The sequence below is a fragment of the Choloepus didactylus genome, chromosome 12 (genome assembly GCF_015220235.1).
Source record: "Choloepus didactylus isolate mChoDid1 chromosome 12, mChoDid1.pri, whole genome shotgun sequence".
Taxonomy (NCBI): Eukaryota; Metazoa; Chordata; class Mammalia; order Pilosa; family Megalonychidae; genus Choloepus; species Choloepus didactylus.
In genome coordinates, this window is record NC_051318.1 from 87,234,757 (window position 1) to 87,523,114 (window position 288,358).

At 36.8% G+C, this 288,358-nt stretch overlaps 6 protein-coding genes and 1 non-coding gene across 25 annotated transcripts in view; 3 read left to right on the top strand and 4 right to left on the bottom strand.

The window, feature by feature from the left end:
• Window positions 1-5,359: 5,359 nt before the first annotated feature.
• Window positions 5,360-128,363, bottom strand: ELF1 (E74 like ETS transcription factor 1). 9 transcript variants are annotated; one of them, XM_037800150.1, is made up of 10 exons: window positions 127,821-128,363; window positions 115,369-115,442; window positions 75,046-75,335; window positions 53,105-53,285; window positions 26,099-26,206; window positions 24,453-24,620; window positions 16,163-16,246; window positions 15,251-15,443; window positions 13,533-13,982; window positions 5,360-7,320 (listed from the first exon to the last, which is right to left on the bottom strand). In XM_037800150.1, exons 3-10 carry the CDS (start codon window positions 75,115-75,117, stop codon window positions 6,717-6,719), a joined length of 1,860 nt encoding a protein of 619 aa, XP_037656078.1. In that variant the 5' UTR covers window positions 75,118-75,335; window positions 115,369-115,442; window positions 127,821-128,363; the 3' UTR covers window positions 5,360-6,716. The 9 variants fall into 9 exon arrangements, with proteins under 9 accessions (XP_037656078.1, XP_037656075.1, XP_037656073.1 ...); XM_037800147.1 differs by lacking the exon at window positions 115,369-115,442; XM_037800145.1 differs by lacking the exons at window positions 115,369-115,442; window positions 127,821-128,363 and adding an exon at window positions 99,549-99,781.
• LOC119507077 (heterogeneous nuclear ribonucleoprotein D-like) lies at window positions 119,443-120,631 on the top strand. Its single transcript, XM_037800159.1, has one exon. The coding sequence runs from the start codon at window positions 119,549-119,551 to the stop codon at window positions 120,452-120,454; it is 906 nt and encodes a 301-aa protein (XP_037656087.1). The 5' UTR covers window positions 119,443-119,548; the 3' UTR covers window positions 120,455-120,631.
• On the bottom strand, window positions 127,719-127,790 carry TRNAE-UUC. The gene has a single exon. It is a non-coding gene; the product is annotated as a tRNA-Glu (tRNA).
• Window positions 128,364-128,439: 76 nt separating the features above from the next.
• On the top strand, window positions 128,440-160,403 carry WBP4 (WW domain binding protein 4). 4 transcript variants are annotated; one of them, XM_037800155.1, is made up of 10 exons: window positions 128,440-128,629; window positions 129,588-129,660; window positions 132,093-132,155; window positions 132,243-132,366; window positions 135,006-135,173; window positions 145,763-145,809; window positions 146,268-146,343; window positions 149,925-150,115; window positions 154,097-154,251; window positions 160,042-160,403. In XM_037800155.1, coding segments are annotated over exons 1-10 (1,110 nt in total). In that variant the 5' UTR covers window positions 128,440-128,627; the 3' UTR covers window positions 160,253-160,403. The 4 variants fall into 4 exon arrangements, with proteins under 4 accessions (XP_037656083.1, XP_037656085.1, XP_037656086.1 ...); XM_037800157.1 differs by having other exon boundaries at window positions 128,442-128,629; window positions 129,588-129,676; XM_037800156.1 differs by lacking the exon at window positions 128,440-128,629 and adding an exon at window positions 128,648-129,307 and having other exon boundaries at window positions 129,588-129,676.
• A 36,604-nt stretch (window positions 160,404-197,007) lies between these two features.
• On the bottom strand, window positions 197,008-253,699 carry MTRF1 (mitochondrial translation release factor 1). 8 transcript variants are annotated; one of them, XM_037800138.1, is made up of 10 exons: window positions 253,248-253,699; window positions 251,245-251,670; window positions 244,878-244,969; window positions 243,105-243,186; window positions 242,802-242,909; window positions 230,326-230,498; window positions 226,851-226,968; window positions 216,588-216,724; window positions 213,399-213,497; window positions 197,008-198,767 (listed from the first exon to the last, which is right to left on the bottom strand). In XM_037800138.1, exons 2-10 carry the CDS (start codon window positions 251,660-251,662, stop codon window positions 198,738-198,740), a joined length of 1,257 nt encoding a protein of 418 aa, XP_037656066.1. In that variant the 5' UTR covers window positions 251,663-251,670; window positions 253,248-253,699; the 3' UTR covers window positions 197,008-198,737. The 8 variants fall into 8 exon arrangements, with proteins under 8 accessions (XP_037656066.1, XP_037656069.1, XP_037656065.1 ...); XM_037800141.1 differs by lacking the exon at window positions 197,008-198,767 and adding an exon at window positions 203,997-204,157; XM_037800137.1 differs by lacking the exon at window positions 197,008-198,767 and adding an exon at window positions 208,106-209,216.
• KBTBD7 (kelch repeat and BTB domain containing 7) lies at window positions 198,286-200,576 on the bottom strand. The gene is given in 8 exon segments (XM_037800133.1): window positions 198,286-198,365; window positions 198,368-198,382; window positions 198,385-198,880; window positions 198,882-198,938; window positions 198,940-199,562; window positions 199,565-199,650; window positions 199,652-200,092; window positions 200,094-200,576. Coding segments are annotated over 8 exon segments (1,920 nt in total). The 5' UTR covers window positions 200,216-200,576.
• Window positions 253,700-267,379: 13,680 nt separating the features above from the next.
• Window positions 267,380-288,358, top strand: part of NAA16 (N-alpha-acetyltransferase 16, NatA auxiliary subunit) — an 81,252-nt gene continuing 60,273 nt past the window's right edge. The window contains 6 exon segments of the mRNA XM_037800050.1: window positions 267,380-267,680; window positions 274,976-275,060; window positions 276,456-276,560; window positions 277,976-278,133; window positions 281,890-282,024; window positions 287,128-287,281. Coding sequence (XP_037655978.1) covers window positions 267,627-267,680; window positions 274,976-275,060; window positions 276,456-276,560; window positions 277,976-278,133; window positions 281,890-282,024; window positions 287,128-287,281 — 691 coding nt within the window. The 5' untranslated portion in view covers window positions 267,380-267,626.

Here is a 288,358-nt window from a genome sequence, read left to right on the forward strand (position 1 = left end):
TTATAGGCAGGGGGCAACTGCTGGCATGTTGAAAATGTTATAATCTTGATCTAGGTGGTAATTATACCAATGAGCTCAGGTGTGAAAATTTATTGAGCTATACACTTAGGATTTATATACTTTATGAAAGCTATACTTAAATAAAATTTTTAAGAAGTTAAAATCAGCTACAAATAATCAATTTGGGGAAAAAAAACATGCCGTCTACAATAGCATCAAAAATATTAAATACTTAACTGAAAAAAAACACCAGCTCTGTACATGGAAAATGGTATAACATTTCTGGGTAAATTATAGACTTAAATAAATGAAGACATACAAAATATCCATAGGTTAGAAGACTCAATGTTAAGATGTCAGTTCTTCCTATGGAGCTATGGATTCAACATAATCCAATCAAAACCCACAGGCTTTTTGTTTTTACTAGTTGACAGACTGATTCTGAAATTCAAATGGAAATGCAAAGGACTTAGGATGTCAAAGCCACTTTGAAAAATAACAGAGAACTAACACTACCTGATTTTAAGAAAAAGGATAAATTGAAGTATAATCACAATATGGAATATTACACAGCAATGAATAAGAATGAATGATGTTACACACAAAATATGGTTGAATCTACCAACCTTATGGTATTAGCACAGAGATGTCAAATAGATCAATGGAACAGAAGAGTGTCCAGAAATAGACCAGTACAGATCTAGACAACTGATTTTGACAAAGGTGAAAAAGCAGTTTAGTGGAAAAAGGATAGTCTTTTCAACCAATGGTGTTCCAATAATTGGATATTCATATACCAAAAAAAGTGAACTTCAACACAATACTATGCCAGTTTGGATATATTATGTCCCCCCAAAAGCTATATTGTTTAATGCAATCTTGGAGCAGATGTATTAGTGTTGATTAGGTTGGAATCTTTTGACTGAGTGTTAACATGGAGATGTGACACAATCAAATGTGGGCAAAACATTTGATTAAATTATTTCCATGGATATATGACCCCACCCACTCGGGGGAGTCTTGATTTAATTACTGGAGTCCTATAAAAGAGCTCACAAACAGAAGGGGCTCAAAGCAGCGGAGAGAAACATTTTGAAGACAGCCATTGAAAGCAGACTTTTGCTGATACTTTGGAGATACTATCCCAGAGTTTGCTCTGGAGAAGCTAAGAGAGGACAAAAAACACCCCAAGAGCAACACTCTAAAGAATGCACAGGAGCTGAGAGAGGAGCTGGAACACAACCTGGGATCAGCAGATGCCAGCCACATGCCTTCCCAGCTAACAGAGGTTTTCTGGATGCTATTGGCCTTCCTTTGATGAAGGTATACTCATGTAGATGCCTTAATTTGGACATTTTCAAGGCCTTTAGACTGTAAATTTGTAACCAAATAAGCCCCCTTAATAAAAGCCAATCCATTTCTGGTATTTTGTGTAATGGCAGCTTTAGCAAACCAGAACAAATACCTTGCAGCATCTACAAAAATTAACTCAAAATGGATCATAGATCCAAACGTAAAATTTATAACATTTTCTCGAAGAAAATTTTCATGACCCTGGATTAGGTAGAATTTCTTAAGATATGACACCAAAAGTATGATCCATAAAAGAAGAAACTGATAAATTGAACATCAACAAAATTAAAGTTTCTGCACTTCAAAAATATTTGCAAATCATGTATCTGACAAAGGGCTTGTACCCTGAATATATAAATTGCCCTCAAATCTTGATAAGAAAACACAATTTTTAAATAGGCAACTTAAGGTGGTTACATAGGTGGATATCCTTTTTCTTAAGAAATGTACATGGCAGTATTAAGTGTTCAGCATTCAAATGTTCAGAAAATGGATAGAATGATATGGCAAATGTGGAAATGTGAGAATTGGTGGATCTGGGTATTTGGGGGTAGTGGAGGATAGGAGTATGTGGGAGTTCTTTGTATGGAATTTGTTGTTATTTCATCAAAGAAGATATATGGATGTTAAATAAGCACATGTAAAGATGCTCAAAATCAAATCATTAGGGAAATGTAAATTAAAGCCATGAGATGCCACTAAATATCCATTGGCTATCATCAAAAAAGACTGACTATACCAAGTGTGGATAAGGGTGCAGAGAAACTAGAAGTCTGATACATGCTGGGGGAATGTAAAATGGTACAACTGCTTTGGAAACATTTGACAGTTTCTTAGAAAGTTAAACATATACTCATATGACCCAGCCAGACCACTCCTAGGTATTTACTGCAGAGATATGAAAATATATGTCCAAAGATTTGTGCATGATGTTCACAATGGCTTTATTGATAATAGCTGAAAACTGGGAACAACCCAAATGTCCATCCACAGATAAATGGATAAACAAACTTTGGTGTTATCCAAAGCAATACTATTCAGCAATAAAAAGGAATGAATTAATGATTCATGCCACAACCTGGATGAATCTCAAAATAATTATGTTGAGTGAAAAAAGCCAGACCACACACACACACACACACACACAAAAAAAAACAAAAAACAAAAAAAACTATGTACTTTATGACTCCATTTATTTAATATCCTAGGAAATATAGACTAGCCTGATCTATAGAGACAGAAACCATCAGTGATTGCCTAGGGTGGGGAACAGGAAGTAAAGAGGAACAGCAAGAAGGGAGTGATTACAAAGGGTCACAAGGAAACTTTTGGGGTGATGGATATGTTCACCATCGATTATAGTGATAGTTTCCCGAGTATATACATCCATAAAACATCAAACTGTACACTTCAAATATGTGCAGTTTATTGAATGTCTATTATAGCTCAACTAAGCTATTTTTGAAAAAATGTTCAGAGGTCTACAAAACAATTGGTATTCATCTGCAAACAGATGGTGGTTATTAACATGAGAATATCAGCATGAAGACGGACAAGGAGATTTCATATATTTAATGAATATCAGAATAAGTACCGTGCATAGATATTACACTAGGGGCTGGGAATACAAAAATGATTATGATCATGGCACTTCATAATCTAGTATTGGAATCACAAATATCAACAATTATTATGGTGTCAAATTATTAAGTGCTAAATGGGAGAAATTAAGTGGTTCAATAGAGCTGCTGGAAGGTTTTAAGAGCCCAGAGGAAGCTCTCTGAAGAAGAAATGTCTAAGCTGAGGCTGGAAAAAGAGTAGGAGTTATCTGGGTAGAATGAAATAAACAGTGTGCCAAGCCAAGTGGCAGCAAAGATCTAGAAGTAACAGCAAGCACCAGGATCTGAGAAGTACAGCTTCAGGGATGTTCATTTTCATAGGTCCCTTTGAAGCCCGCTAAATTTAGTATCCTAATTCTCCTAAATAAGTCCCACCACCACCACCAAAGTGTGTATGTTTGGACCCCACAAAAGTTAGATTTGCCTCTAGAGAGGACATTGGTCATTATTTTGGGGTGCTCAGAATCTAAGTCCCCTTCATATGTTAGGGGAATTCTTTTAAGTCTCAGGTCACACTGAGCCAGCCTCCCTCGAGAGAAGCTAAAACTGCCAAACCAGTTGAGAAGCTCATCTCAAACAAACTTTCTCAATTTCCCTTGGAGTTAAAGGCATGGTCAGTTGACCTAGCTCTGCCAATCACATACATTTAAATTGATACCTAGTAACCCAAAGAATCAGGAAGGGCCTTGATGAAGTCTCTCTAAATGCATTAACACAGCTAAATCAAATTCTGAAGCCGTAGAAACAGTGGCATAAGTACAGTGTTTAGTGCTTGGCTACTTGAACAGATGTATAGTTTTGGGAATCAGTCTTAGCTGTGTGGCTCAGACTGACCCTGATTCTCTAGACATTTTTGTCACTCTGTGAGCTTCCCAACATTCTTTAAATAAAATTTCTTTTACGCTGAAAACCAGTCCATTTCTGCTGCTTACGACAGAGTCCAAATTGATAGGCAATTTGGCATTTGGAAGTGGAATGCTACAAAACAGACCCTAATATCTGTAACTGGCCAGGTGGAGGAGGCCAGATAGAAGCACTGAGGGCACAATTATTCCACGCTTGGAAAATGGTAAACCGGAGACAGGGCATAAAGAAATGAATTCTAAAGCTGGGCAGCCTTGGAAACAGTATTCTTCCCAGTGCTCACACCAGACATGTCTCTGGAGGTCAAGAGAGCAGGCAGCCACAACTGATCTGAAAGAGAGGACTGCAGATCATCCCAGTGATCCTAGACATGGAGTTGGATAGAGTAACTGGAGGAGACTCTGGCTGAGTTCTCTTTGGAAAAGAAATACATGTTTCACATAGACATGAGTATTTTTGAGAGAGTTCACAAGCAGAAAGTCACTTAGGGGATTTCTGTATATTATAAAATATTACAAAATATATTACAAAATGGGTTATGGCAAAGAATAGTCCCATATATTGGTTGAATCAATTGTGACAAGAAATAGCATAATATGAACTAAAATTAGGATGGCGGTGATAGATATAAAAAGGAATATATAGATAAATGAGACATTTTCATGAAGAAAATTTATCAGGCCCCTTAGTAGCAGATACTTAGTTTACATTTAATTGTATTGAACATCTGAAATGTTAAGGTTCTTACTACGACTTGACTTTTGGGGCATCATCTTTGCAATGTTAGTATTCATGGTAATTGTATACAATTCCAATAACCATCAATGAAAGCATCTCTAAAAATTCTTATGCTTAGAGAGTGTATCTTTTCAAGGAAAAAAAAAAGGAAACCTAAATTGTACTACTCATTATAAACAAAAACAATCTACCTGGTATACCCTATAATAAGGATAATTGATAGTCACAAAACATTGAAAGATCCTAAATTTAAGAAAATACTGCATACAGTATATTCATTATTATTTAGGTAGTGAAAACCTACAAAACTAACTTATCCAATCAAAAGGATGTTGGTTAACTGGACTATGGTGTACTAATATAATAATATGCAACCTTTAAATATTTTGGAAAACTATTAATAGACATGGAAAAATGAATAAGTTAAACTTACTGATGCAAATGAGATAGATTATGGTGGTTTTTATTTTCTTATATTTTCTTGTTTCTATGTTTTCCAAGTTTAACAATGAATTGATCCAGTTTCTCATTAGAAAACTTGTTTTAAAAAGTGTGATTAATACTGTTGCTGAGAACATTTTATTTCTAATTTTTGAAGCTTGGTAATAATCTATTGTGTAGAGATGCCTGGGAACTGTTGTTTGACAGGTAGAAAGGAAAAGTAAAAGGAAAACATTCTGCAACTCTAAAATGGGGTTTGTTATAAAAATATTTAGTAGCAGTGTAAATATAGGCAACATTCTCTGCACAGTTAAGAAACATCTGCCTAAAAACAAAAGCGTTGAGAATTTTTACATGATTTATTTAATAAACCAATTAAAGATACAAAAAGGTTTAGAGGATTCCAAAATTTAAAATTTTGTTTAAATACAAATTCACTTTATAGTATGAAAACATATAACATTAGACCTCTAAACATGATTTTTTCATCTACAAAAATTTCCCTTTACTATACCAGAAAATATGCAGATAATAATTTTTCTTGTGAAATTAAATGTACATTATTTACAGTTGGAAAATAATCTAAAAACTTTCATTTCAGAAACATGAATATATATGTATATATCTTTGTATGTAATTTTCCCCCTTCCAGCCCATTAAAAAAAAAATGATCCAAAACATACAGCAATTATGCTTTTATAGCAAATGACAACTCAGCCAGATTAGACCAAGGCTTAAGTTGCTTTCTGGGCCCTTAAGAAAGATACTTGACTCTTTCACAATAGAAGTGAATCAGTTAGCATTCAGCAACGTAAGTTTACTAGTGGCCTAAGAGCTAATGAACAAAGGATTTAGGAAGAAATTTAGGCTCATGGCAGATCATACTGATAATGGAACAATCAATTTTGTGGCCATATTTTTAAAAATCAGTATTTTAGCTATATTTACATTAGGAAATAACCTGATGTGTTAATTAATATAAATTTAAAATATAGGCGCTAGAATCATAAATTTTAGAACTAGAGAGGAATTTGGAAATCATCTAATCCAAGGCATCCTTTCCTTTTATGAGCAGAACTAAAACCCAGAAAGTGACTTTCCCAAGGTTACACAGCTAATCAGTGGGAAAGCCCTTAAGCTGATAATTTTTATACTAACCTGCTTCTGGAGATAATTTCCAACCAGTCCAGGTTTTGATTTTTAATATTATATTTTACAAACCCATAGTTCATTATACAGTGCAGCCAACTAAAGTCAATCTAAGTGAAATCATAATTTTAACAAAGCAAAAATAGGTTTCTTTCCTTTCAAAGAGTCAAGACTTATACATGAAGTTATGGAATGAAAACAGTTCCTATATAAACTTCCTGTTGCCTTATATTTACAAAAGCATCAGAAGAGCTAGTAAAATGTAAAATTAGAAAATAAACTTTAAAAATGCTTACGATGGTAGCAACTGAAAAAAAAAATCTCAAAAGAATGTCTTCATAGTATAAAATGCCTGTTCCTTCACAATTAAATTCTGAAACATGGAGAACAAAGAGAAACATTTGGGTTTTTCTCCTCACCTAAGTTAAAACTAAAGTATTACTTTTAACCATTGACTACAAAATTAGAAACCTCTATCAAATGTCTTAGAATTGATAAGTTTGCATACAAGTGAAAATGTTCAATTAAAAAATCCATAATTCCTTTGGTGTATTAAAAAGAGTTGGGTTCCAACAGTTCATTTTGTTTCACTGCTACCTGAGAGGCAAAGCCGTTGGAACTGGACACCACCATCACATAAGGCTGTGGCTGTTGCTCAGTTTTTTCAGTGTCTTCATTGAAATTATCTTCGATCTCCTTTTCTTCTACTTCCTGCTTAACAGTTTTTGGTTCTTGAGCTTTGATAACTGAAGTGATTACAGTGCCAGGTGGGTGAGCAACCAATTGTGAACTGCGAGGAGAAAAGGTGACCACAGGCGTAGAAGCATTGAAGGATGGAGATGAAGCCATACTGACTGTTCCATTGCAAACTGACTGAACATTGCTAGTAAGAACCTGCTGCACATGGGCAGGGCTAAAAACAATAGAAGGAGGAGAGCCGGGCTTCTGTGACTGCAGCATGACATTTTCTTTCAGTACTGTCATGGGCTGTGATGATGGAATGGCTTGTAAAATAAATTTCTGAGCTCCAGCACCTGATGATGGGTCTGTGCTGGCTATAACTGTTGTAAGTGGCACGGTCTGGAGTGTTACTGTATGCAACTGCTGATTCCCAGGAGAAACCACCACTGGAACTTGGGCTGGAGCCTGTATAGTCCTATAAAGATCATGAAATAAAAGTGAAAAATTAGCATATGCCACATCATTTAAAACTTTAAAACTTGGTAAGTCATTCTGACAAAATCTGAGTTGTACATTTCAAATGCTACTTTCCATATATCAACACAGCATAAACATTTTGCCAAACCCTGTAGTTAGAGAAATATCCAACACAAAACTCTCAGTCCATTAACTATGATACCATCTGTTGAACGCTATGAAAAAAATCAACTGTACAAAGTGCCACATTAACACAAACAGGGAAGCAATTTTGTTGGGATAGGAAGAATACTATCAAAATGCATGGCAACAGATTACAAGGGGTGACAGTGTGATTGTGAAAACCTTGTGGATCACACTCCCTTTATCTAGTGTATGGATGGATAAGTAGAAAAATGGGGACAAAAACTAAATGAAAAATAGGGTGGGATGGGAGGATGATTTGGGTGTTCTTTTTTACTTTTTTTTCTTATTCTGATTCTTTGTGATGTAAGGAAAATGTTCAAAAATAGATTGGGGTGATGAATGCATAACTATATGATGGTACTGTGAACAGTTGATTGTACACCATGGATGACTGTATGGTATGTGAATATATTTCAGTAAAACTGAATTTAACTTTAAAAAAATCAAAAAATGCATGGCAAGGAAATTATATGTGAGCTGCTTAAAAGAAAATAAGTAAATGTGTTTAACTCATTTTATTATTTGAGGGATAACATCAATACACCATGGTTATTCACAACAATTAGCAAACTTCATGTGATTATAATTGTTTTCAACCTGTTTTTCTATAAAGAGGAAAAAATGCTCATTTAAAAAAAATAAAACCTTAGTCTTAAATGTACAATCTGAAAGAATTGTCAGAAGAATTTTAATAGCCGACAGTTCATATATTTATATAAAACAAGCCAGGTCTATAATTAACTCACAAGGGTTCTTGGTTTGGCAGACAGAGCATAAAAATAAAGACAAACTTTAGCAAAAATAAACAGAAGCAAGTTTTGACAATTTTCTAGACTCAAATAATTTTCATGGATTTTAGTCATAACGTTACAACTTAATATAAAATCCTTTGGCACTTTTAATCTAGCACTGTCAGTTTACGTAATGCTGTTAATCTTATTTACTAAAGAAGTACATAAATGATATTACAAGTCCATCTAACTTTGAAAGTTGACAGCTGTGACCATTGTTATGTAAAACAAGTGCAGTTGAAAACATTCCGCACTGGGATCTCAACTGTATTTCCTCTGAATTCTGGAAAACTATTCTACAAAAGAAAATGACTGCAACTTCAAATAACTAAGAGCTAGATTAATCCCTATAAACATAATGTTTTAGCCAATAAATTACTAAAGTTAAACTGAAGTTTTTTGTGGCCTGTTACATATGAGGGACATCAAATTCTAGAGGGCTAAAATGGGTTAGGTGAAAAGAAGGAAAATAGTTCAACTCAGAAGTTCAAAAAAGGGGGAAGATGGGATGACTAGAGCCCACCCACTCACCTAAGAAACCAATTCCCATGTTCATATCGCCACCCAAGTCACCAAACTTGAGGATCAGTCCACAGCAGGGAATTAATAACTCTGCTGAAGGACAGAACTAGAACAAAATGTGAGTTGGGTAATGAAGATTTAATTGGTAGATAGGGTATGGCTAGGAATAAAAGCCATATGCACAAATATGATTGGGCAGGCAGGGGTGAGTGGGAAAGAAATAGACACCTTGACAACTAGGTAACTTTTCCAATATATAATCCACCCACCCAGCCAAATCACTGTATCTCAGGTAAAATCTGAACCTGGGTATGGTACTTGACCATACAACCAGATTCCCTTTTTTTTTTTTTTTCTTAAATAAAAACCCCCAAAGGCTTCTCATGCCAAGAGTACATATGCATGTACACATAAATAGAACAATGCTTGGCATAGCATAAGCACATAGATCCTATCTCTAAAAACACACAGCCCTGCCAATGTAGACATTTGTATTCATATTACGTAACGAGGACCTAGTGTGTGCAGGCTGTTCCAAATACTTACATGTCATCCTCATAACCACCTTGTAAGTACTATTAACCCCATTTTACATGAGAAAATTGATCAATTAGATAAAAAGCCGTCTGACTGCTGAGCCTATGTGCTTAACTACTACAACATACTGCTTGCTACCTGTTAAGTCCTGAATAACTCCAGCTAAAGATGAGTATTTACTACTACATCCTTTAAACTGCAGCCAGTTACAACACAACTCTTTAACACACACCTCTCCCCTTCCTTTTACCTCTCTCAGGTGTGGCACAAGCAATAATGTATTTGGGAATTTTCCATATTGCTTATCAGGGCTACTATTAGCCTTTCAATGTGTTCAGATTAGAAAAAGGTTTCCCCTTCTTAAGATACCTGACTGCCATCTGCCAGAATATATATATATAGATCTACAATGTTTACAATGTAATATATTGGCTTATTTGAACAAATCCTAATACAATTAATTTTCACTAATAATAAAAAATTCAGAGATTAAAGGATACGATATTGTGCAGCCTCTTCTCCAACCATAGTAATTTTTAGTTATTCTTCTAATGATTAAACTGCCATTTCTGTTTGATCACATGGGTTATAATATTTAACTGCTATTAAAAAGACTCCTAAGCGTCATATAGCCAACTGATGATATGTGTGATAATGTAAAATTCATCAAACTTTCTGAGGCTAAGAAAGATAAAAAACATAAATTTGGTTACTGTTGAATGTCAGAACTGTCATTTAATCATCACAACTACCTGGATGATTTAGTTTTGGAAACAGACTAAGAATAAGTCATCTAACTAGATGTCGTATCTAATAATTGTTTGGAAGACTGGAGAGTTACACCTCCATTCTTCCAACTTCACCACAACGCTTTTCAGGTAACTTACTATGCGTTTCTTAGGGACGAATTCATTTAAAAGACTCTTAGCATATGCTATAAGTGCTTGAATAAATATTAAAGAGAAAAAAGCTATGGCAGATATACAGACTTCCAAGTTTTTAAATGTACAATTTCAGGAAAATCATTTACCAGAGATTTTTTTATGTTATTTAAAATAACATGAAGCCAGAGTCTAATTAAAATTTATAAAAACTGAGTACACATACCATAAGTCATTAAATATTTTAATTAACTTAAACATACATGGATGCAATTATGTGACATAAAGAAAAGTAAGCAAAGGGAAAAAGTTGAGATGTTGCTGCCTCATTTTAAATAACTGTTAATTCATGTGCCTCATGTAAATCAATAGATGGTATGGCAAGTCATCAAGTTCATTGCTTTGGACTAAACTGCTTATCTTATAATACTACCTGCACAATTTAATAGATGTGACCAAGATCCTTAGCCACTCCCTAACTCAGTTTCCGCATCTGTAAAATGGGGGATTCTACACACCAATATATAAAGAATGTGTATGGCATATAGAAAAGTACTCACGAAGTGTCAGCTCTCGTTATGTTAATTTGATAATTTTTCTAATATTTAGGTAATATGTATTCAATGTTTTCTTGACCACAGAAAAACCTTAAAGACCCTTTTTGTTATTCAGTCATAAAATCCAGAAAGATAAAATCAAACTACTGTTAATTTTTTTTAAGAGTGATAATATTGTTATGCAAGATATCATCTCTATTCTTGGGAGTTGTAAGTTGAAGTATTTAGGGGTGAAATGTCATAATGTCAACTTACTTGATAAAAAGTCAAATAGAAAAAATAACACAAATAGAAAACAAGGCAAAATGACAACAATTTGTGAATTTAGGACAGTAAATAAATTTTCATTGAACTGTTTCAACTTTCCCATATTTTGTAATTTTCATAATAATAAGTTGGCGTAATTATAAAAATGCAAATTCAAAACAATAAATCACTAAGCAAGGGACTCTATACAAGTTCTAGAAATTCATTCTTCTAATGAAAAACTAGTCTAATACGCTAAAGTTTCTCAGAGTGTTAGGTACAATTCGCTTGAAATTAACATTTTTCTTTCTTTCTATACAATGTAGAGAACAAGATAGCAAAATACAAATATTCGGTAGCTGATAAGTACACAAAGACTCAGCCATGCGTGAGCTTCTGCCTTTCCACATAATTTCAGGGCAGAAAATGTAATTTATTAAAAGTTTAACTGCTTGAAAATAAACTGGATTTGGAGGTGGAAAATAAAAGATATAACCAAACAAGAAAATGATTTTTTAAAAAGACAAATAATTAAGAATGTGTGTCTAGATACATTCATACAAATACAGGAATGACTTACAGTAAGTATAGATGTTTTAAAGTTTGAAGAGGTTAAATTTTGTATTTCTTCATGATATAAGTAGTTCACTTAGAGAATTTATAGCACTAACAAGTGCTGGCTCCTATAGATTTAAATGTGGAAGGGGAGACAAGCATTAAAATGAACTGAAACACCAGGTGAATGTATGCACCAGATTGAGGTTTAGCTGGAGAGCAAGAAAGACGTTATGAGAAGAGTGAGAGCTGACAGGCAGGGCCACAGAAAACAGACGGTACTCTGCCTGCAGCATAGCTTTAACAAAAGCTGCAAGAAAGCAACATAAACGTACTTTAGAAAATTGACTTGTAGTAATAATATCTAGGTTAGACTGAAGAGAGAAAATATTAGAGGCTGGAAGAAGATTGAGAGTTCCTGGAACTCTCAGGGAGCCCAGGAATGAAGATTCTGAAATGTAAACTGAGGATAGTTTGAAAATCACTGGAATGGAGTGTAGTTCTGCCCTTGCCTGTCAAGTCTTAATTCAGAAATTGACTTCAGAGTAATACACTATCCAATATAATACCCATAATTTAATGTCTTTCAAAGCTAGGGTTTTTGTGTGTTTTTTGCTTTGTTTTTTATCCTGAAGGTCTTAAAAAGGAAATTTTGAATATAGATGCTAAAAAATGCCACTGCATCTCTCTAAGAGGGTCCCAGTGACTACTGGCCAATGTGTATCTTTTATCAACACAAATATACACAATGATAAAATAACAAAGACCCTAGAAACCAGTGGGAGGAGCCACATACTCTGAAATAGATCCTCAGTTATAGGACTTGGAAGAAAATAATACAGTAAAAGGAAAATAGAGTGAGAGATAAATAAGTATTCCTTTCCTTTAATAAGAATTGAAGATGTCATCATTCCTATGTAATTACAATGGGAAAAAAATTTATCTTCATACTTTTCTTCTTGCATGTCAACTGAATTAGATTTTCACAATGTCAAAGGCTTAAGTTACTGAAACAAGGAAGACTGAATCATGCAGGTCTGTCTGGATTCTAGGTAACTGTGACTTAGTTCATGAACAGCTGAACAAACCGTAAGACAAATGTAGTACTGAAGTCTGATAATGAAAATAATCAAAGAATCATTGTATTGGCTTTGAAAGGGCTCCTATATTTTATTATAATACATGTTCTGGCAATCCATGACAGTAGAAATAGAAAAATAGAGTAACACTGCAAAAGCCCATCTAGATTTTCTGCTCAAACCCAACCCCCAATTCTAAATCAGCTGAGACTGGTCCCAAATTTCTGCAAAAGACCAGTCTAGAGCAGACAGGGTTTTCTTGGTCTATTGCTTGTTTCACATCTTTCCTGGGACTATGAGGCAGAACTTGATTTGACTGAACCAGAAATCTATTCTTCTAACTTCTCCTCTAAAAGTCTGAAAAAGAAGAAATTTCAATCTTAGACTCTTGTTCTTACAACCTGTTTGAACTTTTCATACATGATAAGGTAAACCAAGGAATGATGTTTATTTCGTGGAACTAAGTCCATTCTGAGAGGTCATGATATGTCAATTTATGTTGACTTTTTACGGTTTCTGACCTGGCTTGAAAAAAATCTGAAACATTCTCTGGATTTTCTTATATATGGATCACTCCTTTATGGATCAGTCCAATTGTATAAAGGCTTACTGGATTAGACTTAAATTGACAAAATACTGTCAAAAAATGTCAAAGTTTAAAAATAAGGAATCATTGATAGAATCAGAGGATTGATGTAATACACATTGCTGCTGAAACAATCTGTTGTCTAAGAGTTCTAGGTTAAAATCTACATAATCTGTATTTTCTGAATCTTGACTCACTTAACCAAATGGAATGGCTCTGATCAGTAACATCACATGGTGATATCATGCACTGGTAACTGGGTTTTCTCACCTAATACTCTGAATGGAAGAATTTAATGTTTCATCATGCATGCTATTCATTACAGTTGCTTCTCCTTCTGGGACAGCTTGTACTGGCTGCACTACATGGACAGTCCGGAAGAGCTGGGTAGGATATGGAACCTGCATAGGCTGCACTGTCCTCAAAACTTCTGATGGCTGTGGAACTTCCACGTGATCTTTGGGTTTTGGAGCTTTACAATTCCCTGGTTTTAGAACTGTAGTGGCGCCTCCTTTTATCCCTGTACTTGAAGATATCCTGGATCGGCTCACTTGGTTCCGACTTGAAGTGGTTGTTGAAGACACTGATGGATCTGAAGACTCTATGCTGGAGCTTGCATCTTCATCATCAATATAAATAAGATCTTTTGGCATTTCCTTAAACTGATACACCAAGCGCTGACCTTCCACTTTTGCCAGAATACCCCTTTGGTAATAGTACCTATTGAAAGCAGACAACATCAATATAGTAATCAAATGTAAGTTAAAATAATATTCAACAAAATCAAATTCCTAATTATAAATAAAAACTCAAAGTTGGAATCAAACGAGAAAAGAATTTCTAAATGAAAGACATTTTATGTTAGAAATTAGAAAATATAATTAAAAACATTATTTTTCTAAATATATGTAAAACATACATATTTACTCACAGATAGAGAAAAGTCTTTATTACCAACTAACTCTAAAAGCAGTTCCAACTAGGGGAATATTGATAAAGCATGTAAAGTAAGTGAAGAACTCTGATTCTTCACTTACTTACTTAATCTACCTGTCTGCTATTTGCCTTTTCAGAGATGATCAAATCTACTACAAATCCCAAGAAATTGTTTTCCCCTCCACAGCTTCCTATATATGCCTCTAAAGTTTAAATTTGATGCAAAGATTTGACAATATTGTGCATAAAATTTAATGATGTACAAAAGAGAAGTGATTCTAATTTTGTCATTGATTTTAATTAAATCAAGAACCTAAAATATAAGGGAAAAATACTCTAAAACTTATTTAGATTATTGCTAATTCTAATAAATTTTTCCCAAATACATGTATATCTTGAATAATAAATGACATGACAGAAAAACAGGCTAAAAGTGAACATAAGGATAAAATGGTACACTAGTACACAATTATTACAATGTCTAGTATTTCTCAGGAAGCATTAATTTATTTCACAATAATATATAACATATCACACTTGAGGTTTATATTTTAAAATGCACACTGACAATCTCTTGGTAATAATCTGCATTACCACTATTTGTACTTTGTGAATTTAAGATTAATGGTTCAAAACATATGAGTCTGGTAGCTGCTTTACAATTCCTTATAACAGCTTAATTATTTTCTGTTCCCTTTATAAAAAAAGATATTTTATTTGCATGAAGATTTCCTAGAAGGAAAACATTTTCCAAGATTGGAATAAGATTTCAACTTAAATGCACAGACGAGTAAAATAAATAAAATCCAACAGATAAAGTTCACTGTATCTTTACTCCCTTAATTTTTTAGAAGTTGCCTATTTTTTTTTCTTTAGTATTTGGAAATTATATATATCTATATGTATATTTACTTTTGTACTGTGAAATATAACATATACACAGAAAAGTGGTAACTTTCAAAGTACAATTCAACAAGTAGTTAGCAAATTTCAAAGAATGTTAAGGGTTACAGTTCCACAATTATGATACGAATTACATAAACTTCACACACCTGAGAGCTCTTCCCATGGTCTCATAATTCATATCAGGCTTGTTTTTGTGCTTCCCCCACAACCTGGACACTGCTTTAGAATCCACCAATTTAAAAATGCCTTTTTCTCGCTGGGTCCATTTGATGTATTTAGGACAGGTAGCTTTGTCTTGCAGCAGTGCTAGTAGAAATTCCCAAAGGTATATTGTGTTTCCTGAAACAAGAGCAATTTCTTTTCATCTGACCAAAATTTACTTTGAAAGAACACAATAAAACACAACTAAAAATCTTATAAACGTTCCATCTATAATTATACAAAAATATTACATGATTCAGTTAGTATTTATGATACAATGGTCAAAAATTTGAGTCTACTATAAATCTTTTTATTAGTCCCTTAAAAAATATCAGAACTCAATCTTGTCAATTAGATTTGTTATGCCTTAGGTAGAAAGCACTTTGAGATTCACTTTTTTTCCCACCTCTTTAAGAAATGTTTCATAGAAGAAACAGTGAAAAACAGTTGTACAAAATCTTTCAATAGTTGTCTTCTATTGAGAGGTAGTAGATAAGCCGTAACAATTTTCTTCAAATTTGGTAGCAGTTATGAAAATATTGGAACTCCAAGAAAATTTAATAAAATGTCTACGAAATGAACCTAGCTGGACTCCCCCAAGAGCCTGATTATTGAGCAAAAGAATAGATCATGTAGACCTGTAAGTGAAAATCTCTCAAGGGATACCTGGGACTACATTGTCACTCATCTCTTTATAGAAAGTAGTAACCGCATCTTCTAAGCATGTGGCAGCAATAAGATTCATTCTAGCATGTCAAGAAAGTTGGTGGTTTCTACTTACAATATATGGATGCTATAATGAAATCTGAATGCTATTTGACCTGTATATATTAACTGTAAATTACAGAAGAACTTACCCTTCCCATCTTTGTTTTTCTTCTTCACAGATATGTTTGGTGTGGTGGCTGGAGAATCTGGTCGTGATGGTTTAGTTTTTCTCCCTAAAATCAGAACAGCTTGGCATATAAATGTTTGCTTTCAAAAGTGAGAGAGAATAGACAATTTAGCTGTTTATAAATGCAATTTTGGCATTTTTTCTGAATTTCAAGTGCCAAATGCTTTATAGGTAGGTCACATAATTTGCCTCTTAAAATCATTATCAAAAGGAAAATAACTTGAGTAAAAATTGAACATTAATATAGGTTATAGTACAAACAAATTTATGTTAAGAAATGATACTTGGCTTATCTGTAAATCTGAGGCTAAGTTTAAAATACTCCATCTTGTCTTCCAGGTGACAATACTACAAGGCTTCCTTAAAATTTTTGAAAATGGTAACATTAATAAAACTTGGGCTCAAAAAATAAGACAAATAGCTTTGTCTGCCTTTGGTTATATAGGCTTTTTAAGGTAAGAGAAAAAGATTTTTTAGCTCTTCTGTCTTTTAAATAAATCTCTGCACAATTAGTTCTCACTTATTGGACATGTCCCAGAACTCTAAGGATATGGAAAATATTTGAGGCTAACTTTTGGGGGACCACAAAGTTAATTTTTATTTTCCTGTATGTTTCCAAACACTTCATTTTTCTGTATTTATTCTGATTCACAGCAAATAAACTTTATGGTTATCCATCATCCAGTCTCTAAACATGTCCATCCAGGCAGCATTAAACTGTATTTGCACAGTCTTAGTTTGAGTAGGCCAACTATTCTAAAGTCTTGTTTGTGACCTTTTGCCGCTTATCTAAAATCACAGCTTGATGGCAATGCTGCCTGCAATTTAAGTTGATATGGTCAAGCTATATGAAAAGACTATCTTTCTGTAGGTGAGAAATAATGACGATTAAACATAAACCAATAGTTTAGTTAGTACTTCCTAACCCAGCATTCCTGAAGCTGACTCTCTCTGATCTAGATCACAAGAGTGAATTCTGAAAAACAGAATTCTAGAACAAGACTCACATGATTAGTAACAAGCCACTATTGAAGGTGGCAATGCACACAGCTTCATATTAATTGTAGCTTAGGTGGATACAGAATTTTTGGTTGGCAGTTATTTCTTCTCAGTACTTTGAAGACATCCAACTCTTCCAAGTTTTTGTGGGGAACTTCTATGCTCTCAAGCTAAGCGTCAATTCCTCTTAAGTAATGTTTCTTCCTGGTTTGTTTGTTAGGGGGCAGGGGTGTGTCTTCGGTGGTATTTTTACTATGTGTATTTAGGCATGGATTTATTTTAACTAACCTACTCAGGATTCACTATGCTGAGGGTTAACGTCATTCTGAAAAGTCTCAGTCATTATCTCCTTGAATATTGCCTCCTCCTCAATCTCAATATTCTCTCTTCTCAGACCAATGAAAATGCATGTAGACCTTTTCATTCAATCCTTGATGTCTCCATCTGTTTCGTATTTTATTCCCATCAGATCTATATTACAACTCACTAATTTTCTCATAAACATTGATCAATCTGCTGTTAAACCCATATATTATGTTTTCAATTACATTTCTTCATTTCTACACATTATATTTGGTTTCTTTTTATCATATCACCAGGTCTTTTATTTTTATTGAGGTATAACTGACATACAATAAATTGCCTATGTTTAAAGTTTACAATTTGATATATTTTGACATGTATACGCCTGTAAAACCATCACAATCAAAATAATGGACATATTCATCACTTCCAAAAGTTTCTCTGTGCCTTTATAATCCACACATCTTGCCCCTCTTCAACCCAACCAATCTACAGGTATCCACTAATCTGCTATCTGTCTATAAGATTAGTTTACATTTTCTAGAATGCTATATAAATGGAACCATATTCATTTTTAGTCAGGCTTCATTCACCCAGCATAATTATTCTGAGAGTCATCCATTTTTGCTGTTGTGTATGAATCCCATTTTATTCCTGATTAGTATTCCATTCTATTGATACCACAAATTTGTTTGTCAAATCAGCAGTTGACAGATATTTGGGTTTTTCAACTTTGGGGCAACTGCAAATAATGCTGCTAAGAACACTTATACTCAAATATTTGTATAAACATATGATTTCACTTCTTTTGTGCAAATACTTGGGAGTAGGGAATGACTGGGTCTTGTGTTAAATATATGTTAAACTTTTAAAGAAAGTACCAAACTGTTTTCTAATTTCTGTTGGGTGGGGGGGCCAGGGGGACATATGGATATCCATACCAATTGTTCTAGTACCAATTATTAAAAACACTATGTTTTCTCCACTGAACTGCCTTATCATCTCTGTTGGGGGAAAAAAAAAGGACTCAACTGACCATATGTATATAGGCTATTTCTCTATCCCATTCCATTGATCCATTCATTTTTCTTGATGCCAAGACCATTCTGTCTTGATTAATGCAGATTTTTAATAATAAGTCTCAAGGTCAGGAAATGTAAGTTCATCAACTTTGTTCCTTTTATCAATTGTTTTGGTTCAATCTCATTAATTTTAGCATCTATGTTCATAAAGGATATTGGTCTTCAGGTTTCTTGTCTCATAATGTCTCAGTCTGGTTTCACACCCAAGTAATGGTAGCCTCGTGGAATGAGGAGGGAAATAGTTCCTCCTGTGATGGTTAGTTTACATGCCAGGTGATGCTGTCCAGGTGTCTAACCATTACTGCAAGGACATTTATGGCTGGTTAATAAACCAGAAGGCTGGTTTATTAACTCATCAGTCAATTGACTGCACCTGTGACTGATTACATTAACAAAGGGCATGTCTTCCACAATGAGAGAATTCAATCAGCTGAATTTAACCCAATCAGTTGAAGACTTTTAAGGAAGAGAGAGAAGGACCTTCATTTCTTCTTTGGCTAGCCAGCAAAGCGTTTCCTGAACACTGTCATGGGAGTTGCCAGTTCACTGCCTGAGGAGTTCATCAAACATCTTCATCAGAGTTGCCAGTTTGCTGCCTGCCCTACGGAATTTGGACTCATGCATCCCCACAGTTGCACGACACACTTTTATAAAATCTTCTATTTACAGATATCTCTTGTTGATTCTGTTTCCTAGAGAACCCTAACTAATACACCTCCCTTTCAATTTTCTGGAAGACCTTTCATAGAACTGATATTATATCTTCCTTCAATATCTCATGGAATTTCACCAGTGAAGTCTCACAGCCTGATGTTTTCTTTGTGGGAAAGTTTTAAGCATCATATTCAATGCAACATTTGGATTAACTGATTTTGTCTACTTCTTCTTTCTTTGATGTCTATTTCATTGATTTTTACTCTGATATTTATTAGTTCCTTTATTCTGCTTTCTTTGGGTTTTATTTCCTTTTCTTCTAGTTTCTTAAGGTGGAAGATGAAGCCACTGATTTGAGATTGTTCCTCTTTTCTAATACAAGCATTAAGTACTATAAATTTCACAGTAAATTCTCCTTAAACTGCATCCCACAAATTTTGATGTCCTCACTTTCATCCAATTCAAAATACTTTATAATTTATTTACCTTTTTACTTCTTCTCTGATCAATGGGCTATTTAGAAGTATGTGTTTTAGTTTTCAAATATTTATGAGGTGGTGGTTTCCAGATATCTTCAAATCGATTTCTAATTTAGTTCCACTGTGATCAGAGAAAATACTTTGCATGACTTAAATCCTTGTAATTGTATTGAGACTTGTTTTATGACCCAGAAAATTATTTATCTTGGTAAATGTTCTTTGTGCACTTGCAAAGAATATATATTCTGCTTTGGTTGGGAAGTCAAGTTAGTTGACAGTGTTATTAAAGTCTTCTATATACTACATGATTTTCTAGACATTCTATTAATTAGTAAGAGAGGGGTATTAAAAATCTCAGACCAATAATGTAGGCTTGTCTTTTTCTCCTTGCAGGAATTTTGCTTCATGTATTCTGAAGTTGTTATTAAATGCATAAATGTTCAGTATTGTTATGTCCTCTTAATTATGTTACATCTTTATCATTATGAAATGGCATTAATTAGCCCTGGTTAAAAAATTTGCTGTTTATCTTTTTTCCATCTCTTTCCTTTTAACCATTTTGTGTCTATATTTAAAACTGATTTCTTATAGGTAGCAGACAGTTGGCTTTTGCTTTTTTACTCAATCTGACAATCTCTAACTTTTAATTGGTTATTTAGACCATGTGTATTTAATATGATTATTGATATGAATGGGTTTAAATCTACCAACTTGCTATTTGTTTTCTCTTTGCCCCGTCCCCTTTTTTTTTTCTTTTTTGGACTGAATATTTTTAATTATTTCATTTTATATCCTTTATTGGCATATTAGCTGAAACTCTCTATTGTATTATATTAGTATTCACTTTAGGGTTTTAGCACACATATTTAACTGAATCAGTCTAAAATCACTGGAAAGTGATACTAATTCATACCACATAAGATCTTTATGAACACGCACGTTGATTTCTCCCCTCATGGCCTATGGACTATTTTCATATATTTTACTTCTGTTTATGTGATATACCCCAAAATACACTACTGCTTTTATTTAAACAGTTGATCATCTTTTAAAGAGATCTAATTAATTAAATGTTTTTATATTTATTCATGTAGTTACCATTTCCAGTGCTCTTAATTACTTTGTATAAATCCAGGTTTCCATTTAGGATCATTTTCCTTCTGCCTGAAAACTTCCTTTAACATTTCTTGTACTGTGGGTATGTTGGTGAACTCTTTTAGTTTTCACATATCTGTAAAACACCTTTTTTCCACCCACCTTTTTTTCTGAAAGATAATTTCACTGGGTAAAGTATTCTAGATCAACAGCTTTTTTTCTCTCAGTACCCGAAAGAGGTTGCTGCACTTCCTCCATTGTTTCCAACAAGAAATAGACTGACATCTTTATCTTGCTTTTTCCCTCCTCTGGCAGCTTATAAGATTTCCCCTTTATCACTGATTTTGGGAAATTTCCGTATGATTAACCTTGGATTTGTTTTTCTTCGTGTTTCTTGTGCTTGAGGTTCATGTTTCTTGGATCTGTAGGTTTAAAGTGTTCCTCAAATTTGAACAATTTTTTGGTGTAATTTCTTCAATTTTTTTCAGTTCCTCCTCCCTCCTCTTCTTTAGGGATCCCAATTACATGGACATTTGACCACTAAAGTTGTCCAACACTTCCCTAATGCTCTGTTCATTTTGGGGGGCTTCTTTTTCTCTCAATTTCATTTTGGAACGTTTCTATTGCTTTGTGCTACTTAATCTTTTCTTCTGCAATGTCTACTGCTATTAATCCCTCTCAGTGAGCTTTTCATCTTCAACACTGTAGAACTTTGGTTTGAATCTTTTTTTGTACATTCCACGTTAGTACTTAACATGTTCAATTTTTCTTCTACCTTCCTGAACATATGGAATGCAGTCTTATCTATTCCAAGGATTCTTGCCTACAAATTTTATCATCTTTGTCATTTCTGGGTCATTTTGTTTGTTTCCCTCTTTATGGATTGAATTTTCTTGCTTCTCTGCATGCCTGTTAATTTTTGATTGGATGACAGATGTTGCAAATTTTATATTGGTGGGTGCTGGGTATTTTTTTATTCCTATAAATATTTGTAAGCTTTGTTCTGGGATGCAGGTAAATTCCTTTGTTCGATGGAATCAAAACTGCATTTAGCCGATTAATCTTTTCCCCAATACTGAAACAAAATCCTTTTAAGTACTCCATCCAAAGTCTCCTGAATTACGAGTTTTCCATTCAGGCTACTGGGAAAAGGCACCATTCCCTGCACTGCGTAAACTCCGGGAATGTTTCCCATAATCCCTTTACCATGTATTCTTTTACAAATTTTTTAAAATTTTGCTTTAATAACTGTAATAATAACTTAAAAGTTTCTGTTTGATACTTTTATTATCTGAAATTCTTAACTAACCTTGGGGTAATCCTTTTGGGTGTTTTTTTCTATTTGGGTAGTTTCCTCTCACAGATGCGCCAGTCAATCCTCAAATAAATATTCAAGGGGAACTCTTCAGATACCTGTAATTCTCTCCTCTCCTATACCTTGCCCTGAAGATTCCAGTTGCTTCTAGGATTCCCAGCCCAGTCTCCTCAACTCTGTCTCCCTAAGCTGCAGCCTGGAAGTTTTCCCAGGCAGTAAGGGGGGGCCAATCACAGTGCTCACCTCATTTGTTCCTGTCTCTCAGGGATCACTATCTTTCACTGACTACTGCCCAATGTCTTCAGTACTGCCATATCATATATTTAGTATGTTCTTTTAGTTTTTTCAGGCAGATGTTAAATAAATTCAGTCTGTTATTCTTTTTATTAAAAAAAAAAAAACCTTTTTATTTTGAAATACTTGCAAATTTATAAGACAGCTACAAAAATACAAACCCATACAGATAACTTCAACATACTCCTACCTACCCCCAGAGACCCAGATCCACCAATGTTAATATTTTGTCACATGTGCTATAACATTCTATCAATCCCTTTTCTGAATACTTGAGTGTAGGTTTTATATCTCATGCACCTTGAATACAATGTTGCCATGCATGTCTCCTAAGGACAAGGATATTCCCTAATGTAAACACCTTAAGTGCAGTTATCAACTTCAAGAAATTTAACATTGATATAAAGCTTACAGTCTGTATTCCGATTTTTTCATATACCCCAGTAACATCCCTTTGACCTTTTTCACCTCCCTTGCTAGATTCCATCCAGGACCATGTAACACATTTAACTATCACTATCTCTTTAGTTGCTTTTTTTTTTTTTTTTAAACCGTGTGAACATACAGGTAATGTATAAAACTTTCCCATCTTAACCACTCCCAAACATACCCATTCCAGTTTCTGTTATCCTATTTGCCTAAAAAGGAGTTATACCTGATCTTTTTTAATAGTCTTATTCTTTTACCATGTCTTTTATTCTTTTCCTTTAATAATTGTAATCATATTCACTTAAATTTTTTATTTCCTAATTCTATTATTGGATATTCTGGGGTTTTCTAAGGCTGATGCTTCTCATGCAAGCAGTGTCTTTCTCATGTGTTTTGTGATACTGAAACATGAATTCACTTTCAACCAGGCTTTATATGTGCAAATTCTGTGCATCCTTGTTGAGGGTAAGTTCTTTCAGATCAATTTTATAAGAACTTCTGCCAGGTGTTCTGAAGTCCTCAGTCAAAAGTTTGGGCACTTTCAGGTTAATTACTTGGCTGGGAATTCCTATAATCAGTGATAGTTTAAAATCTAAAATAAATCTAGATTAGGGCAGTCCTCAGATTATGAACTCCTGAGGGAGGAATTTCTCCATTCAGTACCCAGAACAAGAAATACAAGTTCCTTGAGATCTCTCTGTTCCGGTGTGAGTGGATCTTTTTTCCCTAAGTCCTGAAGGTACAGTCCTCCAGGGGTCCCAGTTATATACTGAGGTTTCTGTCTAACACCCCCATCTTGCATGGGCCCATGACCTAAACTTCTGCTCCTAATTGGCCAATAAATCTAAGCTCCTGGTACACTAAGACTGACATGTCCTCTTCAGCCCTTTAGAACTGCCATAGTGTCAGCTCAAGCTTACTGTTTTTAGTTTCTGCTTCATTTTTGGCTTTTGGAATTTCCCTTACTTCCACATGAACTTAGGTTGCCAGGTAGCTGGACATGCCATTTCCAAGATAATAAACTGAAAATACTAAGCTAGAGTAGTATCAGAAGGCAATAAACAGAAAGTGTGTCAGACTTCAGAATGCAAGCATGGTCTTAATTTGTGAAAAGTTAAAAATTCCCATTTTATATAAACTAACTTTTTCTTCTTCAATTACTCACCTGCTGATTTCCAACTCACTGTATTTTTCCAACTGGAATCTTATACTGGAATCTATACTGGTAAATTTCAAACAATGCCTCGAGAAGAAGCTGACTGCCCTCAACACCCAACCTCTTTCTGAGCTTGAATAAATGGGTGTAGATAAATGCTTGATGCCCTGAAAAATTAGGAAATCTCTAGTCTGTGAGACAGACCAAATATTTTAAATTCATAAAATCATCTAATTAACAAAAATAAAATATCATATGAAGAAATACTTCTCAATTTATGTCTTCTGTCCTCAATTTTTTTTACTAAATAGGCATTAAAAATGCTTTAATTTTTTCTTACAATAGTTTTAAATGCCTCCTCATGTAAAAATATCCTTGAATAAAAATTGTATTTAGATTCCTCCCACATCCAGACTTGACTGTTTACCCTATGATTAATCACCCACCTTTCTTTCTCTTGGGTTGTTCTGGTGATGAGGTTCCTGGTGAGTCTGCATATGTCTCTTGAACCTGCTGAGTTTCCATCACTTCAGGAATCCCATCTAATGTGACGGATACATGGGTGATTGGGGCAACAACAATATCATCTTCAGATGAACTAAATATATTATTATCTAATGGAAATAAAATCAACTAATTATAATTAACTGCATTATACATCAAAATAAGTTTATGAAATAATTGCCTGTTGCTAAAAAGATAAAACTAGAAATAAAATCTTGAAATCTATTCCCTGCTCTACATTTCCTCTGCCCTAAATCAAGTACCAACTGCTTGGGTGGACTATTTCAAAGTCTTCCTTCCTAGACTTATCACCAGTCCCTCTTATCTCACCTCTCCATTCTTGACTACTGCTAGAGCTATCTTTTGAAACCCAAGTCTGATCTGACCATAATTTTTCTCTGAACAAAAATTTTACACTCTAAAAATAAGAAGGAAAAATAAAATTGACAGATCTTCTCACACTTTATAGAGGAAAAAGAGAAAAAGTAACCCCAAATTTCTGCAGTCTAGACCAAACTCACGTTCCCAATTTCATCTCCCACCCCCCATGAAGCTTATACTCTGGCTATACCAGAAATATTCACATCTTAAAAATTCATTCTTTCTCACAGGTATGTGTCTTTGGCTCTAACTGTTCCCTCTACCGTCCCATTCCCAACTCCTCTACCTATTAAAAGCTTATTTGGCTTATAAGCCAGGTCAAAATACTCCCTCCATAAAGCCTGTCTCCAATGTTCTCAGCGAGAATAATCTCTGCTTCCAGAACTCTTTCCTATCACTCTCATCGCCTTTATGCTTTGGCTTTAGGAGTTATGTATATAAACATCTGTCTTCAAAATTAAACTGTAAGGATGAAGAGAGAACTGTATCTGTTCATTTACATTTTACTTCTTTGCCTAATATCCTTCTGTACATATAGTAAAAAGTCACTAAATGTGTTAAACTGAATAAGTAATAATTAATTTTATGTTTGACTGCATTCATGTCAGAAAAGCCCAAAAGAGAACATGGGCATAAAAACACAACAATAATATGGCAGTAAATTTTATGCTGTAAGTGTTGAAAAAATCTTCAATTTATTTTTAACTATTCATTAATATTTATATACATCACCAAATTTTAATAGTTTGGGCCCTAAATAACCAAATACTTTACTAATCAGGTTAAAAGAAGAAACTGTACCTAATATGCTGTTTGGCAACTAACTTATAAATTACTTTTTTGTTCCTAAAGGCTTCGTTCCCAAATTAAACAAATTTTTAAAAAGTCTTGTTTGAATGAACTACTTTAGAAAAGGTGCCTAACAAGTACTATACCTTAAAATATCTCAAAGACAACACTATTTGGGGAGAAAGATGATGGGAAATACTTTTTCTAAGACAGTGAGCATTTTTCTGCTTTTAAAAATTATTAACATACATTTCATGTGTACTTAATACATTCTAAATATTGTATATGGTGCTTGGGGTACCAAAAATATAAAACACTATCTCTAATCTGTTGATATTTACCATCTAATAGACAGAAACAGCAAGAATAACTTTACAAAGTATAAAAACATGAACAATTGTAACAGATAACCACTCACTTATTCGTTTTTCATCCAGCATGGGGCCAGGAGAATCCATATTGAGAAGTGCCTCAGCAGCCTCGATAGTTTCAATAGTTTCATCCCCATTATGACAGGAAGCTTCAACTACAATACATTTAAAGGAAAAAGAGAATTAGCTGCAACACATCTGTTGCTCTGAAACTCAGACTGATCTCTTGAATTAGCATATATCACTCAATACTTGGGTTTACATACACATGTTAAATCAACGTATCCAATGCCTAGTTTTTATTAAAAAAGAAAAAAACCCTAGTAAGTTGCTGCGGGGCAAAAGGGTAGCAAAATAGGGCTCATAGTCTGAAGGGAAACCATTAGTAACTTCTCTGATGATTCTTATATTTTTAAGAATAAGATGGACATTGGACTTGAGTGGAAAAGGCCCTAGAATGACAGAAATCCCAGATGCCCAACTAGGCAAGTCATTATCTCTGCAGACCTCAATCTGTAACAAAACTGGGTTGATATTCCAGGGGTCCTTTCAGCTCTAAAACTGACTCCAAAACTCTTAGTTCCCTAATAGAAGTGAATATGGGTGTCTCTTCATCTCTGAATCTTCCTTTTTTCTCTAAAGAGTGAATTACCACCATCTCCAAGAAGGTTTAATTTCAGTCACAATTATCAGAATCTGAATACAAACTGATCATTATAGTATTCTGGTACCATTCTTCTCAAGGGTAAACGATGGAACATTACCCTCAGCTGTGGTCAGTCCAAGTTTGTTTGTTTATTTTCCTTGAAAAAAAATAATATATATAAATGCAAAATAATCTAAGGATATCCTGAATATTCCTGACATTTCTCTGCTTCTAAGACAGATATCCAAAATAGTGGCAGATTGAACTGATTGGTGGCTTTTAGCCCCTTAGAGCACAGGTGATCACTAAGAAGGTAAATAAAGAGCTACAAATATCCTCCTTTTGATAAATTTGATCCCTAAGACAAGGGTTGGACACATGACTATTTAACTAAGAAAAGCCTTGGGTTTTGTATTTCAATTACCTAAATACGATGTTCATCATCCATAATACCTTAAACTTACTTGCTGTATTTCTCCCTACTTCTGATAAAAATTGCATAAGCTCTTTTTTAAAGTTTGGATATAAACATTAAGTCATGACTTTCAGATTCATGGCTGGACCAACAGTACATAATTGAATATAAACCTTTAATTTTATACAAGTTTAAAAAGTAAATATAAACACAGCACTTGCCATAAAACTTTTTTTCTCAATCAATATACTGAAAGTGATGATTCCTACATTATCTTTTCCCTAAACAAGGAAAACAGTCTACATTATTATAAAACAAAATGTACAACTGCTTAAGATATCATAATAATGGCAGATTAGTTCATTTGCTTTGGAAACTGATTAATGTGGCTGACTGCCTTCCTCAAGGGAAGAATCCCGAGACCAGAACAGGGAATGGAAGGATGGACTGCTGAAGGGGCAGAGATTCTGGACCATGCCTGAAGGTTGCATACCAAAGAGCTTAGCATCTGCTGCCATATAAACTAATCTCACCAACTCAGCCTCTCTCCATCAAGAAACACCTAACAAAGAATATTTCTCCCATAAAATAATGGCTAGCACTGAGAGTCCCACAACCTGCCAAGCTAGAAAAAGAAAAGCCCCTCTTCCCAGATAGCAAAGATATAGTTTCAGAATTCCAAACCTCCAGCCTTGATTTCCTCTGCAAATACAGGCCAAGGAACAGGAAGACAGCAACAATAAAAAGAGGACAGGATTGTTAGTCTAGCATGGAGTTTTGATCCCTTCCCGGACTCTTCTTTCAAAGTCCTTAAATTTTCCTATAAGGCAAGAGATCACATTTCTGAATTACTACAAAAAATACCCTAGAGAAATTGAATAGATTTTGACCAGTTTTCTATATCTAAAAGTGTGTGCCTTTTTTAAAATTTTCACTCTTAAGATGCAAACCACTGAACAGACTACTTTAGAAGACTATCACTCTCAATGGTAATTAAAAAAAAATCAATTTTTAAATTATATATTCTACAAAAACAAATGCTGAAAGTCCAAATCCTTCACACTAGTTAAAGCCAAGAAAGATAAACACTTCAAAACTTCTAGTAAAATGACCAAAGCAGGAATGGAAATTTACTCCAACATAAACCTCCTAGTAAAGCTTTTGCAGATTTAAGCCATAGTAAAAAGGAGATTACTCTTTTGTCAGCACTTTGAAATTCTAGGAATTGAGGAAATATCCTACTAAGATTAAATTAAAAAAAAAAAAATTAAATTTTAAAAAAATCAAATATAGCACAGATTTCTCAACAATTAATTCCCATCTTAATTAATTAATTACAACGTACAACATACAATTCTGGATATTCATTTACATGAATTATATAACATTTGAATATCTACTGGATAGACTAAAATAATATTAATATGTATAACAATTTAGTTACCTATAAACTAAAAAACTGAATTTCAAACCACTTCTTTGCTGAACTTTTTATAATAGAAAATTTCAAACATATACAAAACTACAGAATCATATAATGAACCCATGTATCTAATGCTCAGTTTATTAATAATGAGGATTCCAAGTATGTTCACTCATTTTGTAGGCTGGATTCTTCCTTTCATGATAAACAGCTTTGATGCATAAAAGTTTAAATTTTCATAAACTCTCATTTAGTTTCTGTTCCACTGCTCAGGCCTTTGTATAAGAAACCACTGTCAATAACAACGTACTGAAAATGATTCCCTATGTTTTCTTCTGGGAGTTTCATAGTTTTGGTTCTTAAATCTAGGTCTTTGATCCACTTTGAGAAAATTTTTGATGTGGTGTAACAGTCTGCCCTCACTCCTTTGCATATGGGATATCCAATTCCCAGAGAAATTTGTTGAAAAGACTAATCTTCCCCACTGAGTGGCCATGGCACCCTTGTCAAAAATCAACTGGCCACAGATATATGGGATTTTTTCTGAACTCTCAATTCAATTCCATTTGTCTACATGCCTGTCCCCATGACAGGACCTTGCAGTTTTTATACATAGCTTTATAAACAGCTTTAAAACAAAAAAGCATGAGTCGTCGAAGTTTGTTCTTCTTTTTCACAATGGCTTTGGCTATTTGGGGCCCTTTTGCTTTCAATATAAATTTGATGATTGGCTTCTCCATTTAGGCAAAAAAGACTGTTGGAATTCTGATCGGGATTCCATTGAATCTATAAATTGCTTTGAACAAATTAGCATCTTAAGAATATTTAGTCTTCCCATCCATGAACATGGATTGTCCTTCTATTTATTTAAATCTTCTGTAATTAGTTACTTTGTATTTTATATTTTTCTATGTACAAAGGCTTTATGTGCTTGGTTAAGTTTATTTCTAGATATTTGATTCTTGTAGTTCCTATTTTAAGTGGAATTCTAGTCTGGATTTTCTCTTCAGATTGTTCATTACTAGTGTATAAAAACACTACTGATTTTTGCATGTTGATTTTGTACCTCACGACTTTGCTAAATTCATTTATAAGCTCTAATAGCTCTATTGTGGATTTTTCAAGTTAACTATATGTAGGATCATGTCATCCGAAAACAGGGAAAACTCTGCCACCTGTCATTTCCTTTTCTTGCCTCATTGCTCCTGCTAGAACATCCAGTATGATGTTGAACAACAGTGGTGACACTGGGCATCCTTTCTTGTTCCTGACCTTAGAGGGAGAGGTTTCAGTATTTCACCATTGAGTATGACATTAGCATGATGTTTTCATATGGGCCTTTTATCAAGTTGAGAAAATTTCCTTCTATTCCAAATTTTCTGTGTGTGTGTGTGCACGTGTGTGTTTTCACTAGAAATGTTATGGGTTCACAAAACAATCATTCATAAAATAAGGATTCCCATATACCACACCAACCTCAACACCTTCCACTGGTGTGGATCACTTTTACAACTGATGACAGTTTATTTTATAATTGTCTTTTTTTCCCACAGTAGTTATCTTTTTTACAACTGACGAAAGTTTATTAAAATCATACTATTATCTAACATCCAGAATTTACAATAGGTGTTATTTTTCCCCATATACTACCCCATTATTAACCCCTTACATCAGTATCATACATTTGCTATGATTTATGAAAAACCAGTCTACAATCCAGTTTGCTATGTTGTAAATCCTATGTTTTATCTTTTATTTTTTATTATGGTAATACATACATCCTAAGGTTACCCTTTAAACTACACTCACATCTATATTTCAGTGCTGTATTGATTATACTCACAATAACGTGTTACCATCACAACCATCCATTTCCATACCTTTACCATCAACCTAAATAGAAATTCTGTACAAGTTAAGCATCAACGCCCCATTCTATAATCCAATTCTATCTCCTGGTAACCTATATTCTAGATTCTAACTCTTTTGAGTTTATGGATAATAATTAGTTCCTAACAGTGAGATCATACAATACTTGTCCTTTTCTGTCTGGCTTATTTTCCCTCAGCATAATGTCCTCAAGGTTCATCCGAGTTGTCACATGCATCAGGATTGCATTCCTTTTTACAGCTGAATAATAATTATTCCAGTCTATGTATATATCACATTTTGCTTATCCATTCATCAGCTGATGCACACTGGGTTTCTTAGATCTTCTGGCAATTGTAAAAAATGCCACTATGAAAATTGATGAACAAATATCTGTTTGATTCCCTGCTTCCAATCTTCTGGACAGATACGTGGATTGCTGGATCATATGGAAATTCTATACTTAGCTTTCTGAGAACTGCCTAACTATCTTCCACAGTGATTGCACTATTTTAAATTTCCCACCAGCATTGAATGAATGTTCCTATTTCTCCACATCCTTTCTAACACTTGTACTTTCCTGATTTTTTAACAGTAGCCATTCTAGTGAGTGTGCAATGATATCTTGTGGTTTTGATTTGCATTTCCCTAATTTCTAGTGACACTGAGCATCTTTTCATGTGCTTTTTTAGCCATTTATATTTCTTCTTTAAGGAAATGTTTATTCAAGTATTTTGCCCATTTTTTTTCTTTATTAGAGAAGTTGTGAGTTTACAGAATAATCATGCATAAAATATAGGATTTACATACAACACTCCACCAACTATAACTTGCACTGGTGTGGAACATCTGTCACAATTGATGACAGAATATTTACTTTTCTTTTTTTAAATAGCAATGCTCCAAATTACTCCATTAACACAAAATAATAAATACAGTAACAACATATCCACAGTAGTCAGCAGTTACAATACCCCCTTATTTTTGCTCATTTCTCAATCTTGAAGGATCTGGGACAATGATCACTCTGGCTGCTTCAAGCTGAGGAGGGATGTATAAATTGTGGGGCAGAGGAATGGAATTCTTTGCTGGCCATTGAAGATACTCCTTGCTTTCAGGATGGGGCTGATCCATCCTCATCATTTTGTTAGTTGTTCAGGGCAGGCTAGAAGAACTGGAGAATAATCCTCTCTATTGTTCTTTTATTCTCAACTTCACTTATTTCTGCTCTAGTCTTTGTTATTTCTTTCCTTCTATTTGCTTTGGGATTAGTTTGCTGTTCTATTTCCTCCAGGTGCGCAGTCAGGTCTTTGACTTTATCTCTTTATTTTTCACTGTAAACATTTAGGGCTATGAATTTCCCTCTTAGCACTACCTTCACTGTATCCCAGAACTTTTGGTATGTTGTGTTCTTGTTTTCATTCATCTCGAGATATTTACTGACTTCTCTTGAAATTTCTTCTTTCACCCACTGATATTTTAAGTGTGTGTTGTTTAACATCCAGTTCTCCACCTGTTGATTTCCAGCTTGATTCCAATATAGTCAGAGAAAGTGCTTTGTTTAATTTCAAACTTTTAAAATTCATTGAGACTTGTTTTCTAACTCAACAAGTAGTCTATCCTGGAGAACAATTCGTGCACACTTGAGAAAAATGTATATCCTGCTGTTTTGGAATGTGGTGATCTGTACATGTCTGTTAGGTCTAGTTCATTTATCATATTATTCAAGATCTCTGTTTCATTGTTGATCCTCTGTCTAGATGTTCTATCTATTGATGAGTGGTGTATTGAAGTCTCTGACTATTATTATAGAGACATCCATTTTTTTCCTTCAGTTTTGCCAGTGTTTGCCTTATGTATTTTGGGGTACCATGATTAGGTGCATTAATATTTATGATTGTTATTGTTTTGGTGGATTTCCCCTTTATCAACATATAGTGTCCTTCTTTGTCTGTTATAAAAGCCTTTCACTTAAAGTCTATTTTATCCAACAGTATAGCAACCCAGTTCTTTTTTAGTTACAGTTTGCATGGAATATCTTTTTCCAACTTTTCACTTTCAACCTATTTGTGTCTTTGAGTCTAAGGTGAATCTACTGCAAAGATACACAGTTGGATCATGCTCTTCTTATCCATTCTGCCAATCTGCCTCTTTCTGATTGGGGAATTTAATCCATTCACTTTCAATGTTATTACTGTAAAGGCAGAACTTACTTCAACCATTTTATACTTTTATTTATTTATTTATTTATTTATTTATTTGGTCCCTCTTTCTACCCTCACTGATAATCTTCATTTCTTCACACTACTCCAAGCCACCCTTCTCCTATCTTTTCCTAATCAGCCTGCAGGACTCTCTTTGGTATTTCTTGTAGAGCAAGTCACTGGTTGACCAACTCTCTCAGTTTCTGTTTATCTGTGACTATTTTTAAACTCTCCCTCATTTTTGAAGGGCAGTTTTGCCAGATAAAGAATTTTAGCTGGCAGTTTTTCTCTTTCAGAACCCTAAATATATAATACCACTGCCTTCTCACCACTATGGTTTCTGATGCAAAAATCAACCCTTGGTCTTACTGAAGAAGCCCTGCATGTGACGAATCACTTTTCTCTTGCTGCTTTCAGAATTCTCTCTTTATCTTTCATATTTGACATTTTGATTAGTAGGTGTCCTAGAGAAGGTCTATTAGGATTTATTCTCTTCTGAGTACAGTCCACTTCTTGGATGTATATTTATGTATTTCATAAGAAGTGGGAAGATTTCAGCCATTATTTCCTCAAATATTCTTTCTGCTCCTTTTCCCTTCTCTTTCTGGGACACCCACAATGCATACGTTTGTGCTCTTTGTTCTATCACTCAAATCCCTGAGAAACTACTCAATTTTTTCCATTCATTTCTCTATTTGTTATCCTATCTGTAAAGATTTCAATTGTCCAGTCCTCCAGTTCGCTGATTCTTTCTTCTGCCTGCTCAAATCTCCTGCTGTATGCCTGCAGCATATTTTTTTAATCTCTTCTATTGTGGCTTTCATCTCCTTAAATTATGTTTCTTTTTATACTTTCAAATTTTTCTTTATGCTCACATATTGTCTTCTTATTACCATTTATCTCTTTATGTATATTTTTCTTTATCTCCTTGAATTGATTACGATTAATGTGAACAACTTAGTTATTCCAAGTTCTGCATCTTCTCTGAGTTTTAATATGTTCCCTTGACTGGGTTGTATCTTCCCATTTCTTAATATGGCTTATAATTTTTTCACTGATGTCTAGGCAGCTGATTATCTTAGAGAGTTTACTCTGAAGGTTAGTTCTTCGCTCTTATCTAGGGTTTTAATGTTCACTGACTTTGCGGAAAGGCTCTTCTTTCACTCTTCGTCTGCCTTATTCTATACCTCTGGAATAGCCCATATCTAATCAGATCTTTTCAGCACTTCAACTGATTCTTGCCATGGATATGTGGTGTAAGTTTTAAGATTGCACTTTTTATGCAATTGTTTCATCCCAGGAGAAAGCTTCCTTTCCTCTGTTCTTTCTCCAAGACACTTGACCTCCAAGACACATTCTAGCTCTTTTTGTTTGGCCTCTATGGTTTTTTACTCTTTTCGTTGTCTCTAGCTGCTTTTGCCTGAAGGGCAAATACCCAGAAGAGGGTCACCAAGGAGAGGACTTTCCCAAGTCAGGATTTCCCAGCTAAAACAGGGTCATGACCCCACAAAAGGGGTGCAGACCAGCTCCAAAGCATCCAGAGGAGGATATCAGGAAGGGCGCCAGAAGCTTCTTTGACAGCTCCCCAAATCGGTGCTTTCCTGGTTGCCCAGTAAATGCACCCCTTCAGCTAACTGACCCCAGAGCCCTGAAAAGTGCTACGTTTTTAAATCTCCATCGGTTCTGCCCCTATCAAGGGCAAGTTGAAACACTAGGTCAGAGGTGGGATCCACAGATCTGAGTTTGCTTATCAAAAGCCATGATCACTGATCCACCATGCCCACCCTTGTTCTTGGGGAAGAGGATTTTTATGTCCTTTTTTGTCTCCACGGAGCTAGCAAGGAATTGGACTCCAAGGTGGGCCTCCATGGGAGGGAGAATGGGCACCAACAGCCACCATGTGGAGAAAGCAACTCACAGTTCCTTAACATAGTTTATCAGCCTCTTTCTCTGGCTCTTCTCTGAATACTACACAATGTTATTCTGCCCTCTAGAGCCCCAGAACAGTCGTTTCAGACAGTCCCTGCCTGTTTTAATAGCTGTTTTGGTAGAAGGGCTGTGTCCTGGAGCTCCCTACTCTGCCTTCTTCCCTAGAAGTCCTTTCTGAGTGTTTATATCATGAATGGATACTGCATATTGTCAAATGACTTTTCTGTGTCAATTCAAATGATCATGTGTTTTTTTTTATTCATTCTATAAATGTAGCGTATTATATTAGATTTTCCTATTTTAAACCACCCTTGCGTTACCAGGGATAAATCCCACTTACAGTGTATAATTCTTTTAACGTGTTTGTTGGAGAAGTTCTCAAAGCAGCAAGGGAGAAGTGATTCATCACAAAGGAGGGAAACAACATAAGACTAAGTACTGACTATTCAGCGGGCACCACAGCAGTGAGAAGGCAGTGGTATGACATATTTAAAATTTTGAAAGAGAAAAACTGCCAGCCAGGAATTATTTATCCAGCAAAGCTCTCAACGAAAATTGAGGGAGAGTTTAAAATTTTCACAGACAAACAAACACTGAGAGAATTTGTTAACAAGAGACCTGCCCTAAAGAAATACTAAAGGGAGCTCTACTGGCTGAGAAAAAAAGACAGGAGAGAGAGGCCTGGAAAAGGGCACAGAACTGAAGACTATTAGTAAGGGTAACTTAAAGGAAATTAAGAGAGACAGGTTAAAAATAGATCTGACAAAAAAATAAAAAATAAAAAAGGCTAAGATGGGTGAATCAAGAACTCTTCACAATTGATTGTATACTTTGTATGACTGTATGGTATGTGAATATATCTCAATAAAATTGAATTATTAAAAAAAACTCTTCACAGTAATAACACTGAATGTGAATGGATTAAACTTCCCAATTAAAATATATAGATTGGCAGAATGGATTAAAAAATACAAACCATCAATATGCTGTTTACAAGAGACTCATCTTAGACCTAGCGACACAAAGAAACTGAAAGTGAAACGATGGAAAAAAATATTCCATGAAAGCTACAGCCAAAAGAAAGTAGGGGTAGCAATACTAATTCCAGATAAAATAAGACTTTCAATCCAAGTATGTCAAAAGAGACGAAGAAGGACACTATATACTAATAAACAGGACAATTCATCAAGAAGAAATAACAATCAGAAATGTGTACCTAATCAAGGTACTTCAAAATAAATGAGAAAAACATTGGCAAAACTGAAGGAAGCAACATATGTTGCCACAATAATCAAGGGAGACTTCAAAACACCAGTCTCTTCTATAGATACATCAACCAGACTGAGGGCCGATAAGGAAACTGAGAACAATGCGATAAACGAGTCAGACTCAACAGACATATACATCCCATATATAACAGACGTTACATCCCAAATTACCAAGATATACATTCTTCCCTACTGCTCATGGAACTTTCTCCAGGATATATCACATGCGGGGGCATAAAGCCAGCCTCAACAAATTTAAAAAAGACTGAAATTATTCAAGGAACATTCTCTGACCACAATGGAATGCAACTAGTAGTCAATAACCATCAAAGATCTAGAACATTCACAAGCATCTGGAGGTTAAACAACACATTCCTAAACAATCAGTGGGTCAAAGAAGAAATTGCAATAGAAACTGCTAAATATCTAATGACGAAAGAAAACAAGAACACAACATATCAGAACTTATGGGATGCAGCGAAGGCGGTATTGAGGGGGAAAAATTATAGCCCTAAATGCATACATTAAAAAGAAAGAAAGAGCTAAAATCAAAGAACTAATGGAACAACTGAAGAAGCTAGAAAACGATGAGCAAACTATTCCTAAAGCAAGTAAAAGAACAGAAATAACAAGGATTAAAGGAAAAATAAACGATATGAAGAACAAAAAAACAATAGAGAGAATAAATAAAACCAAAGTAGTTTCTTTGAGAAGATCAACCAAACTGAACAAACCCTTAGCTAGACTGACAAAGTCAAACAGAGAAGACCCAAATGAAATAACAAATGAGGGGGGACGCATTACTGCAGACGCCAAAGAAATTTAAAAAATCATAAGAGGATACTATAAACAACTGTACACCAACAAACAACAATTTAGTGGAAATGGATAATTTCCTGGGAATACATGAACAACTTAGACTGACTGGAGGAGAAACAGACGACCTCAACAAACCAACCACAAGCAAAGAGATCCAATCAGTAATCAAAAAGCTTCCAACAAATAAAATTCCAGCGAATGCTAAACTTTCCAAAAAGAACTGACACCATTCCTACTTAAACTCTTTCAAAAAACTAAAGAAAATGGAACACTACCTAACTCATTTTATGAAGCCAACATCACTCTAATACCAAAACCAGGTAAAGATGTTACAAGAAAGGAAAACTACAGGCCAATCTCCCTAATGAATATAGATGCAAAAATTCTCAACAAAATACTTGCAAATCAAATCCAAAGACACATTAAAAAAATCATACACCATGACCAAGTGGGGTTCATCCCAGGCATGCAAGGGTGGTTCAACACAAGAAAGTCAATCAATGTAATAGAACACATTAACAAAACGAAAGGGAAAAATCAAATGATCATCTCCATAGATGCTGAAAAGCATTTGACAAAATTCAGCATCCTTTTTCAACAAAAACACTTCAAAATGTAGGAATTGAAGGAAATTTCCTCAATATGATAAAGGACATATACGAAAAATCCACAGCCAGCACAGTACTCAATGGTGAGAGGTTGGAAGCTTCCCTCTAAGATCAGGAACAAGACAAGGATGCCCACCGTCACCACTATTATTCAACGTGCTAGAATTTCTAGCCAGAGCAATCCGGCAAGGCAAAGAAATAAAAGGCATCCAAACTGGAAAGGAAGAAGTAAAACTGTCATTATTTGCAGATGATATGATCTTATATTTGGAAAACCCTGAGAAATCAACAACACAGCTAATTGTGACAATAAACAAATCCAGCAAAATGGCAGGATACAAAATTAATGCACATAAATCAGTAATGTTCCATACACTAGAAATGACCTAACGGAAGAGAAACTCAAAAAAAAGATTCCATTCTTAATAGCAACTAAAAGAATCAAGTACCTAGGAATAAACTTAACAAAGGATGTAAAAGACCTCTAAACAGAAAATTATATAACTTTACTAAAAGAAATAAAAGGGGACCTAAAGAGATGGAAAGATATTTCGTGTTCATGGGTAGGAAGGCTAAATGTTAAGATGTCAATCCTACTTAAACTGATCTACAGATTCAATGCAGTTCCACTCAAAATTCCAACAATCCACTTTGCACACTTGGAAAAGCTAGTTATCAAATTTATTTGGAAGGTAAAGGGGCCTCAAAAAACATTCTAAAAAAGAAACACAAAGTGGGAGGACTCACACTTCCTGACTTTGAAGCCTACTATAAAGCCACAGTAGTCAAAACAGCATGGTATTGGCCCAAAGACAGACATATTGATCAATGGAATTGAATTGAGAATTTGGAAACAGACCACCAGATCTAGGGTGAACTGATTTTTTGATAAGGCCCCCAAATCCACTGAACGGGGACACAACAGCCTTTTGAACAAATGGGGCTGGGAGAATTGGATATCCATATCCAAAAGAATTAAAAATGACCCCTAATTCACTCCCTATACAAAAATTAACTCAAAGTGGATCAAAGACCTCAGTATAAGAGACAATATCATAAAACTCCTAGAAGATAATGTAGGTAAACATCTTCAAGACTTAGTGTTAGGAGGTCACTTCTTAGACCTTACACTCAAAGCACAAGCAAAGAAAGAAAAAATAAAGGAGAACTCCTCAAAATTAAAAGTCTCTGTACCTCAAAGGAATGTCAAAAAAGGAAAGAGGCAGTCAATTCAATGGTCTCCCAAGTATCTGCTAAGAGACTGATATCTTGCATGTATAAAGAAATCCTACAACTCAACAATAGTACAAACAGCCAAATTATAAAATGGGCAAAAGATATGAAAAGAAATTTCTCCGAAGAGAAAACACGAATGGCTAAAAAACACACGAAAAAATGTTCATCTTCACTAGCTATTAGGGAGATGCAAATCAAGACCACAATGAGATATCATTTCACACCAATAAGAATGGCTGCCATTAAACAAACAGGAAGCTGCAAATGCTGGAGAGTATGTGGAGAAATTAAAACTCATTCATTGCTGGTGAGACTGTAAATGGTACAGCCACTCTGGAAGACAGTTTGGCAGTTCCTCAGAAAACTACATATCGAGTTACCCTACAATCCAGCAGTTACATTTCTTGGTATATACCCAGAAGATCTGAAAACACTGACATGAACAGATATTTGCACACCGATGTCCACAGTAGCATTGTTCACAATTGCCAAGAGATGGAAACAATCTGAAAGATCTTCAACAGATGAGTGGATAAAAAAATGTGGTATATACACATGATGGAATACTACACAGCAGTAAGAAGAAATGAGGCCGTGAAACATATGACAACATGAATGAATCTTGAAAATATAATGCTGAGTGAAATAAGCCAGACACAAAAGGAGAAATATTGTATGTAGTTACCACTGTGAACTCTGTGAAAAATGTAAAATAAATATCATACAATATAAAATAGAGGGGACCTAGAGACAGACAGAAGCTTGTGAAGGGGGAACGATAATCTAATATGCACAGATATGATAATGAGGGTGATCTTAATGGTATGAGAATGGCCAGGTATGACTATGGTTTGTTAATGGGATTATAACTATCAGTGATGCATTAAAGGCAAACATGTTTGTAACTGTTGTTTAAAGGCATGTAATCCACAGAGTAGCACCACAAACCTAAATAAGTGTTAGCATGATATAAGGTTTGACAGTGGTGCAGAAGGTTAACAACAGAGTGGCATTGAAAAACTACCCGTTACGTTTTAAGTGAGAGGAAGGGGTAGCAACAAACAAGATATGATTTTAAAAAGGTCTATAAATACTGAAACTTCATATAAATATACATATATTTTTGGATGCTGAAGTGTTGGATTGGCTGGAAGGAGGTAAATGGCATGGTGGCACTGTAGCCTATAGCTTCCTTTGGGATTTGCTCTATAGCTGCTCAATGAATTGTGCCTTGAGGGTCTTCACCTTTCTGTATATACTATCTATTGTATACTAGGGGTGGGACAGAGACTGTGGAACTGTAACCCGTAACAATTTTTCAAATTACCTAAATAACTGCATGTTGAGCTGTACATTGAGAGTTGACATCTTGCTGTATGTATATTTTACAATAACAGAAATTCCTTAAGTTCTGGAGCTGTGACTCATGACATTCTTTGAAATTTGCTAACAACTTGTGAAATTGTACTTTGAAAGTTATCACTGTTACATATATATGTTAAAGTTCACAATAAAAAATAAATAAATAAATAAATTGGGGGCTCCTGCATGAAATAGGATAGAAAAGAGAGAGAGAGAGAGAGAGAGAGAGAAAGGATATCCACATTTTAAAAATAAAGAAGAAAATATTGGCCCTTCATTTAATGAGTGACAAAAATTTCTTACACATAACAATAAAGTCTACAAACTTTTCTAACAGTTTTTAAACTTCTTCAATTCAGATTACTTGTGATCTGGCAAGTAGTTAAAATCTAGTAATACCAAAGACAGAAAACATTGACATGATATTGATGTAGAACCTCAAAGGCTGGAAATAGGAGAATACTATGTATCTAGATGACAGCTCCTGGTCAAACAATTTTTTCAAAAAAATTTAACAGCCCAACACTTTTTCCCAGTGAAAACTTAGAATTCCAATATATGGTGGAACTCCAACATATAAATGAATAGAAGTGGTATTATCAATATACATTTATTTTTCAATTTCAAATTTACACCAAACTTGATAAGAGGTAAACCAATGAAAATTTGAAATTAGGTACTGTAGATGACAGCTGCTATCAAATATAAGACTCAAATCCATAAAATCCTTCAATCTATTAATGAAAAATTTAAACAAAATAAAAATTATGGAGCACTTTGTAATGAATCTCCATGTACCCATTCCAGCTCCAACAATTATCAACACATGGCTAATTTTATTTCCTCCATACCCCACTCGCTGCCCCCAAAACCTCTACCTTCCAAACAGGACTATTTTCAAGCAGTTGAACACATATGATTTTATTTCCAAATATTTTATCATGTGCATCTAAAAGATAAGGATTCCAGTCGCCCCCATTCAAGATGGCAGAACAAGACACTTTAAGGGCTCCATCTCCCCACAAAAACTTAAACAACTAGTAAAAACTGGCAGAAACATATTTCTCAAAGCTCTAGAAAACAGCTAAAGAAATGCAGTAGCAGCAAGGGCAGAATCAAAAGAAAGTCTACCTAAAAGTGTTAGGATGTCCCAGCACCGTGGCCGGTACCTGCTCCTCCCCTCACTGGCTGGACATGAAGCTGGCCCCAATCCCAATGTGGAGCCCTGGTTCCAGTTCCGGAGAAGCAGAGTCACCCTTGTGCACATACTGGGAGCATATATGTCTGGCCCACCTGGTAGTGGCCTGAGATTCGCCATCCCAAACTTGCTCTGCGTGTAGAGGGTAGCTCATGGAACTCTTCTTCAGAAAGTACTGTGGGCGAGTATTCAAAGCCTGCTGTCTAGGGCAAAGCACTGCTAGCTGTGGGACATACACTGCAGCACCCAAAACTGTGAGGAAACTATTTCCTAGGGAAATGGGGACATTTGAAACTTATCAATGGGGGAAATCCTAGGGCCACATGTGCATGTCTAAAACAAAATGTATAAGCAGAAAGGATCAGCAAGACCCCTAAGCTTTGGCCTAGATATTTTCTCTAAACAGACTGTATGGTGTGGTGGTTTGAACCTTTACATACCCCAGAAAAACATGTTCTTAAATCTAATCCATTCCCATGGGTGTGAACCCATTATAAGTAGGATCTCCGATGAGGTCACTTCAGTTAAGGTGTGGCCCAGCCCAATCAGAATGGGTCTTACTCCTACTACTGGAATCCTTAACAAGCAGATAGACGGAAGGAAAGCCAAGGAAGCAAGAAATTCGATGGAACCCAGACAAGAATGGAGAGGCCAGGAGAGGTCGCCATGTGAGCTGCCATATGACAGCGGAGCCAAGGACCAAGGATCACAGCAGCAAACTCCAGAATGCCAGTCTTTTGGAAGAAAGCATCATCTTGATGACATCTTGATTTGAACTTTCTTTCAGCCTCAAAGCTGTGACTGAATAAATTCTCATTGTTTCACCTGACCCAATTAATGGTATTTGCATTAGCAGCCCAGTAGACTAAAAATATGGATACACACTGAAGGAGAACACTCACACAGCTCAATCTGCAAAGCCTGGGCAAGAGGCTTTCTTTTTTACTTTTCTTCTTTTTTTTTGGTTAGATGTTGACAATTAAGGAAACCTCTGTCATACTACTAGCTGGATACAATCTTAAGTAACAAAGGCCTCAGAGTCTAAACACCAGCAATAACACATTACAATATCAAAATGTCCCAGTGTCAACAAAAGGTCACAAAATACACAAAGAAATAAGAAGCAATGGTTCAGGCAAACGAGAAGATTAAAGAATTAGAAACCATCAATAAAGAGTGGCAAACCTAGGACATACTTGAGAATTATTTTTTTTAAATGGTCCTAAACATGCTCAGAAAGCTATATGACAACATGGACAAAGAACTAAAGGAAATCAGGGAAACAACAGAAGAACACTATGACAATCAATAAAGAGATGGAAATTATGAGAAGGACCAAAACACAACTGAAGACCACATTAATGGAAATTAAAATTCCCTAAAGGGGTTCAACAGAAGATTGGAGCTGGCAGAAGAAAGAAGCAGAGAACTTGAGAATAAGACAACTGAAATCATTCAGTCTGAGGAGCAGAAAGAAGAAATGATGAAGAAAAGTGAACAGAGGTTGGGGAAACTTAGGACACCATCAAGTGTATTAACGTACACATTGTGGGAGTCCCAACAGGAGAAGAGAGAGACAAATGGGAAGAGAGAATATTCAAAGAAATAAAAGCCAAAACTTCTCAAGTGTAATGAAAGACATGAATATACACATCCAAGACGCACAACAAATTCCAAACAGACCCACACTGTGGCATATTATAATCAAACTGTTGAATGCCAAGGATAGAGTGAATTCTGAAAGCTGCAAGAGAGAAGCAATGTGTCATGAACAAGGGAACCTCAATAAGATCAAGTCCTGATTTCTCACTGTTCACAGCGCAAGAAGGAAAGTGAGATAACATACTTAAAGTGTGAAAGAAAAAAACTGTCAACCAAGAGCTCTATACCCAGGCAAAACAGTCTTTCAAAAATGAGTTAGACTTCCGTTGTGATAGATACGTTCTGTGCATCCCTCTCGTTCCTGTTTTAAATGGCACACTTCCTCACTGCTATTTTCTCTAATAGGGGTTTGTCTGGTACAGTGCAGAGATGCAGACACTACATGACGACCCCCAGCCGTTTCCACTTACTCCCCAAGTGGTCAGTTTTTAAATACCCTTTGCCCCTTCTATTTCTAAAAACCTAGAGACTACTCGGCAAAGTGGTTTCAACTCTGCAAGAGGCCAGTTCAAGCGGCCACAGAGGACCCCAAAATCAGGTGTGGGGATTCCTGGGGGTCCAGGAGTTCACGAACCTGAGATTGACCGTGGAAAAGGGCGGACACGTGTGGATGTGTGCGGACGCCTGTTCCCACCTGTTCTTGGGAGAAATTCTCAACTTCCAGCAGATTCTGAAAGTGGTCTGGACTCGAGAATGCTGGGAACCACCAGGCTGTGGTGATAACATCGTTGTGTGTGTGTGTGTGTGTGTGTGTGTGTGTGTTGAGCCGAAGTTCACCAATTCGAGAATGCCAGTGTGGACGATGCTCGCTGTGTTGAGCCAAAGTTCACCAATTCGAGAATGCCAGTGTGGACAATGCTCGCTGTGTAAACCAGACGGGTCTGCAGCCTTTAGAAGAAAGTGATGAATCAATGTGCTTCCTGGAAGAGGGGCAGTATGGGGGGCAGGGGGCCGCAGGGCACCCACCCTGGACACCGCTGTGCTGAGGACGTGGGGACAACGGGAGTGGCGAGAGGTGTGCACCCCATTGCTCGCGGGGAGCGGCAAGTGGAAGGTGGCTCTTCCTTCCCGTATTTAGGAATCCGGAGAGCCTGGGCACGGGTCACCCTGATGCTTGCCTATGCTTTTGATGGACGCCTCGGCGATAATTAATCCCCAGGCCGCCAAGCCCAAGGATTTGAGGAAACAGAAGAGAGAAACATCTGTTGGAAGAGAATAAAACGGCTAAGGTAGAGCAGCAGTTTTCCTAGCGTCCACCCGAATCAAAGCTAGGAAGGAGTCCAGCTTCGGAGGCCAACGTCGATCGGCCCCAAGGAAAGGAGACAAGGCAAGTGGCCACGGGTTTTCTGACCCCAGATCAGCCCAGAACCAGCTCTATTTCCTCTCTGGGTTCCAGCAGCAATTCCGAGCAGTGTCTTAGCTCTAGAATATTCAGCCTTAACCAACAATTCAGAAATCATGGAGAATTCATTTTAGAGGGAGTTTGGCTCTGTGTGAAAGGGCTGGAGTGATGGAACAGTTTGCTTTTCTGTTATCTAAACACTATTTAGCAGTTATACCCTTTTTATTTCTTATGTGTTACTGCTGCGGCGCGTTCCGAGATGAGAAAATTGGTTGTAGGAGTCCGTCTACCCCAGTGGGAACATCTCCCCCAGGAGCCTATCTCCCGGCACCGTCATCCATAGTGGTGATGAAGTTCAGAAACCACTTCCGGGTGTCCTGACCTGTACCCCAAGTACCAGAGCTGGGCTGGCCGGCCAAGAGGGAGTGGCACTGCTCAAGGGGCAGCCACCCAGAGCCTCGAGTCGGGAGCTGGAGACTGGAATGAAGAGACGCTGACTTTCCCCAACTACTGGGCACCTCCCCACCCCAGAAGGTGGGTCTGAACCTAACACAGGCTGTCTGGGCACCTCAAAGACAAAGAGGAAAGACGAAGAGAGAAAGGCCAGGGCTCCACGGGGCACAAGGACGTGGCATGGTCCCCTAGGGATAAAAGAGCAAAGGAAATCCAGGATGCAAGATGGATGTGGCTGATGAAGGCCCTTCTTCAACTACAACAGAAGAAGGTAGTAAGTATTATTCCTTTCTTCCCCTGAAAGAAGCAAGGGATGATGTTACATTAAAAGCACTGAAGATTCTAAGGGGTTTTAGAAACCTCGAAATCAGCTTTATACTCATATACACATGAGGTTATACAGCATGCTAATCAAATATAACCAAGACTGTGAGTTAGATCAGGGGTCGGCCTGACGGTAAATATTTTTGGCTCTGCAGAGCAGATGGCGTCTGTCGAGTTGGGTGGATTCTGACCTTGGAGTGCAAAATTAGCCGTAGACAACATTGGCTGTGTGCCAATAAAACTTCATTTATGGATGCTGAGATGTTGATTGCATATAATTTCATGTTTCATGAAATGTTAGTCTTCTTTTGATTTTTTTCAGCCATTAAAAAATGTGAAAAATCATTCTTGGCTCATGGGCTGTACAAAACGAGGTGCAGGAGGATGCAGCCCCCGGGAAAAAAAAAAAAAAAAAAAAAAAATGAGTTAGAGACCAAGACATTCCCAGAGAAACAAAAGCCGAGGGAGCTCATCAACGCTAGAACGGCACTACAAGGTATTCTAAAGGGAGTTCTATGGATTGAAAGGAAAGGACAACAGACAATTGCGTGAAGCTGCAAAAAGAAATAAAGATCTCCAGGGAAAATAATGACATGGGTAAATATAAATGGCAATACTATTATATTTTTGGCTGGTAACACCACTTTTTACTTCCTACAGGATATAAAAGGCAAATGCATAAAATGTAATGATAAATCAGTGGATTGGGACTCATAACATATCAGCATGCCATATGTGACAAGAACAATAAAAAGGTAGAAAGGTAGAGAGACAGAGGAGTACAGGAACATTGAACAGTATGCTTGGGAGTGGCTGAGATGGGAAAGTATATGTTCCCACCATTTAAAAAAGAAAGAAAGAAAGAAAGAGCAACTAAGAGACAATGACAATTAAATGCAAAATACAATCTTGGATGGGATCTAAAAAGTGAGGAAAAGGGGCTCAAAAGGCCATTATAGCAGAGGGCAGGGCAAGATGGTGACATGGTGTGGAAATTTGTTACTCCTCAAGGGCAGTGGGTAAATAGCTGGAACTGTCTGGAGCAACTGCTTGAGAGGGAGGGGACTTCTGTGAGTGGACACTCATCATACATCAGTCTGGAATGGGTGGCACAGCTGAGATCTCAGCAAAGAGCTGTAAGTCTCCCAGCCAGGCATGGCAGACTCTCTTGGAGCTCCCAAGGGAAAAAGAAACAGTCTCTGCTGGGAGCAAGGAGAGGGGCTTAACCAGGCCTCAAATGAAGAATTAATTAAAAATTTGGACTGCTGAATAAAAGCTCCAAGGAGAGATAAATCAAGAACAAGCATGAAAGGAACCAGGAGGTTTCGGCATGGCAGAGAGGAGTAAGGGCTAAAAACAACAACAAAAAAAAACAGAGACTTTTGGAGTTGGGGTGCTTGGAGTGCTGGGAAAGGGCTGGGCCCTGGGAGAGGGGGTCACATAGAAATGGGTACCAACGACAGCTCATTTGCAAACCTAGGGAGTTGGGGTCTGGTTCTAAAAAGGGGTTTTTCTTCTCCTTTTTTCTTTTCTTTCTCTTTGACTCTATTTTCTTAAAAAACTTCAATAGCACATTAAAGCTACTTGAACTCTCAGGCTTCAGCACTGTCCTGGGCAAGAGTGGAAGTAATGTTGTTTGAGAGTAGCTAGGCAGGTGAAGCAGGTAATTCCCTAAAGGGTATATCTTTAAATAGGCTATACTGGGAACAAGGAAAACTACCTAGGCAAAGCTAAAACTGTGGCTTTAATCTCTGCAGAGAGGAGGACGGGCTGACAGGAAAAAATAAAATGGAATAAAATAAAAAAGAATAAAAACAGGCTTTTGGAGTCAGTTGAACTCGGAGTGCTGGAGAGGGGCTGTCTCCCAAGAACGGGGATGCATGGAGCCAGGAACCAGCTCTGAAAAGGGATTTTTTTTCCTTTTTTCCTTTTTTCCTTTTTTTTTTTTTTCTTTTTCTCAAAACTACTCTGACTCAATAGAGAAATCCTCAGACATTTTCAGTTGGCAGCTGGACCCAGTTAAGGGCAGAGCTAAGATAGGTCTGAGAGACAAAGCAATGAGTCTAGTGGGGGAGATAATTCTAAAGGGCATATCGGCCCCAAGAAAAGGGGGATCAGGGCCCAGCTCAATTGGCAGGCCTTCTTCAGAGAACTCAGATCCCAGGGGCTGGATAACAGAAACAACTTCCATCAGCCACACCCACGGCAGACACAGGGTCTGCTGAGAATTAGAGGCCCCGCATCCCTTTGTATCAGTGGACAGCTGTGGACTGACAAGCACCACCTGCTGGACAGGACAGGAAAAGCACAGAGTCTAGAGGCATCCCTAGATGTCAGGAGTGTCTGACAACTTGTGGGGTCTCATTTTTCTCAGGGAAACTTGATACCAATTACACCTTCCTCCTGAGACCTGGGCCTGTCTGGACCGGGTAAATCTGGGGTCAATCATAGCTGGGGAGACCCCTCCTCCCCACAAAAAGATTACATAGAGGCAGAGCAAGGACCAGAAAAACAAAAGCTGAAAAATTCTGATCAGCTAAAAAGAAGCTATGTTAGAGGTCTAGAATAAGTTGAACAGAACGCCAAAGAACAGATAGAGAACAAAGCCAACCAACAAGAACATCCTAGGTAAAAGAGTGAAAACAAGCTCCAGAAACAAGCTCATCAAGAAAATCAGATGCCTAGACAGCTAAAAATAACAAGCCATATTAGGAAACACGAAAATATGGTGGTCCGGTTTGCTAATGCTGCTGTTATGCAAAATACCAGAAATGGATTGGCTTTTATAAAGGGGATTTATTAAGTTACAAATTTACAGTTCTCAGTCCATAAAAGTGTCCAAACTATGGCATAACAAGATGATACCTTCACTGAAGAATGGTCCAGAACACATCTTTGAGGTCGGAAGGCACATGGCTGGCATCTGCTGTTCCTTTGCTCCCAGGTTGTGTTTCAAATGGCTTTCTCAAAAATGTCTCTGGGTCTCTCTTAGCTTGCTCAGCTCCTGTGCATCTAAGTGTTAGGGTCCTCTCTTAGCTTCTCCAGAGCAAACTCTGGGCTTGCATCTCCAAACATCTCCAAGCATCTCCAAATGTCAGCATCAGTGTCAGCTTTTAGTTCTCTCCAAAATGTCCCTCTCAGCTCCTGTGAACTCCTTCAGTTTGTGAGCTCTTTTATAGGACTCCGGTGATTAAATTAAGGCCCACCCTGAATGGGCAGGGTCCATATCTCCATGGAAATAATTTAATCAAATGTTTCGCCCACGGCTGACTGAGTCACATCTCCATGGAAACAATCAAAAGATTCCAGCCTAATCAATACTAGTATGCCTGCCTGCACAAGATTGCATTAAAGAATATAGCTTTCGGGGGGACACAATATATCCAAACTGGCATATGTGGACCAGCCAAAGGAACAAACTAACACTTCAAGTGAGTTACAGGAGTTGAAACAACAAATTAAAGATGTTCAAACAAATCTTCTAAATCAAGTCAACAAGCTAAAGGAAAATGTGGCAAAAGAGATGAAGGATACAAAGAAGACACTGGATGACCATAAAGAAGAATTCATAAGCTTTAAAAAACAAATGGCAGAACTTATGGGAATGAAAGGCCCAACAGAAGAAACGAAATACACAATGGAGACATACAGCAGTAGATTTGTAGAGGCAGAAGAAAGGATCAGTGAACTCAAAAGACAGGACATCTGAAATCACATACACAACAGATAGGGAAAAGAATTGAAAAATACATGCAGGGTCTTAGGGAACTGAATGACAACACGAAGCACAGGAATATATGTTATGGGTGTCCCAGAAGAGAGGGGAAAGGGGGCAGAAAAAATAATAGAGGAAATAATCACTGAAGATTTCCCAACTCTTATGAAAGACATAAAATTACAGATTTAAGAAGCGCAGCATACCCCAAACACAATAGATCCACCTGGGGAGTTACTGATATTCTCATAAGCATTGGGAACTACCAATTTAGAAGGCCGAGCCCTTGATATAGGGGCTTACCCTTATAAAGCTTGTTACTGCAAAGGAAAGGCTAAGCCTACTTATAATTTGTGCCTAAGGGTCACACCCCCTCCCCCAAGAGAACCTCTTTTGTTGCTCAGATGTGGCCTCTCTCTCTCTAAGCCCACTTGGCAGGTAAACATACTGTCCTCCCCACTAAGTGGAGCATGGAGTTGAGAGGTTATTCTGGAGGTTATTCTTATGTGTTATATAGATATCCCTTTTTAGTTTTTAGTGTACTGGAATAGCTAAAAGGAAATACCTGAAACTGTGGAAATGCAACCCAGTAGCCTTGATTCTTGAAGACAATTGTATAAATATGTAACTTACACGGTATGACTGTGTGATTATGAAAATCTTGAGGCTCTTACTCTCTTTATCCAGTGTATGGACAGATGAGTAGAAAAATGGGAACAAAAATCAAATGAATAATAGGGGGAATGGGGAGGATGGGATGTTTTACAGGTTCTTCTTTACTTGTATCTTTATTCTTATTTTTATTTTTTTGGAGTAATGAAAATGTTCAAAAATTGACAGTGGTAATGAATGCACAAGTATATGGTGGTACTATGAACAACTGATTGTACACTGTGGATGACTGTAGGGTATGTGAATATATCTCAATAAAACTGAATTGGAAAATAAAATATAATACATATTAACACTGTAAAAAAAGGCCATTATTGGAACGTATGGAAAAATTACCATATAGACTATAAGCTTTATATCAATGTTAAATTCTTAAACTAGATAACTCACTTGGTTACATAAGTGAATATCCCTGTTCTTGGGAAATGTACAAAGCAATATTAAGTGCTCGAGGAGAATGATGTATACAATCTACATTCAAGTGTTCAGAAAATGGACTGATTAAAATAGACGGATGTGTAGATGGACAAACTGTAGGAAGGAAGGAAGAAAGGAAAGGGAAAGGGAGGGAGGGAGGAAAAAAGAAAGGAAGAAAGAAGGAAGGAAGGAAAGAAAGAGCAAATATGGCAAAATGTTAAAATTATTAGATGTGGGTATGTGGTGGGGTGTGGGGTAGGGGTACATGGAGTTCTCTGTAGGGAATTTGTATTGTTTTTGTTAACTATCCCGTAAGTTCAAAAGTATTTCAAAATAAAAGTTAAAAAGGAAAAAAAAAGTCTTTAAAAAACATAAATAGAATGTCATACGTAAAACCAATAACAGTAATTCCTTAGTATCATCTGGACCTCCTGCCAAGACTCATAAAAACTGTTTATAAACCCATCTCTTTCATCCCCTGGAGTTTCTCAACTAGCAGTTGACAATACCGTTCCTCCTCAAAGGCAGAGTACATTCCCTCCCCCCTCTGGATTAAGATGGGCTAGAAGGTTCCTTCCTTTTTCATGGCATTGCTCAGAGAAGAATGGTGGATTTAAACTAAGGCTTGGGTTGGGTGATAAAAAAGTGAGGGTGGGAGAAACATGAGAACAGAAAATCTGGTTTTCAAGATATGACTTGTTTTCGGACCCATTCCACACGAGTCATGTTTTCTAGGAAGAAGCCTGTCTGTACCTCATCATCTGCTGTCTTCAAGTCTAAACCCAAGAGAGTGAAGCAATTTCTTCTCCTAAAGACATAAAATCTGCTTTCCTAGCCTTCATTTCCTCTCTGAGGACCAGTGTCTTCCCTGGTGACTAACACCAGGAATGAACACCCCTTCAGGAGATACTATGGTTTCCAACTTAAAGGGAGTGTAGCTTTACTCAAGGACATCAGGAAGTTACATCAGAATATTCTGCAAAACACCCATCAGCTACACAACATACACGTGCATAGTGGTGGTCATTCTACACAAAACATAGAAGATCAGAATCAGCAAAGAAGAGAAATTTCTAATCAGATTAATCCAATTCCCTTATTGATAAGGGAGAAACAAGTCTCAATTGATCAAAGAACTTGCACTGGGTTGCTCTGAACATGACAATTATATGAGAAGATGCTCTGAAGAAAACAGAACACAATACAAAAATTAGGTGTTAGCCAATGTGATCATTGATGGTTGTGCCACTTGGTGTGTGACCTTGGGTAAGTCATTTAACATAACCTAATTCCAGTTTTCTTTTTTCGTGGGGAGAATTAAATGAGATAATATATGCTAAATAAAACCTATCATGTTAATATGATGGTGTACTGAGGAGACATCACTTTTGTGGTACTCTGGCCAAAAATGCATTGCCTCATTTCAATCATGAGAAAACATCAGACCCTTAAAAATAAAAGACATTCCACACAATAACTTCAAAAGTGTAAAGGTTATGAGAGATAAGGAAAGACAGTAGAACTGTTAGACATTAGAAGATTTTAAGGAGACGTGACAACTAAAAATGAGATTCTGGATAGGATCCTGGAATAGAAAAAAAGACAGTGTGAAACTAGTAAAATCTGAAAAAGGTCTAGGTTTAAATAATAACATTGAGACCAACATTAATTTCCTATTCTTGATAAGTCTACCATGGTTATGTAAGATGTTAACATTAGCTGAAGCCCGGTGTGGGATATAAGGAAACTCTTGACACTATTTTTGCAACTTTTCTGTAAGTTTAAAAATAATTCAAAATTAAAAGTTTTAAAATAACTATTATAGGGTCTGGTATACAATAAGTATTCAATAAATGATAGTTATTAGTTTGATTATCACTATTATATTTACTATTGCCAGTAACTGCAAATTTTATTCGGTTCCAAATCAATCTTCTATTCCTTCCCCCAGCTACAATTACCCTGTATCAGGACTTCTTGAAATACTGTTCCTGGTCTGGTTTTTCCAAATACATGGGAATAGAAACACAATTCTTCATCGCCTTCTTCAGTGTCAATTTGGTAGGTCCTTAGCCAATTTTCAAGATTCCTTATTACCCACAAATAAAACCAGGCCCACAGCTTTTGCAGCGGTGATTAAAATGTCAGTGTTTCACACTGCATTTATTTGTTTGCTAGAAAAAGTAACCTTCTTGGTCATACTTATTAGGCATTTGTATTTTTTTTCCAATTACAGGTCTGTTCAAATTCTTTGCCCACTTGAGGTTGTTACTGATTTGTCAGAGCTCACTATACATTAAAGATACTAACCCCCTTTATTTAACATATAGGTTGTATATAGTTATACTCATTTCTCATTTGCCTTTATACTTCAGTTATATTGTTTTTTGGTATAAAGAAGAATACTTGCTATAAAAGTCCATCCCTTTGCAGTTTTTCCTAAATGTTATACTTAGGAAAACTTTCATAACCTAAAAATCAAACATATAACTTTTTTCCTTTGTTCAGATTTTTTATGATTTCATTTCTTATGGTAAACATTTTAATCCATTTGGGATTTATTTTGATATTGTGGAACATAACATATAGTAGGTATCTAACTTTCTTTCCTCTTCCACCAAATGGATACTCTGCCAATCTTCCTTTCCCCAGTCATTTAAAATGTCACAGATATCGTATATTAAGTTCTTATATCAGAATGTACATCTAGAATTGGAATCCAAAGGTTTTAATATTTGGTAGCATAAGTTATTTATTCAAGAAACTTTTACTGTAGTGCATTTCGAATAAAAGCATTGTGCGAGATGCTGAGCCAGAGCTGTGTCTAAGGCAGCCACAACACCTGCCACCATGAAATCTACCAATATACCTCATTATGACTACTTCAGGCAAACTTCAATTTGAGAATAATTATTCAAATAACCTTGGCTTCCAAATAATTAATTTTGTCAAATATACCCAACATCTCTGGGTAAGATATATGAATATAAATGTGCAAAAATATAAATACATCAATTTCTACAACTGATAAAAATATCACTACTACTCTCTCAGCAGAAAAGGAATCTTCTGTAAATCCCAGGACTGTATCCTACATTTGGGTCATGTTCTCTTAATTTTGCTCCCTGTGGCAGCAGTAAGAAGGAGACTATTCCTATCTTGTTCCTCACAAACTATTTTTCATTATTATCAGGAATACAGAGCTAGGCATACAAAACACTCGGTGAAGACTTGATGAACTAAATAAGTTTGGTCCCTCTTACATGTTTCCTATTTTGTCATGTTCATCTCAATGTATTTAACAAAGAAAGGGGAGTGAGAAAGCAGATGAAACACAGGCAGGTAAGACAGAAAATGTATTGGTCTCTATTACCTATAGGTAATGAAATTACACAAAACCACGTTAGGAACTTTTTGTACCACCCAAAACACAGGCCTGGGACCCTGCCTAGAACTGTCCTGCAGTGAGGTCCTACTGGAGGCACACGCACCTGTAAGAGTGATGTCGTCGTCATCATCATCTATGATTTCTTCTTCGGCAACATCCAGTGAGCTCTCGGTAATCATGTCACTGGGTTCCTCCACACAGGCTAGTCCAGCATAACTATTGAGAATATCAGCACCAGGAACATGTTCCACAATTACAGCAGGAAAAATGGCTGGATCACCAAGCTGGGATGGGTGGGGAATGAGAAAATAAAAAGATTAACAGAGTTTTCTTTGATAGAAACAAAAAATATTTTATATTGGGCATCAATTTAGTTTTTTTTTTTTTTTTAATTTTAAAATTATTTTATTTTTCAAATAAAAAACACTTCCAAACAAAACAAAGCAAAGCAATGGGAAAAACAAATATCTTAAAATAATTTTCTTTTGGTATGGTAGGAGTATATTGGAAGGAATGAAGTTATTTTGAGGCAAAACTAGTTAATGTTCTACAAGGGAAATAAAACTGTAACCTTTAGGGTTATCTTCTCTATTGGACAGAAATCATTTACATCTCTAATGGGAAAAAGTCTACAACTCAACATGTGACTCAGAGAGTTTGGGTCCTAACCAGCAGTAATAACAAGTCAAACAAAGGTACATCCCCTTGAGAATCAAACAATAAAGCCTGCTGGACCATACTCTATTATTACATTTAAAGGACATGTAGTCATCCTTTTGCCTTGTTATTATCAATTTTACATAATTTTTAAACAATCTTCTTTGTGATCATAAATAGTCTCCAAAGATTATTCTTGATGACAAAAAGGCTGGTCGCATTGTGTTTTGCCCTGATTCAATTACATAAGTGTAACAAGAAGTATTAATTAACTCATAAAATGTCTTCTTGTGGCATGGCCAGCAAATCTACAGCCATATTGTGTTGAGCACTACTAAAGCCAGAGAATTAACTTTTGTTTAGAGGTTTCATAAGAGATATAAGATCAAACTTTTAAAGACTTTTATTATTTTGCTCTTCTATCCCATGGCTATGAAATACCAAAAATTTGTTTCCACCAGGTTTCACCTACAGTATCTATAAACGTGGTAACTTCCTTTCTCCTCAAGTTCTCCAAAATCTGCTACTTTCCTTACATCCTGAAAGGCTGCAACCCTGTAAGCCTTAGAACAGATATTAGACCAGTTTCCTGGGAGGGCTTTGGTGGATCTGTTTTTACATATTATATAAAACCCTTGCTCCTTAATCAGGTTTGCCTGATAGAATGAGATTTATTCTCAATTATGATATTCCAGGGATGGCTTTGACTATTCAATCGATTTGTCCAATTATATCCTAGGGGAAAAGGAGGGCAGATACTTATTGAACATATGCTAGCATCACTTCCATATGATGTTTACAAAAAGCATTAAGTTATGTTTTCAACTAAAATTCTAATCTGGACAAACTTTTTATATCAACAATAATTATGTTAATGTGTCAGCTTAGCTATAATTGCAAGAGCCTTCATTAACTTTAAAGCCTAGGATCAATATTACGTAATTATCTCTGGATACCTAGATAATTTCTAAGAAAGACAGAATACTCAAATATTGGTCACCAAGTATAGTCTATGCTACCTTTACTTGTGATTCGTATATGTTATGGAGTGGCTATACCTTTGAGACATTTTAAGGAGTGTGCTAATATTTGCCATTGTAAGGCATAAAAGGAAAGTGTATGGCTGTGGGGATCATAATATGTGTTCTTATAAACTTTATTGGCTTGATAAAATGCTTTTATATGACAGACCATTCTCAAGTTTCTACTTCCCAGTTTTCTCTCTGAAACAGAACTTAGTTACTCTGGTTACAACTTATAATAAGGGTGGCTGAGGCTATACCAGAAGCACAGTGACAAAGATCAATTTAGTTTTTACATCATCAGCTACCTATATCTTGCCAAACCTTCTAGGCTGGACATAATATTTATCTGCTAAGAGTGAACAAACTTTAATTTTCTATTCTGGGTCTTAATAACCAAGTTTTCATCAGAAATCCTATAAAAGCACATTTTTAAACTACAGTTAAACAAAAATCTAATAAGATAGCATTAATGCCTAAGTCTGAAGCAAGAAGTGACAAATGAAATGTACAGTGAAATAAAATCTCAACAACAAAAAATTTGTGAGTTTAATAAATATTAAACTGTCGCTTGGCACACAGGCTTTGTTTAACAACGTCTTCAACTCAAGTGAAATAATTAACTTTCATTTCCTACTATTATCCTTTCCAGGCATGGCTATATTAAGGCTATAAATTATGAATAAAATGTCTATTTACAAAATCACTTAATTTTACAGCTGTAAGTAACCTAAGAAAAGCTCACTCAGCTACCTCATTTTACAGATGAGAAAACTGACTTATAAAGGATTTTAAACAACCTTCTCAAAAATCAGTTAATTAAAAGGCAATGTACCAAAACTAAATGTCAGTAAGAGGGAGATATAAGGGAGGGCTATGGGATTTTTGTTGCTGTTGCATTTTTTTTCTTCTTTCTTTGCAGAAGATATGGAAATGTTCACATAGATTGTGGTGGTCAGTGCATAACTATGTGATTGTTAACAGAAGCCACTGATATACACTTAAGATGAATTGTATGGTGTGTGAATAAAACTGTTAAAAAAATAAACAGAAAGATACAAGTGCCAGACAAGATGTGGAGAGAGAGATATACCTATTCACAGTAGTAGGGAAGTCGAATGGTGCAGCCCCTCTGGAGGGCAGTGTGATGGTTCCACAAAAGGATAAGTATAGGGTTGCCATATGATCCTGCTACCCCATTATTAGGTACGCACGTGGAATAACTCAAAGCAAGGACATGAATAGACATTTTGCACACTGGTGTTTATGGCAGCATTAATCACGACTGCCAATGGATGCAGGTGGCCTAAGAGTACATCAGCTGATGAACAGAAGAGTGAACTGTGGTGTATACATACAACGGAATACTGTGTGGCTGTAGAAAGGAATGCAGTTGTAAGGTCTGCAACTAGGTTAATGAACCCTGAGGACATTATGTTCAGTGAAATAAGCAGAAGCGAAAGGACAAATATTGTATGGTCTCATTAACATAAACTAAATATAACGAGCAAACTCTATAGAGAATTGATTTCAGGAACATAGGTTAACAAGACAGAAAGTGGGTAGGGACTGGGCAATCGATGATTAAGGAGTACAGAATGTTCCATTCGGCTCAATGTAAAGGTTCCTAGACTGTCAGCTCTTATAGCAGTACATTTATTCCTGAGTTTTAACTGTTATTTCTAAATTCTGAAATGCCATGCTCTTTGTATATAACCTGGTAGTTCCCTGACTTTAGGTATCTGTGTGATACCTGAGACTCAGGAGTTAAGAGTTCTTCAGCTCTGCATTAATCCATACAGCAACTGTTAAAGAAGCTGAAAAGGAGATCAGACTTCAATTAGAGATATGAATGAAGCTGATCTGGTTAGGACTAAGGTAAATCAGAATACAGGGTAAAGGATGGTATCATCTATAATTTAAAACTCCAACTTCTGTGTGAGACCAAAGGAAGAGATGTGTATTTTGTCCAAAATTTAAATTTTCTGTAGCACACTATCTAATCTAACTCTCTGGTCAGTGTATTTAAGCAACCTAATTACATGGAACCTAGAATAGGAAATGAGTTCTTATTACTCTATACAGGTTAGTGTAATACCCTAATACATTCCTGAGTATTTGGCAAAGAAAATAAAAGAGTATTTGCAAAGTCCTCTTGAGGGACTAGAGAAAAAAATGTGGAACAATTAAACTTCCCCACTTGGGGAATTCCTGATATTCTCTCAAGCACTAGGGATCCCAATTTAATAAGCCAAGCCTTCAATCTTGAGGCTTGCCCTTAAGAAACTTATTTCTGCAATGGCGAAGATAAGCCTACTTGCAATTACGCCTAAGAGTCACCCCCAAAGAACCTCTTTTGTTGCTCAGATGTGGCCTCTCTAAGCCCACTCAGCAAATAAACTCACTACCCTTCCCTGTATGTGGGACATGACTCCCAGGAGTGTAAGTCTCCCAGGCAACATGGGACATGACTCCCTAGGGATGAGCCTGGCCCTGGCATCATGGGATTGACAATGCCTTCCAGACCAAATAGAGGAAAAGAAATGAAACAAAATAAAATTTCAGTTGCTAAGAGATTTCAAATAAAGTCAAGAGGTCATCCTGGAAATTACTCTTAGGCAAGCTTCAACCAGATATTGCAACTTGCCAGAGTATACCAAGCCCCAACCAATAGTATTCCTGAAAACCCTAAAGAATACCCTGGGCTCTACCTAAGACTCTATAAATGTATTATTTAGTAAGTTTATTTTTTCAGAAACTTAAGGTCTCCAGATTGTTCCATGCCAGATAAGACCTGAAATCCAGAGGTACCAGCCTCTCCAAGAACATCAACCAGTTCCATTCCTCTACCCCAAAAGGTCGACGTCCCTTTCCAGCACAAAGAACCTAAAATAATCATTACTCAGATATTCCTGAAGATTGAGAAAATGATCAAGTAAGAGGGAAGAGGTGTAACTGAGAAAATAAGATTTAAGAAATGATTATGACTACTGACTCATTACACAGATTATTTTTTTGTTTATAGTATATCAGAATAGCCAGAAGGAAATACCTGAAATTGCTGAACTGTAATCCAGTAGACTTGATCTTTGATAATGATCATATAACTATACAGCTTTTATCATGTGACCATATGATTGTAAAAACCTTGTGACTGACACTCCCTTTATCTAGTGTGCAGGTACCTGAGTAATGGAATACAGGGAAAATATACCCCTATGCGAACTATGGACAATAGTAATAGTTCTACTCTAATAATCTTCCATCAATTGTAACAAATGTAACTACTGTTAAAAAAAAATAGAATTACAAAAAAAAAGTGTTATCAATTGTAACAAACTTTCCACACACCAACACAAGTGTTGGTGGTGGGGTAGCATATGAGAATCCTGTCTTCTGTGCATGATTGCTCTGTAAACCCACAACTTCCCTAATTTAAAAAAAAATAATAATTATTAACAGTAAATTTCACTTAATACCTAATCTTTTTTTCTGAAATAATTCCAGATCTGAGAAAAGCTACAAAACAGTAAAAAGATTTATCACACTCTTCACTCATATTTCCCAAATGTTAACATATGCTTCATCGTTTATTTTTTTCAGATTTGTTTGAAAGTGGTACACACACTGTTACTTTAAGCCTAAGATGGGAGCATATATTAATATTAATAGTGTGTCCTTTCAAGTAAATCATATCAGGAGGTCCAAAATCCTTATTTGTCCCATTCCTAATGATACTGATTTTCATCATTTAGTTAAGGCGGTGTCTAAAAGATTTTAAAGTTTTCTTGACTTTAAAGTTAATATTGTTCTCTTTGTAATAATTAAGTATACACAAATAATATCTCACATAAGTTATTATGTGGTATTATCTAAGATAGTACATTTATCAAATTCAAGAAATTAACATCAATACAGTAAAAATTAGACCTTAATCTAATTTTCTAATTCTCCTAATGTCCTTTATAACAAATGGAAAAAAAACAAAAAAACAAAAAACAAAAAACTAGTTCAAGATCCCACCAAAGACCATGGTTTTCATTTAGTTATAATGTTTCTTCATGAAAACTCCTTAAATCACAAACAGTTTCTTCCCCTTTAATCTGGTACAGTTCTTCAATCCTTCAATCTTTCTTTGTCTTTCTTGACCTAGATGCTTTTGAATAGTACAAACCATTCGTTTTGTAGAAATGTTCAATTTGGGTTTGTATAACATTTACTTGCAATTAGTTTATGCATTTTGAACAGAAATATCATGGAATTAATATTAATAGTGTGTCCTTTCAAGTAAATCATATCAGGAGGTCCAAAATCCTTATTTGTCACATTCCTAATGATATTGACTTTCTTCACTTAGTTAAGGTGGTGTCTACCAGTTTTCTCCACTTTAAAGTTACTATTGTTCTCTTTGTAGTTATTAAGTATCATGTGGAGAGATAATTGGAGATTGGTAAATATCCTGTTTCTCAAAGAAACATTTACCCATAAAGTACTATCTACTTGAACATAAGAAACGTTCCTGCCTATAAATGATAATGTCAAGTACTTTGTTATTTTCCTTTAATAAGCCTGCTATATTAAAAATATTATTTATGGTTTCATTACAATTAAGAAGCCTCAATGTTTTTTATGAGAAATAAACCTAAAACACACTTGCATCCTTTTATTTCAAAATGTTCCTTCATGTTTCAGACAAAGGAAGATACCAAGAAGTAATAAGTACTCTAAATCATAAAATAAATTCTTAAACAGAAACTAGATGTAAAGGAATTGTACATGGAAAACAACAAAACAGTGCTGAAAGAAATTAAAGACCACCTAAAAAAACGGAAGGGCATTCCTTATCATGGATTGGAAGACTAAATACTGATAAGCTATCAATACTACCAAAGTGATAAATTTGGGTAGTATTTCAATATAAATTTCAATATAAATTCCAAAAAACTCCTTCACAAAAAAAGGAAAAGCCAATTGTAAATTCAGAGGGAAGGGTAACTGGCCCCAAATAGGCTTAAACCATTCTGGGGGGGGGAGGGGGGGACCACACACCAAAAAAAACAAAGTTGGATAACTCACACTTCCTGATTTTATACTTTATTGGAAAACTACAGTAATCAAAACACAATATACCTTCTTCACTAGTGCACATGGGTCACTTTCCAGGATAAGCCACATGTTAGCTCACAAAACAAGTTACAAAATCAAATATACTGAAATCATACAATGTACCTTCTTGGACCACAATGGAATAAAGCCAGAAATCAGTAACAGAGGGAGAAATGGAAAATTTACAAATATATAGAAATTAAATGCACTCAACCAACCAATGGGTCCAAGATGAAATCACAAAGAAAATCAGGAAATATCTTGATGGGAACAGACATAAAATCACAACACATCAAAACTTATGAAATGCAGGAAAAGCAGTGCTGAGAGGGAAATTTATAGTTCTAAATACTAATACTAAAAAAAAAGAAAGAACTCAAATCAGAGATCTATCTTCACAACTAAAGATCTAGAAAAAGAAGAGCAAACTAAACCCAAAGTGAGCACAAGGAAGGAAATAAAGATTTCAGCAGAGATAAAGGAAACAAGAGAATAAAAAAACAATAGAGAGAATCAATGAAACCAAAGTTCTTTGAAAAAAGAAAGCAATAAAATCAGCAAACATTTATTTAGCTAGACTAAAAAAAAAAAGAGAGAGAGAGAGAGGACTCAAATAACTAAAACCAAAAAATGCAAGGGGGGATTTTACTAAACAAACCACAGAAATAAAAAGGGTTATAAGAATATGCTATGAACAGCTGCATGCCAACAAATTAGACAACCTAGAAGAAATGAACAAATTCCTAGAAATACAAAAACTACCCTCACTGACTTGAGATAAAACAGAAGATCTCAACAGACCAAAAACAAGTAAAGAGATTGAATCAGTAATTTAAAACTTCCCAACAAAGAAAAGCGCAGGATCAGATGACTTCACTGGAGAGTATTACCAAACATTCCAAGAAGAATTAACACAAAGCCTGCTCAAGCCATTCTGAAGACTTGAAGAGGAGGGAACACTTCCTAACTCATTCTATGAGGCCAACATTACCCCAATACCAAGCCAAATAAAGGTGCCATGGGAAAAGAAAGTTACAGACCAGTATCTCATGATTACAGACACAAAAATCCTCAATAAAATACTAGCACACTGAATCCAACAGCACATTAAAAGAATTACACATCATGATCAAGAAGGATTTATCCCAGATATGCAAGAGTGGTTCAACATAAGAAAATCTATTACTGTACTACACCACATTAATAGAACAAAGGGGAAACACACACACACACACAATCATCTCAACTGATACAGAAAAGGCATTTGACAAAATCCAGCACCTTTTCTTGATAAATACTCAGAAACCAGGAATAGAAGGAAACTTCCCCAACATGATAAAGGGCATATATTTAAACCCCACAGCTAAAATCATACTCAATGCTGAAAGAATGAAAGCTTTCCTTTTAAAATTAAGAACAAGACAAGGATGGCACCATCATCACTATTAGCCAACAGTGAACTGGAAATTCTAGCCAGAGCAATCACACAAGAAAAAAGAAATAAAGGGTATCCAAGTAGCAAAGGAAGACAAAATTTTCCCTATTTGCAGATGACATGATCTTATATATGAATAAATCTAACCAAATATGTTAAGGACTTACACACAGTAAACCACAAAACATTGCTAAAAAGAAATTTTAAAAAGACCTAAATAAATGGAAGGACATTCCATATTCATAGAAGGGAAGACTAAATATTAAGACGTCAATTCTATCTAAATCCCAATCAAAATTCCAATAGCCTTCCTTGCAGAAATGGAAAATCCAATCATCAAATTTATACGAAGGGTAAGGGGCCTCAATTAGCCAAAACCATCACGAAAAAGAACAAAGTTGAAAGACTCACATTTCTCAATTTTAAAACTTTTTACAAAGCTACAGTGTTCAAAACAGCAAGGACAGGCACACAGACAATGGAATTGAATTGAGAGATTAGAAATAAACCTTCACATCTATGGCCAACTGATTTTTGATAAGGGTGCCAAATCCACTCAATTGGGAAAAAGTACTCTCTTCAATAAATGATGCTGGAAGAACTGGATAGCCATACGCAAAAGAATGAAGGTGGACCCCTCTACCTCACACCATATGCAATATCCAACTAAAATGGATTAAAGACCTAAATACATGAATCAAACTTATAAATGTCCTGGGGGGGGGGGGACCAAGAGAAGCATCTTCAGGCCATGTGTTAGACAATGATTTCTTAGACTTTACACCAAAAACACAAGCAACAAAAGAAAAAAACAGATAAATGGGACTTAATCAAAATTAAAAACATTTGTGTATCATAGGGCTCTATCAAGAAAAGTAAAAAAATAACCACAAGGAAGACAAAATATTTGGAAAACATTTATCTGATAATGGTTTAACAATCAGTATGTATAAACCTGCAACTGCTCTTATAAAAATTTTTTTTAAAAAAAGAAACTAAGAGGGTCAAAAATTATACTATAAAACACGTGTGTAAAGACACACAGGCAGTAAAAAAAATCATAAAAAACTACCCAAAGTTTAAGACTGAATGCTGCATAACATCCAACATGAACATGAACTTGTTGAAGAACTTCTCTCTCCTAAGAGCTCATTAGTTTAAAAAGTTTCTGGTTGTCCTAACACGGGTGAACACAGAACTAAAGCTAACTTTCACACAATTTCATTTTATTCTGAAACAACACTATGTACCAAGTGAGAGCAAGGCTTATGTTCTTTACCTACCGACAGATGAGGAATAAGGTTAAGAAATTTGTCCAAGATCACCCATTAAATCAGAGACAAAGTACATCAACTCATATCACAGGAACAGTCCTCGCCCTAAATGAAAGAAGTATTCCTCCATAACCAAACCTATTTGGCTCCTGAAATTTCGGTAGCAAGTGATGAGAGTGTGGATATCACAAGGTGTATCTCCAAAAAGGTATCTGAATCTTAATAGTACCTGAGTTTCAGATAACTATGGATACTTGTTTCTATTTTCCTGGTCCTAGTCTACAAACCCATAAGTATAGCAGAGAACTGATTTTCTTCAGGAATTACAGGTCACAGGAACATTTTGTCAGACACCATTATAATCAATGCTACGCTCCGCCCACCCCCTGCCGCCACCACTGTACCCCTTCCCAGAGGCAACCACTATTACCAGTTTCTGTTTTCAAACAGAGACAGTCTATGCATAATGAAGCATATTCTAATTTGTTTTAAACAATCAACTTCAGTTCAAGACATTTAATAATTTTTAAATGATTAAGGAAAACGGAAGTCACACAAATACAGAGGAAAAAAATGGTTCCTCTGAAGCAAAAGCTTAAATAGGCATGAAAAGGGACATATAGTTCTCTGATTTAGAAGGTAGCAATAAGTAATAAAACGATGATGATTCAGGAAATGTAGGGCCTTCTCCAACCTAATGGTGTGATATTAATTTTCCTAATCTCTTACATGAAGAGCACCAGATGATCAAGAGTCCTTCTTGATTTTGTTTGGTTCCGATGTGTTTTTAAAGCATGGACTCTAGAACTGTCTGAGATGATAACATGACAGAAGAGGTTATTCATTCTCATAGACTAAATGGAGGGAGGGAGTAGCACACATATGGCCACACACATGCAGTCTCTGCTACTGCTATTAGCTAACATACATTGGCACTTAATATGTGCCAGGCATTTTGCTAATTGTACTGTTTTGTTTTGTTGGCGTATTTACTTGGCTTTGTTTAGAAAAGCAGACTATGTAAGGAGCTGTGTTTGAGGGTGGAGGTATGATTTTCAGTATTATCTCTTCCAAGACTTCTCCAACCTGGGGCCCCTAGGGTACCTAAGTTTCCTTTCGAGTATTACTCCCATATTAGCCACATAGTTTTCTCCTTCTGAGGTACTTGCTCCTCTCATGAAAAGCACAGGCCAATTTCATACCCAGTAGGATGGCTATTATTTAAAAAACTAAAAGTAAGTGTTGGTGAGGTTGTGGAGAAATCAGAACTCCCAGACATTGCTAGTGCAAATGTATAACTTCTGCACTGTGGAAAACAGTTGGGCAGTTCCTCAAATTTGAGAACAGAATTACCTTATTACCCAGCAATTCTACTTCTAGGTGTATACCTAGAAGAACTGAAAGCAGAGACTCAGATATCGGTATACCAATGTTCAAGGCAGCATTAGTCACGATAGCCCAAAGTAGAAGCAACCTAAGTGTCCATCAACAAATGAATGGATAAACAAAACGTGTATACATACGATGGAATACCTGTCAGCCATAAAAAGGAATGAAGTTCTAATATATGCTACAAACATGGATAAACCTTGAAGACATCATGTTGAGTGAAGTAAATCAGACACAAAAGGACAAATATGAAATACCTAGAATAAGCAAATACAGAGAGACAGAAAGTAGATTACAGGTTACAGGGGAAAAGGGGGAATGGGGGGGTTATTGCTTAATGGATACACAGTTGATATTTGGAGTGATGGAAAAGTTTTGGTGACGGATAGTGGTAATGACAGCACAATACTGTGAATGTAATTAATACCACTGAATTGGACATATGAAAGTTATTAGAATGGGAAATTAAAAAAAAAATAGCTCTTGATGTGGACAGTGTGTATCCTTTCATTCTCGTGCCTTGATTCCATTAAGATTAATCCAAAATTTTCTCCTCCAATCCACTGAAATGAGTATGTGTGTTCAAAATTGTTCATCTCTAATTTCTCTAGGTATTATTAATCCATATATAAGAAGCAGACTAACTCTAGATCTTCATAAGATATAGTAGGTAAGAGGCTTGAATCTAAGAATGCATCTAGTGAACACCTCTCAGGTGACTGGGAAGGCTCTCTGCCTCTATTACCATAAATGGAGAGAAAATATACACTCCAAAAACTCCAGCTGCTGGGCTCATGATAAACTACACCCTTCAAACTAGACTGACTAGCAAGTGGCTAAAAAGCCTGAGTCATCAGGAATCTAAGAACTCCATAACCATATATAAAATTCCTTATAGAGAAGTGGTTCCCTACCTCTTAGATGGAAGCCAGGCAAAATTTCAATGTTGAATTTTCTTAGATTTAGATTTAAAAAATAAATAAAAGAGTGGGACTTAGTTTAACTTAGTTTTAAATCTATCATCTATACTGTGAACAACTGGTTTACACTTTGGATGACTGTATGGTATGTGAATCTATTTCAATAAAAAAAAAAATTCATTATCTGACAATTGGCTCCCACTATCCTAAACAACTTCTAAATTGAGATTAGACATTATTCTTTGGGTTTCTTTGTTAAAGACCATCAAAACCTTATCCACCTCAGTTTCTTTTACATCATTTCAGTTTCTTTTATAGACCCTTTGCCAAGATTTAGTTAAAATAGGAACTTCAAATAAGGTAAGGGCAAGTCATAAAATAGCCACACTCACAATGGTTAGCATTCTCCTTTCTAAAAAATGAAGGTGATAGACAGTTATTTGGCTGCCCTAAGAAAAATATTACATTCCACTTGGCTGGCTACTCTTTTTTAAATGACTGTCTAGATGCCTCTAAAACCTCCATTCATTTGAATAATTAGATTAAGCATCCTGTCCACAGTACCTTTTATTTGAATCAGGAAACGTCAACTCTGGCTCTACACTAGAAACTTCTAAAAATATCAATATCTGGTCTCCACATGGGATCAAATAAATCAGAATCTCTGGGGTGTAACAAGGGCACATGATTAAAACTCCCCAAGTGATTCCAATGTGCACACAGAACTCAGTAACAATGCTGATTACACATTCAAAACTGCATTCCCTAAATTAAGTCAACTCTACTTATTCATGCCAATGTCTGGGATAGTAATAATCCAAAGAAACAAACAGTTGTATCATTGTATTATGACATCTCATCAAGTCAAGAAGAAATGTGACCAATCTGTAGACAGTACAATATGTTACGACCTTAAAGAGGCTTGCTTGTTCTTTTAATATGACACAAACCAAGAATCTAGGAGGATATTTAGGAAACTATAAAATTTGTTCAATAAGCGTTTCCATATTAAGAAGCATAGGAGCTTTCAAATAACCTGTTTGCCAAGATTGTCTAACAGCAGAGATCAATCCGGTACATGGTTGTTGTGAAACACCCTGCAGGATTCTCTATGAAATAGCTTAAAATGAAATACCTATCAAATATTTTCTGGAAAAAACAAGCAAGTTTAAAAACAGTCTACAATTTTTTCCCAATGCAGATATTCCTTTATAAGGCAGGTGCAAAATGAGCACACTTTCAAGCACTTTATACCATCTCTTTGTCTCAAGACAAAACAATACCAGGAGTGGATTGGGGGCCTTAGTTCTCATAATCTTCAATAGCTCCCCCACTCCAATAAACAGAACGAAATACACTCCACTTGCTAAGAAGACACATCTTTAAGATAAATTCCTGTGCCCTGCATTCCAACTCATCCTAAAGAACTCTGCTTTGAGGACCAATGACTGATTCCTGAAATGACTTCCTTTACCTTTTGATTGTAAACAAACAAAAAACCAACCCTCACTCTATCATAACGTGATCTGACAGCATTTTATACTATGCAGCAAGTACACTATATATACACATGGTGAAACAGGATGCAACAGTTCAAGTGTTCAGGCTCTGGAGTCAGAAAGACCCTTATTTAAGTACTGACTCCACCATGCCCCGGGTGTTTGAAATCAGGCAATTATTTAGACCCTCTAAGCCGCAGTTTTCTTGTCTATTTAAAATAGGAAGAAGAAGAACTCCCAAGGTCACTGCAAGAATTAAATAACATAAATAAATCACTTGTTATACTGTATGACATTAGTAAGCATTCAATAAAATATTGATGATGAAAGTCCTTCATTAGATTTAGAAAGAAACTAGACAGGCATGTTTTACTTTTTTAAAGGAGAATAGCACTTTCAGAAAACTGATGAACAAACTTAACTATCTGTACTCAGCAACTTCACTTGGCTTCAATTCAAAGCAGAAACTGGGTATATACACGTGGTCACTTTGTGAAAATTTATCAAGCTGTAAATTTATGAAATGTACATATTTTTGTACATATATTCTACTTCAATAAAAAGTTACAAAGCAGAGGACCATGGGAGAAATAGAACTTGAAGAAGTCTTCAATTCACTTTTTTCTAGTTTCTCTCAGCTTTGAGCATTGTTCCAGGGCTGAGGTGTGAGCAGAGCAGATGGGGGTAGGGACGCTGGGACCAGGTCAAATAATATGGTGCTTTTTTCTTCAATACCTCATATAAACCATAATACAATTAAGGGAAATCTCTAAAAAACAGCATATCTATGTGGATATAAAAAACAAAACAAAAACCTTGGGGTGACTGGTGAGCAAAATGAATCAAAACTGAAATCCTTTAAACAAGTTCCCATAGAACATTTTTAAAAATTATTTTTAAGAACAGGAAATACATGAACTTATTCAGATTCCAAGAGTATAAAGCATTATTGTCCATCTCCCCAAATCGTTCCCCTCCCCAATGGCTTATATTGCTACCAGTTTCCAAAGTGCATTTTAAATTATTTCAGGAATTGAAACATAAAGCAAGTCAGGATTGTGCAACAGATCTCCAACGCCTAGCACAAAGTTTCCTGCGAGTCACACTCAAATTCCCTGAAGTTTGCAAAATCTGCCACTAAAATACCTTCGTTATCTGCAAATGAGAATATTTTTGTTTATTAACTCAAGCTTCCTATAAACATCTTATATTCTTTATTTTAAAAGAATATTAAAAGTAATTTTAGCAACCAGGCAGGAAAATTTCTGTAGTTGTAACAGAAGTTGTCCAACACATTGGCCCATAAGTGTCATATATGGACCCATTTTTTTAATAATTCAAATTTATTGAGATATATTCACATATTATGCAGACATACAAAGCATGCAATCAATTGTTCACAGTACCACCATATAGCTGTGCTTCTATCACCAAAATTTATTTTTGAACATTTTCATTACCACACACACAAAAATAAGAAGAATAAAAATTAAAGTGAAAAAGAACAATAAAAGTAAAAAAGAACACTGGGTGCTTTTTTTTTTTTTTTGGCCCCATTTTTCTACTCATCCATCCATACGCTGGACAAAGGGGAGTGTGATCCACATGGCTTTCCCAATCACATCGTATGGATCTAGCTTTAAAAAAAATTCAATTCATGAATGTATTTGAAAGAAAGGGAAAATCCCACTTATTCCAGACATAATCACTATAAAAGACAGTTTACTTAATATACTTCCAGATTTTTTTTTCCTGTATGGTTCCTTTTATCTCTTACATCTTAGCATAATGGTTAAAAGTTTTGGGCAACACTTGTTCATTCAACTTCTGTAATTCCTCATTACAAATGTTTTCCTTATTTATAAAATGGGGATGACAATTACCATGCTATACAAGGTTACGGTTATGATCAAAAGAGAAAATGTGTCTTACATATCGGTCCTGGCAAGAGTAAGAGACAGTAACTACTAGCCCTTATTATATTTAAACAAAATACCCATTACAGTTAAACAAAATATACCCTACTGTTCCTGTGTGTTAGCACATTGCCAAGCTTTGGTATTAGTGTTAGGCTGGCTTTGTTAAAATGAATTAAGAAACTTCTCTCTGAACTGAAACTGTTTAAATGGTTCATTAAAGTTTAAAATAACTGACCCACAAAACTGTGTGTGTCTCCCAATTTTGTGCCTGTGGGGATTATTCCTTGGCAACTTTCTCAGTTTCTTGAATTATGATGCTACATTTTCATTATAAACAAAATACCAAATCTAGATTACTACACCATCCAAAAACAGTTAAAAATACTTCAGTTCAGTAAAATATATCAAATCCCACAGAGTTCTCCACCATTCCTTAACAGAACTATAAACAAATATTGTTAAGAAAACTGATGAGGAAATAAATGAACAGCTAATAAGGCAAAATACCCACTGGTAGATACACAAAAAGAATATGTTATTAAATCAGAATTGGAATTCAACTATCCTTAGTAAATAAACTAGGTTATTTTAAACAATAATTACTCTGGGTGCCTTTGTAACCCTGCCCTAGCAATCTATTCTAGGTGAAGATTCTAATACAGTTCTAGTTATCTGGCAGGAATTCAAGACAATATTCTCCTATAAAAAAAAATGCAAAGAACACTACCTCTATCATAGGGTGATTTGTGAGAATTAAAGCATATGTACAGAAGACTTTGTAAACTAGAAAGGGCTATACAAAATGTTAGGCAGAATGAAGACCAAGGCAGGTCATGTTTTCTTGGCACAGAGATTAACACCCAAAGCAGCATTAAGGTCCAGTATTTCGATGGCACCTCTAGCAGTCCCCTCCCTTCCCAGTGACTCTTGTTCTTCAATATTCTAGTGTTTATCTATTACATACCTGCTACAAATACCATAATTCAGATAACTATTACGTTACAATGAGTGGTTTAATATAGGAAAAATATATATTCAACTCTCTGGTAATTAACACAAAAGTACTTCCTTGTTCTGATTAAAAAGAAACTCACTACACTGCTATGTGAAAAGTGTTCTCCAATCATACCGTTCAGAGCTCTTCCATATAATAAACAATAAACTAGAATAAAATAAAAATGGAATAAAAACTGAATGGTGACGATGATGATGCAGGTACTATGTTAATAAGCACAGTTCATGTTTCTCATCCCATTTAATCTCCACCAAACAGTACGCAGTGTTGTTGACACCTGCCAGTCCAGCAGCTAGGAAGAGGTAGACCTGAAATTTGAATACAGGTACTCTGACTCCAGAATCCACAGGCTTAACCAGTAGGATAGACTACAAATACAGGATCCCACAGATGAACTATAATCATAATGAAAGTTTAATCTCAATTAAAGCTTGGATTTAAATACACACATACAGTTAACTTCTTAACAAACACTGTATTGGAATTATAGCCACAAAAGCTTGTTTTACTTCTACTGGTTCCAGTAGAGTTGAGTTTTTCTGAAGAAGCCTGGCATCCCTCTCACACAGCACCATCAAAAATAGAAAAATCTAAGTAAAATGCTCTTTTCTCCAGACTTCCCCAAGATAACACTGGAATTTCCACTGTAATTCCTTGTGGAGTTGATTGAGAGAAGTGTGATCCGAGCACAAGTTTTTATGACGATTGACCTTCTTTAGCCTTTGTCCAGATTTGTTTTTTAACCAGGTTAAACTACAACTTGGCTATACATCTCCAAATGTAAAATAGTTACTAAAAATAATCTTAGTTTTCTTACCAGCGCGCCCACTTGAAAACCTTAATATAGTGGTAGGCTATGTGTGTGGGGCTATGTGTGAACAGACTCAGTTATGCAGTAAAGAAACAAGTAGATACGGGGATGTGTAATAAACTTTAGGTGTAAATACTTACTTAAAAACTAACTAGATAGCTAACATCAGAGTGGTCACCACCAGACTGATAAATGTTTTATAAACACTCAGATTCTCTATAAAGCAGTACAAGAAATAAACGAGTATACAACAGTCACACTTAAAAGCTTCTAACCATAGGTGAAGGTGTTTGGATGATTTATACAGATGAGAAATTCAATCAAAGTTTTGGTACTTCCTACTGCTTTGGAACACTTCTATTTCTTCATCTGTCAGATGAATTAGATGTTCCTTCAAGAGCGGATTCAAGTGTTGCTTCCACAGGGAAGCTTTTCCCATACATTCTCTGTATCCACAGCACTCGGCTCACCGCTGTTACCTTCAACGGTGATCCCCAAAAACTGCATAAGTAAATGGTACCATTTAACCTCTGGGAATAAGCAGTTAAGAGCAAGCCAATTCACACTCTAAGAAGAAAGTCCTAAGGCTACCTTCTTATAGTATTGTGATGGGGTTCTATAAAAATATTTGTTTCGCTTAGTCACTTTTCCAAAGCACATCACAAAGCTTCTCCTTAGTTATCTGAACCTGTTAAGCATAAATAACCATTTATGATTTGTCAGTTCTACTTTCAAAGTCTAAAAACTACATAGGGTAATGATATATAAAAACTATAAAAAGCATTAAACTACCAGCTGTTTTTTATTAAATGAACTCCTAGAATATTTGAGCATATAGTCAAGTTTTCTTCTATTTTAAAAACTTGTATCTACAGCCTTCAGCTTTCTTCTTATTCTCATCCACTCACCAGGCAAACACCTGGGTTTAATAAGGTCAAGACAAGGTACCTTCAAATAAAAAGTACACTGCAATTCAATAGCGACAGTGTTGCTTTCTTCAGAATTGCCTTATGCTCAGCTACAAATACTCCCAATTAGGAACAGACAGCAAAAGCGGGCTTTCAAATGGCTTGTCAACACCAACAGTGTTGATATTTAGAATCCTTTCCAGCACCCCCTAAACTGCACAAAGGTATCCAAGCCATTTTTTAGAGTACAAATTGATTTAAGAGAAATGATCAAGGACTGGCAACCAGACATTAATGATGTCAGTTTCTTTAGACTAGGACATTTGCAACCACAGATAGTAACTGAAAACAGGAAACATATCTTAATCTGGTGCCAAAGAGTAATTTTATAAAGAATGATTTTTCAGACAATAAAATCAGTACAGGATCTTAAAGCAGAATAAATTATTTTAAAAGATAAAAAAATCATATGAAAAGTCAAAATCCCAATAAGGTTTTTATGTAACTTAACAAGTCAATTCTAAAATTCATTCAAAACCTAACACCAATTTTGGGGGGAAATAGCCTATCAGATATTAAATTATAAAGTGATACTAATATGAACAATACTGGCACAATATAAAAACAGTCCAAGGGAACAGAACACGCCAGCAAGTTAAAAACTGAAGTTGTATATATGGTAATTTTGTATATAACAAAGGTGGCAGTTTTAGTGACGAAATGAAAGAACCTTCAATAAATAGAAAAGAGCAACTCCCCCATTTTGTCAGTCAGATCTCTATATGTCACATCATACAAAAATAAATTCCAGATGGACTAGAGCTAAACATATAAAACATACGAGCAAAACATAAACAGAATATTTAATAATCTTAGGGGTGAGGAAAGCTTTCCCAAACAAAGCACAAAACCCAGAAGTTAAGAAATAAATTAATGAAAATATTGATAAGTTTTGTGACATAAAGATTTTAAATTTCTGTAGGGCACAAGACAGCACTGTTAAAAGCCAGTACCAGATTGGGAGAAAATAGATGCATCATATGTCACAAAAAGAGGATTAACCATTAACTGTATAGAGGATTAGCTAGAAGACAATGACACTGATTTAATGTCCATAATACATAAAGAACTACTGGGCACAAGGATATTAGTAAATAATTCAGAGAAAATTCAAATGAACAATAAATATGATTGTTGAATAATAAATAAGATGCTCAACTTCACTAGTGGTCAAGGAAATGCAAATTAAAATAGTGAAATGGTATTTTTCACCAATGGGACTGCCCCAACCCCCAAACAATAAGATTTGTATTAGTTATGGAATAGGGAAATACACTGTTAGTGTTAACAGAAACTGGCACAGCCTTTTGAAAAAATGATTTGGTAGTATGTTTATGTTTTTAGTAAACTCAGTAATTCTACTTTTAGAAATCCTACAGAAATAATCGCACACATGTACAAAGATACACTATACACACACAGATGTAATAACAAAATGATACTAGTCAGTAACATCAGCTACCTGGCAAGCACAGTTCTAAGAGCTTTACATACCCCAACTCATTTAATCCTCACAACAACCCTACAACACAGGTCCCGTTACTATCTCTCCTGTTTTTGCAGATAAGGAAATCAAGGTACAGTGGGGTTAAGTAATTTTGCCCAAGATCTTCAAGGTAGCAAGCAGTGGAGTGAGGATTCAAACCCAGCTGTTCTGACATCAGTATCTGAGTTCTTAACCATTATAGATCTACTGTCTCCCCAAAATGTTCATTGCAATACTGTATATAATAGCAAAATACTAGTAACAGCCAATTGCCCATGATCAGGGTCAGGAAAAATAAACAGTGGTCCATCCATAGTGTAGGAAAATAAATGAGGTGGAGCTAAAATACACACACATGATATTTATGATACACTTAGTGAAAACAAATCACAAAAAAAGTCTTAACAATTTCATTTATTTCTTAAAAACAATCTTTGTATGCAGGTTTGTTTGTATGCATACTCTTCATTTGCTTATTAGACCTTTGTCTAAAAAGGTACACATCAAATAGTTAACACTGGCTTGTTCTGGGGAAGAGAACAGGATTAGAGACTAAGAATGAAGAGAAACATTCATTATTTTATATATTTTTGTATTAGGTGACTTCATTTATAATTCACATATTTATTACTTTTATAATTAAAAACAAATTCAACCAACCAACCAACTAACAGAAAAACAGGGGGCAAAGCCATAGTATATACAACATGCTAATAAGGCTGACACCACTGGATCAACGCCCCTACCCATCCCCCACACTGTCAATCAGTCTGTTATGTTCTGTTACGCTCATAGCCATAGATTGAAGAACTCTAAACTTAGCTATATGACTTCAAGCATGTCACTTAAGCTCTCTGTCCTAATTTATTCATTATAAAATGAGGATAATAATACTTACCTCATCACCTCATCTCCTTATACAAAGACATTACTAACCTCTCTGAACTAGACAAACTAAGTGCGTCATATGTAGTAAGAGTAAATATCGTTCTGGAGAAGCCCTTTTTTAAGGCTGTAAGGACACATGTATATATACTGAATCATAATGAAAAATGTACTTCTCATGGTCAAAAGTGTGTCAAAGCCACTGCACTAGAGTGTACCAGCGTGAGGCTTAGAGCTCTGTTCTCTGCTACCACATCCCGAGATCAAATCTCACCACATCAAGCTTGAGACCTAAAACAGCATCTCTCATCTAAGGGGGCTGTGCAGTAAACACAAACCTTAACATAACCATAAACATCTCATCTTAAAATAAATTCAAAATACTTTCTTCCTCTCAAATATTTTTTTCTATTGTTTCTAGATTAAATCCAGATAGCTGTGAAGTATTTTTATTGGGACCAAGAAGTCCTCTATCTCAAATTTGTTTCCTCCGTGGCCAAAGCACTCTTTGATATTAGTGTGCCTTAATCCAAATCCTCACCTTTTGTAGGTTTATTTATAAACTTTTTATTCTTCCACTTCAGACCATAATACAAATGGCAAAGAAATTATAATGTCCTACCAAAAGTAAGAGCCAATTTCATTATTTGTAGTAACTATGTTTCTAAAATAAAAGCATAATACTTCATGGTTGGCCTATTAAAATTAAAGGTATTTGGAATTAGGCTTATTTCAGTATAAAATGAAGTTTACTAAAAATATTTAATTAAACCTCCTGGCCGCCAATAGATTTTTCCTACTAAATTCAGTCTCTCCAACACATCATTTCTCCCACATCCTATTTTACATTTGCCATATAACTGGCTTAAAATTAAAATGAAGTAAATTTGTTTTTCAGTCAACTCAGAAAATACAAAGTCCCAAGAAACCCTGGTCCAACAAAAAGGACTAGAATTAATCTTAGATCCTTTACTAAATTTCTCTTGGATCTTTTTTATATTCTGGAAACAGTAATTTGGTATCTTGTACAAAATTCAATTGAAAAGAGCCTACTTAAAAATTCTTCAGTCCAATCTCTTTATTCTACAGATGATGAAATCTAAATCTAGAGAAGTTAAGTAACTTCCTCAAAGTCACATGCTTTTGATTGAAATGATGTATGATTATGGGACCGCAAACATCTTTTATTCCCGTAGAAGAAACAGCCCACAATTATAATGTTAATTAACCACATATAGTAAGACAGTACAAATCCATAATTACAAGCAACTCTTACTCACCAATCCTATACTATACTACAAAAAAAATTTTTTTTCAAAGTCCTATTAGTATGTCCTCTAGAACTTTTATACTCTTCAAAGTATTCTGACATAATTACTTAAGGCATTTGTTGTTACAAATGAATTTTACAGAAAAACAAGCTAAGACCCAAAAGTATTACTAATCCTGAATATTACTACATCAAAGCTAAGAATAACAATTTATGACTTAACTGGTACTTAAAACTTAAGAATACATTACATCCAAATTTTTAATTTCTACATTTTAACTTTAATAAACGTTCTTCTATTGTCTTCTGAGGTAAACAACTTTCAGATACAATTGGATAAATCATAAAAATAAATTTATTAAAATCTAATTTTCTCCGGGTCTCATACCTGTTGGTCATCCTCCATGACGTTACTAGCAAATTCAAATACTAGGTCGTTCTGTTGGACAACAGCAGCCATAATAAAGCATTCCCCTTAGATCCACATGAGAAAAACTCCAAACAGGTTCAAGTAACAGGTGGCACAGTCCAGCAACAAATTTGTGTAAAAAATCCACAGCTAAGTCCGTCAAGTTACTGTATACCCAGCTTTTCTTTAGGGAAGGTGCTTCAAATTTTCTTATCTCACTGATATTCTATTCAAATTGTGGCAATTTTTCTTCTCTGAAATTTCTTGACCTGAAAAAACAAAAGCTTTAAGTTAATTATGAAAAAGCAACTTAACCACTTAAAATATAACAACTTATACAGAAGACAGTATCTTCAAAGTATTTTGTTTTTGTGGTTTTAAAAGTATAATCAACATGACTAATGAACACAGGCTGTCTTAAGTTAGATAAACATTTTCTTTCAAGACCTCATTCCTGCTAAAATAAGATTACCTTTTATTGGTTAAAATGAAGTCTTTCCCCCCAGCTAAACTAAAATACTAAATATTAAAAGACAAAAACAAAAAAGGCCATTAGCAATAACTATTTTCCTAAGTGCAATAACACATATAAATGCTTTCCTTCTTTCCACTAACCTGGCAAACCACCCACATAGGAACTTCTACTTCATGAGTAATTTCAAAATGTATATTTCTGTCTTTACTAGAAATTTCAGAAAACATCCCTCTTAGGCCTAATACATACATAGGATTTAAAATCATTAAAACATCTAATAACGTTTAAGATTTAATAAGTACTATTATAATAGTACTTTTGAAAATAAGCAGAAAACATAAGACCACTCTTTCTGTTCTTTAAAAAGGCTTCTGATAAGTAGAATGCTTTAAGAGTTACCATGCTTAAGCCTGTCTTCAGTGACTTCTTTTTTAATGCACTGAAATGTATCCTTATCTCTAACACAGGCCTGCAAGCAACAGGAAGGAAACAGCTCTTGACCACGTCATGGCAAATTAGAACATGCAAAGAACTGCACTTTACAATAGCAGAAAAACAGAAATGCAACTTTAAAGTGAAAACAATCTCACAGTGGAAGGAGACATGATTAAAAAAAAAAAAAACTGCCTGCCAAAGAAGCTTGTTTATTAAAAAAAAAAAAAAAAAAGTTACTAGTACTTAAAAAAGTAAAAGGAAAAAGTTGAACTTACGAGTTTATCACTGTTTTATTTAAAATTGCATCAATATACTGTCATGGCATAAATGTGACATGAAAAGACAAAGATACAAAAATAATCACAAAACATATAGTTCTTTGAAATAATTTCTACAATTTTAATGTAAATACTTTAAAAAAAAGACAGTTGACACCAAGGAAAGGATGGCCACAGACACACATTCAGCAATGAAGCTGACCTGGACAATCTGTTGCCCTCAAATATTAAATCCACTTACTTTGTTCTAGCCAACTAACTTATAAATTTGCGAGTTTCAGGAAGGCCAATTCTCTAGATATTCTGGGCTCTAGGGGTCATCAAGAATGACTGATTTCCTCAACTAGAAATCAAAATAAAATCAGAGATAAATTCAATTCAGCCACTATTTCCACTCACTAAACTGTATTCAAACCCAGCAGTTTCCCATATCCACACATTCCACTCCCTTTACGAATGAGTTCAAGGAAAACAAGTCACAACTCTAACACTGGAACACTATTTTTAACTCATTGAGGTAGTTTTTGAGCAATACACCAAATCTAGAGGGAAAAAAATGCCTTGGCCTAAATTGACAAACATAAGACATACAATTTGCCCTGGACAAATGTTACCTATGATATCTTTTGACCTAAATTATTACCCAATCCAATACCTGTATCCTGAGGCCTGTTTTCTTATGGTCCTTTATACGAACCACATAAATTCCTGCCTCCTCCCTTCTAAACTTCTCTTACTGCTCATGCCTAGAATTCCTCTCCATCTTCTCAGCACCCATTCGCTGCCTTCAAGTCCCATTTCTTTCACCAACCCTCTCAACCTCCATGCCTCAACCTGTATGGATCACTACCTTCAGAAATACAGCACCTACTGCCTATACCATCTAAATTAGCACTAACTGTGTATTCTCACATTTGAAAATTATGTCTCCCTAATTCAACTGAATAAATGTTTGAGTGCCTATGATTTGCAAGGCAATATGTAAAGCATCAAGACAATTACATCAAAATCTCTTCTGGGAAGTAATCATTGTCTAAAAGTTATTTTGTAACTGCCACAATAATAATAAAAAAGATTATATTAATGACAGATGGTGTTACATAGCTTTATAAATTAAGCTATTTAACATATATTTTATAAAACAATGACTGTAGTACTTTTGATAAAGAGGAAACCATTATCCTAAATTTGAAGAAAAACACACTGTGAAAGTATAACCAGAAATAAAGGATGTTTCCTTATACAGAAGTTTCCCTACAAGACATTAGGTTTCAAAAGGCTGTTATAAAATCCTTATGTTTTAAGCACCAAGTGTCACTGTACCAACAACCAACATGAATACATCTATGTAAAGTTACTTTCCACTTTCTTCTTTGCAATCACCTATCTGTTCATTCTAGCACTTCTAACACTGCTGTTGTGTTTTAATAAGTAACCAAAACTGAAACTACTTGCCCATGATCACTAAGCCACTCGGGTAGAGATGCCTTTGCCGGCAGGTAACTTTTGTTCATTTCTCAATAGAAGTTCATAAATTCAAAGTGTGTAAGTCAACAAAAGCTTTTTATTATCTTATTGCCTTAATTGAGCCTCTGATCCCCTGTCTTCCTTCCCTCTTTCCCTCTGCTCTTCTTTCTTCTTGCATAGTTCTACAGCCTATGGTACCAAGGTGGTTCTTGGGAATAAATTTTCTGATTCCTGATCCAGAGGTTTCACCTGTACATCTAAGAAATATCTAAGTAACAGAGTCCAGATGTATTAATTTTTTTAAAAGTAAAAGAAGATTTTGAGAATCTGGATCAATGATTCAATTTTTCATAAGTAAACTGAGTCCCTCTGCCAAGGTCTCCCAGCCTGAAAGCATAACAGAACTGAGACTAGAATTCTCATCTCCTAAATCAGGACTCTGACTGCTTTACCTCTAAATCTACACAAATCCTTTATGCTGTAATATTTTAGAAAATGGACTTTTAAGTAAATGTGTACATCAAATTCAGAAAAAAAGTCTGCATTTCTAGCTCAACTATGAGTTCCAAATCCACTCACTAAACTATTAGACTGGTACATGTCAGAGTCCCTCAAGATCAACAATTCTAGAACATATCCAAAACTGAATTTCTCTCTTACTCCTCAAATTTGGTCTGGTATGGAAAAAAAACACAGATGCTCAGATTCAGGAGGAAAAAAAGCCTCCGCTTTACCCTACCAAATTGTAAGATCTTCGTAAATTTAAAATTGTTTAAATTTACTAACCTTTAGTTATATATATTCTATCCAGGAAAACACTGTTGAATTAGTAATTCTCAAATACATGTCATTTTCAGAGTGTCATTACATTTTAATGCCAAGGAACAAGTGAGTGAAAACTGTTCATTCACCACACGGATGTAAACATTCAACTTATTTGCACAGTTTTAAGAAGTGATCCAGCTGGGTATCCCCCAAATAATAAAAACTCCTCAGGCTGACTCCCATGTCTTTTATTGGGCTGGGAACATACGAGAGACATGCAAAACAATAATATTTAGCAAAAAGATTCCTTATAGCCTCTTGGCACCAAATTAAGCTTCAGATTTAAGGCAAAATAGTTAAGCAAAAATGGTTAAGGGCACAGGCTCTGGAGTCAAACAACTTGAGTTTGAATCTTTTCTAGCATGATCTTGGACAAGTTACTTCCTTAATGTCTCAGTTTACTCTTTCTGTAAAATAAGCATAAGCCTCAATTTCCTCATTCCCTATAGGTATAATAAATAGTACAAAATCCAGACTTGTTGTCAAAGTTAGATGCAATATGCATGTGCAGAATGCCTGACGTATAGATTATACTCAGTAGACATTAGCTACGTTACAGCTGTAAGTACAGTGCTAGAGCTATGTAACAGTTGCACACCAAGTAACTATTCCACAGTCTCATTTCTATACTCCCTGGGGGTCTGCTTGACCACAGCTATTTGCTATCCTCCAACAAAGAATGGCACAGTCTATTGTCAGCAGAAGTATAATTTTATTCCAGTGCCTAAACAGTTAGCACTGTTTTGATAAATCCAGTTGCTTCAAGGGCCCTCATGCTACCTGGCAAGCTTCCCTTAGCACAAAGTTCCATGACACCCTTGTTCCCAAACAAAATGAATTTACAAATTGTAAAACACAAAACCCTCAGCCACATCAGGAGCTACTACAACCACCTAAAAATGGTTTTTATTTAATGTAATATAAAACATTTCAGGTATTATAAAAACATGGTGATCAAGTTGATTTTTAATACCTCTCACATTTGCGTTCCTAATCCTTGATCAAATACAAATTTAAGATTCCTTCAAAAGGGTTTAGAAAAAGCAAGGGTATAAATGTCTATTAATTCACAATGATACCTTCTCCCCTCCCCACAAAAAGTCACGGCTCCCCTCTGGAAGTTGCTAGCATATGAATTCATTACACGAAAATTGATAAATAAAGGGAACCAATCAAACAAACAAGCAAAAAGGTTTTAGATTAGGCAATTCTGGCCCAAAGAAGGTAAAACACATCATCGTATAACAATGGAATGGTTGAATAAATAATCTAGCCTTTATAAAGTATTCAAACAGTATTTGTGTTTATATGTACATGCAAGTTTATAGGGTGGGGGTATCTAAAGAACTGGAAATCTGTAATAGCAGATGCCAAATACCTGAACATCAAGTATTTTTACATGAAGTGGTAATTCAATCAAGGGCTCTCCTCAACATAACATACTCATAAGAAAAGCAAACATATTTGTGGAAAACAATTTCATTAGAAGAAACACAATACAAATAAAAAAAGAATAGAACAAGAAAAGTAAGAGAAAATAAGAGAAGACATGCACATTAGAAGAAGCAAGCAGTAAATTCATAAACTAATGACTGGAATTCTTGCATAATGGACCATAGTTAGGCCTTTTTATTTGTTTTCTAATATGGTACAGTGCTCTATATTATCTACCTTCGGTAAGGAAAATAATAAACCAATGGTACCAAGACAAATTCTGCATCATCTTGCCAGGGTCTGCGCCTTCTCAATCTCAAAAGTGTGGAATCACATGATTTTAGAGCTGAAAAAGATGTAATGATTATCTAGGACAATGCACTCATTGAACAGAGAAAGAATTTGGGCCTAGAGCAATCTGACATGTCCAAAGTCACACAGCCAGTTAGTGGCAAAGAGAGGAAGAGAAGCCCAGATTCTGAGCCCCAATTCTCTATTCATGCCCCTGGTTCTACATTAATAGAACTTCAATTCATTAGTGTTTTTCTTTAGCAAAACTTTTCGAAAAATAAGAAATCCCTTATATAAATATCTGTAGCAAGGTCTATACTACACTCTAGTACTACTGTTATTGAAAATGTTTTTACACACCATTTCACGTCAGTTTTTCAAACTCTTGATACTTGATAAATCATTTTCAGCTATATTTTTATCTGGAGAGCTGAGGCAGAGGGGTTGAATGATAATTCAAAACCTCAAGTAAATTAGCTAGAGAGTTCAGTTTTTAGATTTCCATGGTTTTAAATCTTAAAGTTTTACTATTATTGCTCTATCCTGAGAACTGCCACCACATCATACCATCTTTCTTTTCCTTCCCTCAGCCTAAAAAGTGAAGAAATATTTATAAGCATTTTTATAAGGCTACCGACTTAATAACTCACTAAAATACTTTTAAAGATTTTTACCAACTTTTTCTTTCTAGTGTTAAATACAGTACTATTACTATCATTTACATTAAAAAATGTGGATACGGAAATAACAATGAAGACACATCAAAATGTAGCTACAGTTAAGTAGCTGGATTTGAACATCCCCAAACAAGGGGAGTAATAGTCTCTCAGTTCCTGCTGAAGAAATAAAGAGAAAAAAGACAATTGTAAAATAAATCTCACTATATAGTTCTCTCTAAATCATGTCCTCTATACACAAGGTAGAAGGGGGGAAAAATACAAGTTAATGTTACCAGGGGAACAAATCATTCCTTATTGCCTTCAGTGTTCTCATAATTTAATTTAAAAAGAAAATGTTTCTACACTCATGTCTTTTGAATTAAAAATTTTTCAAATATTCAAGGAATTTGAGAAAGTTTGGAAAAAGTTTTAAAATATGCTCCTGCAATCCGTACGGGTACCACATATATATATATAACCACCACCATCTTTTAGGTAGCTATCCTGCCTTAGGCTATCTTTGGGGTGGAGTAGGGGGCCAAGGCGAGTAGGGGGAATGGGGGAGGTGAATTGTCTAGAACTTTTTCAAAAGTATAGGTTTATTTTTGTGTGAATGAAGCACAAATTGACGTTTTTTATATTGAGAATCTCTGAGTAAGGCTTCTGGTTACCTATGCCAAAGCTGAAGCAGGGCCCTAGAAACTTATGAGCAAGCTTACCTTAGCTTCAACCCTGTTAATTTTTTAAAAAGTCAATATGTTCTAACCAAACAGGCTAACTTCTCCATGCTTTCGCCTTTTTGCTGACACCCAGATGAACAGTTCCAGGACTCTGAAGTCAGGCCTCAATTACTCACGATACAGACCTGAAATTCCGGTTCTTTCACATTGTTCTTCACTTTCCATCATTGGCCGCCTGGGCCCATTGGTGTCAGATTACACTCAGAAGCATTTGTAGCACATTGCAAAACCCTGGAACAGATCACATACCTAGACCTGTGCATACCTGTGGTCTCAAGATTAACCCTTTTTCTGAGCACGTTCTGAAAACATGAGAATTTAAAGCCAGGAGAAATATCTAACGGTAATCAGATACCGTTTTAACCATGATCATGTAAAAAAGTTTAACTTCTTTACCTTCTCAAAAAGGCTGAGAAGTAATGATGCCATTAATTGGTGCTTTTATTATGTAAATAAATTGAGTGAAGGAATTTTCTTCCCTTCATCACTGAAAAACTGAACTCTGAGGGAAACACATCTTTCCAAAGAACACAAACATGGTATAATGCCTTTATCAGCAAAACCTGTTTAGGTAGCTGAAAATTCTCTCTACAACAAACAAGAATTAACTTGCAAAGAAATTCTGTTTCATTTCTGTGGCTGTTTATTCCCCTGATTATTATTTTCATCTTGTTACACAGAAAAGATAGGCTCTAGTACAATGGTACCCCCATTTGAGAATATAGCAGATTCCCACTAGTAATGGTGTCTCACTCTTACACTAATAAAGGGGAAAAGGAGAGGGATATGTTGTTTAAAAGCCCCCCAAGAGATTTTGCTAAATGACATCCCTCCCCCCAAATCAAACTTCCACTTTGCCCAATACTCTTCTAGTAGAAACTATATTCAATCATAAAAGAAGCAGCACTCTTACAAAGAGGCACACCATCATCATTATCAGGTGACAGCTGCTCCATACAGTCATTTGATAGGGCACTTTCTACCTCCACTTTAGCTCCCCTCCAAAAGTTCTTTATCCTGCAGGAGTGAGTTGCCAAAAATGCAAATATGATCAACTTACTCCTCTCCCTAAAACTAATCAATGGCTTTCACTGCCTACTTAGGAAAAATTTTAAATTCTCCAAAGTCTTACATGGCTCTTCATGATGTGGCAAAAGGTGTGAGGAAAAACGTGGCCAGTCACATTAGAATTTTAGACTTGATCTAAACAGCTGGACTAGGTGAATGGGAATATTCTATGGATCAAACTTGAAAGTACATCTTTGTCATAATTTTACCATTCTTCACTCCCATCTCAAAAACAGGTGATCCAGCATTTCTACATTTTACAGTCATCCATCTTCCCCCATCTCATCTCAGAATCAAAAACGCCTGCCCCGATCTGCCCAAGGACCCTGTACATACTACCCATTCTCAGGCTTCTTTCTGTCTGTGATCACTGCTGTGCTCAATCCAGATCTCTCCAAGTATTCTCCGAATGATGACAGCCTTTAATTCCTCTGACATTTTATGATCCTCTTCCAAATCACAGTGGGACCAGATTTAAGGATATAAATTCCAGGGAGGCAAAATATTTCCAACTCTTCCCAAGTTACCAACAAATGTGACAATTTTAAGATTCTTTTTCCCCAAAATTTCCTACTTTCAATGTATAAGAACACCCTGAATGACTACTGTTTTCATAATGTACCTTTCTCCTCTTTAAATAAGAAACTATTTCAAATAACTTTGGATATAAAAACAATTCTAATGCTGTATATCAAGATCCTTATGAGATTCTTCCTATAATCATCCTCATAACTATCTGGCACTCACCTGAGCTTCTAAATGGAATGGCCTCAAAAAACTAGCAGCAGCAAAACCACAAGGTAAGAGATAAGAAAGTTGAAGGGCATGGGCTTAGTACTGTCAGATAGGCATTTAAAATAGAGATAACAGTATTTACAAATGTCACATATAACTTTGTTTTCATATTGTACAAATCTTGGGTAGAAACAAACTTTACTACTCAAAACTAATATGCTGATTTATAATATAATCCAGAACAGTTAAAACTTTAGGCCTTTATCTTCATAATGCAATGTCTCAATCAATGTTTAAATCATTTGAATCTATTTCAGTTACTATTAACTAAAGTGCATCAATAAACCTGGCATTAAGTTTTCTCCAAAGGAAATAATTTTCTTATGCTTATTTATATCATTTGTTTATCCAGAGCTAATCAAAAGAACCCAAACATTCAGTTTCAGAGACAACTATTATACTGCTGGTTGATGAATATTTACTGAACTTTCCCTAACCTCAGTTATTTGGAAAATACAGACAGATAATACATGGTCATTGTTCCCATGAGGTTTACAATCTGGTTCAAGAAAGCAAGACCAAGAGAGACAACAACTAAACAACCCATGGTAGCATTTAATTAAGTTCTAATAAAGCTGGTCAGTGCTGCAGAGTATCAGAAGAGGGGATGGTCAAACAGGTTAAGAAAACACTTCACAGACAACACAGAACCTAAACTGAACCATAAAGGAAGGTAAGATTTGAAGAGAATATAGGGAAAGGAAAAGATAGTAAACCATGGTGTGTGTGTGGGGGGGGGGGGGGTAAATGCTGAAACACAAAAAATGCAGAAAATCAAATATGACGAAAGTAAGTTTAGAAGAGAGTTGCAGTTTGAAAGAGACAAGAGTTCACAATGGGATATAGTAGAAAATATGTTTAAATAAACAAGGCAAAACCAAATTATGGGAAACCCTGAAAGTCAGGAAATCAAATTTAGACTTGAATTGAAAAGAAGTGGAAAGTTCCTGGAAGTTTTCAATCGGTTGCAACAACAGACTGTGGTCCCTATGCAAGCCACATATGTGGGATCTGGCAACTGAAATCCAAAAGAGATGAGGACAGCTTAAACAAACATTCCACAGCTTGATTACTACACTAATAGCTTCTGGTCACGAATATGTATGCTGCCCTCCTTAAATTCTTCATTAATTACTATTTATAATAGAAATTCTCAACAATAGTTTTTAAACTGCCCAGAGTATGGAAAAGTTCTATAAAAACAAAAATCACTTAGCTCATTCACCGCATATTTTTGCTCTCTGCCTAAGGATTGGAAAAGGGGGGAAACAGGAAAATAAAAAGATTTCCCAAAGGTATGAGTCATTACCATATAACTCTTTTACCAAGCTATCATTGAGCACCAAAGCTATATCCATCTGGATACCAACGAAACCTTGCAATAGATGAACTAGTTGCATTTATGATTTTATTTTGTGATTTAGTATTAAATATTCTAAATAAATGATACTCATTTAATTACTCAGTAAAGACAGATGTGATATCCACAACAGATCCAAGTTTCTTAGTCACTCTGAAAGATTACTATCACCAGCATTCAAAAAGTGCTTTCTGTATGTTTAGAAGGGAGATGTTCCAGTGAAAAGGTCTAGCCGACCAAATGAGGCTGAATTCAAACCTGGCTCTTCCTTAGAAGTGTCCTCTGCTCTGTGGGGCTTACTCTTGTGAAGTTCAAGTATTCAAAGTTGCCTTAATAGATATAATAGGCACTTAACAGTTTTTCAGAAGTACCTTTAGCATAAAGATGCACCCAGGAATTCTACTCAACAGCAGAAAAAGGTTAATTTACATTATTAGTTAGTAGCATCTTATGTCTAATAAGTTCTTTATAATTTAAAAGGCAACACATATATATCACTTTACTTAATTTTTACACATTCCTAACACCACTGATTTGTTAGATTCTGCACAGATACAGAAAATCATGACATTTATTTTCAAGGAGCTTAAGAAGATGATAATAATAAATCAGAAAATAAATATTTAGAAAATACTAGCAACCATTTACATGTGTCAGGCTCTATGTTAAGCACTTTACATATATCTCCTTTAATCTTATCAGTAATATCCATCTTACATGTGAGCATACAGAGATTGAGAGAGACAACCAAACAAGGGCAGGACTTTGTTGCAGTCACCACTGTACTCCCAGATTTTGACACACAGAAGGTGCACAATAAATATTTGTCAAAGGAATATTCAAAGCATTCAGAGGCAGAGCTGAGAATTGAGTCCAAGTTTTGACTTGAGTTCATGCTCATTCAACTATTCATCCATTCAACAAAAAATCCAGACACCTATTATATGCCAGACACTGTTCTAGGTGCTGACAACACAGCAATGAACAAATTAGACCAAATTTCTGCCCTCATGGAGCTTATATTCTAGTGATCCTAACCACATTATTCAAAACATTCTGCTTTAAAAATGTGAGACTGTCAGGAAGTAAAGGCCATGAACAGAACTGCCACTCTTCTTCAATGTCTATCTCCCAGCTGCACACCAACAATTAGACACAGAAAATAAGGCCTCTGCTACCCCAAGTGGGGAGTAAGAGTTGTGGGAGAAATTTTTTAATTTTCAGATCACCCATGAGTACATAAGGAGAGGAGAAGTGAAAATCTGGGGGAAAATAGGTACCCCTAATACAAAGCCAGGCTTTTTTCAGGCAAAGTTAATTTATCTACAGGTAACCTCAGGTTCTGCATTTCACTTGCAATTTTTAATTTTACTCTGAATGAATTTAAATTTAACAAGAACAACAAAATTCATTGACCTTTTTAAAAAAAGTATCCCCTTTACAAATATAAACACCTCAGGAGAGAAGAGAAAATTCTTCCTGTGTTGTCTTTTCCTATATACTGGGTGGCCTTCAGAAATCATATGAGTACTATCTGTATTCTTTTATTTATTTGACAAGCACACATTAGGGACCTATGTGTCAGGCACTAGTGGATGAGGAAGAAGTACAAGAAAGAGACAAGTGACAAAGATGCAGTCTTTCCCTATGGGCAATCACAGTGAATCAACTAATATAAACACAAATAACAATAATGCATGTCCTATAGCAGAAGTGGGTACAAAGCTCATTCCCCTGCTATTCAGTAATTATTTACTATGTCCTATCTCTTAAGAATATAAACTACTTGAGAGCAATGACTTATATAAGCTTTTTGTATGTTTTAGTTTGCTAATGCTGGAGAATGCAAAACACCAGAGATGGATTGGCTTTTATAAAACGGGGATTTATTTCGCTACACAGTTACAGTCTTAAGGCCACAAAGCGTCCAAGGCAACACATCAGCAATCGGGTACCCTCACCGGAGGATGGCCAATGGCCTCCGGAAAACCTCTGTTAGCTAGGAAGGCAGCTGGCATCTGCTCCAAAGCTCCGGCCTCAAAACGGCTTTCTCCCAGGACGTTCCTTTCTAGCAAGCTTGCTTCTCTTCAAAACATGACTCCCAGCTGCACTCTCTTTCCTCTCTTTGAGTCAGCTCATTTATATAGCTCCACCGATCAAGGCCCACCCCGAATGGGTGGGGCCACGCCTCCACGGGAACATCTCATCAAAATTATCACCGACAGCTGGGTGGGGCACACTCCAAGCAAATCCAACCAGCACCAAAACGCCTGCCCCACACAAAACCACAAAGATAATGGCATTTGGGGGACACAATACACTCAAACCGGCACATTGTATATTCTAAATTAACTGACATAACTTAAAACAATACCAAAAGTACAGTGTTGAAATTCAAATTTGGCCACAAGATTAAAGCACACTTCCTTTTTTTAGTAGACTATTTACTTATTAAAATTCTTCATTAATATGGTAAAAGATTAGTGTTTTTATATGTTTGTTTTAGCATCTCACAGAATTTTACATGATGCATTAGTCTGCCAGAACCAACTGGAGGTCAGCTTGGCTTCACTGACTATCCTCAGAGTGACATACATAGTGAGCGTATTTTCTGATTTCAACAAAGAAATACACCAAGACCAACAACAAATGATGCAAAAAAGGGAAGTTCCCAGATAAAAAAGGACACTCAACAACCCTATAAACTATTTTCTACATGTACAGCTTAAGTCAGGCTTTAAGAAACAAAAGAACTATTTTGTTGTTTCTTTTGAAACTGTAAAAATAAGATTTATAAATAAATCATATAGCTTTATACTCTTTCCTTTTAATTATAAAAAGTGGATTTGAATTCTTAGACTTTGACTTAATTTTTTATTTGATCATTTAAATTTGTTTTTTAAAAATATGACAGTAATCTTTATCAATTTTCAGCTGGAAAACTGTTAATACATGAACTTTATAACACACTCCTAGAATAGGCAGGTTTAAGCTCAAGTGCCACTTGTAAAAAATCTTCCTCTGTTGACAATAAGACTACAATTTATAAGCCAAAAAATTTCTGAGGCACATAAAGCTTAAGAGACAATGAGAAAATAATATGGGAGAAACAAAATGTGGTAAAAGGAATTATTCCTTCTATTCCTCTATTTAGTTAACAGGGAAATCAGAAGACCATTTACAAGGAAAAGTGAGACATTTCCTCCAGATTAATTTAAAATCAAAAGTAAAAGATTTTGGTGATCAGCAATCTAAGTTAAGTTATTTATATCTACATTTTAAATAATAACCACTGTTAACTGGGACACAAAGTACAGTAATAATTTCAATAAGACACCTGATTTCTACAAACAGCAAATACAATGGGGGGAGTGTTAAGATAGCTGAAACAGGAAAGAAATCTTATAATAAATTTATTACAAATAAACCATAAAGGCAAATTATAGAAAGAGCCACATTATAGTTCTAATATCGGTTTGTTGACTCCAGATGAAAAACAAAAATATCAGGCATGTATTTATTCCTCCAATATATGTTTATTAAATCTATTAAATGCTAGATACTGGTTAAACAAAAAAAATAAAGATAAATAAGACATGATCATTGTCCTGAGGTAGTTCATTTGCTAAAGAAAGAAGAATATACATAAAACAGTAACTACAAAAAAAGTACATTAATAAGTCAACAAAGAAATGAGGAAAAAGAGAGAAAGGGATAAACAGCTATAAGAATCTGAGAAAACTTCACAAGAAAGTGACATGTGGGCTATTTCTTTAAGGATAAACAGCATCCATGTTTTTTTAAGTAGAGAGAACATAAGGGGAAAGGAAAAGAAAATTCCAAGAGATAACCCTAAAAGCTTAAATCACTGAACAACAGCAGGAATAGTAACTTATGGGAAAACTTTTTCCTTAAAGGACACAGGATCTAGCATCAGAAGCATTCAAATCCTAATTCGGCCATCTACTAATTATATTTTCTTGGATAAATCTACCTCAATGACCTTCAATTTCACTATTAAGTTGTACCCACGAAAAAAGATTTGCTCTATAAACCATAATATGCTCTAAAAGTTTTAAAGAATCTTGATATACCAAGATGTAAAAACATACTAATGCCTAATTATATTCTAATATTTTTAGATCAAAAGATAGCCCATCCTTTCACACTGAATTTATACTATATATACAAAATTGAATGCTAATCTTTTATGGCCTATAAAAATTTCACAAAAGCAAATGCATTTTGAATTATGTTAAAGTTAAATTTTCCTAATATATCCTATACTGAACACTAATTGCCATCAATAACCATACAATTCATATAATACGAAAAAAGGCCTACAACATCCCTAGAATCAACAAGCAACAAAAGTTTAACGAAGTAAGTTTTATACTTAACTGGTTTCACTGATGGGAAATTAAAGTAGCAATTGTACATCTGTGTCTCTGTTCCTCTCATCGTGGTTTAACTGACAGGAAGCAGAGAATAAGATATGGCATACAAACGTCAAGCATTTCCTGCCTTCTCTGCTACATCTTTATGTCTTGTTTTATAAATAGTCCAGCAGTTTATGTGAAAACATATCAAAGTATGGTGTCAGAAACATAATATATGAATAATGAGGAGTGTTTACGAAAACAACCAATAAAAAGGTACTTGGGGTTGGGATCTAAAGTTTCAATACATACACAAAGACCCGTTATTACAATTTTCTGAAGAGGTATTGTTAGGAGCAAACACCACAAAAATAAGACCTGAAAACCACAATGAGTAAAAATCAAGTGTCTGAACAACAGAGTAAGAGCGCCAACTGTTTTACCCAACTTGACTCCCCAACCCACCCAACAATCAAAAAAGATAACTACCAAAACAAAACCTTCAAGCACCTGACTCTCAACACAAGAGGACAAAAAACTTGCCTCTTTGCTCTTTTCCCATTTTACCACTGCTCCTGGATTATAATTTGTGCCTCTCCAACCAAACTATCTCTCTACCCCCTTGCTCACCTCTCTATATATATCCAATATTTAGTTCACGTTATTTACTCATATGTTCATCTATTAACGATACACAAACCATTTACCTCTTTTCTCAATGGCTGAATCCTGCCAACTACAAAACATTTTAACTAAACTTCTAGTTAATGACAAGTAAAACATGGGCGATCACTCTTCTTCATGTCAATAACTTAAGAAAGCCTCAACTCACCACTCTCATGCCTCATATTCTATATAAACTTTGGCAAAATGCACCCAACTTCTCCATCTTTATTAATCAATTCTTATCTAAAATATTAGCTTCCACAACCACAATTTCACCGGCTTTAGTGCTATTTGTCTCTGAATCAATGTCCAAAGTGACTCACCATATCTTACTGCACATAAGCCCATCTCAAACTCACAGGGCTTAACAGTTGCTTCATATTACCCCTCCAATTAAACACATGCAAAATTTTTCTAATTTAAATCCTAAGGCTTTCAAATTATTTTTGTTTGTAATGTTCACATATATATGTTTGTGCTGTATATTTTTAACTTTATGTAAGTGGTATCACACTGCATATACTCTTCCAGCACACTTTAAAGTTTCTTTAAGACAGTATTTTGAATAAACACAATGGTATGTGGAAAGGAATTTTAATAGGAGACATTCCCTGGAAATTAGTACTTAGAAAAATATTACCTTACTAAAGTAAAATAATGATTATTTATTAGGCTTCAATACTAACAAAGAAAAATATCTAACTTGCGCGAAAGTAGACTATCTTCAATGCTATCTCTTGAAGTGTCCTAACCTTCTGCAGAGTACAGATAGTTCACCTTAACTGGGAACACTATGGGTGGAAGGAGTTCTTATCAGGAAGCTGGGGGTCTAAATCCAACATGTTTCTTTCTAATCTGCCTAACTACTGACAGCGATGGTTCCAGTGGCATGGATTATGTTCTAAATTGCCTTAAGAAAATCTCTAACTATGTTTGTTTTAGAAACTCATTTCTTTAATTCAACTTGAAGCTAAATAGTGTACAACACAAACTTCTCCCAGTTAGGAGACCAGAGGAGAATAACATAAATCAGAAAATACCTAACGAGGAATTAAGTCTGCAGGAAGAAGTTAATTTGAAGGCACAGTCCACCTCTTACTATAAAGAGTGTAAAAATGATTGATACCATTGCCAAATTCTTTTACTATGAAAATTAAACTCAACTTTACTATACAGAAGTCCCTTAGAATACTGGAGAAACTATTAACTGCTGCCGCCTTCTGCGTTTGAATTTCTCTTCCCTTAATTGCCAACTAAATGGATGTATCCAAGTTTAGAATCAACACTTTCACTTTCACTGAGAAATGTTGATTTCCTCCTTAGAGAGGCCCCAAAACAGAAAAATACTGTATTATAAGCTTATTATTTATTTGCATAGACTGTATGAAAACAGTCATACTGTCCTGAAGACCTGATAACCTACTACATATATGCAATAACTAACAGGTTAATTCCCCTTTATTTCCTCTGGTGAACATTTATGTTGTTTCTAAGTTTTTCCCTCTCACAAACAATACTTCAAAAAACACCACTGTATGTATTTCCTCACGGACATGTGCATTTCCCTGGGATAAATCTAGATGTTGACCTGCTAGTTCATAGGATGTGTACACCTTCAGCTTTCTTTAAGTATTCTCTAACTGGGTACTCTCTAACTGCTCTCCAAAGTAGTTGCATACTAATTTACATACTAACCACAGTAAATCAGAGTCCCTAACATATTCACCAATCCTTGATTATCATATTTTTTCATCTTTATGCATCAAAGGAGTGTAGAATGGTATCTCATCTCTCATTTTTGGCATATGGATGGGAGGACTCATCTAGAGCCTGACCCAGACTGGATGTGGCCTGAAGAAGGCAGAAGATCAGGAGCGTCATGGTAGAACTGGCATCAGTCAAAGAGAACGGCTGGGAGGAAATGAGAGGGTCATGGATTTCTCAGCTCCGAATACACTTCCCAACATGGCCCATAAATGTATTAGAATATGCTCATCCTTATCAGTAATCAGGGAAACAGCAAATTAAAAGCAAAACAAGAGGCCACTGACAAAATCAAATGTTAGTGAATATGTATAGCAATAAAACTCTCATTTACTGCTGGTGAGAATATAAATGGCTATAATCTGACAACTGTTTGGCACTATCTGGTAAATCTGAAGCATATACTCTGTGGACCCAACAATTCCACTCCTAGGTACAAATTCTAAAACTACAATTTTCAAACATTTTTTTGTACCCCCTTGTATATTTTAAGTTATCTAAAATATTTCTTCATGAACTTAGTAATTGCAAAGGATGCAATTCCCAGCATACTGTAAAATTAAACTTTTTAAATGTATATATCAATCTTTAAAACATACTATAAATCTAAATATTACAAGCATTTGAAAAAAATACTTGATCAAAGATCTTTTTTAACAATAAGAAATTTTACATCATTCTTTTCTCCTTGAATTTATATTTGCATTCCTTCTTTCATAAAATTTTACCTTAATGTAATATTTTTATGCTTGAAGGTTTTCTATAATTTATTTATACTTCTTTGCAACACATAAATTCAACTAAGTAAATTGAAATAAAAATTTATTTTATTTCCTGTGTCCATAAGGTTCTAAGCTTTAAAGCACTCTTCTCTGGATTCACTTATCATTACAAGTATTACTAGTGTATGACTGATCAAGAAAAGAGTTGAAATATTATAAATTTATACTTATTAAAAATACCAAGTAAATTTTTATTGAAAAGGTTATCTCTTATGAGATGGATGGAGCTGTTTATGATTTTGTGGATGAATTTAAATTATTGCCAGAATGAGTCAGGGTTATTCCTTTTTCATTTTTATTTTTATAGAAAGAACAAATAAACCCATAGATAGAACAGAGAAACCCTACTCATATAAATAGATGGGAATACTTTTTGCTAAAGCAGAGCCATTTAATTTTTTTAACTCCTTGCAGAGTTCTTAACCAAAACTCACATAAGTGATCTACTTTCAAGAATTCTTTTCAATGATCTGTCAGCTGACAATACCATGAAGTTCCCTTTCAATTTTCTTAAAAGCAGTCAGACTGCCAATCTTTCACTCTCAACACTCAACCAATTATTTCCAGTTGCTCATTGGTTTAGAGCCCTGAAGGATATTACACCCCAGAGCAATACTACACCATTGTAAGTTTCTCAGTGGGTAATAAAGCATTGATAACAGGTGACTGTACACAGGAAAAATCTTGAGGAACTCTAAATTCTCTTAAACTAACCATTCCCTCCATACTCTCCCCAAAGTGTGCACATACCTCTGTGCGAAGGCACTGCCCTTAAGAACTCTTGTACATGTGTGTCAGGAAACTTAGGCCAGAATGTTCCCCAAACTGGAAAGGTTCCAATTCCATCAACAAGAGTGAATAAATGCATGCAGGTATAGACAGGCAGTGGAATACTATATATTCCACAATGAAAATTAACAAAAAAGATAAATCTCACAGTGTTGAATAAAAGCAGCAAGGTACTCCGGAATATACAAGGAACTTCAAGTTCAAAGAGATAAAACTATAAAGAAAACATCACAAAGTAGTTATTTTTAAGGAGAAACACACATGGGTAGGAGTGGGGACTTCTAACATAAAGGACATTTTCTATTTCTTAATCTAAGTTGTTGTGACATGGGTAAACACTTTATAATTACATTTAAACTGTGTTTTATACACTTTCCTACACGCATACTTGTTTTTTTTTAAAAGGTTAATGAATTGCCCCATTACAATACTGCTTCCGTTTAATATTTTTATATAAAAAGATGCACATAAACTAGTAGTTACTAAATCAACATCTATTTTAATAGTTCCATTGTTTATAGGACTGTTTTCTAAAAAGCATAAAATCATCAATTTTCTTTAAATTAATTATGCTTAGATTTTTTAACTGTACCAGACAACTTGACACACACACAACAATCACTGTATGACTGAGCATCCATCATGTAGATAACACATGTAAAATTATACTGGTTCCTGCCTCCAGGAGGAGCTTCTAATATGTAAAGTAAGAGACAGAACAAGGAAAGATCCCAGCAAAACACAAATGTAATATAATAAAAACAACTTTTATAAGAAATGGTTGCCTCTGGGCAGCAGGACTAAGAATGGGAGAGTAGAGGAAGAGGCTGCTTTTCATTACAGACCCTTTGATTCCACTAGATTTTAAACAATGTGCACTGTCATTCTGCTAACTTTTTAATATAAAGGTCATTAAGCCAACCTTCATACAAACTATAGAAGGCAATCATATTGTTTGTATTTGTACAAGATACAGAGATAAAAAAAAGAGCCGATACCCAACTACACAGCAATTAAAAGGGAAATGAAGTAAGAGTTCCGAATTCCTACAGGAGAAAGAACATGAAGAGTTTAGGAAGAGTTACTCTGATGACGAGGATGGTGTTAATTTGGATATTCACAACTGAAAGAGAAGGGAATCAAAATGTTTCTACATAGAAACTTGCAAAAACAAAGTTCATCTCCATAACTGCTCCCTCTCTGTCAACAAACAGCACACAGTTATTTTTCTATTTAAAGAATGTAATGCTTAGAACCATGACCAGAAATGACATCACAGTATAGATCAACAAGCTACTTTTACTATAGTATACAGACTATCTGACAGGACACCAAGATAGAGGTAACATAAAAATTCCCTCTAGTAGGTTCTTTATAATAATGGGAGGAGACTGCTTCCTTCGCCTCCCAAATTATGAGAGTCAACTCAAGGACGTTACTAACTTAATTTCCAACATCTATATGAAGCAGCTCCTAAGGAAAAGGGCAAAATATTCTGGCCAATTGATGGGAGGAATGATGATTTTCAGACAATTCAACTGATTCAACTGATGGGAATCTTCTTTCCATTCACACAAGTGTCAGTTTACACCTAGCCATGTCCCATTAGATGGGATATAATATTAGGCAACACCTATAAAAATGCAACCAGTGAGTCTGTTAAATGTCCAAAGAAACTGCAAAACTCATATCCAAGCATCTCTCTCTCTCTCTCTCACACACACACACACACACACACACACACATATTACTCTCTTCTAGACTCAAACATTATAAGGAAAAATATTGTACTTGCTGATGGAGAAGGGTTTTCAAAAGACTGTATATGCCACCCTAAATCGGTTAGGGGAATATTTTTCTATAACCTCAAGGGGCAGGGGGAGGTATGAGGATAGAGAGGAATCCATGAAGCATCAAATGGAAATTAAAAAGTAACACTGTTTAAGTGATTGTTCACTGAGAGAGATACATAATAGGCTAATTATATTTGAAAAACAAAAATAACTAGTTTAATCATATATCATGGTCAACATGGCAATAGTTGGGGAGTTGAAGGGGGAGAGGCAAAAATTAAAGAAAAGGAAAGAGGGAAAAGGAAAGTCACAAAGTTGAAAGACACTCAAGCATAGTAAAAAATGGAATAGGGAAAGGAATACTGTGTTGGGGAGGGCAGGCTAAAGAGATCCTAACATTGATAATAAACCACCTCAGTCACTTCCCTTACCTTTGTGGGTTTCAAAAATATTCTTTTTAAATTCAAACATTAAAATGCTAAATAGCTGATTAATCAATTTTCAAAGAATTTAAACCTATAAATCCTATTTCTCAAAATGTGATCCACTGGCACCCGCATCATAATTACCTTGGATTCTTCTTAAAAATGCAGATTCCTAAACACCCTAGGCCTAATGAGTCAGAATTTCTGGGGTGAAGACAGGTGATTTTTTAATATACCAAAGGTTGAAAACTACTACTTTAAAGGTCTGCGATCAGATCAGTAGGTCAGTGCTAATTTTTTTGTAAGATTATAATATGCAGACACCAGAGAGAGAATAAGCTGAGGACCACATATCCTTTAAAGATCTGTCACCCCTAACCTTAGGAGGGCCTGACCAACTGAATCTGTCACATAAGAGGGCAAGAGTTTAAGAACAGCCAAGAACTTAATGAAGCAAATAATATCTGCCTAATAAAATGCACCTGGTATACTGTCAAAAGGTGGAAAAAGATAGAGAAATAAAATAAACCCTCTCTAACCTCAAGGACCTTACATTCTTATTCTTATTGGTGAAGATACTCTTCTTAACCTAGACAGCTATTTATTCTTCAATACTCATAATTCTTTCAAAAATCCATAAATTTTTCTTAATATTTTAAGCCTCAGTCAACTCTCAGCAAACAGCTGGGATCTGAATTTAACTATCCAGGGGTTTGGCTCCATTCTTATTTCATCTATGTTACCATGCCCTATTTTCCCAATAATAATCTAAATTTGTGACACAGCCCATGTTGTTTTTTTTTTAATTCAGTTTTACTGATATATATTCACATCCCATACAATCATCTGTGGTGTACAATCAGCTGTTCACAGTACCATCATATAGTTGTGCATTCATCATCTCAATTTCTGAACATTTTCCTTACTCCAAAAAGAAAAATAAGAATAAAAATAAAAGTATAAAAGAACACCCAAAGCATTCCATTCCCCCATCCCACCCTATTTTTCATTTAGTTTTTGTCCCCATTTTTCTACTCATCTTTCCATACACTGGATAAAGGGAGTGTGAGCCACGAGGTTTTCACAATCATAGTCACACCATGTAGCTACATACTTATGCAACCATCTTCAAGAATCAAAGCTACTGGGTTGCATTTCCACAGTTTCAGGTATTTCCTTCTAGCTATTCCAATACACTAAAGACTAAAGAGAGATATCTATACAGTGCGTAAGAATGCCCTCTACAGTGAACTCTCAGCTCCGTTTGAAATCTCCCAGCAACTGAAACTGTATTTTGTTTCATTTCTCTTCCCCCTTTTGGTCAAGAACATTTTCTCAATCCCATGAAGCCATGTCCAGGTTCATGCCTGGGAGTGAAATCCTGCATCGCCAGAGAGATTTACACCCCTGGGAGTCAGGTCCCACTTAGGGGGGAGGGCAGTGAGTTCACCTGCTGAGTGAAGCCCGTGTTTTTTAAGCCTTATGTTCTTTTTTTATTGCTTAGGACAATGATGAACAACCACACAGTGGAGGATCTGATATCGAATTGGGTTAGGAGTCTCAGAAATTTAGGAAACACAAAGTTATATGCAAAGTAATAAAAAAAATCCAAATTTCAGACCTAAATAACAACAGGAAGATCTTCAGTAAATTTCCACCACCTCAATAAAACATATGAAAAAGTTAATAGACTTGGTATTACCCAGAACATTCTAAAAGTACCTGGTATGTACAGTAAACTCTCAAAGGAGGAGAAAAGTATGACACAAACAGAATGAGATTATTAACTATGAAGTCAAATTCAAGATAAGTATAATGTCAAACTTTAGAGATGCCTAGACTTTGTAAATTCACATGCAAAATTGCACACACACACACTTTGGTAAAACAAGGTATCATATCAAACAGTATTTGCCCTCCTAAAAGAACACGAAGAAATATAAACCTGTATTTGTACTTAGAAGTTCAAATTATTCCCAATTCCTTCTATTTCCACCTCCCCTAGCTCCATCCTAAACAAGTAATGTCACAACGCTTCAACTATCAAAAACTCCTAACTGTGAAAATAGATGTTATATAAATTAAACCTATGCATCGTCTTCTCTGATGAAAAAGGAAACTAACATTAATACATTTTCAAAATCATAGTTTTATCTTATCACTAAAACTATCATCAAGCAACTTAATTAAGATTTTATTTACTCTTAAGGAATTACAGACTATTTCAAACAAAGTGCCACTTGTTGGTGTAGACTAGACTGAGCAGAACCAAACTGGAAACCGTGCACAACCTCAAGCAAGTCACAGCACCTATTTGGGCCACTGCTGTATCAGGTATAAAAGGTGAGGCAGATGGATGATCTTCGGTCTCTTGAAGTACTAAAGTATTCTAAATAGGAAATTCTTTAAGTTTAATTCAGATGACGCACTTTAATGGGGGGGGGCTATAAAGTCTTTCTGGCTTTCCCTTGCTTCCCTGCTTTTTTTTTTCTTCTCTTTTCTCCTTAAAGCCCTGCCTCAGTCTTCTTCACAGAATAAGAAACTAAAATATGACCAGCTTCTATTTTATTTAAATTGTGCCAGCTTCTTAACTTTAAGAAACTGAATTCTTCTACTTTTCTTTAACAAATAAAATCTAAATTATGTTGCTCTTTCTTGTGTGCCCCCTGATCTTTCTCTTTTGGGTCACTGGCCTTTAAAAACTTAAGAAAAAGGGGGAAGTGGGCTTCATTAGATTTTTCACAGATACGAGACTAGAAGTAAATACAGCCTTTGCTTACTCAAAGGCTGACTAAACAACAATATGCAAACAAAGATGATAGCAAACTGCTGAGAGTTAAATTGGTAAATGTCTGCTGTGTCATTCTTGTATCACAAAATTAAGATCTGTCAATATCAACAATCCTTTCCCAAAAGTAAGAAATAATAACTGACTTTTTTATCTTCCCTTTCATATGACAGGCCTTCAAGCACCCAGAAAGTTAATAATAGGGAATTCCCAAAGAACAAGTAGGTATCATAGGTAACAATAAATGACTTGGCAAGTTGTAATTTCAAAAACTGTATTCCTAATCATTCGATTTTCAAATTTTATTATCATAAATAAGTCTCAGAAGTAAACTACTACTGCCACCCAGCTTCTCAGAATAGCTAGAATTTCAAAGCACAGCCAAAATCTCGCAAGTTCAATGGAGACAAATATATCAGAAAAAGATTGAGCGATCTTTTCATTTACAAAGATTTAAATTTTTTTTTATTCAAAACAAGCAAATTTTAAGAACAGTACTATAGATGGACGGCCAAACTCGTTAACTTTTCCTTCTTATACAAAATTGAAATACTACGTTTTCTTAGGAGAGCAAGTTATTCTATAGCTGTTCTCAGAACAAGTTTCCAGTATGAAACTTCATTTTTAATAGTAAATGAATCATTATCTATCTTCCTTTTTATTTAATATTTACTTTCATTTGTTAACTAATGACTGTTCATTTTAAACTTCTTAGTTTGAAAAATTAAGTGTTTAGTATAATGTCATTAATTTAAAACAAAAAGGATAAAACAGTCAACGAACAACATCCATAACTGAGTTGCCCTAAAACTTCATTCTTAACTAAAATCCCAAAATAAAGCCAATGCCCCTGAATTTTTTTCTCTAACACCCATATCACATGTGAACAGTATAGTTTACTTAATTGTAACTTCCTGGCACCCCTCCCCGCAATACAACTACATGTTTTCTTATTAAAATTTGACCCTTGAAGTATAAAAAAAAGGAAAACTCTCCTTTATTCACAAGTCACGCAGAAATTAAAAAAAAGAAAAAGAAAAAGAAAACAGCACAAACTATGGAAAATGCTTTAACAAGAAAACCTAAAACTTTCCAAAACCGAATGCTCTGTTTCCTCATAGTAGTCAAATGCAATCAGGCATGTGACTGACTACTCACATTTTAAGAGTTAGAGTACATTCAGCCATGTTCTTCAACAGGTAAGAACCAGTCCGTTTATCAGCTCAGAAAACAGCCCGAGGGCAAACAGACAAAATCACAACAAGTTACCTTTAAATATTCTCTTTCTCTTTAGAAATCGTCCTTTGGGCTTGAAAATAAAAAACAAACCGGCAAGTTTTGTGCTGTTAAAATGGCTCCTGTAGATTGGGGAAGTGGTGTCTGTGCTTCAGCTTATGAGTCATACATGAAACCAAGTGTTTCTAAGGGAGGCACGCCCATGTTGCTGTGGACCCAATTATTCTGCTAGGTCAAACATGCAGAATCTGCAGGTAAAAACGGTGGAGAAGTATGGGAAAGGAGGGAAGTAAGCCAAAGAGAGAGACCTACCTCAAAAAACCATTACTCCACTCATGTTAATAGCCAAATTTTTAAATTAAAAATAAAATGGAATCAGAATCTACAAGGAAGCAACACTGAAAACTGTACATTGTTTTAAAAAACAAATCTCATAATTTATAAGCTATTTCAATATATCAGGTAAATAAAACTATGAAAGGAAAAAAAAAGACTTGTAGGGGATAGAGGGGACAGCAAAGTAATCTTTCTGCCTCTTAATGTAACAATGAGTAGTCTAACTTGGCTACTCATTAACCCTTTTATGAAAGGAGATATATTGCTAGGTAATCTGCAAATGCTGGCAAGCTCCAATATCAGATGTAGATGTATACATTCACAAAACAGATAAAATCCACTAGAAAATTCAAAGTCCAGTAGAAAAACAAGTCTGAATTAATCTGCTGTTTAGAATAAAATAACCTCAGGGTTAGAGAGGAACTTAAAGTTCAATACAGCAAAATGTAAGAACTGTAAGCCTGATAAAACCCTATCTTAATCAAATTACCAGTGTCATCACGGTTCATAACTTACTACTTCCAAGGGGTAATCACAATTTTCTTTCTTTCTCTAACAAAGTGCCCAAGCAGTAGAAATATTACTACAATTACTTACCCTGGCCCCTGGGTGAACATTCATTAATTTATTTCAAGAGTGCAAACCGATCAAAATGGCTTAAAAACATTAAGTATTCCAAAAGTGCCTTATATGATGAAGTGCAACTCACTACATAGCCTCTCTCCTAGTATCTTACAAAAAGTAAATTTAGTTAGATAATTACTTAGAATTAATTACTCTGCCTTACCAGAGGCACAGCTGAGAGGACAAGAAAATGTCACTGACTTCAGAAGGCACTTTATAACTATTACAAAACAATGATTGTGAACATTAAGTGCCTATTCCGTTCTGCTGAATACTTCTTGGTTTGCTTTGCTTTTTACTGAAAGAAATCTCCACTGTTCAACAAATTAATAAAGAATTATGCTAAAAAGGAAAATAAATCACTTTCTCTAGTGTGCAATGTCATGGTAGCACAACATTGGGAATGTAATTAACACCACTGAATTATATACTAAAAGGTGGCTAAAATAGAAAGTTATGTTATGATAAATTTTTTTTTAAAGGAGCATACTGAGCTTAATCTAACTTATCTATCCAAAATGACCATTTGGAACCCAGGATGTTCACTGGAAAGTCTCACAATCCCTTGCAAGAGCTGACACTTGATTATCTTCTTTTAACTAATCAGAAATAGAAATTATAAGGAGTAATAGAGGGCAATCGTGAAAAGATGATGTCAAAACAAATAAGTAACAATTGATGAGAAAAGACCAATAACAACAAAAATTTTTAAAAAACTTTAAAACTACAAATAAATATAAAATATAAAAAATACTGGGCTCTAAAGCCATTCTGTAGGGTCAATAAGATCTACATAATTCCTAGGTATATCACCACACAATAAGTGTCCAAAAAAGTCAGCATTATTATTATAAAGGTTTTTAAAAGGTAAAGTGAGTAACAAAGTGTGTGAAAATTTTTATGAAGTACAGATACATAAAAGGATAATAAACCTCTGTTACTAAGAAAATCCACTTAATATAAAATAACTCATTACTTGATAAGGGCAGATATTTGAAATATAATATGAAAGAAGTACTTCTGACCACCAGTATGTAGATCATTTCTATATACGTAAGTGAGAGACAAAAAGAAAACAATTACTGTCCTTCAACAGAAGCAAATATCTGGCTGTACCAAAGGAGAAGATTCCAAAGTTGCTACTACAATACATTACCGTTTTGTCCAGGGACGTCCCTATCAGTATTTTTTTTACAACCTTCAGGAACTAGATCCTGGTTCTGTTCATCACTGTGAGAAATCAAGGTTCTCCACTATTTAAATATAAAAATAAAATTTAAAAGACTGAGATTCAGGGTTATGATAAATCTTTCAACAAAACTGAACTTATTTTGCTGATGTTACCACCTCTCAAAGTGTAATTCAACATTCCACTGTGCGGAATTTCCAAATGTGAGCTTAAATGTAAAACGCAGTTAATTCTCTCTTAACTATTATTAAGTTCATTAAACCAAGGCCTCCTTTCCCCTTCTACACAGACAGTTTTCTAGGACCCATCCATAAGACACATCTCCTGGTTGTGTTTCACATCAAAGCCAAAGGGGACAGGGCTTTGTCTGGTTTTGCTAACAAAATTCCGATCACCTTGGATAGGGTCCAATACATAGAAGAAACTCAGACACGAACTTTGCTAAAATGGTTCACTGAGGAGTAACTGTAATATATCAGGATTTTACTACACACTGAAATTATCTTTAAGATATGATTTGGCCCATGATTTATCAATATAGCCGAATCCATGGTAACTAACCATGTTACAAGATTCTATTGTAAGTATTATTCTGGTATTCTTTCCCTCTGTTGTTAAAAATAACCAAGAATTGATTGTACAATTTTATTCCTTATTGCTGCTCCCCGATAACAGGCTGACTGAGATCACAAGTTGTTTCACATAGACATAATATTGTACCTCACACAATTAAATTTTAAATTCAATATTAAAGATGATGTACCTTTTACTAAAGCGTTGTAACCAGGAATGCACCACAGAGCCACCTGGAGGGGCCTTTTGAACACACATGCCCACCCCTGTGGCCTCAGTAGTCTGGGCAGAGTTCAGGCCTATAAGATCACTGCTTGGTGTGAGCCCTAGCAGCTAACACAGAGCTCTACACACAACAGCCACTTAAAAAGACACTTGTTAACTTGCTATCCAGTAATCTGTACACGTTGTGGAGGAAATTCTCTTTTTTATCTTTACAGTGAGGTTTCAGCTTCTCCTTTGCTACTCTTTAAGCAAAAGCATCATATCACAGAAAACATCATCGGTCTCCTAACTGTCCCTCTCCTACCAGCAATTCCCCACTTTCAATTCACCTTTCACTTTGCTATCAGAGAAATCTTTGTCAAGACATCACATGTCCAAAAAATAAAACAACAACAAACAAAGAAAGGAAAGCAACCCTCGATTCATTCTCTCTCTCTACCCCCCGCCTCCCCCCCAGCTCGCCTTACTGAAACCTCTTGAATTTGCTGTGTTGCTATTTGTCTACCTTCCTTACCACTGTTCCCTGGGCTTGGAAAGCATTTTGCTTATTTCCCTCCCTATCCCCTATCTCTCCCTAATGACTATCCCCCCTTCAGGTCTCAATTCAGATGCCTCCACCACATGAAGGCTTCTCTCAATAACCACACACACAATTCTTACTATAAGAACTTACCATCCTAGGGCTGAAAGGACTTTGGAGAAATGCTATCCAGTCTCATGGCTTTTAAACATTTTTGTTAAGCAGCTGAATTCTTATAAATACCTTCAAAGAACCTCAATACTACTTACATTTATGTCTTTGCTATTTCAAGAAAGCCTGAAACACTGATCCAATCCAATCTAATCTCACTTTAAAGAAAGGAAAAGAAATCCTATAGAGAGAAATGGTTTACCCAAGGTCAAGTTACAGCTGATATGAGGTAATCTTAGTCATTCATTCAACAAATATTTATTGAACACCTACTATGTGCCAGGTGCTGTGGATATAGCAGGGAATAAGAGACACATTGTTGATAAATTATCATACCCACATGGTGCTTACATTCTAGCAAGGGAGAGAAAAACATTATAAATAAAATATATAGTATGCTAGTGATAAGTACAGAGAAGAAAAAGATAAAACAGGAGAGAGAAAAACATAACATTTTATACACGCTAGTCAGGAGGACTTACTTCTGCCAGGTCACTTTTGAGTAAAGACCTGAAAGAAGTGAGGGAGTTAGCATGCAGACACCTGAGGACCAACATTACAAGCAGAATGTGCAAAGACTGGCAGGGAGCTTGCCTGCTACGTTCAAGGAAAGCAAGGAGGCCAGTGTGACTCAAATGAAGAAAATAAGGTGGAGAGTAATAGGTAGGGGAAGAATAGCAGAAGATAATGGAGAGTCTCACTGGATCGAGCCTTTAATTGGGGAGTTTTTGAGTTGACGTGTTGTAAGATTTAACTGCTGTGTTGAAAACAGACAGCAGGAGGGCAATGACAAAAGCAAGCAGAAGCTAATGCAATAAACCAGAAAATCCAGATGATGGCTTAGACAGGGAGGTAGCAGAAGAGGAAGATATGATTAAATGCTGGACATGTTTTTGAGGAATAGCCAAGGAAGATTTGTGGATAGAGCAAATGTGGGGTATGGGAGAAAGAGAAGCTTCAAAAAGATACTGTGTCTCAGCAACTGGAAAACTGGGGCTGCCAAAACGGATAGGAAAGATTACAGATGGCAATGATTTGGGTTGGGAGAAGATCAGGAATTCAGTTTTGAACACCTTAAGTTTGAGAGGCTTATTAGGTATCCAAGTTCAGATGTCAATTGAATATACTGTCCTGGAGTCAAAAATATAATCCTGAAGCCAGGGATAGAGGTCTGGGTTAAAGAAGTAAATTTGGGCATCATCAATATACATATATGATATTGTATGGTATGAAATTTAAACTACAGATACAAAAGATAATAATGACAGAATCTTAGGACATTCCAAACTTTAGAGGTAGGAGGTAGGAACTAGCAAAGATGGCTAAAAAGGAACATACCCAGAAATGCAGGAGTGAAACAACAGAAATGTTTTACATCTAGGACTCAAGTAAAAGTGTTTCCAAGAAGAGGGAGTGAGCAATTGTGTCAAATGCTGATGACAGATGAAGTTAAGATAGGGTTGAGGGGAAAAAACGACAGTTAATTTAGCAAAATATAGGTCACTGTTGATCTTGAGAAAGATGAGCTTTCATGATGTGATAGAGCCATTAAAAAAAAAAAAAAAAAACTGACCAGAGCATGTTCAAGAGAATAACAGGTAAGAAATTAAAAATAGAAAGTAATTTGTTGCAAAGAGGTCAAGAGAAGACTTTGGATTTGGTTTTTTTGGGGGGTGGGACAGTGGATATTTAAGAAAAGCAGTGCCTTTTTACTGCCCAGAACATTCCATTCTGTATTACAGGTAATTTTGTAGAAGGCTGTAAAAACACTGATAAATGGGTAATCTCCTTGAAGCCAGGAACAGTGATTTTTTTACAAGGCTGTAAAAACACTGATAAACAGGTAACCTCCTAGAGGCCAGGAAATATTTCATACAACTTCTACCACCATCAGTGTGGATGAGTTACTTCACAGTACTTTGAGATTTCAGTTTCCTTTTATGTAAAATATTGGGGTAGTCCAGAAAATTGGTAATTTTGAAAGATCCATTTCAGCTCTCATGTTTTACAATTCTATAGCCTCTCCAAAGTTCTTAGCATGATAATTATGGAACTGAAAACAAAAGTCACTTTAAGGTACTGGTCATTTAAACTTTTTGAAATTTAATTACATCATCTATAAAATTAAAGGTAATCAATCTCTTATATAGAATTTTTATGCATTAAATGAATATATAGGGAGAGCTTTGTACTTTGTATACCTGGCACATAGTAAGTGCTCAATAACTGATGGCTGCTATTAGAGTGCTGGTGCTTTTGTAGCTCAGAAACATAACCACCTTAGTAAGTCACTAGACTGCTGTGCAGTAGTGGGGGACTGAGAGAATTTATCCCTGGATGAGTTAACTGAGTGAGAAATGTAATTTAAAATCTTTGGTCCCCTTATCACCAAACAGAAAATGTTATTATCCTTCCAGAAGTAAATCCATTTACTCAAAATATTGGCTGCCATGAATTTTGCAACTACAAAGCCTGAAATTACAATGGACCAAATCTGTGTGTGTTTTTCCATCCATAGGATACATTAATGCCTCAATTTGATTATCTGCTCTGCCTTGTAATTACACATATTTCTGTAATCAGAAAGTCCCAGTGGATAAACAGCCTTTATCTCTGCAACAAAGTATTTAGGTATAGAGTAAGATTAGCAGCTGGGATAAACTTGTCTTCAATAATTTGCTAATACTCAATTCAAAAGCCCATTTTCAATTTCTTACACCTTAATTTCTTTCAAATGCTTTATGTATATATTTCAACAAGTAGACATCCTAGAGTGCAATTACTGTAACAGATTCCAATGTTATAATGTATTTCTATGACATTTACTGAATAGATAAGCTGTCGTTTTTGTTATTTTCTATTTTATGTGTTTTATTGATTTTGTATTGAAAATTTTCCTTTCAATTAAAAAAAAATTAACAGAATCTTATATTAAGAAGTCCCAGATCTCACAGAAGTTGCTTTAAAACATACGCCTATAAAATGTTTCCTTTACAACACTGAAAATAAACTATTTTGTAGTAATATTAATAAACATGAAGTTAATTTTTCTAAAAAAGGCATATTAAGGCTAAATTTAATAAAGAAGTCTCAGGGAAAAAAGACACCTCAGTGAAAAATACTAGATAAAAGCCAGAAAGTGACCCAGAACACCAGTTCCAGTGATGCACCAGCTGCACCAGGTCTGCTAAATCCACAGGGACCATGCACTCGGTGAAACTGTGAGTCTGCATTCTGAAATGAGTAAGCCGCTGGATATCCGGCAGCCACGCTGCGGTGTGGGGAAACAGAGGGTTGGCATTTGGAGGCGATTAGTTCTTTTTTAAAAAAAACCCAAAAGTGGCTGTAGATACAGCAGCGAGAACTGCACAATGAAGCACAGCAGGGACGGGCTGTGCGAATGCCTCAATATCTGGCATGGAAGATAGCCTTTCACGCACCTGCTGCCAATTGTCTCAGAGCGAGGAAGACAGAGGTTAGCCAAAAGAGGAAAAGAACCACGCCCCTTACAGCCATCTTCCTGGCAGGCTGGGAATGCTCCTGCCCAGTGCCAGCGCCACAGCCCAGAGCCACACCAAAAAATCCAGTGTCAGAGGAACTGTTTCCAGCAACACGCGCACACACCACGATATCAGGCATGGACAATAGCCTTTCACGCACCCATAGCAAAATGACCCGGAGCTGGGAAGGCGGAGCTGTGAAAAGGGGGAAATTAACACACCCCATACACCCATCCTAACAGCAGGCTGGGAACGCACCTACATGGCCCGGCGGCCCAGAACTTCCCTTGAGGGATGGCACGCACTTGTGACGTAGCACAGCCTTCCCTCAGCAGAGGCCCTAGAAGGGCATGGCTTGGAAGAGGGACCCACTCGGAAATCCCAGGGACCGTAAGCCAATACCAAGGACTTGTGGGTCAGCGGCAGAGACAATCTGTGGCGAGACTGAAATGAAGGTATAGACTCTTGCAACAGCCTTAAATCCCCAGGAACACCTGGGAGGTTTGATTATTAAAGCTGCCCTCCCTCCCTAACTGCTCAGACAGATGCCCCACATTCAGGGCGGACAGCACCAACAACACACCCAAACTTGGTGCACCAATTGGACCCCACAAGAAATCAGACCCCCACATACCACAAAGACAAAGTTGGGGAGAACTGACTTGAGGGGAATAGGTGACTGGTGAACACCATCTGCTGGTTAGTTAGAGAAAGTATACGCCACCAAGCTGTAGATCTGACAAATTAGAGATTCAGCTTTGAATAATCCTACATATCCTAAAGGAACCCTATCAAGTAAAGCAAATGCCAAGAGGCCAAAAACAACAGAAAATTTTAAAGCATACGATAAAACCAGATGATATGGAGAACCCAAACACCCAAATCAAAAGATGAGAGGAGACACAGTACTTGGAGCAATTAATCAAAGAACTAAAGACAAACAACAAGAACATGGCAAAGGATATAAACGACATGAAGAAGACCCTAGAAGAGCATAAAGAAGAACTTTCAAGAGTAAATTAAAAAAATAGATGACCTTATGGAAATAAAAGAAACTGTTGACCAAATTAAAAAGATTCTGGATACTCATAGCACAAGACTAGTGGAAGCTGAACACCAAATCAGCGACCTCAAGGACCACAGACTGGAAAGTGAAAGAACAAAAGAAAGAATGGGGAAAAAATTTAAAAAAATTGAAATGGACCTCAGGGATATGATAGATAATATAAAACATCCAAATATAAGATGCATTGGTGTCCCAGATGGAGAAGAGAAGGGTAAAGTTCTAGAAAGAGTATTCAAAGAAATTGTTGGGGAAAACTTCCCAAACCTTCTACACAATATAAATGCACAAAGCATAAATGCCCAGAAAACTCCAAATAGAATAAATCCAAATAAACCCACTCCAAGACATATTCTGATCAGACTGTCAAATACTGAAGAGAAGGAGCAAGTTCTGAAAGCAGCAAGAGAAAAGCAATTCACCGCAGACAAAGGAAACAACATAAGACTAAGTAGTGACTACTCAGCAGCCACCATGGAGGCGAGAAGGCAGTGGCATGACATATTTAAAATTCTGAGATAGAATAATTTCCAACCAAGAATACTTTATCCAGCAAAGCTCTCCTTCAAATTTGAGAGAGAGCTTAAATTTTTCACAGACAAACAAATGCTGAGAGGCTTTGCTAATAAAGTCCTGTTCTACTTCAGATACTAAAGGGAGACCTACCGACAGAGAAACAAAGAAAGGCGAGAGAGATATGGAGAAAGGTTCAGTACTAAAGAGATTCAATATTAGTTCATTAAAGGACATTAAGAGAGAGAGGGAAAAAATATATCTGACAAACAAAAACCAAAGGATAGGATGGCTGATTAAAGAAATGCCTTCCCAGTAATAACACTGAATGTAAATGGATTAAACTCCCCAATTAAAAGATACAGACTGGGAGAATGGATCAAAAAATATGAACCATAAATATGTTGCATACAAGAGACTCATCTTAGACACAGGGACACAAAGAAATTCAAAGTTAAAGGATGTAAAAACTATCTCATGCAAACTACAGCTAAAAGAAAGCAGGAGTAGCAATATTAATCTCAGATAAAATAGACTTTAAATGCAAGGATGTTAGGAGAGACAAAGAAGGCCACTACTTACTAATAAAAGGGACAATTCAACAAGAAGAAATAATCATAAATGTTTATGCACCCAATCATGGTGCCACAAAATATGTGAAACAAACACTGGCAAAACTAAAGGATGCAATAGCTACTTCCACAATAATTGTGGGAGACTTCAACACATCACTCTCTCCTATAGATAGATCAACCAAACAGAACACCAATAAGGAAACTGAAAACCTAAACAATCTGATAAATGAATTTGATTTAACAGACATATATAGAACATCACATCCTAAATCACCAAGATACACATTCTTCTCTAGTGCTCACAGAACTTTCTCCAGAATAGACCATAAGCTGGGACATAAAGCAAGCCTCAATAAATTTTTAAAAATTGAAATTATTCAAAGCATATTCTCGGACCACAATGGAATAGAATTAGAAGTCAATAACCATCAGAGACTTAGAAAATTCACAAACACCTGGCGGTTAAGCAACACACTCCTATAATAAATGGTTTACAATGTAGAATGTAGGGGAACTAGTGATAGAGAGCAATTAATGAAGGGGGAACAATAACCCAATAAGAACAGATAAGCTATCGTGGGTAAATTTAACGTTCTAGGAATGCCCAGGAATGACTATGATTTGTTAATTTCTGATGGGAATGGTAGGAACAAGTTCACAGAAATGTTGCTGTATTTGCATTAGGTTATTTTCTTGGGGTAGAGTAGGAATATGTTGGAAGTCAAGTAGTTATTTTAGGTTAGTTGTCTTTTTCTTACTCCCTTGTTATGGTTTGTTTGAAATGTTTTTTTATTGTATATCTTTTTAAAAGAATTTTTTTTTGATATAGTTAATTTAAAAAAAAAGTTAATAGTTAATGACAATCAATGCAATATATGATACTGGAGTGGATCTAAGAATGGAGGAGAAAAGCTCAAAGGGGGCATAAGGAAAAATTGGAATACAGAATTTAAGCTTTATATCCATATTAATTTTCTTGAATTAACTGCAGTTAAGTTAATGACATAAGTGAATATCCCTGTTTGTAGGAAATGTACATGGAAGTGTTATGAGTCCAAGGAGTATGATATATGCAACCTGCTCTCAAATGTTCAGAAGATGATAAATGGGTAGATAGATATTGATAGAAAGATAATAGATATAGTTGAAAGAAAGATAGAGGGGCAGGGGGGATGGGGGAGAGATGGAGGGAGGGAGGGAGGGAGAAAGGAAAGAGAAAGAAAGGTACTGCAAAGGTAGCAAAATGTAAAATTGGCAGATACGGATATCTGGGGGTGGGGGGGTGTTGGAGTTCTCTGTATGGGGTTTGTATTGTATTTGCAACTGTCCTACATGTTTGAAATTATTTCAAAACAAAAATAAAAAAAACAAAGTATCCTCATTGAAATTTTTATGTAGTTTGTTGAAACTAACATATGTAATTACCTGATGTTCAGAATAATCTGGAAATCTACAATCTCTTCAAAAATTCAAGTATACTTATTACACTCTATTAACAGAAGGTAAAAAAATTATATTAATTCCAAAAACATTCTTTTATCTTATGGCAGTTAGATATTTAAGCAAACAGGCTTTTGGCAAAAGTTCTAAGAGGCTCATCCCAAACACACCAAAATTCCATGATCTTAAAAAAGACAATTATCTTATGACAATACAATAGAAGGCAAGCCCCTTATTTTAAACTAGCCCTGACATAGACTATGTCTCTATTTTTTCTTGACATTTATTATCTATTTATAAAACAAATTTTAGACCCTGTTTACAAGGAGATTAAGAAAAAACTTAGCATTATGTCTTTAGTTCTCTTGAATACATGCACCCCATGTTAATTCAAAATTGTTTCTGAACTAATGACTTACTTGGCTTGACATTTTGCTGTATGCAGGAATCAGACTCCTTAGCCCATTAAAACCCATAAGATTAAAACCCATTAGCATGAAAAAAAATTATCCTGCTACTAATATTTTTGCTCTTTGACAAAAAGAAGAACCAAGAATAAACAGAAAAGAAGGAGAATTTTAGGAAATGTTCAAGAAACAAGAACTTTAACTCCACTTAATTACAATGCTGGTCAAATAGAGAAATGAAGAAACTAACATTAAGAACTAGCCACGTAGCCAAGAGCAGGGGCTTTGGAGTAGTGCACCCAGGTAGGACTCCCAACTCTGCTATTAACTAGCTGTGGGACCTAGGGATAACTGAATTCTCTAAGCCTCTGTTTTCACTTCTGAGAAAGGAATAATGATAATCCCTATTTCACAAAATAATTCACTTAAACTGCTTGTTTACAGAGTCAAAACACATAATGTGTTCTCAAATACTTAAAAAAAGGGGATAAAGAAATTGTCGTACATCCATACTCAGCAATAAAAAGGAACAAACTATTTGATAAATACAACAAATTGGGTGACTCATAAGCATTATGCTGAGTAAAAAAAGCCAGTTTTAAAGGGTTAAATATTATATGATTCCATTTATATAATATGCTCAAAAATACAAAACTAAACTGATGGAGAACAAATCAGTAGTTACGAGGCGTACACCATGTAATGGGAAGGGATGACTATAAAGAGAATGAGGGAGTTTTGGGGGGTAATCAAATTGTCCTACATTCTGATTACAGTGGGGGTTACACAAATCCAAATGTGTTAAAATTCACAGATCTGTACACCAAAGAGAAAGTCAATTTTACTGTTTGATAATTTCAAAAATAAAGTAAGTTTAAAAATAAATTTCTAATGGCCCAAAAACTCATTACTCTAGCCATCTATGTTCATGAGAAAACATCAAATTAGGGGCATCCTACAAAATACCTGACCAGTACTATTCATGAGTGTCAAGGTCACAAAAGACATGGAACCATCAAAAATTTGAGGAAATTAAAGAGACCTGATGAGTAAATGCAATGAACTACAGCCTCAATCCTGGATCAGAAAAAGGACATTAGTAGAAAAAGTGGAGAAATCCTAATGAAATCTGTAGTTAACTAAAGAGTACTGTATCAATATTGACTTTTTATTTCTGTAAGATGTTAATATTAGCAGAAGCTGGATGCAGAGTATATGGAACTCTCTGTGCCACCCTTGTAACAATTCTGTAGGTCTAAAATTATTGGAAAATAACAAGTTAAAAAATGAAATACCATAATCTTTCAGAAAAAGTAAAGACTGCAATAATTCATAATGCAAAAATACAGTATTTCTTTCTCTTTCAAAAACAAACCAATGCCATTGTGTATATTTTGATAAAAACAGTTTTATCTACACTAAGATCATACATTTTATTTAAAAGGGATAAAACAGATTCTACCAAATTAAAGAACTTATTAAGCTGTGGTCATTTCCAGTTATATGTTTATAACTTTAAAAATTCTATCAACATTTGACTTCCCAATTCAAGGATGGTGTCTTCTTTTAGGGAATTTCTCATAAATTCTACCCCTTAATATTCCTATTTTAAAATACACACACACACCAATCCTTCCAATGGCCCATCAGCACCCACAGAATAAGTCCCAATACAAGACACATCTGAACCTTAACTTCAGTCTACCTTACTATAGCCTCATCTCTGGCCATTCCACCCCTCAACAAACACCCCAACCCAGCTTTGCTGAACTTCTTGTTAGCTGAGAGCTTGTTGGGCTTTTTTACTCCATTGTTGCTGCCCTTCCTCACCAGGTGAATCTCCTGTAAAGCTCTTTCTCCCATCTATCATTAACAGGAAGAACCGTTCTCTTCCTCCTCTGTGTTCCCACAGTGTTTTGTAAATGATCCAATAGTTACATGAATCACATTATTTATCCCTTCATACACACATTTATGTACTGCTTGAATGTATAAATCATTCTGGTAAGTTTTGGGGATACCTTCATAACTCTTCTTGCTTATTCTCCTAGAATAGCTGGTGAAGAACATATCTTTATCATTTGTTTACATGAGTCACTGATCATTTATTACAGCCTGATAGCATCCCTGAACCAACTCCAGTCAACTGGCAAAACTGGGGGGCTGGGGAGCGGCTCTGAAAAGGGGATTCCTTTCTTTTTTCTTCTCCCAGTCTAAGTAACTCATTAGAGAAAGCCTCAGGCATTTGTCAATTGTCAGAGCTGACCCAGGAAAGGGTGGTATTAAGACAGTTAGAGACAAAGGAAAAAGTCAAATGACAGAGGTAATCCCCTAAAGGGCATATCTACCCTAAGAAAAGGTGGGGCAGGGCCCAGATGAAGTGGGGCCCTCCCTAAGAGAATTCAGACCCCAGGCCTGAATGGGGAGGGACCAGAAACAACTTAAGCTTGGCTTCTGACACCCTCAGCTACCGCTGAGAATTAAAGGCCCAGCACTTCTTTACACTGGTGGGGAGCTGTGGGCTCACAAGCACCACCTGCTGGACAGGATAGGAAAAGCACAGAGTCTAGAGGTTCAGAGGAAAGTCTGACAACCTTCTGGATCTCATCCCCAGGGAAACTTGATACTAACTACATCCTCCTCCTAAGACCCGGGCCCATCTGGTCTGGGAAAATCTATCTGACTGGGGTAATCAAGGAAACCAGATGCCTAGACAACAAAAAATTATGATTCACACTAGGAAAAATGAAGATACAGCCCAGTAAAAGGAAGAAACTTATACTTCAAATGAGATACAGGAGTTGAAACAACTAATTAAAGATGTTTAAACAAATCTTCTATATCAAATCAATGAGCTGAAGGAAAATGTGGCAAAACAGATGAAGGATATAAAGACGACACTGGGTGTCTTCGTAAGCTTGAAAAAACAAATAGCAGAACTTACAGGAATGAAAGGCACAACAGAAGAGATGAAAATACGATGAAGACATACAACAGCAGTTTTGAAGAGGCATAAGAAAGGATTCATAAACTGGAGGACAGGACATCTGAAATCCTACACGCACGAGAAAAGAATGGAAAAATATGAGCAGCGTCTCAGGGAAATGAATGACAACATGAAGTGCATAAATATAAATGTCATGGGTGTCCCAGAAGGAGAGAAGGGAAAGTGGGCAGAAACAATTAATGGAGGAAATAATCACTGAAAATTTCCCATCTCTTATGAAAGACATAAAATTTCAGACCCAAGAAGCACAGCATACTCCAAACAGAACAGATCCCAATAGACTTACACCAAGACACTTACTGATCAGACTGTCCAGTGTCAAAGACAAAGAGAAAATTCTGAAAGCAGCAAGAGAAAAGCGATCCATCACATTCAAGGAAAGCTCGTTAAGACTATATGCGGATTTCTCAGTAGAAACCATGGGGGCGAGAAGGCAGTGGTATAACATATTTAAGATACTGAAGCAGAAAAACTGCCAAGCAAGAATTCTATATCCGGCAAAACTGTCCTTCAAAAATGAGGAAGAGTTTAAAATATTTTCAGAAAAATAGACACTAAGAGAGTTTGTGAACAAGATACCTACTCTACAAGAAATACTAAAGGGAGCATTACAGGCAGATAGGAAAAGACAGGAGAGAGAAGTTTGGAGAAGAGTGTAGAAATGAAGGGTAAAAAGAGAGAAATATATCCAGAACCATATCACCACTCACCTCCATCACTACTATCCTACTCTGAACCACTGTACTCTCTCACCAGCATTATTATGGTAGCCTAAGTAGCCTCCCAGCTTCTAGCCCTGCCTCCCTATAATCTAGTCTCAAAACACCAGCCAAAGTAATCCTTCTTAATAGGTGAGTCATACCATATTGCTCCCATGCTTCAAAACCCTATGGCTCCTCACTTCACACAAATCTATATAACTGCTTAGAGCCACAGCACACATTACCTCTATTATTTTTATCTGTTTCTCTTCTCTCCATACCATGGACACATCAAGCACTCTTCCACCTTAGAGTGTTTGTAGTCTGTTCTGACTGCCTGGGAAGCTTGTCTGTTAGATATCCGTGTAGCTAACTCCATTACTTCCTGTGGTAAACTGCAGTAGTAATGGTTACCAATTCGTTCATACTTCCCTGTATGCAATCCCTTTTGGAACATGACTTTGCCTCTCCTACTATCAAGAAGCAAGTCTCCTTTTCCACCTCTTAAATACAGGGCTGTCCAAATGACTTGCTTTAGCCAATGGAATAATTAACAAATGAGAAAGAAGCAGAAGTTTGGAGAGTGTAGGCCTGCAGGAATGCAAAAGACAGAAAGAGAGAGGCCCCAGACATGTAAGTGAAGCCATTCTAGACCATCTAGTCCCAGCAGAGCTGGCACAGATCTTAGAATCACCCAGTCAACCCACAGAAAACTGACAAACAATAATATGTGATATATACAGTTACTCAAAAGTTAAGACTTGCCCACAGCCACATGGTTAGCAAAGTTAAAGCCAGGATTTAAACCCATGCTCAATCTAGAATCCTATGCCCTTTCTGTAACATCCCAAACTTAAAACAGCAAAAATATTTTGAACTTTAGAATTTAGTCTGAACCATCTCGACAGATATTTCACAAATTTAAGATACTAAAATATACATCTGTAACCTGTTACACAGATTAAGAATTGGGACAAGTTAGAGAAAGAAGTCTCCGGAATTTACCAACCTCTCTGCCTTTCCTCTCGTTGCTGTTTCCCCTCTATCTCTCTCCCCATCCTTCAAGACTTTGCTAAACTTCATCTGAAAGAAAGAATACATAACGGAAGTCAAGAAACCTTTAAAAAAGAATAGTGAAGAGGGAGGTGTCTTATCAGAAAATAAAACATCACATGTGGTTTAAGGTAGCAATAAATAAATTAAATAGAATAGCATATCAAAAAAGAAATCTAACACTATTAAAAAAGAGATCTGGGGAGGCTTCCGGGAAGATAGCAGACTAAGAGAGACAGAGAAAAATTCTCCTCCATGAAAAACACTAGATAAAGGATAGAAAGCGCCCCAGAACACCAGTTCCAGAGTTCCACCGGCTGGGCAGGGACTTCTACACCCATAGTGAGTATGTAATTGGAGAAGCCGAGAGACTGCATTTAAGACCGGTGAGTGTCTGGCCCTGAAGGCTGCTGGGGAATAGGTGGTTGGAGCCGGCTGATAAGAACGGCAGGAGTAGCTTTCCACGCCTGGGCACCCTCCTCAGCACTAGGCTCAGGTGATAACCCTTCCCGGACATGTGGCCAAGAGCCCCCATGCCAGGGACTGATGGTTGGAGCAGGCAGACAAGAGTGGAGGGGGGCCACTTTCCACACCCCGTGCAGCCATCTTTGCAGCTGGCTGGAGAGATGACCCTTCACAGCCCCGCGGCAAAGAGCTTCCTTGGAATTTGGGATTCTGCAGGCTTGTGGCGGTATCCACTCTTGCTCCATGAAAGCTCACAGTGTGCACAGCCTAGAGGCAAAAGCACTGTACAGAAGTGACAGGAGCCCTCCCCCAATCCCAGGGACCCACAGGCGCATGGCAGAGAGGGACTGTGGGCCATTTGGGTTGGAAGGTGAGATGCACAGCTCTGCAGCACCAGGGTACTCCACCCACAGCCCTGGGAACAGCCGTGACCACTGTATCCTGGAGCAGACTCCCTGCCAAACTGCACAGGGCATGCTCCCAACCTACAGGGCTGGCAGTCCCCAGTGCACACCAAAAATTAGTGCACTGATTGGACTTTCACAGGATTTGGACCCCCACTCAGCGCACAGATGAAGCTGCAGGAGAACTGGCTTGAAGATATCCTTTTTAAAACCAGGAAGGAAAAAAAAAGAATCAAGTTAGTTTCACCCTAAGGAACAATTTTAAAAATCTGTACCGCCAACATAATCACATAGACAAATAAAATCTTCTTTGCTAAGTGGTTGATATACATATCTCAAAGTGGTTGGTACACATATCTCATTTAATCATCATGGCAGCGATTTTAAAAAGCATCCAGAAGACTTCAAATCAAAGCAGTCTTGGGGCAACAGTTCTTCAATGCTAGTCCACAGACCAGTTAGTTGCATGAGAATCATCTAAGAAAATGCACAAACACCCATTCCTAAATCCTATTCTAAAGATTGAAATTTAGTAGGTCATAGGTAGACCCAGGAATCTCTATTTTTATAAACTTCCCAGGTGACCAGAAGTTAACACAATGACAGACAAACCTTAGCTCAACATTCCTGATAGAATCTGTATGTAAACAGTCCCAGATGCCATATCTAGATTAAGCCTGTGGAAAGAGGTATTTGTATTCAGTAGACTCTGTTTAAGGAGTCAGCAAACTGTTTTAACATATTTTTCAAATACTTCATAGAACCTGAAGGGGGTAATGTTTAAATTCAGGTTTTCCCTAAAAACAAACAACAAAAAAAAACCTTCCATGATCTGACACCTCAACCCTCAACCCCCAGCACCCTTAACCCCTATCCAACTTTTATTTCTCACCCCTCTACTTCACAGGCAGACTTCCTCAAAGATCTGTCTATACTCACTGACTCCATTTTTTCATCTCTCATTCATTATTCAAACCACTCTAATCTAATGCTGTCCCTATTATGCCACTGAATATTTTCTAACTGAAGTCAAGGACCTCTACATGGATAAATCCAATTAACACTTTCAGAATTCATTCATTCCTACAGGAATCATTTGATCCTCCTGACACAATTCTTTGGCTTCCCAGGAGCCGTGTTGTCTTCTGTTCTCCCCCAATCCTCTGCCTACCATACCCGTCTTCTCTGCCCTGCCTCTTCTACCCCATCCTTGAACACTGGAGGTCCTAAAGGCTCAGTTCAAAGCCTCTTCTCCCTCTAGACTCTCCTCGGGCAAACATCCATTTCTAAGGACTTCAACTACCAAGTCAGAGTACAAAAGTGAAAACCACCTATGCATACTTAACCTGGACAAATTCTTCAAATTCTTTAAATTCACTCTTTAAGTACTATGCCAGTTTGGATGTATTATGTCCCCCAAAACAACATGTTCTTTGATGCAATCTTGTGGGGGCAGACATATTAGTGTTGATTAGGTTGGGATTCTTTGATTAAGGGTTTCCATGGAGATGTCACTCAATCAACTGTGGGCAAGACCTTTGATTGGATAATTTCCACGGAGGTGTTACCCCACCCATTCAGGGTGGGTCTTAATTAAATCACTGGAGCCATATAAAAGAGCTGACAAACAGAAGAACTCAGTGCTGCTGCAGCCAAGAGAGACACTTTGAAGAACATACAGGAGCTGAGTGGAGCTGGAACACAACCTGGGATCAGCAGACACCAGCCACCTGCCTTCCCAGCTAACAGAGGTTTTCCGAATGCCACTGACCTTCCTTCAGTGAAGGTATACTTGTGTTGATGCCTTCATTTGGACATTTTCATGGTCTTTTGCAAAAGGATTTGCAAAATGCTATTCCCTCAGCCTTACTCCCCTTCTCCTAGCCAACTCATCCTCAGGTCTCTATTTAAATGTGATTTCCTTGAGGCCACTTTCTCAATCCAGCCCTTTCCCCCCACCCAGTTAGGGTCTCTATTATGTATGTAACACTAAAGCACACTTTTCACTTGTTCAATGTCTGTCTTCCCCACTAAACTGTAAACTCCATGAGGATCCTGTCTGCTTTGTTCATTGTTATAACCCCACGACCTGACACGCAAATATTGGAGAAATTACCACCTTTATCCCTTTACAGAAGCTTTTCACACTCTTATACATAGTTTGCATGTCCAAATACAAACTAGGGTGTGATTTTATATAAATTTTATGCATGTCTCCTACAAACATGTCCTCTTTAAATATGCACCATAAATTAATGAAAACGTTCTCCAAGGTATTGACAATGCCAAAGAAGACAGTCTTTCAAAGCAGGATTTTAAAGGACAATAAAACTGTGCTTCATGTGTAATGACACAAAAATAAGGGAGAACAAATAAGGGCAATGCATCCCTACTCATACCTGAAATTCTCCAGTGCCAACTGCCTGCTTAGAGCTCTGAATTCCTCAAGCCTATGTTCTGTCTCCCATGAAGACACTCCCCGCCTTTCTACCTCTCAGCTATGTCCTAGGACACCTTACCCTCCCTCACCTTTACCTGCAGTGTACCCTTCTTGTACTGTTTTCTACTTCAGCTTCTGCAACTGGTTCGGTGCCTGCCTACTCAGGAAGTGATTTGGTGGGAGGGCCCCATCCCTTCCAGTTAACAGGGTCATCCATGTCCCCAGGTATGAGAGGGTATTAGTGATAAACACAGATGTTATGGAGGCTAGGGTAAAACAAATCCCATTACCACCTGAAAGCTTAAATTAAATATTGGATTAAATCTGGAAACATAAAAAGCTCAAACATAACAATATATCAACACATCCTAAATCAGAAATGCATCCTGGTCTTGGTATTCTGAATTCAAAAGAGATTCTTGCTAAATCAAAAGACTGAACTACAAATAAAGAAGAGTTAAGACAATCTAGAAAGACCTGCATAGAGAAGTAACTAGCTAAGTACCTCTCCAGAGAATAAATAAATAAATAAATAAGCACAAAAAGTTTTAAACCAAAGATATTTAATAGTGACATCAAAGAATATTTTGTGTCCAAAAATGAGACCTACTAAAATTTGCACACACACACACACATTTACAAAACAGCAGTTAAATGCTTTTTCAAAATTCAAGTCATCTATGTTCTAATTACTCCTCAAAGTACAAAATGTATTATGTTTGCTCTTCCGCCGCCATTTTAAATCCAGCTCCATACAACGCTCCGCTGCCGCCGCTACTGGTACTCGGTCTGCGCGCCAGCACCCCCCTACCGACAGTTCCGCCACCATGGAGGACATGAACGAGTACAGCAACATAGAGGAATTCGCAGAGGGATCCAAGATTAACGCGAGCAAGAATCAGCAGGATGACGGTAAAATGTTTATTGGAGGCTTGAGCTGGGATACAAGCAAGAAAGATCTGACTGAATATTTGTCTCGATTTGGAGAGGTTGTAGACTGCACAATTAAAACAGATCCAGTCACTGGAAGATCAAGAGGATTTGGATTTGTGCTTTTCAAAGATGCTGCTAGTGTTGATAAGGTTTTGGAACTGAAAGAACACAAACTGGATGGCAAATTGATAGACCCCAAAAGGGCGAAGGCTTTAAAAGGGAAAGAACCCCCTAAAAAAGTTTTTGTGGGTGGATTGAGCCCAGATACTTCTGAAGAGCAAATAAAAGAATATTTTGGAGCATTTGGAGAGATCGAAAATATTGAACTTCCCATGGATACAAAAACAAATGAAAGAAGAGGATTTTGTTTTATCACATATACAGATGAAGAGCCAGTAAAGAAATTATTAGAAAGCAGATACCATCAAATTGGTTCTGGAAAGTGTGAAATCAAAGTTGCACAACCCAAAGAGGTATATAGGCAGCAACAGCAACAACAGAAAGGAGGAAGAGGAGCTGCAGCTGCTGGACGAGGTGGTACAAGGGGTCGAGGACGAGGTCAGGGCCAAAACTGGAACCAAGGATTTAACAACTATTACGATCAAGGATACGGAAATTACAATAGTGCCTATGGTGGTGATCAGAACTATAGTGGCTATGGCGGATATGATTATACTGGGTATAACTATGGGAACTATGGATATGGACAGGGATATACAGACTACAGTGGCCAACAGAGCACATATGGCAAGGCATCTCGAGGGGGTGGCAATCACCAAAACAATTACCAGCCATACTAAAAGAGGACCTTGGAGAAAAGAGCGGGAACTTCATTGCAGGCCGTGTGTCACCCTGACCACGTCTATCTCTGGGGGTCGCACGTTGCGGGCAGAGCGCAAGGCATACACCAGAAAACGCTGTCCTGTGGTATGGTCTCTTCCAACTTCATGTACCAGCGTAAAGATTAAAGTGGAAAACTTCAAAAAAAAAAAAAAAAATGTATTATGTTTATATTTGTGAAAGTGAACCCACGTGTGAAAAGCAAAAGGGAAAGCTACCATAAACCGAAAATAGTCACCGTATTAGCATAAAAAGGCAGATACTGTGAAGTTTCTTAAGTGTAGGTTAAATGGTAAAGCAAAAACTTCCTTACATAAGTATTAAGTTCAATATCACAAAGTTTTTAAAAGGATGTTCTAGTGAAACTCTTTAAGTAATAAAACATAAATACATCTCTAATTCTATTGGCTCTTCATTCCAATGAAGAGGAAAAGAGCAAACAGAACATGAAATATTTTGAAAGCTACTTTTCTTAAACTGTATCTAAACACTAATTTTTATATGGCAGTGTACCTTGTGGACCTAGATAAATACCTGCATTTTCACCATCCACAATCTACTATGTCAACTGCAGAATATAAGATACAGATGTAGCAAATAATTTTGAAAAGTCACCTGTAAGCTATACATCTACCTGAAAACGTTAAATAAAAGCAAGCATTTAAAGTGTACTACCTTTGTCATGCTACAATTTTCAGAAAAACTGACAAATTAACATTATATTGGAAAAGTTCTCCAACATTAAAAGTAAGGTCCCTAAGTGGAAGTATCAGGTAACTTAAGGATGTAGGGGTTCAATTCATACTGGATATCACATGCTGAAAGAATTCACAATGGCTGACCTCAGAAGGCTGCTTCAAACCACTTCTGCTTTACTAGGAAGACAAATTTCAAGTACTAAATGGCTACCCCACCCCTCCTGACACCTCAGGGAATTCAACTGTGTAAGCCATTTACGACAATATTGGCAGTAAACAGCTCATCTGCTGGGAAAGTTTTATTTTGTATAGTTCAAGACCAAACCATCTCCTGAGTTGCAGAGAGCAAATAAGCCTTTCACAATCACCATTTCATTTTGATTCAAACTAGTTTCCCACTGTTTAATTTGTGAGCAGACTACCCTTCTAAATAAGTAACACATAAATCCAAACTCATTTACCTAAATACAACTAAGGCAATTCATCAAAGCATGGAGAATTTTTAGCAATGAGAACCAGTTACATAAAATTGAAGAAGGAAAGTCACTTCCACTTAGTCAAAAAAAAAAATTTTTTTTTCACATATTTCTGAAGAAATACAACTCTCAAGGACTGTATCATATGCATCAATAGAATAGGATACAAAAAAATTAGTAAAACAGAAGGGAAAAACGACCAAGGCAAAACAGGCCTACATGCCACAAGGTTTTTTACAAAAACAAATCTTTTGATACGAAATTTCTGGAGCAAGAAAGTATGTCACATAAAAACAATTCTTGAATTTCCTTGCAATCTGATTGTATCTTAGATTCATTTTCTTAAAAACCTCAAAACAAGTACAGAAAACAAACTAATTTCAATTCAATGAGCTTTCTATTTAATGAGCATAGTGGCATGCACCTATGTAGAACCATAACCAGTTCTAAAATGGTAAATGTCAATATAATGTAGTTTTACTGTAATTCTTAACAGTTTTAGTTGTAAGTTATATTGTCCACAGGGTGGCAGTCACACAGTCTTAACTTTGTCCTTGGATTCAATGTAGAATTTCAGTATTCAAAAAGCCACAACACAACTTTTGGTAATGAATGCTGGTGATGGTAGCACACACACTGTGAATGTAATTAACCACACTGAATTATATATTTCATGCAGCTAAAAGGGGGAATTTTAGGTTGTAAAAGGAGAAATTTTTTTTTAAGATTAAAAAAAAAAAAATAGAACCCTAATGTATCGACAATAGTTAACAGTACAACTGGAATATTATTCTTTGACCATTTGTAGCAAAGGTACCCCACTAATGCAAAATGTTAATAATGGGGAGGGGTGTTTATGGGAACTCTGTATTTTCTGTGTGATTTTTCTATAAACCTACAACTTATCTAGTTTAAAAAAAAAAAAAAGCCACAACACACATATACAAGTGTGTGCTACTAATTTACTCAATTTACTGTCTGACCAATCCTGACAGCAAAAAATTGCCTGTCCTCACCTGACCAAAAGAACCTATGCCTCCTAACATCTCTATCTCTTTCAGTAGTATTCACTTGGAAACATCTCCCTTTCTTCTCCTGCATCCCTGGAACCCAGAAAAATTTTCCTTTCATTTCCTTTAATTTTTACTTTCCTTTAACCTCTTGAATCAGAGCCTTCCTATTTCTGCTGCCACCACCCTAATTTGGGAGAGACTAGCTCTCAGGAGACAGACCTATGAGGAGAAATTATTGTACGGCAGAGTCCCCTGTCCTCTGCCAAGGGCTAACCTAGGGAGAGTGGGAATAGGAATGGAAAGGTAGGATGGACACCACAGACATAATCCCCTTGTCCTCCAGTTCATCCTGACACTACCACCACATTAATTTCATTAAAACACTCATCATATTATCAGAAATCCCTTCTCCTGGCTAAATAAACTCCTTAGTCCAAAATTCTAGAACCTTCACAACCAGGTCCCAAAAATATTTTTCAAAATCTCCTATCTGAATTCTCTGTAAGAGTCAAGGGGGTTTAAAATAAGCTCCTCTTTGAAAAGACCTTGCGACTTCCTAGTTGTAGTCATTCATTCATTCAGATATTTCCTGAATGCTTACCAGGAGCTAAGTATTACTCCAAGCGCTGGTGATACAGAAGTGAACAAGTCCAAGCCTGGGCTCCAAACTCACTCCTGACAGGACAGTCAGGGACTGAGTGCTGGGAGGGGGAAGGAGAGATAAACCCCCAGAGAACTCCAGCTCTCAGCAGGTTAGTACTAACATTCCTCCTAAGTACGAGCCACTGAAAGTACAGAAGGGGCTGGGGAGATGGTAAAAAGACAACAGACGAAGAGATCTGGGCAGAATACTGACATTGTGTGCTACAGACCCTAATCTATTATTGCAGCCTTATTTACCATTCCTATCCTACTTGTACCCTCAACTCAGCCAAAATGTGCTAGCAGCTGTTAATGTGCCTCTAGCTCCTGCTTGCTTCCTCTTAATGCCTTCCCCCCTCCATTTCCACCAGCAAAAACCTAACAAACAGTTAAAGCCCTTCTCAAAGGCTGCCTCCTTTAGGAGGCATTTCCCTCACACATACCAGACTTTCAAACCCTTTTGACCCTTGGTTTAGTACCCTCTGAGCATTTAACACAGTGGGCACTGTAGCCTATCTGCATACAACTTTCCTCACCTCCTTCATCAGTTATTCACTGAGCACATGCCTGAGCTATCAAGGAAATAAGTTTAAATGTTAAATTGTTCCATCATTATTTTTAAATATACACTATTCAAACAATAAAGGTAATATCCAGAGAGACAAAACACTTGATGCTTTCTATTACTTGAATTTTTAAGTAATTTTGTTAAGATATAATTTACATGCCATAAAGTTCAGTTTAAATGTACATTTTTGTTACAGAATTATACAACCGTCCTCATAATCTAATTTCAGGACATTTTAATCACCCCCAAAAGAAACCTTGTACCTATATTAGCAATCACTCCCTATCTCCTCTCCCCAAAACCTAGGCAATCTACTTCCTCTGTTGATTTGCCTATTCTGGACACTTCATATAACAGACTCATACAACATGTAGACTTTTGTGTCTAACTTCTTTCACTTACAAAATGTTTTTGAGATTTATGCATGTTCTGATATGTATCAGTACTTCATTCCTTTTTATGGCCAAATAGCATTCCATTCATCAATGGACATTTAGATGGTTTTCACTTTTTGCTTAGGAATAATACAGCTAAAAACATTCAGGAACAAGTTTTCAGTGGACATAAGCCTTCCATTCTCCGTGTGCGTGTGTGTGTTTGTGTATGTGTGTATACCTAAGAATGAAACTGCTGGGTATACAGTAATTCTATGTTTAACTTTTTTCAGGAACAATTTGTTTTCCAGCAATGTATGTATTTACTGTTTCAGTCTTATAAAACAAGAATTTCTCACTATAAACTATCTTTACCCTTCTGGAACTTACATTCTGGTTGAAAAGGACAAGTTAATAAACAGGCTAATTTCAGATAAGGAGTGAAATGAAGAAAACAAAACAGTAAAGAGAAAGTAAACAGAGGAAGAGGGAGTGTCTAGCTAGGGTGGTCAGAGAAGATGTCTCTGAGAAGGTAACGCTGACCTGAGAAGTGAAGAGCTGGAGTGAGAATATTCCAGGCAGACGGCACAGCAGGTAATGAAACCCTGAGGCAAGGAGTTTGGCAGGTACAGGGAACAAAAAAGGAAGCCAGTGTGGCTGAAGTATAGCAAAGAGGCAAAGAAAGTAGGAGATGGAAGTTGGGGAGGTAAGCAGAGGTCAGATAATATTGGGGACTTTAATCTTATATTCCTTTAAATAAGGGGTTCGCCTCTGCAAACATTTTTTGAACTTTCAAATATCTTCTGATTTCATATAAGTTAACAAATACTAAAGAGACTATGTGTGTCAGTCCACACCATTCAATCAGCATCATATTTTTGGGGGTCCAAGAGCAAACACGTAAATGACCTCCAATGGTGTTTTGGTAACATGGCACAGCATGAGTGCATCCTCACACGTTTAAGGGATATGTCCTACTAACAGTAATTAGGAGATCAGAATATTGCAAACTACTAAGAATCTAGCTGTAGATCATGTTCATTGTTTAACCCTAGATTTCATTCTTTTAAATTGAAATCTAGTTAATTAGTTTTCCCCATTCTAGTTGAAAATTAATATTCAATTCCCAACGCAAACCCTAGAAGCACAAAATATTCTATGTTTCTGTTTGGTTTTAATCTTTTAAAACAAGAATTTCTTTCACATATTACTGCTCTGTTTGAGTTTTCAGGGAACAAAAAAAAATCTTCTTAACTCTAGTGACATAAAATGCCATATCCTTGATAAAAGAACCCATTACCTAGAAAATCTAGTTAAAAGTCCTTTTCACCTTCTTAGCTTGATCTTCCAATGGCTCTCCCTCCAGTATTCCTGTGCTCCCACCAAACCAGACTACCCGCCAACCTCAAACTAGTTCCCCCACCCCACCATGATGACTCACAGTTCCTACCAGGAGAAATCCAACCAGTTCTTCAAGGCCAAGCAAACACTCCCCCCCCCCCCGCCCATCTTCTCCAGTCCTCTTCCCTTGAGCAGAGCTGATTCTTCACAGGGTGCTGCACATCTATGCTTCAGATGTTGCCTTACCACATTCTGCCTGATACACATCTAGCCACAAGATGAGTCTGTGTCTTGGACAGAGATGTCACCCACTACTCCCCTGGGCTCAAGCTCCAGCATTTAAGATGGTTATTTGCAATTAACAGATTCTCAGTTGAAAATAACATCCATTTTAGCACAATTTGGTACAATACTCTAAGGAAGCATTGGATGTTAGACTCTCTGGAGGCAGTGAAAGCAGAGGTCACTTTTCCTTTCTTCCAAATTCAGACCTAATTCTTTAGTAATGGTTCCTTATCAACGGCAGGTAATACCCCTCCTCATTTAAAAGAAACATTTCTACTTTCATTACCTATTCAATAATTGCTCAACAATTCTTACAACTCTATCTGAAGTTCGTGAATGACATGTATTACGAAGAATGTATGGCTGTAAACCCAGAGCGCAGAGAAGGTGAAAAATTTCCACAAGGTCAACAGTTAATCACAGGGGCCAAAAAATAATTCGGTTCAGTATTCTATCCACTATTTCCTAACATGAAGAACCTAAACATCAGTAACTTTTAAAAAGCACCTAGTGATGCCTGGAGTACATGCTCAAATATCTGAATTAATGAATATGATTTAAAATATTTCTAGTTGTGGAGACTGTTCTACAATATAAAACCAATTAATCAATCATACAGATTATTTCAAAATTCACAGTGCAGTTAACACTATGAAGAATAGTGTGGGAACGCACATGTACAAAACTTCTGACCAGAAACAAATCTACAAGTCACTTTTTCCTTTTTCATTTGTTCCCCAAAGCCTAATAAGCTAAACATTATAACTGACCCTATTTTCTAATTTCAGCTTGCATTTAAGATATCGCTTTTGTTTCATTTACAGCTCACAAGCTGCTGACACAGCTGCCCCTTCTTTGTAATAAACACAGGGCTTCTATATCTAAAAATACAGTGAAACTTTGTTGTAACATCCCCTCCCCAGCCTGCTGCCAATCTTCTCCCTTCCAACCCCACCCCACCCCAGGATTTTCGATCTGCAGCGCTAAACACATTAGCTCCTTTAGAAAGTCAATTTTCTTCTTTAAAGACGTCTCATCCTCTCATTTTCCTTCTCTGCTGCTCCTTTAAAAAAAGAAAGAAAAAAGAAAAAAAAGAGTCCCTTCCACAGAGATCTTCCTAAACAAAACGCACTCAATTCTGTGGCTCTGAGAGTGGGGAACTTTTTGAGGGCTGCAAAGAGCGCCCCCGAAAGTCGAGCCGGGATGAACTCTCAGGCCGGCCTCGGGGCTGGGAAGGGCTCGGGCTTCCGGGCAGACACGCCGCCAGGCCGGGCGCCCGCCCCGCTCCGCCACGCCGCCGGGGATCTCCAGCCGGCCCGGGCGCGCGCCCCCCGAGAGGCTGCTGAAGGGCGCACTGTGTTCCTCCGGGTGCGGTGGGATCTTGTAAACACCTGCGGGGAAATGACGAGGGACACTCGCGGCGCGCGGGCTCCGCGGGCAAACACGTCCCGCGCCACTTGGGGACCGTCCGGAGGGGGGCGGCCGAGGAGGGCGTGCGTCCGAGGGACTGGCTGGGAGGAGATAACTCAAAGCTGGAGTTAATCATCACCTCCCGAGCGTCTGGAAAAGTCCCGCCCGGGGAAAGCGAAACTCCTGCCAGGCGGATCACGGGGGAAAGGGAGCCCGAGCACCCTGTCTCCTCCAGCCCGGAGGGCACCAAGCACTCGTGGTTCCACCACCCGATACCCCAGGCCATGAGCGCCACTCACTCCGCTAATGTACGTCTTCCAAATACATACTTAAACTACAGCACACAGGGACAGGAAAGCCCGGTTGAAAACAAATTTGCTTTCCCCAGCAGACTTGAAAAAAGGAAGTAACCTGACTTTCCCATACCGGGAGTCGAACCCGGGCCGCCTGGGTGAAAACCAGGAATCCTAACCGCTAGACCATATGGGAAGTGCTTCTGAAAACGCCGCCGTGACCCACCTGACAAGTGCCAAGCGCGGCCGTTGCCGTCGCTCCAAACCCTGTCACCGCCACTCCCGCCGCCGCCTTGACGCCACTCGAGCCGGGGGCGCCGCTGTCCACGCGGTGACGAGCCAGGGATAGCGCCCGGGCTAGGCGCGCGGGCGTGGGGGAGGGGCGGGGCCGCTCCGCCAAAGGGAAGTTCTGAGGCGAAGCCCAGCAACTCACGGCCCAGCAACCAGCTCTTTCACCTTTCTTTTTTTTAACTCCGCCAACCAATGGCCCCCAGCCTACAGGTCCGGGTTCCCTCGCTGGTCAGAGTGCGTGCGGACTTGTAGGCAAAGTTGAGGGCGGCGACGTCTCTGGGAACAGCTGTTTGCGTTCGGGGCGGAGGCGGCGCGCGAGCTCTTTGGCCACGAGCCAGCGAGCCTAGAAGGAGGGTGGGGGTCCTGGAGACCAGGGGAATAGAGAGAGAATAGGCGGGGTGACGCGGGGAGTTGAGGCTTGAGGTTCCCGTCGTTCAGCTCAGGTCCCGTCGCGCTTTCGCCCCTTCGCGTGACCTCAACCTCTTTATACCGACCCCACCTCTTTGACTCCGGGAGTACCGCCCTGTAGGGGGAGGGGAAGAAGAGGGGAGTTTGAACGCGGGTTGGGGCCTCCGGGCACCCGTAGTTGGGAACCGTGGAACACCGGGCCTGGGGAAGGAGGGCGGTGTTCGGGCTTCGAGGCTCGGCCGCGCCTTGACGCCGGCCGGGTTCTGACTCTCCGTGCGTGGAGAGCCGGGTCTGAGCCGGATCCCGGGTGACACGCGAAGCGACTGACGCAGTCATGTGAGTTGGGTCTCAGGCTCTAAACAACGAAGTGTTGTTTCTCGGAGCAGCCCTTTCTCCCCCAGGTCTCTCCACCCCCACCCCCGCTCCCGCTCTTCGGCCGGGGGCGTGACGGACGCGCGTTTAACTCGCTCGGGGCCGGGCCCGGACCTGCAAGGCCGGTTCTCTGGGCGGGGTGGAAATGCTACTCTGCCGAGCGCCCGGAGAGGCGCGCAGTTCGTACTCGGGGGTGGGAGCCGGCGGCCGCGCTACGACCGAGGGCTTTGCTCTCCCCTCGCAGTCGGGGGTTGCAGGCGCCCTTTTCGGTTCTGGAACGCTTGAACCCTAGAGTATTGTGAAACTTTATAGTCTTGGGTTACCTGCCATCAGCTGCTGCCTCCCAGCCCACGAGAAGCGGCCTGCGCCTGGAGAGTGTCATGAGGATGTTAGGGAGGGCGGCCAGCGGCGACTAAGCGGTCTTTTAGCTTTTCCAACTCTCTGTTGCCCTGAGGCTCAAGAACACATTGTATCTACTGATAAAAGTTTCTGAGGAACCACAGTCTCCCATCAGAGTAATCTTGTGTTTTGTTCTTTTGGAGGAATTAATTTGATTTAAGGCAAACTTGGCGTTTCTTCGGGCCTTTATTACAACAGCCTCCCAAAAAGCCAGGAAAGCACAGATAAATATCCTTTTCTAAGGTATCCTTTATTTTTTTTTTTGCACTCATAACAGTAACAAATGAAGAATTAAATTTTTAAAAACTATATTTTATTTCAGAGAATTTTATAAATCGGTGCAGAATTTTTCTTTACTATCAATAGAATTTCAGCCGGATAAATAATAAAACTGCTGTGTATAACAAGGCGAGATTCAGTAGCAAAGACTTATTTTACAGCTCTAAACAGATGTAGAGCATGCAAAACTTAATCTTCTTTGCTCATTATAAATGTGCTTAGACTTGTTTTCCCCTTTTTTCAGGGCAGACTACTGGAAATCACAACCAAAGAAATTCTGTGATTACTGCAAGTGCTGGATAGCGGACAATAGGCCTGTATGATAATTCCAGTGTAAAGATTCTGTTATGTTTTTCTAAAGTGTTCCTTTTTTATTTAAATTGAGAATTCACAAAGCACTTCCATGTACATTGCTCTTAATTTTTCAAAACATCAGATTTCTTATTCCCTATGTGAAAGTATGAGCCTCTTCTCATCTGCCTAATTGATTTTGCAGTATATAGTAAATCAGTTTAGTGATCCATGGCCCATGGGTCACATTCAGGAAATGGACATTGAGTGGATAATTTTATCTATGTTTAGGAAGCATCGTCTTTCTGTTAGCATTTGTAATACTGCCATATACAAACAAAAATAGAAGTGTAAAACTCTTAAAATATAAAAACAGCATATCGTTTTTCTTGTATGTTTTCTGCTCTGGAGATAAACATATTTGATGCAGAGCTTTACATCTATAGATGCTTAAATTTTAAAGAAATACTTCTATCATGGAATAAGAAGGTAGCAATTCTGTTAAGCAGATTATTGCTGTATCTCTGAGTCTCGAGTCAGCTTTTTAAGACATAAAACAAAAAGCAACACCATGGATTTTTTCCCCCAGTGCGTATCCCGGAACATAGTACTCTGTGTGCAGTATTTAAACACTGTTAAGTATGTTATATATTCATACACATTTTTCTTGGGTTCACTGGATGCACAAAAACATCGTTGCCTCTTTTTAACAATGCCTTATTCTTTAATAGACATTTATATACTGTTTTCTATAAGCTGTTTGAGTTAATTTTTGGGTGGACGGGTTGTTTTGTTCTGGTTTTTTTTGAATGGTTGCTAACATTCTTAACTTTTGGTCATGTTTAACTTAGGCCATCCTTAGCAATAAATGTCACAAATCTAAACCCCACACAAATTACTGAACGCCTCCCTTCCTTGGAATACCCTTGCAATGCAATGAATTTTGAGTTATCTAGCGTAAATAATCTCTCCAGGATAGCCTTTATTCTTCTCGTTGAAGTTGCTAATGCACATTTACTTAATCATTATTTAGAAACAAAATTCATTTACTTTTGAACAGTTCTTTAATACTATATTGTTTGGTGTAATCACTTGAGGAAACCCAATATATGAAAATTAAGGGATGATTATTTGCTCTACAAAGTCATACTTTAAAAAGGAGTTTAGAATAGGTTTGCTAATGCATCACATAAGATTCAATTGACAGAACTTATTTTGCAGAATTTACTAGGAATTTCTTATTGCATACAACAGCACTTCTAATTGAGGGAGCATTTTCTGTTGCATAGGCATTAACATTTACTCACCCAATTTTGTCTCCATTCATCCAGTTACTGTCACTTCCTGTAGATTTCCACTTTTTTCATTTTCTTCTCTACCTTTCATTGTTTCTGTATACATATAGAGTCTTATTCCAATATACATAAAAGGTAGCATAGTATGTACACTGTTCTGCACCATAAATTTTCTTTAATTGAATAGCATGTCCTGGAGCTCTCTCCATATCATCACATAGGGAGCTGCTTTGTTCTGTATTACAACAGCCTGTGGGAATGTACCATATTTTTTTAACCAGTCTCCTATAGATAGACAGATTATTTTCAGTCTTTTCCTTTTACAAACAGTGCTGTAATGAATAAATAACTTGCAGTAAACATCGTTTTGTGTATTTTCAGGTATATCTATAAAATTAATTGCCAGGTCAAGGGTCAATGCATTTGTAATTTTCATAGGTATTACCAAGTTGTCCTCCATAAGAGTTATACCATTTTACACTGACATTTACATAGAAAAAAATAAATATAGATATTTATACATATACACTGTGGTATATGAAAGTATTGACAGTTTGGGGGGAATTTTTAAGTGTCTGGTTTTTTTCTCAATTTTGAGAAATGAAGTTCTAAGGATTATTTTTTTTTCTTTAAGTCTCCTACCTAATGTGGCAAATAGAATATTAAAATTCCAGAGATTTACTGGTTTTGACATTTGATGTTCATAGGTGTTTCTTGAGGTTAAGATTTTTTTTTTTACCACTGCTCTTTTGGCTTCATGTTGTTTGATTCCTCATTACAGTTATAGTCAGTACATTAGTCACCAAGGCTACCTTGTATTTTTCTCTGTTAATATGGTCATCATAATTTATTTTTAGAACAAAATAGCATCATTTGATAAAAAGGACAATTTGCAATAAAATTACTCCATTTTAATCTTTCTTGCCAGTTGTTTTACCAGATCTTTAATGTGGTATTTATGTTAGTGTAAAAAACTGGAAGAGGGAACAGGGTTGGGAAGATGCCATGCTTTTTTCCAAATAATTAACCGTTATTCCAATACCATTTATTAAATAATGGTTTTGATTTTTTTGTTCCATTCCCATATTTCCTCTGTTATTTTGCTATGAAAATGATGTTTCTGTAGTTTTCCATTGTATTTACTTTTTTTTTTCCTTTTCAAGAGTGTTGAATTTCATGAAAGAGGAAAAAATCATAAGGAAAATGTGGCAAAGAGAATCAGTGAGGTAATTGAGGTTTTTTTCCTTTGCCAATTTTTCTATGTAAATGTCAGTCCTCTATCTCACTTTCACTTTTATGTGTGTCTTACATAGATTAAACAGAAAAGCCTGGATAAGGCAAAGGAAGAAGAAAAGGCATCAAAAGAGTTTGCTGCAATGGAAGCAGCTGCCCTGAAAGCATACCAAGAGGATTTGAAAAGGCTTGGCTTAGAGTCAGGTAAAAATGCAGCCAGCCTGTTCTTAAAGTAACAACAGAGGTCATGCAAAGCAAAATTTATTGTTTCCATAAAGAGATTATACACTCAGAGTAAACTGTCAGTGCTTTTACTATGCATCATAGCCCTATTTATATTATACTGTGGGACTTTACTCATGCACTTTTGATTTGCTTCTAACACTTCATCTTTTAACCCCCTCTCCATTTACAGCAACCATACTACCTTTGTGGTTACCTAGTGTTAGCTCTGTCTGAGGTGCGGTTTATTTCATAGATACGTGAGTTGCTTTTAAGGAATTCTAATTATTCAGCTAATAGAACTATTCCTTAAATAATAGGTCTTGCATTATAATTACAATTCACTTCAACCCTGTGGTTCAAAATTGTGAATCATGTTATTTTTGTGATTGAATTACAGTGAATTAGCCTTTTGTGGACAAATTCGCTGACCTTACCACTAGAAGGTAGATAATTTGAGGGTTCAAGGATAAGTCAGTTCCTGGTAAAAGGCATTGTTTAACTAGAATGTCATCTTGTCATTGCAGATAGGCTTTGAGTTGGAAAGCTTCAATTAGCATTTCTTCCAGGACAAATCCATTGTCCTTAAGCCAACATATAGGAGATCTTAGTTACTGATCTTGCATAATGTTTGGGATAATCAGCATGGAATGGTATTCTTTACTCTCTGATAAAAACAGCTTTCATTCAAGATATTAAGCAGAACCAGATAACTGACATTGCCTTCATCAAATAAGAATAGCTGTGGACAGACTTTAAAAATATTATCCTGAACATTGGTAGCTATGAAAGTGAGAGTAGTATTGACTGGTTCCATGAGGCTAGAACTACATGTTCATTTTGAAAGGAAGAAGAAAGTAGGTATTCTGGAGAATTATAGAAGAATAAGTTGAAAATTCATCTCTTATCCATTACATGGATTAGGTGATTCTATTATACTGCCCTTTGAGCAAATAAATCTTTGCATTTTATATTAAAATGGATTTCCCCTATTAAATATCTTTGAAAGGTTTGTTTTCATAAATACAGTGTATGTTCCTTTTAAAAGTACAGCATTGCAATCAAAGGAGTTTTTAAAACTCACTAATCGCCAAGATTTTTCAGACATCTCTAGCTTTTTAAAATAAAATTATACTGTATGTTCTATGCTGTGCTCTGTTTGAAGGTTGTTTTATTTTCTTCCCCTCGAAGATATGTCAAATACATATATCTTTTGAATAATCAAGTCTATACATAATTTTTAGTGGTCACCGAGTGGATGGGAGCACAGGCTTTGGAGTCGAACAGAATTGCCTCTTGCTAGCTATGTGATCTTAGGTTTTTGCTAAAATTAGGTAAGATTTTTACAGTGTCCGCTCATAACAAGTGTTTAATACAGGGTAGCCATCGTTATTATATCTGTGTACCAGAATTTACCTTTTCTCTTACTGATTAACATTTTAGTTGCTTGGAGTTTTTCACTGTTAAAGAGAATGCTGCAGTAAGCCTCTGTATGTATGCATCTTTTCACATTTCTGTAGGTTCAATTTCTAGATGTGGGATTGCAAAATAAGAGTGTGAACACATTTTATATATTGATACCTAATACCAAGCTGTCTTCTGAAATGTGCTGATTTACACTTTCACTAGAAATAAAATAAATTCATTTAATGGTATTGGTAATAACTAGCCAGTCATTTGGGAAAAAAGTAAAGGCATAAAAACTGCCCATTTTTTCACAGTTACGTAAACATCCGATGGATCAGACTGACTAATACTGCATTTGATCATTCTTCTCAGCACTTACTGATCTGATGCAAAAAAAAAAAAAAAAAATACTTGTTTGTTTATTTGATATTCTTAATTAGTAAAGGTGAAGGTCAATTCTCTGAATTGCGTTTGTGGTTTTTTTTACCCATTTTTCTGTTAGAGTATTTCATTTGTAAGGACTCGGTTAGAAACCTTCTGTTTGTTATATTTATAATATTTTTTCCCAGTAAGTTATTTATCTTTCATATATATATATTTTTGGGGGGTTGTTTTTGTTTTAATTTTTGTCATACAGAATTTGTTTTATGTAGTCAAATTTGATGTTATTTTACTTTTTGTAAAATATCTTTGTAAAGTATGTTCTTTTTGTAAATATCTTTGTATTCTTTTTGCAAATAGCTTTGTGATATTTGTATTAGTGTGAAAAAGAGGAGGAGGGAGCAGGGGAAATGACTTTACCTTTTTCCATATAACTAGTTCTTCTAATACCATTTACTAAATAATCTATCTTTTTCCCATTAATAAGAAACACCAGGAATCTGCAGTTGGATCTGTTTCTGAGCTATTCTCTTTCAATGATGAGTTCATCTATTCCTGCATCAGTTCCACCCTACTTTATTTACTGTGGTTTTTGAATAAGTTTAATACCTGGTAGGACTGGGTTCCTCTTACAAAACATAGTTTTTTACAACTTTCCAGAATATTCTTGCATGTTTATTTTTCCAGATGAACTTTATAATAAGTGTATCAAGTTCCCAAAAGAATCTTATCAGGCTTTTGATTGTAATAACATTTTAATGTTTTATAAAATCCCACTGCCCAAAAAAGAGAGTTACTTTGTCTACTTCACCCTTTCCTCATCTTTTCTGTAGAAGTTTCAGAACCTAGCATTTCACCAGTGTCCAGCACCATTCCACCCACCTCTTCATCAAATCAGCAGAAAGAAAAGAAGAAAAAGAAAAAAGACCCTTCAAAGGGCAGATGGGTAGAAGGCATAACTTCTGAGGGTTACCATTACTATTATGATCTTATCACCGGAGGTAAGTCATTTAGGTGTACAACTGGTAGAGAACAGTAACTTACAGTTTTTTTGTGTTAGGGTTTTTATTTAATATGGGAACATTTTAAACAATGAAAGACTATAACTTGACATTTTTGCAATAAAGGTGAGAAAATTATGTGCCCTTTAAAAAGGTACTCTTCTCATAGTGACTGTGTCATACTTAGTCAAATCCTTAATGATGGGTTTTTTTCAAATAATTTGTGGCTTTATATTTTCTCAATAAAACCTATAAGTACAAACTACAGGCTTACATGGAAATTAAATTTCTCAGATCCATCTTTGCAAGTTGCAATGTCTTGAGGTAAAATATTCTATGAAAAAGATTGTCCAAAAGCCATCTGGGAACCAGGAACTGATTTCTTTTTTGAGTAGCTGTCTTGATTGACCTAGTAGAGTGCCTTTCTCCCATTAATGTTTTTTTTGTTTTTTTTTTTTCCTGTTTTTTTCCCAAAATTCCTTTTATTTTGATCAGTTCAGTATATTGCACTAATTCTTTTTGTTATTTTCATTATATGAAATCTACCATGTGTCAGAGATGATTTAATCTATTTAAGTGTTGAACTCCTAGCAGAATTTGTACATTTACAGTAATTCAAAATTAGTGAGGAAAACAGTTCACCAGTGTTTATTAGTTTTCTAATGAGATGTTCAGGTTTGAATAAAGTGGTATAAACAGCAAGTATTGTTTTTTCTTTTTCTTGGTATGAGACAGCGAGCATAAATGATATTCTGCAACTTTTAATTAACTTTTATGTCCTCTTTACTATGTTCTTAAAAATGATTTTCATAGTATATCATCCTAATATCTAGGTCATTGAAGAATTGTCCTTATGGCATTATATTTTCATATTCTGGATGATCAGAACTTTATTTTTTATGTCAGAAATTGATATTTGCTTCCATTAAGAAGTTTTACCATAACTGTAATGTCTCTAGAGCCAGCCACTAAAGCAGCATTTACAAGTGCTTGAATTGTAACAGTGACTTTTAAAATATAACCTAAAACTTTAAGGAAATTGTAATAAACATTAAAATATAACCTAAAGCAATTTCTGAATGTAATCTTAAAATGGGAAGTAGGCAGGGTGTGAAAACCTTTAGTCTCACAAAAAAGCAAGATGTAAATGTAGAGTTTGCAGCTAAAACCTAAATAAGCTTTCATCTATGGTCCCCAGACCTCCCAGGTATGAATAAACGCTTTTCATCTATCTCCCTAGACTCCCAGTGTGGGAGGCACCTTTCTCAGGTGTCACTTAATTCCTAAAGGAAATAGCAAATAACTAAATTACTGAAATTCTCCAAACTTTTGTTCCATGTTAACTAAAATAATTAACTCTCTGTCCAGCTCTAATAGGCTCAGCCAATTAAAGAATCACTTTGGGGAGATTTCCCCAAACCTCCCAGATATAGATAAGCCTTTTCTCTATCACTTTTGCTACATGTTAATTTTTTTTTTCTTTTTTTTTTTATCATCATTTTATTGAGATATTTTCACATACCACGCTGTCATACAAAACAAATCGCACTTTCGATTGTTCACAGTACCATTACATAGTTGTACATTCATCACCTAAATCAACCCCTGACACCTTCATTAGCACACACACAAAAATAACAAGAATAATAATTAGAGTGAAAAAGAGCAATTGAAGTAAAAAAGAACACTGGGTACCTTTGTCTGTTTGTTTCCTTCCCCTATTTTTCTACTCATCCATCCATAAACTAGACAAAGTGGAGTGTGGTCCTTATGGCTTTCCCAATCCCATTGTCACCCCTCATAAACTACATTTTTATACAACTGTCTTCAAGATTCATGGGTTCTGGGTTGTAGTTTGATAGTTTCAGGTATCCACTACCAGCTACCCCAATTCTTTTTTTTTTTTTTTTTTTTTTTTTTTTTAATCATCATTTTATTGAGATATTTTCACATACCACGCAGTCATACAAAACAAATTGTACTTTCGATTGTTTACAGTACCATTACATAGTTGTACATTCATCACCTAAATCAATCCCTGACACCTTCATTAGCACACACACAAAAATAACAAGAATAATAATTAGAGTGAAAAAGAGCAATTGAAGTAAAAAAGAACACTGGGTACCTTTGTCTGTCTGTTTCCTTCCCCTACTTTTCTACACATCCATCCATAAACTAGACAAAGTGGTGTTTGGTCCTTATGGCTTTCCCAATCCCATTGTCACCCCTCATAAGCTACATTTTTATACAACTGTCTTCGAGATTCATGGGTTCTGGGTTGTAGTTTGATAGTTTCAGGTATCCACCACCAGCTACCCCAATTCTTTAGAACCTAAAAAGGGTTGTCTAAAGTGTGCATAAGAGTGCCCACCAGAGTGACCTCTCGGCTCCTTTTGGAATCTCTCTGCCATTGAAGCTTATTTCATTTCCTTTCACATCCCCCTTTTGGTCAAGAAGATGTTCTCCGTCCCACGGTGCCAGGTCTACATTCCTCCCTGGGAGTCATATTCCACGTTGCCAGGGAGATTCACTTCCCTGGGTGTCTGATCCCACGTAGGGGGGAGGGCAGTGATTTCACCTTTCAAGTTGGCTTAGCCAGAGAGAGAGGGCCACATCTGAGCAACAAAGAGGCATTCAGGAGGAGACTCTTAGGCACAAATACAAGGAGGCCTAGCCTCTCCTTTGCAGCAACCGTCTTCCCAAGGGTAAAACTTATGGTAGAGGGCTCAACCCATCAAACCACCAGTCCCCTATGTCTGTGGTCATGTTAGCAACCATGGAGGTGGGGTAGGCGAATACCCCTGCATTCTCCACAGGCTCCTCAAGGGGGCACTACATCTTTTTTTCCTTGTTTTTCTTTTTTTTTTTTTTTTAACTCCCTTCTTTTTTAAATCAACTGTATGAAAAAAAGTTAAAAAGAAAACAAACACAATAAAAGAACATTTCAAAGAGACCATAACAAGGAAGTAAGAAAAAGACAGCTAACCTAAGATAACTGCTTAACTTCCAACATGTTCCTACTTTACCCCAAGAAAGTTACCTAATATAGCAACATTTCTGTGAACTTGTTCCTACTATATCCATCAGAAATTAACAGACCATAGTCATTCCTGGGCATCCCCAGAACATTAAATAGCTTATCTGTTCTTCTTGGATTATTGTTCCCCCTTCCTTAGTTGCTCTCTATTGCTAGTTCCCCTACATTCTACATTATAAACCGTTTGTTTTACATTTTTCAAAGTTCACATTACTGGTAGCATATAATATTTCTCTTTTTGTGCCTGGCTTATTTCGCTCAGCATTATGTCTTCAGGGTTCATCCATGTTGTCATATGTTTCACGACATCGTTCCTTCTTACTGCCGCGTAGTATTCCATTGTGTGTATATACCACATTTTCTTTATCCACTCATCTGTTGAAGGACATTTGGGTTGTTTCCATCTCTTGGCAATTGTGAATAATGCTGCTATGAACATTGGCGTGCAGATATCTGTTCGTGTCACTGCTTTCTGACCTTCCGGGTATATAACGAGAAGTGCAATCGCTGGATCGAATGGTAACTCTATATCTAGTTTTCTAAGGAACTGCCAGACTGACTTCCAGAGTGGCTGAACCATTATACAGTCCCACTAACAATGAATAAGAGTTCCAATTTCTCCACATCCCCTCCAGCATTTGTAGTTTCCTGTTTGTTTAATGGCAGCCATTCTGATCGGTGTTAGATGGTATCTCATTGTGGTCTTAATTTGCATCTCTCTAATAGCTAGTGAAGCTGAACATTTTTTCATGTGTTTCTTGGCCATTTGTATTTCCTCTTCAGAGAACTGTCTTTTCATATCTTTTGCCCATTTTATAATTGGGCTGTCTGTACCATTGTCATTGAGTTGTAGGATTTCTTTATATACGCAAGATATCAGTCTTTTGTCAGATACATGGTTTCCAAAAATTTTTTCCCATTGAGTTGGCTGCCTCTTTACCTTTTTGAGAAATTCCTTTGAGGTGCAGAAACTTCTAAGCTTGAGGAGTTCCCATTTATCTATTTTCTCTTTTGTTGCTTGTGCTTTGGGTGTAAAGTCTAGGAAGGGCCGCCTAATACAAGGTCTTGAAGATGTTTTCCTACATTATCTTCTAGGAGTTTTATGGTACTTTCTTTTATATTGAGATCTTTGGTCCATTTTGAGTTAATTTTTGTGTAGGGGGTGAGGTAGGGGTCCTCTTTCATTCTTTTGGATATGGATATCCAACTCTCCCAGCCCTATTTCTTGAAAAGACCATTATGACTCAGTTCAGTGACTTTGGGGGCCTTATCAAAGATCAGTCGGCCATAGATCTGAGGGTCTATCTCTGAATTCTCAATTCGATTCCATTGATCTATATGTCTATCTTTGTGCCAGTACCATGCTGTTTTGGCAACTGTGGCTTTATAATAAGCTTCGAAGTCAGGGAGTGTAAGTCCTCCCACTTCGTTTTTCTTTTTTAGAGTGTCTTTAGCAATTCGAGGCATCTTCCCTTTCCAAATAAATTTGATAACTAGCTTTTCCAAGTCTGCAAAGTAGGTTGTTGGAATTTTGATTGGGATTGCATTGAATCTGTAGATGAGTTTGGGTAGAATTGACATCTTAATGACATTTAGTCTTCCTATCAATGAACATGGAATATTTTTCCATCTTTTAAGGTCCCCTTCTATTTCTTTTTGTAGAGTTATGTAGTTTTCTTTGTATAGGTCTTTTACATCTTTGGTTAAGTTTATTCCTAGGTACTTGATTTTTTTAGTTGCTATTGAAAATGGTATCTTTTTCTTGAGTGTCTCTTCAGTTTGTTCATTTCTAGCATATAGAAACATTACTGACTTATGTGCATTAATCTTGTATCCCGCTACTTTGCTAAATTTGTTTATTAGCTCTAGTAGCTGTATCGTCGATTTCTCAGGGTTTTCCAGATATAAGATCATATCATCTGCAAACAATGACAGTTTTACTTCTTCTTTTCCAATTTGGATGCCTTTTATTTCTTTGTCTTGCCGGATTGCCCTGGCTAGCACTTCCAGCACAATGTTGATTAACAGTGGTGACAGCGGGCATCCTTGTCTTGTTCCTGATCTTAGAGGGAAGGCTTTCAGTCTCTCACCATTGAGTACTATGCTGGCTGTGGGTTTTTCATATATGCTCTTTATCATGTTGAGGAAGTTTCCTTCAATTCCTACCTTTTGAAGTGTTTTTATCAAAAAGGGATGTTGGATTTTGTCAAATGCTTTTTCAGCATCTATTGAGATGATCAATTGATTTTTCCCTTTTGACTTGTTAATGTGTTGTAATACATTGATTTTCTTCTGTTGAACCATCCTTGCAAGCCTGGAATGAACCCCACTTGGTCATGGTGTATGATTTTTTTAATGTGTCTTTGGATTCAATTTGCAAGTATTTTGTTGAGGATTTTTGCATCTATATTCATTAGGGAGATTGGCCGGTAGTTTTCCTTTTTTGTAGCATCTTTGCCTGGTTTTGGTATTAGATTGATGTTAGCTTCATAAAATCAGTTAGGTAGTGTTCCATTTTCTTCAATGTTTTGAAAGAGTTTGAGTAAGATTGGTGTCAGTTCTTTCTGGAAAGTTTGGTAGAATTCCCCTGTGAAGCCATCTGGCCCTGGGCATTTATTTGTGGGAAGATTTTTGATTACTGATTAGATCTCTTTGCTTGTGATGAGTTGGTTGAGGTCTTCTCTTTCTTCTCTGGTCAGTCTAGGTTGTTCATATGTTTCCAGGAAATTGTCCATTTCCTCTGCATTATCCAGTTTGTTGCCATACAGTTGTTCATAGTATCCTCTTATAATTTTTTTAATTTCTTCAGGATCTGCAGTTATGTCACCTTTTTTCATTCATTATTTTGTTTATATGGGTCTTCTCTCTTTTTCATTTTGTCAGTCTAGCTAGGGGCTTGTCAATCTTGTTGATCTTCTCAAAGAACCAACTTTTGGTGATATTTATCCTCTCTATTGTTCTTTTGTTCTTTATGTCATTTATTTCTGCTTTAATCCTTGTTATTTCTTTTCTTCTACCTGGTTTAGGATTGGTTTGCTGTTCATTTTCTAGCTTCTTCAGTTGATCCATTAGTTTTTTGATTTTGGCTCTTTCTTCCTTTTTAATGTATGCGTTTAGTGCTATAATTTCCCCCTGAGTACCGCTTTTGTTGCATCCCATAGGTTTTGGTATGTTGTGTTCTCATTTTCATTCATCTCTATATATTTAGCAATTTCTCTTGCTATTTCTTCTTTAACCCACTGATTGTTTAAGAGTGTGTTGTTTAACCTCCAGGTATTTATGAATTTTCTAAGTCTCTGATGGTTATTGACTTCTAATTGTATTCCATTGTGGTCAGAGAATGTGCTTTGAATAATTTCAATCTTTTTAAATTTATTGAGACTTGTTTTATGTCCCAGCATATGATCTATTCTGGAGAAAGTTCCATGAGCACTAGAAAAGTATGTGTATCCTGGTGATTTGGGATGTAATGTCCTGTATATGTCTGTTAAATCTAATTCATTTATCAGATTGTTTAGGTTTTCAGTTTCCTTATTGGTCTTCTGTCTGGTTGATCTATCTATAGGAGAGAGTGATGTGTTGAAGTCTCCCACAATTATTGTGGAAACATCAATTGCTTCCTTTAGTTTTGCCAGTGTTTCTCTCATGTATTTTGTGGCACCTTGATTGGGTGCATAGACATTTACAATTGTTATTTCTTCTTGTTGAATTGCCCCTTTTATTAGTATGTAGTGGCCTTCTTTGTCTCTCAAAACATCCCTGCATTTAAAGTCCATTTTATCTGAGATTAATATTGCTACACCTGCTTTCTTTTGGCTGTAGCTTGCATGAAATATTTTTTTCCATCCTTTCACTTTCAGTTTCTTTGTGTCCCTGTGTCTAAGATGAGTCTCTTGTATGCAACATATTGATGGTTCATTTTTTTTGATCCATTCTGCGAATCTATATTTTTTAATTGGGGAGTTTAATCCATTTACATTCAATGTTATAACCGTGAAGGCATTTCTTGAATCAGCCATCTTATCCTTTGGTTTATGTTTGTCATATTTTTCCCCTCTCTCTATTAATATCCTTTATTGTACCCATACCGAATCTCTTTAGTACTGAGCCTTTCTCCAAGTCTCTCTGTCCTTTCTTTGTTTCTCTGTCTGTAGGGCTCCCTTGAGTATCTCCAGTAGGGCAGGTCTCTTGTTAGCAAATTCTCTCAGCATTTGTTTGTCTGTGAAAAATTTAAGCTCTCCCTCAAATTTGAAGGAGAGCTTTGCTGGATGAAGTATTCTTGGCTGGAAATTTTTCTCACTCAGAATTCTAAATATATCGTGCCACTGCCTTCTCGCCTCCATGGTGGCTGCTGAGTAGTCACTACTTAGTCTTATGCTGTTTCCTTTGTATGTGGTGAATTGCTTTTCTCTTGCTGCTTTCAGAACTTGCTCCTTCTCTTCTGTGTTTGACAGTGTGATCAGAATATGTCTCGGAGTGGGTTTATTTGGATTTATTCTATTTGGAGTTCGCTGAGCATTTATGATTTGTGTATTTATGTTGTTTAGTAGATTTGGGAAGTTTTCCCCAACAATTTCTTTGAATACTCTTCCTAGACCTTTACCCTTTTCTTCCCCTTCTAGAACACCAATGAGTCTTATATTCGGATGTTTCATATTATCTATCATATCCCTGAGGTCCATTTCGATTTTTTCAATTTTTTTCCCCATTCTTTCTTTTATGCTTTCATTTTCCATTCTGTCATCTTCCAGGTCACTGATTCGTTGTTCAACTTCCTCTAGTCTTGTACTATGATTGTCCAGAATCTTTTTAATTTGGTCAACAGTTTCTTTAATTTCCATAAGATCATCCATTTTTTTATTCAGTCTTGCAGTGTCTTCTTTATGCTCTTCTAGGGTCTTCTTGATGTCCTTTGTATCCCGTACTATGGTCTCATTGTTCATCTTTAGTTCTTTGAGTAGCTGCTCTAGGTGCTGTGTCTCTTCTGGTCTTTTGATTTGGGTGCTTGGGCTTGGGTTATCCATATCGTCTGGTTTTTTCATATGCTTTAAAATTTTCTGTTGTTTTTGGCCTCTTGGCATTTGCTGAACTTGATAGGGTTCTTTTAGGATTTGTAGACCAATTGAAGTCCTTATCTCTAATTTATCAGATCTACAGCTTCGTAGAGTACACTTTCTCTAACTAACCAGCAGGTGGCGTCCACGAGCCACCTGTTCTCCACAAGCCAGTTCTCCCCTGCTTAGCCTTTTTGGTGAGTGGGGGAGTGAGTCTTGTGGGGCCCAATTGGTGTACCAAGCTTGCGTGTGTACTTGGTGTTGCCTGCCCTGTATATGGGGCGTGTTTCTGGGCAGTCAGGGAGGGGGGGTGGCTCTAACAATCAAATCTCCCTGGTGATCCTAGAGTTTTAAAGCTCCTGCAACAGTCTAATCCTTGAGTTCAGTCCTGCCACAGTTTGTCTCTGCCACTGACCCACAAGTCCTTGGTATTGGCGTATGGCTCCTGAGACTTGCAACTGGGCCCCTCTTCCAGGCCGTGCACCCCCTGGTCCTCTGTTGAGGTATGGCTGTGCTATGTCACAGGTGAGTGCTGTCCCCCCAGAGCAGTTCTGGGCTGCTGGGCTGTGTAGGGAGGCTCCCAGTCTGCTGAAATGATGGCTGATTGGGGCTTTGTTAATTCACACTGCTCTACCTTCCCAACTCTGGGACAATCAGCTGAGGTTGCAGGGAAGGCTAATGTCCACGCCCAGTTTTGTGGTGTGTGCCTGTTATTTGAAGCACTTCCGTCACACTGGGTTGTCTGGGGCAGTTCTGGGCTATGGGGCTGGTGATGAGCAGGAGTGTTTCCTGTCCACCAGGATGATGGCTGTGAGTGGACACCCCCTTTTTCTTGGGAAGTTGTGGTGTTTAGTGAATTTTCTCAGCCACTGGATTATTGCCTTTTGTCTCAGAGCTCTCTTAGTTCTGCTCTTGTCTTGACCTGCCCAAATTGCAAGTCTTTGAAGCTTTCTGTATTGGGCTTCTTAGAGTAATTGTTTTAGAGAAAGAAAAAAGGATTAAAAAAAACGGCCCTCCTCAGAGATCTAATGGGTTATTGAAATGCTAAGAGACAAAGCAATTAGGGCCATTAAGGAAAGGTCCACAGGGCAGAGAGATCAGCTTTTCTTCGGGATTTGCATATGAGCCTCAGGGCCTGAGCTCTGCCCTTCCCCTTCCTATGTTCACCAGAACTCCAAAAATCCTTCGCTTTTATTTTGGAGTTTTTCGTGTTGTTTTTTTCTATGCCTGTCTCCTCTGCTGGGCTGGCTGCTCTCAGATTCTCTGGTGTCTGGTCTCAGTCTGTCTATGGTTGGAGTTTGGATCAGTAGAATGAGTTTCTGGTAAGGGCTGCCACTGCAGTTCTCCCTTCTCCTACCCGGAGCTGACAGTGCCTCCTCCCACGGGACTGAGCCTGGCAGGGAGGGGTGCGGGTCTCCTGGCCACAAAAACTTACAGATTTCGCTGATCTCAGCAGTTCCTCGTTTTCATGAGTGTTGTATGAAGTATGCCCAAAGTCAGATTGCTCTGTGGTGTCCAGTCCACGCAGTTCCTGGCTTTCTACCTACTTTCCTGGAGGAGTAACTAAAACATACAGCTCACCAGTCTGCCATCTTGCCCCGCCTCCCATTAATGTTTTGAAAGTCAATTTCTAATAAAAAACACAATGGTATAATACCAGAGGAGTTTTTAAATGCTATGCTAAAATTTTAATTAGATTGTATGGGTGCTGAAAAGATTGAAAAATTGTGATTAGATGGATCTGAGAGGGTATCGCAGAATTACTTTTGAGCTGATTTGTAAATTAGGATGAGGACATTAGGAACAATGTCATGTTATCACTGCTTGTATTGTAGCACCTAACAACGCAGATACACCGTAAGTATTTTTTTTTTTTAACTCCGTAAGTATTTTGACTGAATAAGATTTAGGTAAATGGTAACTATGCAATGATGTGAGCCAAGAAAAAAAAAGTTTGAGCTTTCATGTTTGGGAAATAGAGAGTCATCTGGAGGGGGTGAAATGAAGTTCTTTGAAGATGTCATGGCAGAAGAAAGGTGGAAAGATTGGGGTTGTATCATAGGACTGGGAGAATGATGGTGCCATTTAGAGAGATATGAAATACAGGAACAAGGAATCAGTTTAAGGGGGACAATAATCAATTCTGTTTTGGAAATGCTGAGTTTGAGGTACATATAGAGCATTCACATGGCAATTTTTAGCAGCTAATTGGTGATTAGAGTCTGAGGGTATAGATGAGCATAAAAATGATATGTAAACCTTTAGGAGTCTGGGAGAGAGAACAGAGTAATAAATAGGGTAGATATTAAAGGGGTGGATAGAAGAAAAACCAACCATATGGTTTATATATATACCAATTCAGGTATATGTATCTATAATGCTTTGTACACATTGAATATCTTGTACATTTTTACCAAATTAAATTTTTTTGGAAAGTTTTAATGTTTTTTTTTTAAGCAAATAGATTTTATAAATGCAATGTGTTTTGCTTTAAGCATCTCAGTGGGAGAAACCCGAAGGATTTCAAGGAAACCTAAAAAAGGTAACTGAAGCATATTAATAGTATCTTTGCTTTATTCTATAAAGTGATTGGCCTCTGGGATTTTGTAGAGTTTTGTTAAGAAAATTTATTTCCTAATAAGGGGTTTCCCCTTCCCCAAACTTTGCTCCCTTCTTCTCATAATCTTTTGTTAGAAGTCTGGTGGAGATAAAACAGTGATGTTTACCCCAAAAACTCAATGCAGGGCAAATACTATCATTTGATTGGCAGTCATTTGCCATCCGCCTGTCCCTGTCCATCTGCAAAGAAATATTCCTGGCTGTTAAAGGTACATTCTCTCCCTGGAAGTTGACTCAGCATGAACCAAGCTTCCTAGCCATGATCAGTACCACTGCCCATATACCCCAGGTGTCAAGAGGAAAGGAAAGGGTGACTGACTCTGCCTTAGTAATTTAATATGTAAACATCACTATCCTCAGTTTATGCTGGTTTTTTCACAGACAGCTGTGAAGTCTGTTTGGATAGAAGGTTTAAGTGAAGATGGTTATACCTATTATTATAATAAAGAAACAGGAGGTAAGTATTACCTTTGTTATATTAACTATCTAAAATTGTACCTAAAACTACTTATTCGCATGCTGATGAATCAATTGTTTTAATGCATTTATTTCTTAAGCATCTGAACTTGGGAATTTTAATATAGTGATAAACATATTTCTATAGCAAGCATGTGTTACTTTTTTACTTAATTTTTTTGATTAGAGAAGTTATAGGTTTAAAGAAAAATCATGTAAAAATTACAGAAGTTCCCATAAACCCCATCCCCTATTATTAACACTTTGCATTAGTGTAGTACTTTTGTTACAAGTTATGAAAGAATGCTATAATTTTCCTATTGACTGTGGTCCATAGTTTACATTCAGGTGTATTGTTTTTTTCCAATATATCGCCCTATTATTAACAACTTGGATTAGTGTGGTACATTTGTTGTAATTCATGAAAGAACATTTTTATAATTGTTCTATTAACTATAGTCCATTGTCTATAATAGGGTTCACTGTGTTGTACCTTCCTATGTTTTACCTTTTAATTTTTCTAGTAACATATACGACCTAAAATTTCACCTTTTAACCACATTCACATATATATAATTCAGTGCTGTTAAATACATACATACTGTGCTATCCATCACCACATCCATTTCCAAAATGTCACAATCAACCCAAATAGAAATTCTGTACAAATTAAGCATTAACTTCACATTCCCTACCCCCAGCCCAGCCCCCGGTAACCAGTATTCTAGATTTTAACCTTAAGCATGTATTTCAAAAAATTTGTGTTTTTTGTAATTAAAAACATTAATATTAAGTGCTGGCAAGAATGCAAAGAAATAGGAATCATCATACATTGCTGGTGGAAATGAAGACAGGTTTGCAGTTACTCAGAAAGTTAAATATAGAATTACCATATAACTCAGCAGTCCCACTTCTAGGTATATTCCTAGAAGAAATGAAAGCAGGGACTCGGACAGGTATTTCTACACCAGTGCTCATAGCAGCATTATTCACAATAGCCAAAAAGTGGAAACCATGCCGACACCCGTCAGCAGATGAATGGATAAACAAAATAAAGCATATACACACAAGAGAATAGTACTCAGCTTCAATAAAGGATGAAGTCCTGATAAATGCTACTACATGGATAAACTTTGAAGACATCATGTTGAATGAAATAAACACAAAGGGACAGATATTATATGACTCCACTTATATGAAATAGCTAGAATATGCAAATGCATAGAGACAGAAAATACAATACAGGTTGCCAGGAATAGGGAGCAAGAGGAAAGGGGAATTAATACATAATGGCTGTAATGTTTCTGTTTGGGGTGATGGGGAAGTTGTAGTAATGGATGGTGTTGAGGGTAGTACAACATTATGAATGTGATTAATTCCACTGAATGATATGCTTGGGAGTGGTTGAGATGGGAAAGTTTGTGTCATATATTTGTTTTCCCCAATTAAAAAAAAAAAAAAAAAACAGCGTAAGATACAGTGACAAATGCAATACATGATCCTGGATGGGATCTAACAATGGAGGTTAAAAGGCCCAAAAGGACATTATTGGGACATATGGAAAACTTGGAATATGGACTGAAAATGTCGTGTGAATGTTAAAGTTCTTGAACTTGATAACTGTATCTAAAGTGGTTACATGAGTGAATATCCTTGAAGAGGAGATACAAATGGCTAAAAAGCACATGAAAAGATGCTGAAATAAGTGAATATCCTTGTTCTTAGGAAATATACATGGAAATATGTGTTAAAGAGCATGATGTATACAACCTACTCTCAAATGTTTAAAAAATGGATAAATGTACATAGGTGGATTGATAGATATGGAAATAACAATACAGCATATGCAGCAAAATGTGAAAACTGGTGGATCTGGGTATATGAGCGTTGGGGTATGTTGGAGTTCTCCATATGGGTTTTGTATTATTTTTGCAACTGTTCTGTAAGTTTGAAATTATTTCAAAACAAAAAGTTTAAGAAAAAAAGAAAAATGTCAATTTCAGATAAAAATTAATATAATGGAAATTTAAAAAGAGTTCTTTTTGTAATATACTGGGCCAGAGATCAATGTTATTCTCAATTGACACTGTATTCATAAATTTTAAAAGAATCATTTTAACCTCTGCCATTATTGATTTTTATCATGATTTTTTTCAGAAATATAATCATTCCTTGGAACATACCTCCTTCAACTTGGTTTTTCCTTTTTTTAAAAAACAAATGAAAAGAACTGAAGCTATTCTAGCAGTTGCTGAAATTGTGAAATATTTCTGCTTACTAATTAAATAATGTATTAGTTATGTAAATGTTTATAAAATATGCATAATCCTGGGTATTGTCTAAAATTTTCAAATTACAATTTTATCTAATTTATTTTCCTAAAACTGCTCTTCACGTAATTGCATTTAATTTCTACTGTAGTTAAATTTACCAGAATAGCTATAGATTTGGTATGACTTTGGGAGAGGTTTTTAAAAATCCCTTTTATCTGAAGCCCTCTACATAGCATTAAATATTTTAAGAGGAAAAGGCCCTTGCAACTTTCAGGTATAGATCCCTAGCCTGCCAATGATAGAAGAAATGTTTCTGTTCCAGTAAAATTGAGGTTCTGAACCTTTACAGAGATAAAATAATACAGTTTTAGAGTTAGATCTGAGCTCAACTCAGATCTCCTTCCTTTTATCAGATGTGTGATTGTGGGCAAGTCACTGAGCCTATAGTTGCTTTTAGGTAGAATACAAATGATTATACATACTTTGTGGGGACATGAGGATCAGATGTTTATAAAGTGCCTGAAATAGCACCTGGCAGATACTAGGTGCTTAATAAATTACTTATTCCCTGAAAATTCTTGTATTACTTGTATAAAATATAAATAATGAAAAATAGTGTTTTTCATTGGTACTACAAGTACCCCATATTAATAAAGGGTCATACATATTGATTTGCTTTGAGCAGTTTCAGTTTGTTCCTGAAACCAGTAAAATTATTAATGGCAGCCTCTTTCACTCTTAAAAGTGCCCATTTGGACAAGAAATTGTATAGTCGCTCTACCTTTTATTAAACTAAAGGTAGAGAATACATGATGAGTAGAAATGCTGCCGTTTTGTTAAAAGTTCAATAAACCACTAGTCGGCAGCAGAGTTTAGGTAGATGAGAATTTTTTCCCTATAAAAATGATAAATCATATTCATTAAGGTCTTCACAATATGATTTAGATGCTTTACGATAAATTCTAGGAAATCTGACGTGTGCTCGTGAGCAAACATGTTTTCTAAAATAGGTGTCAGGTGAATCCTGAGAGTCTTTAGAAAGTATCAGCCAGCTTTTTTAGAGTTCTTTTCCCATTGGGCAGCAGTTTATACATCTAGTAAACCTAAGTTGTTTGAAATTGATTTCTAAAAGATACAAGAGCAAGAGTTTTGGCAACTTACTTAATCTTCTTGTTCAAAGTAGTAGGGTGAAATAGATACAATATTGTCACGTAATAAAATATTGTAAGAGATAGGAAATATTATATTGGAGATTTCTTCTGAAGAGAATGGTAACTAAATAATATAACTAATAAAATGTCTTGAACAGAATCCAAATGGGAGAAACCTGATGATTTCATTCCACACTTGGGCAATCTGCTTTCTAGTAAAGTCAGTAAAAAGGCAGTTGGCACTGTAGCAGAGTCCAAATCAACAGATTCACATAGGGATTCTGATGGAGAACAGGAAGCAGCAGGAGAGGCTCCTACTGAAACACAAAAGCCAAAAATAAACTTTAAGGTAGGTTCTTGATTTACTCTTCACAAAAGTTTGTCAGTTTATAAAAAGCTCTACAGACCTTCATTCTTCTAGTAGAAGACAAAATAAAGCCAAGACATATACAGTTATCCCTTCCATGTTAAGGGGGTTAGTGTCACGGCACCCCCGCAATCTGGAAAAATCCACGTTAAAATTTTTTGGCCTTCCCCTCATACCAGAGAAGAAGTCTGAATTTTGTCTTTTTCTTTTCTGGTGTGCTTATAGTACTTTATTGTAAAATTTGGGTTAAGTATTTGGTCATAGGCTATATGTATAAGTAAAGTATTACGTGAAAAAGACATTTTTTAAAAAAGAAATAAAAGTAAAAAAGAAATTATATATATGTTATTAAAAGATAAACTGTATTGATATTATACCTTTTATGTATTACTGAGTTTCTAAACTTTTCTGTGTTCTCTACTGGTTTTCACTTGTCATTTGCAGCTTCTGAAAACTCGCCAAAAATTCCCGTTTTAATTTCTTATGCTGACCCACAATATATTGAAACTGCAGTGGGGAAAGTTGTGATGTGGAAGGGATAACTGTATTTTTCAACTGGATAGATAGTTGTATTATTTACTGAACTCTTTATTTGGGAGCAAAACAGTAAGTTCATTTTTAGACCCCCCTGAATTTGAGATGCCTATGTAATTTTCAAATAGCCGTCTAGAAATGGTAATTTGACAATCATCAGCATACTGGTGGTAATTTAAAACAGAATTGATGTGATAACATAGGAAAAGGACCTTGGGAAACCGTAGGGTACATTAAACATTCAGGTAGCAGGTAGAGAAAGAAAAACCCACAAGACAGAGTGAGGAATAGTGATTGGAAAGGTATGCAGAAAAGCAGAATTTAATGTCCCAGAAGCCGAGGGAATAGAGAACATAAAGGATTAAAGAGAGAGGTCTAGAAAAAGAAAGAAAAACAAAATACCCATTGAATTTGGGAGTTAGGAAACCCTTTATGACCTTCCAGCAATTTCACCAGAGTTTTGAGTGTTAGAACTGAGATTACAGAGGACTGAAAAGTGGTTTGCAGTGTTTTATGTGGTTTGGGTATGAAGGGAGAAGTAGAAATTAGACAATAGGATGGAGGCTATATATTGATTCTTAATATGAGAGATTTGTGTTGATGGTGTTTTTGTTGAACGGGACTTGGGCACATGGAAGGATAAAAAACAAGATGAAGCTGGTTAAAGATAGTAGGGAAAAGATAAAGTGAGATATCAAAAAAAGGTAGTAAGGGAATACCAACAAGGGCAGATGGATGGATTGGTCTTGAAAAAGGAATTAACTTATTTTCCGTAAGAGGGTAAGAATAAGTATGACTATACTGTGGATAGATATCAGGGAGGAAGTTCAGAGAATTTTGCCTTTTAGCCTCAATTTTGTCATTCATGTAGGAAGCAAGAATCCTGAGAGTGAGGAGCTTTGGAGAGATTGACAATATTAATGGTTTTAAATACTCATTGAGCTAGAGTGGGAGAGGGAATGAACCAATAATAGGATTGGAAGGTGGTGCTGAGTGCCCAGCCGTGACACAAAAACATCCAGTTTTATAGTATTGTTAGTCTTAATGCTTTTGAGACATTCTCCAGGCAAGAGCCCAGGTGCCAAGCAGAAAACACATTATAGCATTGATCTCTGCTTGAGATTGCTGGCCTCAGAGGTGAAGGAAAATCAAGGATGCTGAAGAAAGAGCACTCCCAGGCCATACCTAGGATTTCCAGGTCATGGCCTGTGATTTCTCTTTACTACCTCATAAATCTTGGTTGAACTTGGGGTGAGGGATGTGTCTGATTTGTGGAGGAGAAGTGGCAAAGTCCTTGTGATGGCCGTCTTGCAGTGTTTATAGTCAAATTTAGGACCCTGCCATCCAACCTGGGACAGAAACTATTAATTTCTCTTGTATCAAAATTAACACATCCATTTTAAAAACAAAATATAAATGAACAAACAAGAACAGACTCTAATCCTGCTTCAACCCCACCCCACTGAAAAACTATTATGATACCGTGGTGTTTTTTGGTCCATAATTTTTCCTACTCAGGAAGGCACACACATACACATTATTTCAAATAAAATAACAGAACTCAAAATTTTAAACAAAATACTGTAGTAAGGTTTTACTACCATTTTTCAGCTTAATCTATCACGGTTATATCACATGTCAAAAAATCATCTGCCAAAATAATGGCTGCATGTTATTCTGTGGTATGAATATACCATTATTTAATCAGCCTCACATAGCTGAGTATTTCTTTTGAACAACTTCTAAGGTTACTAGGGGAAGAACTAACTGGAGACACATTGCTAAACAGTGTTAAAGTCTGCTGAAATTGGATATCATAAATTTTGAAGTCTAATCAGTTTGTATAGTGTTGTGATTTTTTTTTCTCTGTCAACACTTGACAGGCTACATTTACGAGCAAAAAGACAAATGATTGAATAGATCTCTATTTGGGAGTTTTTAGGTCCTATGCAATAGAAAGTTGGAGGGACAAAAATATTTAGGGTACTAGCAAAAGAATGTTCAAAGTGATTGCTTCTGGGTTTGGGACTCTGTAAAGAAGGATGTAAAGTCTAGAGGAGACCAACAAACTAGAAGCTCAAGGAAAATTTAAGGTAATAGAGATGGTAATGAGAATGGAGAGGAGGAATAGTAGAAGTAAGGGAGCCAGAAAGCCAAAAGAATAAGAACTATTGTGTTCAGAGGACAGATTTTTGGAATTTAAGATTTCAGAGTTGTGGAGTTTTTGAGTAATAACAAAGTTCAAATTAAAAGGTAGCTATAAGGATTTAATATTTTAATACTTCTTATGTACCAGATGCTATAGATGAGGAAATATATTCTGTATAGCATGTAGGGGCTAAAACACTGAAGGCCAGAGTCATTGGTGTTGAGGCTCACAAAGCTTGAGTCTAAGGGATTTTTAAGCTCCTTAGGATGACAGTAAAAGTCTGAATGGGGAGAAGATGGGGCTGGAGTTTGAAAGTCATCAGAGAATTTGGAGTAGTGGCCAGAGGTCATTAGGTCATGTAAGGAGGAAAGGAAGAAAACAGTATAGAAGGTGGTGTGTACCTGAGAGGAAGAAGCCTTTACTGCATGTGGACCAAAGTACAAAATATCATGACCTATTCTATATCAGTAAAAATGTTTTATTTAGTAATTATAGTAATAAAAGAGTCATGGTCTGGAAGCAGTCAAGATTGGTAAGAGAAAGTGGATGCTGCCTTGTAGTCCTGTGAGACCAACAGCATGAGGGAATGAGTTAACATTCTTTGCAAGAATTGCAAAGGAAACGGTGTCCTCGCACTGCCACCATGGTTGCACAGCTTGCAGAAAGGCAGAAATCCAGCATGTGGTCCACTTGTTAAATGTGTCATAGGGCTTTGTCACTGCAGATGAAGGAGTGTCATAGAAGCACCAACTTTAGCTAGGTATCTTTTTTCTAATTTGCACAAAGTTACTAGTTGTATAGGCTAGTAAGTCAGTGTCCTCAAAGTAAGGTTAAATTTCAGTTAAGACTAATAAATTGAGGGAGTTCTTTAAGATTACAGTTATAGAAGGGTCTAATGACATGGCATCAGAATCAAAAGGGGCACAGTGTAAAAGAGGTAACTGTTGGATATGTAAGTAAAGAGAAATCAGAAAAGAGGAGGAGAGGATAAAAGAGGCCTGTTTGTATGTCCTTAATTGAAGACTTCATTACATTAATAAGGTTGTGTTATATTTTTGAAAGTAGCCTTGGCCATAGTGTATTAACATTTTAGACAAAATGAAAAACCTAATAAAGCATTAAAGGTCTTTTATGTACATTTATTTTATGTGCAAATTCAAACAATTGTGTTAATGTATTCCAATTTGTAAATCTATAACAAGTCTTTTAAAAGCCCTAAAGAAATTTTGTTTTTGTCCTGATAGTTTTGCTTGAAGCTTATTTCTTGATTTACATTTCAGAAAAAAAATAAAAACAGTGATGAAGGAACTGAACAAGAATCACAGAAAGAAAAAAGTGTACCTTCATCAGCTCCAAATGAAGACAAATCCAAAGCTTGTAAAAAGTCAAACCCTTATGGAGAATGGCAAGAAATTAAACAAGAGATTGAGTCACAGTAAGTCCCTGAAACTTAAATTATCCCACTGTTATTACAAATATTTTACGTCCTAACACTTCTATAAACTGCAGTAACTAATTTAAGGAATATTGTGCTCATTAAATGTGTATCTCATTTCTTTTATTTCTAGAATGGTTTTATTTTTTCTAATTAAATATTTTTTTAAAGTAAGCTAATAGTTGCTTTAATTCCTACCAAAACCTGACATTGCTGTTGACCACAAATTCACACAGTAACTCACACCATGCTTATATGCTCATTCTCACACTTACAATCAGTGTTGTGTCAGAGAAACATCTGCATTTTCAGTAAATGCTTCGTGTAGGCTATATCTTAAGGTAAGAAAAAAGCACTTCCTTTGTTACTGTCTTGAAAGGGGCTTATGCTACTTACCCAGAGTTTTCAGCTGTTTAGTTTTATGATTTAAACAGGATGGTGGTAGATATGTTACCTAATTTATATTATTAGCTTATTTGTTGAATCAGTTATTGTCTTCAGAACATTTAAACAATCAGTTTCACAGATTGGTGTTTCTGTCTTAGATGCTTAAAAAAGTCTTCAGGAGAAAAAATGAGTATCTACATGGTAAAAGTGATTCTTCAAAACATGGATGCTTTAAAATGGTAACTCTGTAGATGATTGCTCTGTGGAAATGTTTTAATGAAATCATTTATTTTTAAAACTGTATACTTCAATTAAAAGGCCCTATTTTTTTCACAAAATAGGGTAATGCAAGTTTTGGACAGTTCTATTTACTGTTCTCATTAGAATTGGTTCCCTGGGGATAATATAATATAGCTTATTAAGAGTTGTTATTATGAAATCTTCAGGTTGTATTTTATTACTTAATGAAATACTGGGAAATGTGTATTTAATGCTTAATGATGTACCAGACATTGTGATAAGCATACTGACTGACTATATTGAAGTTACAGAAATAATAGATGGCTACATTTTTTCAGCCCCAAGTGATCTCTTGAGTGACTTGCAATAAGAAGATGGTCCTACCATGCTGACATCTCCTGTACTTCAAAGCTGTCATTTTCTTTCTGTTGGTTTTATTTCCTGTTTCTCTTTCATGTCCTGTTTATTTTAGTCAGATATCCAAACTCAGTGTAATAATAATGAGTGGGCATGTATGTTTTGCTTCTGATTTCAATAAAAATATCTCAAAATTCATTTTAAGGATTCTATTGACTATTAGCTTACAATAGATCATCTTGAGCACATTAAGGCAGTGTGCTTTATTTCTAGATTTTTCAAGGATTATTATCAGAAATACATTTTGGCAAAATTTAGTAGCCATAGCTTTGATGTGAATACAGTTTGGGAAATGCCAGTCTGTTTTGTTTTCTTTTATTTTGTTTGTTAAATGTGTGATATCTTTATTAGATTTTTATATCCAAGTTAGCTAAATAAAATGAATTAGGTAGTTTTCCATCTTTTTTTAAAATGTTTCATAATAGTTAATAGTTTCCATACCCCAAAATTTAAAAGTTTGAAAGAAATCACTAGTAAAATCTTATGGTCCTGGAGTTTTGGCTGGCGGTGATATTCCCTACCTTTTTCCGTCTTTTGGTTACTATCTTTCTGTGGGCAAGTTGCCTAATATAACTGAGCCTCAATTTCTTCAGCTACAAAATGACATAATAATAGTTTCTACCTAATTTCAAATTTATTAAGAGGAATAAATTAGAAAAGACAAGTTAAAACATTTAGCACAATTTACTGATTTGGTACCTGGAACACCTAAGCTCTCAAGAAATGTTGCATTCTGCTGCTGCTATTGGTCGTGGTGGTGGTGGTGGTGGTATAACAGTAACGGGCAGTTTTTTATTCTTAAGTAACTAATTTCTCTTAAGTCAGTTTTTGGTAATTTATATTTTTCCCTAAAATCGTGCATTGAATCAAGAGTTAAAAATTTATTACATACCGTAAACTTTCTGTATATTTATATTTTCCATGTTTTCAAATCCCTCTTTTAAAATTTGGAGAGTTTTTCTTTCTTCTTTTGTGATGAGATTTGGCGAATGATATTTTAAATTTTGTTTTTCCTCAGTAAACCAGCTTTTGTATCTAATTGTCTATTCTATTTCCATTTATTAATTGAGTTTCTGTTTCTTCATTCATTTTTACTTTTATTTTTATAATTTTCTTTGACTTTTCTTAGGTTTTCCTTGATTTTGTTCTGACTTTCTTCAAATGAACACTTAGAATACTGGGAATGGGGTAATGGAGGGTGTATTCTCATTTCTTAATGAAAGCGGTTAAAGCTATTAATTTGTCCTGAATTTAATTCTGCCCATATATCCCATCAACTTTGAATGAAGTTTCCTTTATGTCATTGTTTTTTTGGAATAATTTAATATTGTGCTTTTGTTTATTTTTTGACTTGGTGATTTTCCAGAACAGTATTTATTTTTAAATCCCCAGGTAGGTGGGAATTTTTTTTCCACCTTTATTACATTGTGTTCAGGCACTATAACCTTCACAATTTTTGCATTTCAAATTTGGGATGATTATGGTTTTGTGGAGGCACTTATAATTATTTTTTGTAAATGTTTCAAAGTTATTTGAAAAGAAGGCATATTCTCTGTAGTATACTTTACTTTCAGGCTCTTGCCTTTTTCTTCAAGTACAAATTCCTTTTCCTCTGATTATTTGTCAGCGGTATATCCTACTTTACTACCACTTCTGTTACCTCTACTTAGGAACTTTTTAGGATCATGATTTCAAACATGGAACCCTTACTTTTACCCCTCCCATTATCCCAGATAAGAAGTAGTACTATGACTCAAGCACTTTTATCAGAATACAAGGCAAAGCACCAAGGTACAGTGAAATAAATGAGGCTCATGTAGAAATGTCTTGGTCACAGATTTATTTATCCAGTCACCACACACTACTCTTCATTACCCATGTCTTTCTCTGCTTGGCTAATAGAATGTCTTATACCTGAAAGCAGAGTGGAATAGGGAAAAGAATGTAGGTTTGGTGTCATACAACCCCAGATTTTAATCCAAATTCTATCACTTACATAAACAGTTTGGTTTGACCAAGTTATTTAACCTCTCTGTCTAAGCCTGTTTTTTCTCCTGTAAAATAATAATCAAAAGACAAGAATTAACACCTCATCAACTGAAGACGTTACCAGCATTCGTAGAAAGCACCATTGTTGGGAAAATAGGGAAATAGGAAAAACAAACAAAAAAGGCATTTAACACAGTAAAGAAAAGTTCTGGAAGGTGTCTATTAAAAAAAAAAAAAATCAGATTCAAGACCTATCTCAGTGAGAATCGCTTTTCCTGCATCCCCTTATCAGTTTTTGAAGAAATGTTGTAGCATTATGATCTACTAAGGTAGATTGTTGCTCAAGTTTTATATTATGCAGAATGTTTTTTTAAAATATTTTTGAACTAGCCATTATTGGCTTGAAATTTTATCATTGTACTTAATATTCTCTTTTATTTTGTTCTTGAAATCCTAGCAAATTTCCTAAATATTCTTACAGTTTTACAAATTATTACAATGCCTAAGGACATGCTTTCCCAGACCTGTGTTTTTATCCATAAAAACAGAACATAAAAAGATCTCACGACACTATCTTCATAGACCTTTCCACATGGGCTGTGTGAGCAGGAGGCAGCTTTGTTATCCTGTACTTTTGTTTAAGATAATTGAACCTGAATAGCATATATTAAATGAATTTTAGATCTTGAGCAAACACACAAAAAAAATCACATTATCTCTGAATTGCAATTATCAAGAACCATACTTCATGCCAAATCACTATTCTTCCCTTGCTGGTTTTATTGTGAGAAATATCTATAATAGACACCAATACTCTTTTCATTTGCAAATGACAGAGTGGCTTTGTGCATGGCTGGATCTAGGGGCTTGAATGAAATCATCAGGATACTGAGTCTGTCTCTGACTCTCTGCTTTCGTCTGAGTTGACCTTCTCTGGCAGGCTCTCCCCACCTGGTGGCCAAGCTTTAGGTTACATCATACTTACAGTTAGATGATCCCAGCAAAAAGAGGGTGCTTCTTTACAACACCAGTTCCCAGACTGGCCCTGCTTAGTTCTCATCATATACCCAGTTCCCACTCCTGAAATAACCATTATGAATTCTGTGAGGACATGAAGTGAATGCAAAACTCATGAACTGAGAAGGGAAAAAAGGTGGTTCCCAAAAGGGGGGAAGAGGGGAATAGATGTTCTGGTACTAGGAAAAGGGGAATAGGGCATTAGGCCAAAATAACAACAAAATAGAATATTTCTTCTCCAAGTGCCAGTGCACATAGTAGACTTCTGTGTTGTATTATCATAATACTACTCTACATCCAACATAGCTTTTTAAAACCTCTACTGGTCTCCAAGAAAGGTTTTTCTCTCTTATTCCCTGGAATCAGTCTTTATGACGGCATTACCTAGGTTATTCTGAGATTGAGGAGTATAATTTGTACTTATCTTCACTTTTCTTACATGGAATTTCCCAATGCAATTCTCTAGGGCTTCTAACATTTAACCCATTCCTTTACTTTTTTGTTTTAATTTCCTTTCTCTCCTTTTATCACTTTTCCTTTCACACTGGCCAGGTAATCTTTTGTTTTCAAGTGATAGAAACGTAAGTTAGCTTAAATAAAAAAGGTTAATGGTACTGTGAACAATCGAAAGTACGATTTGTTTTGTATGACTGTGTGGTATATGAATATATCTCAATAAAATGAAGATTAAAAAAAAAAAAAAAAAAAGACATAATGCTGAGCAAAATAAGCCAGGCACAAAAAGAGAGATATTGTATGTTACCACTAATGTGAATTCTGTGAAAAATGTACAGTGTTTTATACTGTAGAATGTAGGGGACCTAGAGATACCAATTAGTGGAGGGGGAATGATAATCTAATAAGAACAGATAAACTATGGAGGGTAATCTCAATGTTATGGGAATGGTCAGGAATGATTATGGTTTGTAAACTTTCTTGGATGTAGTAAGATCATGTTGGAAGCAAAAAAAAAAAAAAAAAAAAAAAAAAAAAAAGTTATTAGGTCAGAGTTTCCAAGGAAGTTTCTACCTACCGAGCTGTGGGAGGGGCAGGAATAAGGCTGGGCCAGGAATTAATTAATGGACCCAGATCTGAAGCATTGGCAGGATTTTCCATCTCCCATCCCTTCTTGCCTGCCAGTTTTATTCTCATACCTCTTCAGGACTGCTTTCTCCATACAGGGGGAAATGTGGTTCCCAAGGGGTTTTGTACCCTTCATCTACTAGAGAAAGTTGAACATAATGATCTCTCTGGTCCCCATGTTCACGTATTTCATGGATGGGACTGATAGGTATGCATTAGTTACTTGCTCTTTCTTGGACCATTTGACTAACCAGGGTATGGGTACTGTGATAGGCTCTTGTTCATCAGGTACCAGTCCCAGGAAAATCAGTTTCTATAAATAAATACCTCTCCCACAATCATCTAACTTATACTGCTAATCTTATATAAGCACAAAACATTTGCTCAGAGGATGCATCCATTGTACAACAGGAATAAAAGAATAGATGAGACATCTCCTGACATGTGTCCACCTAAATAAGTGCTCGCTGTCTTAAATACTATTGTAAAATCAGTATTCTAAAAGTTTCCTACTCTGAAACGACCAACATCTAACTTGCCACTATTATTTACTATCATGAGAACAGAGATCTTGGGACTTTGATGGGCTCACAGGATATGTGAAAAAGTTTGTCTTACTCTGTCAAATAATGGTTTTATTTTCTACTTCTGTTCCAGTGAGGAGGTTGATTTGGAACTCCCAAGCTCTGAAAATGAATACGTATCAACTTCAGTAGGTGATGTTGCTGGGCAACCAAAAGTGGTATTTAAAGAAAAAACAGTCACTTCTCTTGGAGTTGTAGCAGATGGAGTGGCCCCAGTCTTCAAAAAGAGAAGACTTGAGAATGGAAAATCTAGAAATTTAAGGCAACGAGGTGATGATCAATAAAAGAGCTTCTTGAATATGCTTTGTGGACAGAATGGAGACTAGACATCTTAAAGCTCCTCTGTGTTGGTTTCTGAGTACTTTGATGCAAAAAATTTAGATTTATTCTAAATTGTATTTTATGTTGGTTATAATAAATCTTTTTTCATGTGAACCTTAGTTTTTTTCCTAAAATGGAAGCCTACCACATTGCATTTTATACAGTGTATTATATTCAGTGTCTAAAAATTGTTCTAAGTATGTCATAATTTAAGATGCTATGTATCGTTATTTAAAACATGGGAAAGCAAGGCCTTTATTCCATTCCTCTTGATATGAATATGCTTATCCTGCACTGAAAATGCATTACTTTTGCACACTGATATTAACTATTATCCAAGAAGTAATAATCAGACCACATAAGAGAAGATTCACAGCCCAGTGATGATTCGGTCCTGAGGATCCCGTCAGAAAGCTGATGTAGAAAATGCTTGCGTATTCACTTACTTCACTCAGTTTAAGGTCTAGGGCCAAGGACCAGGACTGTAGCTCAGGTACTTCAAATGTAATGCTTAATACGGAGTGAAAATGAACCAAAGGTAGGAATGTATATTTGCCTCCTTCAAGTCAAAGCAGCAACCATTGCCTCTACGAATTTTACTTTGAGCCAAGCATTATATGCTAGGAACTGGGGATATTAAGATGAGTGAGACATATCCATGTTCTTCAGTAGTTCATATTCTGGCAGAGTCTTTTTTTCCATCTAGTCATGCACTCTGTTTAGCAGCCTTATATGTCCTGGAAAATATTACTTAAAGCTCTGTAGATGAAGGCTTGAACTCTAATATAGTAGGATCTCTGGTTACAGTAAAACTCTTTAAAGCTCACTTTGACAAATTAGAAATTTTCTGTTTTCTAGATAAATTTCTTAACAAGTAGAATTTTCTCATTTAATACATTGGAAGTAGGTCCCTTCCCTTTATTACTCCTTCAGATTCTTAAAATTATATTTTTTATAAATTGTACAATATTTAACTTCAGTCTTTTTAAAGTTACTAGTGTACATGTGAAAATGATAGCATATTAAAAACTTCATGAAAGAGTAAATTATTGTTTTTTTTTTTTATACTGATCATAGTCAACGTAGCCTGGGTGAGATTTGTCTTATATTTGTTCAGTCTACCTATCTAGGTATTTGATAAACATATAACATTATGAAGAAGTACAGTAGAATTCCTGATAGTCATTAAGTATCTGGCTGGCTAAGCAGATACTTAAATTGGTACTTAAATTGTTTTCTCAGTTGGCAAAGATAATAGATTATAACCAGAATGCAGCCACACTCCCACATTTACCTCCTACAAACTAGGCAATTGAAGACATTTTTAAAACCATGCCTCGTTGTGTAAACTTTGTCTCTTATGATGCATTTTTAAAACTGTCTCCTTTACCTTTGAAATAAGACAGTGTTCTCAAAAGTTGCAAGATAAATCTTAAACTAAACCTGGTTTTAAGGATTTCTCGGAAAAGACTATCGATAGACAAGAATTTTAGTAAATCAAGTCTTGAAGAACTATAGTACTTTTCTATGTTCTTTGAAAGAATAAGTAAAAATAAATCAGCTTTAAATTACCTGGATTTTTTTCAGAAGTTAAATGTTTAATAACATAATTTCTATTAACTTTCTATTTTACTTTTTCATGTATATATTATTAGGAGATTTTAAAAGTAATATTTTTTTGTAAAAGTACTCCAGATACTAGGTAAACATAAAATAAAAAACGAAAGCCCCAGTAATCTTTGACACACACACGCACACACCCTGTGACCACCGTGTTGTTTTTTTTTGCTAAATATATCAACCCTGAGGGTGTGTGCCCATGAGGTCCACTCTCTAGATGAAGTCGTATTCAAAGAAGCACGATCCAAACAACCAAAAGTAGTTTTTTTGTCTGGTTTTTTTTTGTTTTTTTTAATGCAGTGTTAATATATTCTGAGAAAATTTCTGAAACGCCCTTATCAGATTTTTGTAACATTAAAATCCTATAGTAAAGTAGTATGGCACTTGTTCATATAGACATATGTTTCTGGTTGTTAGTGTGCCAGTACCAAATATATGTTTTGAAGCAGATACCTTTCTTTTTCAAAATACTCGTAATTCTTACCCATTCATTATTTCAAGTAACATTTCGTCAAGTTGTCTCCTCTACCCTTCTCCCAAAAAACTCGCTTAGTGATTTTGATACTACATCTATTGAGTTGGTAAGAATTCCCATCTTTCTGACACTCATTCTTATCCATCAACATTGTGTCTTTTCACTTACTGCTGGCTTTATGTGTTTCTCTAAAGTGTAGTGTTCTCCATTTAGGACCTATCCATTTCTTGAAATATGAGCTCCGGAGGGCAAGCCTGGCATGTTGTAAGCACTTACTATATTTTGTAGTGAATAAATGACTGAGAAAAACATTCAGAAGTAAAGTAAAAAGGAGCAAAAAAAAGAAATACAAATGACTTAAACCTACAAAAGGATGTCATTTTTCACCTTTCAGATTAGCAAAGATCAAATAATTTGATAGTGTTGGTAAAGGTCTGGAGAAATACAGTATCTTACACTGCAGAGAAAGTATAAATTGATTCACCTTCTGTTGAGAAATTTTTAAACATCAAAATTCAGAGTACATATCCCTTGATTTTGCACTTCCACTTCTAAAAATGTATCCTATAGGTATTTTCACACATACGAGAAATGATGAGTAAGGGTATTTAATTTATTATTTCTAAATCAAGGAGATTGAGAACAACCTAAAAGTCTTTCAGTACAAAACTGGCTAAATTAATTATGCTGCATACAATCAGTACCGTACTATGCAGCTGCTAAAGAGAGAGCTCTCTAAGTACTTAATATGGGTTGGTCTCCAAAATACACTGTTAGGTGAAAGAAGCAAGCTTTAGAAAAGTTAGAATCTTTGTGGTCCCTTTGGTCTTAAAACATCAAAAAAGACTAATTTTTGATCCTGAGGCTAAAATTGTGGGAAAAAAATCAATTTGCAGATTAAACTTAAAAATAATTATGCCTTGCTAAAGAATAAAATAAGTATACAACAGTTAATAGAAACTTCTATTATTTCTACCAAATTCTTGTTGATTCAGTCATTTTTTTCATTTCTAAATGCACAAGGCTGGTTTGAGCCATCTTGATCTCAAGCCTAGAAAACTACAGGGTGCCCCCTTGTTTCCCTACTGCCATCACTGCTGTTTCAACACATCCTTCACAGAACAAGCCAAGAAATCATCCATGGAAAATACTTTTGCACATTTCCCTCCTCCACACCTCATGATATATCAAATCTGTATAAGGCCCCCATCTCATTTCCCAAAACCGGCTGGCTGTTTCTTAACTGGTTATTTTTTTTTTTAGTTTGAAAATAGTGTCTTCTAATTATAGAAAACTTAGAAAATATAAGGAAAAAGGAAGAGAGACATGAATGGGAATCATATATTCCCATTTACCCAGGACAATCCTGGTTTTCACCTTTAGTACTGGCATAATAGTATCCCCCTTCCCCCTTCAAAAGTGTCCTGAATGGATAATAAATTGTATGGTTACCCAACTTATGGATGAAGCTACTCTCATTGGAAATTGTTTTCCCAATGCTGAAGTTGAGCTCACTTTCCCTGCCCCCCTTACTGTGGCCTCTATTCTCAGCATGCTTTCTGGGCTCCCCCACACCCACCCCCACCCCACAACCTCCACAGCCCTTCTCAAGCCCTCCTGTGAGAGATGTAGCACTTTGCCCTTCCTGAGATCAAAGGTTGGGGTACCAGAGTTACCCCTTCCAGTACACATACACAGGCTAAGTTTAGTAAACTCTACACTCTCAGAATTTGCTATCTCCACTTGTCTCCTTCCCTTCCTACTCACCACTGGTAATAGGCAGTGTTTATAAATGTGCGTCACTCCAGTCTCCACTCTTTATCAAGACTCAAGGCTCTGCCAATTTTTTTTTCTTTATTTATCAAAAAATTAAAAAGCAAACAACAAAAAAAACTACTTTCAAACAAAACAAAAGAAGAAAGGAATAAGAAAAACAACCTAAAATAACTACATTGCTTCCAACATGTTCCTACCCTACCCCAAGATGTGTTCTGGTTTGCTAATGCTGCCAGAATGCAAAACACCAGAAATGCATTGGCTTTTATAAAAGGAGGTTTATCTGGTTACATAGCTACAGTCCTAAGGCCATAAAGTGTCCAAGGTAAGGCATCAACAAAAGGGTACCCTACTGGAGGATGGCCGATGGCATCCGGAAAACCTCCGTTAGCTGGGAATGCATGTGGCTGGCATCTACTCTGGAGTTCTGGTTTCAAAACGGCTTTCTCCCACGATGTTCCTCTCTAGGTGTCTGCGTGCTCCTGGGTTGCATTCTCTAAAATGTCTCTGTAAGCTGAAGCTCCTCCAAAATGTCACTCTCAGTTGCTCTGAGGTCCTTCTCTCTGTGAATTCCTTTATACCACAACTCCAGTGATCCAATTAACACCCACCCTGAGTGGGCAGGGCAACACCTCCATGGAAATTATCCAGTCAAACATTTCACTCACAGTTCACTGAGTCACATCCCCCAAAAATTAACAAACCATAGTCGTTCCTGAGCATTCCCATAACATTAAGATTACCCTCTATAATTTATCTGTGCTTATTAGATTATTGTTCCCCTTCATTAGTTGCTGTCTATCACTAGGTCCCCTACATTCTACAATATAAAACATTTATTTTACATTTTCACGGAGTTCACATTAGTGGCAACATACAATATCTCTCTTTTTGTGCCTGGCTTATTTCACTCAGCATTATGTCTTCAAGGTTCATCCATGTTGTCATATGTTTCACGAACTCATTCCTTCTTACTCTCACGTAGTATTCCAAACCACGCACTCCTGTCTTCTATCACCCTGTAGTGCTCCCTTTAGTATTTCCTGTAGGGCAGGTGTCTTGTTCACAAAGTCTCTCATTGTCTGTTTGTCAGAAAATATTTTGAGCTCTCCCTCATATTTGAAGGACAGCTTTGCTGGATATAGGATTCTTGGTTGGCAGTTTTTCTCTTTCAGTATCTTAAATATGTCACACCACTTCCTTCTTGCCTCCTGGTTTCTGCTGAGAGACCGGCACATAGTCTTATTAAGCTTCCTTTGTATGTAATGGATCGCTTTTCTCTTGCTGCTTTCAGGATTCTCTCTTTGTCTTTGACATTTGATAATCTGATTATTAAGTGTCTTGGCGTAGGCCTATTCAGATCTCTTCTGTTTGGAGTATGCTGCGCTTCTTGGATCTGTAATTTTATGTCTTTCATAAGAGATGGGAAATTTTCATTAATCATTTCCTCTATTATTGCTTCTGCCCCCTTTCTCTTCTCTTCTCCTTCTGGGACACCAATGATACGTACATTATTGTACTTTGTTTCATCCTTGAGTTCCCGGAGACGTTGCTCATATTTTTTCATTCTTTTCTCCATCTGCTCCTTTGCGTGTAGGCTTTCAGGTGTTTTGTTCTCCAGTTCCTGAGTGTTTTCTTCTGCCTCTTGAGATCTGCTGTTGTACGTTTCCATTGTGTCTTTCATCTCTTGTGTTGTGCCTTTCATTTCCATAGATTCTACTAGTTGTTTTTTTGAATTTTTGATTTCTGCCATATATATGCCCAGTGTTTCCTTTACAGCCTCTATCTCTTTTGCAGTATCTTCTCTAAACTTTTTGATTTGATTTAGCATTAGTTGTTTAAATTCCTCTATCTCAGTTGAAGTGTATGTTTGTTCCTCTGACTGGGCCGTAACTTTGTTTTTCTTAGTGGAGGTTGTAATTTTCTGTTATCTAGGCATGGTTTCCTTGGTTATCCAAATCAGGTTTTCCCAGACCAGAACAGGCTCAGGTCCCAGAGGGAAGAAATATTCAGTATCTGGTTTCCCTGCGGGTGTGTCTTAGAAAATTGCTCCACCCTTTGATGCCTCAGGTCACTGTGCTTTTCTGCCCAGCAGGTGATGCCTGTTAGCCTATAACTCTTGACTGGTGTGAGGAGGTATGGCCGTGTTCCCCCAGGTTCTGGGGTCTGGTTCTGAATGGAAAGGGCCCCACCCCTTTCCTCCTAGAGAAGACAGACCCCCCAGGTGGAGGTCATTAGCATTTCAATGGTCTCACTCTCTGCTTGTGCTGTCTCCACCCTTCCCTGAGTCATAGCCCTGGAAACTGAATATGATTGGGGCTTTCTCCACTGAGCCGAAAAAGAAACAGATAGTCTCCTTCAGACCCAGTCCAAGGTGACCCTCTGGCTCTCCAAGGTCAGTCATCACCCAAAGCCTCTGTCTGTTTTTTGGGGATGCGTACCTGTAGTGAGCAGTTCACACTTGCTACTTAAAACCCCAGTTGGAGCTCAGCTGAGCTATATTCGCTTGCTGGGAGAGAGCTTCTCTCTGGCACCACGAGGCTTTGCAGCTCCGGCTATGGGGGAGGGGGTCTCGCAACTTGGATCCGCAGGTTTTACTTACAGATTTTATGCTGTGTTCTCGGGCATTCCTCCCAATTCAGGTTGGTGTATGATGAGTGGATGGTCTCGTTTGTCCCCCTGCAGTTATTCTGGATTATTTACTAGTTGTTTCTGGTTTTTCATAGTTGTTCCAGGGGGGCTACTTAGCTTCCACTCCTCTCTATGCTGCCATCTTGCCCCGCGTCTCTCTCACATAGTATTACCTTGTGTGTATATACCACATTTTCTGCCAATTTTTAATTCCTTCGACTGTAGCTAGTTTGGTTTAGATGAGTGCCCAATCTGCCAGCAGCAGAGACCAACAACTAAGACCCTGCTATGGTGGCAGGTTGATTGCATTGGACTGCTTCCATCATGGTAGGGACAGCATTTTGTTCTTACTGGAATAGACCTTTACTCTGGATACAGATTTGCCTTCCCTGCATTCTATGCTTCTGCCAAAACTACCATCTGTGGACTTATAGAATGCCTTATCCACCATCAGGGTATTCCATCACAGCATTGCTTTTGATCAAGGAACTCACTTCACAGCATATGGAATATGGCAATGGGCCCATGCTCATGAAATTTTCACTGGTTTTACCATGTTTCCCATCATCCTGAAGCAGCTGAATGGACAGAACTTCTTTTTGAAGAATCAATTACAGTGTCAACTGGGTGTCAATAACTTGCAGGACTTGGACAATGCTCTTGAGGATGCTGTATATGCTCTAAATCAGTGTCAAATCTATGATGCTGTTTGTTTCTCCCATATCCATATCATGGGTACAGGTATCAAAGAGTGGAAATGGGAGTGTCACCACTCACTGTCACCCCTAGAGGTCCATTAGCAAAATTTTTGCTTCCTGTTCCAATGACTTCATGCTCTGCTGGTCTAGAGGTCTGTGGTCGATTGAATTACATATCCCAGTTTAGACATGCTCTTTATCTTAATCCACATTCCTGTGGGCATGAATCCATTGTAAATAGGATGTCTTGATACAGTTTTTGGTTAAGATGTGGCCCAAGAATGAGGTTGGGTCTTAATCCAGATTACTGGAGGCTTTATAAAGAGAAAAACCAGCAGTCAGAGTCGGAGAAAGCCACTGGGGAGAAGCCAGAAAGAGGTGGTCAGCAGGAAACCAGAAGAGAAAGGAGAGGACATTGCCTTGTAATAGGAAAAAGCCAAGGAACCCCAAGGATTACCAGCAAGCCAGCCCCAGAATGCCATGGTCTTCCAGGAGAAAGCAAGCCTTGCCAATGTCCAAATTTTGGACTTTTTATGGCTTCAAAAGCAGCCAAGAAATTCCTGTTACTTGAGCCAACCCATTGTCTGGTATTTGTCATAGCAGCCTAGCAAACTAAGACAAGATCTCAGTTCCAAAGGGATGAGTGCTTCCACCAGGAGACATAATGATTCCATTTAACTGGAAGTTAAGTGGCTATCTGGCCACTTTGAGCTCCTCATATCTCTGAATCAATAGGCAAAGAAGGGAGTTATTTTACTGGCTGGAGTGATTGATCCTGATTACCAAGGGGAAATTGGACTGCTATTGCACAGTGGAAGTAAGGAAGAGTATGCCTGGAATACAGATTCCTTATGGGTGTCTCTTAATACTACCACACCCCATGATTAAAGTCAATGGAAAACTACAATGAATCCAGGCAGGACTACTAATAACCCAGACCATTCAGAAATGAAGGTTCGGGTCATCACACTAGGCAAAGAACTACAACCAGCTGAAGCGTTTGCTGAGGTAAAGGGAATATGGAATGGATAGTAATATCCATTGGATATAAATACCAGCTATGACCATGTGATCGGTTGGAGAAATAAGGACGGTACTTGTTATAACTATTTATTCTATTTATTTCTTATTTTGTTATGAATGTGTATATATAAAGAGCAAATATCTTTTTCTTCCCTCTCTTATCCCCTTATCATATAACATAAGTTGTGTTTTTATGTCACAGTATTTAACTATGGACATCAAGGATAAGAAAAAATAGCACCCAAGGAATTGCATCCTCTTTTATGGAAAGGGCTAGAGGATTTTCAGTTTTACACAGGACAATTGTATCACGTTAAGTGAAAGTATGACTATGTTACTGTCTTTATTTGGAGATTAAGTATGGATTAAGTATGGTTTAAGTATACGGGTGCCAAGTTGACGGAGTGGACTGTGATGGTTAATTTCACATGTTCACTTGGTGAGGTTTGGTGTCCAGTTGTTTGGTCAGACAAAACACTGGTCTGATTGTTACGGGTATTTTGTAGATGGATTTACATCTGTAAACAGTTGATTGCATCTAAAACCATGTCTGTAACTGTTTACAGTTCCTTATACTTGTTCTTTATTTCATTTTTTAAAAAAATCTTTTGCTTTCTCTGGTTTAATTGAGCATTTTGTATGATTCTATATTCTCTTCTCCCTTAGCATATCAATTATACTTCTTTTTAATTTTTTTTTTTTTACTGGTTGCCCTAGAGTTTGCAAAACACATTTACAGCTAATCTAAGCCCAATTACAAATCATACTGCACATCCTCATGGGTAGTATAAATACCTTATAACAGTATTCCCAATGTCTTCCTCCTATCCCTTATAACATTGTTGTCATACATTTCACTTATCCATAATCTATAATCACCCAATACATTGTTGCTATTATTACTCCAAATGGTTTCTATCAGATCAATTAGGAATAAAACAAATAAAAGATTTTATTTTACTTTTATTTATTCCTTCTATAATACTCTTCCTTTCTTTTTGTAGATGTGAGTTACCACCTATATAATTTTCTTTCTCTCTGAAGAACTTCATTTAACATTCTTTGCAAACCAGATCTACTGGTGACAAATTTTCTAAGTTTTAGTTTGTCTTAGAAAGTCTTTATTTTTCCATCACCTTAACTTTTAATTTTGAAACACTTTGAAACTTACCGGACAGTTACAAAATTGATATACACCACATAAGGAGAACCCCAACATGACCCTAGCCCCCCCGTACAATACCCAGATCCGCTTGCCACATTTGCTGTATCTATCTATCTATCTATATCAATCTATCTATTTATCTGTCAGTCTATCTGTATTTCTGTCTGCCTATCCATCAATCCATTTTCTGAACACTTGAGTGTCCATTACATGCATATGTTTCTTGGTCACTTAATACTGCCATGTACATTTCCTAAGATCAAAGAAATTCAATTATATAACCACCATAAGTGCAGCTATCAAGTTCAAGAAAATTAACATTGATATAAAACTTACAGTCTATATTCCATTTTTTTCATGTGTCCCAATAATGTCCCCTTGAGTCTTTTCTCCTCCCTTATTAGATCCTGTACCAGTTTGTATATATTATGTCCCCCAGAAAAAGCCATGTTCTTTGATGTAATCTTGTGTGGGCAGATGTATCAGTGTTAATTAGATTTTAATTCTTTGAGTGTTTCCATGGAGATTCATCCTGCCCAACTGTGTGTAATGACTCTGATTGGATAATTTCCATGGAGATGTTACCCCACCCATTCAGGGTGGGTCTAAATTAAATCACCGGAGCCATTTAAATGAGCTGACAAACAGAAGGAACTCAGTGCAGCTGAGAGTGACATTTTGAAGTGCAGCTGAGAGTGACATTTTGAAGAGGACCTACAGCCAAGAGGGACACTTTGAAGAATGCACAGAAGCTAAGAGAATAGCTGAGGATGAGAGACAGTTTGAAGATGCTGTCGAAAGCAGACTCTTGCTCCAGAGAAGCTGAGAGAGGGCAAACACCCCAAGAGCAACTAAGAGTGACATTTTTGAGGAACTGCAGCCTAGAGAGGAACGTCCTGGGAAAAATCCATTTTGAAACTAGAACTTTGGAGGAGACGCCAGCCACGTGCCTTCCCAGCTAACAAAGGTTTTCTGGACGCCATTGGCCATCCTCCAGTGAAGGTACCCAATTGCTGATGCATTATCTTGGACACTTTATGGCCTTAAGACTGTAACTGTGTAACCAAACAAACCCTTTTTTATAAAAGCCAGTCCATCTCTGGTGTTTTGCATTCCAGCAGCATTAGCAAACTAGAACAGGTCCATTCCAGGATCATGTATTGCATTTAATTGTCATTGTCTTCTTTAGTTGTTCTTTTTTATTTTTTTAATTATGGAAATATACATACAACATAAACTATCAAACCTGACCCATTCCCAAGAATACCATTCCGTGGGATTAATCACATTAACAATATTGTGATACCATCACCACCTTACATTGCTAAATGTTTCCCATCTCCCCAGACAAGAAATCCTTTATGCATTAACTCCCCAATACCCCTGCTTCATGCTCCTGGCAACCTGTACAATCCCATTTGCTTTTATACCAACTTGATTTCAGTAGTATACAAAAGTGTGTTTCTGGTACCTCCCTGTCTCCCACTTTACATAGTTCTTGTCGCAAATTACATATTTAGACATTATGAGTCCATACCACTGATTTATCATTACATTTTATGCATTGACCTCTTAGATCCTGTAGGAAGTAAAAAATTGAGTTACGAATAAAAATACAATGGTACTGACACATATATTACCCATGTCATTACCCTCACTGGAGAACTTTACTTCTTGTATGGCTTCAATCTATTGTCCCTTGTCCTTTCCCTTCACAGAGCTCTCTTTAGCATCTCTTGTAAGTCTGGTCTAGTGGTGATAAACTCCCTCAGTTTTGTTTATCTGGGAAAGTCATAATCTCTCCCTCATTTCTGAAAGAGAGTTTTGCCAGATATAGAATTCTTGGCTGGCAATATTTTGCTTTCAGCATGTTAACTATGTCATTCCACTGCCTTCTTTCATCAATGGTTTCTGAAGAGAAATTGGCACTTAATCTTATTGAGGCTCTCTTGTACGTGACATGTTGCTTCTCTCATGAATTTCAGAATTCTCTAAGTTTGGAATTTGAAAGTTTGATTATAATATGTCATGGTATGGATCTATTTCAGCTTATTCTGTCTGGAGTTTGTTGAGCATTCTGAATGTGTAAATTCATGTCTTTTGGTAAATTTGGGCAGTTTTCAGCCATTGTTTCTTTGAACATTCCCGTCAGCTCCTTTCTCTCTTTTTTCTCCTTCTGGGAGTCCCACAACGTGTATATTGGTACACTTGATGTTGCCCTTCAGGTTCCTCTGGCTCTGTATACTTTCCTTCATTCTTTTTTCTTTCTGCTCCTCAGACTGAATTATTTCAGTTGTATCATCTACAAGTTCTCTGATTCTTTCTTCTGCCAGCTCCAATCTTCTGTTGAACCCCTCTAGGGAATTTTCAATTTCTGTTTATGTGGTCTTCAGCTGTGTTTGGTTTCTTCTCATTTCCATTTTTCTATTGATATCTCATTGTGTTCTTTTGTCATTTTCCTGATTTCCTTTAGTTCTTTGTCCATGTTTCCCTTTAGTTCTCTGAGCATATTTAGGAGCATTTTATTAAAAGTTTTTGTCTGGTATCTTCCAGGTCTAGTACTCTGTATTGATGGTGTCTAATTCTTAATCTTCTTCTTTACCTGAGCTATTGCTGCATGTTTCTTTGTATGTTTTGTGACTTTTTGTTGAAATCTGGATATTTTGGTTTTTTAATGTGTTATCACTGGAATTTAGACTCTGAGGTGTCTGTTCCTAAAGCTTACATCCAGTTAGTATTATAACAGAGCTTTCCTTGATGCCAGGGAGAAGGAAGGAAGGAAGGAAGAAAGGAAGGAAGGGAGGGAGGGAGGGAGGAAGGAAGAAAAAAAGGAAGGAAGGAAGGAAGGGAGGAAAGAAGGAAGGAATTCTTCCCTGATCCCTTCTGCTAATGTGTCTTGTCTTGGGCATGCACATATGTCCCAGGAATTCCCACATTTACATGCTCCAAATGTCCCTTCTTCTCTAGGAAACGTTTCCTCATGGGCTTGGGCACTATAACATATATACTACAGCCAGCCATTCCTTGTCCAAGAGAACACTTCTGCAGCATTCTATAGGAGAGTTCTGTGAGCTGCCTTCTACTCACAGAGCAAGTTCTAGGATGGTGAGTCCCTCAGCACACACAAACAGATTGGGCCAGACATACATGCTCCCAGTATGTGCTTGAGGGTTACTGTACTCTCCTCCAGAGCGAAGACCAAGGATCCACACTTGGAGCACAGGCCAGCTCCACACAGAGCACAGAGCCAGTGAAGTGTTGGGGAGGGACAACCAATGTGACAAGAGATCCTACCATTTTTAACTAACATTTTTCTTGATTTGTAGCTTGCCCTGTTACTGCAATTCTTTAACTCTTTTGCAAAAGATGTTTCTGCCTGTTCTTGCTGGTTGTTCAAAACTTCTGTGAGGAGAAGGGGCCCTGAAGCATTTCATTCTACCATCTTGAACAGGGTGGGGCTTTCTTCACTTTTGTAGGATATTTTCACTGAATACAAAATTCTAAGTTGATAGTTCTTCCTTTCATCATTTTAAATGCTTCACTTCACCCTCTTCTAGCTTATCTGGTTTCTGATGATCTGTCCAATATAATTCTTATCTTTAGGTAAGGTGTTTTTATTCTCTGGTATCTTTCAAGGTTTTCTCTTTGTCTTTCATTTTCTGGAATTTGAATTCAATTTGCTTAGGTGTAGTGTTTTTGGTATTTATCCTGCTTAATTGTTCTCTATGCTTCTTGGATTTGTGGTGTGGTGTTATTAATTTTGGAAAAGTTTCAGCCATTTTAACTTCAAATATATTATCTTCCCCTTTCTCTCTTTCTTCTCCCTCTGGTATTCCACTTATGAATATGTTACACCTTTAGTAATTGTTCCTCAGTTTTTAGATATTCTTTTTTTAAAATTCATTTTTGCTTGCATTTCAATTTGGGGTGTTTCTATTATTACATCATCAAACTCACTTATTCTCTTCTTGCCCATGTTCAGTGTACTGATGTGCCTATCAAAGACATTCATCTCTGTTAGATTTTTTTCCTATTTATTTGAGAACTTGTAGGTGTACAAAAAATTATGCAGAAAATACAGAATTCCCATTTACCACCTCACACATTCATGGGTAGGTGAATGGCTTAGAAAAACTATAAGTTAAAACCCTAAGTTATCTAACTGATAATAATGAATTTTCTATGATGACTAATACAGTTTAATCCTTTCTTAGTTCCTGCTCCTAAAATGCGAGTGTGGGAGCAGCATGGTGAGGTAGCAGTTCATTTGGGGACTTTTAAGAGCAAAACTTAGTTTTTGTAAGACAATTATCATTTGCTAATTTAGCATGAAATTTAGGCAACAGGCGAGGGAAAAAAAGGAAATATTTAAGCTGTAACAGCTTTTTAGCGTCCTTTGTTCTGCTGCAATTACCTTTCAAAACATCCTTAATAACTTGAACAGAAACACATAGGTGCTTGTGGAAAGGTGCAGAAACTTGGAGGAAATATGAAAGGATTGGGAGTGGAGATGTATGTCATACTGCTTTGTCTCTTTTTTCCAAGCTTATATTGGTTTGGACAGATTTGTGTTTCCTTTTTATTCTATGCCATCATCATAAAAGAAAAAGAAAACCTCTCTCAATATTCCCACCATGTGAGAAATGTGATTTTTAGTAACATCATTATTCCATAATTGAAAATAATGCAAGTGCTTGGTTGTCTGGTAGAATATGTGCACCAGAATTAACCTGTATCTCTGGAGGCCAGTCGGTTGTCATAACAACCAGACATAACCAGTTAATAATAACTCTCCCTCAAAGCTGGAAAACTGACAAAATGATGAGAGGTATTAATGCAGGTATTTGTCATAAAATTGTGAACAAGCACCAAACACATTTCTTTCTTTGTTCAACAAATATTCTTCGAGCACTGATGCCACGCCTGGCACTGTTAGCAGCTGGGGGAGAATGATCGATGTGGGTCCTCCCGTGATGAAGTGTATGTTATAATGCAGGGGACAGACAGTAGAGTAACAAATTAATAAACCGAGTAATTTCAGCATGTGAGAAGAGCCCAATGGGAAATATAACAATGGTCCATGATACTGAACAAGCAGGGCTCCTCCAGTACAGACAGCGGAGAACCCAGTCACAGCATGTATCATAAATCTTGCGTTTAAGCTTATACATTTAGTAGAAGTGAATTAGAGAATGGGGTCTTACAGTCTTTAATTTAGGAAAAGAAACTCAATTACTAACAGAAGTATTACTTAGGCTTTGTTTGTTGGCAGCATTTAGGGTTCTGTATGAAAAGAAGGGTTCTTTGTGCTTTAAAAATGAGTATGGCTACTCATAATGAAAATAATGGTAAGTTATATCATTTAGTTGACAGAAGCAATTATTCAAAATGTTCTCTGGGAGGTGTTTGTAGGTTTTCATAAACACAAAAATAATATATGTGTACCTTGAATACACTATCATTATTAACCTGAAGTCATACGAGACTCAGGCAAAAACTAAGTTCTGAATAGTCTATTGTGGCTAATGGGCTGGTCTTCAACTGAGGGGGAGAGACGTAGTTTACATTTGCACAGCAGTACAATGAAGACACAGGCACTGAAAATGCTGGAATGTTGGTACACAACCTAATTTAATCTAGGACACTAGAAAACCAGTTTTCATCATTAACTTGTAATTCTAATTCTCTTTTTTTTTAAACAGAAATGAATTTTATTGTTTCAGATAATTAATACATTATCTTAAATAATACAGAGCCATTTCTCAGGCCTCTTTTCTTTCCCTTTAGGAAGTTGGAACAATCCATGATGAAGGAATGTTGAGACAAGACTTTGGTTTATGATCTAAGATACAAGTATGTGCTTAGTCTTTGAAGCTTTATTTAATCAAAACAACATTAAGCATCCTTGCCTTCACTTTATAGAGCAGCAGCAGGAGCCTGGGGAGTCCCCCAAGTGCTTTCCTAGACCATGTTGAGTTGGGTGCAATAACCCCTGGGATTGGGGTCTTCTCCCGCTGCTGGGCCACCTCCAGGCTCTGCCATGGTCTGGGGGAGCTCCATGCTTCTAGTGCTGCTGATACCACATATCCTCAATCACCATGGCCAGGCTTGGATAGCCAACTCTAAGCACTCTAGCCAAACCTTCCTCTCAAGTCAATGCCCTTGTAGCACACAAGTTGATAAGTCTGCCCACACAAGATTACATCAGAGACAATGGCGCTTTGGGAGACGTAATACATTCAAATCGGCACACTTCTCCTCGTAGCATTTTTTGCTGGACCTCTTCACCTTACTACACCCTCCGGGGGGTCATGGGCCAGGAAGTCCAGGAAGTGGCCCCAGCACCACCATTCAAAGGCCTAGCCTCTGAAGAATTTTCTACAAGAGCTATTAGAAAACAGTGCCTCTTTATACCAGGGTTTTTAAGCTGGTAGGATGTGGGTCCATATTTTCAGAACCAATTTCACTACATACAACAGTGAAGAAAAAATTATTCCTACTGAAGAGTCCTCTAAGATGAACAACAAAATTATATAGTCAAAATATTTTAAAAGCATATAAACTTCATAACACAAGATATTACCAATGGATAAAAATTGACACAATCATATATCCAGTGAAAAAAAGGGATTGTTCCCCTGACTCAATGAACAATGTATCAGGTATAGATCAGAAATATGAATTTACAAAGCCATTTACCATTGTTTGGTTGGTTGGATTTAGAAAGGGTTTTAAATGATTGGTGACACTACTAAAAAAGAGAATTTTTTTTTAAGATTTAAAATTGGTCACTGTTAACAAATACATATTTCATATTCTGAAATGAAAACTGAAAAATTTCCTTTTGAATGGTGGAATCCTGTTTCTTGGTTTTTTGGTTTGTTTTATGTTGACTTTCAGTGAGCTTAAAGCCATTCTGCACATTATCACAAATGAAATTAGTATTCATGACCTCAGTACATATATCTATTTTTCATCTTTGCAGAAGGGGAATCATCCAAACTAAAACTTAATTTAGAATATATTTGGTAAAAAAAAAAAAAAAAAAAAACTAGTTTAAGTTTTGGGAAATCTACTAAATTGCTCTGAAGGAAAATATACACATTCTCAATCCTACCTAGCAAATCGTATTCCAATCAGTTTTTATTACAAAAATTAAAATTCAAGTTACATTTCTGGTGGCACTAAACAAGATGTAATAATTAATATAACTAGATTAGGATAATGAAAAATAAACATATCAACTAATTATATCAATTTTGGACTTCTAGCACAGTAAAATATTAAACAGGTTGATTTCTTGGAGTGTTCAAGTTTTGTAACATTACATCAGTTTTCAAACATTAACCTTTATACACCAAACCTGCAGTCTTAATCAACTTCTTTGTTTTTCTGGAAAACGATATCTTTTTTTTATGCAATTTTGTTGAGATGTCTTCATATACCATACAATCCACCGAAGTATACAGTCAATGGCCCACAGTTATGCATTCATCACCTCATTCAATTTTAGAATATTTTCATTACTCCCAAAAGAAAATTAAAAAGCAAAAAAGAAAACCCAAAACATTCCACAACCTTTATACCCCCTATTATTGACCCTTAGTATTGGTGTGGTACATTTGTTACTGCTGATGAAAGAATACTAAGATCTTTTAGCTATAGTCAATAGTTTGCAATAAGTATATTTTTTCCTATATACCACTTTAACATTTACTCTCTGTAATAGTGCTGTACATTTTTTCTTGTTCATAAAATAATTTTTTTTTATATTTGTACTATTGATCACAGTCATCATCCACCACAAGATTCCCTTAGTTTTACATTCCCATGATTAAACCTTGAGCTTTCCTTTTGGTGACATACATGACTCTATAAACTTCCCCTTTCAACCACATTCACATACAGTTCACACTGTTAATTACATTCACAATAACGTGCTACTGTCTCCTCTATCCATTTCCAAACATTTAAGTTCAACCCATTTAAATATTCCACACATATTAAGCAACCTCTTCCCATTCTCTAGCCTCATTCTATCTCCTGGTGACCTATATTCTAGATTTTATGTTTACGAGTTTACATATTATAATTAGTTCATAATAGTGAGATCATACAATAGTTGTCCTTTTGTGTCTGACTTATTTCACTCGACATAATGTCCTCATTTTGTTGTCGTGCTTCAGGACTTCATTCTGTGGTGTGTGTGTGTGTGTATATATATACACACAGACACATATATATATATCACATTTTGTTTTATCCATTCATCAGTCAATGGACGCTTGGGTTCTTTGCATCTTTTGGCAATTGTGAATAATGCCACTATGAACCTTGGGATGCAAATGTCTGTTTGAGTCCCTCCTTTCAATTCTTCTGGGTATATACCTAGCAGCGAGACTTCCAGATCTTATGGCAGTTCTGTACTTAGCTTCCTGAGGAACCGCCAACCTGACTTTCACAGAAGCTATACATTTTACATTCCCACCAGCAGTGAATAAGTGTTCCTATTTCTCCACATCCTAACACTTGTATTTTCCTGTTTTTTTTTTTTTATAGTGGCCATTCTAGTAGGTGGGAAATGATATTTCATTATGGTTTTGATTTGCATTTCCCTAAAAGCTACTGAAGTTCAGCAACTTTTCATGTGTTTTTTTAGCCACTTGTATTTCCTCTTTGGAAAAATGCCTATTTTGTGTGTGTGGGTTTTTCCAATTTTATTGAGATATATTCACACACCACACAAACCATCCAAAATATACAATCACTGGCTCACAGTATCATCATGTATTTGTGCATATATCCCCATGATCAATTTTAGAACATTTTCATTACTCCAGAACAGAAATAAGAATAAAATAATAGAACACAAATCCTCCAAATAAGAATAAAATAATAAAACACAAATCCTCCCCTATTCCTTATCCCCCCCCATTGCTGACCCAGAGTATTTATATAGTAAATTTATTACTGTTGATTAAAGAATATTAAAATATTACTGTTACCTATAGTCCATAATTTATAATAGCTATGTTTTTCCCATATACTCCTCTATTTTTTTTTTTTTACATTTGTAGTGGTTCATGCAAGAGCTTATTAACATACATGACTTTAAACAACCACTTTCAATCAAATTCACCTACATTGTATTACTATTTCTTATAATCCCAAGAATGGGCTACCATCACTTCTAGCCATTCTCAAACATTTAAGTTCAACCTCGTTAACAATACTGTAAATATTAGGTAACCACCCCTCCTTCTCTAGCTTCTGTCAATCTCTAGTTCCCCTATATTCTACATTTTTTCCCATGCATGTCTTTATTATATTACTCATCTAGCCATAGACTTGATAGGGGGTTATCAGTCACCAAGTTTTTACAATCACACAGTCACAAGATAAAAGCTATACAGTTATACAATCGTTATCAAAAGTCAAGGATACTGTGTTGCAGTTCAACAATTTTAGGTATTTCCTTCTGGCCGGTCTAATACACTAAAGACTAAAAATCAGAAAAGAAAAAATATGCAGTGCCCCCTTGAGGAGCTGGTGGAGAATGCAGGGGTGTTGGGCTTCCTCACCTCGATAGTTGCTGATGTGCTCACAGACATAGGGGACTGGTGGTTTGATGGGTTGAGCCCTCTACCACAGGACTTGCCCTTGGGAAGACTGTTGCTGCAAGGGAGAGGCTAGGCCTGCCTATAATTGTGCCTAAGAGCCTCCTCCCGAATGCCTCTTTGTTGCTCAGATGTGGCCCTCTCTCTCTAGCTAAGCCAACTTGGCAGGTGAAATCACTGCCCTCCCCCCCTACGTGGGATCAGACACCCAGGGGAGTGAATCTCCCTGGCAACATGGAATATGACTCCTGGGGAGGAATCTAGACCTGGCATCATGGAATGGAGAACATCTTCTTGACCAAAAGGGGAACATGAAAGGAAATGAAATAAGTTTCAGTGGCAGAGAAATTCCAAAAGGAGCCGAGAGGTCACTCTGGTGGGCACTCTTACGCACAATATAGACAACCCTTTTTAGGTTCTAATGAATTGGAATAGCTAGCAGTAAATACCTGAAACTATCAAACTACAACCCAGAACCCATGAATCTCGAAGACAGTTGTATAAAAATGTAGCTTATGAGGGGTGACAATGTGATTGGGAAAGCCATATGGACAACACTCCCCTTTGACTAGTTTATGGATGAATGAGTAGAAAAATGGGAGAAGAAAAAAAAAAAAAAGGCACCCAGTGTTCTTTTTTACTTTAATTGTTCTTTTTCACTTTAATTTTTATTCTTATTATTTTTGTGTGTGTGGTAATGAAAATGTCAAAAATTAATTTTGGTGATGAATGCACAACTATATAATGGTACTGTAAACAATTGAATGTACATTTTGTTTTGTATGACTTCATGGTATGTGAATATATCTCAATAAAAATGAATTAAAAAATAAAAAGAAACATCTTTATAATGATTCAGTGGTGATAATCATTTGTTAAATCCTAACTTCTCTGTCACAACTCCTCCCTCTCATTTAGTCATTCTCTCAGTCTTCAGGGATATCTGGGCAATGACCATTCTAACTTCATGCTGAAATAGGGTATCAACATTATGGGGTAGAGGAATGTAACTGGTTAATGTACTTGGAAAGACAGGTACCTCTGGGTTTCAGGCTTATCTGAGATAGAAAAAATCTGGAGATTTTAAGTTTCTAAAAAAATAAACTTAGTAAGGAAAACTTTTGTATAGTCTTAGAGCAAGCCTAGGGTATTCTTTAGGGTTTTCAGTAATATTGCTGGTTGGGGCTTGGCATATCATAACAATTTGCAATATCTGGCTGAAGCTTGCATAAGAGTAACCTCCAGAATGACCTCTCAACTCTATTTGAAGTCTCTTAGCCACTGAAACCTTATTTTGCTTCATTTCTTTTCCCAATTTTGGTCAAGAAGGCATTGTTAATCCTGGGATGCCAGGGACGGGCTCATCCCTTTTTTGGCCCATTTTTTTTTTAATGCAATTTTATTCAGTTCTACTCACACACTATATAATACATCCAAAGTATACAATCAGTGGCTCACAGTATCATCACATAGTTGTGCATTCATCACCACAATCAATTTTCAAACATTTTTATTACTCCAAAATAAAGGAAAAAATATTTTTAAAAAATAAATAAAAAAGAACACCCAAACTATTCCATACCCCCTTTCCCTCCCTATTATTTATATATTTTTGTGATTATTTTATTGCTCATCTGCTCATACACTGGTTAAAGGAAATGCCAGTCATCAGGTTTTTTAATTTTTTTATTTTGTTTCTATCACTTTTCACTATCACATGGTCACACAATAAAAGCTATGTAGTTATACAATTATCAACAAGAATCAAGTCTACTGGATTACTGTTCAACAGATTCAGGTATTTCCTTCTGGCTATTCTAATACATTAGAAACTAAACAGGAATATCTATATAATACATAAGAATAACCTCCAGATTGACCTCTCCAATCTATCTGAGATCTCTGAGCCGCTGAAGCTTTATTTTAATTCACTTATTTTCCTCCTTTTGGTCAAGATGGCATTCTCAATCCCACAATGTTAGAGCCAAGCTTATCCCTGGGAGTTGTTTTCCTCAATCCCAGGGAGACTTACACCCCTGGGAGTCAAGTCCCATGTAGTGGGGAAGGTAGTGAGTTTACTTGCAGAGTTGGCTGGAGAAAGTTGGTCCATTTTTAAAAGCAGTTTTCCTGAGATATATTCACATACCATACAATCCATTCCAAGTGTCCATTCAATGGTTAAGGTTAACAGTATCATCACATAGTTGTGCATTCATCACCACAGTCAACTTTAGAACATTTTAATTACTCCAAAAAACCCCACAAATTATCCCATTCCCCTTATCCCCTTCTGTGCCAGTTTGCATGTATTATGTCCCCCAAAATGCCATTATCTTTGATGCAATCTTGTGTGGGCAGATGTATCAGTGTTGATCAGATTGTAATTCTTTGAGTGTTTGCATGGAGATGCAAGCCACCAACTGTGGGTGATGACTCTAATTGGATAATTTCCATGGAGGTGTGGCCCCGCCCATTCAGCATGGGCCTTGATTAGTTCACTGGAGCACTATATAAGCTCACACAGAAGGAGCGAGCTTGCTACAGCCAAGAGGGACACTTTGAAGAAAGCACAGGAGCTGAGAGAGGAACTGCAATTTACAGAGACATTTTGGAGACTGCCTTTGAAAGCAGACTTTTGCTCTGGAGAAGCTAAGAGAGGGCAAACGCCCCAAGAGCAACTAAGAGTGATATCATTGAAGAACTGCCACCTAGAGAGGAAGCCATTTTGAAACCAGAACTACAGAGCAGATGCCAGCCACATGCCTTCCCAGCTAACAGAGGTTTTCCAGACGCCATTGGCCATCCTCCAGTGAAGGTACCAACTGTCAATGTGTTATCTTGGACACTTTATGGCCTTAAGACTGTAACTGTGTAACCAAATAAACCCCCTTTATCAAAGCCAATCCATTTCTGGTGTTTCGCATTCCGGCAGTATTAGCAAACGGTAACATCTTCAATTACTGACCCTTAGCATTGGTGCGGTACTTTTGGTACTACTGATGAAAAAATATTGAAATATTACTGTTAACTATAGTCTATAGTTTGCAATTGGTACATTTTTCTTAATGCCATTCTATCGTTAACTCCTTGTAATATTGACAAACATTTGCTCTAGCTCATGAAGAATAATTTTATATCTGTACTATATATCACAGTCATCTTCCACTACAGGGTTCACTGTGTTATACAGTCCCATGTTTTATCCTTTAGCTTTCCTTCTAGTGACATACACAACTTTAAACTTTCCCTTTCAACCACAATCACACATAATTCAGTGCTAATTACACTGAGAGTAATGTGCTACCATCACCTCTATTTCCAATTATTTAAATTCAACCTTATTAAAAATTCTTACCTTTTCAGATATGTGGCTTCCCAGTATTTTCTCCCATTGAGTAGGCTGCCTTTTCACCCTTTTTGACAAAGTGCTTTGATGCACAAAAGTATTCAATTTTGAGGAGGTCCCATTTATCTATTTTTTCTTTCATTTCTTGTGCTTTGTGTGTCAAATCTAAGAAACCACTGCCTACATTTTCTTCGAGGACTTTTATATTCCTGTCTCTTATAGTTAGGTCTTTGATCCATTTTGAATTAATTTTTGTATAAGGTGTGAGATAAGGGTCCTCTTTCATTCTTTTGGATATGGATAGCCAGGTCTCCCAGCACCATTTGTTGAAGAGACTCTTCTGTCCCAGTTGAGTGGACTTGGTTGCCATGTCAAAAATCAATTGCGATGCTCTTACGATTGTGGCATAGAGAGGAGTGGAAGCTAGTTAGTCCCCCTGGAACAACTAATAAACAACCAGGAACAACTAGTAAATAATCTGGAATAACTGTGGGGGGACAAACGTGTCTGCACACTCATCATACACCAACCTGAATTGGGAGGAATGCCCGAGATCACAGCATAAAATCTGTAAGTAAAAACTGCAGACCCGAGCCGACAGCCCCCTCCTCTATGGAAAACTACAAAGCCTGAGAGCCCCCTTCCCCATGGCAAACTGCAAAGCCTTGCTGTATTAGAGAGCAGCACTCTCTGAGCAAGCCAATATAGCTCAGCTGAGCTCCAACTGGGGTTTTAATTAACAAGCATGGACTGCTCAATTCAAGCTATGAATCCCCAACAAGCAGACAGAGGCTTTTGGTGATGACTGAACTTGGAAAGCCAGAGGACCTTTCTGTGAGGGAGGGGGAGCCCAGAGGACTGGGTGCTGTCTCTGGCCAATGGGTGAAACTGAGGGGTGCTGCAGACTTGGCCCTGAAGGGGAGATTTATGTCCCTTTTTCAGCTCAGTGGAGAAAGCCTCAGCCATTTTGAGTTCCCGGCACTCTGACCCAGACAAGGCTGGAGATAGCACAAGCAGAAAACCTATTCAAATGCTAATGACCTCTCCTTGGGGTGGGGGGCATTTTCCCTAAGAGGAAGAAGGTGGTGCCAAACTCTACTACCTGCCTTCCATTCAGAACCAGACCCCAGAGCCTGGGGGAAAACAGCCATGGGCCACATCTACTTACCCCATTTGGTAGCTACAGGCTGACAGGCACCACCTGCTGGGCAGAAAAACACAGTAACTTGAGGCCTCACAGGGTGTACCAATCTTATAGGTCACCCTCAGGGAAACAGGATACTATTCCCTCCTCCAAGACCTGAGCTCGTTCTGGTCTGGGAAAACCTGATTGGGGTGCCCTAGGAGGTCAGATGCCTAGACAACAGAAAACTACAACCTAAACTAAGAAAAACAAAGTTACGGCCCAGTCAAAGGAACAAACTTACACTTCAACTGAGATACAGGAATTTAAACTATTGCTAAATCAATTCAAAAAGTTTAAGGAAGATATGGCAAAAGAGACGAAGTGTATAATGAAAACACTGGGCATACATAAGGTAGAAACCAAAAGTTCGAAAAAACAACTGGCAGAATCTATGGAAATGAAAGGCACAACACAAGAGATGAAAGATGCAATGGAAACATACAACAGCAGATCTCAAGAGGCAGAAGAAAACACTCAGAAACTGGATAATAAGGCACCTGAAAGCCTACACACAAAAGAACAGATAGAGAAAAGAATGGAAAAATATGAGCAACGTCTCTGGGAACTTAAGGACAAAATGAAATGCAGGAATGTACATGTCATTGGTGTTCCAGAAGGAGAAGAGAAGGGAAAGGGGGCAGAAGAAATAATAGAGGAAATAATCAATGAAAATTTCCCATCTCTTATGAAAAACATAAAATTATGGATTCAAGAAGAACAGCATACTCCAAAAGAATAGATCTGAATAGGCCGATGCCAAGACACTTAATAATCAGATTATCCAACTTCAAAGATAAAGAGAGAATTCTGAAAGCAGCAAGAGAAAAGTGATCCATCACATACAAAGGAAGCTTCGATAAGCCTATGCGCAGATTTCTCAATAGAAACCATGGAGACAAGAAGGAAGTAGGGTGATATAGTTAAGATACTGAAAGAGAAAACCCACCAACCAAGAATCCTATATCTGGCAAAACTGTCCTTCAAATATGAGGGAGAGCTTAAAATATCCCCGACAGACAGTCAATGACAGAGTTTGTGAACAAGATACCTGCTCTACAGGAAACACTAAAGGGAGCACTGCAGACAGAAAGGAAAAGACAGGAATGAGAGGTTTGGAACACAGTTTTGGGAGATAGTAGCACAGCAATGTGGGTACACTGAACAAAGATGACTGTGAGTATGGTTGAAAGAGGAAGGTTAGGAACATGTGGGACACCAGAAAGAAAGAGGAAAGATAAAAGACTGGGACTGTGTAACTCAGTGAAACCTAGGGTGCTCAATGATTGTGATAAAAGGTACAAATATGTTTTTACATGAGGTAGAACAAATGAATGTCAACATTGCAAGGTGTTAAAAATAGGGTGGTATGGGGGGGAAAATACAATCAATGCAAACTAGAGACTATAATTAACAGAAACATTGTATTATGCTTCCTTTAATGTAACAAAGGCAATATACCAAAGCTAAATGCATATGGGGGGGCACAGGGGAAGGGTATGGGACTCTTGGCATTGGTGATGTTGTCTGACTCTTTATTCTACTTCAGTTTAATGCTGTCTTTCCTTTTTGTGCTTCCTAGCTGTTATGTTTTTCTTTTCTTTCTTTCTCTCTTTCTTGTTTCTTTCTCTTTTGTCTCTCTGCCTTCTTTGACTCTTCCTCCTATTTTGTGAAAGAAATGGTGATGTCCTTAAATAGACAGTGGCAATACTGGCAAATACATTAATATGTGACTATACAGGGAACCATCAGTTGTTTACTTAGTATGGAATATGTGGCGTGTGAACAAAACTGTCTTAAAAAAAATGGGTTGATGAAGAAACCTTGAGGACACTATATTGAGTGAAATTAAGACAGACACGTGAGGACAAATATTGCAGGGCCTCACTGATAAGAACTAATTATAATATGTAAACTCATAGACATGAAATATAAGTTAACAGGATATAGAACTAGACTAAAGAATGGGGAGCAGTTGCTTATTATGAGCAGAATGTTAAACTAGGGTGAACTTAAATGTTTGGAAAGGGACAGAGGTGATGGTAGCACATGTGAGAAAAACTAAAGTGCTGAATGTGTGTGAATGTTGTGGAAAGGGGAAGTTTAGAATCACGTATGCCACCAGAAGGAAAGCTGGAGGTTAAAAGATGGGAATGCATAAAATAGTGAATCTTGTGGTGGACAATGTCCATGATTAACTATAAAAATATTAGAAATCTCTCTCATGAACTAAAACAAATGTATGACGCTGTAAGTAGAAGTTAATAAGGGGGCACATAGGAAAAAATCTACCTATTGCAAACTATATACTACAGTTAGTAGTATTTTAACGTTCTTTCATCAACAGTAACAAATGTACTATGCCAATACTATGAATCAATAATGGAGGGGGGGTGGTTAGGGGTATGGGGAGATTTGAGTTTCCTGTTTTTTGTCTCTATTTCTTTTCTGGAGTAATGAAAATGTTCTAAAAATTGAAAAAAAAATTGATGGATGCACAACTGTTTGATGGCAATTGATTGTGCACTTTGGATCTCTGGATAATTGTATGGTATGTGAATAATCTCAATAAAAAAATAATAAAACAAAAATCTTATGCTCTTTCATAGGTGCATATTAAGCCTCACTCAAACCCACCATTTAATAATAAATAATTAAATAGTTTCTTAAATACCTTGCTTTTCACCAAGTTTCTTTTTAAATGTTTTATTTTTGATAAAACTTAAAATCTCTGAAAAAAGTCAATTGAGTTGAATTATAATCCAGTAGACTTGATTATTGATGATAATTGTATAACTGTATAGCTTTTATAGTGTAACCGCATGATTGTGAAAACCTTGTGACTGACACTCCCCTTACCCAGTGTATGGGCAGATGAGTAATAAAATAATGACAAAAAATACACAAATAATGGGGGGGGGGGATAAGGGATATGGGATGTTTTCGGTGTTCTTTTTTAGTTATATTTTTATTTTTTTATTTTTTTTGGAGTAATGAAAATGTTTTAAAATTGATTGTGGCAATGAATGCACAACTATATGATGATACTGTGAGCTACTGATTATATTCTTTAGATGGATTATATGATGTGTGAATGTATCTCAATAAAATTGTATTTAAAAATCAATTGAACATATGCTCAGATGTGGCCCTCTCTCTCTCTAACTGAGCCATCTCAACAGGTGAACTCGCTGCCCTCCCCGCTACGTGGGACCTGACTCCCAGGGGTGTAAATCTCCCTGGCAATGCAGAATATGACTCCTGGGGATGAATGTGGACCTGGCATCGTGGGACTGAGATTATCTTCTTGACCAAAAGGGGGATGCAAAATGAGACGAAAGAGTTTCAGTGGCTGAGAGATTTCAAATGGAGTCGAGAGGTCACTCCGGTGGACATTCTTATGCACTACATAGATAACACCTCTTAGGTTTTAATGTATTGGAATAGCTAGAAGTAAATACCTGAAACTACCAAACTCCAACCAAGCAGTCTGGACTCCTGAAGACAATTATATAATAATGTAGATTACAAGAGGTGACAGTGTGATTGTGAAGACCTTGTGGATCACACCCCCTTTATCTAGTGTATGGATGAGTAGAAAAATGGGGATAAAAACTAAAGGACAAATGGGGTGGGATGGGGGGATGATTTGGGTGTTCTTTTTTCACTTTTATTTTTTATTCTTGTTCTGGTTCTTTCTGATGTAAGGAAAATGTTCAGAGATAGATTGTGGTGATGAACGCATAACTATGTTATCATACTGTGGACAGTGGATTGTATACCATGGATGATTGTATGGTGTGTGAATGTATTTCAATAAAACTGAATTTAATTAAAAAAATCAATTGAACATAAATGTGCAGGTTGATTTCTGACAATTCAGTTTCACGGATCAGTTTGTCTGTCTTTATGTCAGTACCAAGCTGTTTTCATCACTGTAACTTTGTAATATGCTTTAATTACAAAGCAATATGAGTCCTCCATCTTTGTTTCTCTTTCTCAAGATGTTTTTGGCTATTCAGGGCCCATTGCCCTCCCAAATAAATTTGATAATTGACTTTTCCAATTCTTCAAAGTAGGCCTTGGAATTTTGATTGGAATTATGTTGAATCTGTAAATTAATTTGAGAAGAATTGACCTCTTAACTATATTTAATCTTCCAATCCTGAATATGGAATGTCTTTCCATTTATTTAGCCCTTCTTTGATTTCTTTTATCAATGTGTTCTACTTTTCTGAATACAGGTCCTTTTCATCCTTGGTTAAATATATTCCCAGATATTTGAGTCTTTCAGTTGCTATTGTAAATGGAATTTTTTTTTTCTTGATTTCCTCCTGAGATTGCTCATTACTGCTATATAGAAACACTATTGATTTTGCATGTTGATCTTCTATCCTACCACTTTGCTGAGCTCATTTATTAGCTCTAGGAGCTTTGTCATAATTTTGGGGGACTTTTAAAATATAGAATCATGTCATCTGCAAATAGTGAAAATTTTACCATTGCCCTTTCCTATTTGGATGCATTTTATTTCTTTTTGTTGCCTAATTGCTCAGCTAGGACTTCTAGAACAGTGTTGAATAAGATTGGTGACAGTGGGCATCCTTGTCTTGTTTACCATGTTAAAGGGAAAGCTTTCAGTCTTTCAGCATTGAGTAGATATTAGCTGTGGGTTTTTCGTATATGCCCTTTATCATGCTGAGGAAGTTTCCTTCTACATCTGTCTTTCCAAGTGCTTTTTATCAAGAAAGGATGCTGGAATTTGCCAAATGCCCCTTCCATGTCAATCAATATAGTCATGCAGTTTTTCCATTCAATTTGTTAATGTGGTATATTACATTTATTGATTTTCTTCTGTTGAAGCACCCATGAATACCTGGGATAAAACCCAATTGATTGTGGTGTATAATTCTTTTAATGTGCTGTTGGATTCAATTTGTAAACATTTGTTGAGGATTTTTTAAGTTATATTCATTAGAGAAATCCGTCTGTAATTTTCTATTCTTGTAGCATTTTTAACTGACTTTGGTATTACGGCGATACTGGATTCATAGAATGACTTGGGTTGTGTTCCCTCCTGTTCAATTTTTTGGAAGAGTCTAGCAAGATTGATACTAATTCTTCTTGGAATGCTTGATGGAATTCATCCGTGAAGCCATCTGGTCCTGGGCTTTTATTTGCTGGGAGGTTTTAATGACCATTTCAGTCTCTTCACTTGTGATTGGTTTGTTGAGGTCTTCTATCTCTTCTAGAGTCAGTGTACCTTGTTCATGTGTTTCTAGGAAGTTGTCCAGTTCATCTAAATCATCTACTTTGTTGGCATACAGTTGCTCATAGTATCTTCTTATGATCTTTTTTATTTCTGTGTTTAGGTAGTAATATCCCTCCTCTCTTTTCTGATTTTATTTATTTGCATTTTTTTTTTTTTTTTTTGTCGGTCTAGCAACGGGTTTGTCAATTTTATTGATTTTCTCAAACAACCAACTTCTGGTTTTGTTGATTCAATTTTTTTTTTTAATGTCCTTGCATACATTTATTTCTGGTAGTTAGAGCCTTAGAAGTCCACTTTTGTTTTTAATGATTTAAATGCATGCCATTGCATAGTTAGACCTTAATTTATTTACAACTTTTCTATTTAGGTTGTTTTCGATTTTTTATTTTTATTATTACAAACAGTGCTGTAATGAATATCTTTGAAGTTAAATCTATGCTGATTTTTGTAGGAGGTAAGTACATACAAGTGACATTGCCAGGTCAAAGGGTATGCATGCTTTTTTAAAAAATTAAATTCAGTTTTATTGAAATATATTCACATACCATACAATCATCCATGGTGTACAATCAACTGTTCACAGTACCATCATATAGTCATGTATTCATCACACCAATCTATTTTTGAACATTTTCCTTACATCAGAATCAGAATAAGAATTAAAAATGAAAGTAAAAAAGAACACCCAAATCATCCCCCACCCCACCCTATTTTTCATTCAGTTTTTGTCCCCATTTTTCTACTCCTCTATCCATACACTGGATAAAGAGAGTGTGATCCACAAGGTTTTCACAATCACAGTCACCTCTTGTAAGCTACATTCAACTGTTTTTTTTTTAATTCTAAATTTCATTTATTTGTACTCTAATCTTTAATTTTTTCCCTTCTTGTTTGCTTTCAGGTTAGTTTGCTGCTCTTTTTCTAGTTCCTCCAGGTATGAAGTTAGGTATTTGATTTTAGCTCTTTCTTTTTTTCAAATGTAGGCATTTAGGGCTATAAATTTCCATCACAGCATTGCCTTTGCTGCATCCCATGTTTTGTTATATTGTGTCCTCATTTTCATTTGTCTCCAGATAAAAGATTTCTCTTGAAATTTCTTCTTTGACCCACTGATGGTTTAAGAGTATTTTCATATGAGTGTATAAGTACATAGCTTATATAGTGTGACCATGTGACCATAGAAAACCTTGTAGCTCACACTCCCTTTATTCAGTGTGTGGACAGATGAGTAGAAAAGTGGGGACAAAAAAGTAAATGAATAATAGGGGGGGATGAAGGAGATGGGTTGTTTTGGGTGTTCTTTTTTACTTTTATTTTTATTCGTTTTATTATTTGTTTTGGTAATGAAAAATGTTCAAAAATTGAACGTGGTGATGAATGCACAACTATATGATGACACTGTGAACAACTGAGTGTACACTTTGGATGATTGCATGGTACGTGACTATATCTCAATAAAATTGCAAAGAAAAAAAATGTCATCATTAACCTTCATGAATTTGTTAATTTTCCAGTCCTCCACCTGCTTTTGATTTCCAGCTTTACTCCATTATGATCAGAGAAAGTGCTTTGTATAATTTCAATCTTTTTAAATTTATTGAGACTTGTTTTGTGACCCAGTGTGTGGTCTACCTTAGAGTATGATACATGAGCACTTGAGAAGAATATATATCCTGCTGTTGAGGGGTACAATATTCTGTATTTGCCTGTTAGATCTAGTTCCTTTATTATATTATTCAAGTTCTCTGTTTCTTATTGATCCTCTCTCTAGTTGTTCTATCTATTTATAAGAGTGGTATATTAAAGTCTCCCACTCTCATTATAGAAACATCTATTTCTCCCTTCAGTGTTGCCAGTGTTTGCCTCATGTGTTTTGGGGCACCCTGGTTAGATGCCTAAATATTTATGATTTTTATGATTGTTTCTTCTTGGTGGATTGCCCCTTTTATTAATACGTAGTGTCCTATATATTAATACATATTAATATATTAATATATAGTTTTGCATTTAAAGTTTATTTTGTCCAATATTAGTATAGCTACCCCAGCTCTTTTCTGGCTACTGCTTGTGTGGAATGTCTTTCTCCAGTCTTTCACTTTCAACCTATTTGTGTCCTGGGTCTAAGGTTGGTCTCTTGTAGACAACATGTTGATGGATTTTTAAAAAATCTATTCTTCCAATCTGTACCTTTTGATTGGAGGGTTTAATCCATTAACATTGAATGTTATTACTCTAAAGGAAGTATTTTCTTCAACCATTCTTTCCTCTGGCTTTTATATGCCATATCTTATTTTTGTTTCTCTTTTTACCAGTTTAAGTTACCTTGATATTCTTCATTTTTACACACTCTTCCAAACCTCTCTTTCCTGTATTTTCTTTTCAGCCTCCAGAAAATCCTTTATTATTTCTTGTAGGGCAGTTCTTTTGTTAACAAACTCTCAGTTTCTATTTATCTGTGAATACTTTAAACTGTCCCTCATTTTTGAAGGACAGTTTTTACCAGATAAAGAATTCCTGGGTGGCAGTTTTTCTTTTTCACTATCTTAAATATATCATACCACTTCCATCTCACCTCCATTGTTTCTGATGAGAAATTGACACTTAGTCTTATTGAGTGTCCCTTGTATGTGATGGATTGTTTTTCTCTTGCTGCTTTTAGAATTCTCTCTTTATTTTTGGCATTTGGCAGTCTGATTAGTGTCTTGGAGTAGGTCCATTTGTATTTATTCTGTTTGGAATACACCAAACTTCTTGAACCTGTATATTGATGTCTTTCATACGAGTTGGGAAATTTGGGGCCAGTATTTATTTCCTCAAATATTCTTTATGCCCCTTTTCCATTCTCTTCTTCTGGGATATCTATGACATGTATGTTTGCGTGTAGCATGTTGTCATTCAGTTCCCTGAGACAATGCTGAATTTTTTTCCATTCTTTTCTCTATCTGTTCTTCTGTCTGTAAGATTTTGGATGCCCTGTCTTCTAACTCACTGATCCTTTCTTCTGTTTGTTTAAATCTGCTGTTGTATGCCTCTCGTATATTTTAAATCTTATCATACTGTTCATTTCCATTAGTTCTGTTTTCCTTTGTGTGCCTTCAAATTCTTCTTTATTCTCACCCAGTGTCTTCTTAATATCCTTTATTTCCTTAGCCATATTTTCCTTCATCTCCTAGAAGTGATTTAGGAGATTTGTTTAAACATCTTTGATTAGGTATTTCAAATTCTGTATCTCCTCCAATTTTTTTTTTTTTAATTTGTTCCTTTGACTGGGCCATATCTTCCTGTTTCTTAGTATGGGTTGTAATTTTTTGCTGATACCTGGGCATCTGATTACCTTGATGAAATTATTCGGATGGTCAGTTTCTCTCATCTGATTTTGTTATTGATTGGTTTTGTGTTAAGGGTCCAGGACCTTTTGGAACTGGTCTGTGCTCTCAGCATAAGTCCTGGGCCCTATTTTGGCTGTGAAATACTGATGACACAAGTGTCAAAGAACAGCCATAACAAAAAGCCTTTTTATAGCTCCCCAAGGCTGTGCATTCCTGGCTTTCCCAGCAGATGACACTCTTTGGCAACCTATTCCCTGCAGCCCTATGAAGGCAGTGTATTTTTAGCCCTCTGTCAGCTGAGCCTCTGATGGGTTGAAACAATGGTGTGGTGGCACCTGTCCAGGATGGGCTAAGGCTGCGGGACCCAGTGATCTAAATTTGCCGGCCTTTAGCTGGATCAGCACTGAACCATGTTCCCCTCTATTCTCAGGGGGGAAGACATTCACAGCCCTCCCCGTCTGCAGAATCCTGTCAGGCAAGGACTGGACTGACCTGAAGCTGTTTGCCTCAATGGGGGAGATGGGTCCCAGAACCCACAGCCAAGTGAGTTACAATTTTTCACTGCAATTTCTGTCTCTTCATCCTGCTCTTCCCTGGATGCTGCACAGTACTCCCCTGTGGGTCTCTGGAGCCCCGAGAACATTTGTTTCAGACAGTTTCTGCCTGTTCATAAGGTGTTCATGCAAGAGGAGTGAGCCTTGCCATCTATTCTGCCATCTTCCCTCCTATGTAACCTTCTTGAAATGACAAAATTATAGTGATTTATTACAGATTAGGGTTTGACAAGGGTTAAGTGAATGACAGTAGTATCTACCTACTCAACTGTGACAGAAACTAAGTACTCCAGTCCATTCCTTCTTTTTCCTTTTAATAATAGTGAAAGCTGCCTGTGGTGTGGGATGAGTTAGTAGGCTAAGCTGGTAGGTTTCTAGCAAAGAAAAAGAGAGGACTAGAAAAAAGCTTAGGGATTTAGAGATTGTAGGACTTTAGGGGCTCAATTTCTGCCACTTCTGGGACTAGCTGGACTGAGATATAACTTATTGGTTGAAGAAGTGAAGAGCATTTGTGTGTGTGTGTGTGTATGTGTGCATTAAAGGAACTCAAGTGTTTGTTTTTGAGAATCATTATTCAGCATGATACAGAACTTAACATTTGGCTGTGAATTTATTGCGGAGGGAGGGATGTAGAGAAATTTGAAATGAGTATAAGCAATGACCTTGTATTGTAATGTGGAAAACCTGCATTTGAGTATAGGAAGCTTGGAATAATATATTAAAAGATATTAGTTTATTAATCTATTTAGTAATAGCATTCCCTGAGTTTTCACGGGGCACATATTTACCTATCCAGACAATATTTCCCAGACCACCTTGAAGCTGAATGTGGTGATACAATCAAGTTTTCACCCATGGAATTTAAGCAGAAGTAATGGAAAAGGCCTTTAGAAAAGTAATTTTTTGCCCTCCATTTCTTCTCTTTTCCTTTTCTGTGGGCTGAAACATAGATACAATTTTGGAGAACCTGCTTTGCATATGAGGACAAGGAGAACTCACTAGAACATGGGGTTATAAAAAATTAAGGAAACTTGGCCCAGGAATGACCTCATGGAACAGACCATCCTGCCAACATTTGCTCACTTTTAGACTGAATGTAGAGAAACAAGCATCTATCTTATAATGTTTTAGGGTGTTTGGGTATAGAAACTTGGCCTATATTTTAATTAAAATAACATCCAAGCAAGAAACTGGGAGTCATCCTTTCTCATACTTCATACACCTATCTCACGAACAACATACAATTAAAGGTCCAGATCAATCTCTTTAAATTCCATTATATTTGTTCCTTTCCTAATCAAACCCACAATTACTGCTACATTTGATCTTCACATCATCTGTTTTTATCTGGACTATAGTAGCATCTCTTTAACTGTTCTTTCCATCTCCAATCTTATACTGCGAACACATCCAGCAGACTTATCTCAATAAAACATAAATTCAATGACGTTAAGCCCCTACTTTAAAATTCTTAATGACTTCACACTGTATGCAAAATAATAATAATAATAAATAAATAAAATCAAACTTCTTGGCACGGCATACAAGGCCTTCAGGATCTGACCAGCTTTTCCAGCTTTTTCCTATCCTAGGGTTCCCCCTACATCTACAATCAGGTCACACCACATTACATTCCCACCTTTGGAATACTGCTGTCTCTGTAGAGTCTGCCATGGAATTATAACCCAAAATTGACCTTATTTCCTTACCTGTCTTCCTCACCATTTCCATCCCTCCAACTTCATCAATTAGAAGTGAATTTTAACCGAAAACATGGTGACCCAGAATAAAGACTACCTTGGTGTTGAAGGTTTTAAGCAGATATGGGAAGGAGAGTTTTGGGGTTTTTTAACCATTTTTAAAATTGAAATATATTCACATACCACACAATCATCCATTTTTCTACTCATCTGTCCATACACTGGTTAAAGGGATTGTGAGCCATGAGGTTTTCATAATCACACATTCACACCATGTAAGCTACACAGTTACGCAATTGTCTTCAAGAACCAAGGCTACTGGATTGCAGTTCGACAGTTTCAGGTATTTCCTTCCAGCTATACCAATTGTTCCAGTTTGCTAATGCTGCCATTATACAAAACACCAGAAATGGATTGGCTTTAATAAAGGGGGTTTGTTTGGTTACAAAGTTACAATCTTAAGTCCATAAAGTATCCAAGGTAAGGCATCAACAATAGGGTACCTTCACTGGAGAAAGGCCACTGGCATACGGAAAACCTCTGTTAGCTGGGAAGGCACATGGCTGGCATCTGCTTGCTCCCAGGTTATGTTTCAAAATGGCAATCTCCATGTCAGTGTCAGTTTTCAATGGCTGTCTTCAAGACTGAGACAAGGGTGCTTTCCTGTCAATAAGGGATTTCAAAACTCCTGGTAGTGTCATTCACTGCGCAGGCAAAGGCTTAGCAGAAACACTGAATTGAGAGGTCAGGAGGCTGGGGTTCCAGTGCCAGTTTTACTTGTAACAAAACACAGACAATCAATTATCTATAAAATAATGGCTAACATCTACTCCCTAATTCACAAATATATCATGAAAACAAAATTCTTCCCTAGAAAATCTCATTGAAGATATTACTACCATTTATCTGAGGCTTTAACTCAAAGATTGACAATGACAAATGGGAAAACATGTCTTTATCAGTTGCATACTTAACCCTGCAGATGGATAATCTTGTTGAGATAAACACTGTCTTATATTTCACCCTTACAACAACACAAAACAGTACTGATGAAGAAAATGCTGGCCAAAAAATTCCGCTATTGAGACAGCTTTCTATGTTAAGAGTAGTGCTTATAACATCCCTGATATCAAATGGAATATAATTTAGCTTTAGGCCACTAAAGCATACTGCCAGAGCACGCATCTAATTTCAATAAAAATGTTAAATACAAATGTCTTATAGACTCTCAAAAGGTCAATTAAAATGCCTAAGAAAATATAATTTGTTTTTTCTTTCTCCTTCTCTCTCCTTCTCTTTTTTCATCCTATGAAATTTCATTTAGAAATTCAGCTCCTCATCCAAGCACATTCCCTTGTAATCTGTCAGTGTAAGACATGTTAGCATTCTGTCACCAGACAGTAAACACAGAAGAGAAATTAGCATGTTATTAAAAAGATTCAGGAAGATAATTCCTGTGGGGTATAGAAAAATTCATAGGACATAAGTATCTGGCCATTTATCATGTATATGTATCATGACAACCCTATGTATTAACAAACTTTCAAAAGTTTTCAGACCTTATATTTTCTTATATTTAACAATATCAGTTTGTGTTATTTAGTCTCTATTTCTGGACTTTTCCCTTTGTGATTATTAGGTTCATTGTCAACTTGGCCAGGTGATAGTACCCAGGTGTCTGGTCAAGCAAGCACTGGCCTAACCATTAGTGCAAGGACATTTGTGGCTGGTTAATAAACCAGAAGGCTGGTTTATTAAATCATCAGCCAATTGGCTGCAGCTGTGATTGATTACATTAACAAAGGGTGTGTCTTCCACAATGAGAGAATTCAATCAGCTGGATTTAATCTAATCAGTTGAAGACTTTTAAGCGAGCAAGACAGAGGACCTTCATTTCTTCTTTGGCTAGCCAGTGAAGCATATCCTGACGAGTTCATCAAACACCTTCACCTGAGTTGCCAGTTCACTGCCTGCCCTATGGAACTTGGACTTGTGCATCCTCAAAGTTGCGTGAGACACTTTTATAAAATGTTGTATTTACAGATATCTCTTGTTGGTTCTGTTTCCCTAGAGAACCCCAACTAACACACCTTCCACTATGGTGATGGGGGTGGGGACAAAAAAAAAAAAAGGCTGGAGCCCTGTTCACAGAGAAACACAGAATAGATACAAAAACCATAATGCAATAACCATGTGTACCACTGCATAATGAAATATTTAAGACAAAATGTACTTTCACTATTGGCTCCAAATGCCATCCTCCCCTTATGCTTTTTGTCAAACTTTAATACGAAAATAACTTAAAGTTGATAATCAAGACCATTTATAGTGAATTACAAAACTGACAGAATCTTTTAATGCCAAACAAAATGTTCTGTACACAGCTTAAAGTTTTAAAGTTCTTTGTTGACACTTGATTTTACAGTTGATAGACACAATAACTACTGATCTCAAGAAAATGCTGTTTTTAGTTTATACATATTTTCAAAATGAGTATCACTTCACAAAACATGAAGAACAACTCACTTCCTGCAGAAGAGTCCAACACAAACAACAAAACTATTCATCCAAAGTATCTTAGGGGAGCATATAAACTTTTTAATTTAAGATATGACCAGGTGATAAAAATTTATATTACCCAATAATATGTCCAGTGAAAAAAAGGATTGTTCCTCTGATTCAACAAAGCCTATCAGGTATAAATAAAAAATATGGACTTACAAAGCAAGTTGTTTTTATTTATTTATTTATTTATTTTTTGGTTCACGAGGGTTTTGAAAAGATTGATGATACTACTAGAATGGATTTTTTTTAAAATAGAAAATTGGTCAGTTAGCAAATACACATTTTGAATTCCAAAATTAAAAACTGAAATTTCTTCTCAAACAGTGGAACCCTGATTTTTTACTTTCTGTGAGCTAATAAGGCCATTCTGCATATTATCAAAATGAAATCAGTACTCAATAACCTTTATACATGTATATGACTTTTTTTTCTTTGCACAGAAGAAAGCCAAACCAAAAACTTAAATTATATTTAACTTAGAATTCATTTTGTAAGAATCGACTAGTTTAACATTTTGGAAATCTACTTTCATTATTCTGAGGGAAAATACCTACTTTCAAATCTCTACCTAGGAATTCCTAATCCAATAAGTTTTCTATTATGAAAATGTAAATTAAAGTTACATTGCTGTGGCACTAAACAGAATTTTTTAATTAGGATAATCAAAAATAAACACACTAACTAATCAAAACAATCCACTGGCACGACAAACATTTGAACAATGGAAAAATCCACTGGGCATTCTGGTTGACTATATAGTTCATTTTTGCATAGAATTTTACTATTTTAGTTTTGGCCTTTTAGCACACTAAATTATTAAATAGGCTAACTTTGTGGACCGTTTAAATTTAATATTACACTAGTATTTCAAAACTTTACCATTTCTCAACTAAATCTGCACTCTCAATAAATTTGAGTTTTGTGTTTTTGTTTTTGTTTTTTTCTGGGAAAAGGAAAAGATATCTTTCTAAGATACCTTCTATAGAAGTAAGAAATACATTATAGTTTCAAACTACAATGGACCCTGCTGATCCTGTGCATTTCACTGAGGCACTATCCACACCCAGACTTAATTATCAGAAAAAGAACTTGAACTTGCGGACTCAGAGTCCAGTTCACTGCATCTAAGTCCCACTCACATTAGACTCACTCTGTGCCTCACATTCATCAGTGATGTAATTTTGACCTAGTTCGAGGCAGGAAGGATAAACCCGAGCACTGAAGCAAATAAAGCCAGAGTCAAAACGCAAGAGGCCCAGCTTGGTGCCTTTATTAATCCACCAGTCTTCCCTGGTGTCATATTCGTACACAGTCACCCGATTCTTTTTCCAGTGTGAAAGGCTGTAGGCGATGAGCAGCAACTTTTGGCCATGATTAACAATCTGGTAGTTGGAGTTCTCTGAGTTCAAAGGAATATTACCAATCCGCCTCCATTCTCCCCTGGCTGGGTTGTAGACCTTCATGACAGGAATATCGCAGATACAACAGATCTCATCATTGAAGGCACAGGCTTCCTGAAAGTCCCTACAATTAAGAGAAGCACAGTTCAGCCACATATTGTGGCTAGGATTATAGCAGAAAATGTGCTTGCTGTTGACAGCATAAAGATAGTTCTGAACCACGACAGGTTCAAAGGAAAAGAAAAGAATAGGGTACAGGACCCACCAGTGCCCACTGGTTCCTCTGAACACTGTTAACATTCCAATTCATTCAATTTAAATCCAGTAACGGGGTTTTGCCCACCCAAAATATAGATGCAGCTATTGAGGTATGCCATATCCATGCTCTCCCCATACAGCAAGTGGTCTGCAAGCCGCTGCCAGCTATTCTGGGCTGGATTATACACCCAGAGGTCTTTCCTGGGCTGGGCAGCTAGATAGATGTTGTGGTCTGGAGAGACACAGACCACAGAGGAGGTAATGCTCTTGGAATGAGTTGGGATGGTCAAAGGTGACTGCATTGTGTAAGTGTCCCCTGAGTATGGGTCATAGTAGAGAAAGGGATCTCTGGTGTGTCCAAAGAAGATCACCGTCTCCTTGGCACATATACCCATCTTCTGGGGTGGATTGTCTGCTGAGGACACAATAGAGCCACTGCTACTATTTGGCTTTGGTACCAAACTCTCACACATCATGTCTCCACAGTGCAGCTGCAGGGCCCCTTCAATGACATCCAGACAGTGTTTCCTCACAATGGGCTTAGTCAGCAGTCCTTCCAGGTAGTCCTGATCCTTTTCTGTGAAGTGTATCCAGCGGACACACTGGAAGACTTCGGCAGTGCTAGGACCCTGCTCCTTGGGAGTGGCCTCCAACCACTGGGTGCCACACGGCACACAGTCCTCTCACTTTATATGTCTAAACTATCCAGGAGCAGGACAGCCAGCAGCTGGGCCAGGGTCAGATCTGCCAGTCTTCTCCCGATTGGCACCCATCAGGCTGAGCTGCTTGAAGTTGTGAGCTATAAACGACTGGGCCCGAGATCGCAGCTTATGATGGTCAAAGGCATCCGCGAACATGAGGATGGAGGTGCAGTTGGCTAGGTTGAGGTGGTGGGCTAAGGAGGCGCAGGCTTCCCGCACATACTCTAGCTGGAGCATATCGGAAGCCGCGTAGAGGTGCTGCACATTGGCCTCGCTCAAGGACAGGTGACCCGTGTAGCAAGAGTCAACCGATACCTCGAAAGACTCGGCATCCACACCGTGCATGGTCACGCTCACTTGCTGGCTCTTGTACCTGCCGCCCGTGAACATGCTCTTGAAGTAGGGGCACGCAGCGGACAGCACGTTGCGGTTGCAGGAGAAGAGCCGGCCCGTGCCCGGCCCAACGCCCGGCGTCACCACCTCGATGCTCGTCACAGAACAGCCGCGCCTCGCAGAAGTACTTGAGCTGTGCCAGCAGGGCTGCAGAATGCGCCGTGTCCTTCAGCTCCTCCGGACCCGTGAGAAAGGCCGACACCAAGAGCGTAGAAATCATTTTGGCCCGCCTCGCGTCACGCGGGCAGGCCAGTCGGAAGAGCGCGGGGCTTCTTGGAGACACTGCATGGTGGCAAGGGCGACGGGGCGCCGAGGGCGAGAACCGCTGCAGGATACGGGCTCGGGCTCCTCCTCACCCTCCTCCCGCTGATGCTAAGATTCCGGGAGGCGACGAACAGCCTGCGGTCCGGACCACACTTACCTAATTCAGACCTATGCCGTGGGCCCCGCTTTGGTTTATCGCTGAGACAGTGCCTGACTCACCTTCTCTCAGTTCCGCGCCCTTCGGCTTGCCTCGGTTGACCCTCACGGCACCCGCCGCCCGGAGCCGAGAGAGCCACCCTAGCCACGCAGGCAGGTCTGCTGAGCGCCCAGGAGAACTACAACTCCCAGCTGCCTTTCGGACCCCGAGGCACGCTGACGGTCAGGAGCCGCTTTGCATTTTGGGAACGGTAGTTTGAGTAACTTCGCGGGGACTGCTAGAGAGAGAGTGGTTTAAGTGACGGAATGAGAAAGCGCTGACTTACATCGATTTTCTGTTTAAGAATATTGACTTTGCAGTGCAGATTAGAAGCCCCGTTCTAGTATTAATTAATTAATTGTGTGACTTCTCGTTGAGATCTATTTTCTCTTTTGTAAAGTGGGGATAATGGGGTTGCATGAGGGCTGATTGACATAAATCGCCAAGCTCATTGGACACTTCAATGTAATTTATTGATTAGTAGAATAATTAATTAATAAAGTGTTTACACAGTGCCTAACATATAAAGGATTAATATTTGTTCGAGAACTCCCGCTTCCTGGGTTCTGCCCCTCCTAGAATGGTCACATCTCGTAGCAGCCGCGCGTCGTGGGAGGACTGAGCTGGCCAGAGTCCTTTAGCTCCTCTGGGCGGGTGACAAAGGCCGACACCTCGCGCCTGGAAACCCTCTCGGGCCGCCTCGCGCCGCGGCGGTTGGCGAGGCGGCGAGAGCGCGGGGCTGCTTCTCCCGACGGTTGGGTGGAGATAGAGGCAAGGCACTTAAGGGCGAGACTCCTCACAATTCTTAGAACTATGAAAACCAAGGCACGCACTAACTTGAAATCATAAGTCTAGACATATCTCCAAGGGAAGTGAAAACATAAATCCACAACAGACTTGTACAAGGATGTGCATAAGTGGCTTTATTCATAATAGCCAAACGCTGGAAACGACCCACGTGTCCATCAACAGGAGAATGAATAAACAGATTGTAGTATATTCTTACAGGGTAATACTATCCAGAAATACAATGGAAAGAACCTCTGATACACTTAATAATGTGGCTGAGTCTCAAAAGTTTTATTTTTAAGCAAAAGAAACCAGATTCACAAGAGTTCATACTGTATGACTATTTATGTGATGTTCTAAAAGAGGGAAAATAAGCTATGGTGAATAAAAATTGTAAGAGAGGCTACCACTGTTGGATGGGTAAGGTTGACAGATTGTTGGATTGACTGAAAAGGAGCATGAGGAAACTTTCCGGGATGATGGAAATGTTCTCTTCTTGATTAGGCTGGTGTTTACATGGGTGTATATAATTGCCAAATGCGCTGAATTGTACACTTCAGGTCTTGCATATTTTACTTAACGTATTTTTGTATTAAATACATTTATTTATTGTATTTTTATTGCAAAGTATACCTCAATTTTAAAAATACTGCATCAATTTGGGGAGAATTGTTGTCAGCATAAATTTCATTACTTTTGCTTATTTTCTAATATATATTCTTAGGGTGATTAAGAATATAATGCCAACATTGTTCTTCAATAGCAAACAAAAGTAATTCCTAGTGCACTGGGTAATTAAAGGATTAAATGAAATAATAGAGTAATGCCTGGCATACAATATAACTGCTTAGTAGATGGATTTTATCATGATTACACATACAGTCACGATTCACTATATAAATTACCCCATCCTATTTTCTGTGAAATAACTAAATGCACCCATGAAGCCTTATTGACTGAACTGATGCCCAGGTTTTTTGGTTTAGATTTTATCTTCCACCTCTCAAATTTTTAACTCTAAAAGTAAACTTCTTTTCTGCACATAGTGATAAAACTGTTCCAGGAATAGGGAGAAATGCATAATTCTGTACCAGTATATTTTAGAGCAAGGGCTATACGTTATCTAGAGATGGTCTACAAAGTCCGATCTAAACTGAATAGTCTGTGGCTATCTGCATGTGAAGTCCTTAATATGTCCCCACACCTATGAACAATGTACCCTAAATCCTGTAACACAATTAATGGTTTTAAAATGGTAGGTTATATGTTAAAAGGATTACATGTATTGATTTGTGTTATTACTTTTTTTTAGTTCAATTTTATTGAGATATATTCACATACCATGCAGTCATACAAAGGGTACAATCAATTGTTCACAGTACCATTATATAGTTGTGTGTTCATCACCAAAATTAATTTTTGAACATTTTCATTACCACACACACAAAAGTAGTAAGAATAAACATTAAAGTGGAAAAAAAAAAAACAATTTAACCAAAAAAGAACACTGGATGCCTGTTTTTGTTTGTTTGTTTTTGCCCCCGTTTTTCTACTCATCCATCCATACACTGGACAAAGGGGAGTGTGATCCACATGGCCTTCCGAATCACATTGTCACCCCTCATAAGCTACATTGTTATACAATCATCTCAAGATTCAAGGGTTCTGGGTTACAGTTTGATAGTTTCAGGTATTTACTGCTAGATATTTCAATTCATTAGAACCTAAAAAGGGTTACCTATATTGTGCGTAAAAGTGCCCACCAGAGTGACTTCTCGGCTCCTTTTGGAATTTCTCAGCCACTGAAACTTCCTTCATTTCATTTCACATCCCCCTTTTGGTCAAGAAGATGTTCTCCATCCTGCGATGCTGGGTCTAGATTCCTCCCCCGGAGTCATATTCTACATTGCCATGGAGATTTACACCCCTGGGTGTCAGATCCCATGTGGGGGGAGGGCAGTGATTTCATCTGCCAAGTTGGCTTAGCTAGAGAGAGAGGGCCACATCTGAGCAACAAAAAGGCATTCAGGAGGAGACACTTAAGCACAATTATAAGCAGGCCTAGCCTCTCCTTTGCAGTAACAGTCTTCCTAAGGGCAAGTCCGGTGATAGAGGGCTCAGACCATCAAACTACCAGTCCCCAATGTCTGTGAGCACATCAGCAACCATCGAGGTGGGGAAGCCCAACACCCCTGCATTCTCCCCCAGCTCATCAGGGGGGCTCTGCATATTTTTTCATTGTTTATTTTTTTTAATTAACTATTAACTATATCAAAAAAAAAAAACTTACAATAAAAAAACATTTCAAACAAACCAAAACAAGGGAATAAGAAAAAGACAACTAACCGAATACAACTACTTTACTTCCAACATGTTCCTACTCTACCCTAATAGAAAGTAACCTAATATAGTAACATTTCTGTGAACTTGTTCCTACCATACCCACCAGAAATTAACAAACACCCCAAGGGCAACTGAGAGTGACATTTTGGAGAGAAGCTGCAGCCTAGAGAAGAACGTCCTGGGAGAAAGCCATTTTGAAACCAGAACTTTGGAGCAGATGCCAGCCACGTGTCTTCCCAGCTAACAGAGGTTTTCCGGATGCCAATGGCTTTTCTCCAGTGAAGGTACCCTTTGTTGATGGACACTTTATGGCCTTAAGACTGTAACTTTGTAACCAAGTAAACCCCTTTTATAAAAGCCAATCCATTTCTGGTGTTTTGCAAAAAAGGTAGCATTAGCAAACCAGAACACCTGGTATGTTTAGAATGTTAACAGTGATCAAGTAAATGAATGGTGACAAACTACTACTCCTTCATTGTGCACTCCCTCTCACAATTTTTCACTTCTTAAATTGACTATTCTTTTATTGCAGAAATCATGTTTTGGGGTTTTATGTATTTAGTCCTCTGTCTGAAAAAAGAAAAAGGGAGAATTTTTGAAATGACATGGGGTCTCATACTTGATGTAGACTAGGGAATTTGACTATCTTCATTTTGCGCTGCTTCATACAATGCTTAATATTTGGATAAATAGTCCTCTGTGATGTAAAAATGCCTAAAAACAAAATCATAGTTTTTGTGTTTGTCATTTTTACACTGTAACCCCCTAGTCAAGTCAACATTCTCTTGAACTAAATCAGATTCTCCAGAGATATCAATTATAATTTGGGGGAAATGCCTACTCTTGGGAAATAATAATGTTATTGATCCAACAGGATTAAATTATCTCTCAACTCAGAGAATCTGAGGGGAAAACAAAAAAAAGCTTTCTTCACAGAATGCCAACTAACAAATATAGAGAGAGTAAAAGTTGCAACTCCCAATGTAACAGCTGATTCAGGCAAAGCAAGAATCATTAATGGATGCTGAATCCATGAGATGAAAGTTTATTGAGTGTATTAGTTACATTTTCTGGTAACGAGTTACCCCAACATTTAACATCTGAAAATGACAAACGTGAATGAACTCTTAGTTTCTGTGTGTCGGGTATATGGAAGCAGCTTAACTGGGTGCGTTTCTCTGTTTCAGGGTCTCGCCTGAAATTTTAGTTAAGCTGTTGGCTAAGGCCACAGTCATCTCAAACACGACCAGGGCTCTATGATCTGCTTCCAAGCTTGCTCATGTGGTTCTTGGCAGGTGTTCGGTTTGCTCATGCTGCTATTAAGCAAAACACCAGAAATGGATTGGCTTTTATAAAGGGGGTTTCCCTGGTTACAAAGTTACAGTCTGAAGGCCATAAGGTGTCCAAGGTAAAACATCAGCAATCGAGTACCTTCACTGAAGGATGGCTATTGGCAACCGGAAAACTTCTGTTAGCTCGGAAGGTACCTGGCTGGCATCTGCTTGCTCCCAGGTGGTGTTTCAAAATGGCATTCTCCAAAATGTTGCTCTTGGGGTGTTTTGTCCTATCTTAGCTGCAACTGCTTTTTAAATGTCACTCTCAGTTGCTCTTCTATATGGCTCCAGTAATTTAATTCAGAACCTCCCTGAATGGGTGAGGTAACACCTTCATGGAAATTATCCAAAGGTCTTGCCCACAGTTGATTGAGTCACATCTCCATGGAAACACTGAATCAATAGGGTTCAACCTAATCAACACTAATACATCTGGCCCCACAAGATTGCATCAAAGAACATGGCGTTTTGGGGGACACAATATATCCAAACTAGCACAGGAGGCTTCAATTCCTTGATGGCTATTGGACTGAAGGTCTCAGTTTTGACACGTTATGTAGGCCACTTCACAGGGCTGCTGACAACACCCAGCCTGTTTGCACCAGGGCAAGTGGTCAGAGTCAGATGGACAGAGAATCTGGGCCAGAAGCAATAGTCTTTCTGTGACTTAATATGGGAAGTGAAAGCCCCACCACTTCTGTAATACTCTGTTAGAAGGAAGTCAGTAAATCCAGTCCACACTCAAGGGGGGTTACACAAGTGCGTGAATGTCTGGAATAGGAACTACTGAAGTCATGTTAGAAGCTATCACATGAGGAACAAATGTTTATATGATGTCAAACTAAAACCCCACAGATTACATACTAACAATGAGGAGGGAAATGTACCATTCCAATGAAGAGATTTGGCAGTTTTGTTAATGTTCAAACTTAGCATCACTAATAGTGGGACTTCCTGATATTATGTGATTCCAGAAGTGATACAATATGTTCACAATGTCACCTAGGAAATAGTTTGGCCAAATATGTTTAGCCTGAATTTAATTAATCTTTAGTCTTAATTTTAGTCTAAAGAGGGAATGGATGAAAGTTACTAGAGCTGTGAAGAAGTGGCCACACAAATCCAGAATGTAGGCAATTCTGCAAAACAACTTTGCTAGACTCTTCAAAAAGTCAATGTCATTTGGAAATAAATTGGAGGGGATTACCCTAGAAATTAGAGATACAACCATCTGCAATGTGTGAATCTGATGGGACTCTTGGATTGGACAAAACAAACAAAAATAGCTGAAAAAGACTTTGTGGGACAACTGATATTTTAATATGGAATGACTATTAACTCATAATATGTATTTGCTAATTTTATTATGTGTGATAATGGAATTATTACTTTGTAGGAGAATGTCACTCTTGGGAGATGCATGCTAAAATATTTTGGAGTAAAGTGTTATGAGGGCTGCAACTAACTTTTAAATGGTCCAACAACCACTATACAGATGTGTATGTTGAATATATGGATACATATGTCTTGCAGAAAAAAGGGAAATATATGTATACATATACATATGTGTATATATGAATGTATGTGCATATATATTTGTATGTATACAGAGAGAAAGAGAAAACAAATGTGACAAAATGATAACAATACAAAACATGAATCTAGATAAAGTGTATAGTGTTCATGAAACTATTTTTTTAACATTTTTTATTGTGAAATATAATATATATACAAATAAATGATAACATTCAAAGTGCAGTTTAACAAGTAGTTATAGAGCAAATTTCAAAGTATGGTATGGGTTACATTGCCACAATTTCATTGATTTCCTTCTAGCTGTTCCAATATATGAGAAACTAAAAATAAATATCTATATAATGATTCTGTTGTCATAACCCTGTTGCTACTCCTCCCTCTTATTTGATCACTGTCTTAGTCTTCAGGGATACCTAGGCAATGACTACTCTGACTTATTCATATTGAAAAGGGGTGTCAACATTATGGGGAAAGGGGATGCAGCTGGTTGAGGCTGGTGCCCCTGGGTTTCAGAAATTATCTGGCATAGGAACAATCTGGAGGTTTTAAGTATCTTAAGAATAAACTTAATGAGTGAAACTTTTATAGAGTCTCAGACAGAGACATGGGTATTCTTCATGGTTTTCAGGAAAACTGTTGGTTTGGGCTTGGCATACTGTGGCAATTTACAATATCTAGCTGAAACTTGCATAAGAGTAACCTCCAGAATAGCCTCTCAACTCTATTTGAAATCTCTTAGCCACTGAAACCTTATTTTGTTACATTTCTTTTCACCCTTTTGATCAAGAATACATTGACAATCCCATAATGCCAGGGCCAGGCTCATTCCTGGGAGTCAGGTCCCATGTCGCCAGAGACTCACACCCCTGGGAATCATGTCCCACATAGGGAGGAGGGTAATGAATTTATTTGCAAAGTTGGGCTTAGAGAGAGAGAGGCCATATCTGAATAACAAAGGAGGTTCTCTGGAAGTGACTCTTAGGCATAATTATAGGTGGGCTTAGCTTTCCCTTTACAGAACTAAGTTTCATAAGAACAAGCCTCAAAATCGTGGGCTTGACTTATTAAGTAGGGGGTCCCTAATTTCACATAGCATATATTCTATCCAAAATAAACATTCAATGTCTCACATTATCCTCACTCTCAATTTTAGATAATTATAACCCAAAACACCCCATAACTCTTATCCCCCCCCCCAATTATTTACCTCTAGTATTGCTGTGGTACTAGTAAGATATTCCTATTATAGTCCATAGCATGCAACAGGTAGTTTTTCCCATATACCGCTCTGTTGTTAACTCTTTGTACAAGTGTCATACCTTTGAAGTAGATTATGCAAGAACTTACTTGTAGTCCTAATTTGTGAGATACATGACTTGAAACAACTCCTTTCAATCATGTTCCTTTTCAATATGGCACTCTTATTTATAATCCCATTAATGCACCATCATCACCACTGTCCATTCCCATACCATTCCTTTAAGTTGAATCTCCTTAACAAGTCTGTACATATTAGGTAACTACTCTTCCTTCTCTAGCTTCTGTCTATCTCTAGATCCCCTATATTCTACATTTTAAGACTCTGATTTTACATTATCTAGGGAGTCATATTAGTGAAATCACACAATATCTCTCCTTTTGTGTCTTATTTCACTTAGCAGTATGTCCTCAAGGTTCATCCATGTTGTCACATGTTTCATGACTATTTTTTAAAATTTTAAAAAACTTTTCTGTATACTTGAAAATTTTCAAAATAAAAATTTGGGGAAAAACATTTACTTCTAATAATTCCATTGGTCTTAAACTTCTGTTTCAGCTCATCATTCCTGGCATACAGTTCCTCTCTGAGGAATGTCTAAAATAATAACCCCTATCTTTCATACTCAAGAAACTTTCTCACAACAATTATTAAATCATCATGCCATCAACACATCATGACTGTGTTTTATAAACCACTGCACAAAAGTTAGTACAGTGAATTACTCATACGAGAACATCAGTTGATGCTCATTAAGTTATTAAGCCAAAGAACAATAAGAAATAGAAGTCAGGCAAAGAGTCCACTGTAAATATTCATTTGTAGCTTATACAGTATAGAATTCATTCAGCTCTCAAACAGCCTTATGAGTTATATTGTGGAGCTGCTCACTGTTATTGAATGACTCAAATTCTTATATATATATTTAAAAATAGCACTTTAAGTCCTAACTTTGATATGGTTAATAATACTTTATCTTTAAATAACGAGTTAAAATTTAGAAATCTTATATCACTAAGTTTTGCCACATGTTCCTGATGTAGAAGATGAAAAATGCATTTAACTTAAACTACAGGTGATTTTCAAAATGCACATAAAGAGATCAAGTGACCTGTCCTAACTCACTTAACCAATTCTCAATGCTTTACTTCTCTTTTCAATGACACATGCTTGTTTCCTACTTCAAGAGTTGGATTGTGCTTTACAAGAAACAAACTCTTAGATCAAGAAACGTGACTTGATTCATTAAAAAATATATTTGCAAGTATTGTGTATTTTTAGCTACACTTAATGAATATTCATAAAGATTTCTGTGCCTCAGTCTTCTTGATATAGTTTCATTTCATTTATATAATAATACTAAATCAGCATTTATTTTGCTGATTTAAGGCTTTCATCCAAAAATTCAGCAATGGCTTCTTCGTCGGCTGATTGAAGCAGTCTCTTAATTAGCTCATCCAGGGACTTCTCACCACATAAAAATTCCTGATAAGAGACAGGGCTATTATGAAAACCAAATTATTAAAAAAAAATGAGAAAAAAAGCAAAATGCTAAGTATCAATTTATTGTATTCCTTTACAGTTACTATTTAATATCAACAAAGGATTACTAATGTGGTTCTATAGTATAATGAACACAACTGCCAACGTGGGTGGATTCCCAATTTGGAGTGGCTCTTTATGTAAAAAATGAGTCAAAAAGAGCAAGTGCAATTCTACTCTTTCTTAAATTGTTTAAGTTAGCATTTTATTTTAAAATCAGTATTCTGGGATTTGAATCTTTCTACCAATTCTGGCCACAACAAAACAAAGAGGTCTGAGTCAACTTTGGAAATTTACCACCTCCCTCTGTTGATAATTTTTCCTTCTATCCATTTCTCATTTTGGCTTCTCTCACTATATCAGCTTCATTCTTCTCTTCCTGAAGACTGCTTCCTTCTCATGGCGGAAAATGTGGCTTCCTAAACACTTGTGAGCTTTATATATTTCAGTGTTAGCTACCAAGAGAGAGCTTCATCTTGGTTTAAAAAGTTTGGGGAAGGAACTTGTTGCTGGGGCTTGTTCAGATGTCCATCCCAAACAAATCAATTATCGTCTTGGATCAGGATCAGGATCCTGGAAGAACACAGAACTATCTGGATGGAGTAAGGAAGAAGGGCAGGTTCCAGAACCTCCCAGAGACATCCACTTTCCTCCCTATCCACTCCCACCATTCTGTCTAACAGCTGTTGCCCTGGGATCCAGGCCCTTATTGTTGTTTTACCAGCCTCATCTACAACTCTTCAGTTTCTAAATTATTGACCCCTATTAGTCTCTTTACTGTCATTCATACAGATTTTAATGTTTTACTCCAAATGCATTTTTGTTCATGCTATTTACAAACGTCTTCTTTCTCATAAATATGGAATGCCCTATCTTCTATTCTATGCCTTTTCTAAACCAGTCAATTCTTCAAAGAAGCCATTCAAATCCCTCTTCTTGTAGAAAACCTCCTACACCACTCTAAATCTACTATTTCTTTAATCTACTCTTTCTGTGGCATTCATGAACTGCCTTTTTAAATTTTTATTTTTGTTTTTTTTTCCTATGTCAACTGTTGAGATATGACTTACAATCAATACAATGAACAAATTTTGAGCATACAGTTTGGTGAGTTTTGACAAATATATAGTCCTATATAATTCACACCCCAATCAAGATACGGAACATTTCCATCACCCCAGAAGATCCCTTTTGCAATCAATTTTCCTCACTTCAGGCAACAACTGATGTGATCTTCATCACTGTAGCTTGGTTCTGTCTGTTCTGAAACATCATCTACATGGCATCATACAGTATACTTTTTTGCATCTGGCTTCTTTCACTTAGCATAATATGCATACAGTGGTATAACCAATGAATTCTCTTTTGACATCTCTTGAATTAAACTGTCACTTATCACTTATATTTTTATCATTGAACACACAGTACTTTCCATAACCTGACTCTTAACTATGTATAGCTTTAGATTTTTCACAGACCCCATCACCACAGGGGTTTAATAAATATTGTTTGGCAGTTGGACTTGCTCTCAGACCCTGCCCAGATAAGTGGAACATGGAAAGATGGAAAGAAGAGAGAAATATATATTTTTTAAATTAGTATTCCTCAGAGAGTTTATTCATTAAATTATTAATGAATAATTTAAATTATTAATACTTCAGTTTTCTCTGCCACTCCTTTTAGAATGTTCTCAGTATTAGTAAGGAATGATCTCTGAAACAGTCTGACCTTTTAAAAAGACAGATAGAAAGACAGACACACACATACCTGATCATCAATTCAAATTCACCTTTTGGAATAGATATATTCCTCATTCTGTCTTTCCAACAGACTGGTTAGTGATTATTAAAGCATATATCTCTATACTTTTCCTTATTATTGTTGGGTCTGGCATGCTATTCTAGATAGTAATAACATGTCAGTATTTAGGCCAAAAAAATATATAACTATAAAAGCCAGTTAACCTGGTGATGTTTCATGTCTGAATACTATACTACACACCTATGTGCCTGTGTAGTTTGTAGCTACGCACCCCAGAAAAATATGTTCTTAAACTTAATCCGTTCCTGTGAGTGTGAACCCATTGTAAGTAGGACCTTTTATGATGAGGTGACTTTAGTAAGGTGTGGCCCAACTTAATCAGGGTGGGTCTTAATCCTATTACTGGAGTCCTTTATATGGAGAATGAAATTCAGACAGAGAAAGCCATGGGAAGCAAGAAGTTGGTCAACAGAACCTGGAATAGGAGAGGCCAGGAGAGGCCACCATGTGCCTTGCCACGTGACAGAGGAGCCCAGGACCAAGGATCACCAGCAGCCAACCCCAGAACACCAGTCTTAGGGAAGAAAGCTTTGCTTTGATGATGCTTTGGTTTTGAAATTTTAGCTTCAAAACCATTATTTAAGCCAACTCATTGCATGGTATCTGCTTTAGCAATGAGGAAACTCAAACAGTGCCCATCTAAAAATTATCACTGGCCACAAAAATGTGGCCATCTCAGGGAAAACTGTCCCCATTACCAGAAAAGCAACTGAAAGAATATGGTGTAATTAGAACAACATGGCCAAACATGTTTGGTTATTACTGTGTGTTTCCTGAGGAAAGAGAAGTTAGCAAATACTTTCTCCATTTCTACAAGGCTACCATGTTCACATGCAAGGGGGCCTCATATTGTTAAGACGGAGATAGTGACATAAGATACACAGAAATTGATAAATATATTAAAATACAGACACTTCCCTCATAAAATTGGGACTTTAATTTTGAGTACAGAATGGGACAGAATCAAGTTAAAGAAGCCCTGCGTATCACACGGCACCAAGGAAAAGGATCGGAACTGTCTGTTTCCTGCTTTTTCCACACATCCCTTTATGGGGAGCCAATTCACTTTCCTGGCTAAAAGGGATTGCCTCAGGTTAATGTTCACACCATCTTGACATGGTCTTTACCCCAATAGCCTAAATGTAACACCTGAAATTTTTTACTTTAAAAAATTTTAAATATATTTTAATTTTAAATTTTTCATTGTATTAACATATTTATAACACAGAATCACCCATTTTAACCACTTTCATATGTACAATTCAGTGGCATTAATTATACTCACAATATTGTGTTGCCATTATTTTCAAAACTTCTTCATCACCCCAAATAGAAACTCTATACCCAATAAGCAATAATTTCATTCTCTCCACCCCCACCCCCTGATTCCTGTTAACCTGTAATCTGATTTGGGACTCAATGAATTTGTTTATTCTGGTTATTTCATATAAGTGAAGTAACACCTCAATTTAATTAATACATATTGTGGTAGGCAGAATTCTAAAATTCTAAAATTCTAAAATGCTCCCTGGAGTACATGCCTTGCATAATTCCCTCCCCTTAAGTGCAGGCAGAACCTGTGAATATGATAAATATCACTCAGTGGACTCTGAGTTTATCAAAAAAGATATTATCTAGGTGGGTTTGACCTAATCAGGCAAGTCCTTAAAAAGACTTAAGCCCTTCCCGCAAGAAGTGTTTGAAGTGTGGGAGGGCATATGGAGAAGGCCACATGGCAAACTGCAGGTGGTCTCTAGGAGCTTAGAGCAACCGCCAGCTGACTGCCAGCAAGAGAACGGGGGCCTCAGTCCTACAACCAAAAAGAAACGGCATGCCACTGACACCATGTGAATTTGGAAAAGGACCCTGGGCTCCAGGAAGGTACGCAGCCTGCTGACTCCCGGACTTCAGCCTTCTGAAACCCTGAGCAAAGAACCCATCTCAGCTGAGCCTGGATTTCTGTCTTATAGAAACTGAGATGATAAATGGGTGTTGTTTCAAGCTGATGAGTTTGCGGCAATTTGCCATGCAGCAGTACAAAACTAATACACATTATAGATGTATACCAAATATATGTTAATGCATTGTGATTGCATGATAAAGTATTTGGAAATAAAAAAAGGTAACTGTTTCCAACTAGAATAAAGACCATACCAGGAGGAAACTAATAGAAATGCTTGCAAACATCTTTAGGGTACTAATATAAACTGGCTTAATGATTTTAAATCACTTGTAATATGTTAGACATTAATACTCTAGAATTTGGCTATATACTTTCTTTGAAAATCAACGGTACCTAAAGCACACTCAGTAAAATTACCTTAATATCACGAACTTCATATGCTATCCTGTGGTCAGTGACTCTATCCTGGGTGAAATTGTATGTCCGAATTCTTTCTGACTGGGCTCTTGTTCCCACCTGTGCCGTAACAAAAAGCAATTCATATTTTAACTTCATAATTAACCTTAATTACAATGGAAAAAGTACTTGAAATTGACTTTTTTATTTAAGTTTAAAGATTTTCCAAAATTCATATATAAAAGGTGATAAGGAAAGAGGAAGAGCAGAACTTAACATTTAAGGCTATGTTATGTAAAGCTTAGTTATTGAATAAGAATGACTATTACTTTTGTACTTCAAACTCCAAATATTCAAGTCAAAGTTTTCCATTCCAATCAGCAATTCCTCCTGGCTTCTATAGTTGATACTACTGCATTCCACTTTACCCTAGCAGAAAACTCTAGAATTTTGCAATTTTACAAACATTCCCTGGGAGCTGACTATCTGCCAGGCTGTTACAGATACTGGGAGACTGTCTAACTGCCTATTTCCAATTGGTTTCAAGGGTCTTTTATTTCCTGCCTTTTCCATTTCTACTATCATTCAATGGCTCATTATTTTACCTACATTCCCACAAAAATTTCATGATTGGTCTTCCATTTCTCTGCTTACACTGTGCTGCCCTAAGTTTTCCTAAAGCAGTCTTCTGCTAAATTTTCTTCATTGGTTCCTTCTTGTCTACTAACCACATTGCTATTATGTGTGTGTTTGTTAACTCCGCTAAAACATCATCTCTAGTAATGTCCTGCCCTAACAAGCTCCTACCATCTCTGCCATTCCTTCTCCCACAAACTGAAATCTGCTCTCTTCCTCTTTTGAAACCCCTTATACTTGGAATCCTTTTCATGGCACACCACAGTTTGCCTTATACTAGTTGCTAGTTATTTCTATTCTTCTTAGTCGGCATATCTCCCCTTTCTCCCCGACACAAGACATACACACAGACCCTCTCTCACTCGTTTTTACTTTTTAAGATACAAAAAAAAAAGAAGACAATTCCATAACTCATTTTCTTACCGCCTAAAGCAAGTAATATGAAGCTGAATTCCTGTGACAGTTTGAATGTATTATGTCCCCAAAAATGCCATTATCTTCGATGCAATCTTGTGTGGGCAGACATATTAGTGTTGATTAGATTGTAATTCTTTGAGTGTTTCTATGGAGATGCGACCTGCCCAACAGTAGGTGATAACTCTGATTGGATGATTTCCATGGAGGCGTGGCCCCACCCATTCAGCACGGGCCTTGATTAGTTTACTAGAGCCCTATATAAGCTCAGACAGAATGTGCGAGCTCACTGCAGCCAAGAGGGACACTTTGAAGAACACACAGGAGTGGAGAGAGAAATGTTCTGGGAGAAAGCCATTTTGAAACCAGCTCTGGAACAGACGCCAGCCACATGCCTTCCCAGCTAACAGAGGTTTTTCGGAAGCCATTGGCCATTCTCCAGTGAACGTACCCAATCGTTGATGATTACTTTGGACACTTTATGGCCTTAAGACTGTAACTTTGTAACCAAATAAACCCCCTTTATAAAAGCTGGTCTATTTCTGGTATTTTGCATCCGGGCAGCATTAGCAAACCGGAACAATTCCTAACCATGTCTGTTCATCAGGGGAATTTTAAAAAATCACAGATTCCTAAGCCCACCCTCAGATTTACTGAATGAGTAATTATGTATTTTTAAAACATTCCCCAGGCCATTTATTCTGACATCAACCAGGTTTGGAAACTACCATCTCCATGCACCATGCTAATGCTCAGGAACCCCCCACCCCAGAACAATCATGTCAGAATCTCTGGATGGAAGCTAGGAATCTTTTTAGGTGATTTCAGTGCAGCCAGGGTTGAAAACTTGTCCTAGCATAATACCTTCCATGTAACAGCCACCATACCATATTAGTTAAATTGAAGAAAAAAACGTTTAAGCATTAGAATTCCCTATTAAGAAATTTCAGGTAGATGCACAAGTTATTTGGACATGCAGGGAGGACTTTTCTGGCCCCTCAAATCAGACTACTGAGGTAATTACACACATACACACACCCAAACACAATGTGCATAAAGCCAATCTTGAATACTTATTTAAAAAGTTACTGTGTGAAATGTCTGGTGTCAAAATGTCAAGTGGCAAGTAAATCCCAATGTCTTTTATTAATTCAAATGTGGCAGACAGTGTTACATTAACATAGTGTTAATGTAATTACTTGCCAGAAGTAATAGTTTGCAAATGAATATTCTAATTTGCAAATATCTATGCTGATGCTCTTCTACAATCTGTGATTACCAAATATAAGGGATTAATAAATTATTTACCCTGTGGCTTTTACTTCTTACTGCTTGTAAGTTAGACATGGGCAAGGAAAGGTAGAAGGGAAAAACTGTGAAAAGACTAGGACATCTAAATGTGAAGAATAATTGATGTTTAGATTTATACAGTTCACCATCCTTAAAAGGCCACAAAATCTTCCAAGTTTAATTTACTATAGGCATACCTATCTGCAAATAAATAATACAAAAATACAATCATTTCTTCCTTCTGTTTCAATCACTCTCAAAGACAAGTGTTTTTAGAATTTAAATCATGCAACACTTCGTTTACTTAAAACAACTGCATTAACTCATTTTGCTTAGAATTCATTTGAATAATACTGTGGATATATATTGCAATATAGCACAAAATTCAAGAAGTATGAAAGGGTATATAGTGAAAAATAAATCTCTCTTCCTCAATTATCCCCAGATACCATCAGTAGCACTCACTGTTACCAGTTTCTTGGAGTACCATTTATTCTTCATATCACATAGGGATATAATAAAAGCACAGGTTCTTAAATAAGAAATCTGAAAATCCTTTAATTTCCAAAGAATTATTTTGTCTTTTAAACCAATTTCCTCTTAAGCAGTTATGATATAACCACTAGAAGGAAACAATTGGGAAATACATTTTAGTTTATGAGAATCTCACCTAGTTGTTTGCAAACCGGCATGCCCTAATTTAGCCATAATCCATCGGTCCATATGCATAAGTTATTGTTTATTTATCAATGAACATGTTTCCCTATACTCTAAGACATTAACATTCAAGCAGGAACAAATACTACATTTTCTACATAAAATGATGACTTTGCACATTTTGATTAAATTATTACACTAAATAAATCTTACCTGCAATTTTCTAGCACTTTGTTGTTGACACTTGTCTTTCTCAACAATATGCTGGTAGAGTTTAGCTCTCAACACACGCAAAGCTATTTCTTTATTTTTTATCTGTGATCGTTCTTGCTGGCATTCTACTACGATTCCTGAAAATAAAACAGGGCTCAGTGGTAAACTGTAACCTCCACAAGCCAAATCAAGAAAAGACTTAAGATTTTAAAGAAAGGTTAAACAGGCAAAGATCACCAAGGAAAAAAAAAATGTTTGATACAGCACACTTCAGAAACTATTCCTGAGGTAATAGCTCCAGACGGTTATTTAGATTCTGATATAATCCTCAGATGGGAAGTGTGAAAGCAGCAGTATCTGCTGACAGTTATGCATATTCTCGTCTCCAGAGCTCTGCCTCTCCCTACCAGCTCATTCAGATACTTCTCCATGCAGCTCAACCGAGAGCAAACTACTGCCATCCCCATGCAAGCACTGCTCCATTCTCTGTCCTACTCAAGGAGAATTTTCCCTCTCCCTTTTGTATCACAAATAAACACACAGTTGAAGTTTTAAAAATAACTTTATTTAAGAAATCGATGGACAGAAGCTACTCAAAGTCTTTAAAAGGAAGAACTTATTGGGAACGTTTCTGAGTTGTTAACATTTGGTGACAAATCAACATATCTAACCACACACACATTTTGGCTAGCCAACTTCGGTATTTAGTTGGGTTGTTCCACCCTGCAGCCCAGTCCCTAGACCAAATCTAGTCCCCAAACAGTGACCCTTGAGATTTCAGGCTCAGCTCTTCTAAATTTTTCGTTAACACTCTGAAGGTCTTGCACCCAGGTGCTTTTCTTTCTGAACCCCACTCCCCCCATCCCCAAAATATTCCTATAAGCTTAGACCAGCTACACTGGAGATTTTAAAAATTTCCATAAAATTCTACTCTCCAAACTATTTTCTCTTTGTCTAAATCAGCTACAGTTTCTACCTGCTAGTACTCTTATAACGGCATCTAGGTTTCACCTCTATTGGTTGAAACTCAGTTTGTGACGGTCTTACTGCAGCCACATGGTTAGGCTGGGGGCACTGACTTGCCTCCATCTTCCTTGCATTTGACTGGAGCTCTTGTGAGTTTTGTTTCCGTCATCCACCACCCAAAAGAATAGGAAAATTTCCATTACGAGATGGCCAGATGTTCATGAAGTTTTCTCCAAATTTCTCTCCTTGTCTGCTGACCTTTAATGATTTTTGCCTAGGCACTGCTACCTACTGGCTCAGGTCAGAACTTCTGGCTTAAAACTATTACTTACCTGCTCAGCTATTCCTAAGAGAATAACTTGATTACATATTTTAATACACATTCTAAAGAGGAGGATTTAACCATAAATACGGTGATGGTTAGGTTCATGTGTCAACTTGCCCAGGTAACGGTACCCAGGTGTCTGGTCAAGCAAGCACTGGCCTAACCGTTACTGCAAGGACATTTGTGGCTGGTTAATAAACCCGAAGGCTGGTTTATTAAATCATCAGTCAGTTGACTGCACCTGTGACTGATTACATCAACAAAGGGTATGTCTTCCACAATGAGAGAATTCAATCAGCTGGATTTCATCCAGTCAGTTGAAGACTTAAAGGGAGAAGAGAGAGAACTTTCACTTCTTCTTCGGCTAGCCAGCGAAGCATTTCCTGAGGAGTTCATTGAACACCTTCATCGGAGTTGCCAGTTAGCTGCCTGTCCTAAGGAACTTGGACTTGTGCATCCCCACAGTTGCATGAGACACTTCTATAAAATTTTATATTCACAGATATCTCTTGTTGGTTCTGTTTCCCTAGAGAACCCTAACTAACACAAATACTCTTCCAGGAATAGAGGATTTGAGAAAGAAAAAGGTACGTTTGATAATAGAAGTGCTGTTGAAACCATAAGGTGTTGGGGTCGGAAAAGAACTATAAAAGAGCTTTGGAGAAAATAAGTTTCATCAGTGTTGTTTCAAAACTTTATATGAAAGTCAAATTCTAGGTAGCAATAGGCTAAAACAAAGTGGACATTTAATATTTCATTATTTGCTGAATAAATATATTATTAAGAATATTTGTGATTATGAATGAGAACAAAAAGACCATGTTTTACTGATTCTAAAAAAACACAGTTTTTTACATTTTAATAGCTCTGAAATTGGGATGAATCCGATAATCACTGGCATGTCATAACTTAAGTGATATGTTTATTTTTTATTTCTTGAAGGTAATGTGCTGGTTTGGATGTATTATGTCCCCCCAAACACCATTATCTTTGATGCAGTCTTGTGTGGGCAGGAAACATATTGGCTTTGATTGGGTTGGAGATTTTTGATTGGAGGTTTCTGTGGAGATGTGATCACTCAACTGTGGGCGAGATCTTTCACTGGATAATTTCCATGGACGTGGTGCCCCGCCCATTCAGCATGGGCCTTGATTAGTTCACTGGAGCACTATATAAGCTCAGACAGAAGGAGCGAGCTTGCTACAGCCAAGAGGGACACTTTGAAGAAAGCACAGAAGCTGAGAGAGTAGCAGCATATGAGACCATTTGAAGATGGCCATTGAAAGCAGACTCTTGCTCTGGAGAAGCTAAGAGAGGATAAACACCCCAGAAGCAACTAAGAGTGACATTTTGAAGAAGAGCTGTGGCCTAGAGAGGAACGTCCTGGGAGAAAGCCACTTTGAAACCAGAACTCCGGAGCAGATGCCAGCCACGTGCCTTCCCAGCTAACAGACATTTTCTGGAGGCCACTTGGCCATACACCAGTAAAGGTACCTGATTGTTGATGCCTTACCTTGGACACTTTATGGCCTTAAGACTGTAACTGTGTAACCAAGTAAATCCCCTTTATAAAAGCCAATCCATTCCTAGTGTCTTGCATTCCAGCAGCATTAGCAAATTAGAACAGGTTAATAAAATAGTTACGTGTTTTTTTAATCAATGGGTTCTTAGATAAGTTGAAGTAAGTTATTGTTCTGTGTTGAACTGTGTCCTCCAAAAAGATATGTTGAAGTCATAAACATCAATACCTGGGAACGCTTATTTGGAAATAGGGTCATAGCAGACTGTGGTAGGTTGAATTATGTATCTGCATTCCTGTGGGTATGAACTCACATGTAAATAGGACCTTTTGAAGATGTTATTATTAGTCTCCCCAAACTTTTGGGCTCAATGATGCCTTGATTTTCGACTTCTAACCTTCCTAACTATATGCCAAAGAATTACTGTTATTAAGCCAACCCACCGTATGGTATTTGTCATAGCAGCCTGGCAACTAAGACAGATGTAATCAAGTTAAGATGAGGTCATACTGGATCCTAATTCATGGGCTCTTTAGGCCCTAAATCCAATGACTGGGTCCTTATAAGAAGAAAGGGATGTAGAGACATACAGACATAGAGGGGAAGACAGCCATGTTAAGATACTGGAGTTACGCTGCCACAAGCCAAGTATATTATCAGGGTTCTACAGAGAAACAGAATCAACAGGAGATACAGGATACACACACACATACACACACACACACAGATTTATTATAAGGGATTGGCTCACGTGACTATGGGGCCTGGAAAGTCGAACTCCACAGTGCAGGTTACAAACTGGAAACTCAGATAAATGTGATGCTGCAGTTCTTTAATCCAGATTCCCCAGGGGAAGCTGACTGGTTAGAAATTCCAGCAAGAACCAATGCTGAAAAAACTGGAGTAGTCAGTGATTGTGACTAAATGTACAAATATAAAAATGTTCTTGCATGTGGGAGAACAAATGAATGTCAACCATGCAGAGTGTTGAAAAGGGGAAGGTATGGGGGAAAAATATACTCAAAGCAAACTGGTGTCTATGGCCAACAGTAACATTGTAATATGCTTCCATTAAATGTAACAAAGGCAATATACCAAAGCTAAATGTGTGTGAGAGACGGATATATGGGAAGGATGTGGAATTCTTGGTAGTGGCGGTGTTGTCTGACCCTACTATTATATTGTATTGTATGATATTTTATTTTTCTTGTTATTATCTTTTTTATTATTCATTAAAAAACACTTTTTTTCATAGTAATCAATATATTCAAGTGCTTACTGTGGTAATAAATGCACAACTATATGATGATACCATGAACAACTCATTGTACACTGTGGATAACTGTATGGTATGTGAATATAGCTCTATAAAATTGTAGGAAAAATATAAATAGGGATAAAAGTGCTGGAGAAAACATGGAGAGAGGGATGTATGTCTTTACTATTGGTTGGGAGGCAGAATGGTGTAGCCTTTCTGGAAGTCAGCTTGGTGGTTCCACAAGAAGATAAGTATGTGGGTGCCATAGGTCCTACAACCTCATTAGGGGGCATATATTTGGAAGTTCTGAGAGCAGGGACATAAATGGACATTTGCACACTGGTGTTTATGGAGGCAGTATGCATGATTTATAATGGATGGAGGTGGCCTAAGGGTACATCGACTGAGGAACAGAATGGTGAACTGTGGTGCATACAATGGAATATTGAGCAACTGTGAGGAGTGAAGCTGTGAGACATATACAAGGTCAATGGATCCTGTAGACATCATTTGAGTGAGCTATGCCAGAAACAAAGGTAAACATTATAATGCTTCACCAATATGGACTAACTACAATGCATAAACTCAGAACTGAATCTTAGAGCACAGCTTATCAGGGGAATGCTTATTGTAATGGTCCCTAGATTGTAAGCTCTTACAGCAGTTACATCTATTCCTGAATTGTAATGGCTATCTCCAAATTCTGAGATGCTGATCCCTTTGTGTATAACCTGATTGATCCCTGAAACTCTGGGTATCTGTGTGACACCTGAAACTCAGAGCTAGAGCTTGGCAGATATGAATGTCAGTATTAGTGCATACAGCAACTGTTAAAAAAGCTGAAAAAGAGTCCAGACTTCAATTAGAGATATGAATGAAGCAGATCTAGTTAGGACTAGAGCAAATCAGGCCAAAGGGTAAAGGACAATACCGACTGTGTTTTAAACCTTCAACTTCCATGTGAGACCAAGGAAGAGATGTTTATGTGGTGCAGGATCTATATTTCCTAAACATTTTAACTCGTACAGTTTGTTCAAGTACCATAATTACATGGAACTTTGAATAGGAAGTGAGATCTGGTAGGTTTGCAAAGGTTAGTGTGAAATAGCGACATATCCCAAAGTAATTTGGGCAGAGAATAAAAATATATACGCAGGGACCCCCTGAGGAGCTGCGGGGAAATGCAGAAGTGTTGGACTTCCTCACCTGGATTGTTGCTGATGTTTTCACAAACATTGAGGGCTGGTGGTTTGGTATACCAAGCCCTCTAACTTGGCCCTTGCCCTTAAGGAACTCATTACTGCAAAGAAGAGGCTAACCCTGCTTATAATGTGCCTAAGAATCTCCCCCGAGTACCTCTTTGTTGCTCAGATGTGGCCCTCTCTCTTTAGCTAACCCAACTTGGCAGGTGAACTCACTGCCCTCCCCACTATGTGGGACCTGACAATGCAGGATATGACTCCCGAGGATGAACCTGGACCCAACATCATGGGATTGAGAACTTCTTGACCAAAAGGGGGATGTCTGAAATGAAACAAAATAAAAGTTTCAGTAGCTGAGAGATTCCAAATGGAGTTAAGAGGTCACCCTGGTGGGCATTTTTATGCACTATATAGATAACCCTTTTTAGGTTTTAATGTATTGGAATAATTAGAAGTAAATACCTGAAACTATCAAACTGCAACTCAGTAGCCTTGACTCTTGAAGACAATTGTGTAACAGTGTAGGTTACAAGGGGTGACAGTATGATTATGAAAGCCTTGTGGATCACACTCCCTTTTTCCAGTGTATGGATGGATGAGTAGAAAAATGGGGACAAAAACTAAATGAAAAATAGGGTGGGGGGGATGATTTGGGTGTTCTTTTTTATTTTTATTTTTTATTCTTATTTTTATTTTTTCTGGTATAAGGAAAATGTTCAAAAAAAATAGATTGGGGTGATGAATGCACAACTATATTATGGTATTGTGAACAGCTGATTGTAAACCATGGATGACTGTATGATATGTGAATATATCTCAATAAAACTGAATTTATAAAAACAAAAAAAACAAAAAAAAACCTTATTCTTGATATCAAGGTTAGTGTCTTTACTTAGAAAACTTATAGATACTAAAACCACTAAGCAGTTGATTTTGAATATTCTCCTCAAAAGTTTTGTCTGAATATTAAAAAGCAAGAATTAAAAAAAAAAAAAAAAGGAATAAATGTTGAAGTTGAGTCTGAATTCCTTTTCTCATAAGAACTCCAATCACATGAATTAGGGGCCACCTGATTGAATGTGACCTCAACTAAACAGGAGCTTCCATGACCCTATTCACTAGTGAGTCCACACGCACAGGACCAGGGGTTAGGACTTCAACATGTCTTTGTGGGGAACATAATTCAAGCTACCACACCAGGCAACACCAGAAGCCAAGAGAAGCTGGAAGAGGCAAAAAGGATTCTCCCCCAGCCTTTGGAGGAAACACGGCCCTGCTGACATCTTGATGTTGTACTGCTGGACCCCAGCACTGTGAGAGAATAAATTTCTGTTTTTAAGCCACCCCATTTGTGGTACTTTGAAGCCCTAGGAAACTAATACAGTTATATGTAATCAAAGATTTAAAAAAAAAAAAACTCTTTAACCTTAAAACTGCAAACTGATGCAAAAGATTAATCTGCTTCAAAGAACTGGGCCTTATCAATAATTTGTGATAATGAAGGAAGGCAGTGTTAAGAATTACAGAGGTCCACTTTCACACCAACTGGTAACAAACTAAAAAGCCTGTTTTAAAACACAAAATGTTCATTTGTCTACATCATTGTTTTGATGATTTTTTTAAAAAATAAACTTTTACCTGTACAAACATTTGAGCATACCCCTATGTACCACTCTCTCAGTGGGAGAAAATGGAGTTATGCAGGAGCAGTAGGTGAGAAAAGCAATGCAGTCCTTTACTAGAGTCCATGGTCACAGAGTCCAGTTCTCCCAGGAACATAGCTCTTCTTCTTAGGGTCCCGAGGTGGAAGAAATGGTAGATGGGCTGAGTTTTCCTTGAACCTTCACTGTACTCAGGGTATGCATGAAGAAGGAGCCTCTAGAACTCACTTGCTCCTAACTACATGGATTCCTAAGAGTTAGCAGGGCGTGACATGTTCTGCCTAAAGGGAAGATGTGAGGGTAAGCCTTAAGGCCTCTTTAACATCAAAGAAGACTGTATCAAAGTGGTTACACAAATAATTTGGCCTGAGCTAAGTTTGGGAATACGGTGACCAGTCTCTCTTTTTTTAAGCCAGCAGTCTCTTGCTGAACAGAGCAGTTTTTACAATGGTTTAAAGTGTTTGAAAGTAGTTTGATTCATTTTGTTAGAATTTTGGTCACTTTTAACCCTACTTTTTCTCATTTTATTTTTAATTTATCTTAAGCTCATTTTTTTTTATCCTGGACCACTTATAATATAGAACAATATCCAATAATACAGGGTTTAGTAGAAGCACTCTACATATTCAGCAATTTGTAGAATGCTGAAATAAATTACGGTTAACTATGAAAAGTATAACCCCATCTTAGGGGAGAAAGTATATATTTATATATGCATAGGAAAGAACCCAAAAGTCTATTTACCAAAGATATAGACCAACAATAGTTATTAAGTACAATTATGGATGTTTTGGGTTCTTAAGCTTATGTATACATTCTATCTTTTCATGGTTTCTTATGGAATAAAATCAATAAAGAATCCTTAAGAAAAACTACAAAATTATCCTATTGTTGGATATTTAGATTATTTCAACTTTTGCTATTACAAGCAGTACAAAGCAATAATAACTGGCAGAAAATGAATTTAAAAGTGACATCTGATTTCAAGATGGCCTCCCCTTTCTCTTGAAAATCACACTACATATGCAATCCCCAAACATAATATATAAAGACTGAAAGTTGATAGAATAGGAAATGACTTAGCAGAGAGGAGAAGGGTAAAATCTAACTCCCTGGAGAGGGAGATAGTGCTAGAAGTAAGCCAGTTTGCCCTGCAGAGTGCCAGAAAGGCTTAGGAATTAGAGGCAGCTGTTACTTCAGAAGTCAGAGAAGTTGGGGGCTAAAAACAGAAAGTTTATAAAACAAGTAGATGCTCAAGTTCCCTCTTCCCTCAACCTGTAGGAGGCTGAAGGTATACTCTTTGAAGAATTAAATCAGGGAAGTTCCAGACATGGGACTAGGTACAAAGGAAGGCACTTGTCAGGCATGAGACTGAAAACAAGAGGATTAAGTAAAGGTCTGTTTACTGAATGGTGAAACTTGGATCTTACTTTTGGTGTGTCCTAAAGGATCCTTTTCAGGAGAAAACAAACTACCCAAGAGAAAAGATCTATAAACACTGATGATAAATCACCTGCCTGCCCTTCAGTAAAACTTACAACTGGATAAGTGCCACCATGCACTCAGAGCTTTAAGAACCTCACTCCTAAACATGAACAGACAGCCAAGGTGTCCTAGACATGACCAACATGAAAATGAGACTAAACAGACAGGAAAAATAAACTCAGAGGAAACAGAGGCATTGCAAGGGGCAGAAGAAACCTTCAGGGAAAATAAAATTAGTATCTTTGAGCGAGAAAAGAAGAATATGCATCAATAAATTAAGAAAAGGATACTACAAAAACCAGGCAATTCTGAAAACAAGAAGGAGTTCTTGAAAATTAAAAATAGAATGGCATACATTTTTAAAACTCAGTAAAAGGTTTTGAAAAAGGGAACAAAAAACAACAAACAAACAAAAAAACAATGTGAAAGAAAATATGAGAGAAAAAAGAAGAAAATTAAACAATGGACCAAGAGGTAGAATAGCTGACTAATAGAAATTCCAGAAAGAAGAACAAAGAAAATGGTGGGTAAGAAAGTATTCAAGAAAATATTTCAGAACTGGAGGGCATGAGTCTCTAAAATGAAAGCACCAAATACAATGAATGAAGAAAGCCTTAAATGTTCCAAATGAAAATGATTTCCAACCCAGTGTTACCGATCAATGAAGTGTGAGCTTAGAATAAAGCTATTTTCAGATATGCAGTCTCAAAATATTTATGTCTCATATATCCTTTCTCAGGAAGGTTCTGAAAGATGAGCATCACTAAAATAAGGTTATAAACTAAGAGAGAGGAAGATCCCAGAACCAAGAAACAGGAGGGTTCCCCACGGAAGGAAGACGGGAATTCACTGACAGATGGTGAAAGGAAGTACCAGGCCCACCTCGGTGCAGCAGTCCTAGAGAGCAACAAGTCTAGACTAGAGAAGCAGGATGGAGAGCTCTGTCAGGGACGTCTCCAAAAAAACCACTGGCCCTGTAGAAAACTGGACTGGAGTCATTTTATAGATCTTTTGGACATAGGAAGACTTAGATACAGGAAGATGTAGAGACAAAGAAAATTAAGCAAATAAAAAAAACAATGAGGTAATTATTAACTCTAGGAAATGAAATGATAGTATATTACTTGACTCAGCATTGAACACTGTTTACCTGGTTATTATATAAAAACACTGCAGATTAATTTTACCAAACATATAACAATATTTAGAAGAGGAAAAGGGGTATATAAGAAAGCCCAAATCCTCATCCACCACTTTAAAAACACAGTGTATAATCTCTATAATTAATGGATCAGAAGAGCAATAACTGCTTGTTATTCAGAAATATTGAGGTAAATACCAAAAGAAATAGATAAAAGAATTTAAAGTGGTTGCCTCTGGGAAGTGGGAACTTTGGATCAGGGGAAGAGGGAGAAGTCTAGAGAGCTGCTGCTTTTTGTTATAGGACTTTAAGTTCCATTGGACTTTAAAAACCATATACATATAATGTAAAAATTAATTTAAAAAAGAAAAGAAATTAAAAAGTAGAAACATCTAAAAATAAAATCTGAAAAAGTGATACAAATATTTAAAATCACATTAAGGACTGCAAAACTACCTCATACTATATCAAAATTACCTAACTGGTCTGCTCACTGTCTGCATCCTCTGAGAAAGGAATTTTTTCCAACAAGAAGGAGAATAAGAACACATTGGGGGCCTGAAACCCACAACCCCAGTGTCACCTTAAAAGAATCTGGGCGAGGAACCAGTCACCAACATAAGACTATTTCCTTCCAGATGCTGAATGAAGTTTTATAAGATGTGAAAAAAAGTTAAAAGTACAAAAGCAAAGGGACTTTCTTACCTGTAGGGATATGGACGAGTCTCACAGCACTATCTGTTGTATTAACGTGCTGCCCTCCTGCTCCTTTGGCTCGAAAAGTATCTATTCGCAGATCCTTGGGGTTCACTTTCACATCTACCTACAACAAAAGTTATGGCGTAAGTAAATTCTACATTTAATGAATACTTCCATTTTAAATACGCTCTAAGATTTTTCAAATAACTGTACTGTTTTGTGTTAAAATAACTCACAGCCAGCCAGAAAAAATAATGTAACTGCCATGAGTTGATAACTTGTTGAAGGTGACAATAAGTACATGAAGGTTTAATTACACTATTTTCTTTACTTTTTTATGTTTGAAGTTTCCCATAATAAAAAAGTTTTTGAAAAATGAAGAGAAAAAAGAAGTCACAGTCATTAAGAGGAGAAATAACTTACATCAAAGAACCATAAACTCCCTCTTCCAATGGCCTACTATTCTTTAACAGCAAGTTAGGGTTTTATGAGATCACTGACTTACATAACAATCTTTCAAAAGTTTTACCATCTATTGTCCCACAAAGCTCCATTACACAGAACATAAAAAATTATATATATATACATGTCCATATATGGTAGCGGGTTGAATGGTGACCTCAAAATAGATATGTCCCTGTTCTAACCCTTCCACCTGTGACAGTGACCTTATTTGGAAAAAGGTTCTTTGCAGATGTAATTAAGATAAGGATCTTGAAATGCGATCATCCTGGATTATCCGAGCAGGCCCTAAATCCAATGACAGATGTCCTTATAAGAGAAAGGCAGAGGGACATTTGACATGGACAGGAGAGAAGGCTGGGAGAAGACACAGGCAGAGGCTTGAGTGATGCAGCCTCAAACCAAGAGCACCTGGAGCCTCCAGCGAGAGACAGGGAAGGATTCCCTCAGAGCCTGCAGAGGGAGCAGGGCCCTGCTGGCACCTGGACTTCAGACTCCCGGCCTCCAGGACTGTGAGAGAAGATGCTTCTGTTGTTGTAAGCCACCCCTTTGTGGTAATTTGCTACAGCAGCCCTAAGGTACATGTGTGTGCATGTGTGTGTATATGTGTACATGCACACACAACATACATACATACATACAGTCACAAAATACGCTGTTTTTGAGGGGAGGGCTAACATTTTGTTCCACATTTATCGCTAATTTGTATGAATGACAGAGCATGTGTGATTTTTCTCTTTGAAAAGTACATAATAACAGGGTCAGGGTTAGAATCTAATATACCCCCTTGGTTGTTCTTTTGTATTTTTGCTCTAAGATGAGTAGAAGTCAGCTAGGAAAAAGATGATACAGTAAAAAGATTATACAGCTTTTGTCAAAACATGAGTGTTAGCTACCTTAAATTTTCAATAAACAATAAAAAGATTGAGTAATTTCCTATTTCTTGTGAATACAGTATATTAAGTAGTTACATAGCTAGCCTGGGTGTAACATAAACCAGATTCTCGCAAATATGACATTAAATACTTAATGGCTGTTGGGGAATTCTGAACAGAGATGACAATTTAACAATATACAAAAAATTATAAATGCCAATTACGAGAACAAGGCTTTGTTATTTTAGAAAAGTGGAAGGTTAAATGAGTTAAATTTTCAAGAACATAAAGAAAAAAATGAGGTGGATGGGAATGGGGTACAAGAAATAAAGATGGAAGCAAGACAACTCCATGGTTTTGATTTTTGCTCCATGTAAATGTTTACATATACAGAAAATAACATTAATTAAAGGAGGAAAGAAAAACCAAATCCTAAAATTGAGTACAAACAATTGAATGAAAATAGTTATCATATTGATAACATAACTACACAGAAAAAATTATTTCAGATGATCTTTGAACACAGTGTTCTGAATGTGCATTCTTGGTGGGATATATTCTCAGGACAGAAATCTTAAACTTTACTGAAAAGTTTACTTTAGTAATGTTGGTATTATAACTTTGAAACTATTTTTATGTATATCATACAATAAAGCAATTAAGTAAATGGATTAAAGTGATTAGGAAACAAGATTTTCAACCTAAGAGGAAAGAAATGTAAACACAAAATGTAAGAAGTTGAGGGAGGAAAGTCTCTGTAATGTCAAAATTGAATCAGGACTGAAACTATGGTTCTATAATTCATAATAACTTCAGAAATTTCCTACATATCTACTATTTCAATTATACTTTGAAAGACATTACCTTTTTGTATATATGTTTTATTTCATAATAAGGAAATAACTGAAACTGTGGAATTGTAACTTACAGTACTCTTGGAAATTTGCTCTCCAACCACTTGTTAAATTGCACTTGGAAAGTTATCACTTTTATGTATATATGTTATATTCTACAATAAAAAATATGATTAAAAAAATTGAATCGGTAATCGCATGAACTTATGATTTAAAAAATACATATATATCCTAGCTCTGTCCACTGAAAGTGTCTAGAAGTAATGGCACCTAGTAATAATGAGTGTACTTAGTACCCAGATCTTGATCTCTGAATATCATTCCCCACTAAAAAGAACCAGGGCTGACTCCAGCTGAGGCAGGAAAGTACTGTGCCAGAACATAAGGACACGCTCAAAAACCGATGGGGTCATTTCAAAAGCTCAAAAGGGACCAGCCACCCTGCAAGGGCTCCTGCTGGCTAAATCTGGGACAATTTTAGCATCAAAAAGAATAACAATTATAACTCCTTGAATTAAAAATAAACCCACAGATGAATCTGGACCTGGCATCATGGGATGGAGAACATCATCTTGACCAAAAGAGGGATGTGAAATGAAATGAAATAAGTTCCAGTGGCTGAGAGATTCCAAAAGGAGCCAAGAGGTCACTTGGGGGGGTATTCATACGTACAATATAGATAACCCTTTTTGGGTTCTAATGAATTGGAATAGCTAGAAGTAAATACCTGAAACTATCAAACTACAACCCAGAACCCTTGAATCTTGAAGATGACTGTATAAAAATGTAGATTATGAAGGGTGACATGTGGATCACACTCCCCTTTGTCCAGTGTATGGATGGATGAGTAGAAAAACAGCGGCAAAAAAAAAAAAAAGCACCCAGTGTTCTGTTTTACTTTAATTATTGTTCTTTTTCACTTTAATTTTTATTCTTATTACTTTTGTGTGGGTGATAATGAAAATGTTCAAAAATTAATTTTGGTGATGGCCACACAACTATATGGTGGTACTGCAAACAACTGATTGTACACTTTGTATGACTGCATGGTGTGTGAATATATCTCAATAAAATTGAATTATTAAAAAAAAATAAAATAAACCTATGAGTCTATAATAAGGTTAAATGAAAGAGAAAGAGGGAGAAAGGAGAGAGTGTGTTAAGGATTTCCCATTGGAGACTGTAAAGCTCAGTCTATAACCAGGAAAATAACATTTCCCTAGGCACTCAGCCTTCTCAGACAGGCCCGTTGACATGGAGTGAGTTTTCGATGCCTCCTGGGGTGGTTACCTCATCTGGTTGAGGGAGGACAATAACTGACATTGTTCCTGTGTGAATGCGCTGCATCCTCGATGACAGGCCGACCTCGGGAATTCGCTGAACTCGGTGAATCCCACCTTCATACTTCAAATGCTTATAGACGTCACTACCAGAAATTCGGGCAGCTGCATGATGTAGCCCACCTAGGAAGGAAAAAAGAAATTGAGAGACATTAACCAATTGTACTAGGAAAGGGATCAGGAGCCTATGAGCACTTAATCTAATGCATGAATGAGGGAATAGAGGGCGACAGAACGTAAAGTAGGTGCAAACCTTTTTATTCCTTCTATGTATATGTATTGATGTACAAAATGAAACATATGAAGTATTATTTATGGTTCTCTCTGGGTAAATAAATAACAGGAGATTGTTTATTTTACTTTTTGTACTTTTTTTGTTTCTAAATTTTCTATAATGAACAGATTTTACTTTTATTATCTGGAAAAAATACCATTAGAGAAGTATACTGGGAACTTTTCTGCATTGAACTACCCTATGCAGTATCAGGCTAATATGGTGCCTAACATAAGAGAATGCTCAATAACATACACTTGATAACGTTGAATAACTCCATAGGTCCTCCCAAGTGTTCAAGAAGCTATTGAAATTTCACCCTTGATTATCTATGCAGTGGGAAGATTATCACACAAAAAATCTTAAAGCCCGGGCTACCTTCTTCGTATCTAACATTACAAAAATCATTTATTAAAAAAATAATACCCAGATACAGAAAGCCATACAATCAAATGTGTGGTTTAATGACGACCACCAGGATCAAGGAAAAGAACTTTACCAGCCACCCTAGAAGCCCTCTCATATGCCCCAGCCCTATCACCACCTCCTGTATTCCCCATGAGTAATCAATATCCTGATATTATAGTAATCGCTTTCTTTCCTTATAATTTTATTACCTAATTGTGCATACCTAGGCACTATAGTTTAGTCCTGCCCATTTAAAAAAATTGATATGTTACAAGACTCTCTTAGAATCTTCCGGTTCATCATCCATTTCTTTCACTTCCTATAGATGATCTGTTGAAGAACCTGGACTGTTTGACATGTAGAATTTCCTAGTCTACATTTTGCAGATTGCGTAGTCTTGGTGCAGTTTAAACTGTTCCTCTGCCCTTTGTATTGACTATAATTTGATCCACAGACTGGATCAGACTCCAGCTTGAGCCTACCAGAGGCACATGACTGGCTGTCTCCAATTTTATGATAACAACATTCTGTGATGCTTAACGCATCACTGGAGGTTGCAAAATGGTGATAATCTAATTCTATCATTTCTTTCTCATTTACTAGTTAAAATACATTTATAAAGAGACATCACCCCTTGTCCACTATTTATTACCCAGTGGTACAGCAATACAGGAAAGGCAGGATAAATACTTGATTCAGTCTCTTTACCAGGTTTAACAATATATCAATGTATTTATTTTGAATGTAATGGATTGGGGTCCTTTTAATCCTTTGAAGATGACTAATTATTTTTTAATTGATTTTATTTTTTAGAGCAGTTATAGGTAAAAATTATGCAGAAAGTACAGAGCTCTCAAATACCACCCCCCCCAAACACACACATGCAGTTTTCCCTATTATTAACATTCTGCATTAGTGTGGTATATTTACTACAAATTGATAAACCAGTATTATTAGAATTATATTATTAACTAAAGTTAATAGTTTACATTAGGATTCACTCTTTGTGTTGTATAGCTCCATGGTTTTTTTAAAATTAGTAGTATGGTAACATATACACAATATAAAATTTCATATTTTAATCACTTCTAAATATACAGTTCAGCAGTATTAATTATATTCACAATGTTTCTAAATATGGACATTCTCTGGGGGTTCATACTCTGGATGTTCCCTTTATATAGACTCTCCCTCATTTGTTTTCTCAATATCAGACTAAATTCTCTTCTCTTATCAAAGTTCTGGTTACACAACTTCAAGCATTTACTAGATATTTCTAAATGGATGCCCACTATAACCTCAGTAATTCAAAAACCATCACTGTTCTTCTGCCTTCCATTTCTATTTAATTCAATGGCTTCCATGAATATCCGAATCTTTTCAGCTAGATATATTAGAATCCCTGTGGTTCATCTCCTTAGGGTCAGAATAGCTTAAGACATAGTGCAGCTTTGGATCAGATAGATTTTAACCCCGGGATTGCCATTACTTATTGTATGATTTTGGATTACTTACTCTCTGAGCCTAGATCTTATCTCTTAAATACGTATTAGTAATCCTTATCTCACAGGGTTGTGAGGATCATGTAACCTACAATGCATATGAAACACAGGGGCAAGCAATAGCCCCTCCCTTTTATCCAGTCAGTAAACACATTTTGTTTATTACTTTTTTGGCAGTCTCTCACATGTATCACTACTCCCAATTCTAACTTTTAGTCAGGTCTGGATTACGTTAATAACCTCTTTGCAGTCTGCCTAAAATCTAGCTTCTTCCATCAACCTTTAAACTGTTGTCAAAATAATCTTAAAATATATATTTTATTGTATTGTATTCCTATTAATAAAATCTTTAGCAGTTTCTTATTTCCTATCAATCGAGTCTTGTTCAGCTTTCAAAGATGTTCAAAATCTACTTCCTATTACTTCCCATCACAAATATGCTCTGAGTAAACTGGTCTCTCGCTGTCCTACACCCACACCAAGCTCCTTCCCATCACTGCGCTGTTGCTTGGCTTGCTCCTTCCCTCTGCTCTCACTGATATTCCCCTTTCTTGACCACTGGTTGTATTTAAAATCTATACCAAGTATAACTTACTAATGCTACATACTCATTTTCATTTCCCTCTACTGTTTAATTTATCTTAATCCTCTTTCCCCACTTTGATGTTCTGGGATTTATTATTGATGACCCTTTGTCCGCTAGAGTGCATCACATTGTATAATCAAACAAACAAAAACTTACAGATAGATTAAGAAAATGGGAAACGGGGATGAATCTGGACCCAGCATCGTGTGACTGAGAACTTCTTCTTGACCAAAAGGGGGATGCAAAATGAGACGAAATAAAGTTTCACTGACTGAGAGATTTCAAATGGAGTCGAGAGGTCACTCTGGTGGACATTCTCATACACTATATAGATAACACCTTTCAGGTTTCAATGTATTGGAATAGCTAGAAGTAAATACCTGAAACTATCAAACTCCAACCCAGTAGTCTGGACTCCTGAAGACGATTGTATAACAATGTAGATTACAAGGGGTGACAGTGTGATTGTGAAAACCTTGTGGATTGCACTCCCTTTATCTAGTGTTTGGATGGATGAGTAGAAAAATGGGGACAAAAACTAAATGAAAAACGGGGGGGATGGGGGATGATTTGGGTGCTCTTTTTTACTTTTATTTTTGTTCTTATTCTGATTCTTTCTGATGTAATGAAAACGTTCAAAAATAGATTGGGGTGATGAATGCATAACTATATGATGGTACTGTGAACAGTTGATTGTACACCATGGATGATTGTATGGTATGTGAATATATTCCAATAAAACTGAATTTAATAAAAAAAAAAAAAAAGAAAACGGGAAAATAGAGAATTACCATCAGATGTTCTGATTTAATCTACTCGAGTATTTAAAAGTTTAAGGACTTGCATTAATGTGTTTGTTATTATGTTACATTTGTTTTATCAGCCCAACTAGGGTGGAAGCTTCTTGAAAATAAAGACAAATGATGAATTTTTTCTGCATTCCCATAAAATCTATCACCTCGGTAGGCGGGGCAAGATGGCGGACTGGTGAGCTGTATGTTTTAGTTACTCCTCAAGGAAAGTAGGCAGAAAGCCAGGAACTGCGTGGACTGGACACCACAGAGCAATCTGACTTTGGGCATATTTCATACAACACTCATGAAAACGTGGAACTGCTGAGATTAGCAAAATCTGTAAGTTTTTGCGGCCAGGGGACCCGTGCCCCTCCCTGCCAGGCTCAGTCCCGTGGGAGGAGGGGCTGTCAGCTCCGGGAAGGAGAAGGGAGAACTGCAGTGGCAGCCCTTATCAGAAACTCATTCTACAGATCCAAACTCCAACCATAGATAGACTGAGACCAGACACCAGAGAATCTGAGAGCAGCCAGCCCAGCACAGAGGAGACAGGCATAGAAAAAAAACAACACGAAAAACTCCAAAATAAAAGCGGAGGATTTTTGGAGTTCTGGTGAACATAGAAAGGGGAAGGGCAGAGCTCAGGCCCCGAGGCGCATATGCAAATCCCGAAGAAAAGCTGATCTCTCTGCCCTGTGGACCTTTCCTTAATGGCCCTGGTTGCTTTGTCTCTTAGCATTTCAATAACCCATTAGATCTCTGAGGAGGACCCTTTTTTTTTTTTTTTTTAATGCTTTTTTCTTTTTCTAAAACAATTACTCTAAGAAGCCCAATACAGAAAGCTTCAAAGACTTGCAATTTGGGCAGGTCAACTCAAGTGCAGAACTAAGAGAGCTCTGAGACAAAAGGCAATAATCCAGTGGCTGAGAAAATTCACTAAACACCACAACTTCCCAAGAAAAGGGGGGTGTCCGCTCACAGCCATCATCCTGGTGGACAGGAAACACTCCTGCCCATCGCCAGCCCCATAGCCCAGAGCTGCTCCACACAACCCAGTGTGACGGAAGTGCTTCAAATAACAGGCACACACCACAAAACTGGGTGTGGACATTAGCCTTCCCTGCAACCTCAGCTGATTGTCCCAGAGTTGGGAAGGTGGAGCAGTGTGAATTAACAAAGCCCCATTCAGCCATCATTTCAGCAGACTGGGAGCCTCCCTACACAGCCCAGCAGCCCAGAACTGCCCTGGGGGGACGGCACTCAGCTGTGACATAGCACAGTCATCCCTCAACAGAGGACCCGGGGTGCACGGCCTGGAAGAGGGGCCCACTTGCAAGTCTCAGGAGCCATACGCCAATACCAAGGACTTGTGGGTCATTGGCAGAGACAAACTGTGGCAGGACTGAACTGAAGGATTAGACTATTGCAGCAGCTTTAAAACTCCAGGATCACCAGGGAGATTTGATTGTTAGGGCCACCCCCCCTCCCTGACTGCCCAGAAACACGCCCCATATACAGGGCAGGCAACACCGACTACACACGCAAGCTTGGTACATCAATTGGACCCCACAAGACTCACTCCCCCACTCACCAAAAAGGCTAAGCAGGGGAGAACTGGCTTGTGGAGAACAGGTGGCTCGTGGACGCCACCTGCTGGTTAGTTAGAGAAAGTGTACTCCACGAAGCTGTAGATATGATAAATTAGAGATAAGGACTTCAATTGGTCTACAAATCCTAAAAGAACCCTATCAAGTTCAGCAAATGCCACGAGGCCAAAAACAACAGAAAATTATAAGGCATATGAAAAAAACAGACGATATGGATAACCCAAGCCCAAGCACCCAAATCAAAAGATCCGAAGAGACACAGCACCTAGAGCAGCTACTCAAAGAACTAAAGATGAACAATGAGACCATAGTACGGGAGACAAAGGAAATCAAGAAGACCCTAGAAGAGCATAAAGAAGACATTGCAAGACTAAATAAAAAAATGGATGATCTTATGGAAATTAAAGAAACTGTTGACCAAATTAAAAAGATTCTGGAAACTCATAGTACAAGACTAGAGGAAGTTGAACAACGAATCAGTGACCTGGAAGATGACAGAATGGAAAATGAAAGCATAAAAGAAAGAATGGGGAAAAAAATTGAAAAAATCGAAATGGACCTCAGGGATATGATAGATAATATGAAATGTCCGAATATAAGACTCATTGGTGTCCCAGAAGGGGAAGAAAGGGGTAAAGGTCTAGGAAGAGTATTCAAAGAAATTGTTGGGGAAAACTTCCCAAATCTTCTAAACAACATAAATACACAAATCATAAATGCTCAGCGAACTCCAAATAGAATAAATCCAAATAAACCCACTCTGAGACATATACTGATCACACTGTCAAACACAGAAGAGAAGGAGCAAGTTCTGAAAGCAGCAAGAGAAAAGCAATTCACCACATACAAAGGAAACAGCATAAGACTAAGTAGTGACTACTCAGCAGCCACCATGGAGGCAAGAAGGCAGTGGCACGATATATTTAGAATTCTGAGTGAGAAAAATTTCCAGCCAAGAATACTTCATCCACCAAAGCTCTCCTTCAAATTTGAGGGAGAGCTTAAATTTTTCACAGACAAACAAATGCTGAGAGAATATGCTAACAAGAGACCTGCCCTACTGGAGATACTAAAGGGAGCCCTACAGACAGAGAAACAAAGAAAGGACAGAGAGACTTGGAGAAAGGTTCAGTACTAAAGAGATTCGGTGTCAGTACAATAAAGGATATTAATAGAGAGAGGGAAAAATATGACAAACATAAACCAAAGGATAAGATGGCTGATTCACGAAATGCCTTCATGGTTATAACGTTGAATGTAAATGGATTAAACTCCCCAATTAAAAGATATAGATTCGCAGAATGGATCAAAAAAAATTAACCATCAATATGTTGCATACAAGAGACTCATCTTAGATACAGGGACACAAAGAAACTCAAAGTGAAAGGATGGAAAAAAATATTTCATGCAAGCTACAGCCAAAAGAAAGCAGGTGTAGCAATATTAATCTCAGATAAAATAGACTTCAAATGCAGGGATGTTTTGAGAGACAAAGAAGGCCACTACATACTAATAAAAGGGGCAATTCAGCAAGAAGAAATAACAATTGTAAATGTCTATGCACCCAATCAAGGTGCCACAAAATACATGAGAGAAACACTAGCAAAACTAAAGGAAGCAATTGATGTTTCCACAATAATCATGGGAGACTTCAACACATCACTCTCTCCTATAGATAGATCAACCAGACAGAAGACCAATAAGGAAATTGAAAACCTAAACAATCTGATAAATGAATTAGATTTAACAGACATCTACAGGACATTACATCCCAAATCACCAGGATACACATACTTTTCTAGTGCTCACGGAACTTTCTCCAGAATAGATCATATGCTGGGGCACAAAACAAGCCTCAGTAAATTTAAAAAGATTGAAATTATTCAAAGCACATTCTCTGACCACAATGGAATACAATTAGAAGTCAATAACCATCAGAGACTTAGAAAATTCACAAATACCTGGAGGTTAAACAACACACTCCTAAACAATCAGTGGGTTAAAGAAGAAATAGCAAGAGAAATTGCTAAATATATAGAGACGAATGAAAATGAGAACACAACATACCAAAACCTATGGGATGCAGCAAAAGCAGTGCTAAGGGGGAAATTTATAGCACTAAACGCATATATTAAAAAGGAAGAAAGAGCCAAAATCAAAGAACTAATGGATCAACTGAAGAAGCTAGAAAATGAACAGCAAACCAATCCTAAACCAAGTACAAGAAAAGAAATAACAAGGATTAAAGCAGAAATAAATGACATAGAGAACAAAAAAACAATAGAGAGGATAAATATCACCAAAAGTTGGTTCTTTGAGAAGATCAACAAGATTGACAAGCCCCTAGCTAGACTGACAAAATAAAAAAGAGAGAAGACCCATATAAACAAAATAATGAATGAAAAAGGTGACATAACTGCAGATCCTGAAGAAATTAAAAAAATTATAAGAGGATATTATGAACAACTGTATGGCAACAAACTGGATAATGTAGAGGAAATGGACAATTTCCTGGAAACATATGAACAACCTAGACTGACCAGAGAAGAAATAGAAGACCTCAACCAACCCATCACAAGCAAAGAGATCCAATCAGTCATCAAAAATCTTCCCACGTGGTGGGCACTCTTACGCACACTTTAGACAACCCTTTTTAGGTTCTAAAGAATTGGGGTAGCTGGTGGTGGATACCTGAAACTATCAAACTACAACCCAGAACCCATGAATCTCGAAGACAGTTGTATAAAAATGTAGCTTATGAGGGGTGACAATGGGATTAGGAAAGCCATAAGGACCAAACTCCACTTTGTCTAGTTTATGGATGGATGTGTAGAAAAGTAGGGGAAGGAAACAAACAGACAAAGGTACCCAGTGTTCTTTTTTACTTCAATTGCTCTTTTTCACTCTAATTATTATTCTTGTTATTTTTGTGTGTGTGCTAATGAAGGTGTCAGGGATTGATTTAGGTGATGAATGTACAACTATGTAATGGTACTGTAAACAATCGAAAGTACAATTTGTTTTGTATGACTGCGTGGTATGTGAATATATCTCAATAAAATGATGATTAAAAAAAAAAAAAAAAATCTTCCCACAAATAAATGCCCAGGGCCAGATGGCTTCACAGGGGAATTCTACCAAACTTTCCAGAAAGAACTGACACCAATCTTACTCAAACTCTTTCAAGACATTGAAGAAAATGGAACACTACCTAACTCATTTTATGAAGCTAACATCAATCTAATACCAAAACCAGGCAAAGATGCTACAAAAAAGGAAAACTACCGGCCAATCTCCCTAATGAATATAGATGCAAAAATCCTCAACAAAATACTTGCAAATCGAATCCAAAGACACATTAAAAAAATCATACACCATGACCAAGTGGGGTTCATTCCAGGCATGCAAGGATGGTTCAACAGAAGAAAATCAATCAATGTATTACAACACATTAACAAGTCAAAAGGGAAAAATCAATTGATCATCTCAATAGATGCTGAAAAAGCATTTGACAAAATCCAACATCCCTTTTTGATAAAAACACTTCAAAAGGTAGGAATTGAAGGAAACTTCCTCAACATGATAAAGAGCATATATGAAAAACCCACAGCCAGCATAGTACTCAATGGTGAGAGACTGAAAGCCTTCCCTCTAAGATCAGGAACAAGACAAGGATGCCCGCTATCACCACTGTTATTCAACATTGTGCTGGAAGTGCTAGCCAGGGCAATCCGGCAAGACAAAGAAATAAAAGGCATCCAAATTGGAAAAGAAGAAGTAAAACTGTCATTGTTTGCAGATGATATGATCTTATATCTAGAAAACCCTGAGAAATCGACGATACAGCTACTAGAGCTAATAAACAAATTTAGCAAAGTAGCGGGATACAAGATTAATGCACATAAGTCAGTAATGTTTCTATATGCTAGAAACGAACAAACTGAAGAGACACTCAAGAAAAAGATACCATTTTCAATAGCAACTAAAAAAATCAAGTACCTAGGAATAAACTTAACCAAAGATGTAAAAGACCTATACAAAGAAAACTACATAACTCTACTAAAAGAAATAGAAGGGGACCTTAAAAGATGGAAAAATATTCCATGTTCATGGATAGGAAGGCTAAATGTCATTAAGATGTCAATTCTACCCAAACTCATCTACAGATTCAATGCAATCCCAATCAAAATTCCAACAACCTACTTTGCAGACTTGGAAAAGCTAGTTATCAAATTTATTTGGAAAGGGAAGATGCCTCGAATTGCTAAAGACACTCTAAAAAAGAAAAACGAAAGTGGGAGGACTTACACTCCCTGACTTTGAAGCTTATGATAAAGCCACAGTTGCCAAAACAGCATGGTACTGGCACAAAGATAGACATATAGATCAATGGAATCGAATTGAGAATTCAGAGATAGACCCTCAGATCTACGGCCGACTGATCTTTGATAAGGCCCCCAAAGTCACTGAACTGAGTCATAATGGTCTTTTCAACAAATGGGGCTGGGAGAGTTGGATATCCATATCCAAAAGAATGAAAGAGGACCCCTACCTCACCCCCTACACAAAAATTAACTCAAAATGGACCAAAGATCTCAATATAAAAGAAAGTACCATAAAACTCCTAGAAGATAATGTAGGAAAACACCTTCAAGACCTTGTATTAGGCGGCCACTTCCTAGACTTTACACCCAAAGCACAAGCAGCAAAAGAGAAAATAGATAAATGGGAACTCCTCAAGCTTAGAAGTTTCTGCACCTCAAAGGAATTTCTCAAAAAGGTAAAGAGGTAGCCCACTCAATGGGAAAAAATTTTTGGAAACCATGTATCTGACAAAAGACTGATATCTTGCATATATAAAGAAATCCTACAACTCAGTGACAATAGTACAGACAGCCCAATTATAAAATGGGCAAAAGATATGAAAAGACAGTTCTCTGAAGAGGAAATACAAATGGCCAAGAAACACATGAAAAAATGTTCAGCTTCACTAGCTATTAGAGAGGTGCAAATTAAGACCACAATGAGATACCATCTAACACAGGTTAGAATGGCTGCCATTAAACAAACAGGAAACTACAAATGCTGGAGGGGATGTGGAGAAATTGGAACTCTTATTCATTGCTGGTGGGACTGTATAATGGTTCAGCCACTCTGGAAGTCAGTCTGGCAGTTCCTTAGAAAACTAGATATAGAGTTACCATTCAATCCAGCGATTGCACTTCTCGGTATATACCCGGAAGATCGGAAAGCAGTGACACGAACAGATATCTGCACGCCAATGTTCATAGCAGCATTATTCACAATTGCCAAGAGATGGAAACAACCCAAATGTCCTTCAACAGATGAGTGGATAAATAAAATGTGGTATATACACACGATGGAATACTACGCGGCAGTAAGAGGAACGATCTGGTGAAACATATGACAACATGGATGAACCTTGAAGACATAATGCTGAGCGAAATAAGCCAGGCACAAAAAGAGAAATATTATATGCTACCACTAATGTGAACTTTGAAAAATGTAAAACAAATGGTTTATAATGTAGAATGTAGGGGAACTAGCAGTAGAGAGCAATTAAGGAAGGGGGAACAATAATCCAAGAACAGATAAGCTATTTAACGTTCTGGGGATGCCCAGCAATGACTATGGTCTGTTAATTTCTGATGGATATAGTAGGAACAAGTTCACAGAAATGTTGCTATATTATGTAACTTTCTTGGGGTAAAGTAGGAACATGTTGGAAGTAAAGCAGTTATCTTAGGTTAGTTGTCTTTTTCTTACTCCCTTGTTATGGTCTCTTTGAAATGTTCTTTTATTGTATGTTTGTTTTCTTTTTAACTTTTTTTTCATACAGTTGATTTAAAAAAGAAGGGAAAGTTAAAAAAAAAAAAAGAAAAGAAAAACAAGGAAAAAAAAAACAAGGAAAAAAAAAGATGTAGTGCCCCCTTGAGGAGCCTGTGGAGAATGCAAGGGTATTCGCCTACCCCACCTCCATGGTTGCTAACATGACCACAGACATAGGGGACTGGTGGTTTGATGGGTTGAGCCCTCTACCATAAGTTTTACCCTTGGGAAGACGGTTGCTGCAAAGGAGAGGCTAGGCCTCCCTATGGTTGTGCCTAAGAGCCTCCTCCCGAATGCCTCTTTGTTGCTCAGATGTGGCCCTCTCTCTCTGGCTAAGCCAACTTGAAAGGTGAAATCACTGCCCTCCCCGCTACGTGGGATCAGACACCCAGGGGAGTGAATCTCCCTGGCAACGTGGAATATGACTCCCCGGGGAGGAATGTAGACCCGGCATCGTGGGACGGAGAACATCTTCTTGACCAAAAGGGGGATGTGAAAGGAAATGAAATAAGCTTCAGTGGCAGAGAGATTCCAAAAGGAGCCGAGAGGTCACTCTGGTGGGCACTCTTATGCACTCTTTAGACAACCCGTTTCAGGTTCTAAAGAATTGGGGTAGCTGGTGGTGGATACCTGAAACTATCAAACTACAACCCAGAACCCATGAATCTCGAAGACAGTTGTATAAAAATGTAGCTTATTAGGGGTGACAATGGGATTGGGAAAGCCATAAGGACCACACTCCACTTTGTCTAGTTTATGGATGGATGAGTAGAAAAACAGGGGAAGGAAACAAACAAAGGTACCCAGTGTTCTTTATTACTTCAATTGCTCTTTTTCACTCTAATTATTATTCTTGTTATTTTTGTGTGTGTGCTAATGAAGGTGTCAGGGATTGATTTAGGTGATGAATGTACAACTATGTAATGGTACTGTAAACAATCGAAAGTACGATTTGTTTTGTATGACTGCGTGGTATGTGAATATATCTCAATAAAATGAAGATAAAAAAAAAAAATCTATCACCTCACTGGCACATAGTCTAATTGATTATACCTGCTCATTGTATCATATAAATGATAAAATTCTTTAAAGCAACAACCTTAATATTTCTTTGCTTTCACTAATGAAAAGCAATGATTTTCAAGGCAAGGTATATATATCCTCCACAGGGGAATTTTACCTAATTCTGATATTCTTCCCTAAGGGTGATAGCTCCCTTCTTCCCATTCTTTTTCCCCAGCTAAGAACTCTATTATAGGAAGCCACTGTAATTGATGAGTCTATGTTCCAGTGTTTAACAGATATGGAGCAAATGTTTTTTAAAAATGGGACAACATAGTTCTAATCAAGATTAGGGGTAAAATAACTTTCAGCATCTGCTATGAACAAAATACTCAAATACATCTACCATAATCAGCTGGTGTATAATTCAGAAGTTCAAAGTTCCAGTGTTTATAGTATGAATAATTCTGGTACATGTCAAATATTTCCCGGGTAAATTGTTGGCAGATATCACCTAAAAGGAAATATAAAGTATATTCAGTTCAGCATAGGTTTTTAAGAGTCATCCTTTGGTACAGGACCCTGAGGAAATAAGTGACTATTTTCAAAGTTAAACAAATTTAAAGGATTTTTAAAGTTATAGCAGTGTTGAATCAAGGTAAAATTTAAGTATTTTCAAAATCATTAACAGTACAATTATTTTACCAACCTCCAGTAGTTCTTCCAGATGTTACCTCTAAAATAAGATCATTTTTGTCATATTTCTCCTTTGGCACTAAACTCTGGAAAAGCTGGAAAAGAAAAAAATATTGGGATAGTAGTGTCTATTTTCTTTGGCATACTATTATTACTTGAATTTAGATAAATATCCCAAAACATTAAAAAAATCAGCAACTAACAGAATGATACAGCATTCAACAAGATTCAATCCTAAAATGCTGTATTAAGTAAGATAGCAGACTGAAAATAAATGATCAATTCATGTTAACAATGAAGTTACTTGTCAGTATATTCTCTTCAAAGCTATCATATTATCGTAATTTTCTAAAATGCAGAAGTTTAGATCAAAGTACAAAATGTTCTATTCAATTTTCCTCAGATTTTGCCTCCTATAATTATTTCTGAACACTAGGTTCTTTCATCTAATGAATAAAGTAAAGCTTTGAAAGTCTTCATTTGGAGGGAAAAAAAAAGACTTTTTACAACATGGTTGTTTTTCTATCCTGCCATAAATGACAGCAGACACCATGCCGTCCCTTGTCTTTATAGGAGAGTCACTCTGTTTTAAGAGTATGTTGATTGACACAAATCATGGCAGAAAGCCCAAATGTCTATCAGAGCACCCCAAGGACAATCATTCTGTTTTGACTGTTTGTTTTACGTCCTTTAGGAGTCCATATTAAACAAATAAACTTCAAATAGAGGAAAGAAACAAAATAGAGTATGTTGGGACTCCCAAGATAAAGCTCAAATAGTTTCTCAACCTTGACAAGAAAAAAAAAAAAAAAGAAAAGAGGCTTCTTAGTAAAGAAAGTAACCAATTTTCCTCTTAGGAAGAAAAAGGAAACAATTTTATTATTACTAAAAGGTCCTTCAAATCCAACTGAGAACACCTCTGTGTCCTGACTCCCTACTCCCTATTTTTTTTTTTAATACTCCATCTCTGCTGGAAATTATATATACTAGATTAAGAGTCACATACCTTGCCTCTCTGCCTTTGATTAGATGGTCAAGCTGGTGATAAAAATAACTGATACCTCCACCACACAACTTTTACCCCTCAAAAAGTCCTTCTCCTCCCAGAGTAGGGAAATTGAAGGCATGCTATATGACATAGGGGAAGCTGGCATATAGTATTACATTCTTCATTGTCTTTGCAGACAAACCAACCTTTGAACCAGAAGGAAGAGACCACTACTGAGGGAAAATTTTCCACTTACTTGTCTACGAGATACCAAAATGGAATTTTTTTTCAGCACTATTCATACCAGTGCACACTGACAAAATATCCTGAGCCTTGACAGACCCAGGTATGCCAACTCCTAACAGACTACAGGCTTGTGTTAACCACCTGTGTCTACACCTGCGGATTCATTCTATCCTATCCAGAGTGCAAATTTTCAATTCTTGGTTAACACAGACATCATGAACTCCACCTTTCTATCACTTAAAAGCCCAATTCTTCTCCATGGTGAACTAAATTTCTTCACTGGCATGTGTTTCCTTGCCTGGTAAGTTAATAGATTCAGCTTTGCAAATTTTTTTTAGCTTTGGGAGGTCTGTTTTATTCTTTCACATCACTCTCTCTTCAGTCTCATTCTGCCACAAATTACAGCACTGAGTCCAGCTTTATCATTTGTTATAAAAGGAGACTTAATAAGCTGATGTCTGGAAAGTACTTTGAGCACCAAAGCATAGTCCAGCAAGAACAACATTCCTTTATATTAGCACTACTGAGAGTAAGCTACCTCCTAAAACTTACCTCACTGTATAATATGTTGATTTTTTCATCAATGGTTTGCTTTTCTTCTAATGCAAGTTCTTGTAACTGCTTTTTATCTTGTTTATTTAGACCTAAAACCAGCAACAGAAATAATGGTAAAAGTTTTTAAATAATGGTAAAACTTTTAAAATACAGAAAAATTCTCAAATAGCCATCTAGCCTTTGCCCACAAAATTTTACTTATGAAGGCAAAGCACTACACAAAAAGAACATTTAGAACAGTTAGAGAATGTCAATTAACAAGTATTTGCTAAGCATATCCTAAAATCTCAGTGTGAAACACAATATGATCTCTTGTCCCAAGGAGCTTATGATTTGAATTTCTATGAATGAATACAGAAATCAGTGACTATATAGAATGAATATAGAATGAAAATAAAACACAGAATATAGAAATCAGTGACTATATAGAATGAATATAGAAATCCAAGTTTAAAAAAGGACTGGCTAATGGAATATAAACCCAAACAGGGTAAGTTTCAGAGCAAGTTGGGGTAACCATGTCCCATCTAAAGGTGGCAGTGATGTGGGTGCACTGTGGCTAGATCACCCAAATTTTCAACAGCAGTCAGAAATAAGAACTCCTGAAATTTTGAAATCCCTTGAATTTTATATGTTCAGATCTAGGACACTTTAAAAAACACTGTGTGGGTCAAACAAAGCACATCTTTGTAACCTCTGCTTTATGGAAACAATAGTCCTTTTCATATCATTTCGCAAGGAGAAAGCTAAATCACAAACTTTTAATAAGACCAGACAACAGTGAAATAGCGATAACTTGCATGACCTTTGACCCCACTGCTTTAGATGTCAAGAGACTTCATTTGTCAGTCATGATGGTTGCAAACTAAGGTAGAAATTTTTGACTCTTCACAATTATAAAGTAGAAATGAAGAATCATAATTAAAGAGAGAAGAGTCTTTTCAATTCTTCTCTAGTCATGGAAGTCATTAGGGTCTGGAGGGATTCTTTGCCACATTCATGCTTTCAACATTTAATATTTAGTGTGTGCTAGATACTCTGCTAATTGCTGGGGGTACAAAGATGAATAAAACACAGTGGGAAAGATGAACATAAACACACTTGATCAGAATACTAAATAAGGGCAATGCCAGCATGCCATAGGAGCAGAAAAGAGGGGACCAAATCAGACCTCAGCATTTATGGAAGGCTTCCTGGAAAAAGGTGTCATCTAAACTGAATTCCAATTATGGATCATCTGTTGCAGAACTGCAATATCACCAGTGGCAATGATGGTGCAAATACAGCACAAATGGAGACCAGGATGGTATCACCCGAAACAGGTATCTGCTGTGTCAAAGGTATCACAAAAGTCTTCTGGTTTTCAATCAGATAAAATTGTAGTTCTGGCTTCTTATGATTATCTGAGTTGCAAAATCCAATCTAATTGGATTTCACCAACAAAGATTTGAGAGCCCCTAATATACTATGTTTGGTACTACAGGAGATATAAAAACAATTAAGACACAGGTCTTCTCCTTGAGGAGCAGACAAGGGGGTAAAGGCTGAGAATAACACAATGACATAAAGGATCACAACAGAAAACGGAGAAAGGTAACAAAACATTTGCTTTGGGAAGGGGACTGACACCCAAGCATCGCATCCAACACAATCTCTGAAAGAGGACTGTAATTTTAACAAGGTGAAACAGAAGGGTTAACAATGTAAGCAAATTGTAAAGGAGAGGCTAGGCCTCCCTATAATTGTGCCTAAGAGCCTCCTCCCAAATGCCTCTTTGTTGCTCAGATGTGGCCCTCTCTCTCTAGCTAAGCCAACTTGAAAGGTGAAATCACTGCCCTCCCCCCTACGTGGGATCAGACACCCAGGGGAGTGAATCTCCCTGGCAACGTGGAATATGACTCCCGGGGAGGAATGTAGACCTGGCATCGTGGGACGGAGAACATCTTCTTGACCAAAAGGGGGATGTGAAAGGAAATGAAATAAGCTTCAGTGGCATAGAGATTCCAAAAGGAGCTGAGAGGTCACTCTGGTGGGCACTCTTACGCACAATTTAGACAGCCCTTTTTAGGTTCTAAAGAATTGGGGTAGCTGGTGGTGGATACCTGAAACTATCAAACTACAACCCAGAACCCATGAATCTCGCAGACAATTGTATAAAAATGTAGCTTATGAGGGGTGACAATGAGATTGGGAAAGCCACAAGGACCACACTCCACTTTGTCTAGTTTATGGATGGATGAGTAGAAAAATAGGGGAAGGAAACAAACAAACAAACAGACAAAGGTACCCAGTGTTCTTTTTTACTTCAATTGCTCTTTTTCACTTTAATTATTATTCTTGTTATTTTTGTGTGGTGCTAATGAAGGTGTCAGGGATTGATTTAGGTGATGAATGTACAACTATGTAATGGTACTGTGAACAATCGAAAGTGCGATTTGTTTTGTATGACTGTGTGGTATGTGAATATATCTCAATAAAATGAAAGGAAAAAAAAGTTTAAGGTAAAAAAAATAATAAAAAAACAAAAGTCTTCAAAACATAAAAAAAAAAAAACAAAAAAAACCATGTAAGCAAAGACATGGATATGGGATGGCATATATAGGAAGGCTATTTATGGAAGAGCAAATTGTCTGTTTTGGTGGTAAGGTAGAACATGCAAAGGCAACTAAAAGATTACAGAGACAGGTTGGCATTAAAGAGCAAAGGCTCTTTAATGCCAAACCAAGATGTATTTATAGGCAGAAATTTTGAGTACAGGAGTAATATGATTTAAGACTGTACTTGGAATGGGAAAGCCTGGAGGTGGGACTACAAGTTAGGAATTTATTGTAATGATTTAGGTCTGAGGTGTAATGAAGATATAAATTAAATAGTAGCAAGTATAGAAGGGGACTCATGCAAGACACACTGCAGAGGCAGACTGCTGAATTTTGAATAATCATGAAGTGGTTAGAGGCTTTGAAGTCTCATTGCCTGGGTTAAAATCCTTGCTCCTGCCTCACTGGATAAATGACCTTTGGAAATTTAACTCTCAGTTTCTTCATCCAAAAAATGGGGAAGAATAATATTCCTACCTCATAGAGTTACTGTGAACATTCAAATGAGATAATATATGTAAAGTATTGAGCTAAGTGCCTGGCACATAGCAAGACAAGGTTAAATGTTACCATTAGATTTATTATAGAATAGCAGAAATAAAGAACTAGAAGAGATCTTACAAACGATCTAATCAGTTTCCTAATACTATACATGATAAAACCAAGACTGAAAGAGGTTGCATAAATTTGATTTAGAGGGCTTTTAGTAAACCTCTAGGAAGTACAAGCAACTCTCTCAAAAGTTCTTACAAATTTGAGTGAATATTGCAAAATGATCCTCATTAAACCTAGGTGAGGGAACTGTGGTGCCACTAGGAGAAGGTAGGAAAGACTTGACATCCAGGACTTTACAGTGTAGCAGTGACTGTTCCTTGACATCACTAACCACCTCTAAGGCTTAATGAAACCAGATGGAGCTCAGAGGAAGTTTAGAAACTAAAAGCCAATAAATAGCAAAATCTAGATAAATGTTAAATCTACAGTGAGTTCATTGGGCTATTCTATCAACTTCTGTATATTTCAGAAATTTTTCAGAAACAAAAAATGTTAATCCAATAGAAATATTAAGAAATACAAAAATTAAAAATAAAAACCTCTCACACCACATAGACAATAATTTAACTCAAAATGGATTAATGGCTTGAATGTAAGGGCTAAAAATATAAAACTGTTGGAAGAAAACATAGGCACAAATCTTTGCGACCCCGGATTAGACACTGGTTTCTTAAATGTAACACCAAAAGCACAAGGAACAAAAGGAAAAAAAGATAAGTTGATATATATTTATACCAAAATATAAAACATTTGTACTTCAAATGACACTATCAAGAAAGTAGAGAGAAATCCCACAGAATGGGAGAAAATTTTTGCAAATCATGTATCTGACAAGGGTTTAATACCCAGAATATATAAAGAACTCCTAAAACTCAACAACAAAAAGACAAACAGCCCAATTAAAAAATGGACTTAATTGGAAACTTCTACAAAAAAGATATTCAAATGGCCAATAAGCACATGAAAAGTTGCTCAAAATCATTAGTCATTAGGGAAATGCAAATCAAATTCACAATGAGATACACTTCATACCCACCAGGATGGCAATAATCAAAAAGACAGATGACAACAAATGTTGGTGAGGATGTAGAGAAAGTGGAACCCTCATATGTGGCAGGTGGGAATGTAAAATGGTACAGCCACTTAGGAAGACAGTCTTGAAGTTCCTCAAAGGGTTAAACATGGAGTTACCGTATGATTCAGCAATTATACTTCTAGATATATAGTCAAGAGAAATGTAAACGTTTGTCCCCACAAAAACATGAACATGAGTGTTCATAGCAGCATTATTTGTAATAGCCAAAAAATGGAAACAACCCAAGTGGCCATCAACTGATGAATGGACAAATAAAATGTGGTATCTCCACAATGGAATATTATTTGGCTATAAAAAGAAATGAAGTACTGATACATGTTGCAACACTAAACCTTAAAAACATAGCATGCTAAGTGAAAGCAGCCAATCACAAAGGATTACATATTATATGATTCCATTTATATAAAATATCCAGAATAGGTAAATCCATAGAGACAGAAAGTAGATTAGTGGTTCCCTAGGGCTGGTGGGGAAGGGGGATTTGGGTAGTGATGGATAAGGGATGTGGGGTTTCTTTTTGGAGGAATGAAATGTTCTAAAATGGATTGTTGTGATTGGCTGTACAACTCTATGAATATACTAAAAGCTATTTAAATGGGTGAATTGTGTGGTATGTGGATTATATTCCAATAAACCCTTCTCAACTGGTTAGAACGTGCCCTTTTCTGTGGCCTCATTGCACAGTCTATACACTTGGACGGATCCCAGAAACTCTCAGGACATGTAAAGCCCCTCACAATTTTAACAGGCTAAGCCACTGTCACACGGCACCAAAAACTACATGCTACAAAGTTGTCCACTAACATTTCCAGAAACTGTGACACATTCTCACCCGTCCTTAGCTTTGCTCTCACTGTTCCCTCTACCTGGGATGACCTTCCTTTTTTTTCCACCAGAGAAATCCTACTCATGCTTCAAACCCGATTTGAAAAGCTTCCCCCACCCACTTCAGGCAGAATTAATCACTACCTCTTTCGAGACCCTAAATGCTCTATTTATACTGTGAGGCTGACATTTTTGCATTGCCTGTCACTTATATGTAGTATGGCTCCCAAATTAGATGGTAAACACCTTAGGGCTTACTTTCTGTTACGCCCTGGTGCCTGCAACAATACCTGTAAATGCTGGCTGAAGAAATGACTGAATGAATGACCGAACTAACCTTACCAAATTCCTGGAAATAAACCACTTTAATTAAACTTCTACGTAAGATCTAGAAGCATTATTTAGATAGTCCCATCTTGAAACCCTAGAGTGGCAACTCAAATATACACATATTCAGATTTTAAAAGGTTCAAAATCTGAGAATCTGGTGGAATTGAATCTCTTGAACACCAGGTAGGTAGTACCTAAACTTCTAGAAATGGGGCCTTATCTGAGTGAAGATGCTTTGTTTGGTGCTTAAAGTGAAGTAAAAGTGAAGACATTTAGGATTAGTATTTGATAACGGTGACAATGCATAATTGCATGGTTTTAAGTCTGTGAGCTATTTGTAATAGAAAATACTTCTACCCATTAAATATATAAAAATTAGAAAAAAATTTAAAACTACAATTGGAATAAAAACAATTTCAAGGCATACAACATGAAACATAAAGCTTCCTTTGTGACTCGAGTAATGGGTAATCTCATCTAGGAAGCTTTACTTGACCCATCCTATCTGATTTGAGTGCCCTTCCTATTTGTTCCCTTGGGACCCAGTGCCCTGATCTAATAGATTACATATCACATTATAAATAATATCTAAATAAACAGAAAATAGATAGTCTCTCTCATTAAACTGTATAAGCCCTCAGACAGGGTAGGAACTGTATTTTTATGTCCCTGGTACTAGGACAGTGCTCAGTAAAGGTGTGTTGAATAAATTAAAGCTGCTGAAAAGGTCAACACTGAGTCTAAAGATCTTAAGAACTTATCAGCTAGCACCAGGAGGAGCCCAGTCACTTAGCAGCTGGATCTTTAGTAACTGAAATATGTCAAACACCCAGAACACAGACTCCTGTTCTTCCCAAATGTAGAGCTTATTGTAAGCTTTTTAAAAGACTTAGTTCAATAAAGCTTTAACTTAAAAAATCAATATGGTACTGTAGTATACATACACATATCTTTTACCTACTTTTACACATTGATTCTAATTCTTCAATTGCTTGTTCAGCCTCCTGAATTTCTCGATAAACGGCTGCAAGTGGTGCCAACTCAGCATGCCTCCGGTACAAGGTCCTTCGATCCCCTTCATTCACAGAGACATGCTGCAAACACTGATCAAGGTTTTGGTACTCCTTATTTAGGTCTTCCATATATTTCTGAAGTGCTTTATGCTTCCTGAACATGCTGGCATCCTGATGGCAATATCTCCTGGACCAATTCTTATTTAACAGACAATGGCGAAGAGGATTTCTGTTTTGTCTAAAAACCCACAGCCTTGTGTCAAGATGTATCCGTCTAAGTTGATGAGAATGGATGTAGATGTGATATTGGAGGTAGCCATTGAGAGACAGACGTTTAAAGAGACAAACACAAAGGTGATGATTCATCTCAGCATCTGAAATATAATAAACACAATCTGAAAAAAAAATCAAATCTATAGATGCATGCTATAATAAAGCTGGAAGGAGCGTCAAGAAATCTTGTTCAGTTCATTGCCACAGGCAGTTCCAAGAACAGCCCCAAAATTCAGCTACAAAAAGAAAATAATCCTTCAATCCTCTGAGTAACAATTTATTAAAATACATGAAGTTTTTCTACCAACCCAATATATATAATTAACTAAGACAAATGAGTAGGCCTATATCTAACAAATATATCAGTAGAATGGGTTAAATCAACTATTTTCTAGAAAGTATTTAGAATCTACAATCAAATGTGTTTTTGAGGACTTGAAAGGTATGAAATAATCATGCAAACTTTAGATAATTCACATATTTATAGATTCCTAAAGCTTGAAGGACATATTGACTATTATCTTGTTTAATTTTTAATCTTAGTATTCAGATATCCAAAAATGTCAAGTAACTTAATCATGATCATTGATTCACATGGATACAGAGCAACTATTAGAATACAGGTTGCCTCCTGAGCTCAATGCTTTTCATTCTCAATTCTGCAATCACTTTAGCTGAGATCCTAAAGGAAGAAAACTTCAAATCTTAACAGAACAAGTAAGCAGAAGGTCTGGTGAAAAAGGTACAATGATGATAGTTATATTAAGTGGGAAAAAAAGCAGGATACAAAACAGTATAATCTCAATTATGTTTTTTTTTTCTTTTACAATACATAGTAAATATATTAAAAAGGTAGAGTATAAAAAAACAAAAAACAAAAAACAAAAAACCACACACAACTAGAAAAGAAGCATACCAAAATGTTAATAAGATGATCTCTAGGTTGGGAGATTATGCATATGTTTTGCTTGCTTTCTATTTTTTCAGTGTTTTCCACTGAAGAATATATTCTACACATATAGCACATATTACTTTCATACTCAAAAAAAAAGGTTACTTAAAAAAATTATAGGTTAGGTGAAATAGGCTAGGTACAATAATTATCTGTTCTCTTCTTCTCTAACAGAGATAATCAAGGGCTAACTCAAATACACAATGGATTTGTTGCGTAAGAAAGGGACTAGATAAAATGTATTAAGTAAAAAGCTTTGCCCCTAAAGCGCAGAGGTTCAAAGTTGAAATGAGGGTCAAGATTTATCAGAATCAATATTTATTATCTCCAATGTTCCTAATGTGCTAGGCGATGCATTCACATACTAACTCATTGGATCGTATAAGTCTGCTAACTTAGATATCATTATCTCCTAGGAAAGAAAACGTTCAGAATGGTCTCTAAAATATTCAAAGTTTGCAGGGTGCTTCTGATAAACTTTAACACACTGAATCACATTTGGAAAGGGACAATGGGAGAATGCACCAACTCCCAGAGCCCTCAAATATGTTGCACTCTCCTAGCAGAAAGTTTCTATGTCTCTTTACATCTACTGTAGGTGTTTGATAATGGACAGAATAAAAGAGTGGCCAACAAATTTTTGTTATAATACCTAGAATGAGTTACTCTAGAGGTCATGAACCCCAATGTTAAGAAAAATAAACCAAGAAAGACATTTATCTATACCTGAGAACAGCAATCTTTTCCATCACTCACCACAGTAAGAGGATTACTGACCAGTCTAGGAGCAACTCTCAGTATCCGCAGGTCAGATCTGACGCTAAGCCGGCATTCGTGCCCACGAGGAGCGCATGGAAACCACTCTGTGTAACTCAGCCTACAGCGCAGAGTGATTCCATGAGGAGGGACTATAAAGCAACATAGTAACAACTGGGAGAGAAAAAAACCCCTTTTAAGATCAGTAAGGAAGTATGAATAACTAAAAAAACGAAGAAAGGACGTCAGTGAGAGCAGAACCTTCCCTACTGCTCAATATTTCAGGCCGGCCGACGCCGGATGACTTTCACTTCCTGGTTTACTCCTTCCGGGTTAACATTTGTTCTTCGGTCCTTCTCCGTCTCTACCCTTTCCCAGAGAACCAGTCCTTTTCGTGCATAACTGTCAGCTATCAGAGGAAACGCCCGAGAAAAATGACAAAGCGAGAAAGAAATTCCTAGGAGACAGCAAAGGTCCTAACCTCTAGGGACTAGGCGCCCGGGGATTGTGTGGTGCGTAAGGGCTGGTGGGGTCGAACCACAACTCTCAGGCGCCCCACCTAGGAATCTTGGGAGTTGTAGTTTATCCACCGACGGGCGCCCCCGCCCCTGAAAGTTGGAGCTTTGATTTTACGCGCAAACCCAGAAACAAAGTTCGCTACAATCCTGGTAAGATGAAGATTTACAATATCTTATATGTGCAATTACAAGAATCCCACTGTATTATATATTAGCAGCCACTAAAGCAGTGGTTCCTGGGTTCATTTGTTTTTTATCATGAGGCTCCATTCCATCATTCAAAATTTGGAGGATTCTGCATATTCATAGCTGTACTTTCAGCCTCCATTGCTTGATAAAATACCTAATGACTAAAGAAGACTATAAATTAGTATTAAAAAAAAAACTATAACAGAGTCCAGAAGATAAGAGTCTATATCCACCAGTTAGTGATTTTATAGATAATCTTTCATGCACATATGGAATCCAAGGGCTCAGACTGGGTTCATAGCATAGAAACAACCGATTAAAGAAAAAAAATTAATAAAAATTTCTAGGAAAAATGCGGATATGTTGCATTATTTTGTACTTGACTGTTCCAGTGGAGTTTAGCCCTTGGCTATCACATTTACAAGTCAATTGATCTCTGTGCCTCTATTTTTCTTTCTGAAGCAAAAGCAAGAATATCCCATATTACCGACTTCAAAGGGGCTATTTTCTTAGGTTATGACTACATATATAAAAAAGAATTAGCCATAAATGCAAAATAATAATATCTGACATTTATACCTACTTACAACATACTAGATACTATTCTAAATGTTTTAAAACTATTGTGGTGGCTTAGAGCTATGTACCCCAGAAAAAATATGCTCTTACATTAATCCATTCCAGTGGTTGTGAACCCTTGTAAATAAAACCTTTTGATGAGCTTACTTCAGTTAATGTGGACCCAAATGAATCAGGATGTGTGTTAATCCTATTACTGAAAGATTTATAGAGAAGGCCTCAAAGGAGAAAGACATAGGGAGCAGCCACAAGCTTGAAGTCAATGGAACCCAGAAGAGAAAGGAGAAACCAGGAGAGGCCGGCATGTACATTGCCATGTGACAGAAATGCTGAGGACCAAGGATTGCTAGCAGCCAGCCAGTTTTCTGGAAGCAAGCACACCTTGATGACACCTTGAATTTGGATTTCTCCTAATCTCAAAACTGTGAGCCAATGAATTTCTCTTGCTTAAACCAACCCATTGCCTGGTATTTGTCTTAGTAGCCAGGAAACTAAACCATCTATTAACTAGTGCTCACAACAACCCTATAATACTCATTTTGCAGAAGAGAAAACTAAGACAGAGAGGTTAAGTAACTAGTCCAAGTAAAAGACCTAGTGATTGATATAGACCATACTCAGTCAAAGCAGTCCATCTCAATGGTCTGGTTCCTAAGCACTGATAATGGGTACCCCCTCCAAAATAAAAAAATGAAAGCATTCAATCATTCATTCCATAGACATTGAGCTCACTGTTCTAGGCAAGGGGATTCACCACATGGAGATTATGTTCCAGTAGGGAACAAATTCCAAAGGATCCACATAGGTCATTTTCTTTCTTAAATTATCCAACAAATTATTTTAATTCTTTATTTTGATTTGTGTATGCAGATGTATGACTTATGTATTATATATACAGCTTTGTTCTTGTCCACAAAATAAGCTTAAATATGTAAAAATTCATTGAAATATGCATGAAAATTTATGCATTTTCTGGATGTTCTTCGAGTTTACAAAATTTCTAAAGAAATTTGTGTTTGGTACTAGAAATATTCGTCTCCCCTATTTTTTAAGAAAGAAAGTATTGTGGTATATTTATATTAAAATGTGAAGATGTTCACAATATAGCATTAAGTGAAAGTCTGTTAAAAAATATCCAGAAAACTATTCCATTTAAAAATAACATATTCCCAGAGTAATTTGGGAATAGAATAAAAAGTATTTTCAAAGCCTCCTTGAGGAACTGGGGAAAAAATGTGGAAATATTAAACCTTCCCACCTGGGGAATTACTGATATTCTCACAAGCATTGGGGACTACCAAATTAGTAGGCCAAGCCCTCAATCTTGGGGCTTGCCCTTATGAAGCTTATTATGGCAAAGGAGAAGCTAAGCCTACTTATAATGGTGCCTAAGAGTCTCCCCCAGAGAACCTCTTGAAATGAATTTGTAATGGACACTGACAATTTGATGTCGATCTGTACCCCCCTCATTCATCTTGGAGGCCAATTCAATGTGTGAGACCATTGTTCCAGAATGGCAAAGGGGTGGGGGTTAGGGAATTTCACTTAGTTTCCTCTTAGAGAACCCCTTTTCCAGATTGTGTTAAAGAGTCTGAGGATGCTCTTGTGTCTGGAGCACTAATGAAAAGGTTGATTTGGATATTTCTACAGGGATTCCAAGTCAATCAGTCGTCCACCTAGGGCTTTTCCAAGAGAAACAGAGCACCAGGACTTCTTCAGACCTGGACATTCTTTGGGATCCAGACAAGCATGGGGCTAGGGAATGGTTCCAGGCTAAGTTGAAATCTTAGATCCCATCTGGGAAATTTTCAGAAGCACTGAAAGAAACATAAAATCGCAGCACAAAAGCCATGGTATACTATGGCCTATGAAGATGTGCCTGGTGTTTTGGTTCTCCGGAGTTTAGGCTTTGACCACATCCTAAGGTATTCCAAAACTCTTGAGACATTCCATAATGTGAAGATTGGCAGTGGGTTGACAAAATGCCAACCAGAAATATTTTTCTACAGAAAAAGTGAAATCAGGATTACCTAGCAATTTAATACAAAATTCAAACACTCACTAAAAGTGGAAAAGCAATAGTAAAACAAAGATTATTCCATTTATATTCTTATAAATTCTTTTCTATGAGGGAAGCAGAACACACAAAAAAGTGGAAAGGTGGCATTTTTTTATTTTGGTACATTCATATTGGTTCTTAATTTTTTCTTAGTTTGAGAAAAGCTAAGAAATGTGCCACCTGCTGCTATTGTTGCAACTAGCTCACCCTCAAGTAATTTTCAGTCAGGGAAGTTGGAGTCTTTGAAAAGTCCATTTGAAGTCTCTCAGCCACTGAAACTCTGGTTCATTTCTCTTCCCTCTTTTGGTCCAGCAGGCTTTCTCAATCCTACATTGCCAGGTCCAGGCTCATCCTCAGGAGTCATCTCCTGAGAGTCAGGTCCCAACGTAGTGGGGAAGGCAGTGAGTTTACCTGCAGAGTTGGCTTAGAGAGAGAGACTACAACTGAGCAGCAAAATAGGTTCTCCTTTTACTCTTAAAAAAAAAAAAAAGTAAAGCAAAGGCAGGTCAAATACTCACAGATCCTGGCGATATCCCTTCTCTCCTCCTAAACTAGTTTAAGCATAGGTTGAATTCAACTTAAATGAGGTCTTTTAGTGTTGTCCCCTACAACTTCTTAGGAATTCATCTCCTCCATCTGTCATCCTAAATATCATGCTAAATATTTTTCTTAAACCATTTACTTCAGTTTTGAAATGTACATTTTCAAATCTTCATTTTAATAAGTTTTAGTTGTTTTTTTTTTTTTATCTTTTTCTCCTGACAGTAACCTTCAAATATCCTTTAAAGGTGGCAGTGTTTTCCAGTTTACAATCAAAATGATCTACATTGAGAAGTAAAATGTAATGTATATTGTAAAGTCTTTTGAGAAGAGTGTATAAGAATATCAGAATAGCAAATAAAAACATAAGTAAAACATGGTTTAGGGAAAGATAATGACAAAACCAAACCAAACCAAAAAAAAAAAAAAAGTTTTGCTTTTAAAAAAAGTTTTCAGCATTTTTATTATACAACATTTCAAAGGTACGCACAAGTAGAGAGAATGAACGCATTACACAGCTTAGTTAGCAACACCTGCTCTTCTTGTTTCATTCATTCTCAAATACACATTACAAAAATTTTTTTCCTGGAATATTTCAAGGCAAATCCCAGACATCATATCGTTTTACCTGTTTTATTACCTAAATTGTTTACCTATAAATACTTTAGTGTGTATACTTAACAGCCAAAGTCTTTTTAAAAAAGAATATTATATGACCATTACTCATTTCCAACAAAATTAACAATTTCCTTGTGTGTATGTGTGTTGGTATATAGATATGTATCTTTTTCTAACCTTTCTGTTATAAAAAAATTCAAATATATTCAAAAACAGGGAATATAATGAACCCCCATGTACCAGTCTTAACAACTATCAACTCATTGTTTCACTTACTCTTCCCACCTCCCTACCCCCACCTCTCCCCATCTCCACTGGATTATTTTGAAGCAAATATTTACCATCTGTAAATATTTCAGTGTCTCTAGAAGATAAAATTTTTAAAAAATATAAGCACCCCTAAAAATTAAAAATTGATCCTTAATTTTATCAAATATCCACAGTCAGTGTTCACATTTCCCTGATTTTGTCAGATTTTTTTTTGCAGTTTGTTCATATCAGAATTCAAACAAGGCCTATATGTAGCAATTGGTTGCAGTGTTTTGTTTATCTATGGGTTCTCCTTTTTTTTCCTTGCCATATATTTGTTAAAGAAAAGAGATCCTTGGCCTTGAAGTTTCTAGATTTATGTTGTAGGGTTTAACATGTTTCTTTGTTTGCTTTATTTCCTATAAACTGGTCTAGAAGCTTAATCAGATTCAGGATCATATTTTTTGGCAAAACTACTTCATAGGTGGTGTGCCAGTTTGGATATATTATGTCCCCCAAAATGACACGTTCTTTGATGCAGTCTTGTGTGGGAAGACGTTATTGGTGTTGATTAGATTGGAATTCTTTGATTGAGGTTTTCCATGGAGATGTGACTCAATCAACTATGAGTGAAACGTTTGATTGGATAATTTCCATGGAGGCATTACCCTGCCCATTCAGGGTGGGTGTTAATTGGATCACTGGAGTTGTATAAAGGAATTCATAGACAGAGGAACTCAGAGCAGCTGTAAGTGACATTTTGGAGAGCAACTGAGATATTTTGAAGATGACTGTTGAAAGCAGACTCTTGCTCTGGAAAAGCTAAGAGAGGACAAACACCCCAAGAGCAACATTTTGAAGAACCCACAGGAACTGAGAGAGGAGCTAGAATACAACCCAGAATCAGCAGATGCCAGCCATGTGCCTTCCCAGCTTAGAGAGGTTTTCCTGGACACCACTGGCCTTCCTTCATTGAAGGTACCCGATTACTGATGCCTTACCTCGGACACTTTATGACCTTAAGACTGTAACTGTGTAACCAAATAAATCCCCTTTATTAAAGCCAATCCATTTCTGGTATTTTGCTTAATGGCAGCATTAGCAAACTGGAACAGGTGGGGTTAGATATTTCAATCAGAAGGCACAAAATATCCTGTCGGGTCTTTTATGACATGAAAAGTTCTTGATTGTCTACATCCATTATTTTATTAACTTACAACATAGTGGTATTTTTCATTCCTTCCTCATTTATTAGCTAGAACTTTCATAAAGAGAAAATTCCTCTCATCAACTATTGGCTGCACTTGTTTTCACAATATTTAGACGGAAAAATTAAAACTTTGTTAAAGTGGTGTTCCGGACACCATTGGCCTTTCTTCAGTAAAGGTATTCTCTTGTTGATGCCTTAGTTTGGACATTTTTTTGGCTGTAGGACTGTAAATTTGTAGCCAAATAAACCCCCTTTATAAAAGCCAGTCCATTTCTGGTATTTTGCATAATGGTAGCATTAGCAAACTAGAACAGCATAGAGGAGTGTTGTTGGGATGTGGAGTGTCCCAAAAAAGAATTTGGTTGGAGTTGCTATAGTCAGAAATTATACATAGATATGTCACCTCTCTAGGAGAACAGCAGTCTCTGTATTCTCTTTCTTGGCTAATGTGGGAGGCAAGATGTTGGACCCCCGAAGTAACAGCAATGCTGAAACCTCTTTTGCAATGGCATAAAAGGCTTTCAGTGCCACTCTGACATTTTACTAATCCCACCAGCTGGGATCTCATCTTCAATGACATGTTATTTCTGAGTTAAAAGAAATAACTCAAGTTTCCTCTGGGTTAAAAGAATGCTGGCAAATTTCTTCTCATTTAAAATAATTAGAAAAATACCAGAATAGATTGGCAAAACTTATTATTTATCTCTCTAGCTAAGCCAACTTGGCAGGTGAACTCACTGCCCTACCCCCACATGGGACCTAACTCCCAGGGGTATAAATCTTCCTGGCAACACAGGATATGACTCCCAGGGATGAATCTGGACCCGGCATCATGGGATTGAGAATATCTTCTTGACCGAAAGGGGGATGCGAGATGAAACAAAATAAAGTTTCAGTGGCTGAGAGATTTCACATGGAGTTGAGAGGTCACTCTGGTGGGCACTCTTACGCACTATATAGATAGCCCTTTTTAGGTTTTAATGTATTGGAATAGCTGGAAGTAAATACCTGAAACTGTCGAACTGCAACCCAGTGGCCTTGACTCTTGAAGACGATTGTATAACAGTGTAGCTTACAAGGGGTGACAGTGTGACTGTGAAAGCCTTGTGGTCATACTCCCTTTTTCCAGTGTATGGATGGATAAGTAGAAAAATGGAAACAGAAACTAAATGAAAAATAGGGTGGGACGGGGGCGGGGATGATTTCGGTGTTCTTTTTTATGTTTACGTTTTCTGATTTTTACTTTTTCTGGTATAAGGAAAATGTTCAAAAAAATAGATTGGGGTGATGAATGCACAACTATATGATGGTACTGTGAACAGTTGATTGTACATCATGGATGATTTTATGGTATGTGAATATATCTCAATGAAACCAAATCTGATTATTAAAAAAAAATGGAAAATGTTTTGTAATTTTTAAATAAATTAAAATCTTTAATTGTAAAAAAAAAAAAAGGGTGGGCAATTATTGATGATTACAAGATTAAGCATAGAAGTAGGAGGTTTAAAGAGGGTAGAGGTGAAGTTCTTTGGAGATGAGGCCAATGAAATTGTAAGGCTAGGATTTTGAATCATCCACATAGATACTGGAATAACCCCAAATGGATGCCAGGAGTTGAAGTGGAAAAGACGACTGTGAATTGGCAAATGAATGAATAAAGGAAAATGACAAAGAAGAGATAGAAGAGCTGGTGGGTACATATGCAAAGTAAATTTCCTTTTTCTTAGATGAAAATTCTAGTTTGGAAGGGCAATGGGATAAAAAAAATGTTGATGCTTCCCCACCAACCTTTATTGTATGTAGGGATAGGGAGAAGCAAAATGAGAAATAATATCCTAGGGTTGGGTATCAATTACAGCAAGGAGGTAGACAGAGTGCTCAGCCAAGGGGACTAAGGAGAAAGTAGAACGGAAAGGTGTGGCCTGGAGAACATCAGTGGGAGGATGAGTTTGGAGAAAAAGCACAGGGCCAAACAAACAAACAAACAAAAAAGAGTATAAAAGAGGTGAGATGACCCCAAAGGCTTAAATTTGATGATACTTTTGAGAGGCACAGTGGTATTCATTATTCTGACTACAACTCTTGTGTAAAGGTGTTTCTTTCCTGACCCTGCCAATTCTAGACCACATTCACTGTTTGTGGCCCCATCAGCTGTAGGTGGCTGGGTTGCCAAGGGTTTCAAATTGAATCTTGGGGATGAGGGCTGTTGTTTTTCTGCCACATCTATATTGTCTTGAGAGAAAGGGTGGCATATACTAAAGGTTGGATTAGGGCGAGAATGCTTTCAAGCAGTGAATCTCACTCTGGCTGCACATTACAATTACCTGGGAAGTTTTTTTTTAAATGAAATTTTATTGAGGTACATTCACAAACCATACACTCATCCACAGTGTACAATCAGATGTTCACAGTACCATTATATAGTTGCACATTCATCACAACAATCAATTTTTGAGCATTTTCATTACCACAAAAAAAGAATAAGAATAAAAATTATAGTAAAAAAGAACACCCAAAAGATCTCATACCCCTCTTCCTCCCTATTATTCATTTACTTTCTGTCCTCATTTTTTCTACTCATCTGTCCATACACTGGATAAAGGGAATGGCTACCACAAGGTTTTCACAATCACACGGTCACACAGTGTAAGCTATATAGTTAATACAATCATCTTCAAGAATCAAGGCTACTGGGTTGCAGTTCAACAGTTTCAGGTATTTCCTTCTAGCTATTCCAATACACTAAAACTAAAAAGGGATATCTACATAATGCATAAGAATAACCTCCAGAATGACCTCTCAACTCCATGTGAAATCTCTCAGTCACTGAAACTTTATTTTGTTTCATTTCTTTTTCCCCTTTTGTCAAGAAGTCTTTCTCAATTTCACAATGCCAGGTCCAGGTTCATCCCTGGGAATCGTGTCCCACGTTGCCAGGAAGACTTACACCCTTGGGAGTCATGACCTGGAAAGCTTTTAAAACTATGATGCCCAGGGTCCACCCACCCCAACTGAATCAGAATTTATGGAGGTGGGATTCAGCCATCAGTAGTTTTTTTTTAAGCTCCTTACATAATTCAAAGTTGCAGCCGCAGTTGAGAACCATGGCCTTCAAATAATTTACAATCTATAAAACATAAAGCAGGATAAGACAAGTACATATAAAAAGGAAAAAATGGCATGTGAATTCATAGGAGAGAGAGCTCTCGTCTACTGGGAATACTTGGAAAGACTTTATGAAAGCAATGCCATTTGAGATGCTCCTTGAAGGATTTAAAGAAATAAAAATTTGGTTGTGGAAAATAGTTTGGTGGTTCCTTTATAAGTTAATCATAAATAAATCACCATGAGACCCAGCAATTCCACTCCTAGGTATATACCCTAAAGAAATGAAACACGTGTTCAAAGAAAAACTTGTACACTCATGTTTATAGCAGCATTATTCACAATAGCCAAAAAGTATAATCAACCAAAATGTTCATCAGCTGATGAATGGATAAACAAAATGTGATAAATTGTGATACATGCTTTGACATGGATGCAGGTTGAAAACATTAAGCCAAGTGAAATAAGACAGATGCAAAAGGACAAATATTGTATGATTTCATTCATATGAAATATCCAGAATAGTCAAATCCACAAAGACAGAAGGCAGATTAGTTGTTGCCAGGGGCTGGAAGGAGAGGAGAATGGGGATTTTCTGCTTAATTGGTATGGAGTTTACATTTGGGGTGATAAAAATGTTCTGGAACTGGATAGTGGTGGTGATTGTGTAACAGTGTGAATACACTTAATGCTACTCAATTTTAAAACAGTGAAAAATCATAAATTTTATGTTACGCACATTTTACCACCACCTCCCCCCGACGCGCACACACACACACACACACACATGCAGATAAAGATTAAGGTAGTGAAAGAACAATTTCTGATAAAACTATGAGGTGGAGCAAAGGTATGGCCTCCACAAAGTACCAGGCTTGAAACAGCTGGTGTTTCTACTAGTCTTTAAGGTGATTGTGGGGACAAAGTGAAACAAAAATTTGAGAACAGAGACCGAGCTCTAGAAAATGAGAGGCCACAGAAAGTTCTGATACACTGAGTGACCCATTCAGAGTTCTGCATTAAGAAAGAGTTACTGAGTAAAATAAAATGGGGAGGAGAGAGTCTAGAAGTAGAAGGACTAGTTAGGAGGCTTTTGCAATATTTACTTTTAAAGTGGAATGGGAATGGAAAAGAGAGCAGGGAGAAACACAACAGTAGGAAATGCTAACAGGACATCTAGTTGGAGATAACAGACAAGCAGGAATGAAATCTAGGAGGTCAGAAGAGGGCTTGAAACTGGAGACAGTTACAGGGGCAGGAGAATTTATTGATTCTGTATTGCTGGTGTATTAATTCTGCATGTGCTGAGAATTAATTCTGCATGTGCAAAGCATGCTCAATGGCCACATTTTATTGCAGTTGTTGGAAAAGAAAGCAGAATCATCTAGAAAACCTATATTTAGGAGAAGGAAGAGGATGTATGGAGATGATAGAGAATGACTAGGAAGAGAGATAGAAGGAAACCCAGGATTCTTATGAGTCTCTGGGACCTAAGGAAGAGGTAAGTAAGAAGGAGAGGGTTGTCCACTGGATGAATGCTTCTGAGAGGTTAAGGAGACTGTGGACTGAGAAGATCTTTGGATTTCACCAATAGGCAATCTCCAAAATGTCAGCTCGATGAGGACAGATATTTTTGCTTGTGAGAAGACTGCTTGTCACATTACGGGGTGCTCAATGATGAGCACTGAACAAATAAATTGACAACATTTGAGAGAACACTTTCTGAAGACTGTTGGAGGCAGAAGCCAAATCTTAAGGAACAGAGTTACCTCTTTCCTAGAAGAAATCACATTAACCCTTGTCCTCTTCTTTCATTTTCCACAGGCAGTCAGAGCGACCTCTTAAAAAATAGATCATGTCACTTCTCTGCTTAAAATGCTTCAATGGCTTTCTGTGGAACTAGGAATAAAGTCAAACCAAGCCTCCTTGCACAACATGACCTAACTTTTCAATCTAACTTCACTCCACTTTCCCTCTCACTCACCACACTCCAGCTGCCTATTTGAACCTGGAGTTCTCACCTGTCTCTTTTATTCCTTTGCCTTGCCAAACTGTTCATGCATTAGGGATTTTGCTCTTGGTTGCCTTTGTCTACAATTTGTTCTCCCACCTTTTCACTTTTGTTAGTTACCTTCTCTCTGTTCGCATGTCATTACCTCCTTAGAAAGGGCTTTCTAGATCATTCCTGAGTACCTGGCTTCAAGTAGCCTTTTCCTCGACCCCCATTGCCCTTGTGACCTTGTTTTATTTCCTTCAGAAGACTTCCCATGGTCTGGAATTATCTTCTGTGTTTATTGTTTGTGTCCTCCCACTAAATTATAAATCATATAAAGAGAGAGAAAATGCCAACAACCAGGAGAATAACTGTTGAATAAATGTTCTGGGAAACAAAAGGGGATGAGAACAAGAGCTCAAAAAGAGGAATGAAAGTGCCATTTATTTCTCAAAAAATAAGAGCAAGGAAGGTAGAAGAGAGCAGAAACACTATGGAATCTGAGATGTCATGCATTATGCAACCTGTTATTTTCCCATCAGCCTTTAGTTACAGGTTAAATTGGTTGTGGAAATAGCAGCAAATTACTTGATTTCCCCCCTGCCATCTGGCTGTGTAAGATATGCTGTGTACATGGGGTGGAGAAAATCCTTTTCTAGATTCTTTTCTCCTTGGCTTTACTAAGGCTTAGCAAGAGAATCACTGGTGCATATTATTCATGTAAAAAAGAAAGCCTTGGGAATTATTAAGGTCTTTACAGATGCTGATATTGTTATTTTATTCTGTGCATGAATCTAAAGGAGGTATGCCCTGCCTGAAGCACCAGGAAGGAACATCTGGGTGGATGGATGCCTGCCATGTCTGCAAAGAAGCTTCAGCATTCTTCCTGACAGACAGCTTTCACCACAGTTCGAGAGTCCCAGTGGAAGGAGAAATAAGCTCATATTTACAAGAGCATTTGTTTTTTTTCTCCAAGGGCTTTGAAATGACTAAGCATTACATTCACATAACCCTGCTGTGAAACAAATTACAATAATGTTATTATAACCCCATTTGATGTTGAAAGGTGGAAATAAGATTTGCTCCAGACTAAACAGGAGGTTAGTAATAAAATTATAACCACTGGCTAATCCAGGCCATGTGATCGTGCATACACTACATCTTTTATACATGCTAAAATTCCGGCTGACAACTCCTAGCAACACAATTAGCACTCTCTTAAATTCCCCATCTCTCTTTTCTCCCTTACCCTGGTGTAAATAGACAACAAAGGTATGTGTGCTGGGTATGTGAGGAACAGGTGAGGAGAACATTAAATATGAATATTTGTAATCACCCACTTGCCAGTCTTCTGGATTGCTGGTTTCCTTTGTGCTGCTGGGCCACCAGGGAGTTGGGGGAGGGGGGCCAGAAGTGGAAGGAAGGGGTAGGAAAGGGGAAAAATTGGCAGTGATGGGAGGCTTCAGAGTGCAAATGAAGAACCAGAATCGGCTGCCTGATTTGGGGTTGTGGGAGAGCGATGGTGGATGAGGGTGAAGGTTTGGTAGCTACCACAGTTATGCAGGACTAGGCCCACAGGAAACTTTCATAAAAGATAAAAATAACTTGGTCTCAAAATATTTACAGGTGGGATTATATCCCCTCCCCCCCATTCTGCCTTTTTCTTTTACTTTCTTTTTAATTTAATTGTCATTTTGAAATAGACCTTGAGTTGAGGCAGAATGTCTTGGGCCTCCTGAGGTACATTCTAGAAAAGTCCATGTTCTGTGAGAGTCAAAGGACAGCCTGACTGGAGCACTGGAGCACTGGATCATTGGCTTTTCCTGTGATTAATCCTTTACTCCTAAGAGTATAGATACATTGGGAGGCAAAGAATCTTCAGGAATGAGTAACATCAGGTGAGCAACAGTGAGTAGCGACTGTGAAATTGGTTGGGTGTAAGGGGCTGTGAGCAGGCCCTTTTCTGCCCCTGCTTGACTGTCCGGGGTGGGTGTGGGGGGAGCGCTGCCAGATAGGGTGCCACCCAGCCAAGCTTCCCATGCAGCCCTCCTTGCGCACGAGCTCTTAACAGCTCAGGGAGCTTCGTTTCCATCAAGAACACACAGGCCTTCATGGACCTCCACCCTTTTTAACAGTCCCTTCCCCATTTTAAGACTCCTCTGATGCCTTCTCCCATTTCCCACCAAGTCAGGCTATAGGGGAAAAAATTAAGTCCCAGCCTATTCTGATTGCAGCAGTTAAATTCAATTATGCATTTAGGTGTCATAAATATGCACAAATTAAGATAGAGAACATGTATAAATAAGTTTATATATTTAATATTTATATACACCTTAAAATAAACCCACATTGTTTGTGTGGTTATTCTTGCCACGGACACACATCTGCATCTTTCTCGACTTACCATTACATGTCACCTCGCTGCGTTTTCTGCAGAGTGCGAATGTTCCCGAGTTGGAAGATGTTGGGTTGGAGCCCTGTTTCAAACGGGATAATTATATGGCTTGTATGAAGGGGAACCTTCTGAGGTTAGAGTAGGTGGATTCAGAGGGTCAACGCCTCCATAAAATCACGGTAATTCCCACTGAAAATGCTATGTGTTCTAAACTGCAGGGAATCTTTTTTTCTAATATGTAAAATGTGCTTTCACATCAAGTAGTCCATTTCAGGCCCTTCCCTGGGGCCTCACATACACTGTATATAGTTCTTTGGTCTGCAGTACGAGAACGCTTCTCTTAAGAGTCCAAACTGAAGGAAAAAAGAAGAAAATTAGGTTTGCATCAAGGGTCTACTTTACGTAGAGCACTGATAAGTTACTGAATGGGGGAAAATGCAAAAAAAAAATCATATTCAGAAATCACTAAAATTATTTTGGGCAATAAGCTTAAAAGCCAGGGCGTCGGGTGATGTGCTACGATGCGTGAAACCCAGGGACATCTGATGAAAGCTCGCGCTGGGCAGCCCACGGCCGGCGCCCCCGCACCCCCCATCCCGGCGGCGCCATGCGCATGCGCACCCACACCCCGCTCCAAGGGGGCGGGCCCTGGCTGCCATCTTGCGGCGCGCGGGATCCCCTTGCTGCCCGCCTAGAAGCAAGGTTGGAACGAAAGGGTGTCCTGGTCAGTCTGCCTTGCCGTCACCACTAGCCCTGTTCTGGCTGCCCACTCCCAACTCTAGGCCCATGAACTGAGCCGACGCCTGCGGCCCGACTCTCCTCAGCCCTCTCCCCGGCGCCCAGCTACTGCGAAGCGGAGTTCCCGGGCCCCTTGCCTCTTTGCCGGCCGCGATGCCGAACGTGCAGCTGCCGCCCAAGGAGAGTAATCTCTTCAAACGCATCTTGGTGAGTGGCCGGAGGGCGAGCCGCGGACCCCGGTTGTCCCCGGCCCGGCGCGGCCGGCGTTCTGACAGCGGTTCCTGCGTGGGCCGGGCTCCGCCTCGCCGCGCGTCTTTGTTTATCTGCGAGCCTGCAGGACAGAGTTCCCCGCCTCGGCCGCGCCACCCGAGTCCTTCCTCCGCGCAGTTCCTCCCTCTGCAGCCGCTCGCCTGGCTCCCGCCGCGCTCTTTCCAGAAACTTCACGCCTCCCGTAGTCACCCCTTTGCGGGCTGACAGGTCGGACGCCCTCTGTCGTGCTTCATGGCTGGAGTTTCAGCCTCCCCCTTCCCAGGTCTTTGGCTCATCACTCACTGCTTTACGTTTAATCGGTTGCAGAACGCACCCCAATATTTATTAGAGTATTAAAAAGAGTGGGAGCGATCCAGTGGCGGGGCGGAGCTCCGATTTATACCGGAGGATAAAACAGGACACTTTAGGAAGCCAAACCTGGTACGACGTCCCTTTGGGTGAGAGTGGACATGTTTTTAAAATACCGTATTTACCGTTTTTGGGACGTGAATACGTGACTTGAATTGCATTGCTAAGTTAGCGTAAATTCGAATACAGCCCTTTCATTACTTTTAACTCGAGTAGACCTTGCCTTGAGTAAGCCGCCTGAACCTACTGGCTTCGTAATTGAGGGGAGCACTTTGTTTCCCAGCAGAAAGCTGAATAATGGTCGGCTAATGGTGACCGCCGCCGTGTGGAGAGGAAAGTTTTCAGTGAGTTAAGTGCCAGCGGCCCTGGTGCCCTCACGGTTTTCCAGGTTCTGTTCTACCGGAGAAAAGCAGCATACTTTTGCTTTTCTCCATGTCAGCTGGGGGCCCCCTCAACTGCAGAACGACCAAGTCCAGCGGGTTTAACCCCTTACTATAGGCAAGTCTGCGCGAGTTAAAAGTAATGGGAACTCTATTCCAGTTTTTCTTAAATGAGCAATAGAGTGGAACTCACTTTTAGTTGATTTTTTCCTCTAAAAAGAAGCCTTTAGATATGAAGGGTGAATTTAGTTAGAGCTTGTGTTGGCTATATGACTGTTAACCATTGCTTAGCTTCTCTATGCATACAGTAATTTCAGAGTAGTTTTAACTACTATCAGGGGCATATAAAAATTCTTAGTAACGGTTGTTTCACACCAAAAGAATCTTCATACTTAGTGTTCAGAATGTTAAAAAAGATACTGAATAGATGGGATGAAAATTTCGTGTCAGTTTTATATGGTGCTTAATGTTGGGCAAGTAACAAATAAAAACATAAAAGTACTAATAAATATAAGCATCATGTCACATTGTTTCATTGGGCTTTCTTCCCCCCATTCATAGTTTTCTAATACCTTCACATTTTTCACAATGTGAAATTGGAGAAGAGAACTTTTCCTTTCAGTTTTTTTTTTTAATTAGAGAAATTGTGGGGATACAGAACAATCATGCGTAAAATACAGGATTCCCATACACTGTCCTGCCACCAACACCCTGCATTGGTGTGGGTCATTTGTTAACAGTTGATGTTAGCATATTTTTACAACTGTACTATTAATTAAAGCTCATGGTTTAATTTAGGGCTTACTGCAAAGTGTAGTTCCATGGATTTTTTTTAAAAAAATTTTTATTCTGTTACTATACATTCAGTTTAACATTTTCCCTTTTAATCATATTCAGATATGTATATTTCAGTGCTGTTAATGGTGTTCACAATATTGTGCTACCATCACCACCATCCATTACCAAAATATTTCCATCATTCCAAATAGGAACCCTGTACATTTTAAGCCTTAATTTCCCATTCCATATCCCTACCCCATCCCTGGTAATCTATACTGTGGATTCTGACTCTATGACTTTGCTCATTCTAATCATTTCAAATCAGTGAGATCATACAATATGATAAGTGAGATCATACAATTTGTGTGTCTCATTTCACTCAGCATGATATCTTCAAAGTTCATCCATGTTGTTGTACGTAGCATGACTTTATTGCTTTTTACGGCTGAATAATAATCTGTTGTATGTATATACCACATTCTGTTTATCCATTCAGCAGTTGATGGACACTTGGATAGCTTCCATCTTTTGGCAATTATGAATAGGGCTGTTATGAAAACTAATTTGCAAATATCTATTTGAGTCCCTGCTTGCAATTCTTTTGGGTATACCCAAAAGATTAGATTACCAGTCATACGTAGTTCTATACTTAGTGTTCTGAGAAACCACCAGACTGTTTTCCAGAGCTGTTGTGCCATTTCACTTTGCCACCAACAGTGAATGAGTGTTCATATTTCTCTGTATCCTTGCCAAAACTTATTTTCAATTTTTTCAATAGCAGCCATTCTTATGGGTGTGAAATGTTATCTTTCTGTGGTTTTGATTTGCATTTCCCTGATGGCTAATGATGGTGAGCATATTTTCATGTGCTTTCTGGCCATATATTTATCTTCTTTGGAGAGATGGCTGTTCAAATCTTTTGCCCATTTTTTAAATTGGGTGGTTTATCTTTTTAAGTTGAAGGATTTCTTTATATATACTGGATATTATTCCTTTATTGGTGTTCTAGTTTGCTAATGCTGCTGGAATGCAAAACACCAGAAATGGATTGGCTTTTATAAAAGGGGGTTTATTTGGTTACACAGTTACAGTCTTAAGGCCATAAAGTGTCCAAGGTAATGCATCAGCAATAGGGTACCTTCACTGGAGGATGGCCAGTGGCCTCTGGAAAACCTCTGTTAGCTGGGAAGGCACATGGATGGCATCTGCCCCAGAGTTCTGGTTTCAAAATGGCTTTCTCCCAGGACATTCCTCTGGGCTTCAGCTTCTCTCCAAAATGTCACTCTCAGTTGCTCTTGGGGCATTTGTCCTCTCTTTGCTGCTCTGGAGCAAAAGTCTGCTTTCAAAGGCTGTCTCCATAATGTCTCTGTAAAACTGCAGTTCCTCTCTCAGCTCCTGTGCATTCTTCAAAGTGTCCCTCTTGGCTGTAGCAAGTTTGCTCCTTCTGTTTGAGTTTATATAGTGCTCCAGTAAACTCATCAAGGCCCATGCTGAATGGGTGGGGCCACATCTCCATGGAAACTAGCCAATCAGAGTCATCACCCACAGTTGGGTGGGGCACATCTCTATGGAAACACTCAAAGAATTACAGTCTAATCAACACTGATATGTCTGCCCACCCAAGATTACATCAAATATAATGGCATTTTTGGGGGACATAATACATTCAAACCAGCACAATTGGATAGTGGTTTCCAAAAATTTTCTCCCATTGTGTAGGTTGTTGTTTTACTTTCATGATGAAGTCCTTCAAGGTACAAAGTTAAATTCTGATGAGGTCCCATTTATCTATTTTTTTTCTTTTGTTGCTTGTGCTTTGGGTCTAAAATCTAAGAAACCATTGCCTAACACAAGGTCCTGAAGATGCTTCCCTATGTTTTCTTTTGGAGTTTTGATAGTTCTATCTCTTATATTAAGGTCTTTGATCCATTTTGAGTTTTTTGTATATAGTGTTAGGTGCGGGGGATGTGATGTGTGTTCCTTTTATTTTTTTTGGCAAATGGAGATCCAATTTTCCCAGCACCATTTGTTGAAGAGACTATTCTTTCCTAATGGACTGGTCTTTGCCACCTTGTCAAAAATCAGTTGACCATAAATGTGAAAGTTGATTTCTGAGCTCTCAGCTCTATTCCACTGGTATATATGTCTATACTTGTGCCAGTCCCATGCTCTTTTGATTACTGTGGATTTGTAATAAGTTTTAAGATCGGGAAGTGAGTCCTCCAACTTCATTCTTTTTCAAGGTAGCCTTAGCTATTTGGGACCCTTCCATATAAATTTGATGATTGGCTTTTCCATTTCTATAAAGAAGGTTGTTGGAATTTTGATAGGGATTGCATTGAATCTATAAATTGCTTTGGGTAGTATTGACATCTAAATGATATTTAGTATTCCAATACATGAACAAGGAATGTCCTTCCATTTATTTAGGTCTTCTCTGATTTATTTTAGTGATGGTTTGCGGTTTTCTATGTACAAGTCCGTTTAAATTTTTGGTTAGAGTTATTTCTAGATATTTGATTCTGTTAGTTCCTATTCTAAGTGGATTTTTTTTCTTGATTTCTTGTTCCAATTGTTCATTGCTTGTGTATAGAAACACTATGATTTTGGCATGTTGCTCTTGCACCCCACCACTTTGCTGAGTTCATTTGTTAGCTCTAGGGGCTTTGTTCTGGATTTTTTCAGGATTTTCTGTGTATATTATCATGTCACCTGCAAACAGGGTAAACTTCTTCCTTTCTAATTTGGATGCCTTTTATTTCTTGCCTAATTGCTCTGGCAAGAACTTCCAGTACAGTGTTGAATAACATTGGTGACAGTGGGCATCCTTGTCTTGTTCCTGATCTTAGAGGGAAAGCTTTCAGTCTTTCACCATTAAGAAGGATGTTAACTGGGCTTTTCATGTATGCCCTTTATCATGTTGAGGAAGTTTCCTTCTATTCCTAGTGTCCTAAGTGTTGTTACCGAGAAAGGGTACTGTATTTTGTCAAATTCCTTTTCTGCGTCAATTGAGATGATCGTGTTGTTTTTTTTCCCTTTGTTCTGTGAATGTGGTGTATTATATTAATTGATTATCTTGTGTTGAATCAACTTTGCATAGTATGGATAAATCCCACTTGATCATGGTCTATAATTCTTTTAATATGCTGTTGGATTTGGTTTGCTAGTATTTTGTTGAGGATTTTTGCGTCTATATTCAGAAGATGTACTGGTCTGTAGTTTTCTTGTAGTGTCTTTACCTGGCTTTGGTATGAGGGTGATGTTGACCTTGTAGAATGAGTTAGGGAATGTTCCCTGCTCTTCAGTTTTTTGGAAGAGTTTGGGCAGAATTGGAATTGTCTTCTTGGAAGACAGTTTGTCTCCCTTTCATTAAAAAAATTTTTTTGTCCAGAAAACCTGAATTGTTGATGAAAACTCATTTATAGATTATTAGTTAAATTTCAGGACATTTGGCATTATACCTAAAAGATGACAGAAGACTTTTCTCTGTTCATATCATGTGGTGAGAGCATTAAGAGAAACAATTACTTGATTTGTTGTATGCAAGTTAAAAAAAAAAGTTAACTTTATCCCCAAATAGATTGGGAAATGCTAAGCATTTCCTTTTCTAGGTATGTTATGCTTATTGCTAGATTACGTGAATTTAGGAGTATACTGTAAAAGTGAATGATTGCAATAAATGTGGTAAAAATTTGCTAGAGCAAATTCCAATGCAAATATAAAACTGTATAATACCGTTACTTTTTAAAGTTTCATTGGTGGATGAAAGTCACCAGCAGTAAATTTTTTTCTATTAATTTTCAATTTACTTAAACATATCAACACAGATTTCATCAGCTAGCTTATTACATACTCTGCATGGCTGACACCTGCCTGCCTTATTTCCCAAACTGACAATAAGCATTAAATTTTGTTGGGTTTTGGAATTATTCCATGCTGTCTTTTATGCATCAGAAGAATCAGACCCAATAATGGTAAATGGTTCTCTGTTTGGTTAGTAGCAAAGTTAAGGCTAGAATCTTTATCGCTTCTATTAACTATACCATGTTCCTTACTGATCTTTGACTTTTCTTTAATGTGAGTATACTTGGAGTCTGGTGCTGAGATGACTTGGCTTTGAGTTGTGACTTTGACACTTAATTAGGTGTGTAAACTCAACTGTGCCTCAGTTAGTCTAAAATGGAGTTAAAAAATATGTATCTCACAAGCTTTCTTGGAATTTAAATAAGGATTAAATGAGAACAGTGGCTGACAGGTAGTAAATGCTTCCTTTAAGCATTAACTCTTGTTATTACTGTTATTAGTAGTTGTATAATTATTTCCGGACTACTTGGTAGGTCAGGAAAAATAGTCTTTCTCTCCTTTTCTTCTGTCCCAACAGTTCCTTCTGCTTGTTTTCTTTTTCCTTTTACCATTTGTCAGGTGAATGCTTTACAGTCAAAATCAGGTTATTTAAAAATGTTTTTGGAATTGGTAATGCATTCACATGGTTCAAAATTTAGGTTTCTCTCTTACTCTTGTCTCCCAACCACTCAGTTCCCTTCCCCAGAGGCAATCAAATAGCCTCAATTTAAACAATTTTTTTCTTTGAAGACTTTTGTAATTCTTCACGTCCCACCTCTGCTGAGAGCATTAATTACTTCCCAAATGGTACCATTTTGCCTTGAACTTAATAGCCCTTATTTATTGAGCAGCTCTTATTTGTCTAGGCCCCAGGGATGCTGAGTGTTAAAATAGAGCTCCCTGCTCTCATGAAGCTTATAATGAGATGTCATCAAGTAAATAAAAATTTCTATGAATGAGAGCACTGTGAAGGAAAAAATAATAAAGTTAATATAATAGAAAATGTGTAGGTGAGTGCTAGGAGGTTGGAAATATTAGGTAGAATAGTTTCAAAAGTGACTTGTGAGACTTAGATAGTAAGGAATCTGCTATGGGAAGATCAGGCAAAGAACATTTCAAATAGAAGGAATGCAAGTGTGAAGTCTCTGAGATGGAGATGAACTTGGCATGTTGAGAAATAGAAGGGCACCCAGTTTGGCTGGACAACATAAGTGAGGGGAGAATGGAAGGAGGTAGTGTTCTCATGTCATCAGTGGCTGCTGAGGACAGGCATTGATTACTTAGGAATAAAGATGTTGCTTAGATCTGTGTAGGAATGGAAAGAACATGGTCTTTGGAGTGACACCAGAGTTTGTAAAGACGCTGAAAAACTTACAAACAAGTCCTGTGAACTCTTCTCAGTTTCCCCATCTGTGCAGGGGAGTTAATGACACCTACCCTTTAGGAATTGTTATGAGAATTAAATAAGACATGAAAAGTTTTTACAGGCGCAGAGTGGCGTTCCATTCTTGCAGTATCAAAGGCATTTAATGCAGTTTCTAATATTTTTCTGTGTTGTTACCACATGTTTTTGCTTTTGCATTTTGAATTAAAAAATTCTGTAACAGTGTTGGTTGACAATTAAATTCCCTGTTTCTTAGATGTGTTTTTTCATTTTCTATAAACTTGAAATTGCTCTTTGATTCTAGAACAATTTGGCAAGAAATATGTGATAAAAATATACTTTATGTTATGACCAACATCAATTCGTATAAAATCCTTTCCATCACATACTTTTTAGGACTCCTTTGTATCTTGAATTTAGAATTTGTATGATATAATGAAAAGTTGCTCCGTGTATGTTTATTTCCTAAAATAACTTTTGTTTCTGTTTATTTACAGAAATGTTATGAACAGAAGCAGTACAAAAATGGCCTCAAGTTCTGCAAGATGATTCTTTCGAACCCAAAATTTGCGGAACATGGAGGTATTAGCAGATCATCTGTGTGAGATAAAATTGCTTTGGAGAAATCTAATTCCAAAACCAGACAAGCAGAATGATTAACAGTGAAACAACATTTTCCAGATTCCATGGCCTTTTAGCTCTCTTCTTAGAGCATATTAATGTTCAACACTTCTAGTTATTTCTCTATATGTAACTTATTCTAGATTACTTAACTTATATTATGTTTAGGTATGTGTACAATGTCTACTTTTATATCAGTGGTTGGTTGCTCTGTTGGGGGAAAAATTGGACAAGGTAGATAACAGTATTTTTATTGACCTGATTTCCTTTATTACTTTGAATGGCATTTGTGCTTTGATTTTCTATGTATAGAGTGAGAGCAACATTTGCAAAACACAAGTAGTATGAGGATACAATCAAAGAGCATTTTATTTTTGGTAAAGTCTGCTGACCTTTATATATAAATGTGGTACTACTGACTTACTGTAAGAATGTGTATCTTGAGTTGTGTTTCTGGCAGTGGCAAGTTATGGTCTGGTATCAGAGCAAAGCTAATTGGGGTTTCTGAATATCAGACTTGATAACTCTTGAGACCATCTACTTGGGAAAACAGGGTCCCCTGCTCACTCTTCTAGTACATCTAGTACAGCTTGCGGGAAAATTTAAAACAGATAAAAGAAAATGTTTGGTAATAGAGGCCTGGGATGTTAAATCACCTTTTCCTGCATGGAACTATAAGTCTACAAGCTCAGTTTGATAATCATTGATCTTGTCCACTTCCTTTCTTGTGGATTAATCAGAGAATTATTTCATCCTAAACCGTCTTTCATTAACTTCCTAACATATTCGTGGTTTGCTACTTTCATAGTCTGGTGTCATAGTCTGGGAATGCAAACTGATATTAATTAGTGTAAGTAGAATTATTTCTGATAAACTTGCTGTCAAAAATGAAGTCTGATCCAGTACTGAATGCATTGATTTTTTAAATTGTGTATTTCTTTTTTAAGATAGATTGCTTGTTTTTGTAGGTTGTAAGTCAGGTGATGATTTGATTAGCGTTGATCTCATGTGAAAGCTGTGGAACTGGTGAAATAGATTTAATTCAACAAGTACTCCTTCCTGTACCTGTTGCTAATCTCAGCCGTCTTAATACAGTCTTCTAAAGGCAGAAAGCGTTTTAGTACCTTAGTTCCAGCCACAGGAATTTCAGAAAAGGACACAGACTAAACTTTAAGCAAATACTTAAATGTGGTTTGGCTTTTTGTACTGTACTTGGAGAGAAGTTCTTCTGACTGTGGAGTTAAAAAGATGAATGCTGTAAGCGTTGGAGCAGTAATAATCCTTTAGATTTCAAATATTAAAATAGTACGAATTTGAGTCGTTCCTGTGTAAATAGAGGTCACAATTATTTTTCAGAGACTTTGGCTATGAAAGGATTAACATTGAACTGTTTAGGAAAAAAAGAAGAAGCTTATGAATTTGTTCGTAAAGGACTTCGTAATGATGTCAAGAGTCATGTCTGTATCCTTTTGAAGTTGTTGAGTAGTTTAATTTCATCTATTTTCCATTACTAGTTTTTTTAATTCAGATTTTTAAAAAGCCTTTTTACTATGAAACATTTCAAACCTGTGCAGAAGAGAGAGTTTAATGAACTTCCATGTACTCATGACTCAGCTTCGGTAATTTCAAAATTTTGTTATATTTGTTTCATCTGTTCCCTCCCCCCTTGTGTTTATTTATATGTATGTGTTTAGTTCAGTTGTACTTAGTGTGAGAGAAAGTTACTTTGATAATTATATGTAAACTCGAAACCCATTGTTTTTTTTAACGTGTTCATGAACTGAATGATACTTCTACTATCATTCCAATACCGACTTTCAATTACTTACCTATATAGTAAAATGTGTGTTCTTTAAACTTTCTTTTAGTCATTTTAGAAGAAAACTTTAGAAGATAATTATTTTAAAAGTTTTTTTTTTTAGTATTTAGTATGATTATTTTGTTTCTTCAGCTTGGTTTCTTTTGCACAGGGACATAGCTATTATTTTGCTGGATACTTAAGTATTTTTCTTTTGCTAGTATCTCAGCTTGTAAAAACAAACAAACTTTTAAGGATGGATCATTGAAATTGGTTTTCATTTCTGTTTTGCTTATGTATATGTTTATTCACAAGCTTTCCACATATTGCCCTTGTATCTTAACTTTTACATTTAATTCATCTAGTCATTGACTAGTATTGAACATGAATAATCTTAGTCTTTTAACATATTTAGGTTGGGGTTCTCAAAATAATAAATACTTATTTCTTTATCCCAATGCTTACCCCAGAGTGAAGAGAGGGGGCATGAAAGTATGATGGTTTTTTTGGCTCCAAGATATGCTAAGACTTTAATTTACAATAAACAAAACTTAATTTTTGTAAACTTCTTTAATATCACTAGTCAATTAAAATGAGGGTTATATGTTGCTTTAGGGATAATTGAATGTAAACTTGCTGTTTTAAAAGATAATTGGCATTTTTGTATGATACTCTGTTTCATAGGTAGTGATGAAGAATAAGTGAATGTTGAGGTTGCAAAGGTAGGGAAGTGAGGTTATTGAAAGAGGGCAGGGAATGTGGGGATTTTTACCAGGAAGTTTCTAAGTTTACTTTAAAAATATGGAAAATTTCAGACATGTACAAAAGTAGACAGAATAGAATAATGAACTCCCATGTGCCCATCACGCAGCTTCAAAAGTTTAGCAATTATAATCAAGATTGATTTTGTTTCATCTTTAACCACCCCTCACTGACCCCCTTGCCAATCCCCCCTCCCCCGATCATTCTGAAGCAAGTCTTAGGCAAAGTAGCATTTCATCAAGGTAAGTTTTATATTAGATGTGTAGGACAGTGTATTCTAGTATCTGTGAATTTCTCTATTTCCTTAACTTATTAGGTTGGCATGTATATGGACTCTTGCAGCGTTCTGATAAGAAGTATGATGAAGCTATTAAGTGTTACCGAAATGCTCTTAAATTAGATAAAGATAATCTGCAGATTTTGAGGGATCTCTCTCTCTTGCAGATCCAAATGCGAGACCTTGAAGGTTACCGAGTAAGTACTTTAGTGTTAAATGTACATGTTTTTACAATAGATAAAATATAAAAGCATGTGAATTCAGACTCAGGTGAATGTAAGCCCATGATCATGTAGGTTTGATTGCTCGTTAAAATCTGTACTAGAAGGGGAAAGTCACTTGGGACCCCTTCTCTCCGCCCATAGAAGTTGTGGAACTGCTTACTTGATCATCAAAAAAGGATAAATGTTTATTCATTCAATTCTTTTTTTTTTTTAAATAGAATACCTCCTATGTATAAAATGCTGTACTAGAGTCCTTGTGGCTTTGACATTTGCAAATTTGGTCAAATCAATAGAGTGTATATACTTGAAATATAAACACAGTAAAGATTAATTAGTTTTATTATGGGTTAGCAAGTATAAATTAATTTGAGAAGGTGTTCTGGTTTGCTAACGCTGCTGTTATGCAAAATACCAGAAATTGATTGTCTTTTATAAAGGAGATTTATTAGGTTACAAATTCACAGTCCTGAGGCCATAAAAGTGTCCAAACCAAGGCATCAACAAGAGGACACCTTCACTGAAGAACAGCGGATGGCGTCTGGAACACCTCTGTCAGATGGGAAGGCACGCGGCTGGTGTCTGCTGTTCCTTTGCTCCTGGGTTGCGTTTCAAAATGGCTTTCTCCAAAATGTCTCTGGGTCTCTCTTAGCTTCTCTGGGGCAAGCGCTGAGCCTCATCTCTTAGCTTAGCATCTCCAAACATCCTTCTGTCTGCATCTCCAAGCATCTCTAAGCATCTCTGTTGGCTTCCAAGCATCTAATGTCTGTGTGTCCTGGCTTTGCATATCCTGGGGCGTTTTTGTCTGTGCTTTCTATGTGAGCTCCCTCTAAAGAACTCCATAAACTAATCAAGACCTACCCTTAATGGGCAGGGTCAAATCTCCATGGAAACAGTCAAGAGGTCACACCATAATCAAAACGATTAATAAATCTTTCCCCACAAGAATGCATTAAAGAACATGGCTTTTGTGGGGGACATAAGATATCCAAACCAGTACAGATGGATTGCTATTAATCAGTATCTCTGTAGTCCAGACTCGTCCAGAATTGCATCTTCAGCTCTCTGCTGGGTGTCTCCACTGAGTATCCCAGCTTCTATAAGTCCAAGATGGAAATTTCTCACTTTTCTTTTGTGCAGGCAAGAACCAACGTTTTTTATATGAAATTTTTTTATTATTTTATAAAACTTTTATTGTAGAAAATTTCTAACTTTTACAAAAGTAGGGAGACTAACATAATGAACCCTATGAAACCCTTACCAGTGTTCAAAAATTGTCAACTCACGGCCTACCCTATTTCATCTAAATTATATCCCCTCACACCCTTACTTCTTGCTCTACACTGTGTTATTGGTAATTATAATACTTCTGTTGGGGATTGAATCATGCCCCCCACAAATGACACTTTCATATCTTAATCTGCATTCCTGTGAGTGTGAGCTCATTTGTAGATAGGACCTTTGAAGTTATTATTATTAGTTAAGGTGTAGGCTCATTTATATATTGGATCTTTGAAGATCCTATTTAGATGAGGCCAAGTTGAATCATCTTAATAAATATAATAAGTATAAATTTGTTATAAGTAAATAAATATGGGTGGGCCTTAATAAAGATGGCTGAAATCCTTAGAAGCAGAGGAAATCTAGACTGAGATAGGCAGCTGAGCAGGAGGAGCAGAAGCCAGGAAAAGCCAGGTGAGGGAGGCAGAGATGCAAGACAAGGAATCTTGAAAATTGCAGCAAGTCAGCACCAGAACACTACAGACTCTGGGAGAAAGCGTGGCCTGTTGAGACCTTGATGTTGGACTCTAGCCTCCAAAACCACAAGACAATAAATTCCTGTTGTTTAAGCCATCCCACTGTGTGGTATTTGTCTCAGCAGTCCTGTCAGTCTAAGATGGCTTCCAAATTTAAATATTATGTATAATTATCCAGTGAACATTTTCATGATTAATTTTTTTTATTTTATTAGAATTATTTATTTATGATCGATCCTTAGAAGTGAAATTATTGAGTCATTAATGGATTTTTTTGTTGTTTGTTTTTTAAATTTTTATTGTGGAAACATACATAACATAAAATTTCCCATTTTAGTTATACACTTTCGAGTATACAATTCAGTGGTGTTAATTAGTAACATCAATTCTTAATAGTTTTCTTTACGTAACCTTGTTTTCATTTACTTCTTATTTTTGCCTTTCTACTGGCATATATGTCCTTACACCCTGTGTGTAGATTATTGCAGTTGTTTCAAGGGCTCTACTGAGCCTAATTATGGCACCATTGTTTTAAGGGTGAGTGATTTCTCTTCAGCAGTGCTCAGTAGCTTGGTGGGTAAGTGGAAGTTAAAATCAGTGATCTTTAGGAATGAGGCGGAGGAATTAAGAATATTGGCAAGAGAGTGGTTGCCAAGCTAGTTAGTGAAACAAATGAAGGTAAAAGAGAGCTGGTGGTATGAAGTGAAGGACCCAAAGAATTAGAGGTACTAGTGATGTCAGAGAACAAGGATAGGAACATCTCCAAGTGAGAGCATCTGAAGCATTAGAGCTGTGGTCAGAGAGTGAAATGTCTGAATTTATGGTTTCTGGATGGCAATAAGGGTGTGGTTGTGTGAGTGGGTCCCTGATGCAGGGTGGAAGAGAAGATTGTTAAAGATGAGGAAATTTTAGACCTGAGAAGTTAAGTTGTTGGATGGGCATCCCCATTATTGTTGCATTTACCTGGGGATAATGGTGGGATTTGAAGGAGAGAAGAAAAGGGAGCTAGTTGCCAAATAATTTTATGAAGGAGAAGTGACAAAGGAGTAACAAAGAATATAAGGGGAGAAAATTGTTTAGCTTAATGTCAACTGCCTAAGAGAACCGGGGACTTACACATGAACTAGAGGAGTGAATATTATTCTGTTTTGCAAAAGTTATCTTTTTAAAAGGGATCTGATCAAATTACTCGCTGTGGCTGTGGAGGGACTCACTCCAACCACCAACACCAGAATCAAGAAAGCTAAACATTATGTTATCCAGATTCCATTGCAGTTAGGCTTCTTCATGAGAACATGTCCTTTTAAGTTGTTGCACTTCCCTTAGAGGCAGAAATAAACCATGAGAAGTGTAGTCTGTTGGGAGGTTGGATTTCTGGCTAGTGAAGATACCTGATTCTTCCAAGGAAGCTAGGAGCTTCTGGTATCGTGTCCCTAAAGTCATAGGTGATGCGCTGTCTTACAGTGGTAACTGTTTCTGCTAGAAGAGTCCCCTTGTATGTTTGAGTGTTTCCCTGGCTATGTCCATCCTGTCTGCTTTTGTTCATAGTTGTGAGGTGTTCAAGTTATGGTACCAATTATGACCATGTAAATATGTTGAATTTCATAAAGTAATTTTATAAACAGCACATTTCAGTTTAAAAAGCTATTTTAGTTTCTGCACCAAGATGTTTAGTTATCAAAAGAAATTCTTATTATATAAAGGTAATTTTATAAGGCAGACCAAAATCATGGTCTCCAATGACAGCTTTTTAAAGACAGCATTACAGTGAATATTACAGGGTATATTAGAACTTAAATAATTTAGATACGGAACTTAAAAAAGAATTTGTATTTTATTCTGGAACTGGTGTTTGTTGATTGATTTATTAGAAAGGTATTAAATATAATTGTTTTATTTAAACTGTGGTGAAATGTAACTATTTTAGAAACAGTTAAAATAGTTTTAAAAATTAAACTTTTTTTTTTTTTTTAAGGAGACAAGGTATCAGCTTCTTCAGTTGCGTCCAACACAACGTGCTTCCTGGATTGGCTATGCTATTGCATACCATTTGCTGAAAGATTATGATATGGCACTAAAACTGTTGGAAGAATTTAGACAAACTCAGCAGGTAAGAACTTCATTTTAACATTCGATCCTACCCTTACACACTAAGATAGTTACTTCTAAATTGCCCTCCCCCTGCAGATATGTGAATTAAAGTTTTTGAAATCTATGGAAAAAGTTGAAAAGGTTCTAAAATAAGTTAAGACATAGAATTTCTAAGTGCAAAATAAATAATATAAAAAATTTTGTACACTATGATTTCACAGATATTCAAATGCATAAAAAAAGAAAGGGAGACGTAAAAATGAAAATAGCTTTGGGGACTATGGGAATTGTTTCTTTAACATATTTTATATTTTAGAAGTATGTATATTTAATATTTATTTTTATATGAAACATAAAAATAGAAAAAAATATATATGTATACCACCAGAGATGGTAGATGTTAAGAAGATGTTAACATTTTGACATAATTACTCCATTTCTTATTCTTTTTTAAAGAATTAAAATGTTAGAAAAATAGCTGAAGCCCTCCCATGTGCCCCTCCAGTACTCCAGTTGGTGTAGATCATTTCCAGTCATGTTAGCAGTATATGTAAATCCATTAGAGATACAAACTATTGTTTTGTGTATTAAAAAGTTTACATGAATGATAGGCAGTGTTTTTCATTCAACATTTTTTGAGATATATCCATGTTGATACATGTAGGTCTAGTTTACCCATTTTTAATTGCTGTTTGGTGTTCCGTTATGTAAATAAGCCATAGTTTATCCATTTCATTTTGTCTCTATTACAGATAGTGCTGCAGTGAACATCCTTGTCTTGTTTTTTCATGGCGACATTTGTTTCTCATGAATGTATACTTAAGGAATATGGTTTCTAAACATTTTTTCCCGTTCTCTTGATTGTGTTTTTACTTTCTTGATAATGTCCTTAAATGCACGAAAATTTTAAATTTTGATGAAGTCCAGTTTATCTGTTTTTTTTTTCTTTTGTTGTTTGTTCTTTTGGTATGAAGTCTTAGAATACATTGTCTGATACAAGGTTCTGCAGATCTTTCCCTATGTTTTCTTCTAAGAGTTTTATAGTTTTTACTCTTACAGATTGTTGATCCATTTTGAGTTAATTTTTGTATATGGCCTGATGTATACATGTCAATATACACTTTTCCCAGCTCCATTTCCCCATTGAGTGGATTTGACTCCCTTGTCAAAAATCAATTGGTCATAGATGTATAGGTGTATTTCTGCACTCTAAATTCTATTCCATTGGTCTATATGTCTGTTTTTGTGCCAGTACCATACTGTTTTGATTACTGTAGCTTTTTAATAAGTTTTGTAATTGGGAAATATGAGTCCTCCAGGCTTTTTGTTCTGTTTTCAAGATTATTTTGGCTACTTGGGACTCCTTGTGATTCCATTTGAATTTGAGGATCGCTTTTCTGCTTCTGCAGAAAAGGCTGCTGGAATTTTGATAGGGATTGCGTTGAATCTGTAGATTCTTTTGGGTAGTATTGACATCTTAACGAGTCTTCCAGTCCATAAACATGGGATGTCTTGCCAGTTATTTAGATCTTTCATTTCTTTGAGCAGTGTTTTGTGGTTTTCAGTGTAAGTCTTTTGCTTTCTTGGTTAAATTTACTCCTAGGTATTTTATTCTTTTTAATGCTATTGGAAATGAAAATGTTTTCTTAATTTCCATTTAGGATTGTTCATTGCTAGTGTATAGAGCCCTACTAACTTTTTTGTGTTTATCTTGTATTCTACAATTTGAATTAATTATTTGCTCTAGTAGTTTTCTGTGGATGCTTTAGGTTTTTCTATAATCAAGTTCATGTTATCAGCAAATAGAGATAGTTTTACTTCTTCCTTTCCAGTTCGAATGCTTTTCTTTTTCTTGCTTACCTGCTCTGGCCAGAATGCCAATGTAATGTTGAATACCAGTGGTAAAGGTGAGCATCCTTGTCTTATTCGCATTCTTAGCACTCTTTCCTTTTAAGAACAAAATTACAACAATTTACTGGTTAAATTCAGGTGTTTGGAATTCTTTTTTTTTTTTTTTTTAACAGTTTTTTATAGGTATAATCTACATACTATAAAATTCACCCATTGTAAACACACATTACAGTGATTTTTTTTTAGCAAATTTATACAGTTGTGTAACCATCACCGTGGTCCAGTTTAGAACATTTCATCCCCCTAAAACTTCTCTCCTGTCCATTTGCAGTCAGTTCCCACTGCTGTTCCCTGCTTCAGACAACCACTGATCTGCTTCCTCTTTCTATAGATTTGCCTTTTCTGGAAATTTCAAATAAATGGAATCTTAATATAGTTTTTTATTTCTGGATTCTTGTTTTAGGAATTCTTCCATATTATAGTGTGTATCAGTTGTTCATTTCTTTGCAGTGTTGAGTAGTATGCTATTATAAGATATACCACATTTTATCTACTCACTGATTGATAAAATATATAGGTTTCCAGTTTTTTGGCTACTTTGAATAGTGCTGCTATGAACATTTGCATGTATTTTACATAGATACAAGTTTTCATTTCTCTTGAGTAGTTATATAGGAATGAAATGGCTGGGTTACAGTAACTCTTACGTTTAACTTTTAAAAACCACCAAACTGTTTTCCAAGGCAAGTGCACTGTTTTAAATTCCCACCAGCAATGTATGACGGTTCCAATTTCTGCACCTCCTTGTCAATACTTGTTATTGTCTGTCTTTTAATGACAACCATTTTAGTAGGTATGTAGTGGTATCTTGTTTTGTTTTGTTTTTTTATATGCAGTTTGATTGAGATATATTCACATAACAGGTATCTTGTTTTAATTTGCATTTTCCTTTGTGGCTAATAATGTTGAGCTTTTTTTTCCCCTTTGCCTGTTAATTCTTTGGTGAAATGTTTACTCAAATCTTTTCCCGTTTTTTAATTCTGTTATTTGTCTTGCAACTGATTTCTGTCATTTGTCTTACAACTAATTTGTAAGTGTTATTTCGATAATATGAATATAAGTTCCTTATCAGTTATATGGTTTGCAGTATTTTCTCCCCATGTATAACTTGTATTTTCATGTTCTTGATGTATTTTGAAGAGGAAAAGTTTTTAAATTTTGGTGAAGTCCATTTTATCAATTTTTTCTCTAAGGGGTTGTGATTTTGATATGTCTAGCTTAAGGTCACAAAGATTTTATTCCATTTAGCTAAACCTTTTATAGTTTTAGTACTCACATTTAGGTCTATGATCCATTTTGAGTTGAATTTTTTTATATGGTATGAGATGTGTATATAGGGTCATTTTTTTTTTTAAATTCAGTTTTATTCAGATATATTCATATACCATACAATCATCCATGGTGTACAATCAGCTGTTCACAGCACTGTCTTATAATTGTGCATTCATCACCCCAGTCTGTTTTTGAACATTCTCCTTACCCCGGAAAGAATCAGAATCAGAATAAAAAATAAAAATAAAAAAAGAACACCCAAATCACCCCCCCATCCCACCCTATTTTTCGTTTAGGTTTTGTCCCCATTTGTCTACTCATCCATCCATACACTGGATAAAGGGAGTGCAGTCCACAGGGTTTTCACTGTCACACTGTCATCCCTTGTAATCTACATTGTTATACAGTTGTCTTCAAGAGTCAAGGCTACTGGGTTGGAGTTTGGTAGTTTCAGGTATTTACTTCTAGCTATTCCAATATATTAAAACCTAGAAAGTGTTATTTATATAGTGCATAAGAATGTCTACCAGAGTGACCTCTCAACTCCATTTGAAATCTCTCAGCCACTGAAGCTTTATTTTGTTTCATTTTGCATCCACCTTTTGGTCAAGAAGATGGTCTCCATCTCACGATGCCACATCCAGATTCATCCCCAGGAGTCATATCTTGTGTTGCCAGGGAGAGTTACACTCCTGGGAGTCAGGTCCCATGTGTAGGGTGGACGGCAGTGAGATCACCTGCCGAGGTGGCTTAGTTAGGGAGAGAGGGCCACATTTGAGCAACAAAGAGGCACTCGGGGAGACTCTTAGGCACATTTATAAGCAGGTTTAGCCTCTCCTTGCAGCAGCAAGCTTCATAGGGGCCAGCCCCAAGACAGCGGGCTCAGCACATCAAGCCATCAGTCTCCAATATTTGTGAGAACATCAGTAACAATCCAGGTGAGGAAGTACAACACCTCTGCATTCTCCCCCAGCTCTTCAGTGGGGCTAGGGTCATTTTTTGCATATGCACATTTAATTGTCCCAGCAGCATATGCTGAAAAAAATTATCATTTTCATTTCCCATTGGATTGCCTTGGTTCTTTTGTTGAACATCAATTGATCATAAATATAAAGGGTTATTTCTGGACATTTTATTGTGTTCAGTTGATCTGTGTGTCAATACTTAAGCCAGTACCACACTGTCTAGATTACTGTAGCTTTATAATCAGTTCTGAAATTTGAAATGTTTGTCCATCAGCTTTGTTGTTTCTTTCTTTTAAATTGTTTTGGCTGTTCTGGGTTCCTTGAATTAACAAATGAATTTTAGGATCAACTTGTCACTTTCAACAAAAAAGCTTGCTGAGATTTTGATGGGGATTACATTGGAATCTGTCCATCCATTTGGGGAGAACTGCCATCTTGACACAGTTGTGTCTTCTGACTTGTGAATGTGGAATTGAATGTCTCTTCATTTAATTAGATCTCTAATTTCTCTCGCAGTGTTTTGTAGTTTTCAGTATATAGGTCTTGCTTCTTTTGTTAAATTTATTCCTAAATTTTTATTATTTTTAATACTTTTGTGATTAAAATTGTTTTCTTATTTCGATTTCTTTTTGTTCATTCCTAGTGCAGTTGATTTTCATATATTGATCTTGTATCCTGTGACCTTGCTAAACTCGTTTATTAGTACCTGTAGTGTTTTTGTAGATTTCTTAGGATTTTAACCATTATTATACTTGTTTTTTAGGGGATAGGATTTGTTGACCTCTTCACTTTGCCATAGCATAAATCCTGTTTTTATTTGTTTTAAAGAATGTATCAGTCCTCTGTGTTTCCCTTTGTAACTATTCCTGAGTTGTTTTTTAAAGAATGACTCTCTTGAGAAGGCAATTTAATTAAAGAACTGTAACTACTTTATATAATTACACAAATCAGATAATTTGGTCTTTTTTTTTTAGGTTCCTCCCAACAAAATAGACTATGAGTATAGTGAACTGATATTATATCAAAATCAAGTGATGAGAGAGGCAGATCTATTTCAAGAATCCTTGAATCATATAGAAATATATGAGAAACAAATATGTGATAAACTTTTGGTGGAAGAAATTAAAGGTAAGAAGGCCTGCTTTTTGTCTTCTTAATAGCCTCAATTATAAAACAAAAACAAAAATCTATATAGTTTATTCTGTACTGACACTTAAATAACAGTTGCTATGTGTTAAGCAATGCTCTAGCATTTTATTACTAATGCTAATTCTCGTAACAACCCTTTCTAGAGAAGAGGGGACTGAGGAATAGAGAGGTTAAGTGACTTCTGCAAAACCGTGTAGCTAAGACACATGGCTGGATAGGCTGGGATTTGAGTCCATGCATTTTGACTCCAGATTCCATTCTCTTAAGCATTATAGTATACTGACTTCATACCATATATATGTGTAAATCCATATATAGAAAAATACAGTGAACCTAGTAAATGATTATACTAGGGTCAGTCAGCAAAGCAAGATGCATTTATTTTCTTCATGGGCTTATTATGAAGGCAGGAGTCCTAGAAAATATTTTTAACAAGGTTCGTTAATATAGAGTCAAACACATTTTTCCACAGAGCTTTTTTTTTTTAATCAGTAATCCATTCCCTGTGCCATACTGTGTTATTGAATTATTGTAAATAGAATGTCCAACTAAAATAATTTATTTAAAACTAAATATTCATAAAGTTGCAGCACATCTAAAACTTAATAAAAATACTAGTTAGCATTTAATTACTCTTTCTGTATATCACAGAGTATACTAATTACTCAGCCTGCATTATTTCATTCAATTTTTTAGCACCTCTAAGATGAGCAGTGTTTATTATGTCCATTTTATAGTTGAGGAAATTGAGGCTTAGTGCAGTTAAGGACTTGCCCAAAGTCACCTGGCCTTTGAGTGGTAGAGATAGTTTCTAAACACATGTTTTGGACTTCAGAGCCCATACTTTAACTACCATACTCTACCTTTACTTGTTAATGTATAATATTTATTGACATTAATATTAATACAATTACTGACTACAGCACTATTTTTTAAACTATTGATAAAATGTTATAAATAATTTAACATCATGGTTTCTTTCTTATTGCATTACTTGTAATTGGTGGGGCCAAAAAATTTTTTTTGTTTTGTGATGTACTATTGCTGTTTCCTGTA

Excerpts from the sequence above, each read along its gene's own strand:
- LOC119507077 (XM_037800159.1), top strand. The coding sequence starts at position 119,549 with ATGGAGGACATGAACGAGTACAGCAACATAGAGGAATTCGCAGAGGGA.
- WBP4 (XM_037800155.1), top strand. Across the intron at positions 129,661-132,092 it reads GGATAGCGGACAATAGGCCT|AGTGTTGAATTTCATGAAAG; the intron begins GTATGATAATTC and ends TTCCTTTTCAAG. Across the intron at positions 145,810-146,267 it reads TTCAAGGAAACCTAAAAAAG|ACAGCTGTGAAGTCTGTTTG; the intron begins GTAACTGAAGCA and ends GTTTTTTCACAG.
- MTRF1 (XM_037800136.1), bottom strand. The coding sequence starts at position 251,662 with ATGAATCATCACCTTTGTGTTTGTCTCTTTAAACGTCTGTCTCTCAAT. Across the intron at positions 216,725-226,850 it reads ACTCGTCCATATCCCTACAG|GAATCGTAGTAGAATGCCAG; the intron begins GTAAGAAAGTCC and ends TTTTATTTTCAG. Across the intron at positions 209,201-213,398 it reads ATGAAGTTCGTGATATTAAG|GAATTTTTATGTGGTGAGAA; the intron begins GTAATTTTACTG and ends GTCTCTTATCAG.
- ELF1 (XM_037800147.1), bottom strand. The coding sequence starts at position 75,117 with ATGGCTGCTGTTGTCCAACAGAACGACCTAGTATTTGAATTTGCTAGT. Across the intron at positions 26,207-53,104 it reads CGACGACATCACTCTTACAG|TTGAAGCTTCCTGTCATAAT; the intron begins GTGCGTGTGCCT and ends AATGTATTGTAG. Across the intron at positions 13,983-15,250 it reads ACCATGGGAAGAGCTCTCAG|GTACTATTACCAAAGGGGTA; the intron begins GTGTGTGAAGTT and ends TGCTTTCAATAG.